Source organism: Periophthalmus magnuspinnatus, chromosome 17, assembly GCF_009829125.3.
Source record: "Periophthalmus magnuspinnatus isolate fPerMag1 chromosome 17, fPerMag1.2.pri, whole genome shotgun sequence".
Classification (NCBI taxonomy): Eukaryota; Metazoa; Chordata; class Actinopteri; order Gobiiformes; family Gobiidae; genus Periophthalmus; species Periophthalmus magnuspinnatus.
The window spans coordinates 28,990,287-29,278,644 of record NC_047142.1 but is presented as its reverse complement, the minus strand read 5'-3'; the positions used below and the strand labels follow the sequence as shown (position 1 = coordinate 29,278,644).

The window sequence follows — 288,358 nt, the reverse complement described above, 5'->3', positions numbered from 1 at the left end:
GCCCAAAGTCATATGAGTGCCCTGCACACACCAACTTAGTTATGAGTGAGTTTGCTGCTGGATTTGACTCATTTTTACTTGAGAAGCACCCAGAATGTATGAAAGCACTGTTCTGATCACTTATATCAGAGTACTGTGAAGTTGGTGAAAGGAGCTTTTCAGCGCCTGAAAATGTGAATTTATCAATTAATTATATAACGTATATTCAAGCTAAGCGCCACCCCTTTTCTCTGTCACAGTCATGTGACTCATGCTAACACTGTTCTTTGATATCATTAACATTAAGCCCTGTTCTTTTTTTCTCTGTGACAGTTGTGGGATTCACACTAAGCTCCGCCCCTTGCTCTGTCACAGACAAGCAAATCACGCTAAGTCCCGCCTCTTTCTCTGCGATAGATTTGCAATTCATGCTATGCTCCGCCCCCTTGCTCTGCTCAGCCTGTCCCTTGTCTGATGACATTCACACCTTGGCCGTGTCTCAATTTGCCAAAATGGCCTTAGAATCACCATTGGAAGTGTGCGTTGAAGGGCAGCTACAAAATTTCCGGCGCGACAAGGGCTCTCCCATTTCAATGCACCCTACTGAATGTGCCCGACAAACCTGCCCTGCCCTTTCCACTGTTTCCATAGAGATCGGATGTAACCGAAGCATGCATCCTTGCACACTTCACGCACTGCTATATCCCATCATGCACCACGACTATGCAAAAAAAGAAAAGAAAATGGAGTCCGCTGCGCAATACACGTTCAAATGTTCGTACTGGTTTACCTCACCTACAACAGTGCGACATGAAACTGTTAAATCTGAATAAAGATATGTACAGGCTGTGTGTTTGATGATTAAAAATTGCAGTTATTATTGCAATAAGAATAATGTAAGAATGTTCATTTCTATTGTAAGCGTCAAAGACCAAGAGACTGAAACATAAAGTCAGGAGAGTTTAATGAGTTCCACACAGATAATGTAAACAATGAAGCAACGGACTCTCCAGAAAGGATACAAGAGAGTCCTGAGACGTGCACAAAATCTTCATGAGTTCTGGTACATTCCATAGGTCTGTGCCCCTCGTGGGCATGTGTCATTTACCTTCATTTTAGGAAATCAAGATACTAGTTTGATGTAGCGCTGCACTGCTAGAAAATACCTTACAATAATAACATGAAAAGAAATGGCATGGCATAGAAGGGAAACAGTGCACTATACTGTTATTAAAGTGGTGTATTGTTAAACTGCCATATCCCACTTTATGTACCACTAATCAGTGTTCTCTGGTTTATAGACTATGAATGTAAAAATTATATTGTTACCTCTGTCTCTGTTATTACGTTTTCACAAGGTATATTTTGTTAATGTTATGAAGTAGCTACAATTGAGAAAAAAATCACCTTGAAACTTACATTTGCCTATTGATATTCAATCTAAACAGAAAGAAACGACTGCGATGACAACATCTTGAGTTTTCTTCTATTAAATAATAAATAATTAAAAATAACGTACGTAATGTACTTATCGTACGCTCAAAGACAGCGGTGGAAGTGCGGTCCGTGGTGTAGGCCTGTCCCACTTCAGCAAGATGGCGGCTACACTGAGTAGGGCACATTCTCGTCCGAATCTTCAAACTACACTTTGAGGAGTACTTCGAAGTGCCCCTTCAAAAGGTGCATTTGGCGAATTGAGACACGGCCATGTTCTCATCCTAAGACTCCCTTCTCTATGATAGTCACGTGATACATGCTCAGCCCCACCCCTTTTCTCTGCAACAGTCATGCAAATCATGCACGCATAACATGATGCCACAGTCATGTGATTCACCCAGACCCTCCCCCCTGTTGGAGATTTGAACCCAGGTCCCTAATGTGAAAGACAGATGTCGTACCAGATGAGCTTGCCAGCCACAAACTCATAAATAGACATAGACATAGACATACTCCTGAGTCCACTTTGGAATCTTGACTCTTTGCCACGAACCGCTCCTGGTCCGAGATGCCTCTAGTATAACTTGCACATCCACACTGTCCTTGATCGTGTACTACCTTCATTTTGAGGCAACAAATCTCTCAAAACTAGTGAAAGCGTAATTTTCAGATTTGTACTTGTAAAATTACAAAGTTGTAAGCATAAAACGAGTGTGTGTGTATATATATAGATATATAGAAAGATAGATATATAGATAGATAGATAGATAGATAGATAGATAGATAGATAGATAGATAGATAGATAGATAGATAGATATAAACAAATAAACAACAATAAATAATAAATATAATTTAAAAAAATTTAAGCAGTGTCCCATTTTACCTGACCACGTCTAAGAGAGGTAATCCAGATCAGGCCCATATCAGGGCTATGCTCCTGGAGCCAGGGCATTTTTTATTGTCATCACATGTAACAGAATTAATGTTGTCACGATATTAAAATTTCAAAATCACTTTCAATACTAAGGAATAAACTCGATACTCAATACCGATTCCGATACTACAATAACAATAAAAACACTCTTTTTCTAGCTAATAGAATGTGGTTTTCAACATTAAATGGCAGTACTTTCTTTTCTATTACCAATGTACTGTTGCACCCAACGTGACCTGGTGCCCTAATTGAGTTTCACAGCCAGCTAAACTCTCCCTTGCATCACTTCTTCCAAGGAACAGGCAGGTGTTGTATTTGGACAGATTTAATACGAGACAGTGTGAAACTGCAACGATACAAAATACGAAAGTATTCAGTAAGCAGTAAGCAGTAAACAGTATGGTAAACAGTGTCCATTAAAGTTACACTATGCAAACAGGCTCTGTTATCTCATCTGAAATTAGCATTTATAAAATATAACAAACTTGCATAAATTGTAATAAATATAGCTGCCAACATTAATATTGAACTTAAAACTTACTCATATTGCCATTCAAAGGGCTAGAAATGAGTGGATGGCTTCAGATTGAACAGTACAAAACATTATGGACTGATTGTCATTCTGCAAGCTATTTGTTTACTTCTGGCCACCAACTGACTGAATCTAAGACTACACTTGCAATTATTGCTCTCTAGCAGGCTGGATGAACAAAATATAGAACAGTTACAATACACTCCCCGCCTGGCATTATTTTAAGAATGCCACTATAAACTAAACAGTGGGAGATAACAATAAAATACAGTTGAAAACCGGTTGAAACCGTGTTGAAAACCCAGGAACATCTTTGTTCATGTAGATAGTCATCCACACTTGTGTTACCAGGCTTTTCTGGATCCAGTTTCAACGTCTTTGATGCACTAATGAAGTTGGTACCAGAGTCGGACCATAAATGTTTAGCAGGCTCTCTGATGGCAAAAACCTACTAAGAGCATTGATGAAACTTGATGAGCTTAGTGTCTCAATAACTTTGATATGAATGGCTCTTGTAGACATACAAGTAAACAAAACTGCCCATCGTTTGCTGTTGGCATGACCACCTTTAGTACGGCGTGCTGTGACCTCCCATGGTCCAAATACATCCAGGCCTACATACAAAAATGGGGGATCAGTTTGTAAACGTTCAGCAGGCAGATCTGCCATGATTTGTTGCTGTTTTTCATCAAAGCTTTTCTGCAAGTGATACATTTATGGATGAAATTGCTGATGGACCTCTTGTCAATCACCCACAAACCACTTGCTCTCACTGCTCCCTCAGTGAAGTGTCTTCCTTGATGCTTGACAGCTTCATGATGATGTCGAATGAGCAGGGTACCAATATGAAGTTTTCTTGGGATCAGAAGAGGATTTGCCTCCTGACTTGTGAGCCTTGCCTCTGACAAGCGTCCTCATACTTGGAGTAGATCTTTGTCATCAATGATCAGCTTAAGCTTATACAGAAGACCGTTGTGTGGCAGATCTTGTTTTGCCTTAATGTGTATGATTTCTTTGGCATATGGCTTTTGGCACATCTGATGATAGTGAACTCAGCTTGAGTTAAGGCTTCTTCTGTGAGACTTTTTTTTGCAATACCCACATACCTGTGTGAAACATAAATGTTACAGTACAGCCTCCAGGTCTCAAAGTCCCACACACACCTCTGCAGAAACACAGAAAGCACCAGACATGTGTGAGACCACACTTACTAATAGAATTTCACTTGCTAACAGTACACCTTTCCCGAGCGCTGTATCTGTATATAAACACAATTTCACACATTTTCTACCAATGAAAACTACGGCATAAGTCTTACAAATCATGAACAAAGTACAAACGTTATTAACTCCAACTTAATGTCAACTATATTACACTCTGAACCCGAGAACAATTTTTCCGCTTACCTCCCCTCTGCTCTCATAACAACTGAGGGGAACCGCACGATTCGCAAAGTAAGTAGTGGCACTGTCAAAATAAAAGCCCAAAATAAATCTAAGTACAATTTTACTTTTAAGTAAAACAGGGTTTTGGTGAAATCGATAAACACTAAACTGTCAAGAAAACTCTCTTCTCGATAAGCTGTTTTACTAATAAAGACTCAAAACAGGTTTAGACTTATTTACTCTGATCAGAGGAGATTAGAGGGAAGGAGCATTGAAGAAACCACACGGACATGTTTCCATGAAGTCTGCTCTGTCTTCTCCACCGTGTCCTCCTCAAAGCAGGCTTTTTATTAACAGTTTGACATTCCAACAATTTCCTTATTTGTCAGTAGAACAACATCTCAGACCCCTCACCACATTCACACGGCCTTTCTGATTTTTAGGTTACACACCTGTTGACCTTTTTCAACTTTTCACTCAGTTCAATTACTTTACGACTTGATTACTTTACGTCTTCTTTATACAGACTTGTAGTTTCTCAGTCACACCTGGTTAGTCTGTAACACAATATAAACACACAATTATTTAATGATAAAAATAAAAGAATCATTTCATTCACATTTCCCTCCTGTTTATCATTAATAAACATCAAATATTATATCTATCATCACATCTCTGAATTCAGTTTTCTGTGATAACTTCATTAGCTTGATGTTATAAATATTATACACAGTTGATCTTCCTTGTGGTCGGTCAATCAAATAGGAGCACAGACCCCACTCCAGTTAACGGGTAACTGTAAATAAACAGCACTGTCACACAGCCAGTATAGTCTATCAATTACATATGTGCCATTATTTCGAGGTACAAAAGCCTTGCCCGTATACATGCAGTCCGCATATGGGCAAGGTACCAAAAGAGTGTGTCTCCAATAGTAAGTAACAGGATCATACCCTGTAATTTCTGTTGGCACATGAACCTGTTCACACATTTCCTCGGGTATGCGGCCCAATTCCACAGAGCCATTGTTAGTATAACATATTGGGAACTTCGTTCCTAATTTTACATAAGCATGCGGGGTTACTGGGGAACAAACATTCAGCTTTGTAAATTTAAACAAAGTGGCACAACTTGCTTTAACAACATTGCCTTCTTGGTTGGTTACATTCTTTATCCTCACATGTCCTTTAGAACTATACTCAGCTGCACAGTCACTTTCAACGTAATCTAATGGTATTATATCTAATACTGGATGTGATGATGATACTGGTATAAAGGAACAAACGTAACAGCCAGTTTTGTTTTGGGTGGCAGCAATCATTTTTTCATATCTGTACCATGAGTTTGTTTGATAGATGTGAGTAATGCTATCATTATTAATTTTTCCATGTTCTTGTAGAGCAGTGCTTCTCAATTATTTTCCATCATGCCTCCCCTCCCCCCGGAAAAAAGAAAGTAATATAGATCAACTTACCACAAAAAAAACAAAAAACTTTAATAACAGTTTTGTTGTTTTTTTAGTTTTTTTTATTTGTAACAGTAAAATGTCAAATGTGATAAATTTCCCTGAAATATTTAGTTATGCTTATTTGAACTATACACATTTTTTGAACCATTTGAAACTGAAAAAAATAAAAAAAAATAAATAATGAAATTTAATTAAATATCAAATAATCAATAAATAAAATAAACATCCATCCATCCATCCATTTTCTTACGCTTATCCGGGGCCGGGTCGCGGGGGCAGCAGTCTAAGCAGGGACTCCCAGACTTCCCTCATCCCGGACACGTCCTCCAGCTCCTCCGGTGGGACCCCAAGGCGTTCCCAGGCCAGTCGAGAGACATAGTCCCTCCAGCGTGTCCTGGGTCTTCCCCGGGGCCTCCTCCCGGTGGGACATGCCCAGAACACCTCCCTAGGGAGGCGTCCAGGAGGCATCCTGAGCAGATGCCCGAGCCATCTCAGCTGGTTCCTCTCAACGTGTAGGAGCAGCGGCTCTACTCCGAGCTCCTCCCGTGTGACCGAGCTCCTCACCCTATCCCTAAGGGTGCGCCCGGCCACTCTGCGGAGGAAGCCCATTTCAGCCGCTTGTATCCGCGATCTTGTCCTTTCGGTCATTACCCAAAGCTCATGACCATAGGTGAGGGTAGGAACGTAGATTGACCGGTAAATCGAGAGCTTCGCCTTCCGGCTCAGCTCCTTCTTTACCACAACGGACCGATACAGCGACCGCATCACTGCAGACGCTGCACCGATCCGCCTGTCAATCTCACGCTCCATCCTTCCCTCACTCGTGAACAAGACCCCGAGATACTTGAACTCCTCCACTTGGGGCAGAGACTCACCACCCACCCGGAGAGAGCAAACCACCTTTTTCCGGTCGAGAACCATGGCCTCGGATTTGGAGGAGCTGATTCTCATCCCAGCCGCTTCACACTCGGCTGCAAACCGCCCCAGTGCCTGCTGCAGGTCCTGGCTCGAAGAAGCCATCAGGACAACATCATCCGCAAACAGCAGAGATGAAATCCTGTGGTTCCCAAACCAGGCCCCCTCCGGCCCCTGGCTGCGCCTAGAAATTCTGTCCATAAATATAATGAACAGAACCGGTGACAAAGGGCAGCCCTGGCGGAGTCCAACATGCACTGGGAACAGGTCTGACTTACTGCCGGCAATGCGAACACAGCTCCTGCTCCGGTCCTACAGGGACCGGACAGCCCTTAGCAAAGAGCCCCGGACCCCATACTCCCAGAGCACCCCCCAAAGGACACCACGAGGGACACGGTCGAATGCCTTCTCCAGATCCACAAAACACATGTGGACTGGTTGGGCATGCTCCCATGAGCCCTCGAGGACCCGATGGAGAGTATAGAGCTGGTCCAGTGTTCCACGACCAGGACGAAAACCACACTGCTCCTCCTGAATCCGAGGTTCGACTATCGGTCGGATTCTCCTCTCCAGCACCCTGGAATAGACCTTACCGGGAAGGCTGAGGAGTGTGATTCCCCTGTAATTGGAACACACCCTCCGGTCCCCCTTCTTATACAGAGGGACCACCACCCCGGTCTGCCATTCCACAGGCACTGTCCCCGACCGCCACGCGATGTTGCAGAGACGTGTCAGCCAAGACAGTCCCACAACATCCAGAGACTTGAGGTACTCAGGGCGGATCTCGTCCACCCCCGGAGCCTTGCCACCGAGGAGCTTGCCAACCACCTCAGTGACTTCAGCCAGGGTGATGGACGAGTCCGCCTCTGGGTCCCCAGTTTCTGCTTCCTCCTCGGAAGACGTGACAGTGGGATTGAGGAGATCCTCAAAGTATTCCTTCCACCGCCCGACAACATCCCCAGTCGAGGTCAGCAGCTCTCCACCCGCACTGTAAACAGTGTTGGTGAAGCACTGCTTTCCCCTCCTGAGGCGTCGGACAGTTTGCCAGAATCTCTTTGAGGCCGTCCGATAGTCCTCCTCCATGGCCTCCCCGAACTCCTCCCAACCCCGAGTTTTTGCCTCTGTGACTGCCCGAGCCGCGGCACGCTTGGCCCGCCGGTACTCATCAGCTGCCTCAGGAGTCCCACGAGCCAACAAGGCTCGATAGGACTCCTTCTTCAGCTTGACGGCATCCCTTACTTCCGGTGTCCACCACCGGGTTCGGGGATTGCCGCCGCGACAAGCACCACAGACCTTACGACCACAGCTACGAGCAGCCGCATCGACAATAGAGGTGGAGAACATGGCCCACTCGGAGTCCATGTCTCCAACCTCCCCCGGAATCAGGGAGAAGCTCTCCCGGAGGTGGGAGTTGAAGACCCCCCTGACAGAGGGCTCCGCCAGACGTTCCCAGCAGACCCTCACAATGCGCTTGGGTCTGCCAGGTCTGTCCGGCTTCCTCCTCCGCCAGCGGATCCAACTCACCACCAGGTGGTGATCAGTTGACAGCTCAGCCCCTCTCTTCACCCGAGTGTCCAAGACACGCGGTCGGAGGTCAGATGACACGACAACAAAGTCGATCATCGACCTCCGACCTACAGTGTCCTGGTGCCATGTGCACCGATGGACACCCTTGTGCTCGAACATGGTGTTTGTTATGGACAAGCTGTGACTAGCACAGAAGTCCAATAACAAAACACCGCTCGGGTTCAGATCGGGGAGGCCGTTCCTCCCAATCACGCCCCTCCAAGTGTCACTGTCGTTACCCACATGGGCGTTGAAGTCCCCCAGGAGAACAACGGAGTCCCCGGTTGGTGCACTGTCTAGTACCCCTCCCAGGGACTCCAAGAAGGCCGGGTACTCTGCACTGCTGTTTGGCCCGTAGGCCGACACAACAGTGAGAGACCTGTCCCCGACCCGAAGGCGCAGGGACGCGACCCTCTCGTTCACCGGAGTGAACCCCAACACGCAGCGGCTGAGCTGTGGGGCAATGAGCAAGCCCACACCAGCTCGCCGCCGCTCCCCGCGGGCAACGCCAGAGAAATGGAGAGTCCAACCCCTCTCAAGAAGTTGGGTTCCAGAGCCCAGGCTGTGCGTGGAGGTGAGGCCGACTATATCTAGCCGGTAACGCTCAACCTCCCGCACAAGCTCAGGCTCCTTCCCCCCCAGCGAGGTGACATTCCATGTCCCCAGAGCTAGTCTCCATGTCCGGAGATCCGGTCGTCGAGGTCCCCGCCTTCGACTGCTACCCGGATCTCTCCGCACCCGCCCCTCATGGCTCCTCCCGCAGGTGGTGGGTCCACGGGAGGACGGCCCCACGTCGTTTCTTCGGGCTGGGCCCGACCGGGCCCCGTGGGGAAAGGCCCGGCCACCAGGCGCTCGCTGCCGAGCACCCACCCCAGGCCTGGCTCCAGGGTGGGGCCCCGGTAACGCCAGTCCGGGCGACGTAACTGGCCTTGATCTTTTTCCTTTCATGTGGGGCTTCTGAACCGCTCTTAGTCAGACCCGTCTCCCAGGACCTGTTTGCCATGGGTGACCCTACCAGGGGCATGAAGCCCCCGACAACATAGCTCCCAGGATCATTCGGGTGCTCAAACCCCTCCACCACGTTAAGGTGGCGGTTCGGGGAGGGGTAAAATAAAATAAACATCAAATGAATAAATTAAAATTAAATAAATATCAAAATGATACATTAAAATTAAATAAAATCAATAAATAATAATACATTCATTGATTAGCAACATTAACAAGAGACAAAATTAATAAAACAATTTGTAGTTGTTTTTTTTTTCTTTATCAAAATGAGGAACTCAGGAATGAGCAATGAGCACATTAGAAGACTCTTGTTTCCAGCTGTCTGGTCTTAATAAAATTCACCACACCTATAATGTCAGTCATAACCTCACTTAATTCAGGGGAAAGGTGCCTTGATGCCAATGCTTCTCTGTGTATAACATAGTGTGTCCCCTCAGCATTAGGTGAGGCCTTCTTGATGAGTGCCCAAAGTCCTTTTCTCATCCTTGCCATGGTCTGTGCACCATCACTGCAAACACCAATGCAGTTCTCCCACTTCAGCCCATTCTCAATCAGCAAGCAGTCTAGCATTTTGAGTAGCTCTTCAGCTGTGGCTCTGTCTCAAACATATTTACAGAAAAGTAGATCCTCACATAGGGAGTTTGTCATGTCAAAACGTACATAAGCAATAAACAAACAGTCTTTGTTGCTGTCAGTTGCTTCATCAAATTGTAAGGCAAAACGTTTGTCTTTCAGGTTATCTACCAGCTGTTCATGAAGATCGTTCGTACTGTCCGCTGCCAGCATTTTCATACACAGCAGACACACCAGTCTTTCCTCGTGCCCCACCGTACTCACGGTGAAGCCAAGTCCTAAATACTCTTCATCATACCTCCTCGTCTTACTTTTCGGATGCCTTTCGTATGTCTCTTTACTTCCATCTATCTCCGCCTTTTCTTTTCACCCCCAAAACTTTTTCCATTGTGTGTCTTGTTCACTGCCCTTTGTCACGTTCTGTTAGCTCTCTCCTGCTCTTTGCTGTGTGCACGCTATGTGCGCGCTGCGTACACACTACCTATAGTACCTACGGTTTGTGCGCGTACACGGCATAATATTAGCTCTATGGTGTAGGGCCTGCGCACACTCTGACAAGGAGAGCGCAACTGCCACCTACAGTAGTGGATGTGCAATTACACTTTATTCTAGTAAGGCAAAAGAAAAGCATGTTCCCGAGTCATACGCACCCCCCCGGCACTGTCCCACTATTTGAGAACCACTGTTGTAGAGTGACCCATCTTTTGTCCACATGCACTTCTACATTTTTTTTCTTTCTGCAGTTGAATTGTCCATAAGACAAAAAATATGATCAATACAATACCCAGGATGAGCCCTAGTGCTGTGAAAGTCCTTTTCTTAGTTTGTGGAGAGTTCTTCAGTTCTTCCATCTTCTCAGTTTTAGATGAGAACAGTCCCCTTTACAGTCAGATTTCACCTCTCAGCTGGCTCTGCTCTTTCAATCCTTCTCAGTTTGCAGTGTGAGAGATGAATCCACGTAGTCCTTTCAGCTATCTTCACAGCTGTAGATGTTGTTAGCAGCACTTTATATGGACCCTCCCAGCGTGCGTCAGACCAGCACTTTCGTTTGATCACTTTGACAAACACCCAGGCTCTGACTCGAACTTGAGTATGTTCCTGGGGAGACAAAATATCAGGAACAGTAGAGGGAACAGTATTCGGTTCTAAGCATTCTCTTGTCATCAAAGTTCTCATCATGTAGTCAGACAAGTCTTTTACGTCGTCTGGAGAATGTCTTAGGTTGGGTGTTAAGTCTGGTATTGTATAGTATCTCAAATTGTGTAAGTGACTTAGTTTGATTAGGCGTGATGTGCATACTTAGTTGTACTAAATCTACACAGTCAGGCCATGGTCTTCCTATTTCTGGCATAGTTTTTCTCAATTTAGTTTTTATACTCCAATTTGTCCTCTCTACTAGTCCTGCACTCTGAGGGTGGTAACTACAATGTCGTTTTAAATCAATTTTCAGATTTTGTCCTACTTTATCGATGACTTCATTTACCACTTTATCACTCCTCAAAACTGGTGGAATACCAAATGTAGGTATTATTCTTTTACATAAAGCTTTTGCTGCTGTCAATGCATCTGGAGAGTGACAAGGGAATACTTCTACCCATTTGGAGTAGGCATCGATAATTACTAGACAATATTCTAAATTTCTAGCTTTGTTAAATTGAATGAAATCCATATGTATAATCTAGAATGGATAGTCTGATTCTGGAAATTTGCCTCTCTTTGGTCTCAAATTTCCTTGAGAATTGTGTCTTATGCAAATATCACACTGCAAACAATTTTTTTTTGAGTAATCTGAGAATCCAGAAGTAGTATAGTATTGATTTATAATTCTACTTATCCCTACTGTTGAGACATGGCTTAGCCCATGACTAAATATTGCAGTCTATTTAAACATTGATCTTGGCAGAATTGGTTTATTGTCTGTGCTAATATACAGTCCATTTTGTACTATTGAGCCATGTTTTTTTCCAAAGTTGTTTTTCTGACTCCTTTGCTTATTGTTGCATTTGTATAAGAAAATCATCAGTTGTTTGAAGGAGCAGACGAGCTGTCTGTTTTGCATGTTTGTCTGCTAGTGCATTTCCTAAAGAAATTGGGTCTGTTTGATTAGTGTGGGCTTCACAGTTACATATTGCAATTTATTTTGTTAATTGTATGGCTTGCAATAGTTCCTGACATAGTAACCCTAACCCTGACCATAGTCTCTGACATAGAAACCCTAATCCTCACCTTAGTCACTGACCTAGTTACACTAACCCTACCCTTAACCCTAGTCTTTGACATAGTATCCCAAACCCTGACCCTTAACCCTAGTCTCTGACGTAGTAACCCTAACGCTAACCATAGTCTCCGGCATACAAATCCTAACCTTAACCCTAAGCCTAGTCTCTGACTAGGAACCGTAACAATAACCATAACCTTAACCCTTACCCTAACCCTAGTTTCTGACATAGAAACTCTAACCCTAACCCTAGTTTCTAATATAATAACCCTAACCCTAAACTTAATCTCTGACATAGTAACCCTAACCCTAACCATAAACCTACACTTAACCCTGGTGTATGACATAGTAACCCTAACCCTACTCTCAGACATATAAATTATAACCCTAACCCTAGTCTCTGACATAGTAACCGTAACCACAACCCTAACCCTAGTCTCTGAAATAGTAACCCTAACCCTAGTATCTGACATAAAAATCCTAACCCTAACCCTAGTCTCTGACATAGAAATCCTAACCTTAACCCTAAGCCTAGATTCTGAATAGGAACCGTAACCATAACCATAACCCTAACCCTTACCCTAACTAACCCTAGTTTCTGACATAGAAACTCTAACCCTAACCCTAGTTTGTAATATAGTAACCCTAACCCTAGTCTCAGACATAGTAACCCTAACCATAAACCTAAACTTAACCCTGGTGTATGACATAGTAACCCTAACCCTAGTATCTGACATAGAAATCCTAACCCTAGTCTCTGACATAATAACCCTAAGCCTAGTCTCTGACATAGTAACCGTAACCATAACCCTAACCCTAACCCTAGTCTCTGACATAGTAACCCTAACCCTCACCCTAACCAAAATAACCATAACCCTAACACTAGTCTCTGACATAGTAACCGAAACCCTAACCCTGGTTTCATAGAAACTCTAACCCCAATTTCTGACATAGTAACCCTAACCCTAATCTCTGACATGGTAACCATAACCATAACCCTTACCCTAACCATAGTTTCTGACATACAAACCCTAACCCTAACCCTAACCCTAGTCTCTGACATAGAAATCTTAACCCTAACTCTAGCCTTAACACTAACCCTAACCCCAGTTTCTGACATAGTAACCCCAACCCTAATCCTAACTCTAACCCTAGTTTCTGACATAAAAACTCGAACCTATACCCTAGTCTCTGACAAAGTAACTCTAAATCTAACCCTAGCTTCTCACATAGAATCTCTAACCCAAACCCTAGTCTCTGACATGGTAACCGTAACCATAACCAGAAGCCTAACCCTACTTTCTGACATAGAAACTCTAACCCTAACCCTAGTCTCTGACACAGTAACCCAAACCCGAACCCTAAAGCTAACCCTAGTTTGTGACATTTAAATCATAGCCCTAACCCTACTCTCTGAAATAGTAACCTTAACCCTCACCCTAACCCTTGTATCTGACAAAATAACCATAACCCTAATCCCTGACAAAGTAACCATAACCATACACATAACCCTAGTCTCTGACATAGAAATCCTACCCTTACCCTAGCCTCTCACATAGTAACCCTAACCCTAACCCTAACTCTAACCCTAGTTTGAGACATAAAAACCGTAACCATAACCAGAAGCCTAACCCTACTTTCTGACATAGAAACTCTAACCCTTACCCTAGTCTCTGACATAGTAACCTTAACCCTAGTTTCTGACATAGAATCTCTAACCCAAAACCCTAGTCTCTGACATGGTAACCCTAACCCTAACGTTAACCTTAACCCTATTCTCTGACATAGAAACATTAACCCTAAGCCTAGTCTCTAACATGGTAACCCTAATCCTAACCCTAATTTCTGACATAGAAACTCTAACTCTAATCCTAGTCTCTGACATGGTAACCCTAAGCCTAACCATTGTCTCTGACATAGTAATGCTAACCCTAACCGTAACCCTAACCATAGTCTCTGACATAGTAACGGAAACCATAAACCTAACCGTTACCCTAGCCCTACTTTCTGACATAGAAACTCAAACCCCAACTCTAACCCTAGTTTTTGACAAAGAAACTCTAACCCTTACCCTAGTCTCTGACATAGTAACCCTAACCCTAGTCTCTGACATAGTAACCCAAACCTTAAATCTAACCCTATTCTCTGACATAGAAATCCTAAGACTGGTCTATGACATAGTAACTGTAACCCCAACCCTAACCCTAGTTTCTGACATAGAAACTCTAACCCTAACCCTAGTCTCTAAAATAGTAGCTCTAATCCTAACCCTAACCCTAGTCTCTGATATAGTAACCGTGACTATAACCCTAATTTAAACCCTAGATTCTGACATAGAAATCCCAACCCTAAGTCTAGTCTATGACATAGTAATCATAACCCTAACTCTAACCCTAACGCTAGTCTCTGACATAGTAACCCTAACCCTAACCCTTGTCTCTTACATAGTAACCCTAACCCTATTGTTTGACATAGTATCCCTAACCCTAACCCTAGTCTCTGATATAGTAACCCTAACCCTAACCCTGACTCTAAACTTAGTCTCTAAGATACTAACCATACCCCTAACCCCAATTCTAGTTTCTGACATAGAAGCTCTAACCTTAACCCTAGTCTCTGACAAAGCAAAATTAACTCTAACCGTAACCATAGCCTCTGATATAGTAACCCTAACCCTAACCTCCGTCTCTGACATAGTAACCCTAACCCTAGTCTCTGACATAGAAACTCTAACCCTAACCCTAGTCTCTAAAATAGTAGCCCTAACTCTAACCCTAACCCTAGTCTCTGATATAGTAACCGTGACTATAACCCTAACTTAAACCCTAGATTCTGACATAGAAATCCCAACCCTAAGTCTAGTCTATGACATAGTAATCATAACCCTAACCCTAATCTCTGACATAGTAACCCTAACCCTATCCCTAGTCTCTGACATAGTAACCCAAACCTTAAGTCTAACCCTATTCTCTGACATAGAAATCCTAAGCCTGGTCTATAACATAGAAACTCTAACCCTAACCCTAGTCTCTAAAATAGTAGCCCTAACCCTAACCCTAACCCTAGTCTCTGATATAGTAACCATGACTATAACCCTAACTTAACCCTAGATTCTGACATAGAAATCCCAACCCTAAGTCTAGTCTATGACATAGTAATCATAACCCTAACTCTAAACCTAACGCTAGTCTCTGACATAGTAACCCTAACCCTAACCCTTGTCTCTTACATAGTAACCCTAACCCTAACCCTAACCCTGACTCTAAACCTAGTCTCTGACATACTAACCATACCACGAACCCCAATTCTAGTTTCTGACATAGAAGCTCTAACATTAACCCTAATCTCTGACATAGCAACATTAACTCTAACCGTAACCATATCCTCTGAGATAGTAACCCTAACCCCCGTCTCTGACATAGTAACCCTAACCCTAGTCTCTGACATAGTAACCCTAACCCCAACCCTAGTGTCTGATATAGCAATCCTAACCCTAACCCTAGTCTCTGGCATGGTAACCCTAACCCTACCCCTAGTCTCTGACATAGTAACTCAAACCCTAGGTCTAACTCTATTCTCTGACATAGAAATCCTAAGCCTGCTCTATGGCATAGTAACCCTAACCCTAACCCTAGTCTCTGACATAGTAACCCTAACCCTAGCCTCTGACATAGTAACTCTAACCCTAACCCTAGTCTCTGACGTAGTAACCCTAACCCTAACCCTAGTCTCTGAAGTAGTAACCCTAATCCTAACCCTAGTTACTGACATAGAACCTCTAACCCTAACCCTAGTCTCTTACTGTCATGATTCTGGTCTGTCTGTCAGTTTTTCGTGTATTTTTTCCCTGCCGGGAAACATTCCTGAGCTGGGGTGGAGAGCTGGCTCCTCCCGTGCACACCTGGAGCTACTTCCTATCAGCCGCACCGGGGGATAATAAGAGGCGCTAGGACCTGACACTCAGCGCCAAAACCATAACCCTAACACTAGTTTCTGACATAGAAACTCTAACCCTAACCCTAGTCTCTGACATAGTAACCCTAACCCTAGTGTCTGACATAGTAACCATAACCACAACCCTACCCCTAGTTTCTGACATGGAAACTCTAACCCTTACCATAGTCTCTGACATAGTAACCGTAACCACAACTCTAACCCTAACCCTAGTCTCTGACATAGTAACCGTAAACCTAACCCTATTTTCTGAAATAGAAACTCCAATCCTAACCCTAGTCTAAGACGTAGTAACTGTAACCCTAACCCTAACCCTAGTATCTGACATAGTAACTCTAAACCTAACCATAGTAACTGACATAGTAACCCTAACCCTAACCCTAGTCTCTTACTGTCATGATTCTGGTCTGTCTGTCAGTTTTTCGTGCATTTTTTCCCTGGAGAGCTGGCTCCTCCCATGCACACCTGGAGCTACTTCCTAATCAGCCGCACCGGGGGATAATAAGAGGCGCTAGGACCTGACACTCAGCGCCAAAACCATAACCCTAACACTAGTTTCTGACATAGAATCTCTAACCCTAACCCTAGTCTCTGACATAGTAACCCTAACCCTAGTGTCTGACATAGTAACCATAACCATAACCCTACCCCTAGTTTCTGACATGGAAACTCTAACCCTTACCCTAGTCTCTGACATAGTAACCGTAAACCTAACCCTATTTTCTGAAATAGAAACTCCAACCCTAACCCTAGTCTAAGACATAGTAACTGTAACCCTAACCCTAGTCTCTGACATAGCAACCCTAACTCTAACCGTAACCCTATACTATGATATAGTAACCCTAACCTTAGTCTCTGACATAGTCACCCTAACCCTTGTCTCTGACATAGTAACCTTGACTATAACCCTAACTCTAACCCTAGTTTCTGACATTGAAATCCTAACCCTAACCGTAGTGTCTGATATAGTAAACCTAACCCTAACCCTACTCTCTGACATAATAACCGTAACCATAACCCTAGTCTCTGACATAGTAACCCAAACCTTAAGTCTAACCCTATTTCTGACATAGAAATCCTAAACCTGGTCTATGACATAGTAACTGTAACCCTAACCCTAACCCAAGTCTCTGATGTAATAACACAAACCCTAACCCTAGTCTTTGACATAATAACCCTAACCCTAGTTTCTGACATAGAAACTCTAACCCTAACCCTAGTCTCTATAATAGTAGCCCTAACCCTAACTCTAACCTTAGTCTCTGATATAGTAACCGTGACTATAACCCTAACTTAAACCCTAGTCTCTGACATAGTAACCCTAACCCTAACCCTAGTCTCAGACATAGTAACCCAAACCTTAAGTCTAACCCTATTCTCTGACATAGAAATCCTAAGCCTGGTCTATGACATAGTAACTGTAACACTAACCCTAGTCTCTTAAATAGTAGCCCTAACCCTAACCCTAACTTAAACCCTAGATTCTGACATAGAAATCCCAACCCTAAGTCTAGTCTATGACATAGTAATCATAACCCTAACTCTAACCCTAACGCTAGTCTCTGACATAGTAATCCTAACCCTTGTCTCTTACATAGTAACCCTAACCCTAACACTAACCCTAGTCCCTAACATAGTTACCCTGGTCATAACCGTAACCTTAACCCTAGTTTCTGACATAGAAACATTAACCCTAACCTTATATTCTGACATAGTATCCCTAACCCTAACCCTAGTCTCTGATATAGTAACCCTAACCCTGACTCTAAACCTAGTCTCTAAGATACTAACCATACCCCTAACCCCAATTCTAGTTTCTAACATAGAAGCTCTAACCTTTACCCTAGTCTCTGACATAGCAACCCTAACCCTAACCCTAGTGCCTGATATAGTAATCCTAACCCTCACCCTAGTCTCTGACATGTTAACTCTATTCCTAGTATCTGATATAGTAATCCAAACCCTAACCCTAACCCTAGTCTCTGACATAGTAACCTTAACCCTATTGTCTGACATAGTATTCCTAACCCTAACCGTAGTCTCTGACATAGTAACCCTAACCCTAACCCTAGTCTCTGACATAGTAACCCTAACCTTAACCCTATTGTCTGACATAGTATTCATAACCCTAACCGTAGTCTCTGACATAGTAACCCTAACCCTAGTCTCTGACATAGTAACCCTAACCCTAACCTTAACCCTATTGTCTGACATAGTATTCCTAATCCTAACCATAGTCTCTGACATAGTAACCCTAACCCTAACCCTAGTCTCTGACATAGTAACTCAAACCCTAACCCTAGACCCTGGCGTAGTAACCCAAACCCTAACCCTAACCCTAGTCTGTGACATAGAAATCCTAAACCTAACCCTCGTCTCTGACATAGTATCCGAAACCGTAACCCTAACCCTAACCCTAGTCTCTGAAATAGAAATCCTAACCCTAAGCCTAGTCTATGACAAAGTAATCATAACCCTAACCCTAACCCTTGTCTCTGACATAGAAACCCTAACCCTAACCCTAGTCTCTAACATAGCAACCGTAACCATAACCCTAACCCTAACCCTAGTTTCTGACATAGAAACACTAACCCTATCCCTATTTTATGACATAGTATCCCTAACCCTAACCCCTTATCTCTGACATAGTGACCCTAACCCTAACCCTGACTTTAAACCTAGTCTCTGACATACTAACAATAACCTTAACCCTTTAAGGACTGAGCACACTATGGGCCAGTATAGCTCACCTAGACTTTTATTCTTTTTTTAGCCATAAAAATTATGTTAAACGAAGTATCAGAATTTACTGCATTTTTTCCATATGTTTTCCTTTACGCATCGAATAAATGACTAGGAAAATCCCCGCAGCAGCTGTGCTCTCATTCGTCACCTTTGAGGGACAACAGAGGCAGATTACTGTAATGATGGTAACATATTTAGATAGCCCCGTGCCTCCGCTTTGAGACGCCATTTGAATTTACATGAGAGCACGACTGGTTGCGGAGTTACGCAGCTGGAAAGTCCGCAAGTCGCTCTATCAACGACGATAGCCTTCGACACTATAGGGTTAACCCTAATTCTAGGTTTAGACATAGGAGCTCTAACCTTAACAATAACCTTACTCTCTGACATAGTAACACTCACCCTAGCCCAAACCTTAGTTTCTGACATAATAACCCTAACCTTAACCCTAACCCAACTCTCTGACATAGAAATCTTAACCCTAACCTTAGTCTATGACTAAGACCGCGATCTTGTCCTTTCGGTCATTACCCAGAGCTCATGACCATAGGTGAGGGTAGGAATGTAGATTGACCGGTAAATCGAGAGCTTTGCCTTTAGGCTCAGCTCCTTCTTTACCACAACGGACCGATACAGCGACCATATCACTGCAGACGCTGCACCGATCCGCCTATCAATCTCACGCTCCATCCTTCCCTCACTCGTGAACAAGACCCCGAGATACTTGAACTCCTCCACTTGGGGCAGAGACTCACCACCCACCCGGAGAGGGCAAACCACCTTTTTCCGGTCGAGAACCATGGCCTCGGATTTAGAGGAGCTGATTCTCATCCCAGCCACTTCACACTCGGCTGCAAACCGCCCCAGTGCCTGCTGCAGGTCCTGGCTCGATGAAGCCATCAGGACAACATCATCCGCAAACAGCAGAGATGAAATCCTGTGGTTCCCGAACCAGACCCCCTCCGGCCCCTGGCTGCGCCTAGAAATTCTGTCCATAAATATAATGAACAGAACCGGTGACAAAGGGCAGCCCTGGCGGACATGCACCGGGAACAGGTCTGACTTACTGCCGGTGCGAACACAGCTCCTGCTCTGGTCATTCAGGGACCGGACAGCCCTTAGCAAAGGGCCCCGGACCCCATACTCCTGGAGCACCCCCCAAAGGACACCACAAGGGACACAGTCAAATGCCTTCTCCAAATCCACAAAACACATGTGGACTGGTTGGGTAAACTCCCATGAACCCTCGAGGACCCGATGGAGAGTATAAAGCTGGCCCAGTGTTCCACGACCGGGACGAAAACCACACTGCTCCTCCTGAATTCGAGGTTCGGTCGGATTCTCCTCTCCAGTACCCTGGAGTAGACCTTACCGGAAAGGCTGAGGAGTGTGATTCCCCTGTGATTGGAACACACCCTCCGGTCCCCCTTCTTATACAGAGGGACCACCACCCCGGTCTGCCACTCCAGTGGTACTGTCCCCGACCGCCACGCGATGTTGCAGAGACGTGTCAGCCAAGACAGTCCCACAACATCCAGAGACTTGAGGTACTCGGGACAGATCTCGTCCATCCCTGGAGCCTTGCCACCGAGGAGCTTGCTAACCAAGTCGGTGACTTCAGCCAGGGTGATGGATGAGTCCGCCTCTGGGTCCCCAGTCTGTGCTTCCTCCTCGGAAGACATGACGGGGGGATTGAGAAGATCCTCAAAGTATTCCTTCCACTGCCCGACAACATCCCCAGTCGAGGTCAGCAGCTCTCCACCCGCACTGTAAACAGTGTTGGTGAAGCACTGCTTCCCCCTCCTGAGGCGTCGGACGGTTTGCCAAAATTTCTTTGAGGCCGTCCGATAGTCCTTCTCCATGGCCTCCCCGAACTCCTCCCAACCCCGAGTTTTTGCCTCTTTGACCGCACGAGCCGCGGCATGCTTGGCCCACCGGTACTCATCGGCTGCCTCAGGAGTCCCACAAGCCAACAAGGCTCAATAGGACTCCTTCTTCAGCTTGACGGCATCCCTTACTACCGGTGTCCACCACCGGGTTCGGGGATTGCCACCGCGAAAAGCACCACAGACCTTACGACCACAGCTACGAGCGGCCGCATTGACAATAGAGGTGGAGAACATGGCCCACTCGGAGTCCATGTCTCCAACCTCCCCCGGGATCAGGGAGAAGTTCTCCCGGAGGTGTGAGTTGAAGACCCCTCTGACAGAGGGCTCTGCCAGGCGTTCCCAACAGACCCTTACAATATGCTTGGATCTGCCAGGTCTGTCCGGCTTCCTCCTCCACCAGCGGATCCAACTCACCACCAGGTGGTGATCGATTGACAGCTCAGCCCCTCTCTTCACCCAAGTGTCCAAGACACGCGGTCGGAGGTCAGATGACAAGACAACAAAGTCGATCATCGACCTCTGACCTAGAGTGTCCTGGTGCCATGTGCACCGATGGACACCCTTGTGCTCGAACATGGTGTTTGTTATGGACAAACTGTGATTAGCACAGAAGTCCAATAACAAAACACCACTCGGGTTCAGATCAGGGAGGCCGTTCTTCCCAATCACTCCCCTCCAGGTGTCACTGTCGTTACCCACATGGCCTTGAAGTCCCCCAGGAGAACAACGGAGTCCCCAGTTGGTGCACTGTCTAGTTACCCCTCCCAGGGACTCCAAGAAGGCCGGGTACTCCGCACTGCTGTTTGGCCCGTAGGCCGACACAACAGTGAGAGACCTGTCCCCGACCCGAAGGCGCAGGGACGCGACCCTCTCGTTCACTGGAGTGAACCCCAACACGAAGCGGCTGAGCTGTGGGGCAATGAGCAAGCCCACACCAGCTCGCCGCCTCTCCCCGCGGGCAACGCCAGAGAAATGGAGAGACCAGCCCCTCTCAAGAAGTAACCCTAACTCTAACCATAACCCCAGTCTCCGACATAGAAACTCTAACCCTTACCCTAAACCTAGTCTCTGACATAGTAACCTTAATCCTAACCTAAACCATTGTCTCTGACATAGTAACCCTAACCCTATCAATAACCCTAACCCTAGTCTCTGACATAGTAATCCTAACTCTAGTCTCTGACATAGTAACCCTAACCCTAGTCTCTGACATAGAAATCCTAACTCTAACCCTAACCCTAGTCTCTCACATAGTGACCCTAACCCTAACCCTAACCCGAGTCTCTCACATAGTAACCCTAACCCTAACCCTAACCCTAACCCGAGTCTCTGACATAGAAATCCTCACCCAAACCCTTAACCCTAGTCTCTGACATAGTAACCATAACCCTAACCCTAATTCCAACCCTAGTTTCTGAGAGAGAAACTCTAATCCTAACCCAAAACCTAGTCTCTGACATAGTAACCCTAACCCTAACCTAAACCCTAGTCTCTGACATAGTGACCCTAACCCTAACCCTCGTCTCTGACATGGTAACCCTAACCTGAAACTAAACCCTGCTCTCTGACATGGTTACCCTAACCCTAGTCTCTGACATAGAAATCCTAACCCCCGTTTCTGACATAGTAACCGTAGCCATAACCCTAACCCTAACCCTAGTCTCTGACACACTAGCCCTAACCCTGACCCTAGTCTCTGATATAGTAATCATAAGCATAACCCTAACCCTAACCCTAACCATAGTCTCTGACATAAAAATCCTAACCTTAACCATAGTATCTGACATAGAAACTCTAACCCTAACTCTAACCCTAATTTCTGACATGGAAATCCTAACCCTAACCCTAGTCTCTGACATTAGAAACTCTAACCATAACCCTAGTCTCTGACATAGTAACCCTAACTCTAGTCTCTGACATAGTAACCCTAACCCTAGTCTCTGACATAGAAATCCTAACTCTAACCCTAACCCTAGTCTCTCACATAGTAACCCCAACCCTAACCCGAGTCTCTGACATAAAAATCCTCACCCAAACCCTTAACCCTAGTCTCTGACATAGTAACCATAACCATAACCCTAACCCTAATTCCAACCTTAGTTTCTGAGAGAGAAACTCTAACCCTAACCCAAAACCTAGTCTCTGACATAGTAACCCTAACCCTAACCTAAACCCTAGTCTCTGACATAGTGACCCTAACCCTAGTCTCTGACATGGTAACCCTAACCCTAACTCTTACCCTACTCTCTGACATAGAGATCCTAACCCCAACCCTTGTCTCTGACATAGAAACCCTAACCCTAACTCCAACCCTACTCTCTGACATAGAAATCCTAACCCTAACCCTAGTTTCTGACATAGTAACCCTAACCCTACCCTAGTCTCTGACATAGTAACCCTAAACATAACCCTAGTTTCTGACATGGAAACTATAACCCTAACCCTAACCCTAGTCTCTGACAAAGAAACTCTAACCCTAACCCTTGTCTCTGACACAGTAATCCTAACCCTAACTCTTACTCTACTCTCTGACATAGAAATCCTAACCCTAACCCCAGTCTCTGACATAGTAACCCTAACCCTAGTTTCTTACATAGAAACTATAACCCTAATCCCAGTCTCTGATTTAGTAACCCTAACCCTAGTCTCTGACATAGTAACCTTAACCTTAACCCTAACCCTAGTTTCTAACATAGAAACTCTAACCCTAATCCTAGTCTCTGACATAGTAACCCTAATCCTAACAACATAATTTTGTCAAAGTATTTAAAGAAAAAGAAGGCACAGAAGAACAGAGAATGCCAAATGGTGAAATATCACAAAGAGGAGGAATATCGATTGAAAGCAAAAGAAAGTGGTGTGGAAAAATCCAATTGAAAGCACACAGTTTGGAAAAATACAAAACGGACCTGGAACATAAAAAGAAATTGAAAGCATACTATTTGGAAAAATGCAAAATTAACAGAAAGAAAAATTGAAAGGATACAGCAAGGAAAAATACAAAAGCGATCTGGAACATCAAAAGAAAGTGAAAGCATATAGTTGTGAAAAGTACAGAAAATATACACCAAAATAAAATAAAATCTGAAAGTGTACAAAATTATAAAGTAAACTCTGATCTTCAACAGAAATTATAATCAATAAATAAAGTCAAATGCCACAAAGACAGTGCTTTCAGACGTAAAGTACTGGATAAAAAATAAAAAATAAACATTCAACAGAAATCAAGAGAAAGTATTGACTGATCAGATGAACTTTTTATGAACGAGTTTTTAAAGAAAGCCAACGACAGACCTGAATGTTTGCTGTGCATGTTTCCTATGTATATTTAAAGCAGCAGTAGTTCCATACAAACAGAAGAACTACAAACACAAAGCAGCTGAATTAATGGAGGAAAAATGTGTCTCAGATGAATATTTGCATGAATGTACCTCTGAGTGCGATACACCATGTTCATTACAAGAATCAAGAGATGAGCTTTGGATGTGCAATGTTTGTCATTCAAAGATGCGAAGAGGTGTAACCCCAGAAGAATGGTGGGGCAACAATTTACAACTGGATTCAGTTCCTCTTGAGTTGGCTTGTTTGAATCATCTTGAAAAAAAACTGTATTGCTTTAAACTTTCCATTTATGAAAGTGTTAGTTTTACTAATGGGTGGTCAAAATGGATGCGATGGACCGATTTTTTGCATCCCTTCAGTACAGGCAGCACAGAACAAATATGATTATATTTGTTCTGTGCTGCCTCGGTCAAATCTGGAAGGTTGTCTTCTATGTGTTAAATTAACACACAAGCTATCTTACAAAGGACATTATGAATATCGCTTTGTTGACACAAATCACCTAAAAGAAGCACTTAAATATTTAAAGGAAAACAATAAATATCAGGATATTGAAATAAGAACCAAGCAAAAGACTACTCTAATGGTAATGCAGAAAAAAAAACTCCCCTAATGAAGACAAAACTCAAGATGATGAAGAAAAGCATACAGAAGAAGACTCATGCACCAAAAAAACAACTCCCCAAATGATGCAGAAGAATGAATTCAACATGAAGACGAAAAACATGCAGAAGAAGACTTGAACAATCATTCACAACAATCTGAGTCTTCTGATGAAGAAGGTGAAACTCTACATGACCGACATAACCATTGTATTTATCAAGATACTTGTTCCATGTCTGTTGATCTTGGTCAAGAAACTCTTGATCAGGGTTTTGAAGACCTGCACCTGCTGAAGGAAACAATCCCGTGCATATTTTGTCAGAAAAAGATAATGAAGCTAAATGTCTTCTGTATCTTTTTCTGTCATACTCCCAGACAGCACTATTTGACATTGGTATGATATTTTAATAATAGAATAGTGCGTTGAAAACATTTTTTTGCACAATACATGTCAGAAGTTCAGCAAGTTGTTCAACAAGTGTAAATAGCATCATGCAAAGGATACACAAACCCTGCAGGCCAAAAAGAGAATGCTCCTGAAAACATTGAGTCTTTGGAGGACATCATTAAGACTGATGAAAGATATAATTTTCTACGGCCAATAAGAGACAGTCCAAGTTTCTGGCAGGGTGCACAGAAAGATTTATTTGACATGGTACAAACTCTTGCAAAACCTACTTTCTTTTGCAGTTTTTCCTCTGCAGACGTGTGCTAGGGAGGGCTTTTAAATACAATTTTGAAGCAAGAGAGTAGAAAAGAAACTGCTGAGAGTTTGGATTATGCTGAAAGGTGTGAACTGCTGAACTGCATCCTGTCACTGCAGCACACATGTTTGACTACAGGTGGCATTTGTTCTTGAATTATGATTTTTGCCATTTTCCGGGCATGTGACTTTCTCACACTGTGTCCCATCACAAATGAGGCCCCTGTGAAGTTTTTCACAAGTCCACAACAAATTGATTGTCTTCTATGAATTTTTTAAAATGAAATTTGAAGAGGGCTCTTGTCATTTTTGGAGATAGATCCATGATTTGTGTATCACTGTGTTCAGCTTGCTAATCTGCATGAACCCTTTACTACTACTAAAAATGTGTGAAATTTTTTTTTTTTTTTTTTTTTTAATATTCCAAAAACTGCAATTTCGTTGAAAATTCACCATGACCACATCCAAAGTCATATTCAAAATGTAATTGATAATCTTTAATTACGTTTTAGAGCGGGGCCACAATATATTTTTTGTCATGCCCTGACATGTTCTATTTTGTGATGTGAGTTTCAGATTTTTACGTCGGGTCAGGCTTCCATTGGCCCCATAAAAATCAAAATTTGAGGGAGCGCTTACAGAGTCGCCTTTTATTATTTTTTTCTCTGGATCTTTAGTGACAATTTTTCACTCATTCACACTTGTAACATTTTTATTGGTGTGCGCCTCAAATGTGTTGTATGGCAACAATAAGTAGGAACCAATATTATGAAGAAAATAAATAATGTATCCAACATAATATAATAAATAATATTCATTGTTAGTAAAATAAATACAAAGTAATAAACAAAATACTAATGACCCAAATAAATGTCAATACATAAAATAATATATGTTAAATAAAACAAACGTTACATAAATTTGGATGAACGCACTCTGTACGGTACAGGAGTCCCTTGTCATGATCCCTGCATTATCTATATCCCTGTGTGCTCTCCCCTTCCCCTACCTGTCTGAATCCGGAGCTGGGCGGAGTTCCTATCTCCTCCCATGTGCACCTGGAGACAATTACCACCACCTGCTGCCAAGTATATGAGGGCTCGGCAGAAGACACTCAGTGCCAGATCGTCCGTGTGTCAAACGTGAATGTTCCAGCTCATTTTTGTTATTTTGTTGCCTGCCTGCTCGTCTCTTATTGGATTTTGCTACTTCCCAGATTCTTGCTCTCTCACTCGTTCCTGCTCCAGGCCCTGCGCTCCAGCTCCAGTACAGTCCACCCCTTGTCTTCGCCTCCTGTCCTGTCTTGGTCTTCGGCTTGCTTCCCGCCTCCGGCCAGGGTTACCGCTCTCTGGATTACCCCTGCTCGGCTTGCCCTGGTCCCGTTCCTGATCCTGTCCTCGTTCCGGTCCTGGCTTTCCCCGTTCCTGCTCTACACTATGCCTGCCTGGTTTGCCTCCCGCTCCTTCTGTGTGTTTAATGAACTATTGACTATTGTTTCTGCACGAACTGTAAATAAACACTGTAAATCTGCCCCGAGTCTGCACTCCTTGGTCCAGGACACAGAACACAATGCACGTTCATACACTGTAAAAAAAAAAAAAAAAAAAAGCATGCAAAATTGTCCTGTTATTGTTCATATATTGATTTATAGACACGTGGCAAGTAAGTTAGTTATGTCTATTTATACAGTGAGGAAAATGAACACCCTTGATTTTGCAAGTTCTCCCACTTAGAAATCATGGAGGGGTCTGAAATTTTCATCTCGTCTTTTCATGTCCACTGTGACAGACATAATCTAAAAAAAAAAAAATCTGGAAATCACTTTGTATGATTTTATTTTTTTTATTTGTATGTTACTGCTGCAAATAAGTATTTGAATACCTGTCTATCAGCCAGAATTCTGACCCTCAAAGACATGTTGGTCCACCTTTAAAAAGTCAACCTCCATTCCACTTATTATTCTAAATTAGAAGCACCTGTTTGAGGTCGTTAGCTTAAAGACACCTGTCCACTCCATACAATCAGTAAGACTCCATCTACTAATATCGCCAAGACCAAAGAACTGTCAAAATGCACAAGAGAAAAAAATGGTCTCTGTCCGCAAAGCTGGAAAGGGCTACGGGGCAATTGCCAAGCAGCTTGGAGAAAAAAGCTCCACTGTTGGAGTAATTATTAGAAAATGGAAAAGGACTTCGTTTCCGCTTCATTTTCATCGAGCCGAGCTATTCCCACAAATACAGACACTGAACGACACGCACACGGAAACCCTGAAAACTCAGCACGAGATGGAAAAATCCCTTAATGACAAGGTGACTGCAATGGAGAAATCATACGAGACGCTCTCGAGAGAATACAAAAAAGTTTGGGAGAAATGCCTGGATCTGGAAAACCGGAGCCGCAGACAAAATCTGCAGATTGTAGGAATCATGGAGGGCACCGAGGGTGATAATGCCAGCCGCTTTGTGGCACATCTTGCGCAGCAGGTTCTGAGGACGGATAATTTTGATTCTCCTCCACTCATTGACCGCGCGCATAGGACCGGAGCCCCGATGGACAGGCGGGGTGACCGACCCCGCACATTGCTTGCCCAAATGCACTACTACGCTGATAAAGAAAAAAATATTACGACTCTCCAGAGAGAAAGGCAGACTTTCATACAACGGCGCCCCAATGTAAATCTTTCCAGACATCTCCCCAGAAGTGAATCGGCTCCGAGCATCATTCAACCAGGTAAAGGCCAAACTACGCGCAGTAGGAATCCCGTACAGCTTATACCATCCAGCGAGGCTGGCGGTAAATGTGAAGGGATCCACACAAGTGTTTACTGAGCCACGGGAGGCGGAGAAGTTTATTCGAAACATTGCACCAGCAGCTGACAGTGTCCAGGACAACTAAAAGAAGTGAATCATACAGACAATTGGGAACTGAATATAATGGAAAAGAACAACTAACGTTTAATAGATACGGCCTGGCACTCTTTTATTCTGTCATTATAAAAATGCTCTACTGCAACTGTTCTGCACCATTTTGATTGCTCCTAAAAGGTACGAATACTTTTTGTTTATCTTTTTTAAGTTATTTACACATTGTCAAGCAAAATTTATTTTTTATTTATTTCTTTAGTATTATTTTATCTACTTAAAGGGGTATTCCTTTATTATAGCAAGTATCGTTGTAATTGTTATAATTATTTAAGACCGAAAGGGAAGACCAAATAAAAAAATAATAATAATCTTAAAATATATGTATGTATGTGTGTATAGGATGTGTATGTGTGTATGTATGTGTATATGTATGTGTATGTGTGTGTGTGTGTGTGCGGGGGTGTGTGTGTGTGTGTGTAAATAAAAAAACAGTAACTTAGACTGCTGCGACTCGGCTCCGGATAAGCGAAAGAAAATGGATGGATGGAAAAAAAAAGTATCTTATTAAAAAGCGGAGTTTAGTGAGAAGTCAAGGCTTAGTTTCCTCTAAGATCTCCGTTTGCTTTTGAGTTTTCTGCACTGGATGCAGTATGTATGTCTTTCATTTGGGGAAAGGCAGAGAGGGTTGTGTGGGCTCTCTTTTCTCTTTTTTTTTTTTTTTTTTTCTTTCTCCTTTCCTTTTACTCCCTGGGGCGGGGGAAGTGATGGCCACTAACTATGGCAGAAAACTTAATGAGGATCATCTCTTGGAACTGTAAAGGACTGAATGGAGCAGTGAAGCGGGGCAATGTCTTTTCCCATCTTGAAAAACTAGACACAGATATTGGGTTTCTTCAGGAGACACATCTTAAAGATAAAGACCACAATAGACTACATAGGAAATGGATAGAGCAAATCTACCACTCCCATTTTAATGTTAAAAGTAGGGGAGCCGCTATAATTATCAAAAAGTCAATACTGTTTGTTGCAGATAAAATAATACCAGACAGTAGGGGCAGATATGTTATTGTGACAGGGAGGCTTTATAATAACCCAATTACGCTGATAAGTATATACATTCCCAATATTGATGATTATCAATTTATGTTGTCTCTCTTTTTTCAGCAATACCTAATATGAACACACACAAGCTTATTATAGGTGGGGACTTCAACTTGGTACTCGACCCGCAATTGGATAGGTCATCAAAGAGAGCAGCTGTCCTGTCCAAATCAGCAAAAACCATTTACACTTTCATGGACACCTACAAGGTAGTAGATCCCTGGAGATCATTGTTCCCTGATAAAAGCGAATACTCTTATTTTTCACCAGTTCATCATTCCTTCTCGAGAATTGATTGAATTTTTCTTAATCGATCGAGGCCTGTTATCTAGAGTCCACCGCTGTGAATGTAAGACAATAATTTTGTCAGACCATAGTCCAGTATTATTAGAAACTGCAATTGGGCAAAAATCAAAGAAAGTATGGAGATTTAACAATTCTCTAGTATCTGATCAGATAAGCAAGAAAGAAATTGAGAAACACCTCAATTTATTTCAAGCCACTAATGACACACCAGATATAACAAGATGTACTTTATGGGAGACTCAAAAAGCTTATTTACGTGGTCAGCTGATTTCATGGATCAGTTTCAATAACAAAAAGAGAAGAGAAAAAGAATCTAATATTATTTGCAAAATCAAAGAAATAGATCAACTATATGAGACCTCCCCTTCACCTGACTTGTATAATAAAAAGCAAAGTCTCCAGACTGAACTTAATCTATTATATACCTCTGAAACAACCAAACTATTAACACAACTGAGACGTAACTATTATGAACATGGAGAGAAGGTGGGCAGACTACTAGCATTTCAAATTAAAGAACAAGAGGTGTCGAGATCAATTAATGAAGTCAGGACTAGTTCAAGACAAATAACAGATCCAAAAGAGATTAATGACATGTTTAAACAATATTATGCTGAACTCTATACATCTGAATCAAAGGGGGATTCCAAATTGACAACTTTTTTAAAAACCTCAGTATTCCTCAAGTTAGTATTGACCACAGAGCCATATTGGAAAAACCAATAACCATAGAAGAAATAAAAGATGTAATACTTAAAATGCAAAACTCAACGGCCCCTGGCCCTGATGGATATACTGCTGAGTTCTATAAAACGTTTAAAGATCAGATCTCCTCAATGATATTGGAGGTGTTTAATGAGGCTCTGGCTAGAGGTTCGCTACCTCCATCATTCTATGAAGCTAGTATTTCACTCATACACAAGTCTGGTAAAGACCTTTTGGAACCTAGTTCATACAGACCAATAAGTTTGTTAAATGTCGATTATAAAATTCTAGCCAAGCTCTTGGCCACACGTCTAGAGAATATACTTCCTAGTGTCATATCTCAAGATCAGACGGGTTTCATAAAAGACAGACACCTGTTTTTCAACATTAGGAGATTACTTAATATCATTTATGTCCAAGGAAATAAAAATGATCAGGGGTTGCTGCTCTCTTTGGACGCAGAAAAGGCCTTTGACAGGGTCGAGTGGAACTACCTTTTCTTTACCCTGTCGAGGTTCGGTTTTGGCCCTACTTTTATATATTTGGTCAAATTGCTGTATGTACACCCGAAGGCATCCATACGAACTAATGACATTCACTCAACCTACTTCCCATTAGGCCGATCAACAAGACAAGGTTGCCCATTGTCCCCGCTGTTGTTTGCTTTGGCAATTGAACCCTTGGCCATAGCATTAAAAACGAATAAGGGATATTCAGGCATAATTAGAGGAGAAACGGAACACAAGGTATCTTTGTATGCCGATGATTTATTGTTATATGTATCAAATGCTAAACGCTCCCTACCAATCATAATGTCAGTACTGAAAGACTTTGGAATAGTATTGGGATATAAAATAAATCTCTCAAAAAGCACCCTTTTTTAATTAAGAACATATCTAAACAGTCCTCTCTCCCTCTTAACTTATATCACTTTACAGTTTCCGATAGAGTCAAGTACTTAGGTATTAATGTGACACAAGAATTATCTGGTCTCTTTAAGCATAATTTCTCAGCTCTGTATGAACAAACAAAACAGAATTTGGATAAATGGATGAATCTTCCAATCTCTCTGGCAGGGAGAATTAACATTATAAGGATGAATATTTTGCCATTTTTAATTTTTTTTATTCCAATGAATTCCTTACTTCATTACCAAATCATGTTTTTCAAAATTAGATAGTTTGATCTCACAATTTATTTGGAATAAAAAAAAAAACCCAGATTAAGAAGGCATTCTTACGGAGACCTATAGAGCTCGAGGAAATGGGATAGCCTTGCTTCAGATTTTACTACTGGTCATGTAATATACGAACCAGTGTATACAGTTACACCAGTGTAACTGTCCTTCTGGTGTAATGCTGGGGGGGGGGGGGGCCGACTGGGTTGACATTGAAGAAAACAGTGTCTGCCCAACTTCGCTGCGAGCACTTATTTATGCTTCTTTAAAGGCTAGCAACCCTAAATTTAAGAATCTTATTTCCCATTCAGTTAAAATTCTGTACCAAATTAGAAAACACTTCAAATGCAAAGATATCTCCACAATGGTGCCAATAACACATAATTATGAGTTCACTCCAGCACTTTCCAAAATTTCCTTCAAACAATGGGCAATTATGGGAATAAATTCCTTGCGAGATCTTTTTATCCAAGGAACATTTGCTACTTTTGATCAACTCTGTGGAAAGTATAAGATAGTAAAGCGGGACTTCTTCAAATATTTACAAATTCGTAGCTTTGTAAAAACAAGGTTCCTGTCCTTTCCCAGTCAGCCTCCTGAGTACGAATTTGATACTGTGCTTTTGAGGGACCCTCTGAAGAAAGGCTCGATCTCCAAAATTTGCAATGGCCTGTTGGACTTGGAAAATACGCCCACGCTGAACCATCTAAAGAACGCTTGGGAACAAGACATTGGAGTGAATATAACTGACATTCAATGGACTAAAGCCCAGGACAATGTCCACTCTTCAATTTGCGTTCGCCACGGTCTATTGCAATTTAAAATTCTACATAGACTACACCTGTCAAAGGTCCGACTCTCCAAAATGTTCCCTGGAGTGGACACAGCTTGTTCCCTGGAGTGGACACAGCAGGACCAGGCCTCACTGGCTCATACTTTCTGGAGTTGTCCAAGAGTATCCCCCTATTGGACAAAAATATTTCATATGCTGTCAGATGTTTGTCAACAACAGCTGAATCCTGACCCTGTGATCGCACTGTTTGGTGTACCCTCAGTTGGTTCAAATCTTCGGAATGAACAAAATCATTTGTCAAGTTTGTAACATTATTGGCTAGAAGACTTATTTTATTGAACTGGAAACAAAAAAAAACAAAAAAACTCCAATTTACGTCAACCTACTGTATGACATAATGAAACTTGTCCAACTAGAAAAAACTTAAATTTTAACTTAGAGGGAAAGTGGACACTTTTCATTTGACATGGGATGTGTTTTTGGTGTATTTTGACAAACAGGTGAATATGCAAATGTTGAATATGTTACCTGAACCCTGCCCTCCTCCCTCTTTTTTTATTTACTTATTTATTTTTATTTTATTTATTTATTTTTTCTTTAATTTGTTTTATTTTTGTTTTATTTATTGATTTCATTTTACATCTGTTATCCTCTTTATGTATGTACATTGTATTGTTTGTTTGTTTGTTTTTGCATTAAAACTTGAATTAAAAAAAAAGAAAAAAAGAAAGATGGAAATAAAATGGAAGAAAGTAAACATGACTGTCAATCTCCCTCGGACTGGGGTTCCATGCAAGATCTCACCACGTGGGGTCTCAATGATCCTAAGAAAGGTGAGGAATCAACCCAGAACTACACTGGAGGAGCTGGTCAATGACCTGAAAAGAGCTGGGACCACCGTTTCCAAGGTTACTGTTAGTAATACACTAAGACGTCATGGTTTAAAATTATGCATGGCACAAAAGGTTCCCCTGCTTAAACCAGCACATGTCCAGGGTCGTCTAAAGTTTGCCAGTGACCATTTGGATGATCCAGAGGAGTCATGGGAGAAAGTCCTGTGGTCAGATGAGACCAAAATAGAACTTTTTGGTCTTAATTACACTCGCCGTGTTTGGATAAGAAGAATGATGAGTACCATCTAAAGAACACTATCCCTGCTGTGAATCATGGGGGTGGTAGCATCATGCTGTGCGGGTGTTTTTCTGCATATGGGACAGAACGACTGCACTGTATTAAGGAGAGGATGACCGGGGCATGTATTGTGAGATTTTGGGGAACAACCTCCTTCCCTCAGTTAGAGCATTGAAGGTGGGTCATGGCTGGGTCTTCCAACATGACAATGACCCGAAGCCCACAGCCAGGATAACCACGGAATGGCTCCTTAAGAAGCATATCAAGGTTCTGGAGTGGTCTAGCCAGTCTCCAGACCTAAACCCAATAGAAAATCTTTGGAGGGAGCTCAAACTCCGTTTTTCTCAGCAACAGCCCAGACACCTGACTGATCTAAAGAAGATCTGTGGAGGAGTGGGCTGAAATCCCTCCTGCAGTGTGTGCAAACCTAGTGAAAAACTACAGGAAACGAGTGACCTCTGTAATTGCAAACAAAGACTACTGTACCAAATATTAACATTGATTTTCTCTTGACAGTTCTTTGGTCTTGGCCATATTAGTAGTTGGAGTCTTACTGATTGTATGGGGTGGACAGGTGTCTTTATGCAGCTAACGACCTCAAACAGGTGCTTCTAATTTAGGATAATAAGTGGAGTGGAGGTGGACTTTTTAAAGGTGGACTAACAGGTCTTTGAGGGTCAGAATTCTAGCTGATAGACAGGTGTTCCAATACTTTCAGACCCCTCCATGATTTCTAAGTGGGAGAACTTGCAAAATCACAGGGTGTTCAAATACTTATTTGTCTCACTGTGTTCTATTACCACCAGCACCAACAGATGCAAAACTTAAGCACATGTTTGTGAGTTGGGATATTCTGCCGGAACTGGCCAGTGACAATGGGACACCTTTATCCACAGTCCAATAGAGCTGCTGACAGGGCTGTTCAAACTGTCAAGTACATCCTTAACCAGTCTGACTCCTGAGTAGCACTCTTGTGTCACCGCTCCACTCCAATCACAACTAGTACAAGTCCTGCACAGCTTATGACAGGTAGAAAAACACACCACTGTCCCTAGACTTGAAAATGCAGCAAAAGACTGTGGTTGTAAATTCTTCCGCAACTGCAGGCAGCCAGCTCCAAAACTCTCTGAGCTTCAGGTCAAAATGTTTGATGTGGAAAAGGGATGGACAACTCCTGCCATCAGTGAGTCCAAAGAGCCAAGATTCTACCTCATGGAGATGGCCAATGGGAATGTGGCCTGTCGCAACAGTTCCTGGGAGAGAGGACTCCATTTAACAGCAGCGTGTAAATCCCAGCGCATCATCCCCGCTACAACTATGGCTGCTCCTCTAGAAGCACCACTGAGCCAGACACCTGCAGGTCCTTCCCCAGGGCGTCCCATCCAACCTGTCGCTCTTGTGAGACCTCCAGGGGCTGTGAGATAAAATAACTCTTAGTCCTGTGATGTCCTGCACCATTTTGAGGTGACTAAAAAAAAGTGTTTGAGTAATGTGAACACAGAATGTGAAAAAAGAGCTTTAAGACAATTATTTATACTGCAAATGTATGTTAATTATATTTTAGTACATTTAAGTATTTGAGCTAACTGCTAAATAATATTGCTAATAATATTGCTAAAACTGCAACGGATGTTTTTTGTTTTTTTTTCAAAGACGAGAGATTTTGTGAGTTTGGGCTCTTATTTTTATTTGTGGCTACCACACCTAAATGACTCTCACCACTAGGGGGCATTACATTGTTCTTTGTTGTTACACTGTGTGTATGTGCTTGTGTCACTGGTGCATGCACTTGCAGAATTGAATCTTATGTGCCTCCTCCTTTCCTGTGCAGACGCTGATGTTTGTCCTGCTTCATGTGTCACTGCCACTACCATGATGATGTATATCGTAAAAGTATTTGTTCAGTAGAGATTCTAGTGAAGGTGCATGGAGTTTAAAAACACAGTGGAGCACTTCCTGCATTACCACGTGACATCACAAGGTGGAACAAAGCGTTTTCTGCTTGAGAGAAGAACTCACCCTAAATATGCAGGGTTTGTGTGTTAAACATGTGTGAATGAAAGAAAACACAACTCCAGGTCTGTTTGTGATGAGGAACCAGTATTAGAGTATCAGATCAGTATCAACAGTATCAGGTCAGAAAATAAAGCATTATGTGCCCTTTAAACAAAATAGTGTCAAATGGGCCCTTTAAATAGTGTCATATGGACCCTTTAAGGCTCGTGGCAGAACTCTCTTCCCTTTGTAGTCTATGCAGCATACATGAGCCCGTCATTTCTGATCTTTGTGTTAAATGCAGAACGTATTCGGCCTACAGGTGATGTAATCACTGAATGAATCTCGGTGACAAGGATAAAAACGGAACGATTACGTCATCACTGAACAATGACAAAAGTGCTGTCCTCTGTGTGCTGCAGCCCAAGCATGTGGCCACATCCAAGGGCAGCCAGGGGTGAACTCTAGAGACATGAACGACACAGTAAAGGTCTCTTGTTTATACCATTAAAGTCTAATTAAATTAACTGTAAGTTCTCCAAACATCTGGTGTCTCCCATAATCACTTTATTTTTCATGTCATCTTTTATCATCTCCAGACCACGATAATTGTCAAAGGGAACCCTCACAGGCACATCAGAAGATCATAGGCTGATTGATTTAGGCCAGACAGACAAGTTCCACAGGAAGCTGACTCATGCACTCCTATTACCTTCTAAACCAGCACTATGGACGGGACAGGGTGTTACCTTCAATAGCTTGGTTAAGATTGGTTCTTTAGTTGAGCAATCGTTTGTAGTTTGGACTGACCACAAGAACTTGTCATACATTCAGTCAGTGTTTGAATTCCTGCCAGGCTCGGTGGTCTCTGTTTTGATTTTACACTCACCTATCGCTCAGGGTCCCGCAACATTAAGCCCGACGCCCTGTCCCGACACTTCACCCAGGATGAGGGCCCCACCGTCCCAGAGCCCATCGTCCCCGCTTTCCGTGTGGTCACGGGCGTCCGGTGGGAGATCGAGAATTTGGTCCGAGAGGCCCAACTGACCCAGGTAATGGCCCACCTGGCACGCTATTTGTCCCTAACCCTGTACGTTCCCAGGTCCTGAAGTGGGTCCACGGTTCCCGGTTCTCCTGCCACCCCGGAACTAACCGCACTATCTTCCTGCTGAAGCGGTATTTCTGGTGGCCCACCATTGATAAGGACACTAGGGACTATGTCGCCGCGTGCCAGGTGTGCGCCAGGGGTAAGACCTCACACTCACCACCGTCGGGACTTCCCACCCGCTCCCCGTCCCGAGACGTCCATGTCCCACGTGCCGGTGGTACCGGCCTCCCTCCTTCTCAAGGCAACACGGTAATCCTCACAGTCGTCGACTGCTTCTCCAAGGCCGCTCACTTCATCACTATGCTGAAACTTCCCTCTGCTAAGGAGATGACTGACCACCTCACTCATCACGTTTTCCGCCTCCATGGGATCCCGTCCGATATTGTGTTGGACCGTGGGCCGCAGTTCATATCCCACAACTACCACAATCACCTCCCCCCAGTGAAGGAGTCACTACTAGCACCACAACCATCTCCTCCAGCAAGGGATTCAGCAGCACCACCACCTCCCCCAGAGAACAAGTCAGGAGCACCAACACCTTCCTAAGTCAAGGATCCATCTCCAGCATTACTTCCCCCAGGGCCCGCGTCGCAGGCCTTGAACCTATCTGTGACAGCCCCAGCAGAGGTTTCAGTCCCAGCAGTACCTTCATTACCTCCCCTCCCCACAGACCAGCCCTGGCTCACCTTTGCTACATTTAGTCTCTCTAGGGACTCCTCGCTCTCCTTTTCCTCCCCACCTTCACCCATGGCCCTTCTCAATCATCTAGAAAGCTTCATCAGATCAGGAAATAAGATGGCTCCTCAGCCCTTACCTGGTCCCTCATCCAAACTCCCCCCTGCTCGCCCTTCCCTGCCTTCCCCCAGAGCTATTATCACCATGAGCTAGGACACACATGGCCTCTGCTGTTCCAGGACATACAGTTATGATAAAGATAATATCATGCTGAGGCCCTGTGGTGGAGCTATATCCACAGTTACACCACATAGACTGATTAACAGATGGACAGTTACACTGTCCAATCAGAAAAATTTAGTTCACATTCCCTGTAAGAAGATAACATCCAACCCTACTGAAACTAATCTTAAACTTGTTTAGCTCAATGTCAGATCTTTATGTAACAAGTCATTTTTAATTAATGATTTTATTTCTTCTTTAATCTTTATTTTTTTTAGCCAAAACATGGCTTGACAAAAACATAGGTAATGCAATTCTAGTGGAATCAACTCCACCCAATTTCAAATTTGAATCTGAAACACAAGTAAACAAAAAGGGTGGAGGTGGGGGTGTGTGTGGGTGTGTGTGTGTGGTGTGCATATGTAGGGGTGTGTGTGTGTGGTGTGTATGCGTGTATGGAGTGTATGATGTGTATGTTGTGTATGGTGTGTATGCAGTGTATGGTGTGTTTGGTGTTTATGTGTGTATGGTGTATGTTGTATGTTGTGTGTATGTGGGTGTCTATGTAAGGTGTCTATGTATATATGGTGTGTAGGGTGAATATGATCTGTATGCGTGTATAGTGTGTATTTGTGTATGTTCTGGATGTGTGTATGGTGTGTGGTGTTTATGTTGTGTATGGTGTGTATAGTGTGTATCTAAGTATGCGTGTATGGTATGTGTGGTTTTTATATGTGTATGGTGAGTGTGTTGTGTATGTTGTGTATGGCGTGTATGTGTGTATGATGTATGGTGTGTATGGTGTTTATAATGTGGATATGTGTATGGTGTGTGTGGTGTGTATGTATGTGTGGTGTGTATGGTGTGTATGTGTGTAGGGTGTGTATGGTGTGTATGTGACTAGAGTGTGGATGGTGTGTACGTGTGTGTGGTGTGTGTATGGTGTGTATGGTGTCTGTATGTGTGCATGTTGTGTGTCTGCTTATGGTTTGTCTTGTGTGTTTGTGTTGTGTGTATGTGTGTATGGTGTGTTTGTGGTTTGTATGTGTCTATGGTGTATGGTGTATGTTGTGTATGTATGATGTGTATGTGTGTATGTCTATATAGTGTGTATGATGTGTATTTGTGTATGGGGACCAAAATTTTTGTGGGGACCAAAATGCTGGTCCCCACAAAACTAACCATATATTCAAAGAGAAAAGGCTCGAAGAAGTCTCCTGACCAGTTTTCAGCGATTTCCCCAGAAGTGACAAAAACCAGACTGGAGTGTGTAAAATGTGTGTAACAGAGTTTACTCAGTATCGACCTCTAGAGGTAGAGTGCGGTACTGCATTTATACACACTTTTTACACACTTGCCAAAGTGCGCATGCTCAATGGGTGCCGGTTCCCACAAGGTAATAAAGACAAACTGTAGTACTTGGGAGTGTAAACTGTACTTCAGACATAAATGAGTTCAGAAAATATAAAAGGACAGAGTTATAAGGACGAGGACAATGGACATTTCACAGCATTTGATTTGGAGACCAGAATTTCTTAAAGGGTAAGTTTTATTGTTGTCAAGTTTAATGTGGTGCTATGCTAATCAACCAAATTTAGCCTAGCCATTTAGCTGCACAGTTTGCTAACTAGCTAGTAGCTGCAAGCACATGGTCAGGGTGAAGAGGAGAGCAGCAGTCAGTGATCACTGTATGGTAAATACAGTTTTATTTCTTCAAAGTATTTTCAAATTATCTTTTATCCACTTGTAGTTAAATATTTTTCACATCTTTACTCAAATTAGAGTTTCTACAATTAAATATACTGTCAGCAAGAGTAAAAGGAGTCTAAATGGATTGAGAGTTCAAATCAAAATTATAAGAAATGTATCAATTTAAGCATTTTTTTATGTTATCATAAATCAAATGCGATCATTTGCTTGGTCATAAGAAGCTATTCTCTTTTTTGAAACATGAACATGGGCTGTAATAGTAGTTTATATTATACATATAACAGCATGTATGAGTTTATTTGAACAGGGACATTGCACACTGAAGCATTTATGTAAATGTAGCAGTATATACAGCTAGTTTCTAGCTGTAATCCCCAGACCAGGTGTAGAAAGCAGCAGTAGAAGCAAATATGAGGTTATAGTAGGGCTGGGCAAAAGAAATCGATTAACGGAAGAAAAAAAATATATATTTTATTTCCCCCCCATTCTTGCATTATAAATACAGAGCATTCTATGGTCCACACTAATACCTGCACAGCTGCACCGAGCCACGCCCCGGTGACGTCATCACATGGCACTGTTTGTTTACATTTGGAACAGCAGAGCTAAGGCTTTAGCGGAGAAAATAAGACCAGAGCATTGAAATATCTGTTAAACAGCGAGTCAGATATAACTCCTGCTGTGAGTTTATGGATTAAAGCAACAGTGTGGATCAGCAAGGACACAGGTGACTTCAAAACGTCTGTCTATCACAGACCAACTAAAGCTGAGCGAGTGTGAGCCATGAGTTTGGAGCAGAGTTCATTCACTTTTTCCTCTTGTATGTGTGTGCGTGTACATGAGCAACCATGCCATGCTTTGGCCAATCTTCTCCAATCAGGACAAGTCCATATCAGTTTGACTAGGCCAGTATGAGCCAAATAAGTAATGTTTTTAACTCTCAGAGAAAAGCAGAGAAGTTTAGCTCAGGGCCAGAGAGGACTTTGACATTCATCTTTTTCTCCACATCAGCTACGAGTTTAATGTAACAACACTGTTATGGTTAGTTTAATGTAACAGCACTGTTATGGTTAGTTTATCTCATTCTTAAAATGGAGATGGATTTCCCCTGATGGCCAATGAGTTACATAGCATCACTTTTCATAATGTTGAAGAAACATCTCAATCTTTAGCTGCTTTTATTTAAAAGGAACCTACTATTTACTTGCACTACAACTTCAATTTAAACGATACCTCTTTTTGTTTTGAATTGTCAATTTTATTTTCAGTAATTATAATAAGTTTTAATACTTAGAAGACAACATAAAAGAAGATTACTGGGTGATTTAAGCATGTATCACACATACTGGTATAAAAGACTAAGAAGTGAATGCAGGGTATAAGCTTTGAATACTCTGTACTGTGTGCACATGTTTTAAAAGGACTGACCATGGCTTCAAGACAGAGGAAAAAGAAGATGCTATACACTCCATGCAGCTATGGGACTTGACAAGACCACTTTGTTGGAAGTCAAATATATTAACTCTTTCAAAGGTAAGTTGACTGAAATCTGTGTTGTAAAGAACCTACTTTAAAATAATACTGTCATTTGCTAGGATGAGGCATATTTGCAAGGAAAGGCATCCGAAAGGGGGACTTTGTAGTGGAATACAGAAGACGAACTTATAAACTCAGAGGAGGAAGAACGAAGGTGCAGTGTTTATCATAAAAGATGTGGTGTCTTCATCTTCCACTTCTTCTGGAATGAGAAGACATGGTGGTAGGATCATTTATTGAATTAATCTTAATCATCGGTGACACCTTCTTCAATAAATGAATAACATGTCAAAATATATTCCTTCATATGGTTGGTTTTGACAAATGTCTGTATTGTACTTGAAGCATTGATGCATCTCGACAAGACAGAAGCCTAGGACGACTGGTCAATGATGACCGCCTCAATGCCAACTGCAAAATGAAAAAGATCATTTCTGACGGGAGGCCACACCTCTGTCTTTTTGCCACAAGGGACATAAATGCTGGAGAGGAAATAACATATGACTATGGAGGGAGCTACTGGCCCTGGAGGAAACAGGTACATAAATGTGAAGTCCATGTTTGTAAAGAAGCTGTCTACTGTGGGACATATATAAGTTCATACTTATGTTTATCTTGTGTCTACAGGTTACAGGAGAATCCCTGCCTGTGACTGAGTTTGCTGAGGCTGATCTGCCAACAATAAAAGACCAAGATGATCAGAGTTCTCTTAACATAAACTAGGTAACTACAGAAGTGTTCATTTGATATAATGGTAGAGCACATTCTGGTTTTATGGTATTAATGAGGTGGAATAACACATATCAGCTCCACAGCTGTTGTGGGGACCACCATAGCTAAAGGTTTAACTGTATTCAAGTATTTGGATATCAGTGTAAATCACATTCTGGTTTAGTTCACTAGCGGGGTCCAGTAACACACATCAGGTCCACATCTCTTCTGGGGACCACCATAGCAAAATGTTTAGCTGTATTCAAGTATTTGGATATCAGTGTAAACCACATTCTGGTTTAGTTCACTAGTGGGGTCCGGTGACACACATCAGGTCCAGAGCTGTTGTGGGGACCGCCATAGCAAAAGGTTTATCTGTATTTAACTATTTTGATATCAGTGTAAATCACATTGTGGTTTTGTTCACTAGTGGGGTCCTGTAACACGCATCAGGTCCACAGCTGTTGTGGGGACCACGGGAGGCAAAGTGACAGTGGGTGTTTTACTCTGCAGTGCTGTTTTTATGTATTATTTTAAACTGGCCTATAGTTTGATCTGTGCCATTGACTTTAGGCCTATGTTTAGTTGTAATAGTCCCTTCTGTTGTTACATACAGGCCAGTTCAGTCTTGTAGACATCTACAGATCTTCTTATCGTCTGTGTAGTTCTGGATTCTTTGTATTTTTTGGATGTAAATTGATTATAGGACTAATTTATTTTGACTTATAATATTACTGGTGCACTCTAAAATCATAGAAGTTAAATCTGAATTTTAACTTGTCTCTGCAGGCTGGAGGAGAATCTTTGCCTGTGACTGGTTTTGCTGAAGCTGATCTGCCAACAACAAAAGACCAAGATGATCAGAATTCACTTAACAGGAACCAGGTAACTACAGAAGTGTTCATTTGATATGATGGTAGAGCACATTCAGTGACAGACTGATTCACCTTTATTTATGTTATTGTCAGTTTCAATTTTACTCACTGCATCAGTCCCGGAGCAAGAGGTTGTCCCCAAACGTCAAAGGACCAAAAGTAAACAGGTCTGCAGATCATCTCCCCTCCTTTGTCACCTAATGTCCTGTAGCCAGTCTAATGATTTTTCTTTCTCTTTTTATAGTTGAAGTATAAGATTGACTGTGATTCAGATGAGCTTTTTGGCTTTACCTTGGATGACAGCAAAGAATTACGTTCCTGAGTCCAGTTATCGTGAAGATTCATGGGTGTCAACTGAAAGTCACTTTCTTCAGATAGACGAGGAAATGAGCAACCTCCCATTTTTTAATTCCAAAATAAGGAGTACTTCACCTGTGAATGAAGGAAAAGCATTGTCTGAAAGAGGCAGGTCCCCTTCCAAAAGCTCAATGCCATGTAAAAGGGGAAGATTAAGTACATCCTGCCCAACCCCACACAGCAGTTGCTCTCCTTCAGCCCCACACAGCAGTTATTCTCCTTCAACCCCACACAGCAGTTACTCTACTTCAAAAGAACAAAACGAACATGAAGAGCAACCACACATTCCTGAAAGCTCTTCTTGTCCACCTGTAGTGTCCCAGACTCACTGTCAGTGCTGGCAGTCAGGGAAGAGAAGGATGGGTTGCTTCTGTATAATAAAAAAAAAAAACAATACTGCCTGTTCTGTAAAAAAGGGGTGGTGAAAATCTGCAGGCATTTGGAGCGTGCTCATCAAAATGAATGTGAGGTTGCTCAAGCCCTGTCTTATGATAAAGGATCAAAAGAAAGAAAATTCCATTTTGAACATCTGCGAAACAGAGGAAACTTTGCTCATAATATCCAAGTGTTAAATTCAGGTGCTGGTCAACTTGTTCCTCGAAAGCAACCACAAGAAGATACAGAGGCCCAGGATTTCCTGCACTGTGCTCATTGTCAAGGTCTCTTCAGAAAGAAACTTCTTTGGAAACATCTCTCAAAATGCAAGTTTAAGCCTAGCGGTCAGCCAAATGGAGGTAAAACCCGTGTTCAAGCACTTTGTGCATTTGCTGTTCCTCCTCCTCCTGGTGTTAAAGAAGACTTCTGGAAGCTGTTAAGCAACATGGTGAATGATGAAGTTACCACTGTAGTGAAAACAGATCAGTGCATTCTGGAGCTTGGTGAGAATTTTTTTAACCGTTTAGGCCATGACAGTGGGAAACATGAGTACATTCGTCAAAAAAATTAGGGAATTGGGAAGGCTGGAAGAAAAGAAATACTAAATTGAAGACCATAGAAGACCACATCTTGCCTTCAAATTTTATGTTGTAGAGTCAGTGAAAATTGTAGCTCGCTATGAAAGGGGAAACAATACATATAAATGCCCAAGTCTGGCTCTCAAGCTTAGTTGAGCGTTGTTCAAACATTCAAGGCACCCATGATGCAGCCAAAAGTGCCCGTACATTCTGAAGGGTATGTCAAGTAATAAAGCTTTTAAGTTGCATTACAAATACATATATCAAAAATATGGAATGCATATTGATTGAATAAAGTTTCTTAGGGCCATCACATATACATATATATCTTTTGATACTGAAATCATATAAGTTTTGAATATTATTATGTAATCACCATTTTTATACTGAATTTATATATTCTTTGAATGTTGTATCTTTTTGGAGGTTGTCTAACAAGCACCATACTAAAAGTTGAATACCATCTACTAACACTGAAATTAGGTTAAAGGTAAAACGTGAATTATGGGAGACAGTTGGTCCCTTGCAGAAACTCCTTTAACCGAGTTAAGGCAACATTGTAGGAGGTGAATCATGTTGTTTGACAGCTACTAATGTTTATACTAGAGTGGAGCATCTTGTGATAATACTGAAACTATGCTAAAAGCAATATTGTGTGATATGAATTGGGGAAGGCTGTTGGGGTCTGTAGACGCTCCTTTACAGGGTGGTCGGATGAGACTCAAGGCCGGAAAAATAGACTGGTGCAGCCTGGAGAGATGAGTGAGGCCGGAGGGAGGAACCTGGGCGACAACCTACTCAACATAATATTTGCATATTCATGTTTCATGTTATATTTTTATGTTACGGGGCCAGGGAAAAGCAGACAGACCGCCTGCTGCACACACGAGGGATAGATCATATGACCCCGGGTCCTGTATTAGATTGTAACTGTCAGGGGAATAAACTTTTAAGATTTGAACTGATCGAATCCAGTCGTCATTTTGATAGAACACGCCCAACAATTCCAACAAATATATGAAGCAAGATGGCACGAAATGATCTCTGCAGCATCACTCAGAACCCTCCAGGAAGCTAAGTGGAATGCTCCACTTTTACTTCCCTTTACAAGAGATGTCCAGATGTTTCATTCCTATTTGGACACAGAACAGCAGAAACTTTGCTCTATGCTGTCTACTGAAGTGTCATCTGTGACCTGGGCAGGATTAACAAAAGTCACTTTGACTCAAGTAATACTCTTTAATAGGCGCAGAGCAGGTGAGGTGTCCAAAATGCCTCTGTTAGCATATATGTCTCCAAAACAACAAGATGCACTGGAAGACCTGGGTGATGCACTGTCTGAGTGAGAAAAGAAACTGTGTCAAGATTTCCGAAGACTAGAGATAAGGGGGAAGAGAGGAAGAAAGGTTCCAGTTCTTTTGACACCAGCAATGCAGGAATCTTTAGATCTTCTTGTCACTAAACGGGAGACGTGTGCAAAGAGGTATTGGTTTTCTTGGGGAACCAAGAAAACCAATACCTCTTTGCTAGGCCTCATGCCTTTTCCTGCTACCGTGGCTCTGACTGTCTCCAGCATTTTTCCAAGGCCTGCTGGCGAAAAACCCCGAAAGCCTCACCTCAACAAAACTGCAAACAAACAACTCAACAAACAGAAACTTTGTCACAAGTTCTAAACCTCAGCAACACAGAACTGGATCAGCTGGCTGATTTTCTAGGACATGATGTCAGAGTCCATCACAGTTCTACAGACTTCCTGAAGGCACACTTCAACTTGCTAAAATTAGCAAGGTTCTCATGGCTCTGGAGCAGGGACGCATGGCAGAATTCAAGGGCAAGGGCCTAGATGACATCACTATTCACCCAGAGGGTATATTTTAATTAATTTTTTTGAATAAATAATTAACCAGTTTAAAAACATGGTTTAACTAAATAATTATATTTACTTTGACAGATAATGTTCAGGCTGATAGCGACACAGAGTCACAAAGGTGTGTATTTATTTTGCTTTGAGCTCTCTTTAGCCACACCTATTTTCTGATTCCTCCAACCACTTTTGCTTGTTGGTCAGGTTACAGAGTTGGCTGGGCCTGCACGTCATCAGGTATAAGCACACACCTAGAGATAGACAAACCTTCAAATACCTGATAACCTCACACCTGATTTTTAAACAGTGGGATTCTGTTTATGCCGATGGTTTGTGGTCAGTTCTTATACATACATTAATTTGTTAACATTGTCTGTTTAGAGGATGTGGTAACCAGCAGTCAGGCAGAGGAGTCGGAGTTCTTGATGAAAATTACAGTGAGAACAGAAGCCAGCAATCCAGAAAATCAACATGCAAAGATATTTCATTTATGCGTATTTTTCAACAGAACCAATCTTCACTCTGCAAACAATTTGTGGCCATGAAGTAATAGGCTTTATTTTTATAGATGTATTTTTCATTCACTGTGTCTTGTAGAAGGTGTGGTCATAACCAGTCAGGCCAAAGTGGAACTGGAGAATGAACTGCCCAATGACTCTGATGATGAAACACCAGCAGCTCAAAGGCAGCCAGGCAGTAAAACCAAATACAAAGATATTGATGAAGACATGTTTAACTATGCTCCAAACCATTTTGCTCTGATGTGTAAAACTGTGTTCTGTGAATATCTTATTTGAATACATCGGGGGATCTTGTATAAAGCTGTATACTGTATCTCCCTATTTCTCAGCTTGCCCCTCAGTCAAAAAGAGAAAGTGGAACAAAGAAGATGCTGCTAACAACTCCATGCTGTTAGAATGGTAACGCTCAGGTATTTCACTTTTTGTTTTACAGGAATTCCAGATATTTGTAAGGCATTACAAAATTTGATGGGGAGGATTTCACATTTGGAAAGGTTTAATTTGAGCCCTGACACTAGGGAAAATGTGGTTAATAGGTTAATAGCATAGTTTACCTGAGTCAAGTCATTAAAAAAAAAAAAGTGTTGTGTCATCAGCTAGCTAACTTAACCGTATTTCTCTTGCTGCAATGGATATTCCTTTAAGATCACTATTCTTGATATAACTGGCATAGCTAATAGAAATAAGAAAGCAGAAATAAGGCAGCCCTGGTGTATTCCTCATTCTATATTAAATCTATGAGTTGTTCCATGGGGTAGTTTTACAGAGCTGTTCCCTAAAGTGTATAAGGTGTGAATAGATTTTAGATTTTTTTTTTTTTTATGCTCACCAAAATCAAATAGGTCAAGAGATTTAAACAGAAATTCGTGTTCCACTGTATCAAATGCTTTTTGGAAATCTAAAAATGGAATGAGACTGTTTTCTGAAATGAGATTGGAATAATCCAAAATGTCATGAATGAGTCTTATATTGTCGATGATGTGTCTACCATTCATAAAGCCATTCTGTGTTTCATCTATTACATCATTTAGTACTTTCTTTAATTTGGTTGCCAGGCAGATAGCTAAAATTTTGTTATCATTATTGAGTAAGGTGATAGGCCGCCAATTATCCAAGAATAGAGCAAGCTTTTTGTGGTTTTGGAATTAATGTGATTAGCCCTTGGCACAGCATGTGAGGAAGCTGTTATTTTTCTATACTTTCTAAAAACATGTTTAATAAAAAAGGGAGCAAGCTCAAAGGAAAAGGTTCTGTAGAATTCAGAGCTTAACCCATCTGTGGCAGGAGATTTGTTTATCTTAAGTTTTTTTGATAGCTTTTGCAATTTCTGCCTGTGTAATTGGTGAGTCACAAATCTTTTTATAGGATTCACCAATAATTTTAACATTACCCACCTTCATCAAAAATTCATTCATGTGAGTGAGTGAGTGAGTGAGTGAGTAGTTGGATTTGTATATGATTTTGTAATACTCTTCACAATATTTATGTGGATAATCGCATGATCAAAAACATTGAAGAGGTTAAATATCCAGGTGTCATATTGGACCCTTCACTTAACTTTAAAAATCACATTAAAAAGACCTGTAATGTCTTGAATTTTAACATTGCAAACTTTCGACATATTACGAACGCGTTATCACTAGAAGCTGCAAAGTCTTTGATGGCGTGATCATATCTCATATTTTGTATTCCATATCATCATGGTCTCAGGCTAACCTAACAGCTCTAAAATTTCTTAGATCTTTACATAATCAGGCCCTGAAAATCCTTGATAAAAAGCCAAGGCGTTGCTGTGATAGAAATTTAAGTATAGTCGTGTATTTAAAAAGCATTTGATCTGTGTCAGTCTGCCAGACCCAGACATTAACATGTGTGAAGGCTCTGTCTCCGTCCCACAGGAAACTCGTTGTTGTTCTACCTGTCTAAGTGTAAACGTTCATTATCATATGGGTGTGAAACAAGTCACTCTGCTTTGAAATGTATGTAGCACTGTCATTCTGGTATAAAATAGTCAGATAGGCAGAGCTCAGGTGGTTGGTTGTGTTGTTGAGACTTAGACTTAGACAGGATGTTCCACCTGCGGCAGCTGAGGAAATGCAAGCTGCCGGTCCAGATGATGGTGCAGTTTTACACGGTCATCATTGAGTCCATCCTCACCTCCTCCATCACTGTGTGGTTCGCTGGGGCCACTGCCAGGGACAGACAGAGACTGCAGCGCATTGTGAGCTCTGCTGAGAAGGTGATTGGCTGCAGCCTTCCATCTCTACAGAACCTGTACGTCTCCAGGACTCAGGGGCGAGCAGGCCGTATAGCAGCTGACACTTCTCACCCTGGACATGGACTATTTGAGCCACTTCCCTCTGGCAGGAGGCTACGGTCCATTGGGACCAGAACCTCTCGTCATAAGAACAGTTTCTTCCCCTCTGCAGTTTGTCTCATGAACACTTTATAATATTTGCACAAAACTGGACATTTTATAACACCGGCCACTTTAATAGGTCATGTTTGCACTGTTGTTCTGATGCTGCTGTTGTATATATTTTCTACCTTTAAGTATTTTATTTGATTTTTAAGCATATCTCTTTTTTTTTTACTTCGTGCATGCCCTTATTTGTATTTATTCAGTGTGTTTGATATTTTATGTTGCACTTTATCACCAAAATAAGTTCCTAGTTTGTGAACTGTGTTCACAAACAATGGCAATAAAAGGATTCTGATTCTGACTTAGAGGGAGAGGGGAACTGGGGGAGAGGCCGGGCGGCTACCAGTTTGTGGCCAGGGCAGGCCTGGGCCCTGTCCTGTTTGTATCTGCTGCAACAAACAATAAACCTTTTTTCCTGTATTGCAAAACTCACTGAGCTTCGTAAATGGATTACTTTTCATCTAGATTTAATTCATTTTAATTTTTCCACAACAATAATGGTGTCAGAAGAGTGTGATCCACGAGTGATCGTCCAGAACACAGTGAAGATGGGATTTTGTCTTCCTTTTGGTTTCTGTCCTGATGTACGGATCTTTCAAAGAAGAACATGGATGGACATTGGTTTCTGTCCTGGATCACCACCGCTGGATTCGAACAAGGTCTACTTGGTGAGCTTTTCCAATACATTCTCCTTTGATTTACCAGTCTTTGTAGATGAAGATTTCCTTTTCAAATGGAAAGGAGAATGTATTTTGGAAATGCAAAATGCTTAACTAAACATACCCAACGGCCATAGTTCTGATCCTATACCATTTTTGATTCATCTCACAACTTTTCAGTATCTTCTGCCCTAACAATGTGCTGCCAATACAATCCAAACAACAATGGCCTTCCACCACTCCTGATTTCCTCACTTTTGGGACATACTTGACAGACCGCTCATCCTTTTAAGCCACTGAAACTAAGATCTTGGAAGTTACGAATTCCAAAACATCTAAAATGTGGAGCAAAACTTCAAGAGGATCTGGACAGAAATGGCTTCCAACAGAGGAGCCCTGCTGTGCTGACTGTGCCCAGTCACTAGCCCCGCCCCTGATCCAGGTCTAGTCCATGGGACTGTGATCACTGTAGCTCCACCTTCGACTAAGCTGTGAGACACTGTGTAAAGGTGAACATGTTTTGCTGTACTTTGCTTTATATAATATCTAGTATTGGGACCTATTTGAATTTATTCTCCAGAATGAGATTTAGGAGTCATTACAGTTAACTACCAAACAGTCATGGGTGAAATTCCCCTCTAGTTGTAACTATCTAGTAAACAGTCAAACAGGTGGAAGTCCCTGCTATTTAGCGAACAGTCACTAAGTGAAACTCCTATCTAGGGTTACTAACTGGTAAAAGGAAAAAGGGTGAAAGTCCCTGTGTAGTCGAGCGTAAGGACATCTTTTTTCATGAGGGAGAGTAAATTCAGCAGTCCATCTGAGATAGATAATATGAGATATGTAATTGCAAAATGCAGACAAATGTAAATTTACGTAATGTCAACAGTCTGCTCTAATTCACTCGCAATGTTATGTGTGAAGAAAAAAAAGAAAAAAACAGTAAAGGAAAAAAGAGGAAAAAAAAGAAAAAAAGAAAAACAAAACAAAAACTGAAAAAAATCAGAAAAAAAGAAAAGAAAAGAAAGAAAATGGTTAAGTCCAGAGCGTGACACAAGAAGTGAACTGTGTATTTGTGTGTCCTTCAGACAAACTGTGTTTTGTGAATTATGCGACATCAGAAAATATGTGTATAACAGCTAAACCACTGTAAACAGTGTCAAGAAAATGACAGGATGCAGTTTCAACTGATCCACTCATTTTCTACATTTCTTTGTTTCTTTTTAGAAAAAAAATGCATTTATTTCTTTTTTTCCTCATAACTGCAGTGAGTTTAATGACAAACATGTCCTAAGAAAAGTCCAGCTGATACCAAAAAACCCTCCTCAATTGTAATTAGAAAGAAGAAACCGAATTCCCTAAAAACAAAATGAAGGCCTTATCAAAGCTAGTAGTGATCACAAATCCAAACTGACTTGACTGACTTGACCATCCTTGACGACTAAGCGCCTGTGATTTCATTAATAATTTTTTTTTTTTTTTTTTTTTTTTTTTACAGAAGATGTGGATGCTGCATAATTTCTCTTCTTTTTTCTTTACATGTTCCTATGAAATAATCACACACTAACAACACTAACAACTAACCAATAACAGTTTTGGGCTTCACAAAATGTTTATTTCAGCAACAGTAATTTGACTGTTCTCCTGCAGCAGAAGACAACTAAGCGAAAATTGACACATGTATATATAGATATATAAATGTGTCAAAGGGGGGATATTACAAATTTGATTTTAGTTTTCAAAACTGGATTGTGTGAAAAAAGGTGTTATCATTTAGAGAATGTTCCATTAACTATAAGACCTGTAACCTGACAACATCTGAAGCCAGGGATAAGTTTCCACCTGGACCTGAAACAAAAACATCTCTTGAGCTGGAGGACACATGGTCTTCTCCTGAGCTGGAGGACACATGGTCTTCTCTTGGGCAGGAGGACACATGGTCTTCTCCTGGTCTGAATCAGACCTACATCATTAAAACCATTCTGCCGTTTCAATGTGACCGGAGAAAAACTTCAGAAAAATTCAGCTATTCACTTCTTTTCATGTGACTCAGAAGAACTCGACCTGTTCCTCGTGTCCCCAACCACAGCCCTGAAATCGATACATGGGCTGAAGGACAACTCCAGAGACGAGCTGCGGCCAGAGAGACACCAAGCTGCGTGCGGACGGAGAGAACAGCCATGTGTGGTCAGAGGGAGGACAAAGGAACAGAGGACAGGCAATGAGAAAGATTTAACTGAACACCGCCACCATCATGTTAAAACAGCATTCATTGTGTGACTACAAATCATATTGGATAAGGACAAAGTGAACTGAACACAACAATGAACTGTTGAATTTCCCTCCATCTCAGTCAACAATAATGAAACTGACTTCATCTCCATGAGCTGTGTTTTGGATCCAAAATTATGAATGTTTTTGTACATGTTCTGTTTGTGATGATTGTTTATGAAGTATGATTAATGAAAAATCAAAAGGGAGAAAGTGTGATAGAAATTTAAGTATAGTCATGTTGTGTATTTAAAAAGCATTTGATCTGTGTCAGTCTGCCAGACCCAGACCAGACATAAACATGTGTGAAGGCTCTGTCTCCATCCCACAGGAAACTCGCTGTTGTTCTACCTGTCTAATTGTAAAAGTTCATTATCATATGGGTGTGAAACAAAAGTCACTCTGCTTTGAAATGTATGTAGCATTGTCATTCTGGTATAAAATAGTCAGAGCTCAGATGCTCAGGGTGGTTGGTTGGGTTGTTGAGACTTGGATTTGGACAGAGAGGGAACTGGGGGAGAGGCCGGGAGGCTACCAGTCTGGGGCCAGGGCAGGCCTGGGCCCTGTCCTCTCTGTATCTGCTGTAACAAACAATAAACCTTTTTTCCTGTATTGCAAAACTCACCAAGCTTCGTAAATGGATTACTTTTCAACTAGAACTGTAATTTTTCCACAACATTGCCATCATTGCCATGTTTTGGAAAAATATAAAATACTCACTGAAAAAAGTAAAACACTGGTTTAACCTATAATTTATATCGTAATCATTTACATCTAAATAATCTTAACTGTTCATAATGATACATATTAAATTGGTCAAACTAAATTTGTTTAATTTATAACAGTTAATAAAAAATAAATTGGTTCAATGTTTAAAATTGAATTAGGTCAGTAAAAAAAAAAAAAAAGAATTGGCATTTATGGGCCAATTTAAAAATATAAAATTAAATGAACGTAATTGTAATGCATTTATACAACTTAAAATTCTAAATTAAATGAATGTACATTTAATCAATTAATGAGGTTCATTGGTTCAACTTACAATTTATATCGTAACCGATTTACATCTAAAAAGTCTTAGTTGTTCATAATGATATCTATTACATTGGTCTAACTCATTCTAAGAATTGGTTCAAGATGAAAATCATGTTACCTTAATGTGCAACATTAACTGAGCAAATGTAAAACAATTAAAGTCCTTTATAACACATTTCCATCCTCAATATTGTTGTCCTATATTCTTAGTAAATACATAACACATTGATAATTTAACTTTTTATTAACACTTGCATGCACAAAGTTAAACAAAATGTAACTTCGAACAAATGAATTTACAGTTACATTTTGTGTAACCTCGAACAAACAAATTTACTGTTACATTTTGTGTAACTTTGAACAAACAAATTTACTGTTACATTTTGTGTAACTTTGAACAAACAGCTCATTTGCTTTCTGCAGTTTTACAGCTACTTGCTATGCAGCAAGACACTGAGTTGGTGTACTTTGGTACTCATTCTTTTTGATTCCAGTCCCAGAAGCACTTTTTGAACAAATTCGTATGTGCGTTCGCACTTTTTAAGATACCTCATGTTTAGGGCGTAGATGAGTCCAAACAGCATGACGAACCCTTTAATCGCTGACTGGAGGTTCGTCATGACTGCTTCACCTTCCAGAATTATTTTGATGTCTGAAGGTGTTATAATGACCGCCATGGTCACCTGGTCATCGTCATCATCTTGCTGTACCTGCAAAAGGTGAGTATTAGCACAAAATATAATTCACACATAATCTAATTTTTATGGTCAGCCTCAAACTGCATCCAAAGAATTTACAATAGTGAATCGAACCATGTCCAGCAAGCCATGCCCAATGACCAAGCTACATTAGTAACAATCTAAAAAAAAGAATGATCCAATATTAATCTGCTGCATCGCTACTGTAAAATTTATCCCAAGTGTTAGTAGACAATTTAAAGGAACATTAAGTTCATTAATTAGCATCTTTCTTTTCCATCCATTGACATTTTCTGAAAAAGGTAAATGCAGAACTTTGCATTAATCAAAACATTTTCTGACTCTGAAGTTTGACAGATGTATTTACAAGAGTGACCCAGCCGTTTATTGTTCCAGAGCCTTTTTGTATTGTTTTTGATAATGTAGCTCTACGAACATTTAACACGTCTTGCTATGCATGGTTCGATATTTGTGTTCGGTCCCAAACTCGGTTGCGTTCAAATTCTTGAATTATAATTTCAGATTACTAGAACAGATTTACAGTTTGTGAGAAATCTACTTAGGATGCATAAATGTTGAATAGTGTTGAATTAATTTCACTTTTACACTTTTTTTTTAACCAGTTTGCTTCTTGTCGATAAACTCAGTAATCACACAAATTAACCATAAAAGTCAATAAATCTGCAATCTGACAGCTAAACAGCAAATGGGTGTGAAATAATCTATGGGATAATAACATGACAGTAATGCAGATGGTGGGCAGTTAAAATTAATATTGCTAAAATTAAGACTTTTGTTATAATACAAGGAGTTCTTCGGTCTAGTCACTAATGGAAATCATCAGGTTCAACATTGACAAGAAATAACCTATATTCCACGTCCCCAGAGCTAGTCTCCATGTCCGGAGATCCGGTCGTCGAGGTCCCCGCCTTCGACTGCCGCCCGGATCTCTCCGCACCCGCCCCTCATGGCTCCTCCCGCAGGTGGTGGGTCCACGGGAGGATGGCCCCACGTTGTTCCTTCGGGCTGGGCCCGACCGGGCCCCGTGGGGAAAGGCCCGGCCACCAGGCGCTCGCTGCCGAGCACCCACCCCAGGCCTGGCTCCAGGGTGGGGCCCCGGTAATGCCAGTCCGGGCGACGTAACTGGCCTCGCTGTTTTTCTATCCATGGGGGCTTCTGAACCGCTCTTAGTCAGACCCGTCTCCGAGGACCTGTTTGCCATGGGTGACCCTACCAGGGGCATGAAGCCCCCGACAACATAGCTCCCAGGATCATTCAGGTGCTCAAACCCCTCCACCCTGTTAAGGTGGCGGTTCGGAGCTTCTCCCTGATCCCGGGGGAGGTTGGAGACATGGACTCCGAGTGGGCCATGTTCTCCACCTCTATTGTCGATGCGGCTGCTCGTAGCTGTGGTCGTAAGGTCTGTGGTGCTTGTCGCGGCGGCAATCCCCAAACCCGGTGGTGGACACCGGAAGTAATGGATGCCGTCAAGCTGAAGAAGGAGTCCTATCGAGCCTTGTTGGCTCGTGGGACTCCTGAGGCAGCTGATGAGTACCGGCGGGCCAAGCGTGCCGCGGCTCGGGCACTCACAGAGGCAAAAACTCGGGGTTGGGAGGAGTTCGGGGAGGCCATGGAGGAGGACTATCGGACGGCCTCAAAGAGATTCTGGCAAACCGTCCGACGCCTCAGGAGGGGGAAGCAGTGCTTCACCAACACTGTTTACAGTGCGGGTGGAGAGCTGCTGACTTTGACTGGGGATGTTGTCGGGCGGTGGAAGGAATACTTTGAGGATCTCCTCAATCCCACGTCACGTCTTCCGAGGAGGAAGCAGAAACTGGGGACCCAGAGGTGGACTTGTCCATCACCCTGGCTGAAGTGACTGAGGTGGTTGACAAGCTCCTCGGTGGCAAGGCTCTGGGGGTGGACGAGATCCGTCCTGAGTACCTCAAGTCTCTGGATGTTGTGGGGCTGTCTTGGCTGACACGTCTCTGCAACATCGCGTGGCGGTCGGGGACAGTACCTGTGGAATGGCAGACCGGGGTGGTGGTCCCTCTGTATAAGAAGGGGGACCGGAGGGTGTGTTCCAATTACAGGGGAATCACACTCCTCAGCCTTCCCGGTAAGGTCTATTCCAGAGTACTGGAGAGGAGAATCCGACCGATAGTCGAACCTCGGATTCAGGAGGAGCGGTGTGGTTTTCGTCCTGGTCGTGGAACACTGGACCAGCTCTATACTCTCCATCGGGTCCTCGAGGGCTCATGGGAGTATGCCCAACCAGTCCACATGTGTTTTGTGGATCTGGAGAAGGCATTCGACCGTGTCCCTCGTGGTGTCCTTTGGGGGGTGCTCTGGGAGTATGGGGTCCGGGGCTCTTTGCTAAGGGCTGTCCGGTCCCTGTATGACCGGAGCAGGAGCTGTGTTCGCATTGCCGGCAGTAAGTCAGACCTGTTCCCAGTGCATGTTGGACTCCGCCAGGGCTGCCCTTTGTCACCGGTTCTGTTCATTATATTTATGGACAGAATTTCTAGGCGCAGCCAGGGGCCGGAGGGGGCCTGGTTTGGGAACCACAGGATTTCATCTCTGCTGTTTGCAGATGATGTTGTCCTGATGGCTTCTTCGGGCCAGGACCTGCAGCAGGCACTGGGGCGGTTTGCAGCCGAGTGTGAAGCGGCTGGGATGAGAATCAGCTCCTCCAAATCCGAGGCCATGGTTCTCGACCGGAAAAAGGTGGTTTGCTCTCTCCGGGTGGGTGGTGAGTCTCTGCCCCAAGTGGAGGAGTTCAAGTATCTCGGGGTCTTGTTCACGAGTGAGGGAAGGATGGAGCGGGAGATTGACAGGCGGATCGGTGCAGCGTCTGCAGTGATGCGGTCGCTGTATCGGTCCATTGTGGTAAAGAAGGAGCTGAGCCGGAAGGCGAAGCTCTCGATTTACCGGTCAATCTACGTTCCTACCCTCACCTATGGTCATGAGCTCTGGGTAATGACCGAAAGGACAAGATCGCGGATACAAGCGGCTGAAATGGGCTTCCTCCGCAGAGTGGCCGGGCGCACCCTTAGGGATAGGGTGAGGAGCTCGGTCACACGGGAGGAGCTCGGAGTAGAGCCGCTGCTCCTACACGTTGAGAGGAACCAGCTGAGGTGGCTCGGGCATCTGCTCAGGATGCCTTCTGGACGCCTCCCTAGGGAGGTGTTCTGGGCATGTCCCACCGGGAGGAGGCCCCGGGGAAGACCCAGGACACGCTGGAGGGACTATGTCTCTCGGCTGGCCTGGGAACGCCTTGGGGTCCCACTGGAGGAGCTGGAGGACGTATCCGGGGTGAGGGAAGTCTGGGAGTCCCTGCTTAGACTGCTGCCCCCGCGACCCGGCCCCGGATAAGCGGAAGAAGATGGATGGATGGATGGATAACCTATATTCACCAAATACAACAACCAATTCCATGGTAGGGTTCATGTGATGTCACTACAATGTAGAATCCCAATATAAAAACCCAGTAGTTAAAATTGAGCTGGAGGGTAATTGAAAGTTCTAGTGAAGTTGGTTTTACAAAATGCAAACATTGTTACTACTGCCTTAAATACCAGCTATAATGATTCAAATCTAGATCAAACATTTTAAAGTTGTACTATGTAATTTTCTGATGAAGGTTGTGAAATCTTATATTCTCAAGGGATATATTATTTTGCCTGAAATAATAAAACAAATGGAATAATATGTCAAAATAAAAGCTCTATTAATTAAATAAACAGAAGAGCTTTTATCACACATTGGAACTTCATAACCAGCTTTATATTTTAGAAGACGAGGAGCTTCAGACAGTATAAAACAAGACAAAGATTTTATTCTCCTACATATTCTGTTATCATACCTGATCCTGTTCCTTTATCATTTGTTCAATGGGATCACCGAGGAGATTCAACAGCAATTTTAACACAGTCTCCATGCAGAGGTGTCCATTGAAGCCTGCTAAAAAAGAGGGAAAAAAAGCATCAAATTTTATTTAAACTGTGTTAGTTACATGTCCCAAACAATATTTGTCTAGTTTTTAATTGGAATACTTTCTCAAATTGTGTGAAATTGTGGTAGTTTCAATGTAATTTTTGTAAACATTTTCTTAAAATCAGGAGTTGAAAGGAACCAAGTACTAATACACACATGGATTAGTTTTAAGTTATTGTACAATTTTGAGAAGATTTTTAAACGTGTGTACTTTGTAACAGAGTGTAATTTTAGGCGTATTATTTATTATAATTAAATAAATATTATAATTTCTCATCTCAAAGAATAATACAGCAAATCACTGAACACTTTCTTACAAGTTTAAAAAAGCTAAAATTATTAGATGGACATGTAGATGTCACATTTTTTTTTTTTTAAGTTTTACAAAAAAACTGGGAAGGAAAACAAAAGGTACTTATGAGAAAATAAAGTTGGGTACACCAGTTTTAACAATTGGTACACTAAAGGGCTTTTTGTTGCTGAAATATTTTTGATATGATGCGCTCTCTGGAATGCATTGGAGGAAACCAATGTTTTGCCATAATTGTGACACTTACCTCCTGAGAACTGACCAGCTGTGGGGTGGGGAGTGGGCTCCTGTAAATTAAACAAGGGGGGAAAAAAAAAAAGTGTTGAAATTGGCAAAATAATATACATTTTACACATATAATTAATCATATTTTTAAAAAAAAACAACATGTACACTATTAACTAGAGGTAGTACTGAGTAAAAATCACTTCATAATACAAGTTTTGGAATGAATTGCAGTTTAAATTTTTTTTTTAATGAATTGTATTGACCACTTTTATTCTCTTGCATGAGAAGTATTTATTAAATCCTTCAACCTATTTATTCATATGGAATGTTTCCCCATAAAATATATTCCACAAACCTAATTTAAAACAGCTGCTTTACGTAATATTTGTTGAAGAACCGGTCGGAGTTTCTTAACAACGTTTATGAGGAGTTTAGAAAAACTTATTCTCTGCGTTTAGCTGCTGACCGCGCGTGTCCGTGTCCGTGCACAGCGCGTCAGTCAGTTCCTCTTTAAGCTCGTTTTTCCGTGAATTTGAGTCAGACTGTAATAAAACATGCAGTTTAACATACAGAGAACATGCCCGTGTAGCATTGAACAAGAATAAAACACCACTGTCCTCTAGAGCTGTACCTGTGTCTCCCTTTCTCCACATCTGATCTGGTACACGCCAGAGAGGGCGCGTGCGAAGGAAAGACATAATCTCAAGTCAAGTTTTTGTTAACATTTGTTCAAATGTGTTATTGCTCAGACCCTTCGGTTACATCAATTTGAAGCATCCAGGCACTCGTAAAGGCAATGTAAGCAGTTGTCTTGTTATTTCCAATACACAACCTTTGACGCAAAGTGGGTCGGTTGAAAAAAATGCCGTCGCGCGGGCTGGGTCTTTGAATGCCCCGCGGTTGAAAAAACAAACCTGACCCGTGCAACACTACATTTGCATGGATTGCAGAGACTGAGGCCGTGTACCAATTCGCCAAATGCACCGTTAGATGTACTGTTCGAATGGTGCATTTGGCGAAGTGGGACTCTGCCTGAAATGCATCTTCGCGGCAACGAACACAAAATGGCGGCAGCGCGAGACTATCTCAAATTAAACCTTTCACTCATAAGGATATAATTCCACGCAGTGTCAAAAATAAATCCCCCCCTCCCCCCATATTCTGATTTTCATGGTCTTGATGTCCAAATTCATTAATTCAATTTGTTTCTCAAGTCTAGCAGATAATATTAAAACTAAATATAAAACATCAAAAATCACCTTCAAGTATGTGCATTTATACTCAAAAAGAGAACACACTTACAAAGACATGTCTAAATGTAATTTGCCCGAACTTTTAGAGCACATGGGACGCACTTCTCTTCTGTTGCATTATTGAACAGAATCAAGTAAAGTTGTTGCCGGTGCTGCCCCCTGTGTTGGAGGATTTACTTGGCACAGCGCATGCTGACAGGTTATAGCCCTGTGTAGTGTGTCCTCGTTTGCCCTCTTCCCTGACCTTGTGCTGTTTAAACAGAGTGTTGGGATCGTTATGAATGTTTTGGGCGCCAGTAGGACCCCTTTCACTATCTGTTTATGAAACTGGTAGTGAAACGGGAAAATCTTATCCGGGGAATGCCTGGGAGAGGAGCTTGGCCCGCTCCTCTTCCCACGCAGGCCTTGTTTGTTTCATGTTATAAAGACGGGGTAGCCCCTGGTTCGGTAGAGTCTGCTGTGGGATACGTACGGTCGCCCAGCTTTGTTTTCGGACAGCGCAGCGCTCTACTGGACTGTTGGCTCTCCAGTCCTGTGTCAAGGTAAGGCGCTGGTTGATTAAAGTTGCTGTCTGATGAAGTGATTTTGTATGCTGCTTTTGTGTGGGGAATAAAAGACACATTATTCTAGCACTAAGTGGTTTCTGTGTTTTGTTGCTCCGCCGATCCTCTAACGATCCTGCATAAATATATGAATTAAATGTTATAAAATATTTTGGCGTTGTCGGCAGGATCAATCGAGGACTACGGGATAACAAATAAAGATGTTTAAGCGTAAGGGAAAAAACGCTAGGGAGGAACCAGGCGAGTGTGTGCCTGGGTGGGATAGTGATGCACCCACGCATGCCGTGGCGCTCGCGTTACGCCAGGGCGGTGGGCGTGCAGAACAGTGGGACACTGTCTTGGCGGACGGGTCCCCAGAAAGTCTCTTGTCTGCCCTGGGGTGGGTCAAGGTGACAGAGAAGCGGCCAGTTGAAGGGCTGCAGAGGCGCACGTGGTTAGTAGCTGCCACGTGGCGCAAACAAACAGAATTGGTTGAAAAACAGCAGAAAGAGCTGCAGGAAAAAACTGATGAACTCGCCAGAGTTCATGGAGACAGGGCAGTCGCGCTGGCGCAGCTGCAAATCATGCAGGGGCAGCAGGAGCGGTATGTAGACATTGCCACACGCTCTGTTCTTCATGCAGATAAAGCGAACAGACAAAAGAAACGCCGCACCCCCAAAGCTAAACATGTGCGTGCGTTTGTGTTAAATGCTGCTGCCACTGGAGCCGAGTTTGATCCGGCTAACATGAAGGAAAAAGGTTGGGAAAAAAGGCAAAAACAGAAAATCAAGTTGGGAGCTCTACCCCTGGGACATGCTACCCCCATTATAGGATGAAGGCCAAGCCCCACAGATCCGGGTGCAGGGGCGGTCTGTAGAGGACCCCCGCCCGCATGTACCATTGCAAATATATTGGAAAACTAAAAATGTTCAAAATGTGAGAGCCCTGGTGGATACTGGGGCGGAGGCCACTATTATACATGGCAACCCAAACAAGTTTAAAGGGCCTGAAATATCTATCACCGGCTTGGGAGGAAATCTGGTCAAAGCCAAACAAATTCAGGTAGTTATGAAAATTGGCTCATTGCCCATGAAAGAATACACGGTATTAGTCACTCCTGTGAAGGAGTGGATTATTGGAATGGATATACTCGCTGGGATGACGCTGCATCTCCAGCAGGGTAAATTTGTTTTTGGGACGACCTCCACTATTCAAGCTAGACCTGTTTTGGTGGGGAAGGTGAAAATGACGCCATTCCCCATTCCTATTGCCTCCAAAGTTGTAAATATGAAACAGTATAGAATTCCAGGAGGTCATGATGAAATCACAAGCACTATCAAAGACTATGTGAAAGCAGGAGTGTTGAAAACCTGCACCACTGAATGGAACAATCCAATTTGGCCAGTAAGGAAGAGTGATGGCACGTGGAGAATGACGGTAGATTACCGTCAACTAAATAAATTCACACCTCCATTGACGTCAGCTGTGCCTGACTCCATCACCATCATACAGAAAGTGCAGCACCATCCAGGGACCTGGTATGGTGTAATAGATCTTGCTAACGCTTTCTTTACCATTCCAATACCTGAGAATAGACAAGAACAGTTTGCATTCACTTGGGATGGACGGCAGTATACGTTTACTCGCCTCCCTCAAGGATATTTGCACAGCCCCACTATCTGCCATCGGGTGGTGGCTGAGCATTTGGATATGCTTACGTTGCCTCCAGGTGTTATGATCTCACACTACATAGATGACATAATGATACAAGGGCCCAACACAGAGCGTTTGAGTTGGCTAAAGAAGCCATACAACAGGCCGTCTCCCTGGCAAAAGTACAGTCGGGGCCTGTAGAATTACAGGTCTCAGCACGTTATGATTATGCTAACTGGAGCCTCTGGCAGAAACAAGGACGAGCCCGACGGCCCCTTGGGTTCTGGTCCAGAAAACTTCCTGATGCAGGGGGGCGATATACTCCCTTCGAAAAGCAGCTTCTGGCATGTTACTGGGCACTGTTGGAAACAGAAGCTCAGACCGTCGGACATGATGTCCTGATGAGGCCAGAGATACCAATTATGTCTTGGGTTATGAGTGACCCTGCCACACACCGAATAGGGACAGCACAAGAGTCCAGCATTATCAAATGGAAGTGGTACATATCTGAACGGGCCAAGTCAGGGCCCAAGGGCGTGTCTGTGCTACATGAACAAGTGGCAGACACGCCAGAACATGGGGAGGTAGTGGCAGAAATTGTGAAAATACAGGACTCCCCTGTGAAACAAGGAAAAAGATATGATGAATTAACAGACCACGAGAAGCAGCATGCATGGTTTACTGATGGGTCAGCAAAGTGGACAGGAGGAAAACGCAAGTGGAAAGCAGGGGCGTTTAACCCCGCCTTGGGACAGGTATTAGAAGCAGTGGGGGATGGGAAGAGCAGTCAGTGGGCTGAGTTAAAGGCCGTACACATGGTAATCATGCGGGAGGGCATAGAACAAGCACATATTTACACTGATTCTTGGTCAGTAATGAATGGGCTAACGACTTGGATGCCTACCTGGCATTCCCATGATTGGACAATACATGGGAAACAAATTTGGGGAACTGAGCTGTGGAAAGAAATTTGGGAACGAGTGCAAACACTCCAAGTATTTGTAATGCATGTAGATGCACATACACATAATAACGACGCAGAGACCCTCCACAATAATCACATAGACCAAGTAGTACGAGCCATGCCCATACATAAAGAATCTTTGATTGGGCTAGCAAGATGGGCCCACGCCAAGAGTGGCCACTGGGGCATTCAGGGGACTAGACAGTGGGCTCAGGATAGAGGAGTAGACTTAACTGTTGATGATGTGAAAACAGCAATAGACACCTGTGATAAATGTCAACATTACAGGCGAGGTACACCTCAACATGTGACTGGTCACATACACCGGGGAAAGGCACCCGGGCAGATCTGGCAAATGGACTTCTTCGGACCGTTACCATGGTCCCAGGGTTGTAGGTATGTCTGCACAGCTGTAGACACCTACTCGGGGGTGCTAGTTACCCATCCGAGCAAACACGCTAATCAGTTTGCAACCCTGCAATGCCTCCATAAAATTGTAACTTATTATGGGGTGCCAATTCAAATGCAAACAGATAATGGAACCCATTTTACAGGAAGTAGGGTTAAAGAATGGGCGGCTGACAACAATGTAGAGTGGATATATCACATTCCATATTATCCACAAGCCGCTGGATTAATTGAAAGAATGAATGGGATGTTGAAAACTATTTTGAAAAAGGAAAGCCCAGATAACACATTACTGGGTTGGAGAGCTAGATTACAGGAATGTAATGCCAAATTGAATAATCGACCCTTAGGGTCAGGGGTAACTCCCATGAATCGAATGATTAAAGTAGAACCTGAAACTGACATGACTATTAAGATGTGGAAATTAAGAGAAACTGCAGAAATTCCCCAGAGACGGACGGCTGGCTCAGCAGGGTTGGATCTTAGAGTTCCTGAGACCCATACCTTGCTGCCCCTGCAGGTCCAAGTGATTGATTTAGGCCTAGGATTACAGTGTCCCAAGGGCACCTATGGACACATTGTCCCCAAAGCTAGTATGGCACTCAAAGGCATGACAGTAGATGCCGGAGTGCTCGATCCAGATTTTAAAGGCACACTGGTGGTTATTTGTAAGAACAACACAGACGAACCCTTGGTTATCAAGCAAGGGCAGGCTATAGCACAGTTGCTGATTAGGCCTTACGTAACTGGTGCTGTACAAGAAGTACAAATGCCCTCCACACTGGTGGAAGGGGAAACTCCCAAAATTGACAAAGCGGGAGCCAAAGTATGGGTCAAGCAACCCGATGGACCTCCAAAAGCAGGAGAGGTCATAGCCCAGGGAGAAGACAGCACTGTGGCTGTCATGTACCCAGGAGAAGAAAAATGGGTGAATGTGCCCATCTCGAAATGTTATTTAAGGGAAAACTAATGATGTGTGTAGTGTCCCCTTCTTGTGTACAGGCTATGAACCGTGAGGATGTTTAATGGCCAAAGACGGTACTCTGTCGGCTCTTCGGACATATCCGGCCGTGTCGGCATTGCTCACCTGATGGTGAAGACCGTCCTCTCCTTCCTCCTCCTCACAACCCTCGTGTCAGGCGACACCCTGGGACACGCGCTGCAGCCTATCGCCTATCAGTCGTTGGGATGGAAGAATGCAACCACCGGACGCCAGCAGGATAACTTCCCCTGTGTGGCACACCAGGAGTGCCGATTTGTCAAACTGACATCCAACTGCCAGTTGTATAGCTGCAATACCTGCTTTAAAGGAAAGAACGTGCCGGTGGTGGCTAAAGGATGTAATTTGACGGTAACATCTGCCGTCCCTTTGTGTGAGTATAACTTGACTGCCCGAAACTGTGCCACGGATGGAACGAATGGCACAGACTGGACCATAACTGTGACCGACGCCTTCTGGATTGGTAATAGTACACCTATTGCCAATAGGACATTTTTCCTCTATGTAGTTTGGACTTTGCCCAATACTACGCAGCACTCTTCGACGCATGTGGTGCCCATTGTACCCACCTGCCAACGTATGGCTACGAGCCAACACAGAACTGTAGTTCGATGGATGGTGAAATTTCCCCCTATTCCAGAGTGCAAATGGAGAGTCAGGCGCTCATGGATGGGCACTCTCCTTGGGGGATCTGGGACTTTGTTGGGGGCATCCAATATGGTGGATAATCAACTGACTGCTAGTAAATTAAGTGGGACTGGTCAGTATACCCATGATGGCTTGGGACGAGTAGCCTCATGGATGCCTACTGCCTTAAAGGGACAAATTGAAAATGCTAAACTATGGGAAGAAGGATTTGTATGGAGTTCTGATTTGTTTTATGCTTCCAGTGATTTGTATGAAAATTTGACTACTTTCGCAAATTGGACTCTTTGCTCATTACAAACTGTGCATGTCAAGGTACAACTAGAGAAAATGCAGAGAATATTGACTACAGGAAATTATGCAGAGTGGAGGTGGATATGGAACCTGACGGCTCTGTACTGGCTCCACTTAATGCCGGAAAAAACTAGATGTAATAATACGGTATGTACCAGTGTTTGGATACAACATAACGTGACAAAATCTTTGACAGTGTGCTGATTTCATGTATTACCTGTGATTGCATCAAAATCATACTGGATCTTGAGAGTAAGAGGTGACTGGTTAGCGCCAGCGACGAATGAGACCTTTGACTTGACGGACTGTGAACACACAGATAAGGGAGCTGTGTGTTCCTTGAAACAAGGTTACACCAACCCATGCTTGAAAGAGGAAAATGCTTTGTGTGATTGGGACTGGGAACCACCACGCGATATGCTGTATCAAATGGGGCCCCACACTCTGTGTGTAGCCACCATGGATCAGCATCCGCAGCTCCCAACCGCCCCTTTTTCTGGGTGTGTGAAAGGTGTTCACATGTGGCATTGGCATAACCAAACATATAGGTTGACCAATTACAGTGACGAGCAGGCTTACACTCGGATCCAGTGGGAAGTCCTGCACGACGCCAATTTGGGCGTGTCTCTGGAGCATTTCAGAAGCGCACTGAACCACTACATGGACTTGCAAAAACTTATAGCCAATCATAATCATAACATCACTCGCCTACATGTGTCCACGCTGATCGCCCAGAAACAGGTATTAGCAGTAGCAAAACTGGTGGAACAAAAATCTGCTAGCCATTGGTATGATATCTTTAATGGCGTATCTCCCTTTGCTCGAGGCCTATTAATGCCTCCTCTTATAGCTGTGTGTCTTATTGTGCTATTGGTAACAATTATTAACGTCTTGACCTGTCTGTATGTTCGCTCACTACGGCGAGATATTGACAAGAAAATATATAATGTTATAATGCATTAAATTGAAGTGAAGCTGGCTAACGAGGCCAAGAGTGGAGTGACAGGTTATAGCCCTGTGTAGTGTGTCCTCGTTTGCCCTCTTCCCTGACCTTGTGCTGTTTAAACAGAGTGTTGGGATTGTTATGAATGTTTTGGGCGCCAGTAGGACCCCTTTCACTATCTGTTTATGAAACTGGTAGTGAAACGGGAAAATCTTATCCGGGGAATGCCTGGGAGAGGAGCTTGGCCCGCTCCTCTTCCCACGCAGGCCTTGTTTGTTTCATGTTATAAAGACGGGGTAGCCCCTGGTTCGGTAGAGTCTGCTGTGGGATACGTACGGTCGCCCAGCTTTGTTTTCGGACAGCGCAGCGCTCTACTGGACTGTTGGCTCTCCAGTCCTGTGTCAAGGTAAGGCGCTGGTTGATTAAAGTTGCTGTCTGATGAAGTGATTTTGTATGCTGCTTTTGTGTGGGGAATAAAAGACACATTATTCTAGCACTAAGTGGTTTCTGTGTTTTGTTGCTCCGCCGATCCTCTAACGATCCTGCATAAATATATGAATTAAATGTTATAAAACACATGCACAAGAAAGGCACAATGAATAAATTATTAATTGGGTCAATGTAACTATTGTGAACTACTGTTGATTTACACGAGCCAAATTGGATTTACCTAAAAAATATAAATACAAACACAAGTTTAAATCTGTATCATTAAAATTGTACAGACCAATTAGATTTTGTTAAATTAAACCAATGGAAAAAAATGCATTGAATGAACAACAGCGATGTTTCACTTTTTTCAGTGTACTAAGTTTCGACAGCTTGATCAGGTACTCTGATATCCGTCTGGTCCATAAAGTTTTACATGACGCCGCCCCACCTCCTCTTAAGACCTACATCCAGCCTTGCTCACAGCTTACAAGTAGCGTGTTAAGGTCTGTGTCTAGAGGCGACTGCAATGTTCCTAAAAGAAAGTCTGCCCTCTCTCAATCAGCCTTTTCCTATAAAGCCATCAAGGAATGGAATGGGCTTCCAGACAATCTAAAGAACATGACTGATTTTTACAGCTTTTCACGTGCCATCAAAAATTGGATTCTGGAGCACCAAACATGCTCACACTAACAATACCAGACAGGTATTTTGCCATCAGATGTTACCCTTATGGGTATCACCTGATGGACCCCAGATTACCAAACCACTACTGTTACAACATTACATTGCAAATTGCACTTTTAACTTTGACGGGTATTTTGCCATCAGATGTTACCCTCGTGGGTATCACCTGATGGCCCCCAGATTACCAAACCAATAGTGTTACAACATTACATTACATTACACTACACTACATTACATTACACATTGCACTTTTAACTTATAAATTTTTATTTTATTGTTGTTTTATTGTTGTTTTGTGTGTGTTGTCTCCCCTTCCCAGGACTACAGATGGAAATTAGCTATGAGCTACAATCTGGTACAAACATATCTGCCACTGTGCTTAATGTAATTGTCCTAATAAACCAATAAAATGAAATGAAGGATTTAGAAATTTCTTTTGGGTTATCTAATGACACCTTTAACGGATAGTTTGTTTGTGCTATTTGTTGTTTATCTTTGTTTTTCTAATTTGAAGAAGCAACTAGAATTTTGTTCGCCCTCTTCTAACCACTTTGATTTGAGCATATAAAGGTTCCTTTAGCTTTATTCTCATACGTCTTATCCAGTTTTAACTGAAGTGTTAGTAGTTCACCTTGTTCTGCTTCAGATGGATTTTCTGGTAAGACAGAGGATAAGGTAATGAGCTAGTGATTAAATCATTTTCTTCTTTTTTTTCCTCTCTTTTTTCAGCGTTGCTCCTGTTTCCATGAGCAATTTTCTCAGTTTGAATTTTAACAACTCCCAATTTTTTTGATATTCTTTTTCCAATTCAGCTATCTGGTAGTATTCTGAGATTTTGTTCTTTATCAGTTCACATATATTTTCATTTAATAACAAAGAGTTATTTAATTTCCAGTAGGCTGGACATCTACGAGATTCATTACTTGTTGGTGTGATTACTTTGTGATCTGTTACAGGTTCCAAAATAATCTGTTTTACACTGCAAGTGTGAAAGTGACTCAGAAAAAAGCCAAGGAGCTATTCTGGATTGTAACATACCAGATCTGTTTTTCCATGTGAATTCTCTATTATACAGATTATTTCTTCTCCAAATATCTGTTAGTCCTCTTTCATTCATGAAATCAGAAAGATATAAGTTAAAATAGTTTTTGCTTGGGTATCTGTCCAAATTATCATTTGGCGTATAATTGAAATGCCCTCCTAATATTATCTTCAAATCTGAAAATCTTTCTATAATGTCTTCTATTGCTGTGTTTAAGTCTTGAAATAAAGGTTTGTTCTCCCTCACATTCGTATAGCCATACAGATTACCCAAAAGAAATAATTGGTTGCTGTATGATAATACCTGAAGAATAAAGTGTCCATTTAAGTCTGTTAATTTAAGGATAACCTTCCCATTAAATTTATGTTTCAGAGTAAGAGTTCTTGCCGAATGATGGTTAACATGGGACATCCGAATGTCCTCTCCCCATTGTGATCTCCAGAAGTTATAATCATCATCACAAGAGTGAGACTCCTGCATCAAACATAAATCTGCTTTTAGTTTTTTTAGTTTTTATAATAAAGAAAAATTGCCTTGCATTTTGTAATGTCGCATTAACTGAAATACATTTTAACTGTGAAATGTTTAAGTAAACAGTGAAATATAAAAGTTATAAGGATACTTTCTTAACCTAAAGGTATATAGTAACACAAGAAAGCAGAGATTCTTCCCATGGATCCCAAGTTCTGAGCAGCATCATAGCACCTAGTGTATTTCCTTATTGTTGATATAGGCTCTTACTCCAACAAAATAAGCAATCTTCTTCTCCTCCCATGCTTTTTGGATGATGGACCACATATGATTGTGTTTTTCGCGGTCCTCCCGGCGTCAGGTCCTCCTTGTAGCGTAGGTTCCGTTGTTTCAGATAGTCCGAGTTTTTAGACATTTTCCACATGACATCGTGGTAGTGTTGCATTGAGAACTGGAAAACGATATCTTTTGCATAGGTCTTGGTCGAATTTGCTCTCCCAAGTTTGTGCACCTCCTTTTCAGGCATCCTGCGCAAACGTAAATTCCACCGTCGCTAGTAGAGTGCCAGTTCAACCACCTTGTTTTCAAGCTGTTGGAGCTTGTTTTCTGTCTTGTCCAGCCTCTGTTTCAAGTCTTAAGTTGCCATAAAAAAAACTCAATTAACGCTCTCAGTTCTTCTATTGATTTCTCAATTAAGGACCCTTGCTTCTGAATAGCTAGCGTTAGCTGTACCACTATTGTGGCTGCCGTGTCTTGTTACATTTTACCTTTTTGCGTGTTTGGAGATATTGTGGGAGTCACCGGAGGTTGATCTTCGCTTTTGCGCTTCATTGATGAGGAGTTTGACATTGTCGTACTTTTCAGTTTAGTGCATAAATGCTTATTTTCTCAGAAAGTTGGGAGAAGCTCTGTAACAGAGCCATCTTGGCTCCTCAGACACTGCTTATGTGGAAGTCTCTTACTTACGTCATGTAACGTTACGTGACGTCACTACTGAGAGTTTTATCATGTACAAAGAGCAGGGCTGTATTGGCTCACATTAGTGTCTTTACATAACGTGTTAGTTAAAAAGCCTTAAAGTTTTGGCTTTATTTTTTTAGACAAACCAAAGGAGGTGACAGAGTGGCAGAAAGCGTTGATCAGACTTTCTCTGATGAATTACATGTGAAGTAGTAAACCAAAGTGTATGCAGGTGCACTGAATGATCTTGAACTCTCGCTCCTCCTCCATCTCCTGCTCCATCTGTGACGCTCTGCCGCTTTCAAATACACCGAAAACATAGAAAAAGCTCCTCCCCCTCCTGGTCAACATTTCGCTTGTTCACTTTTAAAGCTTTAGTTCCATTTATCTTTTGTTGATTTATGTTTATTATGTGTATCGTATTTTTTTGTCTGCCTGTTGTTCCCTATTTTGGTCGAACTTACTTTTTCCCGTGACGCCAAACGCACCACAGCTGCAGTGACGTATGTGTCGTCAGTGACGTATGTGTCGTGAGCCTCTGCGCTCTTTCTCACGTTATATAACGCAGCAGTCACAAGGCCGGCTCTTTCTGTGGAGCTTCTCTACTGCTGTAGGTTTAATCCATCATAAACTTTAATTTCACAGTTTCTGGATTAAACGTCTCGCTCTGTTTCAGGTAGGAGCCTCTCCGTTTATGTTTTTTTCTTCAGTGACATTGATCAGTGAATGGTTATAGATGAACAGCACGAGCCCCCCCAGTGTTAGGGACACAATGAACCACGTACATTGTGTCCCTAACTCTGGGACGCTTTACAAATAATTCAACAAAATACAATGAGAGATTTGTGGCGTTGTGAACAGACTGTCCGTTCTCTGTCCTTGATACAGAGCCTCGGGTCAGGAGGAGGGCAAGGTATAAACACACACGTTTGTAAATGAGATATTTGCTTTTACTTATGTTTATTAATTAATTAGTTAATAAATACATTAATGTTTGTATGTATTTATATTGTCATTACCGTTTTGCTTTAATTTGCTTTAGGACTGAGGTTAATATCACATTGAACTTGCATAATTTACCTTAAGTTTTGTTTTCAGTTTTTTATTCTCTGACAGTTTTGTTTGTAAAATATCCTTTTATAAATAAAATAAATTAGAATAAGTTGTTTTTAGTTAATAAATCTAAAACAGGGACAGCGCCTCGTGTGGCCAATTTAGGACCAAAACCCTTTCAGGAGATTGGAAGCTGAAAAAAAGCCAATGACATGAGAAGGGCAGGGAGGGCAAGTAGGGCTCCTGGGAGTTTGAGGTGTGGTCTGGAGACGCTGGTTGTGAAACCAACTGATCCTGCACTTGACAAGGACTAAACCTGGACTAAACCAGGACTAGAACAGGACCAAACCAAGTCTACATCTGGACTAAACCGGGCTCATACCAGGACCCAACAAGGACAAATTTGAACACTAGGCATGGGGCGATCTTGAAATTGGCCAAAATAACTGTGATTAATTATTACATCAGGATAATTATTGCTGTTGCTGACAGTTTAAAAATGTTTCTGGATATGAGTTATTATATTTTCAATATTATGAACAGGTTCCTTATTAAAACCGCTGTTATAGTACTGTACTTTGACTGTACTAAATGGACATAGCTAACCTGCTAGCCATCACATTCCAAACAGGAAGTGATCATGGCTTCCTGTTTGGAATGTGGTGGCTAGCAGGTTCGACTCTGGCTCCAATTCACTTTCTGTGTAAAAACTGTGGCCCCTCTCTGTAACTGCTACTGTCAGACTCATCATTTTGGTCTTAAATGTTCGTATTAATCCACTCTACATGATCCTGGGGTTTTTATTTCACTGTTTTGTTCATAAATCAAGACATGAACATTAATAACAGACAAATCTTTGTGGTTGCTATGATACTCGTGGTCGGAATTCCAAATATGGAACTGTTCTCCACATTGACCCCTATAACTGTTAGCCTTGATGAGCTTCATTTGGAGCTGCACAATGCAGTGACGTCACACTCACTTAGTCCACTTCTGCAATGATGCAATGATTTTTTTTTTTTTTCAGTAAACATGTCTGAGTATGAGGGGAATCAGTCCAAATTAATGCGCAAAGCAAAGGAGAATCCTTTTGTGCCTGTTGGTAAGAGCACTCCCTTCGATTCTAATGGAAGATAACATTATAATATCTAAACATAACACTAACAATTGGTCTCGGTCTCTTCTTGAAGGAATGGCGGGATTCGTCGGCATTGTAGGGTACCAGCTTATGAAGATGAAAAGCCGTGGGAACGTGAAAATGTCGGTCCACCTCATCCACATGAGAGTCGCCGCTCAGGGCTTCGTGGTTGGAGCCATGACGCTAGGTTTGTTTTTTCACTGTGATTACATAGTTATTTCTTATTGTATGTCGCCAACAAAACTCACAAAGACAGTTAGGCATAAGGGATAGGCTATGGTGTTCTTTTTCAAACATTCTTACGTGTTCATCTTATGCTTTACATTATACTAAGTGATATCAATTACTGTTTTTAGATTTAGAATTGATTCTTTCTGCAGCAGGTGTGAAGCTTGTACTGGTGACAAGTTTATCATTTCATTTAAAGAGGATATTCAAATGAAACAGATTTTACTGATAATAACCTTCCCCTTCTTCTCTCTTTCTCTTCTTTCTTTCTTTTCTTTCTCCTCCCTTTTTCTTCCTTCTATTCTTTCTCTTCTTTCTCTCCTGTTTCTCTCTGCAGGTGTGATCTATTCCATGTACAATGAGTTCTACCTCGCAGCCAAACAGGACCAGAAGGCCGTGACCAACAAGTGACGGATGCCACTCCATAAATATTTATTAGATTTACTTTTAGCAGATAAGCTAAAGCATTTATACTTTTGAATTGCTGTGTTAGCTCCGTATTACACAAAAGGATTAATTTATCCACTAAACTGTGGACTAAACACAGATTTATATCAACAAAGAGTTGTGGGAATTTTAAGAAGAAGATATTTAATTGTGTCATCTGTATTTTTGAATCGTTGAGTTGTTTTTGTTTCAATCTCAAAGGACTTGGCTCAATGTAAATGAGCTCTTTGGTCACACAGGGTTTAATTTTAATTGTTTTTGTGCAGTGTGAGCTCTTTGGATGCACTGGGTTTCATTTTGATTGTATTTTTGCAATGTGCCGAGTGTGAGCTGTGAGCCTTATTTCACATAGAAATAAGGAACAAGGGACAAGGGAGCTTTAATTATGGTTCAAACCCCAAATTTAAAGTAACATGAACCTTGAAGCCTGAGTATGAAACCACTGCCAATGAATTGTCTATCAGTACATTATGATCAGGGGTCAAGGGTTAAACCTAACCATGATCCTACGTTCCTGTGTTTGGACAAACAGTTGTAGTTAACTTCATTTGTGGATTTAAAAATCCATCATCATGAAGGGATAATAATACATATATTTATATATTCTGCAATGAAGGTTGCCTTTTTCAACAATCAAACATGTTGCAAATATCTAATTACTAAACCAGCCCTTTGGTTTAATGTTTTGATATTATATTTTTAAATATTTTCACATGAATTGTATTTTTCTTTAAGAAATAAAATATTTCCTACTATAAATCTGAACTCAGAAAGCACTGTCACTCTGCACAGTATGTGTAAATCTGCCCCAGGGCATCAGGGGACCAGGGCATTGTGAGGGGCCCAGGGCATGGTCACAAGATGGTGGAACATGGCCTGGACATAAACACATGAAATATAAACTGAACTTCAATGTCAGAATAAAGAGGTGAGCATTTGTTTCATCTAGATGTTTTCTCTAGTGCTGGGAAAACAGCCATTCTCCAGAGTCATTGAAAGCATCTCAGTCGTGCCAGCCGCTGCTTCCTGTTTACATTCTGTTGAAGTGATCCACCAGGCAACTAGTGAAATATCATCTGATGTGATGTTGATTGTTAAAATAATATACAACAGTACATTTAAAGGTTCCAAGAAACAGTTTACTTCTCAGGCAAAGCAGTTTGTTGTCTTACCTACATATAAAACAGAAATAACTTTCTAGAATATGTTCATTATAGATCTTGCGGACTAGTTTAGCACCTTTTAAAACTGCATTTTGATTAACCTTTTGAACATAACACAGGTTGAATTTATATATATATATATATATATATATATATATATATATATATATATATATATATATTACAGTCTATGGTAGAGGTCTAAATTGGGTACATTTCTCTATTAAAAGAAAGAATATTTTGTTCTTCTGCAGCCTTTGGGATTTCATAATTGTGGCTGAAACAGAAACTGTGATTTCCATCAGGATTAACTGAGCATCTGCCCTAATCTCCAGCTGTAGAATGTGACAGCATCAGTGCTACACCTTCAGCATCTTTTCCCTGTGAGTTTTAATGTGTTTTTTCAGACTCATCTGTTAACTCTTTTTTCACATAGAGCAGATGTAAGGCCTCACAGCTTCAACAAAAGGCACATGTAGGACGGAGAGATCACTGCATATTTATACCACACTCCCAACGATGAAGACTGGAGAGTTCCATTCAGGTGGTCAGATACAGACACTGGAGACGCTCATGGGGTAGGAGGCGCGTACCAGGTCATTTGACAAGTTTTACACAGAGTGGGCCTCTGATGAACAGTTGATTATAAAATATTAAATTATAAAAGCTACTACTAACAAACTAAATAGACTTGTGTTAACTGACCCATATCTAGCAGGATATTGCTCATTTTAATCTACATATTTAGTTTCATCAATTGTAGCCTAAAATACATTGGAAAAAGCAGTAGACTTTGTGATGTAGATTCAGACAGTGGGCAGAAATGTGCAGCATAATATATAATATAAGTGGCGTTTTCTGAGGCTTTGGGTGAGAAGATGAGTGGTGTGATCCGCATGGAGCCCCTCCCTGAACCGCCACCTGAATGTGGTGGAGGGGTTTGAGTGCCCGAATGATCCTGGGAGCTATGTTGTCGGGGCTTCATGCCCCTGGTAGGGTAACCCATGGCAAACAGGTCCGGGGGGATGGGTCAGATGAAGAGCGGTTCAGAAGCCCCTTATGAAGAGTGAAAAACCAAGGCAAGCTACGTCGCCTGGACCGGCGTTACCAGGGCCCCACCCTGGAGCCAGGCCTGGGGTGGGTGCTCGACAGCGAGCGCCTGGTGGCCGGGCCTTTCCCCCACGGGGCCCGGCCGGGCTCAGCCCGAAGGAGTGACGTGGGGCCGTCCTCATGTGGACCCACCACCCGCAAGAGGATCCGTAAGGGGCCGGTGCTTGAAGATCTGGGTGGCAGTCGAAGGCGGGGGCTTCGACGACCGGATCTCTGGACATGGAGACTGGCTCTGGGGACATGGAATGTCACCTCGCTGGGGGGGAAGGAGCCGGAGCTTGTGCGGGAGGTTGAGCGTTACCGACTAGATATAGTCGGCCTCGCCTCCACGCACAGTTTGGGCTCTGGAACCCAACTTCTTGAGAGGGGCTGGACTCTCCATTTCTCTGGCGTTGCCCGTGGGGAGAGGCAGCAAGCTGGTGTGGGCTTGTTCATTGCCCCACAGCTCAGCCGCTTCGTGTTGGGGTTCACTCCGGTGCACGAGAGGGTCACGTCCCTGCGCCTTCGGGTCGGGGACAGGTCTCTCACTGTTGTGTCGGCCTACGGGCCAAACAGCAGTGCAGAGTACCCGGCCTTCTTGGAGTCCCTGGGAGGGGTACTAGACAGTGCACTAACTGGGGACTCCGTTGTTCTCCTGGGGGACTTCAACGCCCATGTGGGTAACGACAGTGACACCTGGAGGGGCGTGATTGGGAAGAACGGCCTCCCTGATCTGAACCCGAGTGGTGTTTTGTTATTGGACTGTGCTAGTCACAGTTTGTCCATAACGAACACCATGTTCGAGCACAAGGGTGTCCATCGGTGCACGTAGCACCAGGACACTCTAGGTCGGAGGTCGATGATCGACTTTGTTGTCATGTCATCTGACCTCCGACCGCGTGTCTTGGACACTCGGGTGAAGAGAGGGGCTGAGCTGTCAACCGATCACCACCTGGTTGTGAGTTGGATCCGCTGGCGGAAGAGGAAGCCGGACAGACCTGGCAGGCCCAAGCGTATTGTAAGGGTCTGTTGGGAACGCCTGGCAGAGCCTTCTGTCAGAGGGGTCTTCAACTCACACCTCCGGGAGAACTTCTCCCTGATCCCGGGGAGGCTGGAGACATGGACTCCAAGTTCTCCACCTCTATTGTCGATGCGGCCGCTCGTAGCTGTGATCGTAAGGTCTGTGGTGCTTGTCGCGGCGGCAATCCCCGTAAGGGATGCCGTCAAGCTGAAGAAGGAGTCCTATCGAGCCTTGTTGGCTCGTGGGACTCCTGAGGCAGCCGATGAGTACCGGCGGGCCAAGCGTGCCGCGGCTCGTGTGGTTGCAGAGGCAAAAACCCGGGGTTGGGAGGAGTTCGGGGAGGCCATGGAGAAGGACTACTGGATGGCCTCAAAGAAATTCTGGCAAACCGTCAGACGCCTCAGGAGGGGGAAGCAGTGCTTCACCAACACTGTTTACAGTGCGGGTGGAGAGCTGCTGACCTTGACTGGGGATGTTGTCGGGCGGTGGAAGGAATACTTTGAAGATCTCCTCAATCCCCCCGTCATGTCTTCCGAGGAGGAAGCAGAGACTGGGGACCCAGAGGCGGACTTGTCCATCACCCTGGCTGAAGTCACCGAGGTGGTTAGCAAGCTCCGGGGGTGGACGAGATCCGTCCCAAGTACCTCAAGTCTCTGGATGTTGTGGGACTGTCTTGGCTGACACGTCTCTGCAACATCGCGTGGCAGTCGGGGACAGTGCCATTGGAGTGGCAAACCGGGGTGGTGGTCCCTCTGTATAAGAAGGGGGACCGGAGGGTGTGTTCCAATTACAGGGGAATCACACTCCTCAGCCTTCCTGGTAAGGTCTATTCCAGGGTACTGGAGAGGAGAATCCAACCGATAGTCCAACCTCAGATTCAGGAGGAGCAGTGTGGTTTTCATCCCGGTCGTGGAACACTGGACCAACCAGTCCACATGTGTTTTGTGGATTTGGAGAAGGCATTCGACCATGTCCCTCGTGGTGTCCTTTGGGGGGGTGCTCCGGGAGTATGGGGTCCGGGGCCCTTTGCTAAGGGCTGTCCGGTCCCTGTATGACCGGAGCAGGAGCTGTGTTGGCATTGCCGGCAGTAAGTCAGACTTGTTCCCGGTGCATGTTGGACTCCGCCAGGGCTGCCCTTTGTCACCGGTTCTGTTCATTATATTTATGGACAGAATTTCTAGGCGCAGCCAGGGGCCGGAGGGGGTCTGGTTCGGGAACCACAGGATTTCATCTTTGCTGTTTGCGGATGATGTTGTCCTGATGGCTTCATCGAGCCAGGACCTGCAGCAGGCACTGGGGCGGTTTGCAGCCGAGTGTGAAGGGGCTGGGATGAGAATCAGCTCCACTAAATCCGAGGCCATGGTTCTCGACCGGAAAAAGGTGGTTTGCCCTCTCTGTGTGGGTGGTGAGTCTCTGCCTCAAGTGGAGGAGTTCAAGTATCTCGGGGTCTTGTTCACGAGTGAGGGAAGGATGGAGCGTGAGATTGACAGGCGGATCGGTGCAGCGTCTGCAGTGATGTGGTCGCTGTATCGGTCCGTTGTGGTGAAGGACCTGAGCCGGAAGGCGAAGCTCTCGATTTACCGGTCAATCTACGTTCCTACCCTCACCTATGGTCATGAGCTCTGGGTAATGACCGAAAGGACAAGATCGCGGATACAAGCGGCTGAAATGGGTTTCCTCCGCAGAGTGGCTGGGCGCACCATTAGGGATAGGGTGAGGAGCTCAGTCACACGGGAGGAGCTCGGAGTAGAGCCGCTGCTCCTACACGTTGAGAGGAGCCAGTTGAGGTGGCTCGGGCATCTGCTCAGGATGCCTCCTGGACACTTCCCTAGGGAGGTGTTCTGGGCATGTCCCACCGTGAGGAGGCCCCGGGGAAGACCCAGGACACACTGGAGGGACTATGTCTCTTGGCTGGCCTGGGAACGCCTTGGGATCCCACCGGAGGAGCTGGAGGACGTGTGTGGGGTGAGGGAAGTTTGGGAGTCCCTGCTTAGACTGCTGCCCCCACGACCCGGCTCCGGATAAGCGGAAGAAAATGGACGGATGGATGGCATGGAGCAGATAATACAACAATGAAATATAAAACTAATGAATCTGGAGACAGACTTTTCCTCCGAGGAATAAAGAAAATGACCAAAAGGCTGAAGAGCTATCCGTAAGAGCTAAACCCACTGTCCACACACTCTAACAAAAGATCATCTGTACTGAAAAGACTTGCTAAAGAGAGACAGATCTGATCTCACTCTTCACTCACGCTCTTCACCAGACCAGGTTAGGTGTACTGTTTGTTATAGTGATCTAACCACAATCTCTCTCTCTCTCTCTCTCTCTCTCTCTCTCTCTCTCTCTATATATATATATATATATATATATATATATATATATATATATATATATATATATATATATATATATATATATATATATATATATATATATATAGATAGATAGATAGATAGATAGATAGATAGATAGATAGATAGCGTCATCCACAGCTCCGTTCCAGCGTTTCCCGATTACTTCCGGATACGTCGTTACGTCATCCCAAACGTCACTGTGCGTCGTGTTTACTTCCTCGACTGATCCGGAGGTTTCTTTCAGTTTGCTCAGTTAAACCTGAGTCCTTTTAAGGTAAGAACGCATTGTCTGTATTTATCCACAGTATTTATCCACAGATATCATAGTTATCTGCGTTTAATAGTTATCTGCGTTTAAAGTTATATATCATAGTTATCTATGTTAAGATATCTAGTTAAGATATCATAGTTATCTGCGTTTAAACTAAATGCTTAATGACCTCGTGTAGCTCTTTTCAGAGGTCACATGGACTCTCAGAGGGATGAGCTGGGACGGCATCCGAGCTGAGGGCTAAATGGAGGCGATGACTCAGCTAGTTTTATTGTAAACTTATAATAATTAAGCTGCCCCTAAACGTCCCAGCTGCATTTTATGCCATTATACACACCCAGTTTGTGCACACTGAGGTTCTAACAGATACAGTGACTTGCTTCTGTAGTTTTACATTATGAACATATTTATTTCATCATGTGATGAATTAGGAGGCTAATAGCCCAGGTAGCCAATTGTTTGATCAAAGCATTGGGTCAAAACGACCTATGTAACATGTTTGTTTGTGTTTTATCTGTATATGAACTTTAGATGTCCGACTATGAGGAGAACCAGTCCAAGTTTCTACGCAAAGCCAAGGAGAATCCCTTCGTCCCTGTGGGTGAGGACATCTGTATTTATATTACACTGTGGAGAGTGTGTGTAGATGTTGAACACTGCCTGAAATGTGTGTTTGGATTTCTAAAGGGATTACGGGATTCATTGGCATTGTGGCGTACCAGCTGATGAAGATGAAACATCGTGGTAATACAAAGATGTCTGTCCACCTCATCCACATGCGAGTGGCTGCCCAGGGTTTTGTGGTTGGAGCTATGACCATGGGTATGCTGGTTTGTGTGGTATCATGTGGTTATTGGAGTATTCGTTAACATTTCATATCAAAGAAATTACACCAAAAAGAACTAAATGAAAACACTGAGGCATAAATGAGCCAAAATGACATGATAACAGTTCCACACATCGACATGCAGGTGTAGACATTTACAAACCAAAACCATAACACTACTGTGTCACCACTTCACCCTGTACAGTTACACTCGCTAACATTTTCTCCTATGCAGCACTATCCATCCTCCTCTCCTTCCACATTTTTAGAAGAGTATTTGAGTTCTTGCACATTTTCAGAATGCTAATGCATTGCTAGTCGCATGTCGCTAATACAGTACATATTACTTTGGAGACAAGTTTGCTCATGAGGCACTATATCACCAGAATAATTATAGGCCTACGAATAACAATGTAAACAATCAAATTTGAAAGCTCAGATAAAACACTCTTTCTTTAGACAATATACTGTGATTTTCCACATTAAATGTTATTGTACTTTGTTCTATCCCCATGTGTCCTTATCTCTGCGTAATCCCTCAGTGTCCAGTGTCCATAGTTGTCCATGGGCGTATACTAGTCTGTGCATCTTATACTTGTGAAAGATACAGCTCAACATCACTCTAAATATGTTCAGGAAACGTTCATTTCTGTCAATGGGACTTTTTCAGTATCAATACCTGCAAAAAATGTGTATCTAGTTTCAATACTAGTTTTAGTATTGATTAGTGTCAGATTTCCAATACATCAGCAGATTGCATCTGCTTACATTCCTTCACATTCACATTTAAATTCATCAGGAAGTTCAGACAAAGTACCATAGGCTTCACAGAGAAGTTCACACTGTTGCAGTAGCTAAACCTGGTACAAATCATCTTTTCTTTTGTAAAATTAAAGAATTTGTACATGGTTCCTGACAAATAAAACATACAGAAGAAAAAAAAAAACGTTGTCATGGCCATTAACTAACAAAATATTCCATCATTTGTGTGGTGAAAAGTCCTCAAAATGGCCCCTATAAACAGGAAATCGCCCACGTATTTCTGCTGTTTCAACATTTTAACTTAAACAAACTGATAATGTCAAACTTCAATCCTATAACTGTACACATATGCATACAAATTACATATAAATCAAGCTAACATTGGCAACCTTGAGAAATATGAACAAAATAGCTACGTTAAATTGCTGATACTGGAAGAAATACAGTTGGAAAAACATATAGTAAAAATGCTACTTGAGACTTGGGGCAATGGTACTCTAATATAAAAACAAAATAATATTTGTTTGTTTTTTTTCTCTGCAGGTGTCATATATTCAATGTACCGGGATTACATCGCTCATCCCATTGAGGAAACCAAGGCCAAGTGAGGACTGTGTTTTCAGCAGTAACCTTTTGTAAAGTTTTTCCCTAAAATGGTTTTGATTCAATTCGATGATGAATGGGAGTAAAGTACTTTCTTTTAAGATGCATTGTTTGTTAGATAGTGTTCATCTGCTGTGATTACATTGAATTCGGATGCAGCCTCTGTGTCAGGGAGCAGGACATTATATATGAGTTATGAGATGTATATTTGAGTGGTTATGAGATGGGTTATAACAGTCTAGAGTACAGCAACAACTGATATTTTCGTGTCTTTGTGTTTTGAGTGTGTATTATCCTACTTATTCTTTAGTTTATACTTGATTATATTGATTGACTGATATATTAAGCCTATCGGCTTTATATATCAGTCAGTTGCACTTTTTACTCCACCAGTGGCCGATATTTAGTTTGGGCCGACCAGCTGCCTCAAGAATACACCTAACGCTCTGTTTGAACACTTCAGTACAAGGAGGACTCTGCACAAAACGCGATTCCACAGCTCTTGTGTCCACTTTGTACTAAAACGGGGTTGTGGATGATTTAGTAATAAATTCAAAATACATAACTTCTGCATAATGGTAAATTGGCCCTGCTCAGGATCTAAACAGTTGGCATCAGCATCGGCCATGAAAAAAAAGACATACACATCAATCTCTAGTTTATACACTACCAAAAAACATGCCTCCAAGAACCACTTGGGGCTTGATATTTTTTGGATGTTTTATAATCTGTGTTGCACCACTGCTGAGAGAACTCATTTGAATGTGTCATTGTAATAATAAACAATAAACATTGTAATAAATGTATTTCTTTTCATTATCTTGCTGCTGCTCTTTGGTTTATTTTGTGTTTAGTAAATGAGAACTTGAGAGAATGAGAGAATCAAGAAAATAATTTAAACAAAAACTAAACAACCGCTATCCACCTCACGTTCGTCTTGTGCTATCGCGAGATGTTGTGTTCGCGTGCTTGTGTAGACTGTTGCTAGGAGACCGCAGAGACTCTCTTAGGGCAGATACTGCTTTTTCCACCTCCTGATGCTCATTTAAAGTGTTGCGCACTGTGAGCTGACAGCGCTAAGCTAAAGGTAAGTTATGAGACAATGGAAACTTAATGTTAACATTCTGTCAGTAAAGCAAAAGTTAACGCGGGGTTTTGTCCCAGGTGAAGCGAATGAAACGCAAATAAATCTGCAAAGATACTCCGACCCGCTCTGCAGAGTGTTAGCTAACTAGCTAATGTTCAAACTTAATGTGACGTGTTTTAGCAAACTTAAAGGACAACGTAAAAATGCACGTTCCTACATACAGCAGTAAATAAATAACGGTTCTACCACAAGGCAAGTTTATTTGTACAATACTATTAGTAGACAAAGTACTTCAAAGTTCTTTATAGAATACGAAAGACATTAAAATCACAATACAACAAATAAAAACATAAATAATCATTAAATGAACATTAAAAGAGATGAGGCAGAATAAAACCATTTCAGTCATATACACAGCTAAACAGAAATGTTTGAGCCTGGATTTAAACATTGTCAAAGTAGAGGTCTGTCTCACATCTTCAGGAAGACTGGTCCAGGTTTTAACTACACAAAACTGAAAGACTGATTCCCCATGTTTAGGCCTAGTTTAGTCCTGGTTTAGTCCTAGTTTAGTCCTGACTCTGGGATCAGCAGGAGGCCAGGTCTAAACCAGGACTAAATCAGGAGGCGGGTCCCTGAAGTCCTCAGTGTGAGATGGTTCATGTGGCACTTACATGTGGGAGATGTACTTTGGTGTTGGTCCATGGAGAGACTTGTTCACAAGCAGAGGTGCTTTAAAGTCTATTCTCTGAGCCACAGGAGCCAGAGACCCGAGCACAGGACGCATGTGTGAAGTACTTTCTGGTTCTAGTCAGGACCTGAGCAGCAGCTACCATTATTATTACTACTACTACTACTACTACTACTACTGGTACCAAGAAGTGTAATAAAGTTGAAGTTTTGGATCATTTGGGTAACTTCAGCTTTGTTGTTATTGTTAAGGAGACTATTCTGTAAGACTTTGGGTCTTTGGGTAGTGAAAGATTTATTAAAAAATATATAGGCTACTCAAAACTGATCAAAAACCTTAATGATTTAATTTGAAACCAAATCATTGTGCAAACATAAACATGCACAAGTCTCACTGACACTTCCTTTCTTGTCATTTTGTGACCAGCCCATGGACGACCGCAGTGCCCTCACCGAACTGCAGCGCCAGTTTGAGATCCTTCGGAAGCAACAGGAGAGGAGACACCTGGACCTGAAGAAGAATTTCCCGCTTGGAAATACAGAAGACCTGGGACTGTCTAGACAACATGTTCCATCTGATACAGCAGACAACAGGTGTGTTCTACAAGGTCAGGTCTGAAACAACAACGTCACAAAATCAGTTACAAAATCATGAAATCGGTCACAGTCATATACAGGCTGTGATCTCAGATTGCGCTGTGCTGTTTTCAGTGTCCTAAGCTCATTGGCTCATGGCCCCATAAATAATTTTCTCTTCCGCATTACTTCAATATGGGCTAGCTCCTCCCACTATGTGATGTCAGAATCAGAGCAATAGTTGTTAGAGAGGAACAGGGCTAGGCTGACTCTTATAAAGCTAGCTTTTTGGCACTTTGAGGATTAACAAAAAAAGCTCATGGTTTGAAAATCGAGAAGAATCCCTACAAACTTTGACCTTTGTGAAAGCTGTAGACGCCCTGTCAAAATACAGGCACTTTGAATTCACAGAAAATACACTGTTCTCTCTTCAAAGGTCAGGTACACGAACCCTAACCCTCTGTGGGAATACTGAGTGAATTGTAAAGGGGAGTAATTTAGTTTGTTGTGTTTAGATTTTACAATGTAATGATGTCATAGTTTCAGATGGAGGAGGGGCCTATATAACTTTATAATGATATAGTTTCGGATGGAGGAGGGGCTTATATAACGTTATAATGATGCCATAGTTTCAGATGTAGGAGGGGCTTATATAACTTTACACAATGAGGTCATAGTTTCAGATTGAGAAGGGAAAATTGTTTGGGAAAATGTCATTACTTGGCATTTACTTTCGCATAATGTCGCCAGTCATTCTAAAAATTCTGAATGCTGTGATGTCATCTGCATAACCTCTATTGTAGTGAATAGTAAGCTTTTGGTCCAGCTGTTCAAAGAAGATTGTTAGGTATATTTTAGTTTTAGCAGGTTCAACTTAAAACAAAAATAAAATAAAAAGTCAAACACAACTGCCCAGTGAAAAGTTTAAAAGTGTAATCCCACACTGACCAGAGGGGGAACTGTCTGTACTCTAAGATGTTACATTGAAGTTTTATGCTGTGAACAGAAAGAAGCTGCTTGGTTTAAGCAGAATCTTGTTATTCTGTTTTGTGTGGTTGAATCTTAGCTCGTCTATGTGGCATTCACATGTTTGAACTGACCAGGGCATCTAGTACATCTTCACTGTTGCAAAGCACTAAATATGACAATAATGACTATATCGACTTAGCATTCAGTAAAAATGCTGTAATAAAGTAATAAAAGCTGGAACTATGTTTTTGGGGTCAGTATTTATCATGTGGACTTTTTCTTACTGATTTGACATTTTAGTTATTTTTTTGTGTTTTGATACAATTTGAATTTAGGGACGGTTGGATTATTATGCCTCATAATAGACACAAACCCACTACTGAACTGTTGTGTTCTGGTGTTTCTTTACTGCAGCTCATATTTTTAACAGTATTGTACATGAAGAACACTTTTGTGAAGATAATTCTGTTTTATGGTTTGGTTTCAATATAATTGTTTATCGTCAATCTTGACTTCAGCTAGATATGGAATTTCAAAATGTGTTTATTGTGACAGGCCTAGATATTACAATATTAATATTGAACATCATGACGATGCGTCTCTTGCCCATAAGAGTTTTAGGTGATAATCTTATATATTGAACTAAAAATGTGAATTTGTCAGAACAAACTTAAGCGTTATTGGGTTCAGCCAGTGACTTGTTTTAATGAGCCGTGTCTCTATGCCTATCTTTGTAAGAATTACAGACAGTCAGACCAGAACAGCACAGAGTCATTATCACATCTGAGACTTTACTCCACAGACTAAAGAACGAGAATGAGATCTTAACTTTACTTCACAGAGTAAAGAATGAGAACGAGATCTTAACTTTACTTCACAGACTAAAGAGTGAGAATGAGATCTTAGCTTTACTCCAGAGACTAAAGAACAATAACGAGATCTTAACTTTACTCCACAGACTAAAGAACGAGATCTTAGCTTTACTCCACAGACTAAAGAACGAGATCTTAGCTTTACTCCACAGAATAAAAAATCTGAACGAGATTTTAGCTTTACTCCACAGGCTAAAGAACGAGAACAAGATCTTTGCTTTACTCTACAGGCTAAAGAATGAGAACGAGATCTCAGCTTTACTCCAAAGACTAAAGAGCGAGAATGAGATCTCAGCTTTACTCCACAGACTAAAGAACGAGAACGAGATCTTAACTTTACTCCACAGACTAAAAAACGTGAACGAGATCTTAACTTTACTACACATACTAAAGAACAAGAACGAGATCTTAGCTTTACTCCACAGAGTAAAGAACAAGAACGAGATCTTAGCTTTACTCCACAGAGTAAAGAACAAGAACGAGATCGTAGCTTTACTCCACAGGCTAAAGAAAGAGAACGAGATCTTAGCTTTACTCCACAGACTAAAGAACAAGATCTTAGGTTTACTCCACAGAATAAAGAACGAGAACGAGATCTTAGCTTTACTCCACAGGCTAAAGAACGACAACTAGATCTTAGCTTTACTCCACAGACTAAATAACAAGATCTTAACTTGACTCCACAGACTAAAGAACAAGAACGAGATCTTAACTTTACTCCACAGACTAAAGAACAAGAACGAGATCTTAACTTTACTCCACAGACTAAAGAATGAAAATGAGATCTTAATGGACCAACTGCACACCCTGAAGGATGAGAACGGCAAACTGCTGAGACTCGTGAGCGAAAAGGATTTTGAACTCAAACACATTCAGAAGACGAGAGAGGAGGAGAGACTGGCGTTCACTGGTGAGGCCCTGGGAAGTGTAACCCAAAGCACTGCTGTAACTGGAACTGAAAGCTGTTTGTTTAGGCACATCGGGGCTGGCGGGTGACGCAGCCGCGGTCAAGATCGTTGAACTGTCCAAGAAAAACAGGGAGCTGACGGCAGAAATTGAGCGTGAGAGGGTCAAGTCAAAACAGAAGAGCAACGGCATCAAAGAACTTGAGAAAGAGGTAGTGCTTTCAGAGCCATGAGCACAAATAAAAAACTCCCACACTCTGTCTCACACAAAGTGAGCAGGAGAACGATTCTGCCTGATGAGGCCTTACTGCTGCTCCACTGTAAATAAATGTCACTTTGTGCAGTTTGACAGAGAGCCGGAGTTTTTCTATTTGTGATTTTGACAAGCACTTTGCATGTCCTCTTCAATGTAGAATCAGAAATATGATCTGTGAAGCATCCTTTTTATCACAAGAGTTATGACCAGAGAAAGTTAAAGAATACATGTGTGAAAATGACCAGTCAGAAGGCAGGTCAAACCATTTATAGACATAAATGAGCACACAGCACTTATAATAATTACACTTAAGTTTAAATCAATCAAGGTGAGAAACAACTTTAAATTAAATCCAAACTTTGAACCTTGGCCCCTGAATTAAAACAGCCTGAATCATTCTGAATAAACTGTTCATTATGAGTTAAGTCTCTGTTCGTGCTTTTTAAGGATGATAAAAGTGTAATTACTATAAAGTGGAACCTAAAATAATCAGCCAACTATATTCTGCATTTGCAGGAACAAAAATGTTGTTTTTTTTTTGTTTTTTGTGTTTTTTTACAGTTACAGAATGCTCTGATTAATCCTGGGAGCAGTCAAACAAAGTCCCAGTCCGTTCAGGATTCTGAGGTAATTCTCCAGTAGATGGCATCACATGTCCAAATCTCTTGACAAATTCACTGTATTTATTTATTTTATTTATTTGAATAAAGCTTTTTAGTGAAATTTGAACAGTTAAAAAGTCCTTTGGGGTCTAGGGTTGGGCTAGAAACACTGTCATACCCATTGTTGTATCTGTCCCCATTCAAATAAACCGTAAAATAAATGTGTGGATCTAATGTGAGCTGTTTGCTGCCAGTGGAATCAGGATCGATCCCATGTGGTGTTTGTTTTACATTTTAGTCCAATGAGCCTCATCTGGCTCATTTATGTGATGTTGTTCTTAGTATCGAAACTGTCATTACCAGTTGTTTATAGTATCAATACCACTCTAAAATTACAAATGGATTTTTGTGCATCTAAAAAGTTACAAACATATTAATATTAATATATATATATACACTGGTATCTTTTATTTGATAAAACAAACTAACTGCATAAGTACTTTTATTATTAAAGGGCCGATGATGCTCTATTCTCTGATCTCTGTCATAATGTTGTTTCCTCATCACAAACAGACTTGGAGTTTTGTTTTGTTTCATTCACAACACACAAACCCTGTATATTTAGACTGAGTTCTTCTCTCAAACTGAAGACACTCTGTTCCACCTTGTCATGTCACGTGGTAATACAGGAAGTGCTCCACTATGTTTTTAAACTCGATACGCCTTTACTAGAATCATTTGGATCATCTCAGCCCTGGAATTGCCAGTCTCTACTGGACTAAAGGTAAAAGGAGCTGTTAACTTGAAAACTCCCACTTCATGACATCACAAGGTGGGACAGAGCATTTGAGCTTTGGAGATGCAGACAGACAAATAATAAAGTGTTACTCAAACATATGTGAATGAAACAAAACACAACTCCAGTGATCACATTTTTATTGTTGGTATAATAACAAAATCAGGACAACAAAAACAAAGCCCCCCCCCTCAAAAAAAAAAGAGAAGAAACCCCAATCCAGATCTAATTTTGAGGAGGGAAAAGCATTAGCTTAAAGCTAAATCAATTTGTGTGATATGGGACCTGTAACACCCAGAACATCACCCATGTGTTCTCATCGCTCTTAGCTTGTTGACCTTTCAGTTGTGAGGCCACACATGGTTGGACAGGTTGGTTGTACAGTTGGTAAAGTTCTACCATCTAAAAGCACATTTTTGTTTCACTGAGCCACTTTTTGTTTGATATTTTTAGGAGCAGGGGAGCCCTTTGGTGAAGTCTCTCCAGGACAAACTGGCCGCTGCGCTCCTCAAAGTGTCTGAATACCGCAACCAGGTGCAGGCTGTCAAACAGGAGCTGAGAATAGCACACAAGGTTAGAGCCTCAGCCTGATTCACTCCAGTCACACAGGCTCATGATTACTGCTTTTTCAGGTTTTGTGCAGTGAGGTTGGAGAGGAGATCAACCTGCAGCAGGTGCTGAGCTGTCCCGGGAGCTTCAGGGGCCGAACGCAGCACATTCTGGCACTACAGACCAGGGTAAGGCACTGCATCAAAGTGGATTTAATTCTTATATCAGTTTGTCAGTTAATGTTTCAGTCTTTTTGTTCAGTTCTTCTACTTTAAAACTTTGAACAGGACCTTTTATTAAAACATAAATCGCATATCTAATCACGATGCTTGGCCTAGCGGTGGCTTGTTTTTAGAAAGATGGAATCATTTAAGGACATACTGTGGAACATTCAAGACAAAGCAATAACATCTCCATGGAGACCCCTTTAAGTAAACCATAATATATTCATCAAACTGCTTCTTTCTGTTGACTTAAGTGACCTCAGAAATAAGGTTTTTAAGGTATTATGTTAAGGTGTACTTTATGATCTATGAGAGAAATGCGTTCTCTGCCACTTGGGCAACCTGCCTATGATCTTGAGGCAGAGATACCTATTCTGTCTGTTTTGGGTTGATGGGCGAAACCGTAGTGCCCAAGGGAAACCCACCCAAACACAGGGAGAACATGCAAATTTTGAACAGAATGCAGAATCTTTTTGCTGTGAGGCATGAGCACTAGTGACTGTATCCCTGTTTACATTTACATTTATATGAGCATAAAAATCCATCCATCCATCCATTTTCTTCCGCTTATCCGGGACCGGGTCGCGGGGGCAGCAGTCTAAGCAGGGACTCCCAGACTTCCCTCACCCCGGACACGTCCACCAGCTCCTCCGGTGGGACCCCAAGGCATTCCCAGGCCAGCTGAGAGACATAGTCCCTCCAGCGTGTCCTGGGTCTTCCCCGGGGCCTCCTCCCGGTGGGACGTGTCCAGGAGGCATCCTGAGCAGATGCCCGAGCCACCTCAACTGGTTCCTCTCGATGTGTAGGAGCAGCGGCTCTACTCCGAGCTCCTCCCATGTGACCGAGCTCCTCACCCTATCCCTAAGGGTGCGCCCGGCCACCCTACGGAGGAAACCCATTTCAGCCGCTTGTATCCGCGACCTTGTCCTTTCGGTCATTACCCAGAGCTCATGACCATAGGTGAGGGTAGGAACGTAGATTGACCGGTAAATCTTCACCACAACGGACCAATACAGCGACCGCATCACTGCAGACACTGCACCAATCCGCCTGTCAATCTCACGCTCCATCCTTCCCTCACTCGTGAGCACAAGACCCTGAGATACTTGAACTCCTCCACTTGAGGCAGAGACTCACCACCCACCCGGAGAGGGCAAACCACCTTTTTCCGGTCGAGAACCATGGCCTCGGATTTGGAGGAGCTGATTCTCACAGGACAACATCATCTGCAAACAGCAGAGATGAAATCCTGTGGTTCCCAAACGAGGCCCCCTCCGGCCCCTGGCTGCGCCTAGAAATTCTGTCCATACATATAATGAACAGAACCGGTGACAAAGGGCAGCCCTGGTGGAGTCCAACATGCACCGGGAACAGGTCTGACTTACTGCCAGCAATGCGAACACAGCTCCTTCTCCGGTCATACAGGGACCGAACAGCCCTTAGCAAAGAGCCCCGGACCCCATACTCCCAGAGCACCCCCCAAAGGACACCATGAGAGACACAGTCAAATGCCTTCTCCAGATCCACAAAACACATGTGGACTGGTTGGGCAAACTCCCATGAACCCTCAAGGACCCGATGGAGAGTATAGAGCTGGTCCAGTGTTCCGCGACCAGGACGAAAACCACACTGCTCCTCCTGAATCCGAGGTTCGACTATCGGTCGGATTCTCCTCTCCAGTACCCTGAAATAGACCTTACCGGGAAGGCTGAGGAGAGTGATTCTCCTGTAATTGGAACACACCCTCTGGTCCCCCTTCTTATACAGAGGGACCACCACCCCTGTCTGCCATTCCACAGGTACAGTCACCGACCGTCACGCGATATTGCAGAGACGTGTCAGCCAAGACAGCCCAACAACATCCAGAGACTTGAGGTACTCAGGACAGATCTCGTCCACCCCCAGAGCCTTGCCACCGAGGAGCTTGCCAACCACCTCGGTGACTTCAGCCAGGATGATGGACGAGTCCGCCTCCGGGTCCCCAGTTTCGGCTTCCTCCTCGGAAGACGTGACAGTGGGATTGAGGAGATCCTCAAAGTATTCCTTCCACCGCCCGACAACATCCCCAGTCAAGGTCAGCAGCTCTCCACCCGCACTGTAAACAGTGTTGGTGAAGCACTGCTTCCCCCTCCTGAGGCATCGGATTTCTTTGAGGCCGTCCGATAGCCCTCCTCCGTGGCCTCCCCGAACTCCGCCCAACCCCGAGTTTTTGTCTCTGTGACTGCCCGAGCCGCGGCACGCTTGGCCCGCCGGTACTTATCAGCTGCCTCAGGAGTCCCACGAGCCAACAAGGCCCGATCGGACTCCTTCTTCAGCCTGATGGCACCCCTTACTTCCGGTGTCCACCACCGGGTTCGGGGATTGCCACCGCGACACGCACCGTAGACCTTACGACCACAACTACGAGCAGCCGCATCGACAATAGAGGTGGAGAACATGGCCCACTCAGAGTCCATGTCCCCAGCCTCCCCCGGGATCAGGGAGAAGTTCTCCCGGAGGTGGGAGTTGAAGACCTGTCTGACAGAGGGCTGTGGGGCAATGAGCAAGCCCACACCAGCACCACCGCTCCCTGCGGGCAACGTCAGAGAAATGGAGAGTCCAACCCCTCTCAAGGAGTTGGGTTCCAGAGCCCAAGCTGTGCGTGGAGGTGAGGCCGACTATATCTAGCCAGTAACGCTCAACCTCCCACACAAGCTCAGGCTCCTTCCCCCCCAGCGAGGTGACATTCCATGTCCCCAGAGCTAGTCTCCATGTCCGGGCGGCAGTCGAAGGCGGGGACCTCGACGACTGGATCTCTCTGCACCCGCCCCTTATGGCCTCCCGCAGGTGGTGGGTCCACGGGAGGACGGCCCCACGTCATTCTTTCAGGCTGGGCCCGACCGGGCCCCGTGGGGAAAGGCCCGGCCACCAGGCGCTCGCTGCCGAGCACCCACCCCAGACCTGGCTCCAGGGTGGGGCCCCGGTAACGCCAATCCGGGCGACGTAACTGGCCTTGCTGTCTGAACCGCTCTTAGTCAGACCCGTCTCCCAGGACCTGTTTGCCATGGGTGACCCTACCAGGGGCATGAAGCCCCCGACAACATAGCTCCCGGGATCATTTGAGTGCTCAAACCCCTCTACCACGTTAAGGTGGCGGTTCGGGAAGGGGGAGCATAAAAATGATAAGTAGAATTGATATAAATAGATCTGATTTTTGTCTTAACATGGATGAAAGAAAAAAAAAACTGCTAAAAACAGCTAAAAACAGCTTGGGACACGAGTTTAATTATGGAATTACAGAGTAATTGTTGTATTGGAAAACAAAGTACAAAGAATTTAAACTAACGATTAAAAATGTTAAAATATTTCACATTTTTCTCTCATGTCTTTGCCACATTATTTTCTCCTTTTTGCATAATTTTCCTTGTCAAAACCTAAGGACAAACAAAGAAATCAAATATTTAAAGGATATTTCAGTCATCTGATAACTCCAGAAATCAAATCATACTGGAATTTCCCCACTGTGGGACTAATAAAGGCATATCTTATCTTATCATGATCTGTGTGCATGTCAACACATCCACTAAATGTCACTGATCAGGCTGCGACGCACTTGAATGAGCTTCCAATGGTCCCACATGCCCTCTAGTGACAAACCAAAATAGTACCACTGAAACAAAAATAAATACCATATTGGCTGGAACACACTTATTACTGTGAGATCTAGTCAGTGGGTCTGGTTAACCTTTGCAGTCTTGTCTTAAAAGCGCTGTACCTTAAAAGCATGAGACTCAGAACTAGTTCATTTTAAATGGGTTGCAGTGGTCCTGAGTAATTCCTCACTTACCTTATGTGTATGTGAATTTGAGATGTGCTTGTATTTCTGTATTTTAGACCTGGTTTAATCACATACCAGTTTGGAGTATTGTCCTGGAACAAAAGTCATCCTAATATTGTGAGATGATATTGTTTTTGATATAATCACTGACCTTTGAAAGGACTACATGTGTCCACCCTCCTGTGGGCTCACTACCTACAAAGGGGTCATAGGGATGGTGGGCCAATTCCACAGACACAGCATCTGGCTGTGGCGACATGGAATGTCACCTCACTGGGAGGGAGGAGCCTGAGCTCATGCAGGAGGTTGAGAGGTGCTGCTAGATATAGTCGGGCTCACCTCCACACACAGCTTGGACTGTGGTACCCAGCTCCTTGAGAGGGGTTGGACCCTCCACGTTTCTGCCGTTGCCCACAGGGAGAGGCAGCAAGCTGGTGTGGGCGTGCTTATAGCCCCACAGCTCAGCCGCCATGTGTTGGAGTTCACCCCTGTGAATGAGGGTGTCCCGTCCCTGTGCCTTCGGATTGGGGACAGGTCCTTCACTGTTGTGTCAGCCTACAGCCCAAACGGAAGTGCAGAGTACCTGACCTTCCATTGTTCTACTGGGGGACTTCAACGCCAATAGGCATAGGATGATACTGAAATTTGGTGTCACAATTTTTATGGCCAAAATAATTGCGACTAACAATTATATAATAATAATTATTAAAGTTGCTGACAGTTTAAAAATATTATAGATATGAATAATTATAATTTTAATATTATGAATAGGTTCCATATTTAAACAGCTGTTGTACTTTGTTTTCGCTGAAGACGACAGTGATCTAGAACAGCTCATCAGGGAGAAGTAGGTTTTTTCTGCACATTCTAGTGTAATAATGGTGAATATCTTTATTGGCGATTATCATGATTATATAAAATGTCCTGCGAATGATTATTGTCAACCCTTTTTATCACGATAAATGATATTATTGTTTATGGAGAGGAGTGATCAGGAAGAATGGCCTCCCTAATCTGAACTCGAGCGGTGATCTATTATTGGACTTCTGTTCAGCGCAAGGTCCATCAGTGCATGTGGCACAGGGACAGTCTAGGCCGATGATTGACTGTTGCTGTGTCATCTGACCTACGTTCGCATGTCTTGGACACTTGAGTGAAGAGAGGGGCAGAGCTGTAGAGCACCACCTGGTAGTGAGTTGGAACAGCTGGCGGAGAAGGAAGCCAGACAGACCAGGTAGAGGGTCTGGTGGGAAGGTCTGGTGGAGCCCTCTGTCAGCGCGGTCTTCAACTCACACCTTTGGGAGAGCTTCTCCCAGATCTCAGGGGAGGCTGGGGACATGGATTCCAAGTGGGCCATGTTCTCCACCTCTATTGTCAATGCGGCTGCTCGTAGCTGTGGTCGCAAGGTCCCTGTTGCCTGTCGCGGTGGCATCCCCCGAACCCCGTGGTGAACGCAAGAGGTCAGGGATGCCGTCAGGCTGAAGAAGGAGTCCTTCCAAACCTTGTTGGTTTTTAAGACTCCTGAGGAAGCTGACGGGTACCGACAGCCCAAGCATGCCCCAGCTGATGCACTTTGATTATCTCCTCAATCCCAATGTAACGTCTTCCGAGGAGGAAGCAGAGACTGAAGACTCTGAGGCGGACTCATTCATCACCTGGATGAAGTCGCTGAGGTGGTTAAAGCTCCTCAATGGCTTCAGGATGGATGTTGATGAGATCCATCCTATCTTAAGTCTCTGGATATTGTGAGGCTGACAGGTCTCTGCAATATCACATGGCAATTGGGGTACCTCTTGGCAGTATCTCTGGATTGGTAGACCGAGGTGGTGGTCCCACTGTTTAAGAAAGGGGACCAGGGAATCACACTCCTCAGCCTCCCCAGTAAAGTCTATTCCAGGGACTAGAGATCAGACCGATAGTCAAATCTCGGATTCAGGAAGAGCGGTGTGGTTTTTGTCCCAGCCGCCGAACACTGGACCAGTTCTATACTCTCCATCAGGTGCTCAAGTTTGCCCAAGCAGTCCACATATGCTTTGTGGATCTGGAGAAGGCATATGACTGTGTGCTTCGTGGTGACTTGTTTATTGACAGAATTTCTATGCGAAACCAGGGATCGGAGGGGATCTGGTTTGGTAACCACCGGATCATGCCTCTGCTGTTTGCAGACGTTATCTTGATGGCTACATTGAACCAGGACATGCAGCAGGCATTGGGGCGGATTGCAGCAGACTGTGAAGTGGCTGGGATGAGAATCAGGTCCTCTAAATGCAAGATCATACTTTATGACTGGAAAAAGGTGGTGCTCTCTCCAGGTGTGTGGAGAGTCCCTACCTCAAGTGTAGGAGTTCAAGTATGTTGGTGTCTTGTTCACGAATGAGGGAAGTGATGCGGTCACTGTATTGGACTGTTGTGGTGAAGAAGGAGCTGAGTCGAAAAGCAAAGCTCTCGATTTACCAGTCAATCTACATCCCTGTCCTCACCTATGGTCACAAGCTTTGGGTAATGACCAAAAAGACAAGGCAAGCGGCCGAAATGAGTTTCCTCTGTGAGTGCTCTCTTAGAGATAGGGTGAGGAGCTTAGTCACACAGGATGAGCACGGAGTACAGCCACTGCTCCTCCACATTGAGAAGAGCCAGCTGAGGTGGCTTGAGCATCTATTCCACAAGCCTCCTAGATGCCTCCCTGGGGAGGTGACCCCAGGGAAGACCCAAAACACTCTGGAAGGACTATGTCTCTCGGCTGGCCTGGAAATGCCTGGGAATCCTCCCTGAAAAGCTGGAGGAAGTGTGTGTGTGTGTGTTTAACCTTAGAGGCAGTGTGATGAATGTCCATTTTTCTCTCAGGTTCGTGATCTGGAGCAGCAGCTGATCCAGGCAACCCAACGCCGATCCCCAAGCCTCAAAAGTCTGGACGAGCCCGAATTTTTAGGCTCCCTGAAAAAAACTCTCCCACAAGAACGGAACCTGAATTACATCCGTGCCATTGAAAAAGAGAAGCGGGAGATGTTTGAGGTGCCGAGTTCAATCATTTCAATGTCATGTTTTTTATTGTTACTATCACAATAAATATTTATGTATCAATTATGTACACAAATACAAAATATTAAAAACATTAAAATATGAATAATACATTTGTTTTTTAACCTTGGATAACCCAAGAACCTTTTTCTTCTTTGGAAAATTATGACCAATGCATTAAATTACTGCTGTAAGTTTACTGAACATTGAAATGTCCACTTTTTATCCCCTAATTTAGGATCAAACCTTAACAAATAAGAATATAATTTATTCAAAAAGAATATAAAACGTACTTCTAGATATTCTGCAAGCTATTACTAAAAAAGATTAACAAAAATAAATAAATAAATAAATAACAAAACACAATTTTACCAACTGCTGGTTTGCTGAGAAGGCAATTTTGTTTGGGTATAGTTTTCCAGCTCAACAAAACAGCATGTGGTCAGCCATCTTGTCACTAATACTCTGGCTCATTTTAGTTCAATATTCATCTACTAGATGTCTCTATGCAGGGGCCAGAAGTGGCACTCTGCGCTTTTGAAGTTAAATTTGACATATATTTTTTTTATTTGTTCATTTAGGGTAGCACCAATTAACCGGCCAAATTTGACCTGGTGGGTTCTCCAGGGTTAAAAATATTAAATAATAATCATAATAATTAAAACTGCAAGCAGTGACAAAGGCCGCTCGAGATCCTTGCAACTGCAGAAGGGCGCGCTTCAGTGGGAGGGCTTTCTACCGACCCGAGCTTGATATTTGATAAGAAATTGTCACTATCACATGGGAGATATATGTTTTGGTCCCATTTTAACTTGTCCAGGTCATCAAAATAGACTATTTTGGGTCTGTTAAACTCTGATGATGTTTGCATAAGTTTCCAGGATATTTATACTTTGTTAAGAGCTTGTTATTACCATACCCTGAAACTTATGGACATTGTTTTAACAATGTTTTACCCCAGGTATGTCCTGATGATGCTGCCTCCGTATGGAGTCTGTCAGATAAAAACCCTGGGACATGTTTGTTAATGTACGAGGGCTATATTTTTGACATCTGTATATTTTAATTCAAAATGGCCACCTTCACGTCAGAGATAAGGTGGCCCTTATTTACCTTTTTTGGTCTTCAACATAGACAGAATGATGCTGCCTCAGTCTGGAGAACATGGGATCAAAACCCTTGGACAGGTGTGTCAAACACATTTTCACCAAGGGCCACATCAGCAAAATGGTTGCCCTGAAAGGGCCAAATGTAAAATTAATCTAACTACTTTTTTAACTTGTTAATTAGCTGTTTCTGTAATTATTACTTATTCAAGTTACAAATATTGCATATGCATTTGCTTAGAAGTTAAAATATGGGTGTGTAACTGTGTATCTCCTGAGAAAATCACATTTTAAGACCATCATACCTTGAAAGTATGAGGTCTAGATTTTGGCTGACGTCTTGTGTGGCTTAGGAGGTGGCAATGAGGAGGTAACAACATTATAACATGGTTGAAAGCTCACATGAGTCAATTCTGTGTAATATAGGACCTTTAAGTATATTTCCAAAAAATGAAATTGAAAATTGACATCGATCAATATTTGGGACAAAAATGTGTGGTACATTTTTTTCCCACATGCTCCAGTGACATGTTTAAATGTGAGCTGAATTTACAAGAATAATCTGAATCCAAATAACTGGAGTTTAGTTTTCTTTTAAGTAAACCAAGACTTTTAAATCATTTTTTACATTTTTTAACTATATTTCTGACGAGCCAGTGACATGTCCGGGGGAAGAAAGCAAAATAATTCTTTCTGCGAATGCTGTCGGAACAAGGAACAACAAATTAATGAGCTACAAGCACGGATATTTGTTTTAAAACCTGAAAAAGGACTTCCAGTGGTAAGCAGCCTACAGAATGAATCAGACTGAAATCTTGAAAAAGAATTTCATTATATTATTCGAGGAGCTTGATAAAATGGAGGTTAAGACATTCATCAGTGGACCTCTTCCTAGCATTGACAGAAGGAAGATGAACAAATTTACCCGGCTGCTTCAGCTGAACACATGGCTGTTCAATGAATGTGTAGCCAGAGGACTGCACTACATTGAGAACTTTGATCTATTCTGGAAACAAGAGGACCTGTTCAAGAGAAATGGCCTGCACCTGAGCAGAGGTGGAGTGAGAGTGGTGACGGATATCCTCCATGCTCTGAGGCACTGGCCTGGACAGGCTCCTGGCCCAGTGAGAGAAAAAAGGAATGAGAGAAGCATTCCTACTGCGCCAATCAGAGACCATGCCAATGTGTCAGCACCATCTGCAGCACCACACCTACAACCACCACCTCCACCAGTGAAGGAGTCACCACCAGCAGCACAACCATCTCCCCCAGCAAAGGAGTCATCACCAGCACCACAACCATCTCCCCCAGAGAACAAGTCAGCAGCACCACCACCTTTCCAAATGAACGATTCATCTCCAGTGTCACTTCCCCCAGGGCCCTCATCACAGGCCTTGAACCTGTCTGTGACAGCCCCAGCAGAGGTTTCAGTCCCAGCAGCACCCCCATCACCTCCCCTGCCCACAGACCAGCCCTGGGTCCCCTTTGCTACATTTACTCCCTTTAGGGACTCCTTACTTTTTCCTCCCCACCTTCACCCATGGCCCTTCCCAACCATCTAGAAAGCCTCATCAGATCAGGAATTAAGATGGCTCCCCTCACACCTAATATAGTGCAATCAAGAGTTCTGGCATCAACTATACTGAACTCCTCCCCATACCCACCTATGCCCCCTCGTCTTTCACCCAAACTCCCTCCAGCTCCGCCTCCTCGGCCATCACCTGGTCACCCAAACTCCCCCCTGCTCGCCCTTCCCTGCTTTCCCCCAGAGCTGTTATCACCAAGAGCTAGGACACACAGGGCCTCCGCTCTTAGGACATACAGTCAGATAAAAAATAATATCATGCTGAGGCCCTGTGATGGAGCTATATCTACAGTTACACAACGTAGACTGATTAACATTAACTCATTTTGTTCACATTCCCTGTAAGAAGATAACATCCAGCCCTACTGAAACTAATCTGAAACTCGCTGTGCTCAATGTCAGCTCAATGTCATCTTTATGTAACAAGTCATTTTTTTATTAATGATTTTATTTCTTCTTTTAATCTTGATTTTATGTTTTTAACCGAAACGTGGCTCGACAAAAACACAGGTAATGCAATTCTAGTGGAATCAACTCCACCCAACTTCAAATTTGAATCTGAAACACGAGTAAACAAAAAGGGTGGAGGTGTGTGTGCAGTTTTTAGAGATAATGTAGTTACTCAAAAGTTGTCATTTGGGGTGTTTTCATCTTTTGGGTATGTTTCTTTTAAAATGGAGCAAAGACAATCCCCCTCTATACTTTACTTAGTCATATACAAACCTCCCCAGCACTGTCTGAGTTTTTTTGGTGATTTTACTGAGATGCTTTTAGTCGTATGCACAGACTTTGATGGTTTAATCGTTACAGGTGATTTTAATGTACATGTGGATAATGTGTTTGACAGAAATGCTAAAGAGCTCATTTCTGTCCTTGAAACCTTTGGTCTGACTCAGCATGCCAGTGAGCCCACCCACAACAGAGGGCACACTCTGGACCTGCTCATTACAAAAGGAGTGAATATTTCAAATGTCAGTGTGGTGGATGTTGCTCTGTCTGATCATTTCTGTGTCTTTTTTTACCTGTTTGTTATTAGCAAACCAGCAGCTGGTCCTGCAGTTATTCGAAGGAGACACATAAATGATAACACATGCGCAATGTTCATAGAAATTATACACTTTGAAAATGCCTCATGTTTTAGTTCTCATGTCACTTCAATCTGAAACATTCCCAAGAACTTTGAAAACTGCGGTTGTCAAGCCTCTCCTAAAGAAGAGCAGTCTTGATGCCATGATATTGAACAATTACTGACCAATCTCAAATCAGCCGTTTCTAGGCAAAGTCCTTGTTAATAGCTTATTAAATTTCTCCAAATGAACAACTTCTTTGATGTTTTCCAGTCAGGTTTTAGACCCCACCACAGCACTGAGAGTGCTCTTATCAAGATGACAAATGAAATCCGTTTGAACACTGATGCAGGCAAAGCCTCAGTCTTGATCCTGTTAGATCTGAGTGCTGCCTTTGACACTGTGGATCATGGGATCCTCTTAGAGAGACTAGAGGACTGGGTGGGCATCTCTGGTACGGCACTAAACTGGTTCAAGTCCTATCCAGAAAACAGGGAGTACTTTATTGAAATTGGAAAAAGTGTTTCAGATAAAATGTCCCTGACCTGTGGGGTGCCTCAGGGGTCAATCCTGGGACCCCTGTTGTTCAATCTCTACATGCTGCCATTAGGCCAGTTAATACGCAGCAATAATGTGTCCTACCACAACTACACTATGTGCAGAATTATTAGGCAAATAAGTATTTTGACCACATCATCCTTTTTATGCATGTTGTCGTACTCCAAGCTGTATAGGCTTGAAAGCCTACTACCAATTAAGTATATCAGCTGATGTGCATCTGGGTAATGAGAAGGTGTGTTGTCTAATGACATCAACACCCTATATCAGATGTGCATAATTATTAGGCAACTTCCTTTCCTTTGGCAAAATGGGTCAGAGGAGAGATTTGGCGGACTCTGAAAAGTCTAAATTGTGAGATGTCTTGCAGAGGGATGCAGCAGCCTTGAAACTGCCAAGCTTTTGAAGTGGGATCACAGAACAATCAAGCGTTTCATGGCAAATAGCCAACAGGGTCACAACAAGCACGTTGAAAAAAGAAGGCGCAAAGTAACTTCCCAAGAATTGAGGAAAATCAAGAGTGAAGCTGCCAAGATGCCATTTGCCACCAGTTCTGCCATATTTCACAGCTCCAACCTTACTGGAGTGTCAAAAAGCACAAGGTGTGCAATACTCAGGGATATGGCCAAGGTAAGGAAGGCTGAAAAACGACCACCACTGAACAAGAGACACAAGATAAAACGTCAAGACTGGGCCAAGAAATATCTCAAGACTGATTTTTCTAAGGTTTTATGGTCTGATGAAATAAGAGTGAGTCTTGATGGGTCAGATGGATGGGCCCGTGGCTGGATCAGTAAAGGGCAGAAAGCTCCACTCTGACTCAGACGCCAGCAAGGTGGAGGAGGGGTACTGGTATGGGCTGGTATCATCAAAGATGAGCTTGTGGGACCTTTTCGGGTTGAGGATGGAGTCAAACTCAACTCCCAGTCCTACTGTCAGTTCCTGGAAGACACCTTCTTCAAGCAGTGGTACAAGAACAAGTCGCCATCTTTTAAGAAAAACATGATTTTCATGCAGGACAATGCTCCATCACATGCCTCCAAATACTCCACAGCGTGGCTGGCCAGTAAAGGTCTAAAAGATGAAAAATTAATGACATGGCCCCCTTGTTCACCTGATCTGAACCCCATAGAGAACCTGTGGTCCCTCATGAAACGTAAGATCTACAAAGAGGGAAAACAGTACACCTCTCTGAACAGTGTCTGGGAGGCTGTGGTTGCTGCTGCACGCAATGTTGATGGTGAAAAGATCAAGAAGCTGACAGAATCCATGGATGGAAGGCTTTTGAGTGTCCTTGTAAAGAAAGGTGGCTATATTGGTCACTGATTTGTTTTTGTTTTGTTTCTGAATGTCAAAAATGTTTATTTGTAAATTTTGAGTTGTTATATTGGTTTGCCTGGCAAAAATAAATGAGATGGGTATATATTTGGTTTTTATTAATTTGCCTAGTAATTCAGCACAGCAAATTCTGCACACACAGATATCCTCCTAAGATAGCCAAAACTAAAAATGCCCCACTCCAACTTCCAAAAATATTCAGCTTCGATATTTGTGAGTCTTTTGGGTAGATGGAGAATATAGTAGTTGTTCAATAATAAAATTAATCCTCAAAAATACAACTTGCCTAATAATTCTGCACACACTGTATGCATATGACACACATATCTGTCTCACTGGATACAGGTGAATATGGACCAGTGGATTCGCTCTCCCACTGCATACAACAGATCAGTGTGTGGATGCAAAACAACTTTCTACAGCTAAACTCAGACAAGACTGAAGTTATCATCTTTCACCTCCAGTCTCGCTTTCTAAAACCTTCAAATCAGGCTAGAAATCTAGGGGTCTCAGACTTGAACTTTAACAGCCACATCAAATCAATACCATCTGCAGCTTTTTACCACCTAAAAAACATTGCAAAAATCAAAGGTATACTGTCAAAGCAAGACTTAAAGAGGCTTATCCATGTGCTTGTTTCCTGTTTTCTGACATGTCACGCCTGTACAGTTGGAAATAGGAGTACTTTGTTTTTTTGTTCAGTATGATGTGTAGAGTATGGTTGTCTATGAGAAACAGTTTTTTTTTTCATCTTTTATTTATTTATTTATTTATAGCGGACAGTGCATGTTGACCAACAATAACTGTTTAACATGCCAGAATTAGCCAAGAGGCTAGTTTTCATCTGTTGTCCGTTGCCATGATGTACAGATGGCTCCTTGCAAATTTAAATAATTTACAGAGGACACAGAATAAAATAAAAATAAATGTACATTTACAGGTGTGGTAAAAAGGTAGAAAAGCATTAAGTCTTGAGCAGTGAATCATAACAAAGACAAGCGAAGTGAATCATAGCGAAGACAAATGAAATAATTAAAACAGACAGGTTATTAAAAACAGCATGCAATTAATAACAGTAAAAGATTATGTTAAAAAGCACAAGAAAATAAACAAAGGGCCAATAAAAAGATTTGTTGAAGCAGAATTACAGAGGCGCACATGCAAAGGGACAAACACTAGATGGCAGCAGCAGGAGTTTGGTGTTGACAGGTCTGATTTGTTAAAAGCCAACGTTTAAATTGTTAAATCTTAGTTAGGTCATTGACATACATAGATTTTGGCTCTTTTTCATATTGCCATGGCAATAAGGTTGAAGATAGAGATATGCCTTTATTGGCTTTTTTATTCACTATTGCAGGATGGATGACTCAAATTTCAGTTTTCTCTAACAAAGTCCATTTTTATTGAAAATTCACCGTGATCACATCCAAAATCATATTCAAAATGTAACTGATAATCTTTACTCAAACATAGGTTTAGTGGGTTTTGGCCAAATTTGAAGTTTATGCGATGAAAACTGTGCAAGGAGATGTCCTGAATGTGAGGGTGTGCCAGTTTGTCATTCTTGGATTTGATAATATCTTTTTTTGACATCCTGACATGTTTTATTTTTTGTAGCGAGTTTCTCATTTTTACTAGACTTTTTATGAGAATCAAATTTTGCGGTGGTGCAACTAAATCATCTCATTTCTTCTTGGCGTTTTCACGCAAAATAAGAGCTTAGTTCGAATTTTGCATTCTAATTTTTGATACCGGTCATTGACATGCCGGGTTGTGTTTTCTGCTTAATTTTTTTTTCATTTTTCTGGCTCCAGATGCAGTTTTAATTAGTTCCACTCTGGGACTTGTCCTTGGCTCAGGCCTAATAATATTTATAATAATCATAATAATCATAATAATCGTAATAATAATGGACCATTATTTTTCTGCTGTAATGGCAAAAGGTCATGTGACTTTGTCACATTGTGCCCCATCACAAATAAAGCCTTCTGTGAATTTTTTCGTAAGTCCATGGCAAATAGATTGAGTTGAATGAATTTCTTTCTTTTAGAAGTAATTACAATAAAAACTGTGTATAATTCAGGTCTGATAAGAATAGCAAGGGGAAATCCATTGAATATTTTTTTCACATCATTAAAAGTTTCAAAAGTGCTTTGTCCAAATAACTGAATAACTGCCAACAATAATCACTTTTAAGATTGTAAATATGTAATTCTCGTATCTCATTGTATTGATTGTGTTTGCAGAAGATTTCAGCCGATTATGAGGCTCTGCTCAAAGACTACGAGGATGTGAAGAAAAAGCTGGAGGCCTCAAAAGCCCGAAACAAGTCCCTGTCATCTGAACAAAAAAATGCCAAAAGTCAGATTCACACTCTTCTGGACAAGGGGAAGCATGATGATGAACTAGTGGATGCTCTGCTGGTATGATTCAAGCCTCAATACTGTATGTGGCACAAGTAGTGGTCCAAGAAACCTAATTCAAGTTTATGTATATAGCACATTTAAAACATAAAAGTCAGAACAAAACAAAGATACGGTCGTAACAGCGGGGTTGGGGGTGGACCAAAGACGTTGGAGGACCTGACGGACGTGATGACGGTGCTCCTGTGGAGATTTGTGGGGATGTTCCAGGACCTCCAGTTTAATTTCACACTGCTCCGCAAGCTGTTTGTCAATAAAATCCTCTTTGGACCCAGAATCGACGAGGGCTACAACAGGTAAAGTATCCGAGTGAAGACACAGGGTAGTGTTCAACAAAAGTCTATTGTTCCTTTCTGGGATGTGAGACTGACCCACCAGTACTCCCAGTGCTACTGGTGGGCTCCCCCTTTTTGGCCGAACCGGGCAACCAGCAATGAAATGTCCCCCCTCACCACAGTAGAGACACTCCCCCGCCAGGGGGAGTGACCAACGGACACGCTGGTCCGGCCTAGCTGCATCGGCTCCTCCGGAGACAGCAGGGAAACACATGTCTCTCGGGGCTGGCGACCGGCGTCTCTCCCTCCGTCGCGTCTGCAGCCGGTTATCAATCCGGTGGGCCAACAAAATGAGAGACTGTAAATCCGGGGGCTCGTCTCGGGAAACCAACTCATCTTTTAAGTGTTCATTAAGTCCCTTTAAAAAAGTAGCCTGCAGCGCACTGTCCGTCCAAACAACCGCTGCCGCAAGTGTCCAAAACTCTGTGGAGTAATCTGCTACGGACCGGCGCCCCTGGGCCTGATCGGGCTGGTGCAGGATGGGGGCGGAAGTGAACAGTCTCTTAAGAAGATCGAAGACTGCATGGGCTTCCGGATTCTCTTTTTTGCCTTAAAGTGTTTGTGGGTTTGAGGCAAAAATTGGTTCACCCTAAGGACAAAACTCCGAGCCATAAACAAAGTAATGTAGTCTACTCCATTCAGTGTACTGAAGAGTGCAGTGAGTGTTACATTGGAGAAACTAAACAGCTGCTCCATAAGAGGATGTACCAACACCGGCGGGAGAGTTCCTCTGGACCCCAGTCCGCCATGCATCTCCATCTTAAAGCCACTAACCACTCCATTGAAGATAGTGAAGTTCAGATCTTAGCCAGAGAAAAGAAATGGTTTGAGAGAGGAGTTAAAGAAGCTATTTTTGTTAGGAAAGAGAATCCTTCCTTAAACAGAAATGGGGACCTGAGACATAATCTCTTCCCCATCTACAACTCCATCCTCAGACCCAGAACAATGAGAACTATAGCAGGGTTGTTAAGGGCTGAATAGGGTAGTCTCAGCTGAAACTGGAGACAAAAGCTGTTTACAGTTTCAGTGTGGTTAGCCCCCTCCCCTCAGATAGATGTAAGGCAGTGGCCACCAGCATTCTGACCAGAACTGAATAAGCGGCTTGGATGAGCAGTGAAACGTCTTCACTCCTACAAGATTTGTCCAGTTGACAGATTTAATTTCGTTGTTTGCTATGGATCAGACCTGGACGACTGAGGGTCTACACAGACATCTTTAGAGAAAATGGTGGCCCCATGTAGTGGGGTGAAAGCAGAGTCGAGATGAGTGGTGGTGGTCTTCTGCTGTTGTAGCCCATCCGCCTCAAGGTTGTGCGTGTTGTGGCTTCACAAATGCTTTGCTGCATTCCTCGGTTGTAACGAGTGGTTATTTCAGTCAATGTTTCTCTTCTATCAGCTTGAATCACTCGGCCCACTCTCCTCTGACCTCTAGCATCAACAAGGCATTTTCGCCCACAGGACTGCTGCCTACTGGATGTTTTTCCCTTTTCACACCATTCTTTGTAAACCCTAGAAATGGTTGTGCGTGAAAATCCCAGTAACTGAGCAGATTGTGAAATACTCAGACCGGCCCGTCTGGCACCAACAACCATGCCACGCTCAAAATTGCTTAAATCACCTTTCTTTCCCATTCTGACATTCAGTTTGGAGTTCAGGAGATTGTCTTGACCAGGATATAATGGATCTTGGCCGCTTCTTACAAAAAACGGCCTGGGCACTGCTGAAAGACGGACATGCATTGGAATAGAAACCCCCAACAGAGGCTGGGCTGACCTGAGTAGGGGTCCGGGTCCGTGCCCCTTGACTCCCGGGGGTCCAGCAGCATCGAGGCTCCAGCAGAGACGGCGGCTGGCGTGGAGGGCGCAGGAACGAGCAGCGCGGCCACCTGGGTGTTGAGCTGGGCCAGCTGCCGGGAAAGGGACTGATTACGTTGATCGTTCTGTCATAATGATGGGTTTACCAGACTAAACAATGCAGGACTCGGGAAAGTGTTACAGTGTTTATTTACAATTTGTGAATCAAAGTGCAAGAAGCGGCGCAGCGGAGCCAACAGTGCGGGCGGCACTGGGACGAGGAGCAGAGCGTGAGCCGGGGTCCGGGAGCGTGGAGTGCAGAGACGGAGACAGGACAACCAGGAACAGAACCAGGAGCAGAGACCGGATCGAGGTCCAGAGGCGTAGGGTGCAGGGAGCGAGACAACACAAGACTGTACCGGAGTGGAGAGGTAGGGTCTCAGTAGGGCCGGGAGTGCGGAAGGTGGGAGGGTCCAGAGAACCAGGTCTGAAGGGTAACATACAGAAAACCAAATGAGCAGGATACAAAAAGGGCAAAACTGCAAAAGCAAGACAGGCAGAAGTATTCACGTGAGACACGGGGACGATCTGGCACCGAATGTCTGGTCCTGGCTCCTCTTATCCACAGCAGCAGGTGGTGATTGCACTGATGTGCAGGTGTGCACGGGAGGAGCCAGGGGCTCAGCCCAGCTCCGGCTCCGGCAGGTGGGGGAGGAAGAGAACAGGGTAGGAGGCAAAACACAAGGACCGGGAAAGTGCGGATCGTGACATATTTAGGTTGACTTATTCTCTCAAACTGAAAACACTCTGTTCTACCTTATGAAGTCATATGATAATAGAAGTGCTCCACTGTGTTTTTAAACTCCATACACCTTCACTAGAATCATTTTGAGACAGCCTAATAATGCAGCATTACTCACACGTGTGAATGAAACAAAACACAACTCCAGGTATGTTTTTGAGGAGGTAACAGCATTATAACATGACCTGAAGCTCACAAGAGTCAGTTTTGCCGAATATAGGACCTTTAAAGTGCATGTTTTCAAGTTTATTTATTATTGTGATAGTCACTGTGGTAAATATTTGTCATAGTTTTACTTCAGTTAAATGGCACCTTGTGGAAAAAATATTGAGATGAGAAATATAAAAATACAGGAAGTAGCGCTGATTAATTCTTTTGTCATCAATGTACATAGTTCCATCTAAAATACAGGGTGTCGTAACCAGCGGGGCGTAAGGACCAAAGTTGCGGGACTCACGAAGTTTTACAATGTCTTTATTCACAATAAGTGTTCATAGAAACCAAAGTTCATATAAGTGTTCATAGAAATCAGAGTTCATAGATCCACATGGCCGGGAAAACGAGGCAGCTTCATAACATAGTGTCTGGTATACACAGTTCATTAACCCAACGTAGCTGGGGAGCGTGGGTGCGGGTCCGTGAGCGCAGAGAGACACAGTGCACGGCAGTGAAGACACAAGACGTACCAGGGCGGAGGTGCGGGTGCTGGGGTAGTCCGGAGCAGGTTCTGGGGCAGAGATCTGGAGCAGGACAAAAAGGTTCCAATGAGACACAGAAGACGAGCATGAATCAAAGTACTAAGCCAAGAGTATAATCACGTGAAACACGCGGACGTTCCGGCTCTGAGTGACTCGTCCGAACCCCTCTTATCCACGGCAGGTGGCGTTGATTGCGCTGATGGGGAGCAGGTGCGCGTGGGAGGAGTCCGGATTCCGCCCAGCTCCGGAGACAGACAGGTGAGGGAGGGGGGAAGACGAGGACACGGGGAGAGCAGAGCAGGAACCGTGACACAGGGAGTATTCACGCATTTAACAAAAATAAATACACTTGTCCAGTTTAGATCTGGTTAACATGACGGTTGCTAGTTAACAGGTCCAACCAGGAAGTAAAATGAGAAACTTCACCAAATAAAAAAACTAAACTAGAAAAGAAGGCATTTGTTGTGTTAACTATGTTGTAGTGAAATTGTCTAACCTGTCAGTATCCACCAACCAGTACAGTTTTTTCAGTGCTAATGTAACAAGGATCTAAAGGAACAAGAATCAAAATATCCTGGTCTCGTATCATCTTAAGTCTCCCAATAATATCATGGACCATCACAATAGAGAGAACCATGATCCTTTGCTCTGTTTCAGTGCTGATTACATGAGGAAATAACTGTTAAACTGTTAATTAAAGGTTGCATATTACACAAAAACACAAAACTGACTATTGCAGCTTTAATCCATGTTTGAATGGTGTTTTGTTTAATTCACACATGTTTGAGTAACCTTTTATTATTAGTCTGTCTACGTCTCCAAACCTCAGAATGGTCTTTTCCACCTTGTGGTGTCATGAAGTGGTAGTTTTCAAGTTAACAGCTCCTTTTACTTTTAGTTCAGTAGAAATTGGTAATTCCAGCACCGAAATGACCCAAATATTTCTGAAGGTGAAGGTGTATGGAGTTTAAAAACACAGTGGGGCACTTCCTGTACTACCACATATGACATCACAGGTTGGAACAGAGTGTTTTGTTTACAGTCCTTTTTCCTATAGATTTAGTTCAAATATAGTACAACTATTTTCTATATTAATAATGTTCTTTCATGCAGTTTGTGGAGTCAGGGCCTGTATTTCTCTCTTTTTGAAGATTGTGCTGTTTTTATTATAATGACAACACAAAAAGCAAAAAAGTGAGATTTTGTTCTGTCAATGTCTAGTCCATGTTCTTTTCAACCTCTGGGGGACACTATAGTCTATTCTGTAAACAATGTCCCCGTCTGACCCTCCACTCTAATATCTCTTCACATCTCCACTGTGTCTACAGAAGCAGCAGGCTCAGATGCAGGACGCTCTCAAGCACCTGAGTCTTCAGCAGAGCCAACAGAGCCAGAATGCTGACCCCGCCTCCTCTTCCTCCAGGTCTACACCCGCCTCCGAGCCCTCCTCCTCCTCCCACACCTCCACAGCTCTGGTGCACAAGCTGCGACAGGTGGTGGCAGAGAAAGACGCCCAGATCCAACAGCTCAAGAGGCCAATGCTGTCCTTATATAGGGTCAGTGCGCAGTCCATCTGTTTTCATCCATTTGTCCAGGGCTGGGGAGCAGGGCAGGAGTCTAAACAGGGACTCCCAGATTTCCTCATCCTCCAGCTCCTCTGGTGAGGCCCAAAGGTCTTCCCAGGCCAGCCAAGAGGCATAATCCCTCTAGTGTGTCCTGAGTGTTCCCAGGGGCCACCTCCTCCTCAGAGCACTGTCGTCTAACAAAGGAAATACATGAGAATCTGAAGGATTTGATTCCATTCAGTGACATTTAGCAAATATAATCCATCAGAATTATACACTTAAAATGTGAGGTGGGAGAGTAAGAGTAATATTACTTCAAAATAATATTAATTAAGTAGAAATACAAAGTAGTTGTCCAGGAAATTACTCAAGAAGAGTAAAAAAGTATTTGGGAAAAGTACTCAAGTAAAGGTACCTTAAAAAGTAACTGTCAGGACGTAACATCTGATTTATAATTTTGGTGAATGTGACAAAACATGAAATAAGTCACAAAATTTTCAAAGAGCCACAAAAATGAGCCAAGCTAAATCATATTTGAAGGAAACACAAATCATTTCACATTGTTATATAAAGCTCCAGTCATTTTAGACTCAGAAGAAAAAAGGAACGCGACTTTACTCGAGTAAGAGTAGTGTTACTCTGGACTATAGATTACTCGAGTACTGTCACTGCAACAAAAACATTACTCAAGTTGGTTATAGCCAAAATGTATTATGTTTTTGGAAGGTCATTTCAGGAGAGCAGTGAGTATTTTTATTCATGTATTTACTAATTTTCATTATTATTTTTTTTTATGCTTGTAAATTTAGGGAAATGCCATTTCAAATTGCCAACGCACAAACTGAAAAAAGAAACAAGGAAACACAAGGTTTAAAGCTGCACTGAGTAACTTTTGTGGTGGAGCTCCATGGAAATGTTAATGCTTTATTTTGAATGTTCCATAGTATTACATTAAGCTTCAAATTTTGAATGTTTTATTTTCATGTATTTTAAAATACATGGTAGAGGAATGTGATTATTTTAGACATCAGTCTCTGGTGTGTCTCAGTGTTCAGACGAGCCACAGTAAAAACAGAAACAGACCAAGGCCACAGTGGAACAGAGACAGACCAGGGACACATTGAAACACACACAGACCAGGGCCTCAGTGAAACAGACACAGACCAGGGCCACAAACAGACCAAAGCCACAGTGAAACAGACACAGACCAGGGCCATAGTGAAACAGAAACAGACCACGGCCACAATGGAACAGAGATAGACCAGGGCCGCAAACAGACCAGTGCCACAGTGAAACAGATACAGACCAGGGCCACAGTGAAACAGAAACAGACCAGGGCCACAAAGAGACCAGGGTCAAAGTGACACAGAAACAGACCAGGGCCACAATGAAACAGAAACAGACCAGGGCCATAGTGAAACAGAAACAGACCACGGCCACAGTGGAACAGAGATAGACCAGGGCCACAAACAGACCAGTGCCACAGTGAAACAGACCAGGGCCACAGTGAAACAGAAACAGACCAGGGCCACAAAGAGACCAGGGCCATAGTGAAACAGAAACAGACCAGGGCCATAGTGAAACAGAAACAGACCAGGGCCATAGTGAAAAGGAGACAAACCAGGGCCAAAATGACAGAGAAACAGATCAGGGCCATAAACAGACCAGGGCCACAATGAAAAAGAGACAGACCAGGGTCAAAGGGACACAGAAACAGACCAGGGCCACAATGAAACAGAAACAGACCAGGGCCACAGTAAAACAGACACAGACCAGGGCCATAGGTAAACAGAAACAGACCAGGGCCATAAACATACCAGGGTCACAGTGAAACGGAGACAAAACAGGGCCACAAACAGATCAGTGCTACAGACCAGGGCCACAGTGAAACAGAAACAGACCAGGGCAACAGTGAAAAAGACACAGACCAGGGCCACAATAAAATACAAACAGACCAGAGCCACAGTGAAACATATACGGACCAGCGCCACATTGAAACAGACACTGACCAGAGCCACAGGAACATAGAAACAGGCCAGGGCCACAAACACATCAGGGCCACAGTGAAACAGACACAAACCATGGCCAAAGTGACACAGAAACAAACCAGAGCCACAAACAGACCAGGGCCATACTGAAACAGACACAAACCATGGCCAAAGTGACACAGAAACAGACCAGGGCCACAAACAGACGAGGACCACAGTGAAACAGACACAGACCAGAGCCACAGTCAAACAGAAACAAACCAGGGCCACAGTGAAACAGAGACAGACCGAGGCCAAAGTGACACAGAAACAGACCAGGGCCACAATGAAACAGAAAAAGACCAGGGCCACAGTGAAACAGAAATAGACCATGGCCACAAAGAGACCAGGGCCACAATGAAAATAGAAATAGGGCCACAGCAAAATAGATTCGGACCGGGGCCACAGTAAAACAAACGCCGACCAGGGCCACAGGAACATAGAAACAGACAAGGGCCACAGTGAAACAGAAACAGACCAGGGCCACAAACAGACCAGGGCCATACTGAAACAGAAACAGACCAGGGCCACAAACAGACCAGGGCCACAGTGAAACAGAGACAGACCAGGGCCAAAGTGACACAGAAACAGACCAGGGCCACAGTGAAACAGAGACAAACCAGGGCCAAAGTGACACAGAAACAGACCAGGGCCACAATGAAACAGAAACAGACCAGGGCCACAGTGAAACAGAGACAGACCAGGGCCAAAATGACACAGAAACAGACAAGGGCCACAATGAAACAGAAACAGACCAGGGCCACAAATATACTAGGGCCACATTGAAACAGAAAAAGACCAGGTCCACAGTAAAACCGATACGGACCGGGGCCTTAGTGAAACAGACATAGACCAGGGCCACAATGACATAGAAACAGACCAAGGCCACAGTGAAACAAACCAAAATCAGGGCCACAGTGAAACAGACACAGACCATGGCCACAAACAGACCAGGGCCACAGTGAAACAGACACAGACCAGGGCCATATTGAAACAGAAACAAACCAGGGCCACAATGAAACAGAGACAAACCAGGGCCAAAGTGACACAGAAAAAGACTAGGGCCACAAAGACACAGAAACAGGGCCACAAACAGACCAGGGCCACAGTGAAACAGAAACATCCCAGGGCCACAGTGAAACAGATACGGACCGGGGCCACAGTGAAACAGAGCAAAATCAGGGCGACAGTCGCACTGAAACAGAGAAAGATCAGGGCCACAGTGACACTAAAATAGAACAGGGTCACAGTGAAACAGACAGACCAAGGCCACAAAAAGACCAGGGACACAGTGAAACGGACACAGACGAGGGCCACAGTAAAACAGAAATAGACCGTGGCCACAGTGAAGCAGACACGGACCAGGGCCACAGTGAAACAGACACGGACCGGGGCCACAGTGACACTGAAACAGACCAGGGCCATAGTGACACTGAAACAGACCAGGGCCACAGTGAAACAGAGACAGACCAGGGCCACAGTGACACAGAAACAGACCGGGGCCACAATGAAACAGACACAGACCAGGGCAAAAAATTGACCAGGGCAACAATGAAACAGATACGGACCGGGGCCAAAGTGAAACAGACAGGGACCGCGCCCACAGTGACACTGAAACAGACCAGGGCCACAGAGAAAAAGAAACAGACCAGGGCCATAGTGAAACAGACACAGACCAGGGCCACAGTGACATACAAATAGACCATGGCCACAGTAAAACAGAGCAAAATCAGGGCGACAGTCACACTGAAACAGACTAGGGCCACAGTGAAACAGAGAAAGATCAGGGCCACAGTGACACTAAAACAGAACAGGGTCACAGTGAAACAGACAGACCAAGGCCACAAAAAGACCAGGGACACAGTGAAACGGACACAGACCAGGGCCACAGTAAAATAGAAATAGACCGTGGCCACAAACAGACCAGGGCCACAGTGAAACAGACACAGACCAGGGCCAAAAACTGACCAGGGCCACAATGAAACAGAAACGGACCGGGGCCACAATGAAACAGACACGGACTGGGGCCACGGTGACATAGAAACAGACCAGGGCCACAGTGAAACAGAGAATAACCAGGGCCACAAACAGACAAGGGTTACTGTGAAACAGAGACAGACCAGGGTCACAAACAGACCAGTCCCACAGTGAAAAAGAACCAGACCAGGGCCACAGTGAAACAGAAACAGACCAGGGCCACAGTGAAACAGACCAGGGCCACAAACAGACCAGGGCCACAGTGAAACAGAAACAGACCAGGGCCACAGTGAAACAGAGACAGACCAGAGCCAAAGTGACACAGAAACAGACCAGGGCCACACATAGACCAAGGTCACACTGAAACAGAGACAAACCAGGGTCAAAGTGACACAGGAGCAGGCCAGAGCCACAAACAGACTAGGGCCAAAGTGACAAAGAAACAGATCAGGGCCACAGTGAAACAGAAAAATCAGGGCCACAGTGACACTAAAACAGGCCAGGGCCACAGTGAAACAGAAACATCAGGGCCACAGTAACACTAAAACAGGCAAGGGCCACAATGAAACAGAAACAGACCAAGGCCACAATGAAACAGACAGACCAGGGACACAGTGACACAGAAACAGACCAGGGCCACATCTAAACAGAGACAGATCAGGGCCACAGTGAAGCAGACCAGGGCCAGAGTGAAACAGAAACAGACCAGGGCCACAGTGAAACAGAGAGTGACCAGGGCCACAAACTGACCAGGGAAATAGTAAAACAGAAACAGACCAGGGCCACAAACAGACCAAGGCCACAGTGAATCACATAGACCAGGGCCACAGTGACACAGAAACAGACCAGGGCCACAAACGGACCAAGGCCACATAAAAACAGAGACAGACCAGGGCCACAAACAGGCCAGGGTCACAGTGACATAGAAACAGACCAAGCCCACAGTGAAACAAAAAGAGACCAGGGTCACATTGACATAGAAACTGACCAGGGCCACAGTGAAACAGACACAGACCAGGGCCACAGTGTAACAGAAACAGACCAGGGCCACAAACAGACCAGGGTCACAGTAAAACAGAGACAGACCAGGGCCACAGTGAAAGAGGATAAAGACCAGGGCCACAAACAGACCAGGGCCACTGTGAAACGGAGACAGACCAGGGCCAAAGTGACACAGAAAAAGACCAGGGCTACAAAGAGATCATGGTCACACTAAAACAGAGACAAACCAGTGCCAAAGAGACACAGAAGCAGACCAGAGCCACAAACAGTCCAGGTCCACAGTGAAACAGAGACAAACCGGGGCCAAAGTGACACAAAAACAGACCAGGGTCACAATTAAACAGAAGCAGACCAGAGCCACTATGAAACGGAGACAGACCAGGGCCAAAGTGACACAGAAACAAACCAGGGCCACAAAGAGACCATGGCCACACTGAAACAGAAAAAGACCAGGGCCACAGTGAAACAGAAACAGACCATGGCCACAAACAGACCAGGGCTACAATGAAACAGATACGGACCGGGGCCACAGTGAAGCAGAGACAGACAAGGGCCACAGTGAAACAGACCAGGGCCACAGTGAAACAAACCAGGGCCACAGTGAAACAGACACAGACCAGGGCCACAGTGAAACAAACAGAGCTAGGCCACAAACAGCCCAGGGCCTCAGTGAAATAGAAACAGACCAGGGCCACAGTGAAACAGCAAAAAATGGCCACAGTGAAGCAGAGATAGGCCAGGGCCACAAACAGACCAAAGCCAGTGAAAAAGATACAGACCAGGGCCACAGTGAAACAGAAACAGACCAAGGTTACAAACAGACCAGGGCCACAGTGAAACAGAAACAGACCAGGGCTACAATCTGACCAGGGCCACAGTGAAACAGAAACAGACCAAGGCCACAGTGAAACAGACACAGACCAGGGCCACAGTGACACAGAAACAGGCCGGTGCCTCAGTGAAACAGAAACAGACCAGGGCCACAAACAGACCAAGACCACATCAAAACAGAGACAGACCAGGGCCACAAAAAGACCAGGGCCACATTGAAACAGAAACAGACCAGGGTTTATTTACAATAATTGAAATACAGTTCAAAAGTGGGGGAAGATCTGGCGGGGAGCAGGTAGCTGTGTGCAGGCGGTGGGCAATGGGGCACACGAGGCCGACAGAGCCCTGACTGGGAGCAGAGCATGAAACAGAGACAGACCAGAGCCACAAACAGACCAGAGTCACAGTGAAACAGAAACAGACCAGGGCTACAAACCGACCAGGGCCACAGTGAAACAGAAACAGACCAGGGTTACAAACAGACCAGGGCAACATTGAAACAGACAGAGACCAGGGCAACATTTGGGACTCTAAATTGCGTGATATAATCCACCAGGACTAGATTTTATCTTTTTATTATTAAAACGTCTGCGGTGACCAGTTTGTGGCTTTTTAAACACCTATCCTGTGTGTCATGTGTGTTCTACATAACAGCTTCACGCTACAGCATCACTGCTGCTCACAAGATATGAACCAAGGAGTTAAATTGTAAGTTTAATGGAACATTCCAGGCAATAACCTCTCACAAGCAAAAGAATTACATACTGCATCTTCAATACACCTGATGAATAGGAAATACATGTGTGACTTTAGTGAAGCATTTGAAACATTTCTTATGTGTTTGCTGCTGTTCAATGCACTTTACACAATGAATGAATCATAAATCATAAATTAATGAACTCCCATCGCCCACTTAATTACAATTTAAAAGCTTTTATATATATATATATATATGTATATGTATATATATATATATATATATGTGTGTGTGTATATATATATATGTGTATATATATATATATATATATATATATATCATATATATATATATTATATATATATATATATATATATATATATATATATATTATATATATATATATATATATATATATATATATATATATATATAAATTTTCACTTTTAAGACAGACAAATAATATTTGTTTTGTTTATTTGTTGTATTTGTTTGTGAAGGAAGAAGCTGTGTCCAGTCAGTCCTTCATCTGCAGTACAGGACCTTCTCCAAGAGATGGCGACCTCCTCAAGCAAAACGCACCTGCTACGTGAGGCCTTTACAGTGCTGTGGTTTAATGAGCTGAAGTTTTTGTGACTTGTACAGTGCCAGAACCTTTTTTAACAGTAACAGCGCCTTGACAGAAATTGGTATAAATGTTCCCTCTGGAGAAAGCCATTTAAATTTTACTGATTTTATTTAAAACCCTAGATATGTTTTAATTCCAACGTTTACCTCTTTCCACAGATCTGTGTCTAAATTTGGTCATAAACTGGTTCTGCCTGCGGTGGGGAGCAGCGCACTATTCACGTAAGCTGACGTGATGCCCTCTGTTAAAAGCTTTTCCTCATAATGTCCCACGGCCATTTATCAGGAGCTGTCAGGTGTAGAGCGTTCTGTTTGAAATGACTTGTCTTTTGTTAGCAGCTCACTGGCTTCCACCTGCCCAAAGTGTTGTGCTGACGTGAGCTCCCTCATCCTCCACTCCCCTGAGTATAAAGCCCTATACGCCGAGAAGGAGCACCTCCTAAACATGATTCAAACGCTTCAGACAAGGTAACAAGCTAACCCAGGCTAACACAAGCTAACCCAGGCTAACACAAGCTAACCCAGGCTCACCCAGGCCCATGCAGACTAACCTAGGCTAACACAAGCTAACCCAGGCTAACACAAGTTAACCCAGGCTAACTCAGGCTAACCCAAGCTAACCTAAGCAAACACAAAGCAAACGACGAAGTTAAATCTGTCAACTGGACAAATCTTGTAGGAGTGAAGACGTTTTGCTGCTCATCCAAGCCGCTTCTACAATTCTGGTCAAAATGCTGGTGGCCACTGCCTTACATCTATCTGAGGGGAGGGGGCTAACCACACTGAAACTGTAAACAGCTTTTGTCTCCAGTTTCAGCTGAGACTACCCTATTCAGCCCTTAACAACCCTGCTATAGTTCTCATTGTTCTGGGTCTGAAGATGGAGTTGTAGATGGGGAAGAGATTATGTCTCAGGTCCCCATTTCTGTTTAAGGAAAGATTCTCTTTCCTAACAAAAATAGCTTCTTTAACTCCTCTCTCAAACCATTTCTTTTCTCTGACTAAGATCTGAACTTCACTATCTTCAGAGGAGTGGTTAGTGGCTTTAAGATGGAGATGTAGAGATTTAAGATGGATAGATTTAAGGCAGTGGCCACCAGCATTCTGACCAGAACTTGGATGAGCAGCGAAACGTCTTCACTCCTACAAGTTTTGTCCAGTTGACAGATTTAACTTCGTCGTTTGCTATGGATCAGACCTGGACGACTGAGGGTCTCCACAGACATCTAAGCTAACACAAGCTAACCCAAGTTAACCCAAGACTCAATCAGATTATGATTGTTATTACACTGCCGTATTCCACACCAGTTGGATACATAGCTACCAGGTGCTACCCTCATGGGTACATCCAGTAGCTATTGCATTGTTTTTTTCTGATGCACTGCAAACATACTGAGGGACTTTACTTACCTCTTGCACTCTAAATAATACTGACCCCTTGCACTTACACAAGTAACTGCTGCAATTTTACTTCTATTTTACTATTTTATTGTTGCTATATTACTTGTTTTATTAGTCTGTTGAACACTGAATAATTTGTACTTTTGAATTCTTGCACCGATTTGTATTGTGTTGTTTTTACATTGTACGTGTTGTTGTTTTAGGACTACAGATGGAAAGTAGCATTATGCTAAATCTGGTGCAGCCATCTTTTTAATGTAACTGCACATTGTCCTTTAAATAAATAAATAAGGTAACCCAGACTAACCCAGGCTAACACAAGCTAATCCAGACTAACCCAGGCTAACCTACGCTAAACCGGACTAACCCAGGCTAACCTGCGCTAACCCAGGCTAACCTAAACTAACCCAAGCTAACTTATGCTAACCCAGGCTAGCCTAAGATAACCCAAGATAACAAACGCTAACCCAAGATATCCCAGGTTAACCCAGGCTAACGGTGAAATATTTCAACTCACTTAGACACACTCAAAATTTACACTGCCCCTGTTCATTTAAAGTGCACTATGGAATATTTCTGACAAGGGTCCACAGCCTGTTGGTCTGTTCTGCAGGGAGATGATTTTGCTGCTGACTGATTAGTTGTCTAAACTGCACTCACAAGACTACACCTGCAGGGGGTGCTCATGCTAAAACCTACTATGCAGAAAAAAGCACTTCAAAAAATGTATTCATACAAAAAACAATTAGATTAGTGAATCATGAGTTTAATGTGCCTTTGATTGTTCTGTCAAACATCACAAACATCAATTAAATCATTCACACTTTTCAAATATGTTTATTTTAATGTTGTAATTTAAAAGTTCTAATTTGAACTGTTTCTAAATGTGAGGACTGATGGATTTTATGTGTAAATGTAACCGCTCATAATTAGCACAGCTCTGGAGCACAGCGTTCGTCCTGTCAATGCCTCACAGTCTAATGCCTCCCAGCCTAATGTACAAACATCATTGTGTTCTTGGGCAAGACACCCCAGCAATAAAACTTACCCAAACATGACCTGGTTGAAAGCTATATTTAGTTGCATTGGTTAGTCCCTCCCCACTATGGATTCACTTTGGTCAAAAACATCTATTATTGGGCTACAGGCCTTAGGATGAGCTCACAAGCACTAATGACTGATTCATAACAATGCGAAGCTAATCATTCAAATGCCTCATTATTGTGACTATGACTATATGTCGGCATCTCCAGAAACTCACTAACTCTAACCTTGTTTGTGTGTGACGTGCAGCTGTGAGAGCAGTGTACGTCTCCCACTCACATATGAATTGTTTTACACAGGAATAAAATATACAATAAACTTTTGAGACAGACATATTTTAAATGGAGTTAAGTCTGAGTGACTCAGTTTACAGCTGGGTTTGTTCTATTCAATTTAAACATTTTTTGTTGCAGTTTTTATTATTAAAGGCACTGTACCGCTCTTAAAAACATGATAAACAGAACAAGTTCATTTTAAGCATTTGATCCACAATTTCTCCTCACTAACCCGATGCATTTAGACCATCCTAATTACTCACCACGATGAGTTAATAAACACCTTTCACCACTTTCAGAGATGAGAGCAGACCTTATCGCGATGGTAAAGTTGAAAACAATTAGTATGCTAATGCTCATTTCCTGATTATGAAGGATTGACTGGACATAACTTCTTCCTGCACACAAACAGAACACAGGAGGAAGAGCTGAGGAGCAAGAGCTGAGGGGAAAAAGCACAGGGGCAAGAGCAGAGGGACAAGAGAATAGGGGCAAGAGTAGTGTTACAACCCAGCTCGTGTGGGGAAGGGAAATAAAAAAAGAAAACCAAGATGGAAAAATAAGAAGTAATTTCATTTACAGGAATGTAAGGGTGAACTAAACAAAAAAAAAGGTTCCTTGCATGGAATTAAACCAAAAACAAAGGGTAAAGTAAACTAAATACGACTTTTACAGTAACTAAAATCTTACACACAGACAAACAGTTAGTACTGACAAATCGAAGTCTCTCAAAACAAGGCCAATACCCCTGTAGTGACTGAACTGATGAGATACACAAACAAAGGTGTACTGGCCAGCAGCCACAAGGAGGTGTCCCCAATCTTCTTGAAGGGGGAGGGAGGTGGCTGGAGGTGAGCGAGTGTCGTAACAGTGGGTGTAGCGGACCAAAGAGTGCAGACTCGGGGCAGATTTACGGTGTTTATTTACAATAGTGCAAAAGACAGTTCATTTATCACACACGGGACGTAGGTAGCAGGAGGCAGACCAGACGGGCGTAGGGCAGGGCAGGAGCAGGAAACCCAGGACCGGAGCAGGAGCGGAGACTGCCACGACCGGAGCACGACGAGACCAGGGACAGGACCAGGGAAGACTGAGCAGGAGTGATCCTGAGAGCGGGAGCCAGGGCAGGAGACGGGAAGCAAGCCGGAGGCCAAGACAGGACAGGAGGCAAGCAGAGGGTCAACTGTACCGGAGCTGGAGTGTAGAGGCAGGAGCGGGAACGAGCAAGAGCAGGAATATTGACACGCGGACAGTCTGGCCGAGACTCTGGCCCAAGACGGTCCTGGGGAAGACAAACAGATGACCTGGCCCCGAGTGGCTTCTGCCGAGCCCACATATACTCAGCAGCAGGTGGAGGTAATTGCGCTGGTGCGCTCCAGGTGCGTGTGGGAGGAGTCAGGAACTCCGCCCAGCTCCGGGCAGACAGGTAGGGGAGGGGGAGAGAACACAGGAGGACAGGAAATGCAGGATCATGACAGTGAGGCTTGAAGACGGTCCTCAAATCACGGCCCAGGGATTCGGCGGCCATGTTTAAAAGGGAAAAAGAGGGCTTGGGGACACAGGATGAACAAAATATATAAATACAAACAAACAAAAACAAACTTAATGCCCAGGACATAACACCCTCCCCCTTAAGTTACAAACTAGTTTTGTAATTAACTGAAATACATTAATACTTACACTGGTGTTTAGAGGGGGGGGGGGGGGGGGGTGACGGGGAAGAGCAGAGAGAGTAGAGCAGGGGGAGGAGAGCAGTAGAGGAAGAGCAGAGGGGGGAATGCAGGGGGGCAAGAGCAGAGGAGGAAGAGCTGAGAGGCAAGAGCTAAGGAGCAAGAGCAGAGGAGGAAGAGCAGGGAGGGAAGAGCGGGGGGGCAGAGGAGGAAGAGCAGAGGGGGGAGAGCAGGGGGCAAGGGCAGAGGGAGTAGAGCAGAGGGGGAAGAGCAGAGGGGCAAGAGCGGAGGGGGAAGAGCAGAGGAGGGAGAGCTGAGGAGGGAGAGCTGAGGAGGGAGAGCTGAGGGGGAAGAGCAGAGGGGGAAGAGCAGAGGGAGTAGAGCAGAGGGGGAAGAGCAGATGGGGAAGAGCAGAAGGGGGAGAGCAGTGGAGGAAGAGCAGAGGGGGGAATGCAGGGGGGCAAGAGCAGAGGAGGAAGAGCTGAGGGGAAAGAGCAGAGGGGGAAGTGCAGAAGAGGGAGAGCAGAGGAGGAAAAGTGGAGAAGGGAAAATGGAGGAGGGAGAGCTGAGGGGGAAGAGGAGAGGAGGAAAAGCTGAGGGGCAAGAGCTGAGGGGGAAGAGCAGTGGAACGGGCTCCCAGACAACTTAAAGAACATGGCAGATTTTCACAGCTTCTCACGGGCCGTCAAAGATTGGCTTTTAGAGCACCAGTCTTGTGCTCACTAACAATACCAGACGGGTATCCAGACTATCAGACGACTCTTATTTACTGCTGTATCCACACCAGTTGGATATATAGCTACCGGATGCTACCCTCGTGGGTACATCTGGTAGCTATTGTTATAGCTATTGTTATTGCTATTGCTATTGTTTTTTTCTGATGCACTTTAAACATACTGAAGCACTTTACTTACCTCTTGCACTTTAAATAATACTGACCCCCTGCACTTTAACTAACTGCTGCAATTTTACTTCTACTTGACTATTTTATTGTTGCTTTATTACTTGTTTTATTAGTCTGTTGAACACTGAATAATCTGTACTTTTGAATTCTTGCACCGATCTGTACTGTATTGTTTTTACATTGTATGTGTTAATTGTTGTTTTAATTTAATTTAACTGTTATATTAGTTGTTGTTTTAGGACTACAGATGGAAAGTAGCATTATGCTAAATCTGGTGCAGCCATCTTTTAATGTAACTGCACATTGTCCTTTAAATAAAATAAAGTAAGTAAAGTAAGGAAGAGCTGAGAGGGAAGATCAGAGGGGGGCAGAGGAGGAAGAGCAGAGGGGGGAGAGCAGGGGGGCAATAGCAGAGGGAGGAAGAGCAGAGGGGCAAGAACTGAGGGGGAAGAGCAGAGGAGGTAGAGCTGAGGGGCAAGAGCAGAGGGGCAAGAGCTGAGGGGCAAGAGCTGAGGAGGAAGAGCAGAGGAGGTAGAGCTGAGGGGCAAGAGCAGAGGGGGGAGAGCAGAGGAGGAAGAGCAGAGGAGGAAGAGCAGAAGTGTTTTACCAAGGCAACCATCACTGACAGTTACCATAAGATTGTATATACAATGGGAGCCTGATATTAAATACATGAGATAAACAAAAACACCTTGTTGCTCTGACTTTTTCGACTCAGATTTGAGTTAAAACAAAACTCAGGTTAAAGTCTCACTTGAGTAACAGAGCTTCAGACAGCCGTGTCATTGTGTTCTTTGGCAAGACACCCAAAGCAATAAAACTTACCCAAACATGACCTGGTTGAAAGCTATGTTTAGTTGCATTGGTTAGTCCCCCTTCCTGCACACGAACAGAACACAGCAGGAGGAAGAGCCGAGGGGCAAGAGCTGAGGAGCAAGAGCAGAGGAGGAAGAACAGAGAGGCAAAAGCAGAGGGGGAAGAGCAGAGGAGGAAGAGCAGAAGGGCAAGAGCAGAGGGGCAAGAGCAGAGGGGGGAGAGCACAGGGGGGAGAGCACAGGGGGGCAGAGGAGGGAGAGCAGAGGGGGGAATGCAGGGGGGCAAGAGCAGAGGAGGAAGAGCAGAGGGGGAAGAGCGGGGGGGCAGAGGAGGAAGAGCACGGGGGCAAGAGCAGAGGGACAAGGGCAGTGGGAGGAAGAGCAGAGGAGGAAGAGCTGAGGGGCAAGGGCAGAGGAAGGAGAGCAGAGGGGGAAGAGCAGAGGAGGAAGAGCAGAGGGGCAAGACCTTAGGGGGAAGACCTGAGGGGGAAAAGCAGAGGCGGAAGAGCAGAGGCGGAAGAGCAGAGGCGGAAGAGCAGAGTGGCAAGAGCAGAGGAGGAAGAGCAGAGGGGGAACAGCTGACGGGCAAGAGCAGAGGGGGAAGAGCGGGGGGGGGGGGGGGGCGAGGGGGGAATGCAGGGGGGCAAGAGCAGAAAGAGCAGAGGAGGAAGAGCTGAGGGGCAAGAGCAGAGGGGCAATAGCGGGGGAGGGAGAGCAGGGGAGCAAGAGCAGAGGGACAAGGGCAGAGGGAGGAAGAGCTGAGGGGGAAGAGCGGGGGAGGGAGAACGGGGGGGGAGAGCAGAGGGACAAGGGCAGAGGGAGGAAGAGCAGAGGGGCAGAGGGAGGAGAGCAGAGGAGGAAGAGCTGAGGAGGAAGAGCTGAGGGGGAAGAGCTAAGGGGGAAGAGCTGAGGGGCAAGACCAGAGGGGAAGACCAGAGGGAGAAGAGCTGAGGGGCAAGAGCAGAGAAGGAAGACCTGAGGGACAAGAGCAGAAGGGCAAGAGCAGTGCGGCAAGAGGAGGGGAAAGAGTAGAGGGGTAAGAGCTGAGGGGTAAGAGCTGAGGGGCAAGACCAGAGGAGAAGAGCAGAGGGAGGAGAACAGAGGGGCAAAAGCAGAGGGGCAAGAGCAGAGGGGGATGAACAGAGAAGGAAGAGCAGAGGGACAAGAGCAGAGGGGCAAGAGCAGTGGGGGAAGAGCAGTGCGGCAAGAGTAGAGGGAGGAGAGCAGTGGGGGAAGAGCAGTGCGGCAAGAGTAGAGGGAGGAGAGCAGAGGAGGAAGAGCTGAGAGGGAAGAGCAGTGGGGGAAGAGCAGAGGAGGAAGAGCTGAGGGGCAAGAGCAGAGGGGGAAGAGCAGTGGGGAAGAGCAGAGGAGGAAGAGCTGAGGGACAAGGGCAGAGGGAGGAAGAGCAGAGAGGCAAGAGCAGAGGGGCAAGGGCACAGGGAGGAGAGCAGAGGAGGAAGAGCTGAGGGGGGAGAGCAGAGGGGCAAGAGCAGAGGGAGTAGAGCAGAGGTGGAAGAGCTGAGGGGGAAAAGCAGAGGGGCAAGAGCAGTGGGGCAAGAGCAGAGGGAGTAGAGCCGAGGGGGAAGAGCTGAGGGGGAAAAGCAGAGGAGGAAGAGCAGAGGGGCAAGAGCAGTGGGGCGAGAACAGAGGGGGGGGCAGAGGAGGGAGAGCAGAGGGGGGAATGCAGGGGTGCAAGAGCAGAGGAGGAAGAGCTTAGGGGCAAGAGTAGAGGAGGAAGAGCAGAGAGGGAACAGCAGAGGGGGACGAGCAGAGGAAGGAAGAGCTGAGTGGCACGAACAGAGGGGGAAGAGCAGAGGGTAGAGGGAGAGCAGAGGAGGAAGAGCAGAGGAGGAAGAGCAGAGGGGGTAGAGCAGAGCGGGGAGAGCATAGGAGGAAGAGGAGGGGGAAGAGTAGAGGGGTAAGAGCTGAGGGGCAAGACCAGAGGGGAAGAGCAGAGGGAGGAGAACAGAGGGGGGAGAGCAGAGGGGCGAGAGCTGAGGGGCAAGAGCAGTAGGGGAAGAGCAGTGCGGCAAGAGCAGAGGGGGAAGAGTAGAGGGGTAAGAGCTGAGGGGTAAGAGCTGAGGGGCAAGACCAGAGGGGAAAAGCAGACGGAGGAGAACAGAGGGGGAAGAGCAGAGGGGCAAGAGCAGAGGGGGATGAGCAGAGAAGGAAGCGCTGAGGGACAAGAGCAGAGGGGCAAGAGCAGTGGGGGAAGAGCAGAGGGGGAAGAGTAGAGGGGTAAGAGCTGAGGGGCAAGACCAAAGGGGAAGAGCAGAGGGAGGAGAACAGAGGGGGCAGAGCAGAGGGACAAGAGCAGAGGGGCAAGAGCTGAGGGGCAAGAGCAGAGGGGGATGACCAGAGAAGGAAGAGCTGAGGGACAAGAGCAGAGGGGCAAAAGCAGAGCGGCAAGAGCAGTGCGGCAAGAGCAGTGCGGCAAGAGCAGTGCGGCAAGAGCAGTGCGGCAAGAGCAGTGCGGCAAGAGCAGTGCGGCAAGAGCAGTGCGGCAAGAGCAGTGCGGCAAGAGGAGGGGGAAGAGTAGAGGGGTAAGAGCTGAGGGGCAAGACCAGAGGGAGGAGAACAGAGGGGCAAGAGCTGAGGGGCAAGAGCTGAGGGGGATGAGCAGAGAAGGAAGAGCTGAGGGACAAGAGCAGAGGGGCAAGAGCAGTGGGGGAAGAGCAGAGGGGGGAGAGCTGAGGGGAAGAGCAGAGAGGCATGAGCAGAGGGGCAAGAGCAGGGGAGGAAGAGCAGATCGGGGGGGGCAGGCAGAGGGGGGAGAGCAGAGGGGGAAGAGCAGGGGGGGAGAGCAGAGGGGCTAGAGCAGAGGGGCAAGAGCAGAGGGGCAAGAGCAGAGGAGGAAGAGCAGAGGGGAGAGAGCAGTAGTGCATTGCCAAGGTAACCACCACTGACAGTTACGGTAAGATTGTAAATACAGTGGGAGCCTGATATTAAATACATTAGATAAACAAAAATTCCTTGTTACTCTGACTTTTTCGACTCAGATTTGAGTTAAAACAATTTATTTATTTATTTTTAAATAGGGACAAAACACAATAATGAACATATACAAGATATGTAAATATGTTGCCCAAGGCTACAATCCATCTGCTGTTCCTAGTCGGGTTGATGTAATCATAAAACAAATGCACACAGTAACTCAGGTTAAAGTCTCATTTGAGTAACAGAGCTTCAGACAGAGCAGTGCCTCCATCAAACAAATACAATTCTACCCTCGAAAAAACATACTAAACCCAGACACAGCCCTTCTCCCTCTGAACAGCTGTGTGCTCTATCTGGACACAGCACTGTGATATCTCCCTGGCATTTTGACATGTGCAGTTGGATTGCTGTATGCCCATGCAAGGACCTCTGGCTGCATTTTAAGTGTTTTTTTTTTTTTTTTTTAAGTCTGGCATGTGTTTGTTCTTCTCAGAGAGGCAAAGACGAAGCACAGGGCTGTGGAGGAGGCCGGACACAGTGGGACACTGCAGGAGACCAGATTAGACCCAGAGTGATCCACCTGCTGCTCTCTCTGTGCAACCCCTTGATCACTCTGTACTGTATATGTGTGTGCAACTCCCTGACCACTCTGTACTGGCCACACTGTACTGTATGTACAGTACAGTGTACATACAGTACAGTGTATGTACTGTATGTACCAAAAAAAGCTCCTCTATGTGTTTTGTGCATATATTTAAAGGTCCTGTATCACACAGAACTGACTCTTGTGAGCTGTAATCCATGTTCTAATGCTGTTAGCGTGTCCTGAGGATGTGTGTCCTGTTGACTGGTTGCATCACCACTGGCTCCAGTTTGAATGTTCTAGTTTTAATGCCATAAACACCTTTGACACATTCTTTAGATCAGGGGTGTCCAAACTTTTCTCACTAAGGGCCACATATAAAAACAGAGACAAAGCTGAGGGCCGATTGAGGGCCATAGACTGGTCACCAATACAGTGAATACGTCAAATCTGCGTTAATATTACAAGTTTGAACCACTAGATCTTTATTCATGCTTACATCCTCAGCGGGACACATTAAATATTTGATATGGGCTTGTTAAAGTAGTTTTTCAGAAATGTACAGCCAAACTTAAAATGTATTTATTTAGAATGGCTTCTAACACTTAGCCCTGTGACTCTTTCTTTATTGTAATGGTGTAATGTGCTCTGTTAATTTGTATGATGTTTATTGTTTTTAATCGTGTTTTTAATGTTGTACAGCACTTTGGGCAGCTTTGGTTGTTGGAAGGTGCTATAGAAATAAAGTTTGATTGACTGATTGATTGATACAGTAAAAAGTACTGTTCAAGGTAATATGGGCCAATTCACCTGGAAGCTTGAGGGCCAAGAAAAATTGGTCTGAGGGCCGCATTTGGCCCCCGGGCCATAGTTTGGACACCCCTGCTTTAGATGGTTCATTTAATGTCAAATACTTTTTTTGTGTGAAATAAAAGTCCTGTGGGACAACTGTGGAGCCACTGGATAATTATTTACAAAAAAAAACAAACATTCTTGTCTGTAAATGTGTGAGAATATGTCTTATTTGTAATAAACTGAATCTGCTCCAGGTGATTCCCTGGTGTAATCTGATCACAGTACCACAGTGCAGCTTTAAACAGTGCAGACTAATGGACAGTAGTGGTAGTGTCAGTTTGAAATGTGTTTTGAGGCATAGGACGTGACAGAGTGGAGTCTATTTATAAACTCCACAGATAAACCTGTTCCATCATCTTCATCATCAGGTCCAGTCCAAAGGCGCTCATGGCTCAGAATCTGATGTACCAGCCAGATCTGTGGCGCTAACGTCATTCCTTATGTCACAAATGGCAGGTCGTGGAGGCCTGGCAGAGTAGTTCTGATGCCATGTACTTCCTCCTCCTCCTCTGCCTCCTGCTGACCCCCTCTGTGACATAATCTGATGAGTCGAGCGTGTCCACCCCCGGGCTCTGGACAGAGACAGTGACCAACCCCTGCCCAGCTGACCCGTCACATGTGGCAAAGATCAGCCTGATAATTTGGACATGGATGCCAGTCTTTTTTTTTTTTTTTTTCATTTCCAATTCCATTTGGATTTATCTCCAGACCAAAACATCTCAATATTTTTCAGAACTGAAACTGCCACAAACACAAACACATGAGACTGTAGTACATATGATGTAACCGTTGTCACATGAAGAAACAGCATTTATTATAAATAAATAAATATTTGAGCTCAGATTTAATTTTTAACTTTGTTTTGCAGTATCAGAGTTTTACACAGGACATGGCTCAAACCCCCCAACAGGAACTACACTAACAGAACACGTCAACAGCACACACCAACAACAAAGGTCAACAGCACATGCCAACAGCACACCCCAACAGTACATGCTAACAGCACATGCCAACAGCACACGCTAACAGAGAGCACATGAAACTAATTCAATTCAAACAGGAAGAAACATCATAAAATGTGTAACACATTTTAAAACACATGGTCTTATGTGCAAGCTCATGTCCCCACAGACCTGACTCTTACTTGGCCTGGAGGAGGTGCTCTACTTGCTTGTGTCCATAGACAATGTTTCTGAAGTGTGGTTTTAACTTTCTCTTTCCACAGAGTCCTGCAGGTGGCATGCCACCTCCAGAGTGTTACATACTGTACCTTTAAAATAACGAATGAAAAATAGAAGAACGTTTTGCATTTTTAACATTTAGACTAATTTTGTTTTACTTTCTGTTTAAGCCCTCCCTTTGAAAGAATCTTCTTCTTGACCTTACCATGGGTCACTGGTTTATTTCACCCCTTAGTAGATACATTGCCTTCACTCAAAGGCCTCTGTACCGTCCCTTTAAATGTCATATGTGATCACTCCTGACTCTAACCAGCAGAGTGGGAATAGCACTTTAGAGCAAATGCACAGGAGCTGCCACTGTAATGGACGATAGTTCCCAGAGTAGCCGTAGACGCTGTAGCAGTTTGTTTATGGTTAGTCTGAGAGGAGGGGCTATAACGGCTCCACTGCTGCTGCTTTGTGTCCTTCTAATGGCCCCCGGTTTGCTTGTTGGAAGTTTATTCAGAGAGAATTTAAAGAGCTGTGTGTAGACTGAGCAGTGTTTTTAAAATGTACTACAATCATAACCACAGAGTATCATAGCAACCAAAGAGTCAGTCAGGAGCGAGGCTGATGAAGGAAATGCTCCTTACCTCCTGCACCACTGGTTTAACAAGGAGCAGGCACTTAGCAACACTGTTAATCAAATCTGTTGCTAATGCTAGCGGGAGTGACCTAAGAGAAAGAAGATGCCCTGTTTGTCTTTTATTAATGTCCATATCTTGATTTACAGACACAATAGTGAAATAAAAAAAACAAGGATCACGTAGAGCCGGTTAATATGAACATTTAAGACCAAAATGACAAGTGTGACAGCAGTAGTTACAGAGAGAGGAGACACAGTTTTTCAATATAAAGTGAATTGGTGCCAGAGTCGATAGTAGTGCACATGATTACTTCTTGTATGGAACACAGCGGCTAGCAGGTTAGGTTTGTCCATTTATTTAATACAGTCTATGGGCACAACTGAATCTGTGAGTCCAGAGCCTTCACCTGTTTTTAGTCTATTTTAAATCTTAAATCTTTATCTCAAAAATATGTGAGTGAGTCAATTGTGATAACCAAACGTATCGAAGATCTGATAATAACAGATACTAAAACTAAAAAAGTACTAAAAGTACTAAAAAAAAGTCCCATTGACAGAAATGAACCTTTCCTGAATATGTTTATAATGATGTTGAGCTGTATCTTTCACAAGTATAAGACACAGACACATAGACTAGTATGACTAGTATATACACCCCCCCCCCCCCCCCCCCCCCCCCCCCCCCCCCCCCCCCCCCCCCCCCCCCCCCCCCCCCCCCACACACACACACACACACACGGACCACTATGAACCTACTGGACACTGAGGGATTACACAGAGATAAGACACATGGGAAAAGAACACAAAGTACAACATTTAATGTGGAAAATCATATTCTACTGTCTAAAGAAGGAGTATTTATTTTATCGTCATGACAACATAGAAGCAATAAATACTCCACTACACAAGCACCATTTCCAGCACCGTATTAAACATATTAAAGTGCCTGTAGGAGACATGGGCCACAAAATGAGGTCAGAATTCTTTTGAATCTTAAGGAGTCTGAGTGAGTGTATGCTCTGAACTCTCCTCTCCTCAAGGTGTGATTGACAGCTGAGATTTTAGTTTGAGAAGATGTCAGAAATGTGTCTTTGAACGTGTGGATACGGCATGTTTAATTCAACATGAACCACTCTGTTGTAAAGTTGGTTTGTGAACAGTATCACAGCAATAAATGGGACAAATCATAGACTGTACATATATGTGGACGCAGCTAACATTCTAGCTGCCATGTTCTTCCAGCTCTATCAACTCTGGCACCAATTTACTTTCTATTGAAAAACTGTGTCCCCTCTCTTTGTAACTGCTGCTATCAGTCTCGTCATTTTGGTCCTAAATGCTTGTATTAACCCACTCTACATGATCCTGTTTTTTTATTGCGTCTGTAAATCAAGATATGAACAATAATAACAAATAAGTTGGCTTTTTTTCCCCGAGGACGCTCTCACTAGCGTTAGTGTTAGAGGTGTGGGCGGAAAGGGGCATTAATGTTTTAAATGGACCTGTGCAAGTCTTTGGTTGGTTTTGTTTGTGTTTCAACAGTCTTGTCTCTTACTGGGCTCCCCCTTGTGGAAATAAAGACACATGACATGTTCCTGTGGAGTCCAAATGAGCTGCTCCTTTGGCTTTGGGCTTGTTCTAATCGTTCTAATCAGACTGTATCACTGCCTTCATCTTGAGCAGGTGTTCATTTCCAAATAGAGACACATTCTCCTCATGTTTCCGACACCACAAAAACACAGCACAAACATCCCACTTATTTTCATTTTAAGCGGCCAGGACCCCCCTCCCCCTTTCCCCCTCTCCCTCTCTCCTCCTCGTTCCTCTCTCTCCTTCTCTTTCACCCTCTCCTCCTATTTCCCCCTCTTGCCTTCTCCTCATCTTTCTGCTCTCGCCTTCTCCTTCTCTTTCCTCCTCTTTCCTCTTCTCACCCTCTTCCGTTCTTTCCCCCTCTCCTCCTCTTTCCTTCTCTCATCCTCTCTGCTTGTCTCCCTCCTCTTTCCCTCTCCAACTCTCTCCATCTCTCCTTCTCTCCCCCCTCTCCACATCACAGTTCATTTAAAGCCTTGGCAGAGTCCGTGTGCTGCTTCAAAAACGCCTCTTTCTTGCAGGGGCTTGTGGGAAATTGGCATGTCCCCACTGGACCGGGCGAGACAGCGCCACAAGACAAAAATATCAGAGTTTGGGAGGCTGAAGAAAGGCCTTATGTGCTGTGTCACAGAAACCTGCTTGTCCAAGATATACCTCCAGGACGGATGGGGATGCAGCTTTAGTGTCGACATGTAGTGTTTCCTTGGTGGAAAAAAACACAGATATCGTGAGCATTCTGAGCGCGTGCCCGGGTGCGTTTCACGTGCGTCAGAAGCCAGTGTTGATGGAGCAAATAGTTGTCATGGTCGCTAACTGCACCACAGTCCAGCAAAAATGTTTGGCTTCATAAAATCTTGTTTGGATGGATTCTAAATTAGCCGTAACATGACTTCCTGGTAAAATGGCTCCAGTGTTTGAATCAAAACGACTTAAGAAACATCAAGACATCCAGAGCAAATAACACGAGAGATTAGCCTTTGTTCAAGAAGGAACGGGAAAAAAAACAACATAAAAAACAGCTGCTTTACGAAATGTGTTTGTTCTGAAATTTGAGACAATTTGGGAAAAAGATACAACTGTGATTTTAATGTGATTAGATTAAAGTTTCAAGAAAACTTCAAATCAAATTATTCTGTTCAGCAAATTCACTAACACACCTGACACACACAGGCAGGGCATCTGACATCCTGGGAGGGCATCTGACACACACAGGCAGGGCATCTGACACATGGGGAGGGCATCTGACACACTGGGAGGGCATCTGATACACACAGGCAGGGAATCTGACACACTGGGAGGGCATCTGACACACTGGGAGGGCATCTGATACACACAGGCAGGGAATCTGACACACTGGGAGGGCATCTGGCACACACAGAGAGGGCATCTCACACGCACAGAGGGCATCTGACACACACAGAGGGCATCTCACACGCACAGAGGGCATCTCACATACACAGAGGGCATCTCACACACACAGAAAAGGCATCTGACACACACAAACGGCATCTGACACACACAGAGGGGACATCAGATACACAAAGAGAGCATCTGACACACACCGAGAGGGCATTTGACACACACAGAGGGCATCTCACACACACAGATGGCATCTGACACACACAGAAAGGGCATCTGACACACAGAGGGCATCTGACACACACAGAGGGCATCTGACACACAGAGGGAATCTGACACACACAGAAAGGGCATCTGAGACACACACAGATTGGGCATCTGACACACACAGAGGGCATCTGACACACAGAGGGAATCTGACACACACAGAAAGGGCATCTGAGACACACACAGATTGGGCATCTGACACACACAGAGGGCATCTGACACACACAAAGGGCATCTGACACACAGAGGGAATCTGACACACACAGAAAGGGCATCTGAGACACACACACAGAGGGCATCTGATACACGCAGAGGGCATCTGACACACACAAAGGGCATCTCACACACACAGAGGGCATCTGACACACAGAGAGCACTAAAACTAGTATCAAAAGTCGATCCTCATTTTTACAGTTCGATACTGAAATGCCCCATTAACAGAAATGCTTCAGAAAAAAACAGAAGATTTTGTTCATTGAGGAAATAAAATAAAATAAAATAATTAAATTGTTATGGCTCTACAAAAATTGCTGCCTTTGTGATTTGCTAATTACATGTATTCACATGTGATTAATGTTTCGGTTATTACAGGAGCCCCTCCCCCCCCAGCCCTCCCCTAGCCCTGCCCCTTGCATAACATGCATCTTATTGTGAGTGGGGTCGCCTCTCCACAGATCTTACCACACACCTGTAGAACACACACCTGCAGAACACACTCACACACACCTGTAGAACACCCTCACACACGTGCAGAATACACCCACACACCTGCAGAACACACACACACACACACCTACAGAACACACTCACACACACCTGTAGAACACCCTCACACATGTGCAGAATACACTCACATACCTGCTGAACACACACACACCTAGAGAACACCCACACACACCTGCAGAACATGCACACACTCACCTGCGGGAACACACTCACACCTGCAGAACACACACACCAGCAGAACACAACAGAATAAAAATACATCTGTTTACAATTTTTTGTCATGTTTTTCACTATAGTATAACACTAAAAAGTGTTCACAGTATTCAGAACACAGTACTCTGATTGGATCATGCAACACAATACTTTCATTGTTCATTGTGTATTCAGAATTCCATAACTACCGTATTTTCCAGACTATAAGACACACTTTTTTCATAGTTTGTCCAAGGGTGTGACTTATACTCAGATGCGACTTATATGTGAAATTATTAAAGTATATAATATCACATTGTCGTTATTGTCACACTGACAACTGCGGGAGGGCACTCTAAACTTGTATACAAGTAACAGCCACCTCTGGAGTTGGCGGAGTTGTTCAGAAGCAACATCGAGGATGAAGAATTCAATAGATTTAGTGATTTGGAGTGAGATCCAGAATAAACTTGTTAGCTTCTTTTTTATGCTGTAGTTATCTGATTAACTGTTAATATCTTACATTAACATACCATGCATGTATTCAGTTCTGTCTATGCTTCATGTAGTTGAATAAATAAATACCTTAGAGTGCTGTACTGCTATTCAGCCTGTTGTTCGCTAGTTTATTGTTATTACTATAACTTGCCTTTAAAGATAAAATGTGTGTTCTTGGTCTTAGATTTTGTAAAATAAATTACCCCCAAAATAAATTACCTCAAAAATGCAACTTTTAGTCCAGTGACAAAGCACATCAGGGCAGAACCTTATCCTGTGACCATTTCACCATCCTCTCGTCCTATTGGTCAGACATCCTACTCTGAGTGATTGACAGGTGGATTTAACCAATCACAGTGAAGAGGAACCTTTCAGAAACAACAGACCGGTTTAGTTACCCTTTAAACCAGCCCTATTGTGTCTCTATAGTCCTCATCTCTGAGCCCTGTGGATCATTATGTTATAATTTTCAATTCAATTCAATTCATTTATTTTTGTAACGCCCAAAATCACAACAACAGTTGTCTCGAAGGGCATTCATGTTTTGGTTGATGGGGGAAACCGGAGTACCCGGAGGAAACCCATCCAGACACAGGGAGAAACATGAAAAACTCCACACAGAAAGGCCTGGGGGACCCGGGGATCGAAACAAACCCTTTTGCTGTGAGCCACTCAGCCACCGTGCTGCCTACACACAAAAACAAAACAACAGGAAAAATCAGACAAAACAAAAAAAATCAGCCAGGCGAGGAGGGGGAAGACCAGACGAGGAGGAGGAGAGCCGGGCGAGGAGGAGGAAGACCAGACGAGGAGGAGGAGAGCCGGGCGAGGAGGAGGAAGACCAGACGAGGAGGAGGAGAGCCAGGTGAGGAGGAGGGCCATTACACATTTTAAATCACAATATGCATCTAAAACCACTTAATAAAATAAACAAATCCGCTGACTTCTGCATTGGAAAACTGCAGTGTCCAATGGGAGCTGATATCGCCGTAAACGTCATCACAACAAAGCACCAACAGCGCCCCCTATGGACACCTGCACATCACACTAGAGCAGCACATTTTTTCCATCCATCCATCCATCCATTTTCTTCCGCTTATCCGGGGCCGGGTCGCGGGGGCAGCAGTCTAAGCAGGGACTCCCAGACTTCCCTCACCCCAGCTCCTCCGGTGGGACCCCAAGGCGTTCCCAGGCCAGCCGAGAGACATAGTCCCTCCAGCGTGTCCTGGGTCTTCCCCGGGGCCTCCTCCCGGTGGGACATGCCCAGAACACCTCCCTAGGGAGGCGTCCGGGAGGCATCCTGAGCAGATGCCCGAGCCACCTCAGCTGGTTCCTCTCAACGTGTAGGAGCAGCGGCTCTACTCCGAGCTCCTCCCGTGTGACCGAGCTCCTCACCCTATCCCTAAGGGTGCGCCCGGCCACTCTGCGGAGGAAGCCCATTTCAGCTGCTTGTATCCGCGATCTTGTCCTTTCGGTCATTACCCAGAGCTCATGACCATAGGTGAGGGTAGGAACGTAGATTGACGGTAAATCGAGAGCTTCGCCTTCCGGCTCAGCTCCTTCTTTACCACAACGGACCGATACAGCGACCGCATCACTGCAGACGCTGCACCGATCCGCCTGTCAATCTCCCGCTCCATCCTTCCCTCACTCATGAACAAGACCCCGAGATACTTGAACTCCTCCACTTGGGGCAGAGACTCACCACCCACCCGGAGAGAGCAAACCACCTTTTTCCGGTCGAGAACCATGGCCTCGGATTTGGAGGAGCTGATTCTCATCCCAGCCGCTTCACACTCGGCTGCAAACCGCCCCAGTGCCTGCTGCAGGTCCTGGCTCGAAGAAGCCATCAGGACAACATCATCTGCAAACAGCAGAGATGAAATCCTGTGGTTCCCAAACCAGGCCCCCTCCGGCCCCTGGCTGCGCCTAGAAATTCTGTCCATAAATATAATGAACAGAACCGGTGACAAAGGGCAGCCCTGGCGGAGTCCAACATGCACTGGGAACAGGTCTGACTTACTGCCGGCAATGCGAACACAGCTCCTGCTCCGGTCATACAGGGACCGGACAGCCCTTAGCAAAGAGCCCCGGACCCCATACTCCCAGAGCACCCCCCAAAGGACACCACGAGGGACACGGTCGAATGCCTTCTCCAGATCCACAAAACACATGTGGACTGGTTGGGCATACTCCCATGAGCCCTCGAGGACCCGATGAAGAGTATAGAGCTGGTCCAGTGTTCCACGACCAGGACGAAAACCACACTGCTCCTCCTGAATCCGAGGTTCGACTATCGGACATTTTTTCCATTTGTACCAAAATTACGTCACGCTTCCGAATACTACGAGTATCACCGATTAAAATAAAACCGGAGAAGGAAGTGCGTACGTTACAGTGGGGACATACATCACAGTGGGTGTGTACCGGTGGAGGTGAAAACGGGGGTAGGTCGCCAAAATGACGTCTTGAAAATAGTCAATTAAAGATTACTCAATCATGACTCATTCCAAATACAACTTCAGATGTTCAATGAGAAGAAATGACTGGAACATGGATAAAGATCTGAACAGAACAGTTTGAAGAACAGTCTGATTAAATCATGATCTGACTGAATTGTGAGTTAATGTTTTTTGGCCCAGGCCTCAGTCACGTCCTGACGCAGACACAGCAGACACATTATTAACATCAGCAGTGTCTGCTGATGTTAATAATAAACCAGCTTGTTCATGCAGAACAAGCTGGTTTATGCAACTATTTTCTTGTAAATGAGTCAATTTCACCCATGAATAGAGGCACAAAAGCTGCCGCTGTGTTCTGTCTATAACTCAAAACCAGGACAAAGACTCGGTGAGTCCCTGAAACTTTAACCTGCACATTTCAGGCCCAAGCATTTAGTGACTTGGATGTTTTGTGTTTTAATTGCAGATCTTTAATCCCATGATGATGTTATGTCCAGTACATATCCAGCACATGTCCAGCACATGTCCAGCTATTTGACATATCATTTTGTTTTGGAGTTTTTTCACATATTGGCTTCAGTGTTGATCATTTCAGCAGCGCTCACGACTGTGAACTTTGAATGCCTCACAAAACCTGCCCTGCACGATAGGAACAGGTGAGGTACTTCTGACCTTACATACGCAGCTGAGGTACTTCTGACCTTACATACGCAGCTGAGGTACTTCTGACCTTACATACGCATCTGAGGTACTTCTGACCTCACATACGCAGCTGAGGTATTTCTGACCTCACATACGCAGCAGTTCCCATGAACTCCATTTTGTTCTCTTGGTTTGTTTATCATCGGTTTGAGTTTGGACCTGAACTGTGACAGTGCAGTATTTTACCTCTGGTCTCTGCACATGAACCAAAACAATTAAGGCAACGCTAACAGATGACCTTTGACCTATTTTAACAGGACCATTTTGGACTTCAAAATCACACAGAGGGCAGTGTACATGTGTGGATGGGGAGGACATTCACACTGGAGACAGGACAAATAGTTATATCATTCATTGTGATAAAGGGTCGACAATAATCAATCATGGGACATTTTATGAAATTGTGAGAATCACCAACGAAGAAAATCTACAGAAAGTAAAAAAAAATAAATTAAAAAAAAAACCTTATGCACAGGGGAGTTGACGGAGGGACAAAAGGGTCTGTTGTTCAGCACCCCAGGATTTTAGGGGGCCACAATTGGACTCTCTTCCTATTAATTTGTATTACAGGGGGGCCCATGTGAGACTTCTTGCCGGGCCTCCAAATTTGCATTTACGAGCCTGCTTCTCTATAAAGTTCTTTGCTGTAATAGTAGAATTATATAAAAGTTGTTCAAAGTTATTGTTATAATATTAACATGATCATTATTCATATCCATAATATTTTTAAACTGTCAGCAATTTTTATCATCAACGTGATATTATTGTTAATCGCAATCATTTTCGTGACGCAAAATTTAAATGATGACTTTGAACGAGAGTGATTCTATATTGATAATATGTACAACTTGAACAAAGAACGCTACAGGCATCAGTCTAGATTTTGCTAGTTTAGTCCAGACTCGCAGCCTTTGACTTTGAAAGTCAAATGCAGGGACAAAAAAGTGACCATTTACCTTGACCCAGATCATCTTAAAAGTAGATTTATTACTTAAGTCTATGCCTCTGAAACTCTGAAATCACACAAGTGCTCAGTGTTTTGAAATGTGATCTGCCATATTTTCCTGCTCTGACAGGCCAAAGCCCAGATCACAGCGAGCCTTTAAGTCACTGCATTTATGCTTTAAATAAATCTTAATGCTTCTTTCTGGCTGCTTCTTTCAGTCAGATTTATACAGATGTGATGTTGACCTGGGTGATTACTCAGTGTCATCACATTCAAATAAATCAGACTTGCTCAAACACATTCATTATTGTTTTATGGAGCCCGTTTTACGGAAAAAGGTGTCGATTTATTCTAAAATGCCCAATAATCAACTAAGCCAAACATGGACTTCTGCAAACATGGCATAAACAACCTCACCTATTTGTCATTCCAGGTTTGAATGGCTCCTTTCTGAGCTCGTCTCCTCCGTGGTATTCCCTGGTTCTGGCCCGGTGCTTCCTGCAGACCATTGACGGCGTCCAGAGACGAGAGTAAACATGTGGAATGCCAGAGGTTAAAGTTAGACATCAGTGCAGCAGATTCATGTAGTGGCCTGGGCTCATTTTAATGTAATGAAAATGAAAATAAACAGAGCGGTTCTAATGTGCTCATTTACGGTAAGTGACATAAGTAATGACTTGATATCTCTGTAGATGACAGTTCAACCATAGACTGTGAAAAAAAGTGGACAAAGTGAGTGTGATGTCACCACAGCTTCAGCTCCAAATGAAGCTCATCGAGGCTAGCAGTTATAGTAGCCAATATAGAGATGAGTTCTATATTTGGAATTCAAACCACGAGTATCATAGCAACCAAAGGGATAATCTGGAGCAAGGCTGAGGAAGGTAACGCCCCATTTATATGTGCTCCTCACAATGATCTCAGTGTGTTTGTAACTTGCTGACTCCAGGGCGTCACACACACAACCAGCTGTGCATAGATTTATTTATTTATCTTTATTTATACAGGGGGACCCAATGAGAGCACTTAGGCTCTCTTTTTCATGGGCACCCTGTTTGAAATACAATACAAACTGAAAAAACAATCAAAAACAAATAAGTCCATATAAAACATCAAAAACAAGTGCAGGTGTGTGTATAAACGTTTGGTTCAGATATAAACTGCAAGTGTGTCACCAACGTATCCATTTTTGCCTTTCCTTGAAGTGTATTCCATTTTTCTGAAGAAAACAGCTAAAAGCCCTCTTTCCTGTCTGAGTTCTGGTGCAGCTCATCCTTAGCCTTATGCAGTCACGTGATCTGGTATTAAATGTTCCAGTATCAATGATGAACAAACAGGTGAGGTATTCTCACAGTTTTTGAAGTAGTCCCTTATAGATAAACTTCATACAATGCTCTTTTAACATATAGTGATGACCAACCCACTTTTTCATAGAGAATACAGTGATGAGTTACAAATCCATGACCTGTAATAAAACGAAGGGCCAAGTGAAATAGTGGATCCAATGGTTTCAAAGCAGAGGCTGAAGTCACCACATCCAACTCATTGGAATACAATATTTTTTTCTATAATGAAATGATAAATTAGACTTTAAACTGTTACATAATTCTGAGATATGTTTTTAAAGGATAAGTTTTCATCAAGCCAAAATCCAAGATATTTATAAGTGTTGACTCCTTCAATGGATGTAGCATTTAGTGTATTAATATTTCTAGCTTGCATGTTACTGAAATGTTTTTGGAAAAAATCATATGCTTAGTTTTACTTGCATTCAAAAACTGCTTAAGATTTATGAGTTTTGGATTTCATTAAAATCTTGTTGCAGTTTTAAAAGTGCCTGATCAGCAGAGGGAGCACTTGCATACAAAACAGCATCATCTGCATATAAATGCATGTGGCTTTCTTTTAAATTGTGACCAATAGAATTAATAAAAATAGTAAAAAGTAGGGGGCCCAAAATTGAGCCTTGGGGCACTCCTTTACTTAAAGTTCAAAAAAAAAAATCATATTTGAAACCATCGGCTACTACTGCCTGGGTTCTGTTTCAAAGATAATTTTGGAACCAATTACATGTAGCATTGTCAAATCCAAACTGCTTCAGACGATTCAAGAGGACTCCATGATCGACTGAATCAAAAGCTTTAGTTAAATCAATAAACAGAGCTACACAGTCTTGTTTGCAATCAAGGGCTGAGAAATGTCATTAAACATTTGTGGTAGCAGTGACAGTACTATGTCCTTTTCTTAAACTCAAAGACTTCAAATGGAGAAATAACCTGTAACTTGATTTGAAACTAACTTTTCTAAAACTTTTGCAAGACAAGGTAATTTTAGATATTGGCCGGAAATTATTTACAGTTTTAGTTGTCCCACCTTTATGTAAAGGCAAAACATGTGCTGTTTTCCATAATTCTGGTATCATGCCATTTAAAGTTGATGAATTAAAAATATGTAAAAGAGGCTGAATTAAATATGGGGTAGCTAGTAAAAGTTTTGGATTGAGATCATCAGCTCCTGAGGACTTTCTCGGGCCTATTTCAGACCTCCAGGTGAAAGGTCAAAGAAAGAAAAAATGTGATTATCTGCCTGAGGTTCAGACTCAACATAATCAAGATCAGAAAGACCATCATTATTCAACACATCGCATGCAGAGATAAAATGTCTATTGAAAGCATCACATACTTCCTCCTTAGAATTTATAATACCGGAATCTAATAAAATATCAGTTGGTAATGTACAAGTATTAGGTTCAGAGAAGGATCTGACTGTCCTCCAGTGCTTCGTTGGATTTCCGTGGCTCTATATCAATGCAGACATGAAGTAGAATGTTTTTGCCTTTCAAACTGCTGATAGACATTTATTTCTCTTCTGGCGAAAACATGCCCAATCCAACTCTGACCCAGTTGTGTGAGTGGTTTTCCAGGCAGCATTTCTTTCTCTAATTAATTGTGCAGTTTCTGAGTTGAACCAGGGATTATTAGAGTTTTTCATTTCTAATTTTCTTTTCGGCACATGCCTTTCTACAATTTCATTAAATGTATCAATAAAAAAAGTTCAAGGCCATATCAGGGTCAGGGAATGCTGATGTTAACCTGATCTCACTGTAATATAGGTCAGAGATGAAGAAATGTTCATATGATCTTCTGACCTTACACATGGATGCGTCTTTTTCACTTTTGAATTTTGGATACATCCAATTGGACAATGGTGGAAAACATCAGTTGCCTCATAATGATGGGGTTGTTTCTTAAGATTGTATCAATTAATTGTGTAAGAATTTATGCCATTGCAATGGTCTTTCAAAGACTTTTCTCCAGCCAGTTATATTTATATCACCCATTATCAGGGCCTCATAATTTTCAGCTTAGAAAGCATCGTGAACCAGATCATTAAAAGTATTTTAGAGGCTAAGGGGCACAAATAAATACCAGCAATAGCCAGTTTTTTTTTATCAGGATCATTTGCATAACTAACAGACACAGATATTTAAAACATTTAGGCTTGGTACAGGAGAATAGAAGATCCACAGACAGGTGATCTTTGACATAAATCGAAATGCCACCTCCTTTAGATTGCCTACTCACAGCGAAAAAAAATGTATAGTTTTTCAATATTGATTTCCTTATCACATATTTTATTTGATAAAAAGGTTTCAGAAAATATAATTCTATCTGGATCTGTTTGATCTCAGAATCAGAATCAGAATCCTTTTATTGCTTCTGAAGAGTGCAGACGCAAACCTTGCTTGCTCCTGCTGCTTCCTCCTTACTTTGTTTTTTTAATCATTTTACCTCTTCCATTGCTAGGAGATTTGTTTAGTTATGATTTTTCTCTTAAGTTAAACCAAGACTTTTAAACCATTTTTACATTTTTTTACCAAATTTTTGACGAGCCACTAACATGTATGGGGAAGAGACAAAAGGAATTCTTTTTGCGAACGCTGTCAGAAACTATCAACAACAAATTAATGAGCTACAAGCATGGATATTGTTTTAGAATCTGAAAAAGGACTTCACCGAACGCTCCCTGTGACTCTCCAGTGGTAAGCAGCCTACAGTTACTTTCAGAGAAGACAGTGAAAAAACTGCTACTTTCAACTTAAACCTGAGTGATACGCTGTCTTTTCCAAAACTTTGTAAAGACAAGAATTTCAAGCAAACACGACAAGTGATAAGAGGCAATGCTAATATAGTTACATCACCCAAAATACAACTTACAAACAGATTTTTACCACTGTCACAGACTGAGGTTGATGTTAATATACAAACAGAAAGTGGATTTTTGTCGCAAAACAAGAGCAATGAAGTTGGCAAAAGAGTGGCAGCAGACAGGCGGTCTGTGCCAAACGTCAAGGTCAGAGATATGCTGCTGCTAGGAGACGGTGCTATCAGAGATGTGACTCACAGAGGAATCCAAACTTGCTCGTACCTCAGTCACTGGGGTTTTGTTGAGTTTTGTTGAGATAACAAAACTCCTCCCAAATGTTTTGTCAACATACCAAGGAGCTAAACAGCTGATTGTGCACGTGGGTGCAGTTGACACCAGAATGAATCAGACTGAAATCTTGAAAAGAATTTCATTTAATTATTTGAGGAGCTTGATAAAGCGGAGGTTAAGACTTTCATCAGTGTACCTCTTCCTAGCATAGACAGAAGGAAGATGAACAAATTTACCCGGCTGTTTCAGCTGAACATATGGCTGTTCAACACGTGTGCGGTCAGAGGACTGCACTACATTGAGAACTTTGATCTATTCTGGAAACGACAGGACCTGTTCAAGGGAAATGGCCCGCCCCTGAGCAGAGGTGGAGTAAGAGTGTTGACGGATAACCTCCTCCACGCTCTGAGGCACCGGCCTGGACAGGGTCCTGGGCCAGTGAGAGAAAAGAGGAATGAGAGAAGCATTCCTGCTGCACCAACCAGTGTCCGAGCCAATGTGTCAGCACCACCAGCAGCACCACAACTACAACCACCACCTCCCCCAGTGAAGGAGTCACCACCAGCAGCACAACCATCTCCCCCAGCAAAAGAGTCATCACCAGAACCACAACCATCTCCCCCAGCGAAGGATTCAGCAGTACCACCACCTCCCCACTAGAACAAATCACCATCACCACCACCTTCAAAAGTGAAGGATGCATCTCCAGCGTCACTTCCCCCCAGGGCGCACATCACAGGCCTTGAACCTGTCTGTGACAGCCCCAGCAGAGGTTTCAGTCCCAGCAGCACGCCCATCACCTCCCCTGCCCACAGACCAGCCCTGGATCCCCTTTGCTACATCTACTCCCTCTAGGGACTCCTCACTTTCCTTTTCCTCCCCACCTTCACCTATGGCCCTTCCCGACCATCTAGAAAGTCTCATCAGATCAGGAATTAAGATAGCTCCCCTCACACCTAATATGGCGTAATCGAGAGTTCTGGTAATAAACTATGCTGAACTCTTCCCCATACCCACCTATCCCCCCTCGTCTTTCACCCAAACTCCCCCCTGCTCCACCTCCTTGGCCCTTACCTGGTCCCTCACCCAAACTCCCCCCTGCTCCTCTTTGGCGCTCACCTGGTCCCCCACCCAAACTCCCCCCAGCTCGCCCTTCCCTGCCCTCCCCCAGAGCTGTTATCAACAAGAGCTAGGACCCACAGGGCCTCTGCTGTCTCAGGATATACAGTCACGATAAAAATAATATCATGCTGAGGCCCTGTGATGGAGCTATATCTACAGTTACACCACGTAGACTCATTAACAGAAGGGCAGTTAACACTGTCCAATCAGAGACATTTAGTTCACATTCCCTGTAAGAAGATAACATCCAGTCCTACTGAAACTAATCTGAAACTTGCTGTGCTCAATATCAGATCTTTATGTAACAAGTCCTTTTTAATTAATGACTTTATTTCCTCTTTTAATCTTGATTTTATGTTTTTAACTGAAACATAGCTCGACAAAAACACAGGTAATGCAATTCTAGTGGAATCAACTCCACCCAACTTCAAATTTGAATCTGAAACACGACTAAACAAAAAAGGTGGAGGTGTGTGTGTGCATTTTTTTGAGATAATTTACTTACTCACAGATTGTCATTTGGGGTGTTTTCATCTTTTGAGTATGTTTCATTTAAGATGAAGCTAAAGCAATCCCCCTACATACTCTACTTAGTCATATACAAACCTCCCCAGCACTGCCTGAGTTTTATTGATGATTTTACTGAGATGCTTTCAGTCATATGCACAGACTTTGATGGTTTAGTCCAGGGGTGCTCAGACTTTTTCAGTATGTGAGCTACTTTTAAAATGATCGTGTCTGAAAGATCTACCACCTAATACAAAAATGTTAAACATTTATTTGTAAATGTATTATGAATTCTTACATGTACAGTGCATTTTCATGTACCTTGCACAACGTCATGAGATAATACTGCACAACACAACTGAACTTCTTACATGTTCATAATTACTTGAATGATGATTACGGCTCTGGTGACTTGCACTGAGTCAGTGAGGGATGCATAGTTCGTGCAGTAGTTTCTGACAGCCAGCCAGGAGTAAAATTGCATTTTTCGTTTGAAAGCGATAACAGAGCTAATCATGTTGATTACGGGTTTGTCTTTTTTTTTTTATAGCCATAAAAACCATGTTAAACGAAGTATCAGAATTTACTGCATTTTCTCACACAACTACTTCTATTTTACACATCCATCCATATTTTTTCTTTTACGCATTGAATAAATGACTGGGAAAATCCCTGCAGCGCCGCGCTCTCATTCGTCACCTTTGAGGGACAACAGAGGCAGATTATCGTAATGACGGTAAAATATTTAGATAGCCCCATGTCTCCGCTTTGAGACGCCATTTGAATTTACATGAGAGCACGACTGGGCGTGGAGTTACGCTGCTGGAAAGTCCGCAACCCGCTCTATCGGTGACGATAGGATCCGACGCTATAGGGTTAAGTTAAATTGCACTTGTTTCTGCGTGTGCAGCGCCCATGATGTCACCTAGGGTCAGGTGTAATCTGACTGATTGTCCTGTATATTAGTCATGTGACTGGATGGATGACGGGACATGATCTACCCAAAATGCCTTCATGATCGACTGGTAGATCGCGATCGACGTAATGAACACCCCTGGTTTAGTCATTACAGGCGATTTTAATGTACATGTGGATAATGTGTCTGACAGAAATGCTAAAGAGCTCCGTTCTGTCCTTGAAATCTTTGGTCTGACTCAGCATGTCAGTGAGCCCACCCACAACAGAGGACACACTCTGGACCTGCTCATTACAAAAGGAGTAAATATCTCAAATGTCAATGTGGTGGATGTTGCTGTCTGATCATTTCTGTGTCTTTTTTGACCTGTCTGTTATTCCCATACCAGCGGCTGGTCCTGCAGTTGTTCGAAGGAGACACATAAATCATAAAACAGGTTCACACTGTTCATGGAAATGATACACTTTGAAAATGCCTCATGTTCTAATGTTGATGATTTGGTGAACTCTGTAACTTCGAGTGTTTTGAATGTTCTGGACACCATTGCCCCCATGAAGGTTAAAATGGTTTAAAGATAAGCAGAAAGTGCCATTGAGGAATGATGACTCGGTCAGGGGCACAGAAAAGGAAGTGCTGGAGGGCCGAGGCGGGAATGGCGCAAGTCAAAGCTCCATGGTTCATTATGAGATTTACAGAGAAAAAATGCACATGTACAACCACAGTTGTACATGTGCACAGAACAAGGCAAAGGTATTTTTCTAACATTATTGGAAGTTGTAGTAACAACTCTCGTATCCTGTTTGCAACGGTAAACAGATTAACAAACCCCCCAGCTCCACTGCCGTTAGAACTAATTTCCACATCTAAGTGCAATGAGTTTGCAGTGTTCTTTAATGACAAGGTTGACAACACCTCAGCAGCCACCTAGACACTTAGAGCTGACTCACTTTGCACCTGTAACTGACAAAACTGTCCAAGAGATTGTCACCGGTCTGAGTTCATCTACATGCTGCCTCGATGTGTTACCCAATAAATTTCTAAAGTTTGCTATCACCACTCACTCTCATAGCTAATATGTCACTTCAATCTGGAACATTCCCAAGCACTTTGAAAACTGCGGTTATCAAGCCTCTCCTAAAGAATAGCAGTCTTGATGCCACAAACTGACAAATGACATCCGCCTGAACACTGATGCAGGCAAAGTCTCAGTCTTGATTCTGTTAGATCTGAGTGCTGCCTTTGACACTGTTAATCATGGGATCCTCTTACAGAGACTAGAGGACTGGGTGGGCATCTCTGGTACGGCACTAAACTGGTTCAAGTCCTATTTAGAAACCAGGGAGTACTTTGTTGAAATTGGAAAATGTATATCAGATAAAATGTCCCTGACCTGTGGGGTGCCTCAGGGTTCAATCCTGGGACCCCTGCTGTTCAATTTCTACATGCTGCTGTTAGGCCAGTTAATACGCAGCAATAATGTGTCCTACCACAACTATGCAGATGACACTCAGATCTATGTCTCACTGGCAGCAGGTGAATATGGACCAGTGGATTCACTCTGCCACTGCATCCAATAGATCAGTGTGTGGATGCAAAACAACTTCCTTCTGCTAAATTCAGACAAGACTGAAGTCATCACCTTTGGCCCACAAAACCATAGAGAAAGTGTCAGCAGTCACCTCCAGTCTCTCTCTCTAAAACCTTCAACTCTGGCTAGAAATTTAGGGGTAATAATGGACTCAGCCTTGAACTTTAACAGCCACATCAAATCAATAGCATCTACAGCTTTTTACCACCTAAACAAAGCTCTGCTTGTGTATAAGTCTCTCCATGGCCTAGGTCCAAAGTACATCTCCGACATGTTTGTGCCATATGAACCATCTCGCACACTGAGGACTTCAGGGACCACCCTCCTGCTGGTGCCCAGAGTCAGGACTAAATATGGGGAATCAGCATTTAAGTTTTATGCAGCTAAAACCTGGAACAGTCATCCTGAAGATGTGAGACAGGCCTCTACTTTGACAATGTTTAAATCCAGGCTCAAAACAGTTCTGTTTAGTTGTGCATACAACTGAAAGGTTTTTATTCTGCAGTTTTCTCTTTTAATGGTAAATTTATGATGATTATTTGTGATTATTTATGTTTTGATTTGTGTGATTTCAATGTCTTTCTTATTCTGTAAAGCACTTTGAATTACCTTGTGTATGAATTGTGCTATACAAATAAACTTTCCTTGCCTTGCCTTGCCTTGCCATCGTTTGTGAACACAGTTCACAAACTAGGAACTTACTTCGGTGATAAAGTGCAACATAAAACACACTGAATAAATACAAATACAAATAAGGGCATAAACAAAGTTAAAAAAAGATATGCTTAAAAAATCAAATACTTAAAGGTAGAAAATATATACAACAGCAGCATCAGAACAGCAGTGCAAACATGACTTAAAGTGACCGGTGTTATAAAGTGTCCAGTTTTGTGCAAATATTATGAAGTGTTCATGAGACAAACGGCAGAGGGGAAGAAATTGTTCTTGTCCCAATGGACCGTAGCCTCCTGCCAGAGGGAAGTGGATCAAATAGTCCATGTCCAGGGTGAGAAGTGTCGGCTGCTATACGGCCTGCTCACCCCCGAGTCCTGGAGACGTACAGGTCCTGTAGCAATGGAAGGCTGCAGCCAATCACCTTCTCAGCAGAGCGCACAATGCGCTTCAGTCTCTGTCGGTCCCTGGCAGTGGCCCCAGCGAACCAAACGGTGATGGAGGAGGTGAGGATGGACTCAATGATGGCCGTGTAAAACTGCACCATCAACTGGACCGGCAGCTTTCTTGATGAGGGAGCTGATGGTCGGCTCCCACTTGAGATCCTGGGTGATGCAGATGCCAAGGAAGCGGAAATAGTCCACAGTGGAGATGTGGGAGCCCGTCAGGGTGAGGGGAGGCAGGGGGACTGTGACTTTCCTGAAGTCCACAATCATCTCCACTGTCGTCTGGGAATTAAGCTCCAGGTTGTTGCTGCTGCACCAGGACACCAGCCGGTCCACCTCCCTCCTGTAGGCAGACTGATCGCCGTCTGAGATGAGTCCAATGAGGGTGGTGTCATCGGCAAACTTAACCAGTTTGACGGAGTCGTGGCTGGAGGTGAAGCAGTTGGTGTACAGGGAGAAGAGCAGGTGAGAAAGTACACAGCCCTGTGGAGATCCTGTGCTGATAGTCCGAGTGTCCGAGACATTCTTCCCCAGCCGTACGCGCTGTCTCCTGTCCATCAGGAAGTCAGTGATCCACCTGCAGGTGGAGTCAGGCATGTTGAGCTGAGCAAGCTTGTCCTGGAGCAGAGCAGGGAGGATGGTGTTGAACACAGAGCTGAAGTCCACAAACAGGATCCTGGCGTAGGTTCCCGGGGAGTCCAGATGCTGGAGGATGAAGTGTTGGTTGATGGCGTCGTCTACAGACCGATTGGCTCTGTAGGCAAACTGCAAATCTGCCCAGAGTTTAATGTAATCTAATTTAGATATAATACTACGCACATTCATGTGTATAATTCCCAGTCCCTTCCTTGTTTTGAAGTTTTGCATATCAAATATGCCTAGCTTATTAGGGATAATAGCTTTATTTGTGTTTGATTGAAATTGAGTTGACGCATGGGAATTAGGTTTGTTAGTGATATTGATGTCAACCAAGTTAAATGACCTCCAATTTCAATTAATTTCAATTAAATATTTTATTTCATTCATTAAAACAAAACAAATCAATGCAACATATCTGCATACAGCATTTTAGCTTTTGTACAATTATGATAAATGAATGAAAGGGCACAGAAAGAAGCAAAAGCTTATAATATCTGCCCCTTATCAACTCTGACACTTCCAGTGTGTTGCACTGTTACATTATACAAAATCAAACTTAGATGCGCAGCTACTTTACAAAAAAAAAAAAAAAAACAAAACACAAAATCATCCTGTCACATAGCAGTTATATACTTTCTTAATGATGATAATTCCAAGCTTTTCTTAAACATATAAATGCTTTTGGATTCTTTAATATTACTTTCAAGACTGTTCCAAAGACTGACTCCCTTGATTGAAATACATCTTTCCTTTGGTTTTATTCTAAACTCTGCCTTAGAAAATAAATCAGTTCCTCTTAATTGGTATCTACTTTCTCTCTTTAGAAATCTATTTTGCAACTTCTCTGGTAATACTTTTTGATGAGCTTTATACATGGTTTTGAGAATGCTATATTCCACCAATTCGTTAAATTTCAACATTTCTAATTGACCTCCTCCGATAATTTCTTTCATTTCTACGAGATATTCTACATGAAATATGCACAATAATGTGTTTTAATGTAGAATCTAAGCAGGGGGGTACTGGTTTTGTCAAAAAAAAAAAAAAAAAAAAAATCACCTGAGACGCTCTTTACCCTATGCATAAGGAGTCATTCAGTAGGTCTGATGGGTGCAGACTCCAGCGTTAGCTTGATGTTGTCACTCAGCAGTTTTTTCCCGGATCTATTTGAATGAATTCCATCGTGGGCAAACAGATAATTCCTCTTCCAAAATCCACAAAAATTATCCATAAAAGGAATTCAATAACCCTTCAGCCAGATGTGAAGTTTGCGCATCTGACTAAACTTCATGTCACCGTAACTAGGAGATGGAATTAGACCAGACATTACACATTGTTTTCCCGACTTCAGCACCATGTCTATAAGCAATTTGAAATCATTTTCCAACACCCCAGACTGTTGTAATTTAATGTCACTGGAGCCAATGTGCACTATCACAGTAGATGTGTCCACACCACTGGACAGTGTGTCTGTGAGTATTCTGTTTGTTTGTGATACCTGAGCTCCAGGGTGGTACTCGGTTTCAGCCCGTGGGATGGCAACATCACTTACCATAGACGAACCGATGAGGAGCCGTGGGCAGGTCTTATCCTGTGAAGGACGCTGCTCCCTTACCAACCGAGCCCGAGCTGATCGATGATTTTGTCGTAATGCTGTGGAAGCCACTGTGATGTCCCACAAGGATCGAAGAGTAGCTGGCAACTCCTCCTGACTTGATAAACATGGAAAGTCATCCAGGTCAAGAATATTAAATCTATTTGATAGCTCCAATGGCTGCTTCTGGTTTGGATTTGCACAGAAGTAAGCGCTTTTGTTTACTATTCGTTACAAGGTGCCAGTTGTGTGAGGGAGTAGAAAAAGTTGGACCTTTTAGTTCAGCTGCACCAAGACAGCTGCAGATGTCATGCCCAACATTGGCAGAGTTTGGCTGCCTGTATCCTGCGCCAGTAGGAGCAGATTTTACACTGGGAACAGCTATGGTTGGGTTCATTCATGGGGACAGTGATGGACTTGGATTTTCCCACTGCCACTACCGAGTCAAGGAGTTGGTCACGACAATGACGCTGTGTTTGAGTCAGTAAGGAGATTCAGTTCTCTAACTCCGTCATCCTCACTTCCAAATGTAGACAGCAGTCACAATGCATCAAGCCGTGACGACATACTGTAAAGGAAGTTAAAACTCAAGCAGTAAAAAAGATCAGATGTAAAAATTCATGACCGTTAAACGGATGTGATCAAATCCGTATTAAAAACGTTTTCCAAAATTTACACACAAGGGCCCCAAAAAGGAGCCCACTGCGTTGAGATGACTCGCCAGCAGTTATGTGTTGCAGATTAAAAATGTTAAATCTGGGTATCCAGTTTTATCTGGTATCCAGATAAAAAACAGAGTTAAGAACCGTAACAATCTTTGCTGGATTTTAAAGTCTTTAAATCAGAGATAATAAACTTTGTTGGAAGCTCAATCTCCCTAGCAGCAAAAGATGCGCATGAGGCACTTTTGTGAAAAATATAGAAAAGTTATAAATTTACACAAAACTGTTCACTGAATGTTACAAACCTCACCTCTGTTTTAAACAGTATCTCAGTTGGAGCATTTGTCCACTGATCTGAAGGTGGGTGGTTTGAATCCTGCTCTTGACATAAAAAGAGTTGTTGTGTCCTTGGTATGTCCTTGACACTACCCCCCCCCCCCCCCACACACACACACACACACACACCCACAGGGTCTGTGTACACTGGTGTGAATGTGTGTGTGAACGTGTATGTGAAGGTGTGTGGGAATGTGTGTATGAATGTGTAAATGAATGCGTATGTAAATGTAAGAATGAATGTGTGTGTGTGTGTGAATGTGTGTGAACGTGCGTATGAATGTGTGTGTAAATGTGTGTGAATGTGTGTATGGAGGTGGGGGGGTGTATGAATGTGTATATGAATGTATCTGTGAATGTGTGTGAATGTGTGTCTGAATGTGTATATGAATGTGTGTGTGAATGTGTGCGTGAATGTGTGCATGCATGTGTATATGAATGTGTGTGAATGTGTGTGAATGTGTGTATGAATGTGTGTGTGAATGTGTGTATGAATGTGTGTGAATGTGTGTATGAATGTGTGTGTGAATGTGTATATGAATGTGTGTGAATGTGTGTATGAATGTGTGTGTGAATGTGTGCTGTCTGCATCTCATTATAAAGCGATTTATGTTTGATAATCAGGAAGAGCACAATTGGCATGCGAGTTGCTAGGATCTTCAGAATGCATAAGGTAAGTGAGGATAAGTATGGATCAGTGCAAACTTTTTTAAAACAGTAACAATCTGGTACAGAGAATTAAGACAAATTGAGACTGACCTATGTAAAAGTTGTATCTGTAGTTTGAGGCTCCTCTGAGCCACTCTGTCACAAAGACTGACGAGCTGCTCTGTCTCTCAGCGCATCCATGGGAAGCCAATCTAATTTTCTCCCCAATTTTTTCTTTCCAAACAGCTCTCCGCTTCTGTGTAAATGGGCTTATACTAAGGAGGACTTAAACTAGCTCCTGGAAGTTTAAGTCAGTGGCTGCGTCTGTCAGCGCTGGTGCATACATCCTTCATATGTGACTCAGCTCTGCTGCTCAGCGTTTTGAGAAAAATATCTGATGCCATTTTCCTAAGCAACATCGCAATTAGATTTGACATTTGTGTTTTAATAGTAGGATTCTGTTCAAAGTTCACTATTTAGATGTGTCCATGTGAAAAGACACTGAAATATGAGTTTTCCAAGAATCACATTTAGAAGATGTAAACTACAAGGAGAACAATTTTCACACTTTGTTGTGTTTGGTGATTTTGATTTGATTGTGATTCATCTTACAGCTCTACAAAACGGTTATAACAATAGTCTCCAAGTGAACTGCTGAGTACAAGTCCCCCGAACCTGAGCAGACATGATGGCTCTGGCATGTTCCAGGGTGGTATCAGTCCTCAGGACAGACGTGTCCCTCCTCTGTGTCCTGCAGCATCACAGCAGACTCCAGGTGAACTGTGGACACACAACAGCCAGCCTCTCCTAAGCCTCTCTCTCTTTTCTTTGTGTCAGTCATGAGACAAGCCATTCTCTGAAAGTGTTTCCTCTGGAACGTCTTCTGCCATATTTGGTAGAAAGCCTGTTGCATAGTTGTAAAAAGTTTGCAACAGCTACCTAAATATCTCCAAGCAGGGTCGCCATGGATACAGGAAAAACAAACTCCTCAAATCGCACAATCCAATAGTTCTTAACATCTGTCCTTTGAGCTGCACAAACTGCATTTTTTAGTTGGTCAAAATTACAAAATGTTAAGATTAAATTTAAATAAACTGTTCAGTGTGCAAGACAGTCAGCCTCAAAAGCAGTCACGATCAGTCATGGAATTTAAACATGAAAACAGTTCATTTCAAACTTTTTACTGTGATCCTACTGTGACAGCTACGTGCTAACAGCTAACAGCTAACAGCTACATGTTATACATGCTAACCAGCTACGTTCTAACAGCTACATGCTAACAGCTACATGCTTACAGCTACATGCTAACCAGCTACGTGCTAACAGCTAAATGCTACTAGCTACATGCTACCAGATACGTGCTAACTAATATCCATAACACGGTTGTTTTAAGTTCAAAAAGCTAATTTAAAATGAAAGATTCTTTCCTTTTAAATGAGCTCAAGACCGTCTCATTAGCTCCACAAAGGTGATTAGCCCTGAGCTTGGAAACTTATAATACTTTTTTTTTTTTTTTTTTTTTTTTATCTATTGGAAAAATTCATGAGGAAATTAAGTTTTGGAGTCAGGGGGGCTGTTGAGCTCCGCTGTGGAGGAGGTGCTCTTTACAGAAGGTTCCTGATGTTGATCTCCACTGTAGAGGAGGTACTCTGTACAGAAGGTTCCTGATGTTGAGCTCCAGGTACTCTTCACAGAAGGTTCCTGATGTTGAGCTCCACAGTGGAGGAGGTGCTCTTTACAGAAGGTTCCTGATGTTGATCTCCACTGTAGAGGAGGTACTCCTTACAGAAGGTTCCTGTAAGGAGTACCTCCTTGCTGTAGAGGAGGTACTCTGTACAGAAGGTTCCTGATGTTGAGCTCCAGGTACTCTTCACAGAAGGTTCCTGATGTAGAGCTCCACTGTGGAGGAGGTGCTCTTTACAGAAGGTTCCTGATGTTGAGCTCCAGGTACTGTTCACAGAAGGTTCCTGATGTTGAGCTCCACTGTGGAGGAGGTGCTCTTTACAGAAGGTTCCTGATGTTGAGCTCCATTGTGGAGGAGGTGCTCTTTACAGAAGGTTCCTGATTTTGAGCTACACTGTGGAGGAGGTGCTCTTTACAGAAAGTTCCTGATTTTGAGCTCCACTGTGGAGGAGGTGCTCTTTACAGAAAGTTCCTGATTTTGAGCTCCACTGTGGAGGAGGTGCTCTTCACAGAAGGTTCCTGATGTTGAAATATTGATTGATTTTAGCATGACTCGACTAATTCTTCATGGAGAAGCACTGCTCCGGAGCTTGCTTCAAGTCACGTGACTGATGATGTTTGAACCAATTCACTGCTTCATTCTGACTGAATCAGCTGACTGGTTTGGTTCAATGGACGGGGTTTTGAAAATCTGGCAGGTCTCAGTTGTGTTTAAAATGGCTGAAACAACACAATGCGTTGCCTATTTGGTCAGTACCATTTGGATTGATTTGATTAGTGTTCATAGTTAGTAGGAACACCACTGCTGATGCCATAGTTGGAGGTGCAGCGTTATTTGTCAGCCCCTCCACTTGAACATTCAGAGGACCCTTTGCTGTACTGGATGACACACAAAGCCCAGTACCCAAACCTGTACCACCTTGCAAACCAGTACCTGCCAACACCAGCCTCCTCTGTGCCCTGCGAGAGAGTGTTTTCTAAAGCTAGGGAAATTGTTTTTAAAAAGAGAAGACCCTCTACTGTGGAGAAACTGTTGTTTTTAAATAAAAATGCATAAGCACCAGCAGTTCACCTGAGCACCTTAAGCCCATACATCCCTCCACCTGTACATAAAACATACAGTATATACATACATGAACTCATAATTGTCAGAATCATTAGGTCAATATTAAATTTTTATTTGCATTTTTACCTATTCTTTAATGGTTTATTTATTTCATGCTGACCAGAGGACAACATTTCATTCTTCATGTTTTTAACATTGGTGGATGACAATTAAGTGAGCCATCTACATATTGGTAGGATGGAGGAAGAAGGAAAAGCAAGACATGAACTGAAGTGTGCTTGAGTTTGATTTAGAAATATATACGTGATTGATCCTCAAGAGGGGGAAATTATTGTCTTCACTGGCAAACATACATACAAAGACAAAGAGAAATAAAGAGGCATACAATACAGAACAAAAGTTACCAACTCTGGTAACTTAATAACAAAAGTGCACAAATACAGTGAAACTCAAAGTGCACACTTGCAGGGCCATCAACCTTTTGCATGGCTGCAGTACAACCAATGCGCCAGCAGATGACAGCCACGTTCAAATCAGTGAAGCTTCGAGTAATGAACCAAATTCCAACACAATAGTCCCAAAGGGTTCAAAGCCCCATGAAGCCTCATTTGGACATCACTACTACTTGGTACTTTTTTTCCCCAATTACTAGTGATGTCCTCCATCTCGAGGCTTCGAAGCGTGTGTCGAGTAATCCAGGAAAACTAAAGGTGAAGTGCGTATCGACGCTTGTATTGGTCACATGTGTGGTGACGTTCGAAGCCTCGCGAACCAGCCATATCACATGACTGGTTCAGGAAATGGTTTGCAGATTTGGTGCGGGATTCGAAACATAAAAGGGCAAGTGAAACGCAATGGATTCCCCCTCACATTTGTGGATATCTGTCAGTGTATAGTTATTCTATTTGAGATTCTTTTTTTTTTTGCGATGGAGCCAGCAAGAAAAATAAGACTTTCCCCTATTTGGGAACATTTTGAGCTGATATCTCCTAATATGGTATGCCATAATAATGATGTCAGAAAAAAACAATATTGCCAATATACACAAATTTGACAACAGTGTTTTCCGTGTTCTTATATATTTCTTGTAAAAAATTCTAGGTGAAGTGTTTGGTCTGTAACAAGCAGCTTGGATACAGTAATAACACCTCATCTATGCTGAGGCACTATAGAGCCTTGAATGAGAACAAGGAGACCAACCAAACTGGACCAAGCTCAGGTAAGACAGCACTCACAACTACACAGAGGATTTTTATTATACAACATACACTATTATTAAAAAATTATCTTGAATGTTATCTTATAAAAGTGCTGCATTATTTGTTATTAGGCGAGAAGATTGATGTGACTGAGGCCTTGACATGACTGATCCTCAACATGATCATTGAGGATTCCCAGCCCTTTTTTGTTGTAGAGGGCAGTGGATTCAGAAAGCTTGTGAAAGCTTTGGACCCTACCTATGTTCTCCCCACAAGTCATGCATATCACATGAAGCATTTTGTCCCTTTCCCCCATATTTGCCATTCTAAGACTGTTCTTTTTTTCTAGACTTTGAAAGCTATGGTGGAGAAAAGATACCAGGAGTCCAAGGAGAAAGCCAAAGCCACTGTAGCCCAAGCATTTGGTGTTAGTCTCACATCAGATATGTTGACTTCAATCAACACAGATGCATATTTAGCTGTGACATGCCACTTTATAGATCATAGCACTACTTTACAGTCTGTTGTTTTAGGGGTGCAACATTTCCCTGAGGCGCACACTGCTGTTAATTTGGCTAAAGTCAAAACAGATATCATGTCACAGTGGGGTATAACAAAAAAAGTTACCTGTCTTGTAACTGATGGTGCAGCAAACATGGGTGCTTGTAACCTACGGGAACCTGTTGGAGCAGCATTGGCAGGCCTCAAGACCGACATAACACTGCTAACATCAGAGCAGTACACTATCATAGCAGACAGTGTCAAAGTACTCTCTCCATTTAATGATGCCACCATTGAGCTGTTTGAGGAGAGTGTCTGGGTCAAAAGTGATACCACTGTTGACCATGCTGCATCATGCACTAGAGGAGGAGGAATTGGGCATCATTCAAATACCAGAGTAGAGGAATGGCTGAATATCTGCCGTGGCAGTTGCTAAACTAACTAACCTACAGTCTATAAGCGTTATGTCCCTTGCAACATTGTTGGATCCCAGATTTGAGAAAATTGTCTTCTTCAGGTCTAATAAAGCAGGGGATGCTGAGACTCATTTCAGAATGTGCTGCTGTTGTAAGGCATGCAACTTCCCCCTCCTCTACATCCACATGATCTACATCATCATCTACATCCTCCTCATCCGCCTCCTCCATATCTGAAGCTACTCAGCCTGTGGCACAAGGTAATGGATCGCCTCCCTTCTAATTGTGTTTTTATTTAGTCACTCAGCCTTTTTTCTCTCTCTTAGGCAGCAAACTGTGGCTTCGTTTGGATGACACAATCCAGAGGACAAGGACCTCAAATGTAACTGCAGACGCTATAGCTGAGGTCCATACCTACTTGGCGGAACCTAATATTGGAAGGCTGGAACACCCCCTTCAGTATTGGGAAGAAAAAGAAGCACACATTTCCAAACCTGTACAAACTTGCGGTTTCTTTTTTATGTACACTAGCTTCATCTGTGCCCGGTGAAAGGGCTTTTTCAAAAGCAGGGGAAATTCTCTGCAAAAAAAGAAACCGACTGAGTCCTAATACTGTTGAAAAATTAATATTTTTAAATAAAAATGAATAAAATGTCCTCGTTTCACTGTCCTGATTGTCACATAAGCACAGCCATAAACTAAGTAACACAAGCACAGTGACATTACATCCCCATCTCCAATGTGTTCCTACTTTTTCTTTTAACTTGAACATTGTATCATGACTCCATGTTAATATAGTCACAATTTCTGTTGATATCACAACCATTCACATATTTAATAATTTGTTTGTTCAATAAAAACCCTTCCACTGGAACCACACTAATCACAATTGTTCTATTATCACTCTGCCTGTTATACATTTTTTTGTCCACTTGATGGTGCAGTGGAGCAAACAAAGCACCTTGAAACATCTGCTCAAGAGTTGAGTAATTGGATGGAATGCTTCAGTGCTTCATGGGGCTTCATCTCAACATCACTACCGCTAATAATTAAATTGGATATGTGCAATAATAGTGCAATCCTTGTTTGGAAATGTTTTTAAGTGTTGGTGGTGTTTTGTTTTTTTTGTTTGTTTTTATGAAATAGTGGTTTAAAAAATGTTTAACTTACCTCTTGTGTCCTTGTGTCCAGATATCAAAGAGGTCCCCAGGGAAACGAGCTGCCTTAAAAAGGGGGAATTGCGTTTCACTTGCCCTTTTATGTTTCGAATCCCGTGCCAAATCTGCAAACCACTTCCTGAACCGATCACGTGGTACGGCTGGTTTGCAAGGCTTCGAACATCACCACACATGTGACCAATACGCGCTTCACCTTTAAGGTGCGTTCACACCGGGGCGTCAAGAACGCGCTGGACGCCTCTATTTAGACGCCTGTAAATTTGAACGCAGACGCCTCATCTGCGTGTCTCTAGGGGCCTGTCTTGGATGCTCTGGACGCCCACTGTTTTTCCAGTCTGTGCACAATGGCAGACCGAGCTCCACTGATCATCCTCCAGATAAGGTCCTTTTTGTCCCGGTCTTTATAATCTGCCAACATCACATTATAAAGTAGTGGGCACTGGCAAATGGCAACAACAAGTCTGTCCCCCATTCTCCGTGTTTGTGGCTCCCGGTGTTCCGAATAATGACCTCTCGACGTCACTGGAGCGTGGTCTCTGATTGGTTGACGCCTGGACGCTGTGGACGCGCCGCGCCGACGCCACATTTGCGCTGCTCTGGATGCTCAAGGCGCGCCGCAAAAATGCAGCGTGGCCAAGACGCGCGTCCACCATTGACTTTACATGTAAACTCGATGCACCTGACGCCCGGTGTGACACACACCTTTGGGGTGCCGACTTCCTGTAGGGTTTAGGGTGGGGTCATAATATAATTTTTTACTTGTCTTGGCATGTTCTATGTTTGTACCAAATTTCATTTGTCTACGATGAAAAAGGTCTCTCATTGCCGCAATGTATTTCAAATTTTGAGGTGGTGCTATTGAGTCATTTTGAAACATAAATTTTTTGGAACATCAAAATAATAAATTTTTCACCAACCTAGGACCAAGAATGTTGGGTCCAATAAAATTGACTTTTCGTTAACGTTCAGGGGGTCAAAAATGGCTTCAAAGCACCTACCAAAATAATAAATAATAATAATAATGGAAACACATTTTCCACCCATAACAGCTACAGTCATGTGACTTTCTCACATTATGCCCCATCACAAATAAGGGCCCTGTGATTTTTTTCTGAAGTCCACGACAAATCGATTGTCTTCTAAGAATTTTTGAAAATGAAATTTGAAGAGGGCGCTAGAGAGCCATTTTGTGAGAGAGTGCCTTGATTTGCATATCATTGTGTTCAGCTCACAAATGTGCATTAACGCTGTATTAGCGTTTTCTCAACAAAAAATGTGTGAAAGAGAAATATTTTATTGAAATTTTCCAAAAATTGCAATTTTGTTGAAAATTCACCCTGATTACACCCAAAGTCATAATCAAAATGTAATTGATCATCTTTAATTACACATGTGTTTAGTGGGATTTGGCCAAATTTGAAGGGTTTGTGATGAAAACTGTGCGAGAAAATGTACTGAATGCGAGGGTGTGCACTTTTGTCATTCCCAGGTTTGATCCAATATGGCCGACCTCCTGTACATTTTAGGGCGGGGCCATAATGTAATTCTTGTCATGTCTTGACATGTTCTATATTTTGGTGTGAGTTTCAGATTTTTACGTTGACTTTTTTCCAAGTCGGGCTCCTATTGGCCCCATGAAAATCAAAGTTTGAGGTTGGCGCTACCAAGTCGTCTTTCGTTATTTTTTCTCGGGGTCTTTTGTGACAATTAGAGGTCGTCGAGTTCTAATTTTTGACACCACTCACGGGGCATGTTTACTACTTGATTTTTGCCATTTTCCATGCTCTGGACACGGTTTTAATCGTGGTTTTAATCGCCGGGACGTTGTCCCAGGCTCGGGCCTAATAATAATAATGGAAACACATTTTCCACCCATTCTTTTTCTCCTAAATCATAACAGCTATGGTCATGTGACTTTCTCACATTGTGCCCCAAAAACAAATACAACATGAATAATGATTATAACCAAAGTCAATAAGTCCCTCCTGCAGAAAACAGAGAGATGCCGACACCAAAGTCAATACATCCATCTTGCAGAAAACAGGGACATGACCCACAAACAAACAAACAAACACAACAAATAAGACAATGAGACACGGTCACAGAAATGTGGACTCATTGTTTGAGGAGGAGAAAATTTGTTATTTTCTTGATGGTTCTGTGTGAAGGATATGGGTGATTATCACCACATGATGAGATGCAAAACGCTTTCTTGTTATTTGGACAGAGCGGTCAGCTGGTACAGTCTGTGGTTCAGTCTGTTGTTCAGTGTGTGGTTCAGTGTGTGGTTCAGTGTGTGGTTCAGTGCATGGTTCAGTGCATGGTTCAGTGCATGGTTCAGTCTGTGGTTCAGTCTGTGATTCAGTTTGTAGTTCAGTCTGTGGTTCAGTCTGTGGTTCAGTGTGTGGTTCAGTTGTGGTATCTGGCCTGCCATCTGTTATCAGGTCCATGTGTTTCTTCCTGTCTGTTTTTTAAGGGTTAAGACATAGAGGTGACAAAGGTCATAAACCCACACTAGGAGGTATGGGTGCAGGATACGGGAATTGCTAAGTCATGGGACCTAACGCCTAAACAAACAACATATGTTAAGGGGCTGTCCTACAGTTTATAGTTCTGTAGACTATAAATATAGGTGAGTTTCTTTGTTCGTGGTCTTTCTCACATTGGCTCAGAGAATACCCAGACTCTGTCTGTGATTGGCATATACTCTGTCTATACTCTTTGTAATAAATATCATTACACTATCAAAGCTTGTCTTTTGGGTCATTTCCTGAATACATCCCACTCCGGACCACCATTGGATCCAGTTGGTGTGTTCGGGGGATAAATTCCTGCTCTTTCTTTGTCTCTGTTTCTTCCTGGTCTCTTTACCCCCGTCCCTTCTCTTCCTCTTTCTCTGCGCTACTATCTGCAAGACAATTTTCTTTTCTTTTTGAAAATTGATACAACTCCTAAAATCAACCCAGTTGAAGTAGTAGAAAAGAAGTATCCATTAGTTGAAAATGTCGCTGAGACATCGAAAAAGTGGCATTTACACTGGAAAGAAATTGAGCTAAGATGGTCCGCTGAAGGGACATTTTCACTTGACGTTAACATAAAGAGGGCTAATGAAGAAACAGAAAAGCTGACAGTCAAGATAAACGAACCATATTCTCATGTAAGATATTCACCGATCTACAAAAAGGCAGTTGAAACCAGCGAATTACATGTAAAACTTCCATTAGTGAAAGCAGAAGGCTCTTATCAAACGCAAGATGATGACCAGCAAACAACTGAAATGGGTCAAGCTGTGACTACAATAGAATTATACCCATTTCTGAAAAGTAAGAAGTCAGCGGCTTTGAAAGGACTGTGTCAGAAGTGTAAGAGAATGGAAATGAGAGAAGAAGAACAATACAGAATGGAGGAGGCCAGAGGTGGCTATGACCCTGAGATTAAGAAAGTATTCGCAAGTGAAGAAAAGAAAGTACTCGCAAGTGTAGAAAGGAAAGGAAGTAGAATACCAGAGACAACAAATCGCCCAGAACAAAACGTCGGAGAATCAGAAGAAGACCTGGGAGAGGAATGCAAGTATTCCTTGGCTTCTGTAATCAGATGCCCTAGGGAGGAATCAGAGAGTGAAGAAGATGTAGATGAAGTTGAAGATGAATTACCAGACCACCATGAATATGAAATTACATTCAAGAAAGGTGAAGTCAGCTCACAAGATGTGTCCCATTGTTGTGAAAAAACCACATGAAGAGATTCTTAAAAACAGAATCAGATTCAACTGGTGGACAGTAAGTGAAAGGATAAAATGCAAGCTGTGATCATGCCAAGTCAGCCGCAAGTAAATCAATCATTATAACAACCATTCGCTCCAGTCCCATCATTCAGTCCAACAAATTTCAACCAATTTCAAAATTGGAGAGGAAGAGGACGGAGAAATGTCAATAGAGGAAGTAACTTCAATCAGAATCAACTAAATTCTTCAGAGGCTTGTTACAGGTGTGGACAATTGGGACATTTCGCTTGTGAATGTAACCATCCAGACTCAGGCTTCCGAGGAGGATTCTGAGGAGGCTCCCGAGGATGTTACAGAGGAGGTTTTAGAGGAGACTTTACGAGACAACCTTCTTTTCCACAGTCTTCAGGACCGGCAAATCCATATGCTGGTCCAGAACCTGGATTCTAGGGGTACCCGGAGAACCCGACAGGGAAGTGTCAGCTGGTAGCATCACAACCGGAAACAGATCCCATGATTATAGTGGAGGTGAATGATTTGCCATTGAACCTGATGGTTGACACCGGAGCTGCCTTCACTTGTCTACACTCAAAAAAATGAATTGTGGCTGTTGTTACTTTTACTAAAGTGTATTTTGTAGTTTCTATTTAAACACTTTGATTTTTCACATATTTTTGACATGCTTGTGTAAATATTATGAAATACATTCAATATTTGGCATTACTCAAGGCTATATGCAAGGGATTACTCAACACTCTTAAGTAAAATGTTTGAGTTATGTCCTTCTGGGATTCCGTATTTGATTTGATTTTTTTTGCCCGCTCAAATGTGAGTACACACGCATGCGCTAATTTCACCTGCCCTGATCAACGAGACCTGACCATCTTTGGAGTTTTCTCTCAAATGTATTGGTAAATAAAACTTTATTAACTTTGATATACTTTATATCGTTATTTATCCGGACATTTCGGCTGTATATAATATTCATGATTCGTCACGAGCATGTATTGAACGCTAAATTGAGGGAATAGTTTGGTTAGCATACTTTTTGCACTACAGACTGGGGCTGCTGCACGTGCTACACTGCACGTGCTACACTGGCGTGGGGGAGAATGGGAAGAATGTATGAGCGCGGGGTGGACCGGTCGGTCGGTGGGTGTGTGTGTGAGCGGAGACCAGCGGAGACCAAATGAAAGCTGTAGTGGTGCGTGCTAAGGCGGCGATGGGCAGGCACAACCGCCGCCATGACGTGACTGCGGAGATGTGCCTAGGTGTGCCTTGAAAACATTTCCAATAAATTAGTTACTATTTATAAATGGATGTATTAGACTGTTAACATCTCAACATAATGGTTTTTAACTATATATTTTGTACAGCTAACCAGCTAACATTAATACAGTCTTTATAGGATATTTTTTTGTTTTTATAAAAATTGTAAAAAACATTTATAAATGGTGGTCACAGAATGTCTTCAATCCAAAAAAAGTGTGCCGTCGCTTAAAAAGTTGAAAAATACTGTGTATTAAAGTATAAAAAAGTTTATATTTAAAATTTTACTTTTTAAGTTTAAATCAGAATATTATTGTTACTGTATTTTTAAAAATATAAAATAGTTTTAACATTTGGCACATATAGAACATACAGAATGAATAAAGTAGCGTTAAAGTATGAAATCCCTGCATAGGTCCTAATTTACTCCCAAATTTAATTTTATTTATTTATTTATTTTTCAGAGAGAGTCCATTGACCAAAGAAGATGTTGTACCCTGAAGACCCTTTCTGTTTATCTGAATGAAGATCCAAGCAACATGATAAAAGAATATGTAGTAAGTTTACTGTATGAAATGTTAATTTTAATAATAATAATAATTCTTTTCTACTACTTTCTACTGAAGGCTGCGCAGGAGTGTTTCTCAGAGAGAAGAACATTGTCATGGGTCGTTGTTGGTAATCTTTCTTTTTCTGAGCAAGAAGATTTTTATAAATGGACATGACACCTTCCATTAAGTTTGAGAACTGTTATGAATGACATGACACAAGTTCAATTCTTGTGCCGATCTAGAACACAATGCACGGTAAAAAAAATATGTGAAGTCGGTGAAGCGCGTTATAGTGAGCGTTCACTGTAATAAAATTTTTTTTTTGTGTCTTTTTTTAGAATATTGATTCCCTTAATGCCCAGCAACAAATGCCAAAGACCTCTATTGGCATTTATGCCATCCTGCATGAAGGGGATGATGGTGGCAAGGAAGATCCAGAGGATGTGGGAATCATCATTGAGAGAGTCTCTGTACTGCAGGATCTTCGTGAGGTTGCCTCTGCTTTCCCTTTGCTCTTTGGACTGATGTATGTGCTCAACTTGAATTACCCACGGGATGTCATGTACACTTTTGAATTTTACCAAAAGGTGTTGATGGAGCTTGATAACAAAAAAATGTCAAACAAAATCCAAATTCTAAAAAACAAGCTTCTTGAGTAGATTAGCTGACCATATTTTACAAGTTTTTCTTTTTTTTAAGATGGGCTACTGTTCTTTCAGTGTTTACTTTGCACTAGAGGTTGGAAATATGAACAAAAATTTATGTATTTATTTTTTGGTGATCTCAGATGAGCAGTAAGCCAAGTGTAACAATCAAATTTAAATTTCCAAATCAGGATTACTGAAAACATTTTTGAAATGCTTTACTTACTTTTTGATTAAAAAACTTTATTTTATTTAAAATATTCTTTGCTAAAAAGGAACACGTTAAGTAGACTTTAGTACATTCCAATAAGTTCAATGTATTATTTTTTTAAGTTTTAAATTTGCTCGTTAAAGTTCATTATTGCAAATTGCAAGTCTGTGATGATTTTTCACAATTTTAGTCAATACATTAATACACTTGTTCACAATGTTCAAAGATGGTTTCCAGAATGCTACTGCAAAAATGTTCAAATGAAGTGTATTATTGATGAAAGTTTGAATATCTCTGCCTATTTTGCAGATATTCATAAACATTCACAATATCTCAAATTTGATATTAATATCAATATTTATATTTATAGTAGGTGCTACTTTGCACCACATGTGTTGGTTTGGGACAAAATGTTGTCCTTTTCATACATATTTTATTTACTTTTTTCACAATCTTATCTGTTGTTTGCTAAGTTAATTTTTCAAACAAGGACAGCTATTTCAGAAAGGTTATCTTATGTTTTTAGAATAGACCCTATTCACTTAAAGAGGACTGCCCTAAAGAGGCGTGTTTACAAATTTTAATGTTTGCAGGTTGGTTGCTCTTTGTAAAGTTAATTCTTCACAATTGGGAAGCAGTTTTATAAAACTTCATGTTGCACTTTTCAAGTTAAAAAAAAAAGGTTTTGGTTTTGAGATGATTTTGCACTAAAGCATGGTTTTAAAATGTCATGTTCTAAAAAAGACAATAAATGAAGAATTGTAAAATTATTCCTGATGCTGTTTTTTGTTCACTTCTGGGAAACTTGACTTGCTTTTGTAAGTGATACTTAACAATGTTGCGTCATCCGGTTGCATGCAACTGCACTGAGTAAATATGAACGTGTTTTATTCATAATATTAAGGTTGAGCTTAACTATGTAATGAAAATATCTAGTATATATTTAATCCATCTACATAGACCCTATTGAAGTATGTTAAGTATGTACTATATAAGCATACTTTACAACAATTACTCAATGTGACTGCGTGCAACCGGATGACGCAATGCTTTTAAGTAAATCCAAAGAATTATTTTTTTGAGTGTACAGCCTAAAGATGTTATGAATCTCCCACGTCTGAACATTTCGTATGGACAATCGGGTTTGAGGGGGTGGAATAAAAGATTCCTCTTACAAAACCAATACAGCTTCGCCACAAAAATCTAAGTGTTGCAATACCTGTACTTGTATCAGAAAAAACATCGATATCACTTTTGTGAAGAGATGCTTTATGCAAAATGAGATCGCAAAATGAGACCGCAGAGATGAAGACCTCGACCATATATTAGGTAGGAAATCTTAGGCCGGAACTGTTGGAGCTAACCAAATTATGGGAGAAATTCATTATCGCAAATCTATGTAAAGTAAGAACTCCTGAGTATCAACCACACTGCGCCTTAAAGTATTTTAAAGGAACAAGTCAAGAGAAAATCACATAAGAATGGTTTTGGGGCAACTTATATGTTTGAACAAGTTGACTATTTTGGCAAATGTGTTATCTCTCTAAAGAACAACAAGCCTGTATTTCCTGGCTATGTTGAAACTTAGGCCCTATGCAGGAGTTGGTAATCGATTTTGTTGATATGATTTGATCAGTAGGAGGTAAAAGGTATATGTTAGTGGTGGTTGATAGATTTTTAAGGTGGACAGAAACCTGTCCAACCAAGAGAAAAGACGCACACTCTGTTGCCAATTTTTGTGTAGAGAAGTCACTCGATGGGGACTTCCCAATAGAATTTCATCTGATAATGGGAAAGAATTTGTGGATAAAACAGTTTGACTAATTTTGCAAAAATTAGGCATTAAACATCTCAGACTGATTTATCGCCCACAAAGTCAGGGTATTTGTGAGAGAATGAATGGTGTTTTGAAAAATCGCATTGCAAAAGTCTGTCAGCATATTGGGTTGAATTGAGTACATGAGAAATTATCTACATATCCACAACAATGGATTTGAAGGCCTCAGTTCCACTCTAGATGGCCCCGGAGAGCTGGCTAGACAAAGCCAGTCAAGGCTAGTTCGAGAAAGAAGAAAATCTAGCCAAAACAGAGACTAAAGTGGGGGAAAGCAACTTTACATTCATGCCTGTGTACTGAAGAGAACATCAGTGAACACTGATTTCAACCACAATGGAAAGATCCTCTTGGGAAAACTTTGGACTTGTGGGGAACATTTGGAATAGGGAAATATATGTTGTTAAATAAAAGGAGTTTGTAGTCTTTACATACACCGACTACTAATTGAAGATCAAGGACAGTATAAGTCTGTATTATAACTCACAACTAGCAGTTTAATATTTAGGACAAGAATTGTAATGTTGGTAGTGATGGATTTAGGAGAAACCATACCAGCAGGAGGCGTCAATGATACATGGCAAGTGGTCACTTCTACGCTAGCAGTAGAGGGAACAAGTCAGAAACCTACTGCTCCACCTTTGGAAATTAAGGTCAACTTTTACCACAGCTAGCCTTCAGTCTACCACTTTGGTTGAAACTGTTTCAGTGGTGCGTGACTTAGTGGGAGCTTCAGCATTTCTTAGATGCAGGTGTTCCAGTTGGTGTCGCGGAGATAGAGCTGAATGGATTAATAATTTGGGTAAAAATTTAGTGTTGACTGGGTCTAAGGAAAGGGGGCCATTTGAGGGTCCAACAAAATACATTCTATATAATGAACTGAAACTGGTTCCAACTATGGGTGAATGTTCGCTGGTGGTGAGAAATATTTTATGGGCCGATCAAGGAGATTTTATTTACAAACATTACAGACATGGCATAAGTTTGTGTTAGAGAGTAATCGTTGGTTACCGAGGTACAAAGCACATGAAGTAAATTTAGTTGTGAGTGATTTGGTTTCTGATTTGTTGTCTGAAAGTGAGTGGCAATTACCTGTTAAACTCAACTGTAATGTTGTAAAGGTAATTAGCACTACTTTAAACTGACAGGTGACTACTCCAACTGTGAAATTGGATAATGTTACATGCAGTACTATTAAGTTGAATAATACATTGACATTGACTGTCATTACAACATCAATGACTACTACAGCTACAACGATGTCAACTAGTATGACTCCTGTAACTACAACAAATATAAATTCACTTACGACTAGGATGTTAACAGTTGCAAAAACAATTAATAACTTAGTGATAATATCAGGAACTAAAGCACTAGGATATATGTTGAATGCTACTTTGGCTAACACAGTTGTTACTCCAAAAGCAGTGACCTCAAAGGTAGTCAATAAAGAGGCAACAATTAATAGAGCCTCGGACAGAGAGCTCTACTGATAATACAAAGACGATGACAATAAAACATTCACCTTTGCATGAAACATCAAATATTATATTTGAAATATATAATTTGGAAGAACATGCCAAAGACAGACGATATGGAGGAGATCAAGCGATCACTGAACTTTATGTCTGGAGAGTTGGCAAAGTTAACATCGCAACAGGAGCGGCTGCTCAAACTCGTGGATGAAGTAGCTAACTATGATGAGTGTAAAGGATAAAAGGATTACTTTCTTGGAGCAGCGAGTCGACGAGCTGGAGCAGTACACTCGGAGGGAGGACTTGATCATCTCGGGGCTGGAGACTCGACACCGGACCTACGCACGGGCGGCAGCTAACGCCGACACCTCAGAGGACGCGCCGAGAGGGGAGCTGCTGTCGCTGGAGCAAGAGGTGGTGGACTTTTTGAACAGTAAGAGTATAAACATCTGTAAAGAAGCTATTTCGATTTGTCACACACTACCCAGAAAGTCAGAGAAAATAAGACCTGCTATTGTAATACGGTTCATTAGCAGGAACATGAAAAACGATGTCTTAATACAGGCTAGGAAACTAAAGGGCACAAACGTGTTTATAAACGAACATCTTACAAAGAAAAATGGTGGCATCGCGAGGGAAGCAAGACTGTTGAGAAAGCAGAGGAAAATAACTGGGACATGGACACGTAATGGCAATGTGTGGATAAGAGACAACGATGGAGCATCAAGGATGATCAGGGACTTGAAAGAACTTGAGAAGTATAAAAACGGACATTGAAAGAGGAAGATAACGGCCGAGAAGGACTGTCAACATGGACCAAAGGAGAAGTAAGGTTGGATACACACAGTTGTGGACGTAAAACACATTAAATAGTTATATGGACATTAATATTGACACAAATGAGGAAGATAAAATCTATGATATTGAATCTGATGTCGCACATAAGTTATTAACACCTGGAGAAAGTCATTATTTTACAGTTCAACAGTTTAACACCAGAACAGACAAGGTCTCAGATAAAGCACTTTCCATCATTCACCTCAATAGTCAAAGTTTGAAAAATAAGTTGGATAAAATTAAAGAGCTGTTCAGTGATTTTAAACACGCCTTCAAAGTAATTGCTATCACTGAAAGTTGGTTAAAGGACACACATATTGATAAAGTACAGATTGATGGTTATAACATGTTCTATATAAACAGGGTTAATAAAAAAGGAGGAGGTGTTGCCCTCTATGTGGATGTAAATCTAAAATGTAAACTGGTTGAACAAAAAACGATAACTGGGAGTGACTTGATGGAATTGATTACCATAGAAATCATTAATGATAATGGGAAAAACGTATTAATTAGTTGTGTGTATAGACCGCCTGGGGCTGGTGTTGACTTATTTACAGATCAAATCCTTGAAATGTTTGAGAACGTTAACAAATCAGTTATTTTGTGTGGTGACTTTAACATAGACCTGGGAAATCAAGCAGCAGCAAATATCTTTCGGAATTATATGGAAACAGTTGGTCTATGCCCGATGATAACTAAACCAACTCGTATTACTGGTCATAGTGCGACTATCATAGACAATATATATATACAAATATACATGGTGATATTATCAGTGGTATCTTTATGGCAGATGTGAGCGATCACCTTCCTGTATTTATTATCTGTGAAAAATTGTGTTTTGATGAGCTTGCGCAGGATGTAACAGCAATGCTAATAAGAGATAAATCTAGTAAGGCTCTGGAGGCCTTCAGAGAAGACCTTGAAAAACAAAATTGGAATCATGTATATACAAATAATTTAAATAGTGCTTATAACGCTTTCATGACAACGTTTCTCAATTTATATGACAAAAACTGCAAAATTATAAAAATATGTGCACACGATAAGAAAAATACTCTTAATCCATGGATGACAAACGGATTGAAAAACGCATGTAGGAAGAAAAATTGTCTTTACAGAAGATTTCTCAAATTGAGAACAAAAGATTCAGAAGTTAGGTATAAAAAATATAAAAACAAGCTTGTATCAATTATGAGAAGACAAAAAAAAGATTACTACACCAAATTATTGGATGAGAACAAAAACAATATAAAAAATACATGGGGTATAATAAACACGGTCTTGCAAAAAGGCAAGGTAACTTCAAATATTCCAAACTATTTTACAAAAAATAATGTAGATATTTTTGGGAAAGAAGAAATTGTAAATTAATTTAATCATTACTTTTCTAACATTGGCCCAAATTTATCAAACAATATCCCAAAAGAAAGCAACAATGATGGAGCAATAGCTGATAATGTAAACAGTATGTTTTTGGAGAGTGTGCAGGCAAATGAAGTCTTGACAATTGTTCAAAATTGTCCAAATAAAAAATCTAATGATTACACTGATATTAATATGTTATTGATCAAGAAAGTGATAAACGTTGTTATTGAGCCTTTCACATATATATGTAATCTTTCATTCAGCACAGGAATATTTCCAGATCACATGAAAGTGGCCAGAGTCATTCCACTTTTTAAAAAAGGAAATAAAAATGATTTCTCAAATTATAGACCTGTATCACTGCTTTCGCAGTTCTCAAAAATTTTAGAGAAACTATTTGTTAGCAGATTAAATAAATTTATTGGAAAATACAAAATTTTAAGTAAGAACCAACATGGATTTCGTTCCAATCATTCAACCGCCACAGCATTAATGGACCTGGCTGAAGAAATCACTAATGCCATGGACAAGAAACAATATTTAGTTAGTATCTTTGTCGATCTTCAAAAAGCATTTGATGAAGTAACGTGTGGGGTACCTCAAGGTTCGGTCTTGGGGCCAGTACTTTTTCTCCTTTATGTGAATGATCTTATGTCTGTATCAAAATTACTAAATTGCATCTTGTTTGCTGATGATACCACATTATTTTACTCAGGAAAAAACATAAATGAGGTTATAAAAAATGTAGAAGATGAGTTTCAAAAAATATTAAAATGGTTCAATGCTAACAAGCTATCTATAAACATTAGCAAAACTAAATTTATGGTCTTTAGTTGTAAGAAGAAAGATTTAGAGGTAAGATTATTCACACAAGGATTAGAACAAGAACAAGTACATTTCGTTTTTTAGGAGTTATGATTGATGAACAGCTGACGTGGAAATCCCACATAGAGCAAGTAAGATCAAAAGTATCACAAACCATAGCCGTATTACACAAGGTGAAAGAGTCTCTCAACAAAGATGCATTGTTCTTATTGTATAACACATTGATCGTTCCATATTTGACATATTGCATTGAAGTGTGGGGAAGTGCTTGTAAAACCTACATTGAACCAGTTTTTCTGTTACAGAAGCGTGCTATTAGAGTTATCAATGGAAGTGGATATAGAGAACATACAAATCCAATTTTTATTCAGTTAGAAACGTTGAAATTTAACGAATTGGTGGAATATGGCATCCTTAAAACCATGTACAAAGCTCATCAAAAAGTGTTACCAGAGAAGTTGCAAAATAGATTTCGAAAGAGAGAAAATAGATATCAATTAAGAGGAACTGATGTATTTTCTAAACCAGTGTTCAGAACAAAACCAAAGGAAAGATGTATTTCAATCAAGGGAGTCAGTCTTTGGAACAGCCTAGAAAGTAATATTAAAGAATCCAAATCCATTTATATGTTTAAGAAAAGTTTGAAATTATCATTATTAAGAAGATATATAACTGATATGTGACAGGATGATTTTGTGTTTTTTTTTGTTTGTTTTTTGTTGTTGGTTTTTTTTTTTTTTTTTAGTAAAGTAGCTGTACATTTATGTTTGACTTTGTATAATGTAGTGAATAAGAGTCAGAGTTGATGAGGGGCAGATATTATAAGCTTTTGCTTCCTTCTGTGCCCTTTCATTCACTTAACAAAAATTGTACAAAAGCCGTAATACCGTATGCAGTTATGCGGATTGTTTTGTTTTAATGAATGAAATAAAATATTAAATTGAAAAATTGAATTGAAATTGAATTATTTTGACAACTGTACCCTTTGTGAAATTTTGACGAGTATGCTTAATGAGAGAATAGTGAATTTGAGACACGACACTCTTGACTGGACTGATCTTTGCACCGAAATTCCCGATTGTTCAAAGATGTAATTTTGGTGCAAGGGTCACCCCTTACACAACCTTGCCGGGAAGCGCCCTCTCTGGAGCGTGCTTCTCGGCAAGGTTGTGTAAGAGAAGCCTTTTTTTTTTTTTTATTATTATTATTTTATGTTCTTGTAATCAGAGGTGGAAGGAAACAAAGTGACACAGCGGTCCCTTTACGACATTGTTCGACCTGATGAGCCTTTGGGTGCCCATCCCCCTCATCCTCCTGCTCTGTGTTAGCCGTTAGCTCTGTGTTAGCTTCCTGCAGCAGTAGCAGGTTGTAAACTACACCAGCACCCTGTTGATTAATTAATGCATCTAAACTGCATGGCTGGCTCGCCCCATTGTAAAACAGCATTTCCGTAGAGCAGGCTCATCTCTGTCCATTTTCCCTATTTGAAGGTTCAGAAGCATCTGTGCATGGGAGGACACGCCGGCCAGCGCCCCTCAAGTGACCGTTAATCACATTGGGACAGTGTAATTGTTGTGTGCGGCACCGGGAAAGCAGGCTCGGTGGTGAGGACGGGGGCAGGGTGGACGCTGTGAGCACACACATAGAATGGTGGACATCTCTGTGTTACGCGACTGGGGAGTTCTCCTGCTTCTGCCTCTGTCCCAACGAGCATCCAGTGTGGTCGCACAAATCCCGGATCCAGAGGTAAGCACCAAAATAATGTTTAGTATTCTCAGGTTAATGTGGCTAGGACAACGGAATGAGACGCTGCTTTGGAATGACATTTAAGGAACAGAAGGACTTACACATAACTCAAGTTGAGAAATGTGTAGAAATGACCAGCAGAGTGACATCTGCTAGAATGATTGTGTTCTTCTGTCTAAAATAAGAAAAAGTGTTTAGGATACACATGATGGACTGGCAAATCATAATTATATGGCTGAAAGAGGACAAAGGGCTAATAGTTAGATACAGGGCCATTAACTTGTTACGTTTACAAAGGGAAGGATACGTTAAAAGCATCTGGCGTAGCTGCAGTCAGTCAAAAATCACATGCTTTTGAGAGAATGTATTTAAAATCTATAAATACAGGGTGTTAAGGAAAGGACTTTTTGCCTGATAGTTCTCGAGTTTGGTCTGACAGCTCTTTCAGCAAAGAAACTTAAACTCCCAAAATATTGTCTCTTGAAACACCATTGCTCTGTGCAAAGTGAGGGTTGGTTCAGTGGCGTGGACGCTGTGTCTGAGGCTGGAGCAAAGGGGCAGCTGCGGTCACAACGGGGACGATGAGGTCATGTTTACAGTTAAAGGCCCTGGATCTGAGCACCACATATCTGAGCAAAGATATATTATGTAAGCAGCTCTTGAGGTCAGAATAAGTCTGATGTGTGCTGTCTGAACATGGAAAGCATTTCTTTGTCTGATAATCAGGAAGTACATGTGTGCATGGTATTTTTTTTTATTTTTTTTTTACTGTTCTTGGTCTCTGAAAGTTGTCAAAAGCTCTTGCACAGTGCTGGTAGGTGGAAACATGCACATCTGATAAACAGTTTTGACTGCTGTAATGTTTTAATAGCACAGCAGTGTGACATTTTGGGGTCAAGCCCTTCTTCAGACATTAAAATAATAAAACATTGGGAGCTTTAAAGAACTGTAAAGTAAAACTGTAAAGTCATTGTGGTGAATAACAAGGATGCTCTGAATGCATAAGGTAAGTGGGATCATTTTGGACCACTTGATCTGAAAGGTCAAGAAAACTTCCACACACTGTCTCAATTATCTTTAATTCACACAACGTTTTGGTCCCTCTGACCTTCCTCAGGAATGAGGATAGCCCCTTCCGCTCCCCTTATATAAGTTAAGGAACTGCCCCCTTAAAAGTAATCAAGCAATCACAACAGTGAAAAAAATCTACATTTACAATTAAACCCCAGTGTACCCACAAAATTGTGCATTATTCACTTTACATCAGTCTTTTGTGAGTTAAAACGCTTGGACAATGACTAGAAAAATATTATATAAGATTATTATCACACTAAAAAGGTAACAGTTGTATACCATAAATTTGACATTTTTTAACTAAATAAATTGATATAAACCCCCCCTCATACCTCAGAGGGAGGACAAACAAATGTGCGCTCTTCATTACAGCACCCTTTTTTAAAACATCATAGCATTACATTAAACAATAGTTCATCATTTAAGCATTTTAGGGTAAGAGTTTGTAAAGCAAAAATCCAATAGGCTTCGCATCTTTTAACTTGATGAAAAGTAATCCATTTGGGAAGCCCAGTGAGTTTTGAACAAAGGTTTATTCTTTGTTACAGCAGATACAGACAGGACAAGGCCCAGACCTGCCCTAGCCACAGACTAATAGCCTTTTGGCGTCTCCAGCATCTGAGCTCTGACTATTTTATATAAGAATGACAATGCTGCATACATTTCAAAGCAGAGTGTACACTGAGACAAGTAGAACAACAACGAGTTTCCTGTGGGATGGAAACTTCCCCCTGCTCTGCTCCCTCACTCCCCCTTCAGAGCCCTATCACAACACAATCAGTGTGCTAAGTTACTTCCCCTTCAGAGCACTATCACAAGCACAATCAGCTGCATCCCACTAATGAAACTACTGCACATCACATCAGGTTTGTCAAGTTATTGTGTACAGTTTTATATTATGTTTTTGTATATTTATGGAGAACTGTCGTGCAGGAGCATGGGTGATATAGACTTGTGGGCGGACCCTTGTACATAGACCTGTCTCTAATCTCACTTATCATTCTGTATATGAAGCTGTTTATTTTTTGTCTGTATGATCAGATTTGAGCTGTAAAGGTTTGAATAAATAACTTGTCTGACTCATTACAGACTCAAACTAATGACTAAAGTGTTTCATTCTGTTGTTTATTTCTTACAGCTCATGATTTTTAATAGTATTGTAGATTTAGAATAGTTTTTGTGGTTTAAATCTGCTCTTGGATTTTTGTTTCAGTGGCAGAAATGAGTTTCCATATTATCGTATTTATCTGTATTTATTTCAGTGATATATCCAACTTTAGAATGTGTGATCATGATAGGTCTACTTGTACAGACTCGTACTGTAAGGAGGGTTTAAACAGGAGAGATCTCTAGATTGCTCAAACATGCAGGAAAACATCTAAAACCTCTTCAGGCAGGTTTTTGATGAGGGAGCAGGACATGGGAGAAAACTCCAGAAAGTCAATTTTGCATAAACCCCCCTTTAAGGCAGTGAATGTAGTAACTATTTTTTCAGAAGACCTTGATATCTACAATAAGAAGTCGTCTCTGAGCCTCACATTAATTTGACCGAGATGCTGTGGCTCTGAAAACAGCCCCTCACGTCTGAATCACATCTTATCATCTCACATTCAAACTATACTAAACCCAACCCAGTGGAAAGGTGTTCTCATGCGGAGAATGTCCTAAACATAAAAACAAAACCACAATATTGCTGTTTTCTTTGGCGTTCTAATCCGTGACATCTTTACGTCAACACAGAGACCTTGTTTAAAATGTACAGACCAAGTTTGATTTGACATTTTACAAACACTTCATTATGTTTGAAACTCGTAGCTTAGATTCTCCCTCCTCTCCCCTGAGAAGAAGACTTTTACATAGTCAGACTTACATTTGTACTTAATGTATTTACTGAGATTAATCCTGCTGAGGTTTTATGACAGGGATCACAGAGTGATCCCTGTTATAAAAGCTTGTGCATTGTGAGCTCGTGCATTATGAGCTCTGGAATAATTAAACAATTTGAGAGCAAATGTGAATATTTGAAGACGTCTCATGTGTTTGTGACGTTTCCTCATTACAAGTCTCTGTTTCTGAGGGATTTGTTTGAATGCTGGAGTTTTCATTGTGACTGGCACCATGTTTAAATCCCTGGTGTGTTCTGGTTTCCTCCTCCTCCTCCATGACTCCATGAAACTTCACCGGACACTTACAAAGGCAAAGTTTTGTGTCAGTGCTAATGCTAATGCTAACTTCTATTAAAACGTTAAATGTAGCATAACAAGAAAATTAAATTTGTTGTTGGGACGGCCCAATTAGTTTTAGGTGTAGATTATTTCAGTCAGTAATTAAATATTTATTAGGCTCTGAAATAAGCATTAGCATTAGCATTAGCCCCAACACAGATGTATCTTTGTAAACACAGAAGTGTAAACACGGTGACGTTTTCCTCACATTTATAAAGTGTTTAACATGTCAGCGAAATCCACCTGCAGCTCCCTGTCCAGTGCCTGACCCCTAACCTCTGACCCCTGACCCACCCGCAGCTCTCTGTCCACTGTCTGATCGTTCAGGATTTATTGATTTTAGCTCAACTCAGCCAACATCTCTCTGACATTACAGCGGGAGTGGTCTTGCTCACTGTCCCTCTTATTGGAACCAGCCGGACACAGAGCCAATAAGATAGAATTTTGGCAAAACTGGGTCCTTGAGTTGTATTGAAGTCTGCAACTTTTACTCTAACAAAAAATATTCTCCTTTACCAAGATACTGGGTCAAAGGCCCAGAAAGAGCTGTGTGTTTGCGTCTTGCTCCAGTATAATAATCTGTATTCTGTGTGCTGTCCACATCTAATTACAACAGCATTTTATCTTTTGTGTTCCTGGAAGTAGTGCTAGTGTGCTGTTAGCATGCTAATTGTTAGCAGTATCATGATGAAATTCTACTTTACCCTCTGAAAGTTATGCAAAGTGAGGAATGAATTTGAAACAAAATAGATTTGTCTTTCACTGTTTGAACAGGGTAAAAATCAGAGCAGATCTTTAATGCTGTGGAATAACCTTTGGATCATACATTATACATTTAACAGACCCAACTCTGTTTCTGGACACTTCAAAACTGTTCCTTTATTATATCGATTATGAGCAACATTGTGATGTTGTTTTGGTCCATTTTAGCCTTTTAGACAGAGGATATTTTGTAAAATAAACCCTGCAGGAGAGATTAATATTATGGGACATTTAGTTCTGAAAATGCACACCTGAATTATAGGGCTTTGAGGCGAAACACTTTCGCTGTCTAAATGTGTTGGACTGAAGCATATGTTATAGTTACAAAAAGCCATTAGAGTGGATATAGATCTGTTCCAGCTGATCTGGCATGAAAATATTTAGTTTTAGAAGTCATTGTAAATGTACTGTTTAAATAAACTGGAATTGAATTGAAATAATGAGTGAGCAGTAGACAGAACTGAATAAAAGGCTTTGGAAATTACTTAAAATAAGAGGCAGAGGTAACAAGGAGTTTTGTAACTTTAACTATGCTGGTGTGTCCACATCACTGACATCCAAATATATAGATTTAAATACAGAGTCCCTTTTATTTCTAACCAATGCCGAACAGGAAGTACTTTTATAGAGCTGTAACTAACCATTATTTTAGTAGTCGTCTAGTTTGCTTTTCATGTTTTGATTAGTTCATTATTCCTATTGTACAGTGAGACTTTTTAAATCTATAATTCACCACATAAGGGTGGAAACATGGCGACTGAATGCTTCTCTGTGGAATATCTTTTTTTTTTTCCATTTTAATTTAATAAAGCCTGTGCTACATGCATTCATCTCTCCGTCCATTTTCTTTCTCTTTATCCGAGCGGCGGAGGCAACTGCCTGTGTGAGCAGCACTCTGAGCGGGCAGCACTCTGAGCAGGCAGCAGTCTGCGAGAGCAGCAGTCTGAGCAGGCAGCAGTCTGCGAGAGCAGGGGTCTGAGCAGGCATCAGTCTGCGAGAGCAGCAGTCTGAGCAGGCAGCAGTCTTAGCAGGCAGCAGTCTGTGAGAGCAGCGGTCTGAGCAGGCAGCAGTCTGGGAGAGCAGCGGTCTGAGGAGGCAGCGGTCTGCGGGAGAAGCAGTCTGACTAGGCAGCGGTCTGCGGAGGCAGCAGTCTGCGCAGGCAGTGATCCTGAAGTGTTTCCAGGCCAGCCGAGAGGCAATCCCTCCAGCGTGTCCTGGTCTTCCCCAGGGCCTATGTGACTGAGCTCCTCCCCCTCTAAGGGACCACCCAGCCACCCTGCGGAGGGAACTCATTTTGACCACTTGTATCCGCCATCTTGTCCTTTTGATCATTACCCAAAGCTCATGACCATAGGTAAGGGCAGGAACGTAGATTGACCAGTGATTCGAAAGCTTTGCCTTTGGACTCAGCTCCTTCTTTACCACAACAGACTGATACAGTGACTGCATCACTGCAAACGCTGCACCGATCACCAGTGACAATGACACCAATCCCATGCTTCATCCTTCCCTCACTGAACCAGGACTAAACCAGGACTAAACCAGGTCTAAAACAGGTCTAAACCAGGACTAAACCAGGACTAAACCAGGACTAAACCAGGACTAAACCAGGAATAAACCAGTCCTAAAGTCCATTTGCTTTCGTCAAGGCGAATGGATCATTCTGATCATTTAAAGAAACATGGACTTTGGAAACTTTTTATAACCTGATTCAATCTGCTTCACTCTTCTTGTGCCATCAGTTGGAATCGTTCTGCCATAGAGGAATCCTCAATGTCAGAGGAATTGACAAAAAGACACAAAACTAACAAATTAAGACAAGACACTTTTCAAATATGTTTGTAGATCTGAACTTACAGGGCCAGATGTTTTATGCAGAATAAAACCAAATCAGGAGATTTTGTGGAGGAAATTATGGGACTTCAAAAATTGCAGCCTTTCCTAATTATGTTCATTCAAATAGCAATTTTGATTTGATTGTGATGAATCTTGCAGCTGTCGTACACACACACACACTATGATGGCAGCTCAATTGGTAGAGTGTTTGTCCACTGATCCAATGGTTAGCAGTTTGAACCCCATTCTCAACATAAACATCATTGCTAGAGCGGCCCAGCTCCTGACGTTTTGTCCTTGGGTAAGACCATAGCCTGTATAAAGAAGTGGACTAAGTGAGTGTGATGTCGCCCACAGCGTTCGGCTCCAGACAAATGAAGCAAGAGGGTAGCAGTTATAGCGGCCATGTGGCCTTATGTCTGTGTAATCCCTCAGTGTCCAGTAGGTTCATAGTGGTTCACGGGTGTGTGTGTTTGTAGGTTCATAGTGGTCCATGGGTGTGTACTAGTCTATGTGTCTTATACTTGTGAAAGATACAGCTCAACATCATTATAAACATATTCAGGAAAGGTTAATTTCCATTAATGGGACTTTTTTGGTATCGATACCTGTGAACAATGAGTATCAAGTTTTGGTATCAATTAGTATCTTGATTGATTTGGTCTCATGTCAGGTCATCAAACAAAAATCAAACACCAGCATACTCTGTCTCAGTATATGCCTCCATCAGTGGCATAAACACATAATAAATAAGTAAAGGTGCGTCTCGTATGTTTACTCCAGAGGCTTCTGTTACTGTTACAAGACATTAATTTAACTAAGGGTCATAAAAATCCATTTGTTTTGCAGCTTCTTCCGACTGACCCCCCAAAGAAGCCCGACCCTGTGACCTCAGAGACTGTGGTGTTCTGGGGCCTGCGCTTATGGCAAGTCATCGGCATCTTCTCCATGTTTGTGTTGGCAGTGGGTGAGTAACGGTTCAATCTGGAGCAGGTCTTGAGAAATCACTCAGGGCCTCACCACGAGGTTATGAAGATTATGAAGTGTGATCTTTATATTGAATTTAAATCGGCCTGAGGATGTGCAGAGGGGGGAGGTGAGAACAGCCACACTGAAATGAGCATGTGCAGAGGAGGGAGATGAGAACGGTCACACTGAAATGAGCATGTCCAGAGGGGGGTGCGTAGGGGGGAGATGTTGAGTTATTCTAAAGTTTCTTAAAGAACATGGCTCATTTGTCATTGTAAAGTCAAAGTTTTTTTTATTTATTTATTTATTTATTTATTTATTTTTTTTTTGCAAAATCTGCCATCCACTTGTCTCCATGAATATCAAAATGTTCCACAGTATGGCATTTAAAGGTAGTTTTTAGTAATATGTAAATGAACACACAATAGATCAACTTAATGCCATACTGTGAAACATTCCTGGCAAAGAGTGGAGACAAGCAGATGGACAGTTCACCAGAACAGTTACATAGTGCACCTTTAAAGTGCTTAAGTCCATCAGAGCCATGGTCTGTCATGACCATAACTGTACAATAGAAAGTTCATATCTGAAAGCACACCTATCACACTTATCTACTGTGCAAACGCATGGAAACACCACTTAAAATGAAAAAATATTATATGTTCCGTACGGCTCAGTGTGAGCTGTGTGTTCTGTACGGCTCAGTGTGAGCTGTGTGTTCTGTACGGCTCAATGTGAGCTGTGTGTTCTGTATGGCTCAGTGTGAGCTGTGTGTGTTCTGTACAGCTCAGTGTCACTGTGGGTGTTCTGTGTGGCTCAGTGTTGCTGTATGTGTTCTGTACAGCTCAGTGTCGCTGTGCGTGTTCTGTACGGCTCAGTGTCGCTGTGCGTGTTCTGTACGGCCCAGTGTCACTGTATGTGTTCTGTACGGCTAAGTGTTGCAGTGTGTGTGCATGTGTGGCTCAGTGTCGCTGTGTGTGTGCATGTGCAGCTCAGTGTCACTGTGTGTGTTCTGTACAGCTCAGTGTCACTGTCTGTCTTCTGTGCGGCTCAGTGTCGCTGTGTGCCTGCATGTGCAGCTCAGTGTCGCTATGGCTCAGTGTCGCTGTGTGTGTTGCTGTGTGTGTTGTGGGTCAGTGTCGGTGTCTATTCTAGGGATGGGACAATACTGTATTAAAATTTAGACTCACAATTATTGTGATCAAAATAATCACGATTAACGTTAACTTGTTAACGTTCCGATGGCTCGTCGCCCCTACTTTACAACTCTACAGCAATGTACATATACTTCTGCATCACCCACGCAATCAATCTACACATCAAATGAAAGCTACGGAACTTGTCTTTCCGAATATGCAAACCATTTTCAGCTGCGATCACCATAGTGCTGACAGGAAAGCCGTTTTTACAGAAAAGCCAAAAATTTGGATTTGGACTTCACTTACCTTTGAGGGCTCTGGTTCTGTCAAACATCCACATATGCTGTTTAGTTAGTGCTACAAATCAAAACTAACACAAACGACATTAAATAGTTTATTTCACATGGTGTGTTACGATGGATATTTTCGGCTCAAGTTTGCAAACGATGCAGGATGATTGTCTCGTAAATGTGCATGTAAGTTGCTGTGTTTGCCCTCTGAGCTGTAACTTTTTTTTGGCAGGCTCTGCAGATTAGTGGCTCATCTTGTTGGTCTTGTTTTTCAAATTCATAATAATTCCACACATATGACTTCACCTTCTTGAATGGAGGATATAAATGTGCGCCATCAATGGGATCCAGATCCACTGCCCAGGAGCCATGACAGTGGCTGAGGTGAAAAACCATCCCCAAATCACAACAGGCACAGGAGCTAACAGGTTTTATGGCAGAAGCCCATCCTTGTGGGCAAACACCCGAACTAACATCTAAACATTGTATTGAAACTGCAGACGCGAGGCAGTCTGGTAAAGGCGATTTTAATTGTGTGCAATGATCATGATTATTAAAAAATGCCACGAACAATTAATTGCGGACCTTTTTATCGCGATTAACGATATTATCGCATATCATCCCTAGTGTGTTCTGTACGGCTCAGTGTTGCTGTATGTGCATGTGGCTTTAGAACAGAGTTTAAAGGTGCTATGTTACACAAAAGTGACTCTTGTTATAATGCAGTTTCCTCCGCAAAAACATACCTGGGGTTGTGTTTTGTTTCATTCACGCGTTTGAGTAACACTTTATTATTAGTCTGTCAACATCTCCAAAGCTCAAAATACTCTGTTCCACTTGGTGATGTCATGAAGTGGTAGTTTTCAAGTTAACAGCTCCTTTTACCTTTAGTTCAGTAGAAATTTGTCAATTCCAGAGCTAAAATTACACAAATAAATCTAGTGAAGGTGTATGGAGTTTAAAAACACAGTGGAGCACTTCCTGTATAACCACATGATGACATCACAAGGTGGATCAGAGTGTTTTAAGTTTAAGTAAGAAGAGCTCAGCCTAAATATGCTGGGTTTGTGTTTTAAACATGTGAATGAAACAAAACACAACTCCAGGTCTGTTTGTGAAGAGGAAACATTAGAACAGAGATCAGAGCGCAGAGGAATATGGACCTTTAAAGATGTCTCCTCTGTTAAGGAAAAAATCAGTTGAACTAATTTACAATAATAAAGTTAGGTTTGCCATGTTTGAGCAGTCCTTTGTTTACTCATGTCCCTGTCTCCCTCTCCTAAAAATGTGGCCACCCACTCGATTTCAAATGCTGTACTGCTATGAAACTGCAGGAGAAAGTTCTTACTGTCCTGAACACGACTAAACTTTATACTGAGGGGTTTATGTAAGTTTATATAAGGAGGACACAGGTACGAACACACAGTAGAAATACTAATGCACAGATACATGTTGTATTCAAGCTGTCAATCAAAATGGATCCTGGAATGGATCTTGTGCCCATCTGAGCGGAGAAGGCTCCTGACTGGCTGCGTCTGAGTTTGGCTGTACACAATAGAGTGAATGTAGCACTTGTTAACAGGAGACGAGCTGTCAGACGATGAGCCATCTTCAAAGAGACAAAGTGAAGCCAGCAGGCCGAGTTACCAGTCAGATCTGTGGATGTTGTGTCCCAGGGGCTGCAGATGGTCCCTGTAAAATAAAATAAACCAGAGGGGAGAGGCTCATAATGGCAATACTGGTCTTAAATAGCAAAAAACAAAGTTTAAATCTGCCAACTGGACAAATCATTGTAGGAGTGAAGACATTTCTCTGCTCCTCCAAGCCGCTTCTTCAGTTCTGGTCAGATTACTGCTGGACACTGCCTTATATCTATCCGAAGGGAGGGGCTAACTACACTAAAACTGTAAACAACTGTTGTCTCCAGTATCAGCTGAAACCACCCTATTCAGCCTTTAATGACCCTGCTATTGTTCTCATTGTTCTGGGTCTGAGGATGGAGTTATAGATGGGGGATTGATGATGTCTAAGATGATGTCCCATTGCTGTTTAAGGAAGGATAGTCTTTCCTGCAACACTTTGTCCAGTTGACAGATTTACTTTGTCCTTTGCTATGGATCAGACCTGGACAACTGAGGGATTATACAGAAAATACTGGTCTTAAAGTTTTTATCAATATAAACACCTGTAGTGAAATCAATGTGCAATAGACACTTTTAATGCCATACTATGAAACATTCCTCACAAAGCCCTAACATCTCCATGGAGACAATGTAGTTAGTAAATCTGAGGCTTTGTGCTTGTTTATGCAAATCACCAGCAGAGGGCGCAAATACTCCTGCTGTTGGCCAAATGGCCAAACTCTGTTTTTAAACACTGTTTTCATCAGACCCAATGATCAAACAGAAGTAAATGTTCATGTGTTTGTAGCTAGCATTAGCACTTAAAATGACCCATAGACTGTATATATACATGGACATAGCTAACCTGTTAGCCCCCAAGCAGGAAGTGATCATGGGTGCACTTTCGGCTCCATCGGCTCCAATTCACTTTCTATTGAAAAACTCTGGCCTCTCTCTCTGTAACTGCTGCTGTCAGACCCGTCATTTGGTCTTAAAATGTTCGGATAACCTACTCTACATAACCCTTCACTACCTAAGCCTATTTTGAATACTAATTTTTGAAAAATGTATATCCATTTATAAATTGGTCTATTTCAGCAACCCCAAGGTGTATTTCAATGATTTTGTGCCACTGTAAAGGGATCATTGGGCAGAATAATTGATATGTCATTTATGCATGTATGTGTTTCTGATAAAGAGAAAATTAAGATGACACACAGATTTTTCTTTAGCCTCACCTAAAAAAAACATGTTTTATAATGAATAACTCTTTGGAATGTTGCAAACATTGCCTTTTTACTTCATAAAATAGAAACAAAACATGTGAACATGATCTCTGCAAAGTTTTGAAACTGATTAGATGAAGCAGATGAAAAACAGAGATTTTAGTACAGGAAATTCAGGCAAGGTCTCCATTTAGGCACCATTCAGCACCGTCCGTCACCGTTCAGCACACATAGTGCCCATTTGCATTTCTGTCATGTCAGAGTTATATATTCATTTTTTATATCACTAATGGTGTTCAGTAGACCTAAAGAAAACATTTTTGGCATTTTGGATTTTTTTTTTTTTTTTTGCAATAATGCAGTAATGTAAATATATCCATCCATCCATCCATCCATTTTCTTCCGCTTATCCGGGGCCGGGTCGCGGGGGCAGCAGTCTAAGCAGGACTCCCAGACTTCCCTCACCCGGACACGTCCTCCAGCTCCTCCGGTGGGACCCCAAGGCGTTCCCAGGCCAGCCGAGAGACATAGTCCCTCCAGCGTGTCCTGGGTCTTCCCCGGGGCCTCCTCCCGGTGGGACATGCCCAGAACACCTCCCTAGGGAGGCGTCCGGGAGGCATCCTGAGCAGATGCCCGAGCCACCTCAGCTGGTTCCTCTCAACGTGTAGGAGCAGCGGCTCTACTCCGAGCTCCTCCCGTGTGACCGAGCTCCTCACCCTATCCCTAAGGGTGCGCCCGGCCACTCTGCGGAGGAAGCCCATTTCAGCCGCTTGTATCCACGATCTTGTCCTTTCGGTCATTACCCAAAGCTCATGACCATAGGTGAGGGTAGGAACGTAGATTGACCGGTAAATCGAGAGCTTCGCCTTCCGGCTCAGCTCCTTCTTTACCACAACGGACCGATACAGCGACCACATCACTGCAGACGCTGCACCGATCCGCCTGTCAATCTCCCGCTCCATCCTTCCCTTACTCGTGAACAAGACCCCGAGATACTTGAACTCCTCCACTTGGGGCAGAGACTCACCACCCACCCGGACGAGAGCAAACCACCTTTTTCCGGTCGAGAACCATGGCCTCGGATTTGGAGGAGCTGATTCTCATCCCAGCCGCTTCACACTCGGCCTGCAAACTGCCCCAGTGCCTGTTGCAGGTCCTGGCTCAAAGAAGCAATCAGGACAACATCATCTGCAAACAGCAGAGATGAAATCCTGTAGTTCCCAAACCAGACCCCCTCCGGCCCCTGGCTGTGCCTAGAAATTCTGTCCATAATATAATGAACAGAACCGGTGACAAAGGGCAGCCCTGGCGGGAGTCCAACATGCACCGGGAACAGGTCTGACTTACTGCCGGCAATGCGAACACAGCTCCTGCTCCGGTTCATACAGGGACCGGACAGCCCTTAGCAAAGAGCCCCGGACCCCATACTCCCAGAGCACCCCCAAAGGGCACCACGAGGGACACGGTCGAATGCCTTCTCCAGATCCACAAAACACATGTGGACTGGTTGGGCAAACTCCCATGAGCCCTCGAGGACCCGATGGAGAGTATAGAGCTGGTCCAGTGTTCCACGACCAGGACGAAAACCACATGCTCCTCCTGAATCCGAGGTTCGACTATCGGTCGGATTCTCCTCTCCAGTACCCTGGAATAGACCTTACCGGGAAGGCTGAGGAGTGTGATTCCCCTGTAATTGGAACACACCCTCCGGTCCCCTTCTTATACAGAGGGACCACCACCCCGGTCTGCCATTCCACAGGTACTGTCCCCGACCGCCACGCGATGTTGCAGAGACGTCGTCAGCCAAGACAGGTCCCACAACATCCAGAGACTTGAGGTACTCAGGACGGATCTCGTCCACCCCCGGAGCCTTGCCACCGAGGAGCTTGCCAACCACCTCAGTGACTTCAGCCAGGGTGATGGACGAGTCCGCCTCTGGGTCCCAGTTTCTGCTTCCTCCTCGGAAGACGTGACAGTGGGATTGAGGAGATCCTCAAAGCATTCCTTCCACGCCCGACAACATCCCCAGTCGAGGTCAGCAGCTCTCCACCCGCACGTAAACAGTGTTGGTGAAGCACTGCTTCCCCCTCCTGAGGCGTCGGACGGTTTGCCAGAATCTCTTTGAGGCCGTCCGATAGTCGTCCTCCATGGGCCTCCCCGAACTCCTCCCAACCCCGAGTTCTTTGCCTCTGTGACTGCCCGAGCCGCGGCAACGCTTGGCCCGCCGGTACTCATCAGCTGCCTCAGGAGTCCCACGAGCCAACAAGGCTCGATAGGACTCCTTCTTCAGCTTGACGGCATCCCTTACTTCCGGTGTCCACCACCGGGTTCGGGATTGCCGCCGCGACAAGCACCACAGACCTTACGACCACAGCTACGAGCAGCCGCATCGACAATAGAGGTGGAGAACATTGGCCCACTCGGAGTCCATGTCTCCAACCTCCCCGGGATCAGGGAGAAGCTCTCCCGGAGGTGGGAGTTGAAGACCCCCCTGACAGAGGGCTCCGCCAGACGTTCCCAGCAGACCCTCACAATGCGCTTGGGCCTGCCAGGTCTGTCCGGCTTCCTCCTCCGCCAGCGGATCCAACTCACCACCAGGTGGTGATCAGGTTGACAGCTCAGCCCCTCTCTTCACCCGAGTGTCCAAGACACGCGGTCGGAGGTCAGATGACACGACAACAAAGTCGATCATCGACCTCCTCTCAAGAAGTTGGGTTCCAGAGCCCAAGCTGTGCGTGGAGGTGAGGCCGACTATATTCTAGCCGGTAACGCTCAAACCTCCCGCACAAGCTCAGGCTCCTTCCCCCCCAGCGAGGGTGACATTCCATGTCCCCAGAGCTAGTCTCCATGTCCGGAGATCCGGTCGTCGAGGGTCCCCGCCTTCGACTGCTGCCCGGATCCCTCCGCACCCGCCCCTCATGGCTCCTCCCGCAGGTGGTGGGTCCACGGCGAGGACGGCCCCACGTCGTTTCTTCGGGCTGGGCCCGACCGGGCCCGTGGGGAAAGGCCCGGCCACCAGGCACTCGCTGCCGAGCACCCACCCCAGGCCTGGCTCCAGGGTGGGGCCTCGGTAACGCCAGTCCGGACGACGTAACTGGCCTCGTTGTTACTCTAAATGTAAATATATGTGTATATGAATGTTTCAAAGGCCGAGGTTAGAACTTCGGGGGTGGTGCTGGAGCCATCTGCTTGGTAGCTTTTGTTGGTGGCTCGTAATCCTCATCACTGTAAACACAAATTATAAAAATAATAAATACATCCATTCAGTGACAATACAATTACATGTAATTACATATATCTACAGATACACATACATACCTATCATTGTATGTCATATCATCATGTAACACATATTTACACTATATAACTATGCCCTGAAAAAAGCTGCAATAATATCAAGGAAGTCAGCTCTATGTACTGAATTTGTGTGGTGCTCAGGAAATAAAGTAAGCTGTACAATAAACTTCTACAATAATATAATCTAACAAATTATAATACTAAAAGTCCAAAAACATAACATTAGATTATTGTTGTTATTTTTACTACTGCTACACTGTAGCAGTAGTAAAAATAATAATACAAATATATAATAATAATAAAAATAAAAATAATAATAATTAATAATAATAATTAATAACAAAATTGGTGTAGCAGCTACACCAATGGCTGAGGAGTGAATGAACAATGCAATTGTTACTCTTTGAGTAAAACTAATCCATTATTATTGTTGTAAATAAAATAATAATAATAATAATTATTATTATTATTATTATCATCAGTACTACACATATATACAGTTTTATTTACATTACATACCTTTCTGACTCCGATGGAGGGCAGTATACTTATTCACTGTCGCTGTTTGGGGGATGCAAAAGATCTTCATCCTCAGATGATGAATCATGCACAGACTGTGGTGTCATTATCCTCCTCGATCAGCTTTAGTGCTTCTTCCACCGTGTATCGTGTCTTCTGCACCCGTTTAGACATTTTTTGTAGTTATAGTAGAATAGCAACCAAAAAAAAGAAGCAAAACTAAGTTTGTCCTGTGCGCTCTGCATCCTGGTGCGTAATGGCGTCTTTACCCATACCAGCCTCTTTACTTTACGCACAGACCCCCCTCCCCAGCGGATTGGTCAATATGCATGAGTGACCCCTCTCTGGAATCGTGAAAGCCAATAGAATAAGGCTATAACTTGCAATACAGGATAGACAACACAGTCAGCCAACCAGAAGGGTATAAACAAAGCCATGTGAAAGTGCCATGCTTCTCCATAGATACACTGTAAGCGGTCTCTAGGAACCAAAAATCATCATAGAAACACAAGGATTGTTTTGAATAGTACACAATATTCAGGACTAACAGGAAATAGCTTTTATTTGCCAATGGAATAAACTTTTCACGGCAAGATGACAAAGCTAAGACAATTTTTACTATTGTTGTTTTGAAAAGCAATGTTTTGTGATCTTATGCGCTGGCTTATATCTCCGCGATACTTTTGTGTACAGTGCTGGGCTATACATCTTTGGAACCGGTAGCCTCTCTGCTTTCGTTTGAGTGGTTGGTTGTGTGGCTAGCATGAAGTACCGCTGCCGTAGAGCAGTAAATGCGGCGCATGGGTTGGCCAAACTGAGGTTGGAGGATGTTGTTTTGAGGTGTTCTCTTGGGGGTCATCTGAGTTGTGTCTGTGGACGGCGAAAATAGTCTAGATAGCCTTGTAGCGATAGCGGTACTGTTTAATTTGATGTGCCACATTAATGTATTTTCCGTGATTAGTGTGTGGCTCATGGCGAGCAAAAAATACACTTCCCAGAGTCCCCCATGATTATCTCGAGTAACGGGATAATCATGTTTTTTAAAATTTGTATTTCTACTCTATTGTGTCTGTAAATCAAGATATGAACATTAATAACAGATAAATCAGACACCTTCTTTCCTTGAGGTCCAACCGGCTAGCGTTTGCAACAGGACCGACAGTGTTGCTCCCTTTCAACAGCTGGATTGGCTCTTCTGTTACTATGATACTCACTGTCAGAATTCCAAATATGGAACTCTACTCCAAATTAGCCGCTATAACTGCTGGCCTCGATGAGCTTCATCTGGGTATGAACACTGTGGTGACGTCACACTCACTTAGTCCACTTCTTTACAGAGTCAGACCACACTTTGGTGTTTACCCTGAACATTTGATCTTCAGGAACTGTGTTACTTACATCATCTGCTCACACCTCAGCTGTAGCTCTTGGGTTTACCTGCATTTTGAATAATCGATTTGAATTGGAAAATGCCGGTTTTCATGGCGTGCAACGTAAATGTTTTAAATCAATGCAGTGCATATACCATATACATAGTAGGTTATTTCATCATCAAAATAACTCCAAAAACCTCCATACCCTTCCCACCCACTGCCACTGTGAGCGGTTAGCTTCCTAGTGATGGGAATCTGAGCACAGATCCTGATTGATCCTGTTAGATCTGAGTGCTGCTTTTGACACTGTGGATCATAGGATCCTCTTAGAGAGAATAGATTTTTAGAGAGAATAGATTACTGGGCGGGCATCTCTGGTATGGCACTAAACTGGTTCAAGTCCTGTCTAGAAAACAGGGAGTACTTTGTTGAAATTGGAAAATGTGTCTCAGATAAAATGTTGCTGACCTGTGGGGTGTCCGAGGGGTCAATCCCGGGACCCCTGCTGTTCAATCTCTATGCTGCGATTAGGCCAGTTAATACGCAGCGATGTGTCCTACCACAACTATGCAGATGACACTCAGATCTATGTCTCACTGCAGCAGGTGAATATGAACCAGTGAATTCACTCTGCCACTGCATACAACAAATCAGTGTGTGGATGCAAATCAACATTCTCCAGCTAAACTCAGAAAAAACAAGGCTGACAAAAATCATCATCTTTGGCCCACAGAAACATAGACAAAGTGTTAGCAGTCACCTCCAGTCTCTCTCTCTAAAACCTTCAAATCAGGCTAGAAATCTAGGGGTAATAATGGACTCAGACTTGAACTTTAACAGTCACATCAAACCTGTAACATCTGCAGTTTTTTTACCACCTAAAAAACATTGCACAAATCAAAGGTATACTGTCAAAACCAGACTTAGAAAGATTTATCCATGCATTTGTCTCCAGTAGGTTACACTACTGTAACGGCCTGCTCACTGGCCTCTCCAAACGCGCGTTAAGACAGCTGCAGTATAGTCCTGACTAGAACCAGGAAGTACGAGCACATAAGTCCTGTGCTCAGGTCTCTGCACTGGCTTCCTGTAGCTCAAAGAATAGACTTTAAAGCAGCTCTGCTTGTGTATAAGTCTCTCCATGGCCTAGCACCAAAGTACATTTCCGATGTTGTTAGTACCATATAAACCATCTTGCACTTTGAGAACTTCAGAGACAGGCCTTCTGCTGGTGCCCAGAGCCAGACTAAACATGGGGAATCGCCATTTCAGTTTTATGCAGCTAAAACCTGGAACAATCTTCCTGACGATGTGAGGCAGGCCTCTACTTTGACAATGTTTAAATCCAGGCTCAAAACAGTTCTGTTGAGCTGTGCATACAACTGAAAGGTTTTTATTCTGCACGCTCCTGTTTTAATGTTAATTTTATGATGATTATTTGTGATTATTTATGTTTTGATTTGTGTGATTTTAATGTCCTTATCCTGTAAAGCACTTACTTTGTGTATGAATTGCACTATAAAAATAAACTTGCCTTGCCTTGCTACAGTCTATGCTAATGAATAGAGTAAAGGCAAATTAACTTTAAAAACACAAAGAAGCATATCTGTGCTTTTTTGTCTTGAAATGACTTAAATGTTGCATTTCCTCCTGTGTGAGCTAAGAAGGTCCTGTGATTGGTTGTGTTAGAAACTACTATCTTGTCAACACATAAAAATGTCCATCAGCAGGAGGAGCTGTCAGCCTCTGACACAGACCTGACACTGACACCTTTAAGGAGACGGGCTCATGACAGCGGAGGCTGGTCTTACACAACTGCTCTGGACACAGCTCATGGTCAAACATTAACATTCTAACTTTCAGTTTATTTTATTCTGGGACACTGGGTCCCCAGATAAAACTCTTAATCCACACTGACCAGTCCCAGAGCAGGAGCCGTGGGTTAACACGGCCTTGTGTAACTCGTCCACTCTGCAGTTACATCTGTAAAGGGCCAAAAAAAAGTTTATACAAAATTCACTCATTCAAAATTCATAAAATGTTCTGCCATTTGGGAAATACAATGTAAATCGTTACTCGTCAGGTCAATCCTGGGACCCCTGTTGTAAAACCTCTACATGCTGCCGTTAGTCCAGTTAATACGCAGCAATAATGTGTCCTACCACACCTCTGCAGATGACACTCAGATCTATGTCTCATTGGCAGCAGGTGAATATGGACCAGTGGATTCACTCTGCTACTGCATCCAACAAATCAGTGTGTGGATGCAAAACAACTTTCTCCAGCTAAACTCAAACAAGACTAAAATCATCATCTTTGGCCACAGAAACATAGAGAAAGTGTTAGCAGTCACCTCCAGTCTCTCTCTCTAAAACCTTCAAATCAGGCTAGAAATCTAGGGGTAATAATAGACTCAAACTTGAACACATCAAATCAGTAACATCTGCAGCTTTTTACCACCTAAAAATATTGCAAAAGTCAAAGGTATACTGTTAAAGCCAGACTTAGAGAGACTTATCCATGCATTTGTCTCCAGCAGGTCAGACTACTGTAACGGCCTGCTCAGTGGCCTCTCCAAATGAGCCTTAAGACAGCTGCAGTACATCCAGAACACAGCTGCTCGGGGCCTGATAAGAACCAGGAAGTACAAGCACATAAGTCCTGTGCTCAGGTCTCTGCACTGACTTCCTGTAGCTCAAAGAATAGACTTTAAAGCAGCTCTGCTTGCGTATAAGTCTCTCCATGGCCTAGCACCAAAGTACATCTCCGACATGTTAGTGCCATATGAACCATCTCACACTCTGAGGACTTCAGGGACAGGCCTCCTGCTGGTGCCCAGAGTCAGGACTAAACATGGGTAAACAGCATTTCAGTTTTATGCAGCTAAATCCTGGAAGAAACTTCCTGAAAATGAAATACAGGCCTTTACTTTGACAATGTTTCAAAACAGTTCTGTTTAGCTGTGCATACAACTAAAAGGTTTTTATTCTGCACTCTTCTGTTTTAATAATAATTTTATGACGATTATTTGTAATTATTTATGTTTTTTGATTTGTGTGATTTTAATGTCGTTCCTATTCCGTTGAATTACTTTGTGTATGAATTCTGCTATACAAATAAACTTGCCTTGCCTCATTTAAAGAATAGGGGGAAAAAAACTGAATAGTTTTTTTTCTGACACGGATGTAAATGTGCTTTGATCTGTGGCACTGTTCCCTCTAAGCTGCGCGCGTGCGCAATTGCGCACTGCTGACACTGTCTCCGCACACAGAAAATCTGTGCAAAAAAATCGAACCGGAGTTCAAAATAAAATAAACACACGACAATTCATTCTGTGCTATTTTTCCATGTGAGTCAGTGAGTGTGACTGGTGACTAGCTGCTCCAGCCAATTATGTGATTCACATACGTATTTGCGCAGCTTACCAACGTCATTGACAGGCGTCCTCATGTGCCGCTATCAGTGGCTGTGTCTCAATTCGCCCACCTGGAGTTCCGGCAAGATGGCGGTCCGGGCAGGCAGTACTCCTTGAGCTGTTGTATTTGAATCTCAGAATATCAACTTAGACCTCGATTTTGAACCGCTAAACGGGCATTTGTTGTTCTCTTAAATTTTTTAACAACAAAACTCAATATTAGACGCCTCTCAAACGAACTTTAAGCACTCTTTGAAGAAGTTAAAGATGACCCGGGAAAAACCTGATGCCCAGGCTAAGCTAGCTTCAGCCTCCAAAAGCCCGGTCCCAGCGGCGGCAACGGACCATGAATATGCCATGGAAGTAGTGGCGCCGTCAACCAAAAGGAAAATCCCTGTTACACCAACCAAACCATCCGCAGTACAACCCAGCAAGGTAATTATTTCAAATAAAAACGAGCCAGAGCTGACAGCCCTCACCGCAGCTATTAACAAGCTGACTGACAGATTTGATGACTTTGATGTGAAACTTCGGGAAAACTCCATTATACTAGCCAACCTGACCAAGATAACTGAAATGAATGCTGATGAACTAAAAAACTGTAAAGGCAGACTCTGTGATCTAGAGAAGTCGGTCCCTGCCCTCGTTAAAGAGAATGCTGATTTGAAAGAGCGCGTGTTGGAGATGGAGCGCTACAAACGGCGCTGGAATCTGAAAATACAGGGTTTTAAAGAAAAAAATGATGAGAATACCCGCAAAGAAACCCTGGAGATCTTGGCTGAAATCGCGCCACAACATGCTTCATCCCTGAATACCGTAGTAGACACGGTGCATCGTCTGGGGAAGAGGGAAGTCGGGAAGCACCGCCAGATAATTATCCAGTTCACCATGAGGCACTACCGAGACATCTTCTGGAAGCTCACCAAAGATTCCAATGCCTGCAAAGAGTTGGGAATCTTCTTCAAGCAAGATTTCTGCAAGTTCGACCGAGAGGCCAGGGCTGCTGTCTGGCCTAAAATGGAGCAGGCGAGAGCGGCAGGTCAGAACGTCTACTATCGAGGGCACATCGGATACGTTAACGGAGTCCGTGTGCTACCAGGTTGAATGATTTCTTTCAATTTGAAGTTGAACTGAAGTTGAATTGAAGTTCTGAGTCATATGTTTATTGTTGTGAAAAAGTTTCTAAAATTTTGGATAGTTTAAGGGTTTGTTCTATGCTTTAAGTCCACAGAGGCATGTTGTAGTTAACATTTTAAGGTCATACACCTGTTTGGTACTGCGCAGGAATATCTTGAGGTCTACCGCACCTTCATTGTATTTGAGATTCAACGTTCAATAGCACTTTCACACTACTTGTTACCTTTTACTTCTTGTTTTTTTTTTAATTTTTTTGTATATTATTTATTGAATTTTATATATGTTGAATTTAAATTTTGTATCCTTAAATACTAGGGGCTTACGAGATAGTGTAAAAAGAAAATCTATTTTCTTATTTTGTAAAAATGTAAATGCTAACTGCATTTTGTTACAGGAAACACACTCTGTGGAGGCAGATGAAAACTTTTGGTCTAATCAATGGGGGGAAAAAATACTTTTCTCTCATGGTACAAACAAATCCTCTGGTGTTGCTTTGCTTTTTAAAAACTGTCAATTTAAAATAATCACTCACAAAAATGATAGTAATGGCCACTGGCTTATTTGTGTCCTCAAAATGACTGATAATTTTCTGATTTTGTGTAATGTCTATGGTTACAACATTCCCAACCTAAACAAATTATTATTAGCTGAAATTTCTGATCATATCAAAGACCTTGGTCGAAAATACTGCACAGACAATATCATTTTAGGAGGAGACTTTAACATGGTTCAAGATGAATGGCTGGATAGACTGCCGTCTAAATTCCATTCCCCTCATATAAACACAGTTTTACAAGATTTCTGTTTAGACGTTAATGTAAATGATCCCTGGAGACTTGCTCATCCATTAAGACAGTCATTTTCTTGGTTCAAACCAGATGGCTCATCTAAATCTCGCATTGATTTCTGGCTAATCTCAAACAACTTTATCCAAAATGAAGTAGATGTTAGTATCTCTGCTGCTCCTTTGACTGATCACTGTCTCATTCAACTTAACTTGACTCCTCAGGTGAAAAAACCCTTTAGCAGAGGCTACTGGAAATTTAACTCCTCACTCCTCACTAATGAAGACTTCTGCAGGGATGTTATTGAACTTCTAGAAACAATATATTCTGACAAAAATCTTAAGGCTTATATTGATAAGTGGGAATTCTTTAAATTCAAAGTACGCCAGATCTCTATTAAGCATAGCAAATTAATAGCTAAACAATGTAAACAGAAAGAAACTGAAATTATTAAGGAATTAAACCAAATTTGCTCTAAACCTCATTTTGATAATGACGATAAATGACGAAAAAGTATTCTTCAGTGCTCTCTTGATGATCTTTACACTAAAAAAGCCAAAGGAGCATACCTTAGATCTAGGGCAAAATGGGTGGAGTTTGGTGAAAAAAGTACAGCATATTTCTGTAACTTGGAAAAAAAAAGACAAGAAAGGAATGCAATTCAAAGTCTTTATATTAATGATCAACTTTGCACTGACCCTCAACTGATCTCCACAGAAATCTCTTCCTTTTATAGCAAGCTGTACATGTCTTCTTACTCTAAACCTCACACTGAGTCCTTTTACAAAACTATTAAAGATTTTATCCCCAAAATTGATAATAATTTCAAACAGGTCTGTGAAGCAGAAATAACTATACAAGAATTGGATAAAGCTCTTAGTTGTTTGTCCAAAGATAAAGCTCCAGGTTGTGATGGGCTGACTAGTAACTTTTATAAATTCTTCTGGGATCACATCAAAGATCTTATCTTCCAAATGCTTAAAGAGGTTCTAGAAAATGGCTCCCTCACTCATACTATGAAACAGGGAGTGATCACTCTTATCCCCAAGCCAGGTAAAGATCCCAACCGCCTTGACAATTTAAGACCTATAACCCTCTTAAATAACGATTACAAGCTCTTAACTCACATTTTTGCAAACAGATTGAAACTAGGCATAACACAAATAATTTCTGAAACTCAATCTGGTTTTATAAAAGGTCGCTCTATTCATAATAATATACGCCTTGTCCTAGATTTAATAGACTATGATTTTCTAATTAACAATGAAGGTTTCATTCTACTTTTAGATTTTTACAAGGCCTTTGATATGATTGAGCATAGTTTTATGTTCCAAGCTTTGCAGTCGTTTGGTTTTGGGAGTAAATTTATTAACGTTATACAAACCTTTTATAATGATACCAGTAGCTCTGTTTGTTTACCCCATGGGACCTCTCAGAGATTTCAGATAAACAAAGGAATTAAACAAGGGTGCCCAATTTCACCCCTTTTATTTATTGCAGCAGCAGAGATGCTTTCCATACTAATCAAAAATGCAGACTTTGGCAAGCTTTCAATTGCAGATACAGAATTGTCTATTTGTCAGCTAGCTGATGATACAACCATCTTTTTAAACAACCTGAACGAAATTCCTAAAATACTCCAATTTATTGAATGCTTTTCTAAAGCCTCAGGCCTCAGATTGAATTTAAACAAATGTGAAATCTTACCTCTAAAGCCATGTGCAGTTTCCAGTGTTTGTAACATCCCTGTTAAATCCACTGTTAAATACCTTGGCATGCAAATAACTAAAAATAAGAACGATTTAGAAAAACTCAATATTTGGGACAAACTTCAGACTTGCACTACTTCTCTGAATAATTGGGCACAAAGAGATTTATCCATCTTCGGTAGAATTCTGCTTACCAAAATGGAAAGTATATCTAGACTTATATACCCTGCCTATTCTATAGGAATCCCTAAACCAGCGATTAAATCTATTAATCAAATTAACTTTAATTTCATTTGGAAGCGGAAAACACACTATATCAAACAAGGCAATTTAATTAAGAAATATGAAGATGGAGGTTTGCAAGCGATTGAATTTGACAGCCTGAATGGCACTTTGAAAACAAATTGGCTTAGATCCTTTTTTAAAAATCAAAATAGTTTATGGTTTATTATTCCTGTTAAAATATTTTCAAACTTAGGAGGCTTACAATTTCTTCTCAGATGTAACTACAATGTTAAAAAACTACCCATTCAGCTTTCCTCCTTTCATCAACAAGTCCTTTTATATTGGAGATTAATATATAAGCACAACTATAGTCCACATAACACGCCCCTGTGGAACTGCCAATTCATTACCGTTAGAAACAAATCCCTTTTTGTACAAAAGTGGTTTGAAAAGGGTATTTGGTCCCTGATGCATTTATTGAATGACAATGGTAATCTTCTGTCATTTGATGAATTCTCAAGAAAATATGACATACAAACAGAAAAGAAAGAATTTATTAAAATCACTAAGGCCATCCCTCAGAATATTTTGAACACAGTCTCCTTCCTGTTTCATAATCCTAACTGTAGATTTCCCACTCTTCCTAAACTTATGATAAATGGCTTCAATATCTCAACTATCAAACTTCCAAATTGTAAGATTAGACAATTCTTTAATGATGCTATTTATTCTTATATTTCAAATCCAAATTCTATCTCACTATTGTTTTCATCTCAGGAAAAGAAGAAAATTCGTACAATCTATTTGAAACTTCCCATTCCCCCTAAAGCTAAGGAAGTCCATTTTAAAAGTCTTTCAGGCACATACCCGTCTAAAGAACTGCTCAGACGGCGTTTTGGGATGGATGACAATTGTTGTTCTTTCTGTGATGTCAATATTGAATCGACAGAACACTTATTTTTTGAATGTATGTTTTCTAAAGCCTTTTGGGATGATATTCACTACTGGCTCTTCCCCAGGATTCCAAATTTAAAAGACTTTACCAGCAAGGACATCATCTTTGGTATTCTTATACATGACAAAAAATGTGAAATGATTTTAAATGTGATCTTTATTATGGGTAAATTCTTTATCCACAAGTGTAGGTTTTTAAAAACCACTCCATCCTTCCTCCCTTTCCATAAAGAACTTTGTCTCTTCTTTTCATCTGTAAGTTTTATGGAAAAGAAAGATGCTGTAAAACTTAAAAGTGTAGTAGATGATCTAAATCTCATAGATAACCCCTAGTATATATAATATATATATATATATATATATATATATATATATATATATATATATATATATATATTTTTTTTTTTCTGTTCATTTATATTTATTTTATTATTTATTTATTTTTTATTTATTTATCTTTTTTATATCCTGTACTTCGTTATTATAATCTGTCTGTTCTGACTTTTAATTGTGGAACTGTTCTGTTATGCCACAAATATTGTATATCTTTACTCTTAATATAAAAAAATAATTAAAAAAAAAAAAAAAAAAAAAAAAAAAAAAAAAAACCCCCCACCTGGCCTTAGAATCACCATTGGAAGGGTGGTTCGAAGGGCAGTGATGTAATTTCCAGCGCGACAAGGGCTGTCCCATTTCAACCCACCCTACTGAATGCGGCCGACAAACCTGCCCTTCCCTTTGCACCGTTTCCATGGAGATCAGACGTAACCGAAGCCTGCATCCGTGCACACTTCTATATCCCGTCATGCACCGCGCCTACGCAAAAAAGAGAAGAAAATGGAGTCCGTTGCGCAATATACGTTCAAATGTTCGTACTGGTTTACCTCATCTGCAACAGAGCAACATGAAACTGTTAAATCTGAATAAAGATCTGTACAGTGTGTTTGATAATTAAAAAGGAGTTACATGGAATAAAGGAACGTGCAGTTATTGCTAGACAATAAGAAGACATTTTTATCATTAAAAGTTATTACTGCAATAAGAATAATGTAAGACTGTTCGTTTCTATTGTAAGCATCAAAGACCAAGAGACTGAAACGTAAAGTCAGAAGGTTTAATGAGTTGCACACAGGTAATGTGAACAATGAAGCAACGGACTCTGAGGAAAGGACAGAAGAGAATCCTGAGACGTGCACAAAATCTTCATGTGTTCCGGTACATTCCATAGGTCTGCACCCCCTCGTGGGCACGTGTCATTTACCTTCGTGTTAGTAAATCAAGATACTAGCTTGATGTAGCGCTGCACTGCTAGAAAATACCTTATAATAATCAGATGAAAAGAACTGGCACGGCATAGAAGGGAAACAGTGCCCTCTACTGTTATTAAAGTGGTGTAGCCACTGGACAAAATACCGAACCATTAAACTGCAATATCCCACTATATGTACAACTAATCAGTGTTCTCTAGTTTATAGACTATGAATGTAAAAATGATATTGTTACCTCTGTCTCTGTTATTACGTTTTCACAAGGTATATTTTGTTTAAGTTATGAAGTAGCTACAATTGAGTAAAAAAATCACCTTGAACGTTATATTTGCCTATTGATATTCAATCTAAACAGAAAGAAACGGCTGTGACGACGACATCTTGACTTTTTTTCTATTAAATAATAAATCATTAAAAATACGTAATGTACGTAATGTACGTATCGTACGCTCAAAGACAGCGGTGGAAGTGTGGTCCATGGTGTGGGTCTGTCCCACTTCAGCAAGATGGCGGCTACACTGAGGAGGGTAGATTCTCGACCGGAACCTTCAAACTACACTTTTGAAGAGTACTTCGTAAGGACCCTTGAAACTACTCTTCAAAGAGTAGTTTGAAGGTTCCGGTCGAGAATCTGCCCTGACAGGGACAGACCTACACCAAGGGCCGCACTTCCACCGCTGTCTTTGAACGTACGATACGCACATTACATATGTTATTTTTAATGATTTATTATTTAATATTTTTTTATTTTTTTTTTGATTGAATATCAATAGGCAATTATAACGTTCAAGGTGATTTTTTTCTCATTTGTAGCTACTTCATAACTTTAAAGGGTTAACAAAATATGCCTTGTGAAAACGTAATAACAGAGACAGAGGTAACAATATCATTTTCACATTCATAATCTATAAACCAGAGAACACTTATTATTTGTACATAAAGTGGGATATTGCAGTGTAACAATTCGGTATTTTGGCCAGTGGCTACACCACTTTAATAACAGTAGAGGGCACTGTTTCCCTTCTATGCTGTGCCAGTTCTTTCCATCTTATTATTGTGAGGGATTTTCTAGCAGTGCAGTGCTACATCAAACTAATATCTGGATTTACTAACACAAAGGTAAATGACACGTGCCACCAGATGACCTATGGAATATACCGGAACTCATGAAGATTTTGTGCATGTCTCAGGACTCTATTCTATCCTTTCCTGAGAGTCCGTTGCTTCATTGTTCACATTACCTGTGTGGATCATTAAACTCTTCTGACTTTATGTTTCTCTTGGTCTTTGACGCTTACAATAGAAACAAACACTCTTACATTATTCTTATTGCAGTAATATTTTCTAATGATAATAATGTCTTCTTATTGTCTAGCAATAACTGCACATTCCTTTATTCCATATAACTCCCCTCCTTTTTAATCATAAAACACACTGTACAGATCTTTATTCAGATTTAACAGTTTCATGTCGCACTGTTGTAGATGAGGTAAACCAGTACGAACAGTTGAACATATATTGCACAGCGGACTCCATTTTCTTCTGTTTCTTGCGTAGTCGCGGTGCATGATGGGATATAGAAGTGCATGAAGTGTGCACAGATGCACGCTTCGGTTACGTTCGATCTCCATGGAAATGGTAAAATGGGAAGGGCAGGTTTGTCGGGCGCATTCAGTAGGGTGCGTTGAAATGGGACAGCCCTTGTCGCATCGGAAATTACGTAACTGCCCTTCGATGCACACTTCAAATGGTGATCCTAAGGCCAGTTTGGCGAATTGGGACACGGCCGTGGAGTAAAGACTCGCTAATGATGCTAAGTGCTTTTTAACCCCTTAACGTTCCGACAGCCCGCCCTCGGGCGCACTGTTAAGCACTTTTTTGCAGCGGTTTTGAATTTTAAACATGAGGAAACGGACAAAACAAAGGAAGTACGCGAGCGAGGACACTGTGGATGTACAAGTTAAACTAGAGGCATCTCGGACCCGGAGCGGTTTGTGGAACCGAGTGAAGAACTCATGGTGGACTGAGGAGTAGAGGGACCTTATGATTTGATGGACTTGTTGCTGTTCCTGATCGGTAAACGTGGTTTATTCTACTATTGACTTAATTGTGGGTCAAATGTGTATTATGTGTAATCATTAGCATTAGCTAATCCCAATCTGCGCCCCCCCAACCACCACCAATCATTAACGCACACACTTGTGTCACAAGTGTCTTGCCTAAGGACACAATGACAGAACTAAGGACACAATGAGAGATCTAAGGACACAATGAGAGAACTAAGGACACAATGAGAGAACTAAGGACACAATGACAGAAGTTGGTCCGAGCGGGACTCGATCCTCCAACTTCTAAACACTGAGCCACTGTTGCAGAATGACTGTCACATGTACAGTGTGTTCTTAGTTTCCAGTGTGTGTTTGTTGACATTTTTAAGAGTGTGTGTTTGTTCACTATTTGCAGTGTGTGGTTTGTAAATATATATTTATTTTGACCCATACCACTTGTTTTGAATATATTTTATATACAAATACACATTATGTATTTGTTTTGATATGTTATGTAAATGTACAGTAATAGCGCAGCTGGGTGTGCAGATACAGATTCCTCTCAGTGTGTATTGGTCATTGAATACTGTCACTAGTTTATGAGTTGTAAAAATCAAATGATTGTCATATACTGAAAAAGAGTTACTGGACTGTCTCCCAGAGCACAGTTGGACAGTCTCACTCAGTGCACAGCAAAAGCTTCGCACAATGGCTTATACTCATAATACAAGTCAGAGCTTTATAATAAAAATGTTAAGTGTGTTTTCAACATTGGAGTTTACAGTTGGCTTGGTTTGGTTGAAAGCTCATGTTTTGCCATAGTTAAAATTAAATATTTATACTTCCAATAGCATTAACATACTACACAGGTCATGAGCAAGATTTTTGTCATTTTCATTGTATACATGGGCTAAAGCAATTAATTAAAAGTCTTATACCAGAAATGTAAATGTGGTAATTTGATTATTTTAATAAACCATTTAACTTGGATAGATGCGATGCCAGCATGACCACAGTACGCATGTCTAATGTTGCTCACAGTGGTCCATGGCTCAGGGAGTGGGAGGACCGCTCAGGGAGTTTGTGTGTTTGCTCAGACTTGTGAGAAATTAGAGGGAACATTGATCTGTGGTTTGGTCAGATCAGGATTTAGTTCACAGGCACATCTGTAAACAACAGTTTAACTGTTAATTAGTTTCAACTGCCCTATGGCTATGAAATTGTAGACCCTCTGGGCTATTTCTTCTGGGACTAAAGTGGCTACCCTGCTTTTTAAGCTATCCATTTTAAACTTCAAGTTATTAATAATAAAATTCAGACAGCTGATTCTAAGCCCAAGCAAGAACAGGACAACAAGCTCACAGTCTCTCCTATTATGGCTAACTTATACATGGAACAATTTGAACAGGAGGCTTTGGCCTCATTTCCAGGTACTCAACCCACATATTGGTATTGATATGTGGATGACAACTGGACTAAAATCAAAATTCAAGATCTGTAGCCGTTTACTGCACATATTAATGCTGTGGATCCAAACATCAAGTTCACACGGGAAGAAGCCAAGGAGAACAAACTAGCCTTCTTAGATTGTGCAGTAACAGGAGAGGACCGGCAACTCCAGGTAGAAGTCTTCAAGAAGTCCACACACACTGACCAATACCTGCTGTTTGATTCACACTATCCACGGCAGCACAAACTCAGAGTGATCTGTACACTACAACACAGAGCTCAAGTGGTGCTCACTAACGCAGAGGGAAAAGTGAAGGAGGAACAACACGTGGAGAAAGCCTTCTCTGCTTGTGGATATCCTAAGTGGGCCTTCAACAGATCTAAGAGAGCTAAAAAACAGGACAACAGGGAATCTAAACCCAGAAGGAAAGGTGTTACCATTCATTACACAGCAGGTGTGTCTGAAAAACTTCAAAGAATTTTCAGACAGTATGAGATTCCTGTCTTTTTCAAACCTACTAACACGTTAAGACAGAAACTGGTTCACCCAAAGGACAAAACCCCAAGCCACAAACAAAGTAATGTGGTCTACTCCATTCAGTGTAGTGAAGACTGCAGTGAGCGTTACATTGGAGAAACTAAACAGCCACTCCATAAGAGAATGTACCAACACCGGCGTGAGAGTTTCTCTGGACCTCAAAGCCATTAGCAGTGAAACGTCTTCACTCTTACAACAATTTGGCCAGTTGAAAGATTTTGAGAGTTTCTCTGGACCTCAAAGCCATTAGCAGTGAAACGTCTTCACTCTTACAACGATTTGGTCAGTTGAAAGATTTTAACTTTGTCTTTTGCTTCAATTTAGAATATTTTTAAGAGTTTAGAATGTTCGGGATATTTTTTGTTTTTTTTTGTAAAGAATGTGAGTACCGCCCACTACTGCACCTGTTAGTCTGTTAGTAGCACTTCACATGAGACACATTGTTCCAAGAGGCACAATTGTTGTTTCTCATTTTGTTTTTACATTCTGGACAAAATGTTGCTGTGTTAATAAATAGTTTTTGCAAATCATTATTCAAATGTTTTATCAAAATTATTAAAATGTCCACATATGAGGACATTTGTTTTACATCACTTTTCTCAGAAACTACATAATGTAAAAAGATAATTCTTTGTTTTTTACACTCATCAGGTCCCAATCAGCCTAAATAACAAAGAGAAATTAATAAAGCATGTCATGCAAGAGTTTGGGTCTCAGGAGGTTAAAACTACTGTCTATAAGTAGACAGTAAAACAAGGTCAATTTGGTGCTGAAAATACTCTTAATGAAAACAACAGGATCTGTCCAGCAACGAGTTCAGGACCGTTTATGTCCCTGGATCAGCTCTCACACACACATACATACATACGTATACACACATACATACACATACATACACCCCCTCCCCCCACACACACACACACACCCACCTACATACACATACACACACATACATACACATAACTACGCTGTATTCAGACTAGTGTTGTCACAATACTAAATTTTAAACTCCATTTTGATACTAAGGAATAGGCTTGATACTAATCCCGATACCACAATGATAATAAAAACACTCTTTAGACACTGTGCTGTTTGACTTTAAAAGTTGTACTTTGTTTTCTATTCCCATGTGGCCTTATATCAGTGCAATGGTCCATGGGTGTGTGTGTAGACTAGTCTATGTGTCTTATACTTGTGAAAGATACAGCTTAGCATCATTATAAACATATTCAGGAAAGGTTCATTTCCACCAATAGGACTTTTTTAGTATCTATACCTGCTCAAATGTTACAAAGTGTTCCTTTAACTTGCTCAGTCCAATCCCTCCCCATTTACTCTGACTGCATTCAAAGTTCAGACTGTGGAGACTCACAAAATTTGAAGCCTAAAATAACGATGTGTTTGTGTGTTTGTGTGTTCCGCAGTCATCACACTGTGCTGTATATTCAAATGTCGAATCCCAAGAACCAAGAAGGAAATCGAAGCCCGTCACGCCATGAGGCAGGCCGCCAAGAAATACGCCAACACGCTGGAGACGGTACCACCACTGGAGGAACTGACGGAGGTCCCAGGCTGTGAGTATCACCCACTCTGTGTGTGGTTGTGGAGGGTCTGTGTGTGTGAGTACCATCCGCTCTAATGTTTTGTCTGTATTGTTTTGAGATGATTTATATTTGACCAATTTTGTAGAAACCAACACTTGTCTTTAACTCGGGTAAAACACGACCAGTTAAACATTTGGACACTCCATTTCATTCAGTTTTTTATTTTTATTTTTAGTGCTTTCTATATTTTATATACAAACAAGACATCAGATATATGAAATTATGTATGAAAGAGAACCAAAAGTGTCTCGAGGAAACACACCCAGACACATGCAGAGTCCACAGACATAGACGCAATTCGGCAGTAGTCGCTCTAGTTACCAATCACATGTTCTACCAACTTGACCATAGCTCTTATCTTCAAACTTAGAAAATGAGTAAGATGTTAGCATCTGTGTTTGGCATCTGTGTTTAGCCTTGGTGATGTGCCAGAAGACGCTGGTCTGATCCTCTATAATTACACAAGAGCAGGTCACTCTCAGCTGCCTCCATCTGTCGCCACAGATGTTAGCGGCCGTTAGTCGCAGGGAGACATTAGCATAGCCAGGACAGGTTTCGTCTTCTTTGGTGCATCACTGTAATATTTGTTTTATTTCACAGACACCTGTTAATTAGCATCAAATGCTCATGATTTAACGTTTGGTATCACACTCGTTCTCACTGAGTGAAGGAGGTGGTCGTACAGGGTAATGAAGCATGTTGAAATGGCTAAAAAGCAGCACAAGAAAACAGGCTAACATTTAAACCCAGCAGTGGTGTGTGTGGCAGAGGTATGTGTAGCAGAAATGTGTGTGTGTGTGTGTGGACAATTATAGGAAGGGTATTTCTACCACACAATTGGTACACAAAGTAATTAAAACTGTCTTAATGAAAGACACTGAAATGACAATACAACAAATCAAAAAATAAATAATCTTCATAAAATGACCATTAGGTGTGAGATGATTCATATGGCTCTAACATGTGGGAGATGTACTTTGGTGCCATGGAGAGACTTTTAGACAAGCTGAGCTACTTTAAAGTCTATTCTCTGAGCCACAGGAGCCAGTACAGAGACCTGAGCACAGGACGCATGTGTGAAGTACTTCCTGGTTCTAGTCAGGACCTGAGCAGCAGTGTTCTGGATGTTCTGTAGCTGTCTTAACACTCGTTTAGAGAGCCCAGTGAGCAAGCCGTTACAGTAGTCTAACCTACTGGAGACAAATGCATGTACAGGTCTCTCCAAGTCTGGTTTTGACAATATACATTTGATTTTGCAATGTTTTTAGATTGTAAAAAGCTGCAATTGATTTGATGTGTCAAGTCTGAGTCCATTATTACCTCTAGATTTCTAGCCTGATTTGAAGGTTTTAGAGAGAGAGACTGGAGGTGACTGCTGACACTTTCTCTTTGTTTCTGTGGGACAAGGATTATGGCTTCAGTCTTGTCTGAGTTTAGCTGGAGAAAGTTGTTTTGCATCCACACACTGATCTGTTGTATGCAGTGGCAGAGTGAATCCACTGGTTCATATTCACCTGCTGCCAATGAGACATAGATCTATATGTCATCTGCACAGTTGTGATAGGACACATTATTGCTGCATATTAACTGGCCTAATGGCAGCATGTAGAGATTGAACAACAGGGGTCCCAGGATTGACCCCTGAGGCACCCCACAGGTCAGGGACATTTTATCTTTTCCGATTTCAACAAAGTACTCCCTTTTTTCTAGACAGGACTTGAACCAGTTTAGTGCCATACCAGAGATGCCCAACCCGTCCTCTAGCGTCTGTAAGAGGATCCCATGATCCACAGTGTCAAAGGCAACACTCAGATCTAACAGGATCAAGACTGAGACTTTGCCTGCATCAGTGTTCAGGCAGACGTTTGTCACCTTGATATCATTCATCATCACCATCATCATCATTAGTTTACTGCGTTTTCAGTTTATGTTTGTCATCTTGAAAAGTCTTGAACGCTTCTGTTTGCACCTTTCTCTTATCCCCGCCCTTGTTCCTGTACTTACTGCAGTGCTTTGCGCAAACTCACTGTGTAGTGATGAACTCCAAATGAACGTTCTTTTCTGCAGACTAGTGTGCCATTTACACACTGACAGGATTCATCCTTCAGAAAGTCACGTGATGTTACATTCACATGATGTTACAGTCACATGATGTTACAGTAGCGATAGGGGATAGCACCAGCTGCAGCCCAACTTCTCCAGGACAACATCCCATTGATTTAGATAATAAAATGCAGTTGATAAATTGATAAAAATTATGATTTATGTGTATTTATATTATTCCTATATACCACACATTTGTACTTTATACACATGATGGATACTTATCAGATACAGATATAGTTAGTGACATTTATCGGACCAGTGTCCATCACTGGCAAATCCAGACTGATCTTTCTGTATGTTTTATAAAGATTAATGTCAATCTGGTCCTACATTCTCCATCACATCTCAAGCCCAGTCAAATGTGATCATCCAATCAGATCCATTCTTTTCAGTGACACGTGAAACGAAGGATAAGATAAAATCACATTCTGCACAAATCCTCCAAGTTTTACAGTCCTGTGTGATTTTTTTCCTTAACTTTTTTCTGATATAGACGGACCAGGCGTGCCTGTTTGGCTAATCCGCCTGTCAATCACATCCATTTGAAAACGGAGATTTAGCAGTGATCAGACTCACATGTTTGTGTTGAAGCTGTGTGTGTTCTGGAGCTCATTGATATACAGCAGTGTACAGACGGAACCAAACAGGAGCAATGAAGCAGACTGTCTCCAACTGTAGCAGCTGCTGAGAATTATGATTCAATTTAATTCAATAAAACGATTCATCTGAAGATGACAAACATGGCTTTAAGAAACAGGAGCTTTTGTTTACTCTTGTGTAATCATGTGTAATCATTAGCATTAGCTAATGCCAATCTGCGCCCCCCGACCACCACCAATCATCACACCACTTGGGTGAAGTGTCTTGCCTAAGGACACAATGACAGAAATTGGTCCGAGTGGGACTCGATCCTCCAACCTTCAGGTTGCGGGACCAAAGCTCTAACCACTGAGCCACTGGTGCAGAATGACTGTCTCACTGTACAATCATGTACAGTGTGTTTTTAGTTTCCCGAGTGTGTTTGTTTACATTTTGAAGTGTGTGTGTTTGTTGATTGTTTGCAGTGTGTGGCTTGTAAATATACCGTAAATTTCGGATTATAAGCCGCTACTTTTTTCCACGCTTTGAACCCTGCGGCCTATACAGCAGTGCGGCTTATTTATGGAATTTTACTGGATAACGGCCACCGAGGGGCGCTCTCTAGCTGTAAATGTAAAAGTGAGACAGACGTGGGGAAAGATTCTGCTCTGAAGAATTCACTAGTTTTGATTTTGAACGATCATTTTGCGCATCATGAAATGGATATGATGCAGTTTTTAAGATAAAGAAGGAAATAGAGCAGGGGTTGGCAACCTGTAACACGCAAAGAGCCATTTGGACCCACTTTCCACGTAAAATACTGGGAGCCGCAAATACTTTTTGACATCTAAAATGAAGATAACACTGTGTATAATAATAATAATGTAACAGAATAATGTAGGTTTTATTTTCACGGACAAGCCTTTTACACGTGGCAGATAAATATGGCAAAAATAACTTAAGTGCATAAAAAAATACAACTCACCAAACCGCTGCATCAGTGGGAGCCCTGCGCTGATTATGTGATTATGTCTACTCTGCTCCGCAGTTTCTTTCCAAAAAAAAACCAAACAAAAACTCTAAAAGCGTATCATTTAATCCCAGGTGCTTATTCTCCATGTGCCAAAGCAGTTTTGAAGGTTTCATTGCCTTATTTGCTTTTCCCGCATGTTACGCAGAGCGGACTGTGTCTGTGGGTTGAAACATTCAAAAGTTATTGCACTTTTTCCAAACGTTCTCCAAATGTCTTCATTCGGATAGGTTTGGAGAGGCCTGGACTTACTCATGATAAAATGATTGTAAAACTCTCATTTTTATAGGTATTGACCTCAAATTTGAAATGTAAGTGGTCAATAATCTTGTCAGTTGAGATATAGTGTATTTTTGTCCCTAGCTATCTACTGCAGCTTTCTACACCTTCATTTTCACACAAAAAATTTAGGCGAGGATGAGAAAACCAATTTTTTATGTGTGTTCCAAAGTGTATAAATGGTCAGCAGACAAACATACAGTGATTCTGACACCTGTGGGTAAAACTATAGGGTGTTACCTTTACAAAGACCCCAAACTTGTGCATTTACTACTGAGGGTTCAATAATGGTGATTATTTTAATTTGGAGAGGACAAAGGCAATTTCACCAAAATGACCCGGAATGCTAACATTTTCAGCTTGTTCCATAGACTTGTAGATTTCAATTGCATATTTTACTCCCAGATGTTATTTATGAAATATTTTAAATCTTACATTTCTTAATAACCAAAACAAAATTGCACTAATATCTGTAGTAACTATGGAACTACAACTTAAAATGGTGGTCGCCCCGTGACAGCAGGACCAGTTACACTTTTACTGCAGTTTTAACATGTATATTCTGCACTAAAGTTTCCCAACATGCACCAACGGATGCTTCAGACATATTTGTAGATAACTCACATAAACTGGAGTTACACCTGCACTATCTTCCCACGGCTGTTAGCATAAGACTGTGCTACCCTTTATTTACTTGTCGTGTCGTTTTCTTCAAAGACAGTTCACACAATTTTTTGTATTACCTGTTTTGTTAAAACATGAAAAATGTATTTTATTGTTGGTTTCCCAGAGCAGCCATACAGGACGACATACAGGGCACTGCCATCTTGGATTTCTAAAATATTTTTTGGATTCTTAGCATTCATTAATATTATTACGGTATGCAATTTTCTGGAGGTGGCACGTCACCTGTATGTCTCTATGGAGTTAAAACTATACTCCGGAACATTCTCCATGGAGACAGAAATGTTTTATGCCATACTGAGAAATGTTAAGGCCATAGGAACAACGTTTCCATAGAAACCAGCAGGAGGAGGCGCTCCTCCACACTCACACCAACAGCGCTCTAGCCCTTCAGCCCTACGGGGAGTTAACCTCGTGTGGGTAATTAGGGGCAAGTTTAGAGTGTCTGTCATGTGTCTGTCAAAGGCTGTTCTGTGATTGGTTGCCACAACGGCGATATCGCTCCGCATTTCCATAAAAAACTGGCTTCCTCTCGTCTCCTCTCCTCCTGCTCCAGCTGCAGATGACATGGACAGGAGATGAACAGAACATGAACAGAACATGAACAGGAGATGAACAAGAGATAAACAGGTGATAAACAGAAGATGAACATGAGATGAACAGAAGATGAACAGGGGATAAACAGGAGATGAACAGAAGATAAATAGGGGATGAACAGAAGATGAACAGGAGATGAACACGGGATGAACAGAAGATGAACAAGAGATTAACAGAAGATGAACAGGAGCTGAACGGGAGCTGAAATGCAGATGAACGGGAGCTGAACAGCAGATGAACAGGAGCTGAACAATAGATGAACAAGAGATGAACAAGAGATGAACAGGGGATGGACAGGGGATGGACAGGAGATGAACAGATGATGAACAGGAGATGAACAGGATCTGATCACTCATGTCACTCTTGGTGTTAGCGCGGTATAAGAGTCGGGTTTATGGAGATGCAAGCTCACTCTCAACAAGATGTTTTTCAATTAAATAAAAACAATCAAAATGAAAGAGGCACAATATACAAAGCTGTAATGTCTGCCTCTGACTCTTTCAGTGTGCTCTCACAAAGCAGCCAAACAATCACAGTACAGCAGCTTTTAGCCTACCATATTTTCCGCACTATAAGGCACACCTAAAAGCCTTTAATTTTCTCAAAAACCCACAGTGTGCCTTAATAATCCAATGTGCCTTATATATGGATCAATATTGGTCAATTATGACACCGTAGTCAGGAGGCGTCGCCGAAGTAATAGCGGTAATAACCCTTTAAGGACTGAGCACACTATGGGCCAGTATAGCTTACCTAGACCTAGACTTTTATTCTTTTTTAGCCATAAAAATCATGTTAAATGAAGTATCAGAATTTACTGCATTTTTTCCACACAACTACTTCTATTTTACACATCCATCCGTATTTTTTCTTTTACGCATCGAATAAATTTTCAAATTCGTCAACTCGTGAAAGTCAAACCTGTCCTGTCACAGCATCATTTTGAGATTTTAATTCATGCTTTTATCACCAATCGTTTAGATTATTGTAATGCTCTTTATATTGGTCTGAACCAAATTTCTCTCGCACGTCTCCAACTTGTTCAAAACGCAGCTGCTCGCCTTTTAACTGGTACAAAAAAACGGGAACACATTACACCTGATTTGATGTCCCTACATTGGCTCCCTGTCTCTTATCGTATTGATTTTAAAATTATTTTATTTGTCTTTAAATGCCTCCACGTCCTTGCTCCACAATACCTGTCCGACCTGCTTCAACCTTATGCTCCTGCTCGCTCACTCAGGTCTGCAGATCTTTTACTGTTAGTGGTCCCAAAAATGAGGAGGAAACTTCGAGGGGACCGGGCCTTCTCTGTGGTTGGTCCCAAACTGTGGAACGCGTTGCCCCTGCACCTTAGACAGGCTGAGTCACTCTCTACTTTTAAATCAGCTCTTAAAACGCACTTTTTCTCTTTAGCTTTTCATTGATATGTTGACTTTTATAGTGTGCAGTTTGTAGTTATTTATTTGTATGTCTGTCTTTTATCTATGTTTTTAAAATGTCTGTTGTGTACTGCACTCTGGTCAACTGTTGTTTTTAAAGTGCATTAGAAATAAAGTTGGATTGGATTGGAAATGACTGAGAAAATCCCCGCAGCACCGCGCTCTCATTCGTCATCTTCGAGGGACAACAGAGGCAGATTACCGTAATGATGGTAAAATATTTAGATAGCCGCGTGCCTCCGCTTTGAGACACCGTTTGAATTTACATGAGAGCACGACTGGGCGTGGAGTTACGCTGCTGGAAAGTCCGCAACCGCACTCTATCGGCGACGATAGGATCCGACGCTATAGGGATAACGGGGAGACGAGGGCTGTGTCTCAATTCGCCAAATGCACCCTTCAAGGGTCCTTACGAAGTACTCTTCAAAAGTGTAGTTTCAAGGTTCCGGTCGAGAGTCTGCCCTCCTCAGTGTAGCCTCCATCTAACTGAAGTGGGACAGGACCACACCACGGACCGCACTTCCACCTCTGTCTTTGAACGTACGATACGTACATTACGTACGTTATTTTTAATGATTTATAATTTAATAGAAAAAAAGTCAAGATGTCGTCGTCACAGCCGTTTCTTTCTGTTTAGATTGAATATCAATAGGCAAATATAACGTTCGAGGTGATTTTTTTACTCAATTGTAGCTACTTCATAACTTAAACAAAATATACCTTGTGAAAACGTAATAACAGAGACAGAGGTAACAATATCATTTCTACATTCATAGTCTATAAACCAGAGAACACTGATTAGTGGTACATAAAGTGGGATATTGCAGTTTAATGGTTCGGTATTTTGTCCAGTGGCTGCACCACTTTAATAACAGTAGAGGGCGCTGTTTCCCTTCTATGCCGTGCCAGTTCTTTTCATCTGATTATTATAAGGTATTTTCTAGCAGTGCAGCGCTACATCAAGCTAGTGTCTTGATTTACTAACACGAAGGTAAATGACACGTGCCCACGAGGGGGTGCAGACCTATGGAATGTACCGGAACACATGAAGATTTTGTGCACATCTCAGGACTCTCTTCTGTCCTTTCCTCAGAGTCTATTGCTTCATTTGTCACATTACCTGTGTGGATCATTACACTCTTCTGACTTTACGTTTCAGTCTCTTGGTCTTTGACGCTTACAATAGAAACGAACATTCTTACATTATTCTTATTGCAGTAATAATTTTTAATGATAAAAATGTCTTCTTATTGTCTAGCAATAACTGCACATTCCTTTATTCCATGTAACTCCTTTTTAATCATCACACACACTGTGCAGATCTTTATTCAGATTTAACAGTTTCATGTTGCTCTGTTGCAGATGAGGTAAACCAGTACGAACATTTGAACGTATATTGCGCAACGGACTTCCTTTTCTTCTCTTTTTTGCGTAGGCGCGGTGCATGACGGGATATAGAAGTGCGTGAAGTGTGCACGGATGCAGGCTTCGGTTACGTCCGATCTCCATGGAAACGGTGCAAAGGGAAGGGCAGGTTTGTCGGCCGCATTCAGTAGGGTGGGCTGAAATGGGACAGCCCTTGTCGCGCCGGAAATTACGTCACTGCCCTTCGAACCGCCCTTCCAATGGTGATTCTAAGGCCAGGTGGGCGAATTGAGACACAGCCGAGGAGACAGCGCCGGGCGACATACGCCACAATCTGCCAATGGATTGCAGATGCCTGGGCTGATATATCAGTCTCAACTGTGGTCCGAGCTTTCACGAAGGCAGGAATTGTCACTGAACTGTTAGACAACAGCAGCAACATGGATAATGGCGATTTTGACGAGACGGAATCGGGCACTTTGAATGTCGAGCTCACCCAACTGTTCAACTCAGACACTGAAGAGGAAGAATTCGAGGGATTTGTGAATGAGGAATGAACTGAAAAAGTGAGCTTTACGTGTTTCTTTCACGTGGTTACAACTAAACAAGGCTGGGAGATATTGTGAATATGGACATTAACGTTTGAACAACGTTGAGTTATTGTTATTGCGTTGCACTATTTCGAGAGTTACTATATTGTGAATGCATTAACTTGTTTTGTGAGTGAACAAAGTTTTCAGTACATTTTTTTTTTTTTTAAATTCTAATAATAAAGTTTGGCTGACTGACTTATCTGACTGTTTTGTTGACATTCCCTTTAGCGCAGCTCCATCTCGTGGATGCATAACACACCCCCAGCTACTACAGTAGTTTCTATTCTATGCGCCTTATAATGCGGTGCACCCTATATATGGAATTTGTTATAAAATAGGCCATTCATTGAAGGTGCGCCTTATATTCCGATGCGCCTTAAAGTAAAATACGGTAATTTAATTTGCTGCATTAAACCATCAGTGCACAGGTACGAGTTCCAGCACCATACGTCATGGTAAAAAGTCCTGTTTTCTCCATTATGAAGGTGATTTTAAGTCTGATTTGACATAAAAGATGGTACATTTTCAGCAGTTTGTTCCTTCGTGTTTTTGAGTTCAGGTGACTATTCAGATGTATTCTTGCTCACTTCTCCAGCTTTGCTCAGTGCTGCTCCCCCAGGCCTGTGCAGACAGCAACCCAAGTAAGCACCAGCTTAACTGTAACACAGGACAGACCATAGTTTTTAATTAAATTTCGATCAGCCTGTTATTAATATGAGCTTCAGGGCATTGCTCTGTCCAAGTCAGTGGGAGGGAGTGAGCAAACATGTTCCAGAGTGGACCAGAGTGGGCCAGAGTGGGCGGGAGCGCTTGGTGAAGCTGATGTGACCTTAGTGAGGACCAGATGGCATCAACAGCACTGTGGGCATGCCATGTCAAAACGCTGCACAACAAAAAAGTACACAATTTTCCAACCCGGGACTCAGCGATCAATATTATGATTTATGTCCAAAATAAAACAAAATGATCCATCCCTCCTCTGCCTGTCGGGGAAACTGTCACATTTTTATACAGTGCTTTTTCACCTTCAAGACTCAAAGCACTTTTACACAATGGCAAAAACATGGAAGCTGGAATTGCATCACCAACCTGTGGGTCAGTAGATCTGACTGCTCTATCAATAATGTTTATGTTGAGAGTGGGATTCAAACCACTAACCTTCAGATCAAAGGACAACCCGCCTCTTCTCCCTGGTATTTAACACTAGACCCGCCTCTACTCCCTGGTATTTAATACTAGACCCCCCTCTTCTTCCTGGCATTTAACACTAGACCCACCTCTTCTCCCTGGTATAATACTAGACCCGCCTCTTCTCCCTGGTATTTAACACTAGACCCGCCTCTTCTCCCTGGTATTTAACACTTGACCCACCTCTACTCCCTAGTATTTAATACTAGACCCACCTCTTCTTTCTGGCATTTAACACTAGACCCACCTCTTCTCCCTGGTATTTAACCCTAGACCCACTTCTCCTCCTTGGCATTTAACACTAGACCTGCCTCTTCTGGCTTGTAACACTAGAACCGCCACTTCTTTCTGGCATTTAACACTAGACCCTCTTCTTCTCCCTGGTATTTAACACTAGACCCACCTCTTCTCCCTGGCATTTAACACTAGGCCCGCCTCTTCTCCCTGACATTTAACACTAGACGCGCCTCTTCTCTCCCTGGTATTTAAAACTAGACCCGCCTCTTATCCCTGGCATTTAACACTACACCCGCCTCTTCTCTCTCTGGCATTTAACACTAGACCCACCTCTTCTCCCTGGTATTTAATACTAGACCCGCCTCTTCTCCCTGGTATTTGACACTAGACCCACCTCTTCTCCCTCGCATTTAACACTAGACCCGCCTCTTCTTTCTGGCATTTAACACTAGACCCACCTCTTCTCCCTGGTATTTAACCCTAGACTCACCTCTCCTCCTTGGCATTTAACACTAGACCGGCCTCTTCTGGCTTTTAACAGTAGAACCGCCACTTCTTTCTGGCATTTAACGCTAGACCCACCTCTTCTCCCTGGTATTTAACACTAGACCTGTCTCTTCTCCTTGGCATTTAACACTAGACCCACCTCTTCTCCCTGGCATTTAACACTAGACCCACCTCTTCTCTCCCTGGTATTTAAAACTAGACCTGCCTCTTATCCCTGGCATTTAACAGTACACCTGCCTCTTCTCTCTCTGCTATTTAAACCTAGACCCGCCTCTTCTCCCTGACATTTAACACTACACAGGATACATTTATTTTATTGTTTTTTTCCCATGCATCATTTTATTTGTACATATATTTATATTTTATTTTTACTTTTGATCATCAGAAGTTGTTTTAAATGTGCTGTACAAAACTGTAGAGCAGACAAAAGCACAGTATGTCTGTCATGTTTTGTTCAAATCAAATAAGCAGCTTCAAAACCATAATTTTGATCACACAATTTAAGGTGAGGTACAGCTACTCAATGAGTGTTTTAAATGGACCTATGCAGGTCTTTGTTTTGTTTTTGTTTGTATTGTTCTCGATATCTGAGTTTTGTTTTTTTCCAGATATTCAGAATCGTAATATGTTGGTCCCTGGTTTATCGCAGGGGTTACGTTCTAAAAATAACCTGCAACTGACAAAATCCACTTTACAATTTTTATATATGTTTTAAGGCTGTAAAACCCTTCACCACACACTTTATACACTTTTCTCAGACAGGCATTAACATTTTCCCACATTTCTCTCTTTAATTGATAATAGTCACTCACGTGTATTTCACAGTTCCTCTGACCGTTGTGTTGATCGAACATTTATGTAAATTTGTGTGGGTTGAGGCCTGGTTTTGTGTTGTCCATTGGTGTTACTCATGTATTTTTAGTTAAGAGAAAGTAACTTCCACTGGACTCCGAGTTACAAAATTTTTATTCACAGCTTTGCAAAATCCTTTTTACAGAAGTAATCAAACCAAGTCATTCTCAAAAATAAACAATACTACAGTAAGAAAACTATTTGGCTCCATCTTTATGCGCTGCCTCAACTCAGCACGTTTCCCACGTGTGTGCTCTTTTACTCATGCTCATCCTCTTAATTAATAACAGTTCTAAGATATTTTTATATATTTATAAATCAAATATTAAAACATTCAATATGAAATTATTCATATAAACATAAAACAGCATATATAACAAAATATCAACACTAAATTTGCATGCATTATTATATATGAACTGAATTTGGCTCCCCCACATTCTGTGCTGTGCGGTGACACAGAGGAGATTGATTGACGCCGTTCTACAGTCTCTTGGCCAGTCGGGACGCAGAGCACAATGCACGGTCATACACTGTAAAAAAGCGTGTAGAACTGCACTGGAAAAATCCACAAAACAGTGAGACTGCAAAAGGTGAACCGTGATATAGGGACCACTGTAATTCCCAGATATTTGCAACAACATTATTTTCTATTCTGCCCTCTCCCTGTGTGCCCATGTGTCAGTCCCAGTTTGTCTTCACTGCAGTGAACAGGAGTGTGTAGAAACTGCAGACCTTACTATTGATTTGTAAAGTGAAATACTGACATTAGCAAACATCGTTCATGTGCCACAGCAGCAAGCTAAATATGTCAGGATTGGTGAATTTTCATCAGATCATTGCGACAAACATGAAACAGCTCAATGAAATACTTCACATCTTATTCTACTAAACATATTTAGAGGTCTCCTCAAGTCCAATAAATATCCATCTCGAAGAATAATTTCATTGAGGAATAACTCACTGTATTGGCCCATAATCCTTCGTGGTGTGAAGTTTATGTGTTTTCTCTTTTTACCATTCAAAAAAGAAAAAAAAAAGAATATCTTCCTCTGAGCAGAGTTGGCGTATAGCTGTGGCGCCACCTTTTGGTGTTAGATATGTTTAATGCCACACTGTGGAAAATTCAGGCAAAGCAATAACATATGACAATAACCCGAGAGCAGCGGTTCAGTTGGTAGAATGTTTGTCCTCTGATCTGAAGGTTGGCTGGAGCCCCGCTCCCAACATAAACATCATTGAATCCACCCACAGGTTGGCGGTGTGATTCCAGCTCCCACAGATGAATGCTGTTGTTGTGTCCTTGGGCAAAACCCCTTTGCAGTGTTTGTGTACACTGGTGTGTGTGAAGGGGTGCATGGTTCCTTTCAGTGTCCTGGAGGTGGCAAAGCTCTTTATAAAATGTGACCATTCACCATTAAAACACATGATGAGCTGTCAGCCTCATCAGTCAGAGTCGCAGTCACTGTGGAGCTGCAGAGATAAGATTTACTACACTGAACAAAAGTCCTATTTCCAGTTTGTAAAATAACTTTTTCCTCCTTTATCGCTCCAAAGCCGCAGACTTTGAGTTAGTTCAGAACAGAGGCAGAGATGGCTGATTCGAGCTGTAGACCAATGAAAACTCTGATTGTATTTTAGATCATGTCGACTTTGAGTGACATAAACGGAGTCTGATGTGTTAGACACAAGAAACAGTCTGATGGAACACACTTGGTACAAGATAAACCATATCAAGGCCCACCATAACAGCCAGCCATGTGAACCATATAAAGGCTCACCATAATGGCCCACCATGTAAACCCTATAAAGGCCCACTATGTACACCGTATAAAGCAGTGGTTCTTAACCTTGTTGGAGGTACTGAACCCCACCGGTTCCATATGCACATTCACCGAACCCTTCTTTATTGAAAAATATATTTATTTATTTTTTCAAATTCAAGACACATGTATGTTTCACTGGTGCACAAAATGAATTGTGCATTAACATCACTGTGTTCAAAGAATAAAACCAATACAATGCATAAACTCACAACAAATTACATACATACCTTTTAACAAAGACATGACCTTTTTTAATACTACCACACTGAAATTATTTTAATTTTGTATTGTATTATGTATTCCAATAATGAACTTATGGTATTTATGCTTTTTATTATTTTTTACATTTTAACACACACCCATCATCTAATTTCCATTAGGCTACAATCCATCCATCCATTTTCTTCCGCTTATCCGGGGCCGGGTCGCGGGGGCAGCAGTCTAAGCAGGGACTTCCAGACTTCCCTCACCCCGGACACGTCCTCCAGCTCCTCCGGTGGGACCCCAAGGCGTTCCCAGGCCAGCCGAGAGACATAGTCCCTACAGCGTGTCCTGGGTCTTCCCCGGGGCCTCCTCCCGGTGGGACATGCCCAGAACACCTCCCTAGGGAGGCGTTCAGGAGGCATCCTGAGCAGATGCCCGAGCCACCTCAACTGGTTCCTCTCAACGTGTAGGAGCAGCGGCTCTACTCCGAGCTCCTCCCATGTGACCGAGCTCCTCATCCTATCCCTAAGGGTGCGCCCGGCCACCCTATGGAGGAAACCCATTTCAGCCGCTTGTATCCGCGACCTTATCCTTTCGGTCATTACCCAGAGCTCATGACCATAGGTGAGGGTAGGAACGTAGATTGACCGGTAAATCGAGAGCTTCGCCTTCCGGCTCAGCTCCTTCTTCACCACAACGGACCAATACAGCGACCGCATCACTGCAGACACTGCACCAATCCGCCTGTCAATCTCACGCTCCATCCTTCCCTCACTCGTGAGCACAAGACCCTGAGATACTTGAACTCCTCCACTTGAGGCAGAGACTCACCACCCACCCGGAGAGGGCAAACCACCTTTTTCCGGTCGAGAACCATGGCCTCGGATTTGGAGGAGCTGATTCTCACAGGACAACATCATCTGCAAACAGCAGAGATGAAATCCTGTGGTTCCCAAACGAGGCCCCCTCCGGCCCCTGGCTGCGCCTAGAAATTCTGTCCATAAATATAATGAACAGAACCGGTGGCAAAGGGCAGCCCTGGCGGAGTCCAACATGCACCGGGAACAGGTCTGACTTACTGCCGGCAATGCGAACACAGCTCCTGCTCCGGTCATACAGGGACCGGACAGCCCTTAGCAAAGAGCCCCGGACCCCATACTCCCAGAGCACCCCCCAAAGGACACCACGAGGGACCCGGTCGAATGCCTTCTCCAGATCCACAAAACACATCTGGACTGGTTGGGCATACTCCCATGAGCCCTCGAGGATCCGATGGAGAGTATAAAGCTGGTCCAGTGTTCCATGACCAGGACGAAAACCACACTGGTCCTCCTGAATCCAAGGTTCGACTATCGGTCGGATTCTCCTCTCCAGTACCCTGGAATAGACCTTACCGGGAAGGTTGAGGAGTGTGATTCCCCTGTAATTGGAACACACCCTCCGGTCCCCCTTCTTATACAGAGGGACCACCACCCCGGTCTGCCATTCCTCAGGGACTGTCCCCGACCGCCACACAATGTTGCAGAGACGTGTCAGCCAAGACAGCCCCACAACATCCAGAGACTCGAGGTACTCAGGACGGATCTCGTCCACCCCCGGAGCCTTGCCACCGAGGAGCTTGCCAACCACCTCAGTGACTTCAGCCAGGGTGATGGACGAGTCCGCCTCTGGGTCCCCAGTCTGTGCTTCCTCCTCAGAAGACGTGACAGTGGGATTGAGGAGATCCTCAAAGTATTCCTTCCACCGCCCGACAACATCCCCAGTCGAGGTCAGCAGCTCTCCACCCGCACTGTAAACAGTGTTGGTGAAGCACTGCTTCCCCCTCCTGAGGTGTCGGATGGTTTGCCAGAATCTCTTTAAGGCCGTCCGATAGTCCTCCTCCATGGCCTCCCTGAACTCCTCCCAACCCCGAGTTTTTGCCTCTGTGACTGCCCGAGCCGCGGCACGCTTGGCCCGCCGGTACCCATCAGCTGCCTCAGGAGTCCCACGAGCCAACAAGGCTCGATAGGACTCCTTCTTCAGCTTGACGGCATCCCTTACTTCCGGTGTCCACCACCGGGTTCGGGGATTGCGACAAGCACCACAGACCTTATGACCACAGCTACGAGCAGCCGCATCGACAATAGAGGTGGAGAACATGGCCCACTCGGAGTCCATGTCTCCAACCTCCCCCGGGATCAGGGAGAAGCTCTCCTGCAGGTGGGAGTTGAAGACCCCCCTGACAGAGGGCTCCGCCAGACGTTCCCAGCAGACCCTCACGATGCGCTTGGGCCTGCCAGGTCTGTCCGGCTTCCTTCTCCGCCAGCGGATCCAACTCACCACCAGGTGGTGATCAGTTGACAGCTCAGCCCCTCTCTTCACCCGAGTGTCCAAGACACGCGGTCGGAGGTCAGATGACACGACAACAAAGTCGATCATCGACCTCCGACCTAGAGTGTCCTGGTGCCACGTGCACCGATGGACACCCTTGTGCTCGAACATGGTGTTTGTTATGGACAAACTGTGACTAGCACAGAAGTCCAATAACAAAACACCGCACAGGTTCAGATCGGGGAGGCCGTTCCTCCCAATCACGCCCCTCCAAGTGTCACTGTCGTTACTCACATGGGCGTTGAAGTCCCCCAGGAGAACAACGGAGTCCCCGGTTGGTGCACTGTCTAGTACCCCTCCCAGGGACTCCAAGAAGGCCGGGTACTCCGCACTGCTGCTTGGCCCGTAGGCCGACACAACAGTGAGACCTGTCCCCGACCCGGAGGCGCAGGGACGCGACCCTCTCGTTCACCGGAGTGAACCCCAACACGCTGTGGGGCAATGAGCAAGCCCACACCAGCTCGCTGCCGCTCCCCGCGGGCAACGCCAGAGAAATGGAGAGTCCAACCCCTCTCAAGAAGTTGGGTTCCAGAGCCCAAGCTGTGCGTGGAGGTGAGGCCGACTATATCTAGCCGGTAACGCTCAACCTCCCGCACAAGCTCAGGCTCCTTTACCCCCCAGCGAGGTGACATTAAGCTACAACATTAGTGCGGAGAGATCTGGGCGGCAGTCGAAGGCGGGGACCTCGACGACCGGATCTCCGGACATGGAGATTAGCTCTGGGGACATGGAATTAGGCTACAATAATAATGAATATTTACTGCAAATCAGTGTGACTTCTGTTGTTGCCTTTGGGAGACCAGGTCAGAAATGCATGGCTTCACCTTGGCCACTCTCATGTCATTTTCACAGCAAAGTCTGTTGCTTTTCTTCGTTTTTATGTCGTTTTATGTTTTTATGCCATTCGAAGTGACAGTATTCAATGACCAATACACACTGAGAGGAATCTATCTGCACACCCAGCTGCTCTATTACTGTACATTTACATATCATATCAAAACACAATATATATATAATGTTTATTTGTAAATAAAATAAATTCAAAACAAGTGGTATGGGTCAAAAATAAATATATATTTACAAACCACACACTGCAAACAGTGAACAAACAAACAAACACTTCAAAATGTAAACAAGCACACACTGGAAACTAAAAATACACTGTACATGTGACAGTCATTCTGTGACAGAGGTTGGAGGATCAAGCCCCGCTCGGACCAACGTCTGTCATTGTTTCCTTAGTTTTGTCATTGTGTCCTTAGGCAAGACACTTCGCCCAAGTGGTGTGTGCGTGATGATTGGTGGTGGTCGGGGGGCGCAGATTGCCATTAGCTAATGCTAATGATTACACATAATACACATCTGACCCACAATTAAGTCAATAGCAGAATAAACCACGCTTACCGATCAGGAACAGCATCCAGTTCATCAAATCATAAGGTCCTCTGCTCCTGAGTCCACCATGAGATCTTCACTCGGTTCCACGAACCGCTCCAGGTCCGAGATGCCTCTAGTTGAACTTGTACAAACATCCACAGTGTCCTTGGTCACGTACTTCCTTTGTTTTGTCCGTTTCGTCATGTTTAAAACGCAAAACTGCTGCAAAACAGTGCGCAAAACGCAATTACGGATCTTTGCCCGATGGCGGGCCGTCGGAACATTAAGGGGTTAAACAGCACTTGGAATCTTCAGCGAGTTTTCACTCCACGTCGGCCACATCGGCTAAAACTCTGGTAGCGGCTAATGAGGACGCCTGTCAATGACGTTAATAAGCTGCGCAAATACGTATGTGAATCACATAATTGGCTGGAGCAGCTCGTCACCGGTCACACTCACTGACTCACATTGAAAAATAGCGCAGAATGAATTGTTGTGTGCTTATTTTATTTTCAACTCTGGTTCAATTTTTTTGTGTGCAGCACAAATTTTCTGTGCGCGGAGACCGTGTCAGCAGTGCGCAATTGAGCAAGCACGCAGCTTAGAGGGAACAGTGTTAGATAGGCACAGCAAAGGGTGCATTTGTCGAATTAGGACACGGCCAGAGTCTGGAGACGCTCGCAGTTCGCGAATCATATGAGTCTGGTGCGTGTCTTGACCTCCGCCGAACCCCTGCGGCTGACTCACTGAACCCCTAGGGTTCGATCGAACCCAGGTTAAGAACCACTGGTATAAAAGGCATTACTTCTCTGCACACATGAAGTTATATTAGATATTAACAAAAAATACATTTTTTCCAGTGCTATTTCTATCTTCATTTCTAAAAATAAAAGGTTTATTATAGAAAGTTTTAAAACTTAGGCATAAGTTTCCATTTCTGTATTTGGCAACAATTATGTCCTAAAATATTGAAATTAAAATAGTTTGTGGGTGTGGCTAGAACGTTCATCTCACAACAAGAAGGTCCTATGTTCACCTAGGTCCTATGTTTGTGTGTGTCTTTGTGGTGTGTGCGTGGGTTTTCTCTGGATGCTCCATTTTCGCCCACAGGCCTTAAACCTCAAATCTGCTCAACAGGCAAAAAGCTCTTCTTCAACTAAACCCTGACCAACATTATCCTAGGTCTAATGTCACTACAGGGATCCATGTGGAAATTTACCTTTATTAACCAAGTTGAGGTCAAAGTGCAAACGGACCAGGCCCTGCTCACAATGAGCTATATGCACGAACACACACACACACACACACACACAGATATATATATATATATATATATATATATATATATACACACATACGTATACAGTGTTCCCTCATTTATTCCAAAAATAACAGGTGATAATAGGCAAAATACGCGAAGTAGAAACCTTTATTTTTTTTACAATTATTATATATATTTTAAGGCTGTAAAATCTCTCTCCACACACTTTATACTTTTCTCAGACAGATATTAACATTTTCTCAAAGTTCAAACCTTTTTAGATAAAAAAAAAAAGCACAGTATTACAGAACGGAAACAATGACAATACTGTACTGTAAATTAAAATGACAGCTTTTAGAAATACTGTAACAAATTTAATTTTAATGATCAACCTAGGAGGTTGGACACATAAGAAATGATTAATGGTGGCACACATATTTCACACATTTCCCCTGATTATTGCTGCTGTCGTCCTTATGTTATTTTCCTCCTCCTTTATGCGACAATCCAAAGATTAATTTATTCCGTAATGTATTCCCTACAGCCGTGTAACTTCTACCTTCCCTTCTACCGTCCAGAAGTCCAACTTTTTCTGCGATGGTTAGCATCTGCCTCTTGGTCGCGGGCGCAGGTACCTTTGTTTGTGCAGAATGTTTCATCGACATTGTGGGTTTTGTCGGGGAGAAAACTTGCAAACATGGTACATTCACACCGGGGCGTTGAGTTCACATGCAAAGTCTATGGTGGGCATGCGTCTTGGCCACCCTGTGTTTTTGCAGCGCGTGTTGATACAGCGGGTCTTGAGCATCCAGATGCTTTGTTCGTACGTCTAAAAGTTGAAAAAGCTGAACTTTTTGGCGTTTGACACACAGCATCAACCAGTCAGAGAGTATGCTCCAGTGACAAAGCGACATCATTATCCGGAAAAAGTAGAAAGACATCAGCCACAAACTAGTGGCAACTTAATTATGCTGGGCGTACCGGCTAGCTTTAAGGATAGTCATGCACCCAGACAGAGAGCTGATCACCTCTGTTGATGGGTTTTATGTAGTAAATACACTAAAGCCACTGTCTCAACCTGGTCTGCATCGTTCACAAAAACATAGGGAAAACAAAACATCCAAAGGCACTCGCAGACGCTCTGTCCATGGCGTCCATGACGCGCGTTGGAGGCATCTGCGCTCAATTGCGTTCTTGACACCTCGGTGTGACAGCACCATACTTCAGAGTCACACTGCTAGCATCGAACATTTATGTACATTTGGCTGAACACATTCTGTACTGTACAGGATACACGGCACATCCCTTAGCCAATCAGGATGCAGAAAACAACGCGCGTTCATACACTGTAAAAAAAAAAAAAAAAAAAAAAAAGCATGCAAAATTGCACAAAAAAAAAAAAATATCTGAAACAGCGAGACTGCAAAACGGGAACGTCATATAGCGAGGGAACACTACACATGCACACACATACACCGCTCTGTAGCAGCACAGACATCGTTCTGCAGTGAGAAATAAGAAACAAAATACAAGTGAATCTCTACTTGAACTCAAAGGGGAACTGGGCTTGTTTCGATCCCAGAATATCAAAATCAAAAGTGCAGATATACGCCATAGACACTGGAACACTCACACAAAAAGCCTGTAGGGCTAGTGAATAAACTTTAATATAAGAGAGAGAATTACTAACAAACAAATAAACATAAAAGATCTCAAAGTCACCTGTAAAGAATGACCCTTGAATGGGAGGAAGTGGAACTTGTAATGTGGCCCAACCAAAGCTGTAAACAGTGAAAGGCGTTTGGTGATAATCTGAGCGAGGACCTGGGATTAAACCAGCCTCAGTGTCACGTCGATGGCTCCATAAACACTGATGACCACTGTTCCCTCTAAGATGCGCACGTGCGCAATTGCACACTGCTGACACGGTCTCCGCGCACAGAAAATCTGTGCTGCGCACAACAAAATCGAACCGGAGTTGAAAATAAAATAAACACAATTCATTCTGCGCTATTTTTCAATGTGAGTCAGTGAGTGTGACCGGTGACGAGCTGCTCCAGCCAATTATGTGATTCACATACGTATTTGCGCAGCTTATCAACGTCATTGACAGGCGTCCTCATGTCCCGCTCCCAGTGGCCGTGTCCCAATTTGCCAAACTGGCCTTAGAATCACCATTCGAATTGTGCATCGAAGGGCAGTTACGTAATTTCCGGTGCGACAAGGGATGTCCCATTTCAACGCACCCTACTGAATGCGGCCGACAAACCTGCCCTTCCCTTTGCACCGTTTCCATGGAGATCGGACGTAACCGAAGCGTGCATCCGTGCACACTTCACACACTTCTATATCCCATCATGCACCGCGGCTATGCAAAAAAGAGAAGAAAATGGAGTCCGTTGCGCAATACACATTCAAATGTTGGTACTGGTTTACCTCATTGACTGAAACGTAAAGTCAGAAGGGTTTAATGAGTTGCACACAGGTAATGTGAACAATGAAGCAACGGACTCTGAGGAAAGGACAGAAGAGAGTCCTGAGACATGCACAAAATCTTCATGAGTTCCGTACATTCCATAGGTCTGCACCCCGTCATGGGCACGTGTCATTTACTTTTGTGTTAGTAAATCAAGACACTAGCTTGATGTAGTGTTGCACTGCTAGAAAATACCTTATAATAATCAGATGAAAAGAACTGGCACGGAATAGAAGGGAAACAGTGCCCTCTACTGTTATTAAAGTGGTGTAGCCACTGGCCAAAATACCGAATTGTTAAACTGCAATATCCCACTTTATGTACAACTAATAAGTGTTCTCTGGTTTATAGACTATGAATGTAAAAATTATATTGTTACCTCTGTCTCTGTTATTACGTTTTCACAAGGTATATTTTGTTTTAAGTTATGAAGTAGCTACAATTGAGTAAAAAAATCACCTCGAACATTATATTTGCACATTGATATTCAATCTAAACAGAAAGAGGAGGGCAGTTTCTCGACCGGAACCTTCAAACTACACTTTGAAGAGTACTTCGAAGGGACCCTTCAAAGGGTGCATTTGGCGAATTGGGACACGGCCAGTGTTTTAGCCGATGTGGCCGACGTGGAGTGAAGACTCGCTAATGATTCTAAGTGTTTAACCCCTTAACGTTCCGACGGCCCGCCCTCGGGCAAAGATCCACGCGTAAAATTACGCACGCGTAATTGCGTAATTTTACGCACTGTTTTGCATCAGTTTTACATTTTAAACATGACGAAACGGACAAAACAAAGGAAGTACGCGACCGAGGACACTGTGGATGTTTGTACAAGTTAAACTAGAGGCATCTCGGACCCGGAGCGGTTCGTGGAACCAAATGAAGTATCTCATGGTGGACTCAGGAGCAGAGGACCTTATGATTTAATGGATTGGATGCTGTTCCTGATCGTTAAGCATGGTTTATTCTGCTATTGACTTAATTGTGGGCCAAATGTGTATTATGTGTAATCATTAGTATTAGCTAATGCCAATCTGTGCCCCCCGACCACCATCAATTATTCACGCACACACCACTTGGGTGAAGTGTCTTGCCTAAGGACACAATTACAGAAGTTGGTCAGGGACTCGATCCTCCAACCTCTGTCACAGAATAACTGTCACACTGTCACATGTGTATTTTTAGTTTCCAGTGTGTGTTTGTTTACATTTTGAAGTGTGTGTGTTTGTTTACTGTTTGCAGTGTGTGGTTTGTAAATATATATTTATTTTGACCCATACCACTTGTTTTGAATATATTTTATGTACAAATACACATTATATATTGTGTTTTGATATATGTAAATGCACAGTAATAGAGCAGCTGGGTGTGCAGATACAGATTCCTCTCAGTGTGTATTGGTCATTGAATACTGTCACTAGTTTATGAGTTGTAAAAATCAAATGTTCGTGTCATATACTGAAAAAGAGTTAACGGACTGTCTCCCAGACCACAGTAGGACAATCTCACTCTGTGCACAAAGCTTCACACAATGGCTTATACTCATAATACAAGTCAGAGCTTTATCATAAAAATGTTAAGTGTGTTTTCAACATTGGAGTTTACAGTTGGCTTGTTTTGGTTGGAAGCTCACGTTTTGCCATAGTTAAAATTAAATATTTATACTTCCAATAGCATTAACATACTACACTGGTCATGAGCAAGATTTTTGTCATTTTCATTGTATAAGTGGGCTAAAGCACTTAAGTAAAAGTCTTATAACAGAAATGTAAATGTGGTAATTTGATTATTTTAATAAACCATTTAACTTGGATGGATGCGATGCCAGCATGACCACAGTGCGCACATCTGATGTTGCTCACAGTGGTCCATGGGACCGCTCAGGGAGTTTGTGTTTGCTCAGACTCGTGAAAAATTAGAGGGAACATTGCTGATGACCCAGCATTTTTCTCTCACAAAGTCACAGTTTTAGTGCTCCAAACTCAAGCTCAAAGATGTTTAGTACTTTAACTTTAGAAATGTTTCGTTGCTGCTTCAAACTTCTGAAAAAAAATAAGAAAAAAATATAAAACATAAGGGTTAGGATTAGTAACTGTACTCGAAAAGTGTCTCCATTCCATTGCTGTGTTCGTCTTTGTGTGATATTTACTATGTGATTCATTTAAAGGTGCTCTGAGTCCACCTCATGACATCATCTGGTGGTAATCATGGAACCCTTTCAGTGTTGTTCTGCTCATTTCAACTGTAAAATTCCTGCTACTTAACTTACAAACTTTGATGCTAGGCTAGCTACCATTGTTCTTAGCTTGATAGACACTGCATCTGTTATTATGCCAGCAGATCTGAATTTATTTGCACCTTTCTGGTGTGAGGGGGTCATCTGCTTGTCTCCATGGTGATTTTATTGCTCAAAAATACCTTATACTATGAGAGTGTTTGCCTCCCCTGAGAGTGCTTCCTGCAAAGCCCATCTATTTAAGTAGGTACCGGACTCCACCGCAAAAGTTGCACCAGCAGTGCACCTTTAAGAGACAATATGGATATGTTCTAGTTTGGAGAGAGTGGATCTCCAGTGTTTCAGGCTCCAACCTTTTCAATTTTCAGGTTTCAAAACTGTATAAACACTCTAACACCCTCTTAACGCCCTTTTCTTTCTTGTGTGTTCTGTTCTTCAGCCGCTCCTGGCTCCGTCCCTGAGTCCGCTCCTGACCCCACCCCTCCTGCTTCTGTTCCCACTGTCTCCGAGCAGATCCACAGTTCTTCTGGAGGTGTGAGAGTCAGCCCGGCAGTCTCCTCCTCCCTCCCTGAGTCCGGATAAACTCTCCTCTTCCTCCTCTTCCACGCCTCTTCTGCCTCTTATCTTTTTTTCAAATGCAGAAAAAACATAAAATGGCACCTTCCAAGAGTCAGTTTCCGAGTTCTGATGCCAACCGTATTTTGTGCTGCTAGTGAAAAATTTCAGATCCTTCAAAGTGCCTGGAAGTGGGACTTAGTGGTCCAAAGATGAGGCTTGTGTTTCAACAGCCCTGTGTGGTCTGGGGGAGCGGAGAGGTAGCCTGCTACACCGGCTAATCCAGCTTCAATGAGGGATATGGAAGACTTAGCGTCAAATGCCCAAGAATACACTTAAAGGGTCTAATATCTACATCTGCAAACCTACGATCAGTGGCTAGCTAAGACGGCTGGCGCTAACAATAAACTAAAAGGCAACAATGGTGGAGTGTGTAATCTTTTGGTGTTAAATTGACTAAAACAAGACTGACCTACAGGCAAAATCCCAAGTAAACACTGATAGCAAACAACCCAAAATACGTCTTTAAATGAAAAAAAAAGTTCTTTCTGAAAGCTGTCTAAACTTTAACGTGGTTAAAATGAAAAGCACAAAAGAGATTTAGTGAAGTTTGAACCTCAGCAAATGTGTGAATGAAATTTAATCTAACCTAATAAAACATTTCAAATTAGATTTAAAATGACTGATAAAAGCAAATGGAATTTCAGATTTTGAGGAGAATATTGACTCCTATAGTAACAGTCCTCAGCCAAAGAAATACTGGAATGTCAAAATATATATGTTTTTCCAAGACTAAACATCAAAATTATTTTCAAGAATCATTTAAATCTCACAAATGACTAAAGATGATAAACTATTATCTTATTATCTTAAGGTCTTAAACTTTTGATGACAGTTAAATGTTGTGTTCTTTTTAAAACATAAACCTTGTCTTGGATTTGAATTCACCTTTACACTTACAGTATTATCTACTGTTTCAAAATGCGTGGGTCCACCTCATGACATAATCTGGTGGTAATAAATGAACCCTTTCCATGTTGTTCCTGCTCATTTCAACTGTAAAATTCCTACTACCATATTTCCTGGCCTATATGTCACTCCAGAGTACAAGTGGCTCCAGTGAAAAAATGCATAATAATGAAGAAAAAAAACATGTATAAGTCACACTGGACTATAAGGAATTTATTTTACTAAATCTGAGAGCAAGAACACACATTTTATCTTTAAAGGCACATTATAATAATAACAGTAAAATAGAGAACAACAGGCTGAATAGCAGTACAGCACACTAATGTAATACATTTATATTTACTCAGCTACATGAAGCATAGACAGAACTGAATACGTGTCTGGTATGTTAACGTAAGATATTAACAGTTAATCAGATAACAAGCATAAAAAACAAGCTAACAAGTTTAATCTGGATCCGCCAACTCTGGAGGTACCAGATGAATTGCTGCTTCCTCTTCTGCGTGGCTGTGATATGACTCAGCAGAATACAATTTTCTTTTAGGGGGCATTTTTGTTCAGTCTTTCTCAGATGTTTAAATTACTGTTATATTGAAACTTTAAATTTTCATTGGTACAGGAGTAGTAGATACACAAGCCTAGAGTGCTCTGACGCTGTTATCAGAGTGACAATAATGAAGATGTGAAATTATATATTTATTTTTTATAATTTCACATATAAGTCACATCTCAGTATAAGTCGCACCCCTCCTGGCCAAACTGTGAAAAATGACGTCACACTCACTCAGTCCATTTCTTTATACAGTCTCTGGTCCCTTCTCATCACAGCAGATTGGAATTTGTGAATTTTGTAGAACTTAAAGCTAAAGCCTTTTTACTTACTTATTAATATTATACTATAGTATAAAAAAGATGACACAAAACATTAATTTAATGCTCTAGGTACATTCTGATTGGCTGCTCAACTTGATTCTGATTGGCTGAACTTGGCTCACACTTAATTAATCTTCCTGTAATGACTCAACAGTTATGGCAACTTTCTCATACACTTAAAAGTGCCAGTGGTTTTCTGACTTTGATTTATGCCCCAGTGATGCTGCCAAAACTCTGATGAAACGGTGCCACCTGGAGGCCGCCTAGACTCATCTCGTGAGTGACTGGGGTCATTGGAATTGTAATGAATCCTGTGTGAAGTAATTAGACAAGACAACACAATTAGACTGTTTTCCCCGAGGGCCTGAATATGTGAGGTTGGACTGTGGTGCCTTTATATGGACATGGATGATGTGTAGTGCTGTCAGTATTTGTATGTGTGTGTATGTTGTAATGTTACGGTGACTGTAAAAGCACACAGCTAGCTTCAAGCACTGGCATGTCTTTACACTTGAAGGGTACATATTAAAATGGACTTTTGTGAGATTTTAATCAATGCTGATTTCTCAAAAACACCTTCACCTTCCTTCAAATACTTCAAAATAATATTACTCAAGTAGAAGTGCAAAATAGTGGTCCAAGGAATTACTTAAGTAAGAGTAAAAAAGTATTTGGGAAAAGTACTCAAGTAAGAGTACCTTAAAGAGTAACTGTCGGGATGCACCATCTGATTAATAATTTTGGTGAATGTGACAAAATGTAATGTCACAAAATGTGGAATTTTTAAAGAGCCACAAAAATGAACCAAAATCATATCTGAAGGAGCCATGAACACAAATGTTGAGATATTATCATATTGTTACAAAAAGCTCCAATCATTTTAGACTCACAAAGGGAAGAGGTCTTTTACTCAAGTAACAGTATTATTACACTGTACTATTTGTTACTCGACTAAGAGTACTGTTATTTCAATAAAAATATTATTAATAATAAGTACAATTATTTTTTTTAAAATGACTTGAGTAAATGTAACTGAGTAAATATACCAGACTCCTTATCTCTGCCTGGATTTATAGTTTGCTTCTTTCATGAATCTGTGAATCCAAACTCATCTCTGAGTCTCAAAACTGCTCTGCATGCATTTTTTCAGATTGTTGCGTCACAGGTAAAAATATGAACTTCTCCCACATAGTCCATAAACCATCAGTAGACTTGTCTCAGATGGAGGTGTTTAAGATCCATCCATCCATCCATCCATTTTCTTCCGCTTATCCGGGGCCGGGTCGCGGGGGCAGCAGTCTAAGCAGGGACCCCCAGACTTCCCTCACCCCGGACACGTCCTCCAGCTCCTCCGGTGGGACCCCAAGGCGTTCCCAGGCCAGCCGAGAGACATAGTCCCTCCAGCGTGTCCTGGGTCTTCCCCGGGGCCTCCTCCCGGTGGGACATGCCCAGAACACCTCCCTAGGGAGGCGTCCAGGAGGCATCCTGAGCAGATGCCCGAGCCACCTCAGCTGGTTCCTCTCAACGTGTAGGAGCAGCGGCTCTACTCCGAGCTCCTCCCGTGTGACCGAGCTCCTCACCCTATCCCTAAGGGTGCGCCCGGCCACTCTGCGGAGGAAGCCCATTTCAGCCGCTTGTATCCGCGATCTTGTCCTTTCGGTCATTACCCAAAGCTCATGACCATAGGTGAGGGTAGGAACGTAGATTGACCGGTAAATCGAGAGCTTCGCCTTCCGGCTCAGCTCCTTCTTTACCACAACGGACCGATACAGCGACCGCATCACTGCAGACGCTGCACCGATCCGCCTGTCAATCTCACGCTCCATCCTTCCCTCACTCGTGAACAAGACCCCGAGATACTTGAACTCCTCCACTTGGGGCAGAGACTCACCACCCACCCGGAGAGAGCAAACCACCTTTTTCCGGTCGAGAACCATGGCCTCGGATTTGGAGGAGCTGATTCTCATCCCAGCCGCTTCACACTCGGCTGCAAACCGCCCCAGTGCCTGCTGCAGGTCCTGGCTCGAAGAAGCCATCAGGACAACATCATCTGCAAACAGCAGAGATGAAATCCTGTGGTTCCCAAACCAGGCCCCCTCCGGCCCCTGGCTGCGCCTAGAAATTCTGTCCATAAATATAATGAACAGAACCGGTGACAAAGGGCAGCCCTGGTGGAGTCCAACATGCACTGGGAACAGGTCTGACTTACTGCCGGCAATGCGAACACAGCTCCTGCTCCGGTCATACAGGGACCGGACAGCCCTTAGCAAAGAGCCCCGGACCCCATACTCCCAGAGCACCCCCCAAAGGACACCACGAGGGACACGGTCGAATGCCTTCTCCAGATCCACAAAACACATGTGGACTGCTTGGGCATACTCCCATGAGCCCTCGAGGACCCGATGGAGAGTATAGAGCTGGTCCAGTGTTCCACGACCAGGACGAAAACCACACTGCTCCTCCTGAATCCGAGGTTCGACTATCGGTCGGATCCTCCTCTCTAGCACCCTGGAATAGACCTTACCGGGAAGGCTGAGGAGTGTGATTCCCCTGTAATTGGAACACACCCTCCGGTCCCCCTTCTTATACAGAGGGACCACCACCCCGGTCTGCCATTCCACAGGTACTGTCCCCGACCGCCACGCGATGTTGCAGAGACGTGTCAGCCAAGACAGTCCCACAACATCCAGAGACTTGAGGTACTCAGGACGGATCTCATCCACCCCCGGAGCCTTGCCACCGAGGAGCTTGCCAACCACCTCAGTGACTTCAGCCAGGGTGATGGACGAGTCCGCCCCTGGGTCCCCAGTTTCTGCTTCCTCCTCGGAAGACGTGACAGTGGGATTGAGGAGATCCTCAAAGTATTCCTTCCACCGCCCGACAACATCCCCAGTCGAGGTCAGCAGCTCTCCACCCGCACTGTAAACAGTGTTGGTGAAGCACTGCTTTCCCCTCCTGAGGCGTCGGACGGTTTGCCAGAATCTCTTTGAGGCCGTCCGATAGTCCTCCTCCATGGCCTCCCCGAACTCCTCCCAACCCCGAGTTTTTGCCTCTGTGACTGCCCGAGCCGCGGCACGCTTGGCCTGTAAGGGCCGTAAGGTCTGTGGTGTTTAAGATAGAAAATGAAATGTTTGTCCATTAAGGCAGTGGTCCCCAACCTTTTTATCACCGCGGACCGGCCAACGCTTGAAAATTTTACCGTGGACCGGGTTGTTTGTTTTTTTTACTCATTTTGCTAATTTGTGGGTTAAAAACCCCTTAGCATTCCGGGTCATTTTTGTGAAATTGCCTTTGTTCTGACCTCTCCAAATTAAAATAATCACCACTGTTGATCCCTCAGTAGTAACTGCACTAGTTTGGGGTCTTTGTAAAGGTAACACCCTATAGTTTTACCCACAGGCGTCAGAATCACTGTAAGTTTGTCTGCTGAGCATTTATACACTTTGGGGCGCAGATTGGCATTAGCTAATGCTAATGATTACACATGATACACATTTGACCCACAATAGCAGAATAAACCACGCTTACCGGTCAGGAACAGCATCCAGTCCATCAAATCATAAGGTCCTCTCCTCCTGAGTCCACCATGAGATCTTCACTCGGTTCCATGAACCGCTCCGGGTCCGAGATGCCTCTAGTTTAACTTGTACAAACATCCACAGTGTCCTCGGTCGCGTACTTCCTTTTTTTGTCCGTTTCGTCATGTTTAAAACGCAAAACTGCTGCGTAAAATTACGCAATACGCGCGCGGGCCGTCGGAACGCTAAGTGGTTAAGTTGTCGGTGCTCAAGTGACGAAAATGTAACCGAGAGAATCCGGTCATTTTTCAAAATAAAAGATTTTTCAAAATAAACAATTGTTCAGACTCAGATAATAAATACAACGGAAATAATTAATTATTTCTTGGACGGCCGGTGGCCCGGTACCAATTGATCCACGGACTGGTACCGGTCCACGGCCCGGTGGTTGGGGGCCACTGCATTAAGGTGAAGCTTGTTTCAAAGAGAGTTAAAGCATCACGTGCATCACGTGCATCACATGCCTCACATGCATCACATGCGTCACATGCATCACCTGTGTCACGTGCATCACATGTGTCACATGCATCATGTGTCACATGTGTCACATGTATCACATGTATCACATATGGCATGTGTGTCACATGCATCACTTGCATCACATGTGCTTTTTAACTCTAATGCTCCTGTCTCCTATTGTTTGTATTATCATCATAGAGTACCATACTTATATAATCTATGACACAAGGACTTGTGATATCAGTGTAATGTTTATGTAGCATGTTATTTAAAAGCTAAGTAGTCTATTAAGCTAAACGCTAACTGTTATTTGGGAAGGCATGACAGATGTGGCTCTATGCAAATGTTTTTCTTTTAAAAAATCAGCTCACTTTTTTTTGTAACATTTTGAATTTTTATTTTATTTTTTTTAGGACACTTTTTGCCCAAAGTCTTACAACACTTGTCAAACATCAAAAACTGGATGATTTATTTTGATTTTTGAAAACACGTTTGTCCTTTGTCTTGACATCTTGGCTCAAGTCTCTTCTTGTTTTGTTCGACTCAATGAAGTCTGGGCTCAGATTAACATCTTATGAAGCACACAGCCTTTGGATCACTCTCACCTCTCGTTTATATCTGTCTCTCTCTCTCTCTTACAGCTGTCTCTCTTTTACACCTGTCTCTCTCTTACAGCTGTGTCTCTTACACCTATCTCTCTCTCTTAAACCTGTATGAAGCACACAGCATTCTACCTTTGGATCACGCTCTCCTCTCGTTTATATCTGTCTCTCTCGCTTGTCACTGTCTTACACCTATCTCTCTCTTACATCTGCTTCTCTTACACCTGTCTCTCTTACACCTGGCTCTCTCTTACACCTGTGTCTCTTACACCTGTCTCTCTCTCTCTTAAACCTGTCTCTCTCTTACACCTGGCTCTCTTATACCTGTCTCTCTCTTACACCTGTCTCTCTCTCTTAAACCTGTCTCTCACTTACACCTGTGTATCTTACACCTGTCTCTCTCTCTCTCTCTTAAATCTGTCTCTCTCTTACACCTGTCTCTCTCTCTCTTAAACCTGCCTCTCTCTTAGACCTGTCTTTCTTACACCTGCCTCTCTTACACCTGTTTCTCTCCTACACCTGTCTCTCTCTTACCTCTGTCTCTCTTTTACCCTGTCTCCCTTTTTTACATGTGTCTCTCTTTCACACCTGTCTCTATTACACCTGTCTCATTCTTGTTAAATCGAGCCCGCTCATGTTTGCTAATGTTTCTGTTGCTGTATTAAAGTTGATTGCTGTCAGCAATCTCTGTAGTGTTAAAATTTTACACCTGTTGCTCTTACACCTGTCTCTCTCTCTTACACTCTCTTACACCTGTCCCTCTCTTACACCTGTCTGCCAGGTCTGTGCAATCTTTAAATCTTCTCGGCATCTCTGTGTTTGAATTGTTGGAGGAGCTGTCAACATTGCCGCCATAGGGAACGGATCCAATCCAATGCTCTTTAACCAGAGAATGGAATCTGCGGAGCTGAGTCAGTCAAATGGGACACACTGAGGATTCGACCAATTCTACGGCTGTAATGGTGGAGTATATTTGTGTGTTTGTCCCGGTACATTGAGCTAACAGCCGAAGGCTCTGGAGAACTGCAGACGCAATAGCATTTAATGAGCCACTCGTTTGCTTTAGAATAAGGATTATTGAAACAGCAGACCATTACATGAAGTTTATGAGTGGAAATAATCAAACGTGATGATATAACGTTTCATTAATAGTGGCTCAGTTGGTAGAGGTTTTGTCTGCTGATCTGAAGGTTGGTGGTTCAAACACATCATTGGTAGAGCGGTCAGATCCACTGACCCACAGGTTGGCAGTGCAATTCCAGCTCCCACAGAGGACTGACACTTAACTCCCCTCGTCCTCAGTGTCTGTGTGAATGTGTGTGTGGGCGAGTGGTTGCTTGATGTAAAGTGCTTTGAACCTTGAAGGTGGAAAAGCACTGGATAAAAATGTGACCATATAACATATGCAGTGTAATTTACATTATAAACTCTTAAACTCACAATTTTTGCTCATCACTGCAATGCTAAACAACAACTAGCATGCTAACAGTGCACTTCTGGTTTATTGAACAATATTAAATGCATAAATTAAATGCAGACAGTACACAGGAGACTTATTTTGACCTCCAGAGCTGCTTCTACGCTACAGTTCTACTAGAGACACACTTTGCTAAACACATGAAGAAATTTTCAACACGACTCACGAAATAATTAAACTTGAATGTTATGAATTCCAAACAAACACTGACACAAATCTTACTGTTTCAGAGAGTTGAATTGAACTGAACAAGATGTGTCTCTGCTCCCTTTGGTCCCTTCAATGAGACACATTTCATGGTGGTGTTGAGGGCAGCAGTCCGGTGCTGACAGTGGGAGTTTTGGACTCTTTTGCATTATCTCGATAATGATATTCACACTATATTTTAATAACATATTTCAACAATGTGTCAAAAATGTGCAAAAATTCACCAGTAAATGTTTAGGGTGGGGTTCAAATATCACACAAGCAGTTTGTGTAGCATAATATTAACCACAAAAGGAGAATTATCACTTTTTACTTTGCGTCTCAAACATGATGGAGATTTGAGATTTGTTTTGTTCAGTGACTGCAGAGGTCATTTACAAACTCATTTACATTCCTGTCATTTCAGAGCTCAGGTGAGTTTAAGCTTTGCTCATTCTGTACAAATCCTCCATGTTTTTCAGCCCCTTGTTATATTTTTGTCCTTTCTTTTTTCCTTGTAAGCGGCCATAATTTTTTTGGTTAGGAAGGTCCATACGTGTCTCTGACTGGCTAATCCACCTGCCAATCATGGCCATCTGAAAATGGAGAAATTCACCAGTGACCAGACTCACAGACCATACTTTGGAAAGTATTGAAGAAATGTGTGTTCTGGATCCAAGGCAACCTCAGAGTGTTGTTGATGAGTCCAGCTCCTGAGCGCGGACACTGCAGCTGGAGCCTGAGATAATAATGTTTATTTGTGAAACTGGACTGTCCGCTCTGTGCCCGGGGGCCACATCTGGAGTCCAGCCACTGAGGCTCCTCAACAACAAACTTTTAACTCTCAAAATGTCAACGAAAATATTTGTGACAGAATGGCCACAGAGAGACTTGATTTCACACATTTAAAAATCCCTTATCTCACAGTGTTGATTCATAATGTGCCCACACCTCTGAGCAGGAGGAGGAATCATCTCAGGAACACCTCTGAGCAGGAGGAGGAATCATCTCAGGAACACCTCTGAGCAGGAGGAGGAAGCATCTCAAGAACATCTCTTAGCAGGAGGAGGAAGCATGTCAGGAACACCTCTAAATAGGAGGAGGAATCATCTTAGAAACACCTTTGAGCAGGATCAGGAATCATCTCAGGAACACCTCTGAGCAGGAGGAGGAACCATCTCAGAAACTCCTCTGAGCAGGAGGAGGAACCATCTCAGAAGATCATCTCCAAAAATCTCTGATTTTACATTTAGACGCAACATTCCTCCACATCATTCTAACTAAACTAAACCATATCAAGAAACTGTGGTACATAAACAAGTAATACATTAATATGATATTTTGATTATCTGGGGGAAGAAAAACTAAACTGTTTTATGAACCATGTCAAAGGTGCACTATGTTATTTTTCTAGTGGGGGGCATGCCACCTGCTTGTCTCCATGGAGATATCGTCCTTTGCCTGGAATGTTCTACAGTACAGAAGTAGACATATTTATCTTCACTATCACCAGAAAAGTTTAAAATGTCACCTCTTCATCAAAAACAGAACCTCCAATCTCCCCGTTAGAGGGTGGATATCCTTCTAAACCAAGTGCCACCACAGCATGAGTTAGTGTAAAGTGCCTGTGTACTCTGTGATTCATGGCTGCTCTGTAAAACTATAACACAAACTTTTTGAGGTTCATTTTAAAATGTGCAGTTCATCCATCTTCCTGAGGTTCGGCTGGAGCTCACATTTATCATGGCTCCACCGAAACGTTTTAGCAACAAAAATTCAGGAGTAAAGCGTCAAAATGCACACTAAATTATACACAGCGTTATCAACAAGGGCCACTAATCAACATTCTGTAGAGCCGGCCCGTCCTATTTTCTGTTTAAATACAGGACAGTCTGGGATCAGGCTACAGAAAACCATCTCTCCCAAGTTGTTTTTCTCAGTCCAAAAGGCTTGCTGTACAACAAAGCCCAGTTAACTTATAGTTATATTTCTATAGAGCCCAGCTAGCTCACCATTACCAGCACTTCCTGTGCGGCTCTTTTATCTCTATGGGGTTTTTGTGGAGATAATCTGAACACATCCTGACGATCACACATTGGATGACCAGGAGCGGCGGGGGTATCACTCACAATGTGTTCAACACTTCACAAAGAACTTGTGTGTTTAAGAAGGTTGGTCAGTTTTGTCTCAAGGCTAATGCTAAATGCTAAATGTGAAATATAAAATAAACAACTAATTAAAATGTAAATGACCCCTTACTTTGGTCAGCAGACAGAGTTTTGAAGCTTTTCACTTCATTTGAAAAGTCACAATCCACAGCTCCATTGACTCTGTCTCCAATTCACTTTCTATAGAAAAACTGTCACCCCTCTCTCTGTAACTGCTGCTGTGAGACTCGTCATTTTGGTCTTAAAATGTTTGTATTAACCCACTCTACATGATCCTGGAGTTTTTATTTCACTATTGGGTCTGTAAATCAACATATAAACAGACAAATCAGGCACCTTTTTCTTGAGTTTGCTCCCGCTAGCGTTAGTAAAATGTTTTATTGACACCCACTAAACCAGCAGTGTAGGAAGGCAAAGGTGTTGCTTTCAACAGCGTCACTCCGGATTGGATATTGGTTGCTATGATACTCACGATCAGAATTCCAAATATGGAACTCGTCTCCAAATTGACTAGCCTCGATGAGCTTCATCTGTAGCCGAATGCTGTGCTGACTTCACACTGACATAGTTCACTTCTTTACGCAGTCTATGCTCTAACCCTGACAAAATGTCACATAAAATGAGAAATAAAGAGCTTGACTTAATAAACTCATAAGAGACACTAATATTGTGTTTTTTAATAATCTTTATCACATGACTTATTTTCGTAGGCATCTTAATTGACATTTCATGCCTCTTCTCTGCTAAGGATTTAATTTTCCAACAGCAAACCTGTTCCTTAAGTGTCACTGGAAATCTATGGGAAATTAATCAGACTTTTGCATAATTAATTAATCTGATGAGTGCACTCATAGATATTTCTACAGAGGCTCAAATAATTTCTGTTGAGTCCAGAATAATATTCAAAAAACACAAGATGATCTGGAAAAGAAGGATTGATCCAACATACACACCACCTAAACTTTATGAAGATGTGGGTGTAGTCAGAGGGGCATGAGTGACAAGTGGATTAGCCAATCAGAGACATGCATGGCCTCTATGGATCAAAACAAATATGGCAGAAAAACTATATAAGACAAATGAAAAACATTTACTCAAGGAGCAGTTTCATCAATGAGTTCCTTTAAGTATGAAATAAATGAATTGGATCACAGCAACACACAGAGAGAGATAGAGGACTCTGGACTTGATACAGAGAGAGGACTCTGGACTCGTCACACAGAAAGAGGACTTGACACAGAAAAGGAGAGGACTCCGGAGTCAACATAGAGGGAGGACTCAACACAGAGAGAGAACGGTCGTAGGACTCGACACAGAGAGAGCACTCTGTACTCGACAGCCAGCGAGAGGTCTCTGGACTCGACGCAGAGAGAGGGGGCTTGACAGAGAGAGAGAGGACTTTGGACTCGACAAAGAAAGAAAGAGGACTCTGGACTCAACACAGACCGAGAGGACACTGGACTCGACACAGACCAAGTGGAAACTGGACTTGACACAGAGAGAGAGGACTCTGTACTTGACACAGGGAGAAAGGACTCTGGACTCAACAGGGAGAGAACTCAACACAGAGAGGGGACTCTGGACTCGACACAGAGCGAGAGGACCCTGGACTGGATACAGAGAGAGAGGACTCTGGATTTGACACAGAGACAGAGGACTCGACACAGAGAGAGGACTCAACACAAAGAGAGAGGTCTCTGGACTCAACACAGAGGGAGGATTCCACTCAGAGAAAGAGAGGACTCTGGACTCGACAAAAAGACATAGAAGACTCTGGATTTGACACAGAGAGTGGACTCTGGACTTGACAAAGAGTGAGAGGATTCTGGGCTTGACACAGAGAGAGGACGTGATACAGAGAGAGAGGACTCTGGACTTGACACAGAGAGAGAGAGAGGACTCTGGACTCGACAAAGAAGGAGGATTCAACACAGAGAAAGTGAGGACTCTGGACTCGACAAAAAGAGAGAGAGGACTCTGGACTTGACAGAGAGAGAGAAAGAGAGGACTCTGGATTCGACAGAGAGAGAGAGAGAGGGGACTCTGGATTAGACACAGAGAGTGTACTCTGGACTCAACACAGAGAGAGAGAGAATTCTGGGCTTGACACAGAGAGAGAGGACATGATGCAGAGAGAGAGGACTCTGGACTCGAAACAGAGAGGGAGAGGACTCTGGACTCAACACAGAGAGAGAGAGAGGACTCTGGACTCGACAGAGAGAGAGAGAGGACTCTGGGCTCGACAAACAGAGAAAGGACTCGACAGAGAGAGAGAGGACTCTGGACTCAACACAGAGAGAGCACTCTGTACTCGACAGAGAAAGAGGACTCTGGAATCGACACAGAGACAGAGGACTCTTGAACTTGACTCAAGAGAGAGAGGAGTCTGGACTCGACACAGAGAGAGAGAGGACTCTGGACTCGACACAGAGAGAGAAAGGAGTCCAGACTCAACACAGAGAGAGAGGACTTTGGACTCGACACAGAGAGATAGAGGACTCTGGGTTTGACAGAGAGAGAGAGAGAGAGAGGACTCTGGACTCGACACAGAGAGAGAAAGGAGTCCAGGCTCGACACAGAGATAGGACTCGAAAGAGAGAGAGAGAGAGGACTCTGGAGTCAACGCAGAGAGAGTACAGAACACATACAGTATCCTGTGTTTGTATGGCACATAGATTATACTGTGTTTGTAATGTACATAGATTACACTGTGTTTGTATGGCACATACATTATCCTGTGTTTGTTTGGCTCATATATTGTACTATGCTTGTATGGAACATAGATTACAGTATACTGTGCTTATATGGCACAGATTATACTGTGCTTGTCTGCTCTTCTTCCATCTCATTCTTTGGTCTCTGTGTTTGATTTGCTCTTTGCCCATGTTAAACCTGATGTCCTCTCACTGCTTCATTACCTGTGTTAGCCGTAGTCTCACGTTATAGCTGAAGGTTAGAGGTTGTGTTTAACTCTTACCACCTGAGCCATTGTTCCTCTCGTTACCTTTGTGAAACATTGCAGCTGATGTCATTTCCTGGGGGTGAAGTTAACTAGAGGTACTGCTCTGTCTGAAGCTCTATTAGGCGTTAATCTGAACTTGGTTTTAACACAATCTGACCATAAAAAATTGATGCTTTTTTAATCACTCACACATTTATTGTTGAAAATCAAATGCATTAACAGGATGACACTCCCAACACCCCAAAATGTGCTGTTTAAATCTATTTATTTATTTTTTTCTTAATCTAAAAACTTATCAGACTGTGTTTGCTATAATGTGTGCATTATGTCACCATGATAACTGCTGAACATTCCGCCATAGACATACATGCAGCATGATGGTACTGCAAATCAAAATGTTCCTGTATCTAACCAATGGATACTGTTGTTGTGCCACTGGACAACACACGTCTAGTAGAATGTGCTGACTGAGTGACTGATGGATAGCGCAGATTAGCAACCACGTGTCCATCAGCTTGCCCCAAGGCAACTATGGCTAGAGTATCTTAAAAAAACATAATACAAGTAAAAATATTGTTATTCAGACAATGAACAGGTGCAGGTGACAGGAGCAGATGGCAGGTTCTCATGTTTTTTCTCATTATTCTTGGTTTGTGGAAGAGTGGTTCATATTTACAGTTTTACATCTACAGAGTTTCTGCACAAGGCATTTTCTGACACTTTATACCTTCATTTAACAAAGTAAAGATGATATTATTTATTTGTTTGTCTCATCATGACTGTTGTGTAATTTAGATAGATATTGGCCCTTGTTTACTTAACGGTTGCTAGGTGACAGTCCACTTATGTCATATCTGCTGCCTGTGTTCAACCAGGATTTTAAAATGTTTTTAACTAGGCAGGATTTGAGTAACATTTTACGTATAATGATCATAACTATGTTTTAGAGAAATTAGTCATGTAACCTTTCATCACCTCACACAGACAGACGCCTTTGAAATGAGTGATTACATTTACATTCATTTACCTTTGACCTTAATGTAATTTCCTTATCGTTGTCCTTCATTTGCGCCAGAGGGTTTCAGATGCCTTTATCAGACTGTGTAAAGGACGATGAGCACAGCCCCTGGAGGAGCCAGCTCATGTGAGCTCAGACTAGGACATAGACTAGTATACAGTGGTCCCTTGTTTATCATGGGGGGTCAAAAATAACCTGCAATAAGTGAAATCCTCTCTCTGTAACTGCTGTTGTCAGACTCGTCATTTTGGTCTTAAATGTTCATATTAACCCGCTCTACATGATCCTGGGGTTTTTATTTCTGTATTATTGTGTCCGTAAATCAAGGTCTCAAGGTCGCTCCAGCTAGTCTTGGCCATTAATCTTTTCCAGTTATTTTCTTATCTTTCTTGTAATAAAGAGTTTGTCCCATTTCACATTGTTCTGGACGCTCTCCTTCACATCCCTTGTATACAAAGGGTTAAACTGCTCCATATTTGCATTAGATGAAGTTAGTTGGATAAAGTTGGGATGTTTGACTGAAAAAGAACTCATGAAATCCAACGTGTTTCGTTTTGGAGCTAGAGTCTGTATTAGTTGACCAGTGAATCCATACACAGTTTTATTTATAGATTCTTAATTCTTTACAAAGATGTGTAGTCCCAGAATAAAGATGGGCATGATTGACAGGTGGATTAATGGCACTCATGGTCCATCTGTATAAAAACAAACACGGCTGCCTATGTGGGAAAAAGGGCGAAAAATACATAGAGGACTAAAACAGGTACACCATATAACTCTTCTAGTGGGAGCTTCGGCATCTGCTTGTCTCCACAGTATGGCATTGCACATATCCAACTAGCGTTCATTTAAATACAGATCTGACGTGTAACTTGACCTGGTTGCATCACCTACTCTCTCCATGGAGATAGATATGTTGCTAAATGGTCACATATACAGCACTTTTCCTCCACACACACACATTTATACATCAGTCAATGCGAACACTGGGGGAGAGGGGGGTTAAGTGTCTTGCCCAAAGACACAATTACATAATTCAATTCAATTTATTTGTAAAGCCCAAAATCACAACAGCAGTTGCCTCTTAGGGCTGAACATGAGAATTAATTTAACCAGCAGAAAGTTAGAGAATCAACAATGAAAGAGACACAGACAAGCGAATTAATCAACAAAAAACAATCAAATGGAGAACTGTCCCAGAACATCCCTTGTCCGGGTTCACAGAACAGGATCAAGGCACAGGAGGGCATCTAGGGTCCAGTCATCTCCGGGCGGTCAGCGGCCAGCAGCCAATTCACCTGTGGGAGTTGGAATTGCACCGCCAATCTGTGGGTCGGTGGATCTGACTACTCTACCAATGATGTTTTTTAGGTCAATAGCGAGATTTGAACCGCCAATCTTCAAATCAGTGGACAAACACTCTATCAACTTAGACACTGTCGCTAATATAATACTATATATGGAACATTCCAGCAAGACACCAGAAAAGTTCCATGGTGCAGCTTTAAAAGAGACAGTAATACAGAACGTGTCATTTTTGTCCGAGTTGCTGTGTGATGACAGTGGGACTCATTATAACAGTGCCTCAAATGGCACTTCCTTAACTGTATCATAATTTTCGATCAAATCTGAGACAAGAACAACAAACCCCGTCATTAAGATTCTGTGTTCACCCGCCTCACTTCTGTTTTAAATCAAACCTGATTTTAAAAAGCTGGAAACTCCAGGCCCCGGGGCTGTATTCGAAAACATCCCCAGTGAAACTCAGAGGGGAGCAGATACAGAACATAATCAGCGATGTTTGGGGAGTAATTAAGAAGCGAGCAGCACAACAGTTTAATATTACAGGCCACATCTCCAGAACCATGCAGAGAACAACACACAGAAGGGACTTTACGCTATGCTAGCGCTGTCACGATGCTAACAGTTCAAATGCCATTTCAATGCTAATGAATAGACTCGAAACTCAGATTCTGATACCATGATGATAAAAAACACTCTTTCTTTAGACAATAGAGTGTGTTTTTCCACATTACATGGTAGTACAGCTTTCCATGAAGTAGAAACTTTTATTTTTTAATTTTTTTTTTTTTTTACAATTTTTATATATCTTTTAAAGCTATAAAACCTCTCACCACACACTTTATACACTTTTCTCAGGCAGGCATTAACAATTTCTCACATTTCTCTCTTGTTTAAACACTCTCAAATTGCAAACCTTCATAGATTTAAAAAAAATAAATAACCACTGCAATATAGAACAAAACCAAATACTATACTATACTGTGAATAAAAATGACAGCTTTTAGAAATACTGTAACAAATTACATTTTAATGATCAACCTACGAGGTTAGACACATAAGAAATGATTAATAGTTACTTAAGCATATTTCACAGTTCTTCTGACCACGCCTCTTCATCCTGGCACCGCTCCGGTGTAGTGTCTCGTAATGTTATTTTTCCTGCAGTCACTCATCCACAAAGCTAAATCAGACTCCATCCTTACGATAGTCTTTTTGCAGGCAGTTACAACCCTTTTTGCATCCTTGTTAAAACTTATTGCTGCTGTTGTCCTTATGTTATTTTTCTCCTTCTTTATGTGACAAACCAAAGATTCATTTAGCCCTACAGCCCTCAGCATGTCCAGAAGTCCAACTTTTTCTACGATGGTTAGTATCTTCCTCGGCCTTTTGGGTGCGGGCGCAGGTGCCTTTGTCGGTGCAGAACGTTTCATCGACATTGTGGGTTTTGTCAAGGAGAAAATTTGCAAACATACAGCACTTCAGAGTCACACTGCGATCCAACATTTATGTAAATTAGTTTGAAAGCCTTCTTTACTGTACAGGAGACACATCCCTTAGCTGATCAGGACGCAAAACACAATGCGCGTTCATACTGTAAAAAGAAGCATGCAAAATTGCACAAAAAATCCGCGAAACAGCGAGACCGCGAAACAGCGAGACCGCGAAAGGTGAACCGCGATATAGGGAGGGACCACTGTACTTTGTGTTCTATTCCCATATGGCCTTATTTATTACAGGGTTTTTATGCTGAAAAACCCCTTCCCACTCATATGACCTGTAACTTGGCTTCTGCTTGTCTACATGGAGATGCACATGCTTAATGCAGTACTGGAACGTTCAATACACAGCCCTCCAATCCGATTTCTTTATTTCAGTGACACATGTGAAGTAGAGGAGCTCATTGGTCACCTGTCTATTCTGCAGAAATCTGTGATGTTTTTCAGTCCCCAAAATATTTGTTTTTCCTTCTTTGTTTTTCATAAGCAGCCACATGTTTTGAGATGGACGGCCCGAAGGTCGGAGGATCGAGTCCCGCTTGGACCAAGTTCTGTTGTTGTGTCCTTAGGCTCTCCCACATTGCCTAGTATGAAAGTGGTGTGTGTGCGAATGATAGGTGGTGGTCGGAGGGGCAGATGGCGCAGATTGGCAGCCTTGCCTCCGTCAGTCTGCCCCAGGGCAGCTGTGGCTACAATAGTAGCTTACCATCACCAAGTGTGAAAATGAATGAATAATGACTATAGTGTAGCGCTTTGAGAGGCTTTGACAAGCCTGTAAAGCGCATTACAAGTGTAAGCTATTATTATTATTATTCATGCTTGTCCCTGGTAGGTATAAGCTGTGAGCAGACTCTCTTTTGTGAAGTACTGGAGAAGGGTTCTGGATCTACCCCTATGGGGTATTAACTTCTTTTGGGTATTAAAGAGGGGGTGTTTCATTTCTATGGGGTATTAAAGAGGGGGTATTTTACTCCTATGGGTTATTAAAGAGGGAGGTGTTCCGGGCATGGCCCACCAGTAGGAGGCTCCGGGGAAGGCCCAGGACACGCTGGAGGGACTATGTCTCTCGGCTAGCCTGGGAACGCCTTGGGGTCCCACCAGAGGAGCTGGGGGACATGTCTGGGGTGGGGAAGTCTGGGAATCCCTGCTTGGACTGCTCGGATATGAGGAAGAAAATGGATAGATGGTATTAACGAGGGGGTATTTGACTTCTATGGCTGTTAAAGTAAGAAGTATTTTACTTCTATGGGGTATTAACTGTAACACATATTTAAATCACCATGTTTCCTTTTATTGTTCTGAAAATGCTGCATTAGCCCAAAACAACACATTAACATGTTTTATCCACATTCATGCATAGCCTAAAATCCAACTCCGTCTCCAGCTGGTGCAGAGCTTGGATGTGCGACTCATCCTGTCAATTCATAACTCGTGTCTCTGCTGTGTCACTCTGTCTCAGTAAATTTTCCTTCCTGCTCCTGTGTGAGCTATGGTCACCATATGTCCTTCAGACACTCCCTCTTGCTGACCTGACCAGAGGGACAGGGCTTTTTCGGTCATGGCTCCGAATTTCATTTTTGTTTTTGATTCTCCGAGTCTCCCCTACTTTTGCTCTCTGTGCTAAGTCACTCCCCCTTCAGAGCGCATCCCACTAATGAAACCACTGCACATCACATCAGGTTTGTCAAGTTGCTGTGTACAGTTTTGTACCATTTAATTTTTCTTTTTTTTTTCATTTACTTATTTATTTCAAGCAGATAAGTGAACTCATGTATCCAGCTCAATTAATGCACATTTCACATATTTCTTCTTATTTAAGCTTGAAAAGGAGTGGGAAGAAGAAAAGAAAAGAAGAAAAATTAAATCCCCCTATAATGTCATCATAATGTTTGTGTATTTATGGAACATCGTCGTGTGGGACCATGGGTGATGTAGGCTTGTGGGCGGAGCACGGGTGACGTAGACTTGTGGGCAGATCATGGGTGACGTAGGCTTGTGGGTGGAGCCTTATACAGACTCGTAACCCTAGATTACTCAGACATGCATGGATGACATCTAAAACCTCTTTCTCGTCTCTGTCATCTGAGGCACGTATTGGCACCAAATGCCAAACATTCACACCATTTACAAACAGATTGGTTCATTAAATGAAGTCATGGGCAGCTCAAGGTTTTATTTATTTATTTATTATTTTTAAACAGCTTGAGGAGTTGAGGAGCTTGAAGAGTTTGAGGAATTTGAGGAGTTTGAGGAGTTTAACAAATTGAGGAGTTTGAGGAGTTGAGGAGTTTGAGGAGTTGAGGAATAGAGGAGCTGAGGAGTTCATGAATTGAGGAGTTTGATGAGTTTGAGGATTTGAAGAGTTTGAGGAGTTATGGAATTTGAGGAGTTGAGGAATTTGAGGAGTTGAGGAATTTGAGGAGTTGAGGAGTTTGAGCAGTTGAGGAATAGAGGAGTTGAGGAGCATGAGGAATTTGAGGAGTTGATGAATTGAGGAGTTTGAGGTGTTTGAGTTTGAGGAGTTGAGGAGTTTGAAGAGTTTGAGGAATTTAAGCAGTTTGAGAAGTTGAGGGGTTTGAGGAGTTGAGAATTTTAAGGAGTTTGAGGATTTTGAGGAGTTTGAGGAAGTTGAGGTGTTTGAGGAGTTGAAGAGTTTGAAGAGTTGAGGAGTTTGACATAATATTTCAAGATTGAAATACATTTAAACAGAAGGAGTTGTCTTGTCCTTTGAGCACAGATCAGAGGGTCAGTCAGGACCTCATTGGTCTGATGCAGCATCAGCTTAATGAAACTCTGGACAGAGGCTTGTCTTTAGTTTAAACTCTGTGTGGAACAAGGTGCAGGAGTCTGTTTTAAACTGCGCACACAAATCACACACTGTAATGCTGAGCCTTATATCTTTTGCCTTATACAATACCTGGCCAAAAAAAAAAAAGAGTTACCACCACAAAAACAGGTCACACAGACTAATATTTCGTTTGACCGCCTTTAGTGTTGTTTATGGCATGCATTCACTGTGGCATTGTTTTGATAAGCTGCATTGTCACAAGATTTATTTCCATCCAGTGTTGCAATAATTTTTCACCAAGATCTTGCACTGATGATGGTAGAGTCTGAATGCTGAGCAAAGCCTTCTCCAGCACATCCCAAAATTTTTCGATGAGGTTACTGTCTGGACTCTGTGGTGGCCAATCCATGTGTAAAAATGATGTCTCATGCTCCCTGAACCACTCTTTCACAATTTGAGCCTGATGAATCCTGGCATGGTAATCTTGGAATATGCTCGTGCCATCAGGGAAGAAAAAATCCATCGATGGAATAACCTGGTCATTCAGTATATTCAGGTAGTCAGCTGACCTCATTCTTTGAGCACAGACTGTTGCTGAACCTAGACCTGACCAACTGGAGGAGGCTTGCACCTATTTGCTTAGTTAAATCCAGGTGGCAACTTTTTTTTTTGGCCAGTCAATGTTTCTTCTGCCTTATCTGTGTGTCATTGTTTATCCTGCGAACGACTGAATCACATTAACACAAGACATCATGAAACGTTCTGGGCCGACATCATTACATCAGAAAACTGACTCTTGCAATCTTTCCTGGATTCTATTCGAACTCTACTTATGGTTAGCACTATGAACCTGTACAAGGCTCTGCCCACAAGCCTATGTCACCCATGCTCCCACACAGTCATTTTTCAAAAATATACAAAAGCATGATACAGAACAACACACTACGACTTCACAAACCTGATGTGATGTGCAGTAGTTTTGTTAGTGTAGGGAGTATGTAATGAGTTAGGAATGAACAATCTATGGAAGTGTAATAATCACTCACTCAAAAGTTTCCAACCGTGAATCAAGACATGACCAAATTTTTACAACTCATCATTTATAATCTGAAAATAAATGTAGAATAAACAACAAACACAAACATGTCCCACTTCCTGCAGCTAAAGTCACATTTTTGTTTATAGACATTTCTTCAGATTAAGTCCATTTACAGTCAGATTTATGTGATATTGTTCATCTCTGTAAACTCTGATTCTTCCTGTGACATTTGCCTTGTCTTGTGTGAAAACACAGACTTGACTTTTGCTCTGTTCAGTACAAAATAGACCTCAGAAAGTCTTTTAGAAACTGAAAAACTCTGACATGGGGTTCAAGCTGTAGTCTCTATTTTTATTTTCATTACTGTTTTGCTCAAATGTCGGCAGAGGTAGAGCTGCTCTGAATGTGTCTGAATATGTCTAAAAGTGTCTGCGCAGGCCTGTTTTGTGACATGACCTTTGTGAGGTACTGCTCTTCATAAGTCTTGGTGTTTTGTGTGGTTCTGGTTTACACGACAATGAGCGGGAGGAGAGCAGTCTCAGCTTATGTTGTGCCACATAAATTACACTGGAATCCGCTGTGGCACCTCTAACAGGTGCAGAACTGTGGCTTTTTGTGTCAGGTGCTAAGTGGGTAGTTATCAGAGCACACCTCAGGGAGTTGAATAAATAAAACTCACTCTGCTGTGTAAGGTCAGGTGTGTGTAAGTCCAAGTGTGTGTAAGGCCAGGTGTGTGTGTAAGGCCAGGTGTGTGTGTAATTCCAGGTGTTTGATTAAGGCCAGGTGTGGTGTAAGGCCACATGTGTGTAAGTCCAGGTGTGTGTCAGTCCAGACATGTGTGTGTTAGTCCAGGTGTGTGTACTTGCAGTTGTGTGTGTAAGGCTAAGTGTATGTAAGTCCAGGTGTTTGTGTAAGGTAAACACGCTCCGAAATAGCAGTGAGTGGTATCAAAAATTAGAACTCCACGAGTTCTAATTGTCACCAAAGACCCAGAGAAAAAATTATGAAAGACGACTCGGTAGCGCCTCCTCAAACTTTGCATAAAAAAATAGAACATGTCAGGACGTGACAAAAATTATATTATGGCCCCACACTAAAACGTTCAGGAAGTCGGCCATATTGGATCAAACCTGGAAGAACAAAAGTGCACAACCTCACATTTAGGACATCTCCTCAGACAGTTTTCATCAAAAACACTCAAAATTTGGTAAAATCCCACTCATCTCATGTGTAATTAAAGATTATCAATTCCATTTTGAATTAGACTTTGGGTGTGGTCATGGGGAATTTTCAACAAAATCGCAATTTTTGGAATATTTCAATAAAATATTTCTCTTTTACACATTTGTTGTTGGGGAAAAGCTAATACAGCATGTATGCACATTTGCGAGTTGAACGCAATGATATACAAATCTTGGCTCGATCTCTTAAAATGACTCTCTAGCGCCCTCTTCAAATTTCATTTTCCAAAATTTGAAGAAGACAATCTATTTGTCGTGGACTTGTGAAAAAAATTCACAGGGGCCTTATTTGTGATGGGGCACAATGTGAGAAAGTCACATGTTTCCATCTCTTATGGTTTGGGTGAAAAATAATGGGTGGGAAAAAAAAAAGTCCATTATTAGGCCCGAGCCTGGGACTACGTTCCAGTGAGGGACTCATTAAAACCGCGTCCGGAGCCTGGAAAATGGCAAAAATCAAGTAGTAAACATGCCCCGACATGGCAGCGAGTAGTACCAAAAATTAGAACTCGATGAGCTCTAATTGTTACTGAAGACCCCAAGAAAAAATAACAAAAGACGACTTGGTAGCACCCCCTCAAACTTTGATTTTCATTTGGCCAATGGGAGCCCAATCCGGAAAAGTCAATGTAAAAATCTGAAACTTGCATCAAAAAATAGAACATGTCAGGATATGAAAAAAAAAAAGATATTATGGCCCCACCCTAAAACATTCAGGAAGCCGGCCATATTGGATCAAACCCGGTTACCACAAAAGCATACACCATCGCATTTAGGACATCTACTCGCACAGTTTTTATCCCACATCAAATTTGTACAAAACCAACAAGACCCATGTGTGATTAAAGATTATCAGTTACATTTTAAATATGACTTTGGGTGTGGTCATAGTGAATTTTCAAATGCAAATCAATGCGTTCTTTCACAAGACGGCTCTCTAACACCATCTTCAAATCTTATTTTTAAAAATTTGTAGAAGACAATCTACTTGTCTTGGACTTGTGAAAAAATTCACAGGGGCCTTATTTGTGATTGGGCACAATGTGAGAAAGTCACATGACTGTAGCTGTTATGGTTGAGGAGAAAAATAATAGGGTAAAAAAAAATAAAATTACATTATTAGGACCGAGCCTGGGACAATGTCCCAGCGAGGGACTCATTAAAACCGCGTCCGAAACCCGGAAAATGGCAAAAATCAAGTAGTAAACACGCCCCGACATGCCAGTGTCTGGACGAGCTCTAATTGTCACAAAAGACCCTGAGAAAAGACAACAAAAGATGACTCGGAAGCGCCACCTCAAACTTTCATTTTCATGGGGCCAATGGTAGCCCGACTTGGAAAAAAGTCAACGTAAAAATCTGAAACTCTCATCAAAAAATAAAACATGTCAGGACATGACAAAAAATATATTATGGCCTCGCCCAAAAGTGTACAGGAAGTCGGCCATATTGGATCAAACCAGGGAATGACAAAAGTGCACACCCTCTCACACCCATCTCCTCGCACAGTTTTCATCTCAAACACTTCAAGTTTGGCTAAAATCCATGAAACCCATGTGCAAATAAAGATTATCAATTACATTTTGAATATGACTTGGTGTGTGGTCATAGTGAATTTTCAACAAAATGGCAAATTTTGGAATATTTCAATATTTTTTTTTCTTTCACACATTTTTTGTTGGGAAAAAGCTAAGTGTTTATGCACATTTGTGAGCTGAAAGCAATGATATGCAAATCAAGGCACTCTGGCTTTGTAACGCCCTTCAAATGCAAATCAATGTGTTCTTTCACAAGACGGCTCTCTAACGCTATCTTCAAATCTTATTTTTAAAAATTCGTAGAAGATAATCGATTTGTCTTGGACTTGTGAATTCACAGGGGCCTTATTTGTGATGGGGCACAATGTGACAAAGTCACATGACTGTAGCTGTTATGATTTGGGAGACAGATAATGGGTGGAAAATGCGTTTCCATTATTATTAGGCCCAAGCCTGGGATAACGTCCCGGCGAGGCACTCATAAAAAACGCATCCGGAGCATGGAAAATGGCAAAAAAGTAGTAAGTAGTAAACCCGCCCCAACATGGCAGTGATTGGTATAAAACATTAGAACTCAACGAGCTCTAAGAGTCACCGAAGACCCCGAGAAAAAATAACAAAAGACGACTTGGTAGCGCCCCTCAAACTTTCATTTTCATAGGGCCAATGGAAGCCCGACTCTGCAAAAAGTCAACATAAAAATCCGAAACTCATATAAAAAAATAGAACATGTCAGGACATGACAAAAAATATATTATGGCCCCACCCTAAAATGTACAGGAAGTCATTTTGATTATGACTTTGGGTGTGGTCATGGTGATTTTTCAACAAAATCGCATTTTTTTTAATATTGCAAAAAAATATTTTTTCTTTTTTTGTTGGGAAAAAGTTGATAAAGCAGTTATGCACATTTGTGAGTTGAACACGATGATATGCAAATCAAGGCACTGTCTCACAAAATGGCTCTCTAGCTCACTCTTCAAATTTCATTTTCAAAAATTCATAGGAGACAATTTGTCTTGGACTTGTGAAAAAATTCACAGGGCCCTTATTTGTGATTGGGCACAGTGTGAGAAAGTCACATAACTGTAGCTGTTATGGTTTAGGAGAAAAATAATGGGTGGAAAAAAAATGTCCATTATTATTATTATTAGGCCCGAGCCTGGAACAACGTCCCGGCATGGGACTCATTAAACCAGCGTCCGGAGCATAGAAAATGGCAAAAAAATCAAGTAGTAAACATGCCCCAACATGACAGTGATTGGTATCAAAAATTACAACTCGACTAGCTCTAATTGTCATCAAAGACCCCGAGAAAAAAATAACAAAAGATGACTCAGTAGCGCCATCTCAAACTTTCATTTTCATGGGGCCAATGGGAGCCCACCTCGGGAAAAAAGTCAACGTAAATATCCGAAACTCATATAAAAAACTAGAACATGTCAGGACATGACAAAAATGATATTATGGCCCCACCCTAAAATGTACAGGATGTCGGCCATATTGGATCATGACAAAAGCGCACACCCTCGCATTCAGGACATCTCCTCGCACAGTTTTCATCACAAACACTCCAAATTTTGTCAAAATCCACTGAACCCATGTGTAATTAAAGATTATCAATTTGACTTTGGGTGTGGTCATGGTGATTTTTCAACAAAATCGCTATTTTTTTTAAATATTTCAAGAAAATATTTCTCTTTCACACATTTTTTGTTGGGAAAAAGCTAATACAGCATTTATGCACATTTGTGAGCTGAATTGTCGTAGGGCAGGCAAATTGGACCAAACAATGCACAACTCAGGAGAGGTTTACAGTGTTTATTTACAAGTAGTGAATAAGGGTTCAATAATGTGGGTAGATCTGGTGGGGAACAGGAGACGGGGTGCGGACCAGGATCCAGGTGCGAAGCGGGTGGCGCAAAGGAGCGGACAGTGCGGGCAACGCCGGGGCAGGGAGCAGAGCGTGAGCCGGGGTCTGGGAGCGTGGAGTGCAGGGACGGAGACAGGGCGTCCAGAGCCAGGACAGGGAGCAGGGTGCGAAGCGGGGTCCAGAGACGTAGGGTGCGGGAAAAGAGACGAGACTGTACCAGGACTGAGGAGCTGAGCTGGAGCGGAGCCGGGAGCGCAGGGGCCGGGATGGTCCAGAGAAAGGGATGTGGACATGTGGACAATCTGGCACCGAGTGTCTGGTCCTGGCTCCTCTTATCCATGGCAGGCGGAGGTAATTGCGCTGACGAGCTGCAGGTGCGCGCGGGCCGAGCCAGGAGCTCAGCCCAGCTCGGGCTCCTGCAGGTGGGGGAGGGAAAGAACAGGGCAGGAGACAAATCCAGGAATAGGAACAGTGCGGATCATGAGATCAGGGAGTTATGGGCATACTCAATCCAGGGCAGGAAGTTGCTCCAGGCTGCCGGGTTGGATGATACCACGCACCGCAGGGCCGTCTCCAGATCCTGATTTGCCTGCTCGGTCTGCCCGATTGATTGGGGGTGGAAGCCCGACGTGAGGCACACGGATGCGCCTAGTCCCTCGCAGAAGGCACACCACACTTGGGAGGTAAATTGCGGCCCACGATCCAATACTATGTCGGCCGGAATCCCGTGGAGACGGAACACGTGGTGGGTGAGGTGGTCGGCTGTCTCCTTTGCAGAGTGGAGTTTCGGCATGGCAACGAAGTGGGTGGAGTTGGAAAATCAATCAACGATTGTGAGGATGACCGTGTTGCCCTGAGATGGAGGAAGACCGGTGAGGTCCTTGGATGAGCAGCGAAACATTTTGTCCAGTTGACAGTTTTAAACTTTGTCTTTTGCCATGATGTTTTTTTTTTTTATTCCTATTCTACTGTGCAAACTGTGTTGCCATTTCATTTCAATCCTCCACAGTCACACAAGCCACATTTACACTCGTGGCTTTATTCCCTTGTATAGATTCCATTCCTGCATCTCAAACACAGTCTCATCCTGGTTGAAAAGCTGTTGTTTCATGGACACAATGGAATCATTCACACAGGGTTTAAATCTGGTTTATTTTATCCAGCTTTAAGTCCTTAAATAATTTCCATTTGTCCCGCCCCTACAGGTCTGGTCACATGTGGAACCTGTTTGTCCTGCTCTCCAGCCCTGGTCACATGTAGAGCCCATTTGTGTTCATTTTATGTAAAGAAAATGTTAGTTTAGCACTTAAAGGGGATGGGCTCATGGTGTGTGCACATTATATCAGACTGGTGCAATTTGGAGACAAGTACAAGTATCAATACAAACACAAGTACTACTAAGTGCTACTGATATGACTGCTGATAGAAGTACTGCTGATCGAAGTACTACTGCTGGTACTAGTATAGCTTAAAGCTACTGTGGTGGATACTGATGGTATGCTTGAAATACTACAGCAAAATTCATTTGATTCTATCACTCTAATTTCTCATGTTCCTCATTCCTGATGTTCCCATCACTTGGTACTGTGATGTCCAGCACAACAACTTTGCTCTGTTGTTTATCCACCACCACCACCACAGTGTCTGGTCGGTTCACTATCACCATTCTGTCAGTCTGTCAATACAGTTTGAGTTACTTTGTGTATGAATCGTGCTGTATAAATAAACTTGCCTTGCTTTTATATAACGCTTTTGTGAACTGTTGCTGCCACAGCTACCCTGGGGCAGACTGACAAAAGTATAGCTGCCTATCTACACCATCGTTCCTTTCGACCACTAACAACACTCACACGCAACACTTTCATACTAGGCAATGTTGGTGAAGTGTCTTGCCTAAGGACAGGACAATGTTTTTTGTTTTTTTTTTTGTTTTTTTTCCACTAGCACTCCCCTGTGGTGCCTTGCCAGTGGTTTCCTGTCCAAGACCCATACTACTACTACTACTACTACTGCTACTACTGCTACTACTGCCCCTAGTACCACTACTACTAATAATAATACTACTACTGCTACTACTACTGCTATTTCTACTACAATAGAGTCCCACACAATCATTCAATTCTGTTACTAATTTTACAAGAACAAACTAACCTATTATAACTTTACTTACTATACTACTTTACTACTACGACTGCTACTGCTAGCAGTAGTCAAGTCTATACTACTACTGCATCTATGTGTACAGCACTGCCACTTTTACAATGGACTAGCTGTACTTCATCATTTTTGTTGAAATGCTATTAGCCCAGTGCAACAGCTCAGTAGTGAGTGAGTCTTTTACCAAGTTACCAGAAGTTTGACTGTTTGACATTACCTGCTCCATCACGTGCATACGGTTTTAGTGCCCTTGAGCAAGACAGGTGTCCTGCCCCAAGCGTCTGTTACTCTGTTGTATCATTGAATATAACCAACATGAAGTTATCAGTGTTGTCCCTGTGGAAGTCCCACTGATGTCCTAGGGGCTGGACTTCTTAAAATAATTCCACTTGTTCCGCCATTTTGTTTGTTCAAATCTTAAAACATTTTGGAACATGGTTTGACATAAATTATCTTTGAACTCCTGAGGTTGTGTCCGACGCCCCACAGCCAAAAGAACACCAAAAGAACACTTTGCATTTTTTAATTACATCTTCCAATATTTAGTTAAAATCACTTTTTTACCCTCCTCTGATCTGGAGTCTGTGATGGTCCCTGAACGACTCATGTTTACTTGCAAAATACTGGTCTCAGAGTAGTTTTACTGGTATTACCACTTCTACTCCTAGTTTAGTCATATATTGTTTATAGTAACAGTACTCTTACTCGAGTAATAAATACTACAGTTACAATGCTCTTACTCAATTAATTTATAGTCCAGTGTAACAGTACTATTACTCGAGTAATCTACAGTCCAGTATAACAGTAATGTTAATCGAGTAACATTTAGTACAGAGTAACAGGACTCTTACTTGAATAATACATAGTACAGAGTAACAGTACGCTTACTCAAGTAACATATAGTAGAAAGTAACAGTACACTTATTCGAGTAACATATAGTCCAGAGTAACAGTACTCTTACTCGAGTAGCATATAGTACAGAGTAACAGTACTCTTACTCGAGTAAAGTTGTGCTCCTCTTCCCTCTGTGAGTCTAAAGTGACTGGAGCTTTATGTAACAATATGAAATGATCCGACCACCTCTCTGTTTCTGGCTCCTTCATATTTGTTTTAGTTTGGCTCATTTTTGTGGCTCTTTGAAAATACCACATTTTGTGACTTATAGTTTTGTTCTAAAAACGTAAAAGTCGCTGTACCTGATTTTTAATATCTTAATTAAAAATGTGATTCTCATTTATGCATTCAGAGTGTCGTAACGGCTGTGTGTAGCGGACCAACGGATGCAGACTCGGGGCAGATTTACAATATTTATTGTAAAAATGGAACAAAGTACGAACAGCGGGGTGATCCGGAGGTGAGCAGGTGAGCAGGTGAGCAGGAACACAGGAACAGACAACATGAAGGGCCCACAGGACGACAGGCACGACAGGATCACCGGAACAGGCAGACCAGACGGGCGTAGGGCAGAGCGGGCAGGAGACATCCAGGGCCAGAGCATGACAGGAACACAGAAACAAGTGAGGACGACAAACGCAGCACAAACAGGGTGAGTCCAAACAGACGATCTCGCCCCGAGTGTCTTCCCCCATCTCCTCTTATCCATGGCAGGTGCGGTGATTAGCCAGATGGAGAGCAAGTGCGCGCGGGAGGAGCCGAGAACTCCGCACAGCTCCAGGTACAGGCAGGTGAGGGAGGGGGAAGAGCACACAGGGAGGAAAACCAGGAGCGGACAGTGCGGATCATGACAGAAAAAAATTGATACGGGTGGGCGGAGGGGAGTCGGATGGAGGGCAAAAATGTCACTGGTGCGGGCCGGTATACTGTCCAGTGGGGCAACAACGGTCCATGAAACGGGCGGACGACACAACGAGGTCCCTGGACGGAAAGCTAAGTCCAGCAGAGCTGCGAGGGTCCCACCGAGGGGACAGAGGACACGAAGAGGTCCCTGGACGGAGAATGATGTCCAGCGGAGCTGCGACTGTCCTGACGAGGGAGCAGAGGACACGAGGAGGTCCCTGGACGGGGAACAGTGTCCAGCGGAGCTGCGATGGTCCAGGCGAGGGGCAGATGACACGAGGAGGTCCCTGGACGGGAAACGGTGTCCAGCGGAGCTACAACGGTCCAGGCAAGGGGCAGATGACACGAGGAGGTCCCTGGATGGGAAACGGTGTCCAGCGGAGCTACAACGGTCCAGGCAAGGTTCAGATGACACGAGGAGGTCCCTGGACAGGAAACGGTGTCCAGCGGAGCTACAACGGTCCAGGCAAGGTTCAAATGACACGAGTAGGTCCCTGGATGGGAAACGGTGTCCAGCGGAGCTACAACGGTCCAGGCGAGGAGAGGACAGGTTGGTACAGGACAGCAAATGGGGAATAGGCCCGTGAACCGGAGACAGACAGGTGAGCAGGGTGGGCAGGTTGTATTGTCCGATGAACCCCGAGTCTGCTTGGTCCATGTTTGGCGAGATCGTTCTGTCGTAACGGGTGTGTGTAGTGGACCAAGGGATGCAGACTCGGGGCAGATTTACAGTATTTATTGTAAAAATGGAACAAAGTACGAACAGCGGGGTGATCCGGAGGTGAGCAGGTGAGCAGTTGAGCAGGAACACAGGAACACAGGACACAGGAACAGACAACATGAAGGGCCCACAGGACGACAGGATCACAGGAACAGGCAGACCAGACGGGCGTAGGGCAGAGCGGGCAGGAGACATCCAGGGCCGGAGCATGACAGGAACACAGGGACGACAGGAACAAGTGAGGACGACAAACGCAGCACAAACAGACGATCTCGCCCCGAGTGTCTTCCCCCATCTTCTCTTATCCATGGCAGGTGTGGTGATTAGCCAGATGGAGAGCAGGTGAGGGAGGGGGGAAGAGCACACAGGGAGGAAAACCAGGAGCGGACAGTGCGGATCATGACACAGAGCATCCCAACTATTCACCATGATGAGTTTATAAACAGGGGGCGTCAGGGGCATCAAGTTTACTTGCAAAGTCTGTGGTGGACGCGCCTCTTGGTTGCCCTGCGGTTTTGCGGCATGTTTTCAAGCGTCAGAGCGGTGCGAATCTGCGTTGATTCGGAGCGCCAGACGCCACAATTGAAAAAAGCTGGACTTGTTAGTCAGAGACTACGCTACAGTAATTAACAACGTCATTATCCGGAGAAAGCAGAAAGACATCAACCACAAACTAGCCTCAACTTAGTTATGCTGGGTGCACTGGCTATCTTAAAGGCTAGTCAAGGACCCAGACATGCTGCTGCCGTGCTGATTGCCTCTGTTGATGGGTTTTATGTAATAAATATGCTAAAACCACTCTCTCAATCGGGTGTGCATCATTCACAAAGAGAGAACACAAAACATCCAAAGGCACTTGCAAAGACAGAGGCCCTGGAGGCATGTCAAGTATTTTCTGGAGCCGTTTGTCCTCAAATGCAAAGGGGTCCAACGCGTTTTTGATGCCCTGGTGTGAACACACCTTCATAGATCAGGGAAAATTTGCCATCACAGTAAAGCTAACAACAACTGGCATGCTAACATGCACTTCCTGATTATTGGACAATAAAACGCCTTTTAGTTAGATTCAGACAGGACGCAGTGGACTTCTTCTGACCTCAGGAGGTGTGTATAACATAGATCTGTACTGGGGCTGCAGATTTAGCTCAGATTCATGACAAACATCAGGCACAGGCCCTTTAAACTAACATTCTATATCAGATGTTGTGCTAGCTCTCATTGTGGTATGATCACGTCCAAAGCTATTGAGACAGTCCTATTAGCAGACCAACTAAAGGCTGTTTATTAGCACACAGGCCAGCAGATGTAACTTCATTATGTACAGCCTAGTTAATCTTTAGTGCACAGAGAGAGGGAGGAGCCTGGACGTACCTGGAAAGGAGATAGACAAAAGCCAGAAGGTTATGACAAAAGAGAAGAAGGGGAGAAGTAGAAGCAGATAGAACGATGGCTGAAAGAATATGTACTGTGATCGGATTATGCAATGTTATTAATGCTGCACTATGTAATTTTTCAAATGAAGGGTCTGTGATACATGACAAACACAAACACTCACCCTGTCATTCAATGTTTTAATTTTTTTACGACTTTTTACATTGTATTTACACGCAGAAGACATCACATATATGAAGTAAGATATATGTAATTATATAGGAAAGAAAAAACAACAACTTAACTTTTTTTTTCTTATATTCAAAACCTCCAAGTATCTGCACTTTGCTTTGTCCCAAAATATTTATTAGTTATTTAACCTTTTTTCTTTCCTGCATAATTCCATATATATTCATGTATCTGATGTCTACTGTGTTTATAAAATGTAGAAAATAGTAGTAAAAAAACCAAAAAAAAACTGAGAGGGCCTGTCATGAGACGGTGGCCGTGTCCCAATTCGCCAAATGCACCTTTTGAAGGGTCCCTTCGAAGTACTCCTCAAAGTGTAGTTTGAAGGTTCCGGACGAGAATGTTTACTCCTCAGTGTAGCCGCCATCTTGCTGAAGTGGGACAGGCCTACACCATGGACTGCACTTCAACCGCTGTCTTTGAGCGTACGATACGTCCATCACGTACGTTATTTTTAATTATTTAATAGAAGAAAAGTCAAGATGTTGTCGTCGCAGCCGTTTGTTTCTGTTTAGATTGAATATCAATAGGCAAATATAACTTTCAAGGTGATTTTTTTCACAATTGTAGCTACTTTATAACTTTAACAAAATATACCTTGTGAAAACGTAATAACAGAGACAGAGGTAACAGTATAATTTTGACATTCATAGTCTATAAACCAGAGAACACTAATTAGTTGTACATAAAGTGGAATATTGCAGTTTAACAATTCGGTAATTTGGCCAGTGGCTACACCACTTTAATAACAGTAGAGGGCACTGTTTCCCTTCTATGCCGTGCCAGTTCTTTCCATCTTATTATTGTAAAGTATTTTCTAGCAGTGCAGCACTACATCAAACTAGTGTCTTGATTTACTAACATGAAGGTAAATGACATGCGTCACCAGGGGTGCAGACCTATGGAATGTACCGGAACTCATGAAGATTTTGTGCACTCTCTTCTATCCTGCTGAAAAGGGCAGGGGCAGGTTTGTCGGGCACATTCAGTAGGGTGCGTTGAAATGGGACAGCCCTTGTTGCACCGGAAATTACGTAACTGCTCTTCGACGCACACTTCGAATGGTAATCCTAAAGCCAGTTTGGCGAATTGGGACATGGTCGGTGTGTCCTTAGAGAGTGTATCTCGAGAGGGCGTGTCCCAAGGGGGCATGTTCCGAGAGGGCGTGTCCTGAGGGGGCATGTCCCAAGAGGGTGTGTCATGAGAGGCCGTTGTTGGTCGATTGTTGTTTAGATTCTGTAAATAAAAAAGTTTTAATGAGAACCTACTTTAGTGCCAGAGTGACCATGTTGTAACCATGTGACCATATGACCATGTTGTGACGATGATGTGACCATGCTTTGACCATGCTGTGACCATGAGTGACCATGTGACCAAGATATTGTGCACTTAGGATGGGAGACAAGATGGCAACAGGTGGAGGTTGGCAGGTGCTGTGCGCCCACCTTGCGTTTTATATTTCGAGCAATCGCCAAAGTCATGTAACAACAGAAGACTTAATGTTGAGTCCCAGTTGCCATATTTGAGAATTAATGAGCAAAAAAATGCAAAACGGAACGTGGTTGTAGCCATCTGTGTGCTCGCTGTAGTAGTGCTATCAACGTGGAGTGACTGGCAGGCTGCCTGTCACCGCCTGTCGAGCTACACCTCGACGCACACCCTACCTCTCATCAACTCGTGGAGCAAGTCTGTCCTGCCTTTCTGCACTGTTTTTTCCCCTCCTTTCTGCATCTGAGCCTGGGGCTGGGCGGAGATTTGCAGGTGTGCACGGAGGAGCCCACGGGAGGAGCCCACGGGAGGAGCCCACAGGAGGACCGACCTTGCTCTGCACGACCGGTACAAATCTCACCTCTTGGTTAATCTCCACTTCCTGCTTATAAAGAGTGCAGATGCAAACCTTGCTTGCTCCTGCTGCTTCTTTCTTTACTTTCTTTTTAATCATTTTACCAGTGCTGGAAGATTGGTTAAGTTATGATTTTCTTTTAAGTAAACCAAGACTTTTAAACCATTTTTACATGTTTAACTACATTTCTGATGAGCCAGCGACATGTCCGGGGGAAGAAACCAAAGGGATTCTTTCTGCAAATGCTGTCGGAACAACAACAAATTAATGAGCTACAAGCATAGATACTTGTTTTAGAATCTGAAAAGGAGCTTCACTGGAAGCACCGGTAAGCAAACCACAGTTACTTTCAGAGAAGAGGGTGAAAAAACTGCTACTTACAAATTAAACCTGAGCGATACCATGTCTTTTCCAAAACTTTATAAAGACAAGAATGCCAAGCCAAGGCAACAAGTGATAAAAGACAATGCTAATATAGTTACATCAACCAAAATACAGCTGACAAACTGATTTTTACCACTATCACAGACTGATGTTGATGTACAAACATACAAACAGAAAACTGATTTTTGTCACAAAACAACAGCAATGCAGTTGGCAAAAGAGCGGTGGCGACAGACATGCGATCTGTGCCAAACGTTAAGGTCAGAGATAGGCTGCTGCAAGGAGACGGTACTATCAGAGATGTGAGCCACAGGGGAATCCAAACTTGCTCTTATCCCAGTCACACTGTTTCTGAGTTTACAAAACTCCTGCCAAAACTTTTGTCAACATACCAAGCAGTTAAACAGCTGATTGTGCATGTGGGTGCAGGTGACACAGGAATGAATCAGACTGAAATCTTGAAAAAGAATTTCATTAAATTATTTGAGGAGCTTGATAAAGTAGAGGTTAAAACATTCATCAGTGGACCTCTTCCTAGCATAGACAGAAGGAAGATGAACAAGTTTACCCGACTGTTTCAGCTGAAGACATGGCTGTTCAAGTAATGTGTAGCCAGAGGACTGCACTACATTGAGAACTTTGATCTATTCTGGAAACGAGAGGACCTGTTCAAGGGAAATGGCCCGCACCTGACCAGAGGTGAGAGTGCTGACAGATAACCTCCTCCACATTCCGAGGCACCGGTCTGGACAGAGTCCTGGGCCAGTGAGAGAATAGAGGAATGAGAGAAGATTTTTTGCTGCACCAACCAGAAACCAAGCCACTGTGTCAGCACCATCTGCAGCACCACAACTACAACCACCACCTCCCCCAGTGAAGGAGTCATCAATACATGGACCTCCCTTCTTACTTTTCTTACCTTTTTTTTTTTTTTTTACTCTACTTCTCACTTTTTAACTCTTGTATATTGTACTAATGTGATGTATTTGTTGTACTCTTTACCTGCCTGGGGACTGCGGATGTAAATTAGCTCTGTAGCTATAATCCGGCATATTTACATTTGTTCACAACAGATGTTCATTAATGTGCATTGTCCCTATCAAATAAATAAATAAATAAATAAAATAAATCACCAGCACCACAACCATATCCCCCAGCAAGGGATTCAGCAGCACCACCACCTCCCCCAGAGAACAAGTCAGCAGCACCACCACCTTACGTTACCTTAAGTGAAGGATTCATCTCCAGCGTTACTTCCCCCATGGCCCTCGTCACAGGCCTTGAACCTGTCTGTGACAGCCCCAGCAGAGGTTTAAGTCCCAGCAGCACCCCCATCACCTCCCCTGCCCACAAACCAGCCCTGGGTCCCCTTTGCTACATCTACTCCCTCTAGGGCAGTGGTTCTTAACCTGGGTTCGATCGAACCCTAGGGGTTCGGTGAGTCAGCCGCAGGGGTTCGGCGGAGGTCAAGACACGCACCAGACTCATATTATTCGCGGACTGCGAGCGTCTCCAGACTCCGGCCGTGTCCTAATTCGACAAATGCACCCTTTGCTGTGCCTATCTAACACTGTTCCCTCTAAGCTGCGCGCGTGTTCAATTGCGCACTGCTGACACGATCTCCGCGCACAGAAAATTTGTGCTGCTCACACAAAAATCGAACCGGAGTTAAAAATAAAATAAGCACACAACAATTCATTCTGCGCTATTTTTCAATGGTGACGAGCTGCTCCAGCCAATTATGTGATACACAAACGTATTTGCGCAGCTTATTAACGTCATTGACAGGCGTCCTCATTAGCCGCTACCAGAGTTTTAGCCGATGTGGCCGTCATGGAGTGAAAACTCGCTGAAGAGTCCAAGTGCTGTTTAACCCCTTAATGTTCCGACGGCCCGCCCTCGGGCAAAGATCCGCGCGTAAAATTACGCCCGTGTAATTGCGTTTTACGCACTGTTTGCAGCAGTTTTGCGTTTTAAACATGACGAAACTGACAAAACAAAGGAAGTACACGACTGAGTCCACGACTGTGGATGTTTGTACAAGTTAAACTAGAGGCATCTCGGACCTGGAGCGGTTCGTGGAACCGAGTGAAGATCTCATGGTGGACTCAGGAGCAGAGGACCTTATGATTTGATGGACTGGATGCTGTTCCTGATTGGTAAGCGTGGTTTATTCTGCTATTGACTTAATTGTGGGTCAGATGTGTATTATGTGTAATCATTAGCATTAGCTAATGCCAATCTGCGCCCCCCAACCACCACCAATCATCACGCACACACCACTTGGGCGAAGTGTCTTGCCTAAGGACACAATGACAAAACTAAGGAAACAATGACAGACGTTGGTCCGAGCGGGACTCGATCCTCCAACCTTTGTCACAGAATGACTGTCACATGTACAGTGTATTTTTAGTTTCCAATGTGTGCTTGTTTACATTTTGAAGTGTTTGTGTGTTTGTTCACTGTTTGCAGTGTGTGGTTTGTAAATATATATTTATTTTTGACCCATGCCACTTGTTTTGAATTTATTTTATTTACAAATACACATTATATATATTGTGTTTTGATATGATATGTAAATGTACAGTAATAGAGCAGCTGGGTGTGCAGATACAGATTCCTCTCAGTGTGTATTGGTCATTGAATACTGTCACTTCCAATGGCATAAAAACATAAAACGACATAAAAACGAAGAAAAGGAACAGACTTTGCTGTGAAAATGACATGAGAGTGGCCAAGGTGAAGCCATGCATTTCTGACCTGGTCTCCCAAAGGCAACAACAGAAGTCACACTGATTTGCAGTAAATATTCATTATTATTGTAGCCTAATGGAAATTAGATGATGGGTGTGTGTTAAAATGTAAAAAATAATAAAAAGCATAAATACCATAAGTTCATTATTGGAATACATAATACAATACAAAATTAAAATAATTTCAGTGTGGTAGTATTAAAAAAGCTAATGTCTTTGTTAAAAGGTATGTATGTAATTTGTTGTGAATTTATGCATTGTATTGGTTTTATTCTTTGAACACAGTGATGTTAATGCACAATTCATTTTGTGCACCAGTAAAACATACATGTGTCTTGAATTTGAAAAAAATTATATTTTATTTTTCAATAAAGAAGGGTTCGGTGAATGTGCATATGGAACCGGTGGGGTTCAGTACCTCCAACAAGGTTAAGAACCACTGCTCTAGGGACTCCGCACTCTCCTTTTCCTCCCCATGGCCCTTCCCAACCATCTAGAAAGCCTCATCAGATCAGGAATTAAGATGGCTCCTCTCACACCTAATATAGTGCAATCAAGAGTTCTGGCATCAACTATACTGAACTCTTCCCCGTACCCACCTATGCCCCTCGTCTTTCACCCAAACTCCCCCCTGCTTCACCTCCTCGGCCCTCACCTGGTCCCTCACCCAAACTTCCCCCTCCTGGCCCTTCCCTGCCTTCCCCCAGAGCTGTTATCACCTAGAGCTAGGACACATAGGGCCTCTACTGTCTCAGGACATACACTCATGATAAAAATAATATCATGCTGAGGCCCTGTGATGGAGCTACAACTACAGTAACGCCACGTAGACTGATTAACAGAAGGACAGTTAAACTGTCCAATCAGAGAAATTTAGTTTCTTCTCTGTAAAAAGATAACAAAAGATAATCCACTCCTACTGAAACTAATCTGAAACTTGCTGTGCTCCATATCAGATCTTTATGTAACAAGTCATTTTTAATTAATGATTTTATCTCTTCTTATAATTTTGATTTTATGTTTTTAACCGAAACATGGCTTGACAAAAACACAGGTAATTCAATTCTAGTGGAATCAACTCCACCCATCATCAAATTTGAATCTGAAACACGAGTAAACAAAAAGGGTTGAGGTGTATGCATTTTTTAGAGATAATTTGGTCACTCACAGGTTGTCATTTGGGGTGTTTTCATCTTTTGAGTATGTTTCATTTAAAATGGAGCTAAAACAAATACCCCCATACTACTTAGTCATATACAAAGCTCCCCAGCACTGTCTTAGTTTTATTAATGATTTTAATGAAATGCTTTCAGTCGTATTCACTGATTTTGATAGTTTAGTCATTACAGGTGATTTTAATGGATGGATAATGTGTTTGACAGAAACCCTAAAGAGCTCAGTTCTGTCCTTGAACCACACCCACAACAAAGGGGATACTCTGGACCTGCTCATCACAAAAGGAGTAAATATTTCAAATATCTGATCATTTCTGTGTCTGTTCCCACTTGCTGGACGTGTCTGTTATTCCCAAGCCAGTGGCTGGTCCTGCATTGTTTGAAGGAAACACATAAATGATAACACAGGTGCACTGTTCATGGAAATGATACGCTTTGAAAACGCCTAATGTTGATGATTTATTGAACTCTGTGACTTCAAGTGTTTTGAATGTTCTGAACACCATTGCCCCAATGAAGGTTAAAATGGTTAAAGATAAGCAGAAAGCGCCATGGAGGAATGATGACTCAGAAAAGGGAGTGCCGGAGGGCCAAACGGGAATGACGCAACTCAAAGCTCTAGGTTCATTATGAGATTTACAGAGAAAAGATGCACATGTACAACCACAGTTTATGTAGAACAAGGGAGAGGTATTTTTCTGACATTATTGGAAGTTGTAGTAACAACTCTTGTGTCCTGTTTGCAACAGTAAACAGATTAACAAACCCCCCAGCTCTGCTGCCGTTAGAACTAATTTCCACATCTAAGTGCAATGAGTTTGCAGTATTCTTTAATGACAAGGTTCAGGGCATTAAAAATGCCATCAATTCCACAATGCAAATAACAACCCAGCACCCACCTAGACACTTAAAGCTGACTCACTTTGCACTTGTAACTGACAAAACTGTCAGAGTTCATCTACATGCTGCCACGATGTTTCACCCACTCTCAGTCTTGATCATGTTAGATCTGAATGCTGCCTTTGATACTGAGGACTAGAGGACTGGGTGGGCATCTCTGGTAAGGCACTAAACTGGTTCAAGTCCTATCTAGAAAACAGGGAATACTTGGTTGAAATTGGAAAATGTGCCTCAGATAAAATGTCCCTGACCTGTGGGGTGCCCCCAGGGTTCAATCCTGGGACCCCACATGTCAGGGACCTGACTCTCAGATCTATGTCTCACCGGCAGCAGGTGAATATGGACCAGTGAATTCACTCTGCCACTGCATCCAACAGATCAGTGTGTGGATGCAAAACAACTTTCTCCTTCTAAACTCAGACAAGACTGAAGTCATCGTCTTTGGCCCACAGAAACATAGAGAAAGCATCAGCAGTCACCTCCAGTCTCTCTCTCTAAAACCTTCAAATCAGGCTAGAAATCTAGGGGTAATAATGGACTTAGACTTGAACTTTAACAGCCACAACATCTGCAGCTTTTTACCACCTAAAAATATTGCAAAAATCAAAGGTATACTGTCAAAGACAGAGTTAGAGACTTATCCATGCATTTTTCTCCAGTAGGTTAGACTGTAATTACTGTAATCACCTGCTCACTGGCCTCTCCAAACAAGCATTAAGACAGCTGCAGTACATCGAGAACGCTGTTGCTCGGATCCTGACTAGAACCAGGAAGTACGAGCACATAAGTCTTGTGCTCAGGTCTCTGCACTGGCTTCCTGTAGCTCAAAGAATAGACTTTAAAGCAGCTCTGCTTGTATACAAGTCTCTCCATGGCCTGGCACCAAAGTACATTTCCCACGTTAGTGCCATATGAAACATCTCGCACTCAACTTCAGGGACCAGCATCCTCCTGGTGCCCGGAGTCAGGACTAAACATGGGGAATCAGCATTTCAGTTTTATGCAGCTAAAACCTGGAACAATCTTCCTGAAGATGTGAGACAGGCCTCTACTCTGACAATATTTAAATCCAGGCTTAAAACAGTTCTGTTTAGCTATGCATATGACTTAAAGGTTTTTATTCTGCACTCTTCTGTTTTAATATTAATTTTATGATGATTATTTGTGATTATTTATGTTTTGATTTGTGTGATTTAAATGTCCTTATTCTGTAAAGCACATTGAATTACTTTGTGTATGAATTGTGCTATACAAATAAAACTTCTGACCCAGCTCACCTCCACCAGTACTGCTCAGCTGTTCACGCTCTACCCCTGGACAAACACTCCGCTCTCAACTCACTGATCGATCTACCTTCATTTGCACATTTAAAACTATTAATAAACATTGTTAAACTTTTCCCTGAGTTCTGTCTCTTTGGCCCCTCCTGTCAGTCATTACGACAGAACGATCTGGCCACAATGGACCAATCAGGAAACAATTGCAAAGATTTATTGGGTTTGCCAACTTCTACAGGCGTTTCATCAGGGACTTCAGTCATTTTGTCGCTCCCCTCACTAAACTCACTTCTATCTCCAGAGAGTTCTGTTGGAACCATGAGGTCCAGTCTGCCTTTGAAAAGTGCATCCTTTCTGGTTTGGACAGATCACAAAAAACAATTCACAATACATTCAATTTGCCAAACGTTTTAATTCCCATCAAGCCCGCTGGTAACTATTTCTTAGTAGTTTCAATTTTATACTCACCTATCGTACGGGATCCCCTAACATCAAGCCAGATGCCATCTCATGCCAGTTCTCCCAGGAGGATACTACCACCTCTCTGGAGCCCATCATAACCCCTACCTGTATGGTTGCGGCTGTCCACTGGGAGATTGAGGACCTGGTCCTGGAGGCTCAATGTACCCATCCTGATTCAGGTAATGGCCCACCTGGTACTCTGTTTTTTCCAGATTCTGTGTGTTCCAAGATACTGGAATGGGTCCTTTGCTCTCGGTTCGCCTGCTATCCAGGGGTCAACCGCACACTCTCCTTCTTCAGACATCACTTCTGGTGACCCAACATCAACAAAGATACCAGGGCCTATGTCTCAGTGTGCCAGGTGTGTGCCAGAGGTAAAGCCTCCCACTTCCCACCTTCCAGTCTCTCCAATCACTACCAGTCCCGAAATGACCGTGGTCTCACGTGGTATTTGTCTTCGTGACAGGCCTTCTGCCATTTCAAGGTAACACAGTCATTCTCACTATTGTTGACCATTTCTAAAAGGCAGCCAATTTCATCACCCTACCGAAAACCCCTGACTGCCAAGGAGACTGCTGACCAAATAACCAACCATGTATTCTAACTCCACAGGATTCTGGTGGATATAGTTTCAGATCGAGAGACCCAATTCATGTCCCAAGTTTGGTGCCCTTTTTGCGAGGGTCTGGGCACATCTGTGAGTCACCCCTAGACCAACGGACAGACCGAGCGGGCTAATTAGGACTTGGAGACCATGGAGCACATTCCTGCCGTGAATTGAATACTCGCACAATTCCCTGGTGAGTTCCGCTACCGGCTTATCCCCGTTCCAAGCCTCCCTAGGGTACCAGCCCCCACGCTTCCCGTTGGAGGAAAAGGACCTGGCGGTACCTTCTGTGCAACACCTCCTCCAACCCTGCCGCAGGGTCTGGGGAAGAACCAGAGCAGCCCTTATCCAATCTGGGGCCAGGATGAGGGAAGCTGTACACCGGCACCGCACCCCAGCTCCCAAATATGAGCCAGGTCAGTCAGTTTGGTTCTTGTCCAAAAATCTCTCTCTCAAAACCGACTCCCAGAAACTCTCTGCTTGCTTCCTGAGCCCCTTCAAGATCACAAAAATCATCAACCCATCCACTGTACGACTTCAGCTTCCTCCTTCTCTCCGCATCCACCGTACATTTCACGTGTCCCAACTCAAGTCCGTCCCTGCCAGTGACTTTTGCCCTCCAGCTGATCCCCCTCCTCCCGCTCAGGTCGTGGATGGTCACCCGGCTTTCACGGTCCAGTGGCTCATTGATGTCCGCTGGCAGGGTAGGGGACTTCAATATTTGGTGAATTGGTAGGGGTATGGCCCCAAAGAGTGCTCCTGGGTGCCCAGGGCAGGCATTCTAGACCTCGAAATGGTCAGAGACTTTCATTGCGCCCATCCTGACAAGCCTGGGGGTCCCCCGGGAGGTGTCCCTTGGGGGAGGGGTACTGTCATGATCCCAGTCTGTCCTGGCTCTTTGCACTGTTTTCCCCCCTCCCTTCTGTATCTGAGCCTGGACCTGGGTGGAGATTGGGGCTCCTCCTGTGCACACCTGAACATAATCAGCAATCAACCGGTACTGCTCACCTTGTCTCAGACCCCGCTGCTCACACTCTACCCCTGGACCACAGCAAACACCCCGCTCTCAACTCCCTGATCGATCTACCTTCATTTGCACATTTAAAACTGTTAATAAACACTGTTAAACTTTTCCCCGAGTTCTGTCTCTTTGGTCCTTCCTGTCAGTTGTTACGACATGTAGGGAATGTTTTCACGTCATGTGACTCAAAATCTGCTGTTGCTAAGCAACAAAAATACAGAACATTTCACTGACTGTAAACCAAGCCAAAGTGCTATTGGATCCAAAAGTTAAACCTAAATGTTTATTTGAAGAGCAGCTAAATATAAGAAGTGATGAACAAGTTAAGCAGCTGTTGACACACTCTAATATTAACATTTTATGCCTTTCTGAGACTTGGCTGCAACCCTCAATCTCAAATACTGCTATCCATGTCCTGGGCTATAATATCTACAGACATGATCGTGAACATGACAAAGGAGGGGGAGTGATGATGTTCATTAAGGACAGTTTGCTGTTGTGACAAATTGAAGCAGTGGGAGAATCTCTGGAATGTGTGGAAGTGACTATTTGACTTCTCTCCTGAAATGTCATTTGCGGTCATTGTACTGTATAGGCCCCCTTCAACCAATGATGTATTTTATGGTCACCTTACTGAGATTCTGAAAAGGTGTAATGCAAAAGAGGTCCTCCTTATGGGGAATTTTAATATTAACTGGTTAGATAAACATGGCATAAGAAAACTAAAAGAAATCACTCACAGATTTAACCTCACACAAATGATTGGAAATGCACCCCGGATTACAAAGACTTCACAAACACTTACAGACTTAATTTTCACAAACAAAACACCTTTGTAATTATATACCTTTGTGTATAATTACACAATTGACCATAATTTAACCCTAGTGTCCAGGAAGCTGTCAAAAGCATGTTATAGAAAAATAAATATAGTAGAAAAACACAAAGTTTAAATCTGTCAACTGGACAAATCATAAGAGTGAAGATGTTTCGATTTGTCCAGTTCACAGATTTAAACTTAGTCTTTTGCTATGGATCAGACCTGTACGACTGAACGATTACACAGACTAAATAGAGTAAAATCAAAAGAAACTGTATCATACATCCCCAGAAAGGAAGGAGTCATTTAATAATGAAATAAGACAGGAAAATTGGAATGGACTATAAAGATGGCAACAATTCACGTGATTTAGTACAAATGCTGCAGCAGCTCATCTCTAAATTCTCTAAAGTAACAAAGCCAAACCATAAAGGAAACACCCTCCTACCCTGGATGAATGATGACCTGTGGAAACTGATGCGAACCAGAGACCCTGCTCTTAAAAAGTCCTTAAAAACAGGGCTTATAACCAATCGATTATTATGTAATGTGCTTTGAAATAAAGTAATTTAAAAAAGCAAGAGCAGCTTTCTTTAAATAGCATCAAACAGGCCAAAGAAAATTCTAAACAGCTTTGGCAAACAATGGATAAACTCTACGGAAGAGGTAAACTTAAGTGTAGGACAATAGAGCTTAACAAGGATGGTCCAATAGTTGCTGAACATTTCACCAATTATTTTACAGATTCTGTGAACAAAATCACACAAGAAACATCTGGATCTATCCATCTTTTCTTACCCACCCCTTCCTCCAGTGCTACCCTCAGTTTCAACTGTATTGACCTGGCTAAAATGGATACATTTATACAATCCTTCAATCAATTTCAAAGGCCAAAGACTACTGGGGACTTAACCGCTCACTCATCTAAAACACAAGAAGGCATTCAAATCAGCTATAACCCAAATCATTAATAAATCAATCAATAAAAGTGTTTTCCCCAGTGTTTTCAAAATTGCAGTCGTAACACCAATTCACAAATCTGTTAGCAAAGTGAGAAACAACTACAGACCTATTAATATATTACCTGCAGTATTAAAAATCCTGGAGAAAACAATTAAAGAACAGTTAACAGCGCATTTAAATGACAATATTTCTTACATCCAATGCAATTTGGCTTTTGCAGGAATCATTCCACGGAAGCTGCTTGCTGCTACCTGACAGAGAGTATTAGATCTAGCCTGGACAAAGCGGGTGCTGTGGGGGCATTAGAGGTAGCCTGGATAGAGGGGGCACAGCTTGGACAGACGGAGCGCTGTGGGAGCATTAGATCTAGCCTGGACAGAGGGGGCAGTGTGTGCTGTGTTTCTAGACCTATGAAAGGCCTTCGACACAGTAAACCACTTCTGTCCAGTCTCTCTGTACTATCTTTCCATTGATGCATTGCATTGGGTCAAATAGTATCTCTCAGATCAGGTATAATGTGTAAGAATAAACAATTGTATGTCCTCTCTGCAGACTTGTACAACAGGGGCCCCACAAGAATCAATTCTGGGACCCCTGATGTTCAGTATTTACATCAATAACCTCCCAGATGTATGCAAAAATGTAGATATCATCATGTATGCATCTACACACATGGGAGGGATGCATAGCAAGTGGCCACCCCATTATCTTAAGCGATGGACAAAATTGTTAATTGGCTCCAACTTTCACGTCTGACACAAAATATTAATACTAAAAACTAACAATTAAAGATATTCCCAGCATTCTTAGAAAAAAAAGTACGTGACTCGACCCGATACAGTATCTCAAACAGCTTGACAGTGGAGACCACTTTCACATATTTCGATGCCATGATTATCCCACACATGACCTACTGTGTCCTGCTGGTCTCAGTCCAGTGAGAGAGTGCTCAAACCTCTCAGATCCATCTATCATCACGCATTAAAGGCACTCGATAAATTTTTTTTTTTTTAAAACCCTTCGTTATCACCACTGTAATATCCTAAGTAAATGTAAAATGCCGGGGCCTGGTTTGGGAACCACAGGATTTGCTCTGCTGTTTGCAGATGATGTTGTCCTGATGGCTTCTTCGAGCCAGGACCTGCAGCAGGCACTGGGGCGGTTTGCAGCCGAGTGTGAAGCGGCTGGGATGAGAATCAGCTCCTCCAAATCCGAGGCCATGGTTCTCGACCGGAAAAAGGTGGTTTGCTCTCTCCGGGTGGGTGGTGAGTCTCTGCCCCAAGTGGAGGAGTTCAAGTATCTCGGGGTCTTGTTCACGAGTGAGGGAAGGATGGAGCGGGAGATTGACAGGCAGATCGGTGCAGCGTCTGCAGTGATGCGGTCACTGTATCGGTCCGTTGTGGTAAAGAAGGAGCTGAGCCGGAAGGCGAAGCTCTCGATTTACCGGTCAATCTACGTTCCTACCCTCACCTATGGTCATGAGCTCTGGGTAATGACCGAAAGGACAAGATCGCGGATACAAGCGGCTGAAATGGGTTTCCTCCGCAGAGTGGCCGGGCGCACCCTTAGGGATAGGGTGAGGAGCTCGGTCACATGGGAGGAGCTCGGAGTAGAGCCGCTGCTCCTACACGTTGAGAGGAACCAGCTGAGGTGGCTCGGGCATCTGCTCAGGATGCCTCCTGGACGCCTCCCTAGGGAGGTGTTCTGGGCATGTCCCACCGGGAGGAGGCCCCGGGGAAGACCCAGGACACGCTGGAGGGACTATGTCTCTCGGCTGGCCTGGGAACGCCTTGGGGTCCCACCGGAGGAGCTGGAGGACGTGTCCGGGGTGAGGGAAGTCTGGGAGTCCCTGCTTAGACTGCTGCCCCCGTGACCCGGCCCCGGATAAGCGGAAGAAAATGGATGGATGGATGGAAATGTAAAATGTTCAGTTATGACAATTTAACTTTCTATTTGTATTGAGGGTGAAGACAGCACACAAACACAAGGGCAGACTGGACTCACGACAATACCGTATTGGACATGGGGACTTTTATTGTATTTTAATGCTAATGTCAATTATGAACTTTTTTTTATTTTGTGACCATGAGTGACCATGTGACCATGTTCTGACAAAGTTGTGGCCGTGAGTGACCATGTTGCGACCATGAGTGACCATGTTGTGACCATGAGTGACCAGGAGTGACCATAAGACCATGTTTATAAATATTTGCAAATCTGAAAACTCTTGTTAAATGCAGTTCTGCACAGCTGCTGCTTTACAGGGTTCAGATTATGCAAAATGAGCATATATAGTTGTCCTCTTGTCAAACACATCCCTGGAGTTTGCTTAACTCAGGCTTGTGTCACTATCCATTTATCCATTTGCCAGGATTGCTGCGTCATAGGTAAAAATGCAGAAAACTGTGCAGGAGAACTCTGCAGGAGAGCTCATAAACCATCATTGGACTCATTCTGTGATCAAACTGTGCTCAACAAATGCATGGTTCTGTTAGCTTAGCATTGTGCCTAACGGCTTCATATGTTTATTTTTCCATTGCCATTAGTGACAGCAGAGGGAGCTCACACGCCTAAATACCTCATTGTAAACAGAGGTGTAGTTTATAAAGTGTGTTTTCAAAATGTAGACATTATTTTTAGTTAGAAAATGTGAAATACTTATCTCAAGGTGAACAAAAACATGTTTTAAAAGGATTTAAAGTCACAAGAATCCATCATATCTGTTATATTCAGGAATACTGTTTGAGAAATCATGATTTTGATTTGATGAATTGGCCAGTTCATGTTGTGACTGAGAATGTAGCCGTGTGGTTATAATGACAGTGGACACTGAGCTGTACATGAGTACATGAGGCAGACTGACTGATACAAGTGGCAGCCAAATTGTGCCAACGGCCTCCACCCAAAATGAACTGCACCTGACCAGTGTGTGCTCCACCTCAGCAGAGGTGGTGAGTACACAGAGGCTAGTAAATAAAAGCAAGAGTAATGTTACTTCTAAATAATGATTACTCAAGTAGAAGTAGAAAGTAGTGGTAAGAGTAAAAAGTATTTGGGAAAAGTACTCGAGTAAGAGTACCTTAAAGAGTAAGTGTGAGGACGTAACTTCTGATTTATAATTTTGATGAATGTGACAAAATGTGAAATAAGTCACAAAGTGTGGAATTTTGAAAGAGCCACAAAAATGAGCCAAAATAAATCATATCTGAAGGAGCCAGAAACACAAATGTTCAGATCATTCCATATTGTTACATAAAGCTCCAGTCACTTTAGAGTCACAGGTGGAAGAGGAGCACGACTTTACTCCAGTAAGAGTACTGTTACTCTGTACTGTATATTACTCAAGTAGGAGTAGAAGTTAGTTTCTTGCAATCAAACTGGCTTCATCCAGACACAACAGTCCTGCTCCAATGTACGGCGACTGCTCGGTATCTTACAATATGTAGCACATAAACAAGAAAAAGCTGCGGTCATTACACTTGATGTGGAGAAATCCTTTGATCGCGTTGAATGGATGTATTTATTTAGAACACTCAAGGAATTCACATTCAAGGAAAACTTCAATTGGATTAAATTGTTCTATACAAATCCACAGGCTGCTCTTTTAATGAATGAAACAATGTCTGAAACATTCTTGCTGGAAAGAGGCACCAAACAAGGGTGTCCACTCTCTCCCCTTCTGTTTGATTTGATAATTGAGCCACTGGCTGAATGTATAAGAATTAACAAAGATATAATATCTCATAAGATATCACTCTATGCTGATGATGTCCTTTTATTTCTGAACAACCTCACAGAGTCTATACCTTCGCTAATCAGGACCATTGAGGAATTTAGCCAATTCTCAGGCTTCAAAATTAATTATGAAAAATCATTAGCCCTTCCAATTGGAAATATAATAGATGGTATAACATGCTTTTACCACTTCAAGGTAACTACAAATGGGTTTAAATATCTTGGCATATACTTTTCTACAGATCTAAATAAGTTAATTAAAAATAATGTTTTACCAGCAATTGCAAAGATTAAAACTGACCTCCTTAGATGCATTATCTTTGATGGATCAGGTAGCAGTTTTAAAAATGAATGTTCTTCTTCGCTTGCTGTACATAATACAAATGCAACCTATACATACATATCATAGAACACTTCCCTTTCCTATGTCTCGGAAAAATATATACCAATATTAAAAACAACTACATTCTTAAAATATTTGCAAATCTCTTAGTGCTATTCGTAAACACCTTTGTGTTGACAAATATTAATTTTTATCACCTATTGCTAATAATCCAGAATTTCAATCCACCTGTACTGACTCTGGTTTTAGAAAATGGAGTGAAGTAGGTATCCTAAAAATATCAGATCTTTATGTTGATGATTCTATCAACAAGTCATTACAGCAATTAAAAATGAATTTAACCTCCCACAGTTTCGATATCTGCAAATCAGAAGCTATCTCAATTCCATTACATTTTATAAAAATGGTAAGCAAATACCACAGATATATTCATATGAATACAGATGTTAGTAATATTAAGCAAAGCTGGGAATATGACTTTGGTGTCAAACTGGATGACCAGCTGTGGATAAAAATACTTTGTTAAGGACTGGTCCCCTCTAAGAGACTTTTTTGGCCCAGAATTGCAGACAATAATACATAAAGGTATGACCTAAAAAGTAAACGGCCAACATATCTCATGTGGTTTTGTGAAGTGAATGTGAAGTGGACCAGTTTATTAATTTTGTTAGATAATGGTGCAATAATGTGGTGCCTCTTGTAACTCCATAATTTGTCCTAGCAATTTTATGGTAAAAATCACGGTATAAACTACACTCCTCTCTCAAATATAGCTTTCCAATAATGAGCAGCTCACGTAATGGTTTATCAGTGTATACATTTTTTTTCTTTTTTTTTTTTCTTTTTTTTTTTTCATTTGGACAAAGTTCTTTTAAAAAAAAACTCCAAATGAACTAGACCCATGTGGAATTATAGTCTACTCTCTTTAAAGTCATAAAATGTGGTTGTGAGCCTGCCAAAAAAAAGCTATTTTTTGAAGTATTAAATCATGCCTAACTCAAACATACAGTGTCCTATTTCCCAGCATTAATATACTTTTTCTTCAAAATCTTAATCTGAACGCAATGATATACAATTTACATAGGTCAGACATTATATAATAATAATAATAATAATAATAATAATAATAATGCCTTGAACTTGTAATGCGCTTTACAGGCTTGTCAAAGCCTCTCAAAGCGCTACACTATAGTCATTATTCATTCATTTCCACACTTGGTGATGGTAAGCTACTATTGTAGCCACAGCTGCCCTGGGGCAGACTGATGGAAGCGAGGCTGCCAATCTGCGCCATCGGCCCCTCCAACCACCACCTATCATTCGCACACACACCACTTTCATGCTAGGCAATGTGGGTGAAGTGTCTTGCCTAAGGACACAACGACAGAACTTGGTCCGAGCGGGACTCGATCCTCCGACCTTCAGGTTGGGGGACCAACTCCACAGCGCCCCCTTGAACTTTTGAATAGGACCAAAAAAAATTACTTTGTCATAAATATTTGAAATTCGCCATGAACATCCCTACTGCAACACTGAACAAAAAAGCCAATGAGAACATACCTCTATTTGCAACCATGTTACCGTGTAACATAAGAAATGTGTCATTGAAATACATGGGGTTCAGAGTACTGGACTTTGTTGTAGACTAAATAGATGCTCTACACTAATCCACCTATGACCTAAAATCCAAGATTGGTAAAAAAAAAAAAAACAACAAAAAAAAAAACAACAACTGTATTTTCAAAACTGTATTTTCATGTGCAAAAATAAAAATGTTTCAAAATGAGTCAATAGTGCCACCTCAAAAATCTAAATACATTACACCAAAGAGAGACCTTTTTCATCGTAGATAAATGAAATTTGGCACAAACAAAGAACATGTTAAGACAAGTATAAAATGATATAATGCCCCCACCCTAAACCCGACAGTTTAGGGTGGGGGCATTTTAGGGCATTTTAGGGTGTTCATCCCATTGTGGGATGAACAAAATTTTTTCAAAGTTTTAACTCTCACATTTGAATTTTTTGCACAGTGGATTTTAATTCAAGAAACTTGCAAATTACCGGTAGTCCAAATGAACTAGGCCCATGTGGGATTATAGGCTACTCTCTTGAATTTCCCCATGTCATTGAATGTGGGTGTGGCCAACATGCAAACAAAAATGGTGTTTTTTTTAAAGTATTAAATTACGCGTAATTCAACCTCGTAGCGTCCTACTGCCTGGTGTTAATAGACATTTTGGTCACAATGATGATTGGAATGTAATGATATACAATTTACATAGCTGAGGCAATCCATTACTGCACAGCACCCCCTTGAAATTTTGAATGAGACCGAAAAAAATTACTTTGTCAAAAACTTTTAAAATTTGGCATGGATATCCCTATTCCCTACTGAACAAAAAAGCCAAGGAGAACATATCTCTATTTGCAAGCGTGCTGCCATGGCAACGACCAACATTTCTCATTGAAATACATGGGTTTTGGTTACCTGGGATGAAAAAAATTATTTTGTCACAGAACATTGATATATGGTTCACATATTTAAACCATCATGCTGAACAAAAAACTCAATCAAGACATATCTCTATTTTCAACTGTGCAGGCGTGACAATGTCATAAAAGCTCTAATTGGAATGAATGGAGTAGTATTAAGTAGATGCTGTTTTTTGGCGGAGGGGCGATGTAAGTGGAGACAAGAAGCACGAACTTTGCGGTGGTGTGAACCCTGCAGTTGCTAGGGGTGGCGAGGGCTTTTATCACTGCTTGCAGTTTTAATCATTAGGCCTGAGCCTGGGACAACGTCCCGGCAAGGGACTCAACAAAACCGCGTCTGGAGCATGGAAAATGGCAAAAATCAAGTAGTAAACACGCCCCGAGTGATTGGTATCAAAAATTTGAACTCGATGAGCTCTAATTGTCACTGAAGACCCCCCAAAAAATAACAAAAGACGACTTGGTAGTGGGAATGACAAAAGCGTACACCCTCATATTTAGGACATCTCCTCGCACAGTTTTCATCACAAACACTTCAAATTTTGTCAAAGCCCACTAAACCCATGTGTAATTAAAGATTATCAATTTGACTTTGGGTGTGGTCATGGGGATTTTTCACAAAATTGCAAATTTTGAAATATTAAAAAAAATAAATAAATAAAAAAAATTCTCTTTCACACATTTTTTGTTGGGAAAAAAGCTAATACAGCGTTTATGCTCATGTGAGCTGAACACAATGATATGCAAATCAAGGCACTCTCTCCCAAAATGGCTCTCTAGCTCCCTCTTCAAATTTAATTTGCAAAAATTCATAGGAGACAATTGATTTGTCTGTAGCTGTTATGGTTTAGGAGAAAAATAATGGGTGGAAAAAAAAAAAAAATCCATTTTTATTATACTTAGCACTTTGAGACCATTTTTGACCCCTTGAACGTTAATGAAAAATCTATTTTATTGGACCCAAAATTCAAGTTTGTTGAAAAATTTATTATTTTGATGTTCAAAAAAATTGCTTTCAAAATGTTGTTTTAAACGTAATGATATATAATTCACATTGGTGAGTCATTACATTGCTCCACAGCGCCCCCTTGAAAATTTGAATTGGACCCAAAAATTACTTATATAAATATTTGAAATTTGGCATGGACATCCCTATTCCCACATTGAATAAAAAAGCCAAAGAGGACATACCTCTATTTTCAAGCGTGTTGCCATGGCAACTTCTGACATTTATCATTAACCAAAACATGGGTTTTGGTTAACTGGGATGAAAAATGTTTTTTGTAATTGACCATTTAAATTTGGTACACAAATTCCACTCATCATACTGAACAGAAAAGTCAATGGAAACATAAGTCTATTTCCAGTAGTACTATTACATAGATGCTGATTTTGGGGGAAGGGGTGTGTAACTCAGACATGCAGTTTTCCATTGCTCGGCATTAATACACATTTTGTTCAAAAGAATGATCTGAATGCATCAATATACAATGTGCATAGCTGACACAATACATTGCTCTACAGCACAGCTGAATAGGATCCAAAAATGTACTTTGTCACAAACACTTAAAAGTTTACATGTAGATCTGTATTACCATACTGAACAAAAAACTCATTGAGAACATACCTGTATTTGCTATTGTGTTGCCATGGCAACGTCCAACATTTGTCATAGAAATAGAAATGTGTATTGGTTAACTGGGATGAAAAAAAAAAAAAGTTTGCCACAAAACATTGAAATTTGGTACATATATTCCACATGATATACTGAGCAAAACAGTCAACGAAGACATACCTCTATTTTCAACAATGCAGATGTGACAATGTCATATCAAATATGGAAGTTGTCCATATTGGATCAAACCCAGGAATGACAAAAGTGCACACCCTCGCATTTAGGACATCTTCTCACACGGTTTTCATCACGAACACTTCACCATCCATCCATTTTCTTCCGCTTATCCGGGGCCGGGTCGCAGGGACAGCAGTCTAAGCAGGGACTCCCAGACTTCCCTCACCCTGGACACGTCCTCCAGCTCCTCCGGTGGGACCCCAAGGCGTTCTGTGGGTGCTTTCTCCCGAAAGAAGCCGAGTCCAGAAATAAGGTTCCACAGATTTATTGTAGTTTTGAGTACGAACAGAAATTACTTGAGTATACAGATTCGGTGTCTCATTCACTAGACCCAATTGAGAGAACCCAGACCAGTTCAGTGAGAAACAAGTGGCTCTGAATCTAAAGATGCCCAGATACCCCGAAACCCCAGTTAAGCCCCGAATTCCCAAAGCCCCAAAAGCCCCCGACAGCCCAGAAAGCCCCAAAAGCCCCCGACAGCCCAGAAAGCCCCAAAAGCCCCCGACAGCCCAGAAAGCCCCAGATTTGGGTGTGACTGTCCCTTTTGTTAGATCTACTCCACTGGAGGTTCCACCCCTTCCTTGGACCGTCCACCCACCTGATGTAATTTGGTACAACTCTAACACCGGACCTAACTCTGACCATAGAAGGGAGTGAGATGGGATCTGAGCTCACTCTGGCATCTGGTTCCTCTCGAAAAGGTCACCTTGACATTCATTTATCAAAACATTTCCCAACATCCTTGTCCCAAGTTCATTTCAGGTAAACAGTGTGAACAGCATGAACGTCCAAGAGTTATGAAACATTTCAAAACACCCACAGTTCCCAGGCCAGCCGAGAGACATAGTCCCTCCAGCATGTCCTGGGTCTTCCCCGGGGCCTCCTTCTGGTGGGACATGCCCAGAACACCTCCCTAGGGAACACTTCACATTTGCCCAAAACCCACTCAACCCATGGGCAATTAAAGATTATCCATTACATTTTGAATATGACTTTGGGTGTGGTCATGGTGAATTATCAACAAAATCGCAAATTTTCCCAAAAATATTTCTCTTTCACACATTTTTTGTTGGAAAAAAGCTAATAGAGCATTTATGCAAAATTGTGAGCTGAACACAACGATATGCAAATCAAGGCACTCTCTCACAAAATGGCTCTCTAGCACCCTCTTCAAATTTCATTTTCAAAAATTCATAAAAGACAATCGATTTGTCTTGGACTTGTGAAAAAATTCACATGGACCTTCTTTGTGATGGGTCACAATGTGAGAAAGTCACATGACTGTAGCTTTTCTTATAAAAGATACAGAGAAAATAATGTGTGGAGAAAAAAAATTCCATTATTATTATTATTATTTTGTCCAGATTGTAGCCATTTTTGACCCCCTGAACGTTAACAAAAAGTTTATTTTATTGGACACAAAATTCAAGTTTGGCTAAAAATGTATTATTTTTATGTTCAAAAAAATTTATATTTCAAAATGAGTCAATAGCACCACCTCAAAAATCAAAATACATTACGGCAATGAGAGACTGTTTTTATCATAGACAAATGAAATTTGGTACAATCATAGCACATGTCAAGATAAGTAAAAAAAAAAAAATAAAAAAAAAAAAAAAAAAAAAAATATATATATATATATATATATATATATATATATATATATATATATATATATATATATATATATATATATATATATATATATATATATATATATATATATATATATATTATGACCCCACCCTAAAGCTTACATTGTGAGCGGAACTCAGTTTGTTTTAAATTTTAACATAGACCAGACCAAAGACCAGACCAGAGACCAGAGACCAGAGACCAGACAAGAAACCAGACCAAAGACCAGACCAGAGATTAGACCAGACACCAGATACCAGAGACCAGATCAGAGACCAGACCAAAGACCAGACCAGAGACCAGACTAAAGACCAGACCAGAGACCACATCTGAAACAAGACCAGAGACCACAAAGGAGACCAGAGACCAGACCAGAGACCAGACCAGAGAACATACCAGAGACCAGACCACAGTCCAGACCAGAGACAAGACCAGAGACCAGACCACAGTCCAGACCAGAGACCAGACCAGAGCTCACATCTGAGACAAGACCAGAGACCACAAAGGAGACCAGAGACCAGACCAGAATCCAGAGACAAGAGACCAGAGACAAGAGACCAGAGACAAGAGACCAGAGACAAGACAAGAGACCGGTCCAGACACCAGACAAGAAACCAGAGTTCAGAGACCAGACCAGAGACTAGATCAGAGAAGAGAACAGACCAGACACCAGACCAGGGACCAGACCAGAGACCAGACCAGAGTCCAGAGACCAGACCAGAGACTAGATCAGAGAAGAGAACAGACCAGACACCAGAGACCAGTAACCAGAGACCAGACCAGAGACCAGACCAGAGACCAAACCAAAGACCAGAGACCAGACCAGAGGTCAGGCCAGAGACCAGACCAGAGCGAGCATCCAAAATGTGAATTTCCCAGATTAGATTTGTCCGCTGATCTGAAGTTGGTGTTCAAATCCTGCTCTCGACATAAAGATCATAGACACACTGCCTAACTCCTGTCTGTACAGTCTGTACAGTACAGTCCGTCTGATATAAGGTTAAACATCACCAATGCGATGCCCTATAGGAACTCTTCAGATAATTACAGAGGTGCATTGATTTGAACAGAAAATAAAACCTCAGAGACACCTCACTGGAGACATAATTATTATTTGAATTATATTTATTCATTAATTACTATTACTATTACATTAAATGTAACTTTTTTGCCAAAATAGACTAAAATAAAAGCATGTTTTTTTCATTATGGTTGAGTTTACTTCACTCAAAAACATAAGAAAACATTCATCCTTACTGCGAGTAGGCTTGCATCTCCACAAACCTGACCTTTACTTGGTCTCCTGCTGCTTGTTTCCATGGAAATGTAGTTACTTTGGCTATTATAACTTTAAAGACATATTTGTCTCTGCTAATTCTTTTGTTTCTTTCGTTTGTTCTGAAAAAGTAGACAGACAGGTCCTGTCGTCTTTTGGATTATTGGTGTTAATAACTTGTTCAAATCCATTTAGCGAAATCATCAGAAATAGAGATTTTTGAAAGAAACTGAAATCGGAAATCAAACGTCAATCACTTTGGACAATTGTTGCAGAAAATGAGACAGTGAGTTTGGCTGTTCATAGAGTAAGATTATCCTTATTATTATTCTAAAGGAGAAACGTTTTTAAAGTTAAATGCTCACTAATGAACCTGAAATAGTCTGAGAGGGTCTGATCCAGTCTGAGATGGTCTGCTCCAGTCTGAGATAGTTTGCTCCAGTCTGAGAGGGTCTGCTCCAGTCTGAAATGGTCTGTTCCACTCTAAGATGGTCTAGTCCAATCTGAGATGGTCTGCTCCAATCAAACAGTGATATCAATTTGATTGTGATGAACCTTACAGCTTCAGAAGCATCTCTTTTTTCTCAGCACTGTCCACATGTTTGTTCATGGTTCATTATTTGATATTTAAAAATGTTTCTTATTCATTTTAGCCTTTACATCCATACGTCTTTTTGGACAGTTACAGGACGTGATGTAACAAGTAGAAAGACCAAAGTCCTCGGCTCTTTTCAGTCTGGAGCAGAACCACTTATAGACTATATATAAATGGACGTAACTAACCTGCTAGCCACTGCATTCCAAATAGGAAGTGATCATGGGCACGCTTCTGGCTCCATCAGCTCTGGCTTCAGTTCACTTTCTCTGTAACTGCTGCTGTCAGACTCGTCATTTTGGTCTTAAAATGTCCATATTAATCCGTTCTTCATGATCCTCGAGTTTTTATCTCACTATTGTGTCTGTAAATCAAGATATGAACATTAATAATGATTGACAGTGTTGCTAAGCATCTGCTCCCTGCTAAACCAGTAGTGGGGCAGGGGAGGGGTGACCATGGGGCTTTGTTTCTAAATGATAGTGGTTTCATCATCTATTTTCCAAATTGATGATGATGAAATACCACATTTACAAACTCCATTTGGTCAAACTGACTCCTGGGACCACAGCAGGTTTAAAACAGGAGGAGAATCTATTGTGTTTTATTTTAAAATGGCATGTCCCTAAAAACTCATCAGAGTTTCAGGGTGTCGTCCTTCAGGTTTTTAGTGACATTTAAACTGCAACTCTGTTCCAAAGCTCAGAGATCCAGAGTGTAAACACACAGACCCCCACGCTGATGACTGGGTTGCTGATGAAAAGCGGTTTTGTAACAGAGTTGAACTTCCTAAATCTGACCTTTGACCCCGGCTGTTGCTCCTTCATCTTCTCTGCCAATTATCTCACAAATTCTGCTCTGTGTTTCAGCTGCCAAGCCTGAAGAGAAGGAGGAAGTATCCACAGTCTCCGGCAAAGTGGACGCTGAGAAGCCGGAGAAGAAGAAGAAGAGCAAGAAAAGTGCCAAAGACGAGGAAGAGGAGGAGGAGCCAGAGGAGGAGGAAGAGGAGGAGGGGGCGAGGAGGAAGAAGAAGAGAGACAGAGGAGAGAAAGCCGAGAGGAGCGAGTCCAAGAAGGAGGGTGGTGACGGCAAACCCAAGAAAGGCGGGGCAAAAAAAGCCCAAAAGTGAACTCTTAGGGGTATTACAGAGCACTATTTTTGTATGGATTTTTATGATTGTGTTTTGTTTTTTTATGTAAATGTATTTGTACAGTTTACCAGAGCAATTATGATGTCATTATGATGTAATTACCAAAACTATTATGCAAATGTAGCTTCTAATGAGTGAACTCCAGCTGAAACTCAGACTCAGTCTGACTCAGTCTCCATGGTAACGCCCTCTGAACCTAAACGCTGAATCAGTCTCCACGGTAATGCACTCTGAATCTGACCTCATCCAGAGCAGGTTTGACACTCTAACCCCGAGTTTAACCAGAGTCCGCTCCTGAAGGAGAGCTCTGATTGGACAGTCACTGCTCTTGAGAGCTCTGATTGGTCTGGTCACTTCAGTTCCCTTTAGTCTAATAATGAGGAATTAACTTTAAGTGAATTTATTTTCTAATTTTATACATTTTATTTCAGTTTGTGATGCAGAATATCACACAGATCGGTTTATCAGCTGATGACAAGGAGATAGATCTATTAACTGAGTTAACTGCTTTAATATTAATGAATAAATATCTTTAATATCACATTCAAAAGAACAGTTTATGTCACTGCTCCAAAACATCAAGTATATATAAAATCCACACATTTATATCAGAGCTTCACGGACATGTGCAGAGTGATGGTATATGAAATTATTCAAAGTTTTAAAACAATTTATTGAGCTAAAGTACAAAAATACAAATAATGTGTTTTAATGCATCACACTAATCATTCAATAAAGTATTATGTAATATCCAGCATCAGACAGGGGGTAAAATGTACTGTTTACTCAGGGCCCAGGGAGGAATCCTTTAAAAAATCTGTAATGGGCTTTTTTCATAAGACATGAACATGTGGTGCGGGCCACTCATGAGGATTTGTACCTAGGCCCCAAAATCAGGTGCTACACCCCTGTTAACATCATTATAATATCAGACCTGGATATAAGCTGTCCAGTCACATAACTTCCTGTCCACAGTCACATGACTTCTTGTCCAGAGTCACATGACTTCCTGTCCCTCTAAGATGGCTGCACCCTCTGGTTTACCGTTGCCATGGTGAACCCTCTTTTCTCCTGAGCTAAACTCAGAGTGAACAAGTTCTGAGTCTAACTCTGCTCCAAACATGTTTGAAGCAATGGATCATGGTCCGGCTGCTGTACTGGCTCTGATGTGTGTGCCATCAACAGACCAGTCCTTTAGCATTGGGTCGTCATTACCGTGGCGACACCATGTTGTTGTAACAAGAGCCTGGCTTGTACTTGACCCTGTGTCACAGTTATTTGAATTGCCAAAATACATTTTAGAATACTTTTTCCAACACTGGAGCAGCACTTACAGAAATATAAGGTTTAGGATATTATGCCGTTCACTGAATCTCAAACTCATGGTTTTGAGTTGAACATTAAACAAAATGTCTTTATTTATTTATTTCACTGTCTCAAACTGTTTTAGTTCATTTTGCCTCATCTAGTCTGTGATCATTTAGATTAATAGTTTCTTTTTCAGACCAAGGTTTAGTTTGTTTGCTCACTAGTGCCTCAGAGTGGTCATGTGATGTTACTGTGACATGATTGGTCAGCTGATTTAAGGTGGGGCCTTTTTAGGATCTATCTAGGATACTGTCCTGAAAATGTCCAACTTAGGGTAGGAAGACAGAGCCAAAACCTGTTTAAATTAGCTGACTGGACACAGCAACAATACGTGACCACTGTGAGGCACTAGTGAGCAGTCCAAACATTGTGGACCTCCTTAAGTCTCATGCTGGATCTGGTTCTGTCTCATTTTGGACCTGGTTCCGTCTCATTTTGGACCTGGTTCCGTCTCATTTTGGACCTGATTCAGGCCGAGTCCAGGCCTGATAAAGTACAGGTTTAGATCTGGTGGTACTTGTAAAGCCAAACATTTTCTAAGTTGGTTCTTCATGTGATCAGTTTGAGACTATAATAAACTGTAACAGTCCTTGTATGTTTGTATTGTGTTTGTTTAATGAGTGAGTTCTTAAAGGTGCACTGTGGTACTCTACTGGTGGAGTTTGCGTCACCTTCTCTGAATGTTCAATTTTATGATATTACACTTATTTATATTGCATTTATTCAAGTACAGGAGCTTAAAAATGGGCTCGCCTTTCCACAGAGCTCATCTGGAACTTGCTTGTCTCCATGAAGACTGATTAGTTTTACACTGTACTATGGAGCATTCCAGGCAACGCAATGGAGACAATCAGGTGATGTATCCTCCACCAGAAAAGTGACATAGTGCACCTTTAAATTAGCCTTATTGTGCTTGTGTCTCTATGGTTCTCATCTCTGACTCCTGACATATTTTAAATCACAATATTTATCTAAAACAACTTAATAAAAGAAGCAAATCCTCTGACTTCTGTGTTACAAAACTGGTGCCCAATGGGAGCTGACGTCTCCATAAACATCATCAAAACAAAGTGCTGTTGGCATCCCCTGCAGATTAAGAAAATAAAACTGAAGAGGGAAGTGCATACATCACAGTGAATGTGTACGTCACAGTGGGCGTGTCACAGTGGGTGTGTCACAATAGGCCATTATGTCACAGTGAGACATATTTTTATGTCAGTGGGCATGTATGTCACACTGAGCGTATATGTCACACTGGTGGGCGTCACATTGGATGTGTACATCACGATGGGCATTTATGTCACAGTGGCCATGTACGTCACAGTGGGCGTCACAGTGGGTGTGTACATCACGGGTGTGTGCGACACAGTGGTCGTGTACGTCACAGTGGGATTGTACCTCACAGTGGGCCTGTACGCCACAGTGGGTGTGTATGTCACAGTGGGCACGTGTGTCACAGTGGGTGTGTACCGGTGGAGGTGAGAATGGGGGTAGATCAACAAAATGGCGTCTTGAATGTGAAACTATAAATTGACTCTAAAAAACTCTAAACACCTGACAACAAACAAACCTGATGCCACCATTTAAAGTTCTGAAAAGTCACCTAAAGTTTGTTCCATATTTCTTTTCTTTAAGGAGAAAATTGAAATTTCTAATCTCTGAGAAATAATTGTTTAATGTGATGTGTGCAGCGTGTCCACCATTCAGGCCTCTGTGTGGGGTTATTGTTGTGATGCTCACACTTGACCTTCACTGACCCCTCTGTGCGGAGCCTGGATGCATTAAAACCTAACACGAGGACGGTAGCTGGAGGCATGCACAGCCACTTGACTTCTGACCAATGACTACTCCAGGCGTCATTACTGTTTACAACCTGTCCAGAGTCATACGCTGCTGAGATGGGGATGTTTGGAAAGATTATTTTACCTAATGTGATCTCTGCCACTCAAATGATGAGTTAAAGAGCTGATTTTGAGCTGATTTTGAGCTGATTTTGTGTTTGGTCATAATGCACAACAATTCAATATAATCAGAACTTTCTTAAACTTAAACTTAAACATCAGGACAACTGACAGTTAAACCTTTGCCTGGCAGTACAGTTTCAGCTCCTGCAGATGAATGCTGTCGTTGTGTCCTTGGGCAAGACAACCCACCTCGCTCCTAGTGTGTGTGTGATGTAAAGAGCTTTGAGTCTGGAAAGTGGAAAAGTGCTGTATAAAAATGTGACCAAGCCAAGTTTTAATAATCGGGTAAAGTTCAAAGTTCACATTTTGGACACATTCAGAAGAATTAACAAAAACCTGCGGCCCGGCATTACCAGGGCTCCACCCAGGAGCCAGGCCTGAGGTCGGACCCATTTGGGCACAGTCCGAAGGAGCAGGAGTCCTCCTGTGGACCCACCACCTGCGGGAGGATCCATGAGGGGCTGGTGTGAAGAGAACTGGGTGGCACAATGGAGGGAAGGAGGAAGGTGCTGAAGCTGTATTGCGGACGGGTTAATGATTTTTGTGATCTTGAAGGGGCTCAGGAAGCAAGGAGAGAGTTTCCGGGAGTCAGTTTTAAGAGGGATATTTTTGGATGATAGCCAAACGGACTGACCTGGCTGATATTTAGGAGGAGGGTTACGGTGCCGGTCTGTCGCTGCCTTAGGCCTGGCCCTGAATTGGAGGAGGACAGCTCTGGTCCTACACCAGACCCTGCGGCAGCATTGGGGTGGTGTTGCACAGATGGTACCGCCAGGTCCTTTTCTTCCGATGGGAAGAGTGGGGGCTGGAACCCTAGGGAGGCTTGGAAGAGGGATACGCCGGTAGCGGAACTCTTTGGGAAATTGTGTGCATACTTGATCCACGGCAGGAAAGTGCTACAGGCAGAAGGGTTAGTGGAAACTACATAGCGTAGCACCGACTCCAAGCGTTTCGGGACTGGAAGTGGTTGGAGCAGACCGGAAGGTGGCAAGTGGGAGTCTTTACCCCTGACACACACCTGGCACGCTGCGGCATAGGCCCTGGTGTCTCTGTCGACAGTGGGCCACCAGAAATGATGCCTCAAAAGGGAAAGTGTGCGGTTGACCCCTGGATGGCAGGCAAACCGAGGGCAGTAGACCCATTCCAGAACCTTGTAGTTGACAGGATCTGGAACAAAGAGACTACCAGGTGGGCGATTACCTGGATCAGGCCTCCCAGACCAGGTCTTCAATTTCCCAGTGTACCACACAGGTAGGGGGTATGATGGGCTCCAGAGAGGTGGTGGTGTCCTCTTGAGAGAACTGGCATGAGAGAGCATCTGGTTTGACATTACGGGGCCCCGGGCAATAGGTGAGTATAAAGTTGAAACTACTAAATAATAATGACCAACGGGCTTGACGGGAATTAAGGTGTTTGGCAGATTGAAAGTAAGATAGGGTTTTGTGATCTGTCCAAACCAGAAATGAATACTCCGCCCCAGCCAAGGGAATGATTCTTGGTCTAGGGGAATGATTCTCGCTTGGGGTGCGAGAGGTCCCGGGTTCAAATCCCGAAGTAACAAAAAAAGAAAACCAAAATGGTAAAATAAAAGGTAATTTAATTTATAGGAATCTAAGGGTGAACTAAACATATATAAACAAAGGTTCCTTGCACGGAATTAAACCAAAAAACAAAAGGTAAAGCAACTAAACATGACTACTACAGTAAGTAACATCTTACACACAGACAAACACAGCCAGTACTGACAATCAAAATCTCTCAAAACAAAGCCACTACCCCTGTAGTTACTGAACTGAAGAAATACACACAAAGGCATACTGGCCATTCCAGGCCAGCAGCCACGAGCAGGTGCCCCCAATCTTCTTAAATAGGGAGGGAGGCGGCTGGAGGTGGGCGAGGCTTGAAGACAGTCCTCCAATCACGGCCCAGGGATCCGGCGGCCATGTTTAAAGGGGAAAGGAAGGCTTGGGGACATACACGATAAACAAAATATAAATACAAACAACAGAAAGGAACTTAAGGCCCAGGGCCGTAACACCATTCCTCCAGAGCAAGCTTGACTGCCAGCAGCTCTCGATCCCCCACGTCATAGTTTCTCTCAGCTGGTGACAGACGACGAGAGAAAAAGGCACAGGGATACAATCGATTGTGGGGTTAAAACCTTTGGGAGAGGACTGCCCCAACACCGGTGTTTGCGGCGTCTACCTGCACAATGAACTGGCAGGAGGGCTTGGGCTGACGTAGGATTGAAGCCAAGGTGAACAGGTCCTTCAGCTTTTCGAAGGCGTGCTGGCTTCGGGGGACCAATTGAACAGTCTGGAGGGAGAAGCGAGTTTAGTGAGGGGTGCGACGACACGGTTAAAGTCCCTGATGAACTGCCTGTAGAAATTCCATCCATCCATAATCTCCCGTTCGAGTTTAGAGAGATTATAGAGATGGCTGGAAGGCAGGGAGGCGCCGTGCAAGAGGTCTATAGTGCAGTGGCCATTGAGGAGGAAGTGATAGTGCCCAACTTTTACTCAAGACGTCCCGCAGATCATGGTACTCATGGTACAGAGGAGAGATCTGGCTCGGCTGGAGGCTGATTTGAGAGAGAGTCGGCCCCCCCAACGGGAGACAGGGCAAACTGCAGGCAGTTGGCGTGGCAAGAGAGGCTCCACTCCAACACCTTTCCCCTAGCCCAGTCAAAGATGGGGCTGTGAGCCACCAGCCAGGGATGGCCCAGGATGAGTAGCGTAGTGGGCGCGGAAATGATGTGAAGCTGCCTTGTCTCGTGGTGGTTGTCAAACAGAACTAGTATGATGGGCTCAGTGACGTGTGTTACCTTGGCTAGCAATCTCCCATTGAGTGCTAGGGCTGTGAGGGGTTGTTCAATTGGCTCCAGCCTTACCCCCGACTGCTCGAGCACCTGCTGGTCCAGTAAATCCTCTTCCGCTCCAGTGTCGATGAAGACTGTAAGATAATACAGCGAAGGCACAAAGTAACGTCAAGTTGAAATCTAT

The 288,358-nt window shown here is 42.6% G+C and overlaps 5 protein-coding genes across 5 annotated transcripts; all 5 read left to right on the top strand.

The window, feature by feature from the left end:
• The first annotated feature begins 59,835 nt into the window (after positions 1-59,835).
• Positions 59,836-63,265, top strand: LOC117384830 (uncharacterized). The gene is made up of 3 exons (XM_033981981.2): positions 59,836-61,105; positions 61,165-61,996; positions 62,816-63,265. The coding sequence occupies exons 1-3, from the start codon at positions 60,339-60,341 to the stop codon at positions 63,263-63,265; spliced, it is 2,049 nt and encodes a 682-aa protein (XP_033837872.1). The 5' UTR covers positions 59,836-60,338.
• A 6,041-nt stretch (positions 63,266-69,306) lies between these two features.
• Positions 69,307-72,394, top strand: LOC117385528 (HIG1 domain family member 1A, mitochondrial-like). The gene is made up of 4 exons (XM_033982817.2): positions 69,307-69,442; positions 70,847-70,921; positions 71,010-71,144; positions 71,523-72,394. Exons 2-4 carry the CDS (start codon positions 70,852-70,854, stop codon positions 71,594-71,596), a joined length of 279 nt encoding a protein of 92 aa, XP_033838708.1. The 5' UTR covers positions 69,307-69,442; positions 70,847-70,851; the 3' UTR covers positions 71,597-72,394.
• Positions 72,395-77,459: 5,065 nt separating this feature from the next.
• On the top strand, positions 77,460-80,543 carry LOC117385796 (HIG1 domain family member 1A, mitochondrial-like). The gene is made up of 4 exons (XM_033983125.2): positions 77,460-77,536; positions 78,065-78,134; positions 78,221-78,355; positions 79,665-80,543. Exons 2-4 carry the CDS (start codon positions 78,065-78,067, stop codon positions 79,727-79,729), a joined length of 270 nt encoding a protein of 89 aa, XP_033839016.1. The 5' UTR covers positions 77,460-77,536; the 3' UTR covers positions 79,730-80,543.
• A 1,388-nt stretch (positions 80,544-81,931) lies between these two features.
• Positions 81,932-167,359, top strand: ccdc13 (coiled-coil domain containing 13). The gene is made up of 19 exons (XM_055228265.1): positions 81,932-82,095; positions 84,605-84,828; positions 84,893-85,035; positions 85,641-85,706; positions 86,931-87,050; positions 87,110-87,214; positions 93,912-94,079; positions 101,986-102,162; positions 107,118-107,345; positions 114,389-114,477; positions 114,675-114,737; positions 114,855-114,983; positions 150,754-150,940; positions 152,965-153,082; positions 153,713-153,828; positions 159,189-159,359; positions 161,040-161,171; positions 165,130-165,298; positions 167,334-167,359. The coding sequence occupies exons 1-19, from the start codon at positions 81,932-81,934 to the stop codon at positions 167,357-167,359; spliced, it is 2,595 nt and encodes an 864-aa protein (XP_055084240.1).
• Positions 167,360-169,542: 2,183 nt separating this feature from the next.
• Positions 169,543-282,003, top strand: tmie (transmembrane inner ear). Its single transcript, XM_055228264.1, has 4 exons — positions 169,543-169,641; positions 176,388-176,505; positions 200,926-201,075; positions 281,744-282,003. Exons 1-4 carry the CDS (start codon positions 169,543-169,545, stop codon positions 282,001-282,003), a joined length of 627 nt encoding a protein of 208 aa, XP_055084239.1.
• The last annotated feature ends 6,355 nt before the right edge of the window (positions 282,004-288,358 follow it).

Bases quoted from the DNA above. Each gene is read 5' to 3' on its own strand.
- LOC117384830 (XM_033981981.2), top strand. From the start codon at position 60,339: ATGAAAATTGGCTCATTGCCCATGAAAGAATACACGGTATTAGTCACT. The intron at 61,106-61,164 runs GTACAGTCGGGG...TGCTAACTGGAG, and splicing joins AGGCCGTCTCCCTGGCAAAA to CCTCTGGCAGAAACAAGGAC. The intron at 61,997-62,815 runs GTACGAGCCATG...CTGCCCCTGCAG, and splicing joins ATAATCACATAGACCAAGTA to GTCCAAGTGATTGATTTAGG.
- LOC117385528 (XM_033982817.2), top strand. From the start codon at position 70,852: ATGTCTGAGTATGAGGGGAATCAGTCCAAATTAATGCGCAAAGCAAAG. The intron at 70,922-71,009 runs GTAAGAGCACTC...CTCTTCTTGAAG, and splicing joins GAATCCTTTTGTGCCTGTTG to GAATGGCGGGATTCGTCGGC. The intron at 71,145-71,522 runs GTTTGTTTTTTC...TTCTCTCTGCAG, and splicing joins GGTTGGAGCCATGACGCTAG to GTGTGATCTATTCCATGTAC.
- LOC117385796 (XM_033983125.2), top strand. From the start codon at position 78,065: ATGTCCGACTATGAGGAGAACCAGTCCAAGTTTCTACGCAAAGCCAAG. The intron at 78,135-78,220 runs GTGAGGACATCT...GGATTTCTAAAG, and splicing joins GAATCCCTTCGTCCCTGTGG to GGATTACGGGATTCATTGGC. The intron at 78,356-79,664 runs GTATGCTGGTTT...TTTTCTCTGCAG, and splicing joins GGTTGGAGCTATGACCATGG to GTGTCATATATTCAATGTAC.
- ccdc13 (XM_055228265.1), top strand. From the start codon at position 81,932: ATGGACGACCGCAGTGCCCTCACCGAACTGCAGCGCCAGTTTGAGATC. The intron at 84,829-84,892 runs GTGAGGCCCTGG...CTGTTTGTTTAG, and splicing joins GGAGAGACTGGCGTTCACTG to GCACATCGGGGCTGGCGGGT. The intron at 161,172-165,129 runs GTACTGCAGGAT...TTCTTGGAGCAG, and splicing joins TCATCATTGAGAGAGTCTCT to CGAGTCGACGAGCTGGAGCA.
- tmie (XM_055228264.1), top strand. From the start codon at position 169,543: ATGGTGGACATCTCTGTGTTACGCGACTGGGGAGTTCTCCTGCTTCTG. The intron at 176,506-200,925 runs GTGAGTAACGGT...TGTGTTCCGCAG, and splicing joins CATGTTTGTGTTGGCAGTGG to TCATCACACTGTGCTGTATA. The intron at 201,076-281,743 runs GTGAGTATCACC...TCTGTGTTTCAG, and splicing joins ACTGACGGAGGTCCCAGGCT to CTGCCAAGCCTGAAGAGAAG.